Raw genomic sequence first — 243,793 nt, forward strand, 5'->3', positions numbered from 1 at the left:
CACATGGGTGATGTTGCATCGGGATAAATGGACGCTGCGCGCCGCCAATAGTGAAAAGGCAGATGTGACATCGGTTCTATTTTCACAGATTATGAAATACAGTCTTCATCCAACGCTCCGCGTGTGAACGGCAGATTCCATGGCTGAAGCTTTTTCTGTCTGCATTCCCCACATGCTCTTAACACCTACAATTATATATTTTTATATTTAAAAACAAAAACATGATTGGACCAAAATTACTTACATCTTGCGTCAGCCTGTGAAAAGCTTAACATCTTGACACTGGCTTTTAGTGAAGGCTTCGGCTTTCCCAGGAGTGTGTGGCATGGCACGGCGACGGAGGAGAGCAGCTTCACCGCACCTCCAGGTCCTTCTCTCGGAGCGGTGCTCCTTCTACGGAGATGGATGGTGAACCGCTTTTGGGGCTGGAGACGGAGAAAAAAGACAGTTCATGTAGTCGAAGTAGCTGAAAAGTCAAATAAAATCATTCATGAAACCCTGAGAATAAAGCAATCAGCTCCTTTCAGGAGGGGTGGGGGGTGGGAGCAAGTAAATCCAGGCTTAAACGCATTACTTCTTATTTGAAGTACACATTTACAAAGCTTTAAACCTAAACTCTAGTGTCTCACTTGACTTTACAGAAATCAGCATCCCTGCTTTTGATCCAAAGTCTCAAAGTGCCCCCTAGTGGGTATTCCCTGTCTCTGCTCCGAACGAGGTCTGCAGCAACATTTGACCCTAAAATAAGGTGTCAGTAGTCGACTGTGCTAATTAAGAGGGCATTTTCGACACGGGATCACGGGATAACACTCGGCGCAGCACAGTCGGAGTGAATTAGCTGTTTTCTGTACCATAACAAACCGCTAAGCATCTGTGAGGGGAAACTGGATGCAAACAGACCCATCCACACCGTATCAAATGTGTACATGGCTGATATATGCTACAGAAAACAAATGATTGATCCCTTTAGCACTCCCTACAGGACAAATACCTTTACAGCTGTGAGATGACACCTTCATCATTAACGCTGGCTTTGTGGTCACCCGGTTTCCCCGTTTGCGTCGCTGTAATTCCAGCCACACGGAGGAAAAAGATGGACAGTCTGTGTGGAACAGCCTCTGAAGCCATTGTTGATTGATAATACACTCTGTCTCTCCATAACTCCCTCCCACAACACGACTTGGCACCTTGTCCCACTGGCTGGCCCCCGGAAGGAAAACAATTACCAGAGAAACGGAACAACAATACCCAGAATACATCTGCTTGTGCCGGCTGGGGCCCCTGACAGGCCTGACTCTGCGCCCCAGCTGGCTTACACAGAGGACACATTGCCCGCCTGGATACTGAGTGTACAGGGCTCCTGCTCCTCGTGGCTCCTGCCGGTCCCACCTGTCTCCCTGACTGACTGTCTGCCTTCTCTGGCAACGGCGGCTCCGTCAGAACAGATGAGGGCCCGCCTGTCGGAGCAGTCGTTCGCATAGTGATACCCTTCTGCTTGGATGAGACGGTGCACCAGTTTGGCCCCTCGATGACACCCATGTGATGCCGTCTCCCTCGTGTTATAGCTCAGCTCAGCAGACGTAGAGGAGCACAGAGCAGTAACATGAACCAACAGTCAAATCAAATGTTTGGCGTTTGAAAGCATGTGGTTTGATGGGTATTACTATGTCTTTAGAAATCAAGCTGAGTTGGCTCAGGCGCGCCTCATCCCAGTGAGTGTTTATTGAGTTTATGTTGCCACCTTGTGGCCATCATTGAGGTTTACTTTCTTATAATGCATCGACAGTAATTCCCTGGCAGTTGGTTCTAAAACTTTCTCTCAAGATAAATCAGAGGTGCCACAATATTACGTTTTAGATCCAATTTTTTTGTCCTATAAATAAAATAATTTGAAAAGGAAATCTAACTTTTTAGTTGAACTGCTCGCAATGCAGGTTGTGAGTGAGGAAGGGTCAAAGGTAAAACAGCAGCAGGTAAATATATATACAAATATTTTACATATTTAAGGTATGTGTTAAAAATAAATTATAGGTATATGAGGTATAGCAGAAGTATCAATTAGATCGAATTATATCCACTTAATTTACTATAAAATATTATTTTAAAGATAATTACATATAATTGCAATAGCAAATTCTGACACTGCACAAACTACATGATTGTGTTCAAAGTTATTCAGTTGACTGCAATTCAACCACAATTACTATTATTGTTAAAGTGCAATTTATTCTTTACATTGTGGAGATTACATAATAAATCTATTTTCATTCAACAAGTGCATGGCCTCTAAAGTTATCTCTGGCCTGACTTCACCTCCAGCAGGAGAGGTCGGCCCCGCCTACTGTAGTAGGGCGTTTGCTGCTTTCAGGTTCTGTAGGAAATATTGGCGATATGACGTTTAGTGGCCTACTGGTGGCTGTGCAAACTACTCATTGATTTGTGCACTTGCACTAGGTGAGCACTTAGCATTTATATATTATTTATTGTCAATAATTGCTTTGAATTAGTTTGTAAAATGTTAGAATAAGCTATTGTCCCTTCATTGTTAAAATAAGGAGTTGTAAATAAAATGCTATTTTATTGTATTTTTTTTCAGAGACTGTAGTATTTGCATTTTTCATCCAAATAATCAAACAACGTTCACGGTGACTACAAATAAAATTAAAATTTCTCCTAACAACAGAGGCAGCCTCCGTCCGACACAGGATGTTTCGAGGAGCACCTGAAGGCACCGTCGTCAGCACGCGGGCTCGGTGTAACCGGGAGGGAGGAGTGCTCGGTGACAGCTCGCGGGGACACGCCCCGCCGTGACAGCAGCGGGTTGTGCAGCTTTGACACCGTGCGGGCTGCCTCCTCAGCGGTGACCGAAGTGTCTCGCCGCCTCTCGGCTCCTTTCTGACGGAATAACTTCTCACACAACTCCGTGAGCCGGCTGCCGGTTGTTGTTGTTGTGGCCGCCGACTGCCGTGGCTTTTTAACCGCGTCAGGGCAGAGATGTAAAGCAAGTTGCGCTACCGAAACCTCCCTTTTGACATGCTTCTGACATAACGAGGAGCCCAAGAAGTGACAGAGGTATTTCAGGCATTTCTTTTCGCGACTTGTCTATGTCGGTGTTCTGTTGTAGTTACCGTAATAACGCAGACACGGCGCAAGCAGACCTGTCAGCCGCCGACGAGCCGTCGTTGTGATGGCTTGAAGACGCGACGCCGTTTTGGCAACATGTTGTTCGAGTTGCTTTTAATGTCCGTTCGTAAATGCAGCTTCATTCACCCGTTGAGTGATTTAAAGGCGAATCTCGGGGAAGAAGAACAACTTTGAACGTTTTAACAGCGCAACAATTCCGTGTGCGACTCTGGGCCTCACCTGCCTAACAACACACGTCATACCAGTCAGAGTTTTTGCTGAATATTTGCGTACGTCACAGCACATGTGAGGTTAATTATGCGCCAACAGGTGCGTCTAACTTCTGCAGCTCACCTCAGCTGAGAGAACTAGCTGATAAGTGACTGGTGGGCCCTGAATGCAGCATCCAGGTGCTCAACATCACCTGGCTGCTGATTACAGATCTGTCCACGACGTGACTTCTCTGCTTTTTTTATTGTTTGGGGACTTAACCAAACATTGTGCACCTGCTACTGATACAATGAATGTATTTCTTTTGCACGCAGCCCCAATGCTCAATAGGAACAGGCTTAGATGCTGGAATGGTGTTTGAGGTCAAAGGTCAGGATCAGATGAAGTGCAGCAGCCTGAAGCTCTTTTTTGGGGGGGCTTTCGGAGGTTTTGTGCCATTGCTGACTGATTTTAAGAATCGACATAGCAGAAAAAGCACAGTTGGAAAAAAAAATGTAGTTGAGAATGGCTCCATTAAGTTGTGACAACACTAAACCAGCATGCGTGATACCAAGTCTCTGGAACAAGCGTGCAATGCAACCAGCATTAATGTTCTTTACACCTATCAAACATATCAAACATGTCTGTGTGAATAAGGTTTATATTTGGTTAAAAAAAAAGCTTCAGCGCTTGAACTTTTTATAAGGATGGGATCATCTTTTATTAAAAGAGAGGAATATTGCTTTCCCACTGTTCCTTTTCCAATAATAGATGAGTCATGGCACAGGGGTTTAAACAGCTGATTTTGATCTGTGTAGCTTGTTTTATTATAAAGATTTTGGTTTGATAATAATAATTTTGGACCAACACGTATTTCTTCATTAGGCCTACGTGTTGTTAAACGTCTGTGAAAATGCAATGGGGCATGATTATACAGTGTATAATGTTTGAGAGATTGACATTTCATTTATTATACCAACCTTTTTCATTACACAGAGCTGCAGTAATAACTGTAGGGGTTGACGCTTTGGGCGCCGTCTCTTATAAAAGAAAACAAATAAACTCTGTGCTCGTATAAATGCTATGCTAAACAGATATATGTTTATCTCTGTTTAATTTATTGCAGTTATCCACACGTATTTACTTTTTGTAAATATGTTTGTCTATTCTGTATAGTCGATATTTTGCAGCCAACTGCTGCACTTTATTATGATCCTTTTTTAAAGCCCTTATTTATGTCTGCACATAAATGCTTAATGTAACCTTTAGTAGGAGATCTACTTTTCCCTTTGAAGTTTCTGATGAAGATTCATATCAAAAGGCCTTCTAACTGCACTGTGATGCTTGTGAGAACTAATCTATGAATCCAGTCCACCCGTCTAATTCATCCCCTTTCCCCGCCTTGTTCGCCTCCATCTTGCGCCTCCCTTTCAAGGCACTGCAGGGGAAAGATGGAGGTCCAGGGTGGTGTTCAGCAGCCGGAGCCCCGCCCTTTGGGCTCCCCTCTGTCAGGGGCCAATCAGCAGAATGAATTCGACGACAGACAGACGGATGCCAGCGGCAGGTCTTCTGCTGACAGCCACAGTATGGATGCGCCGCCAGCAGGCCAGAAGGACGACCAAAAAGTAAGTTGCAGCAACTGTGCTGTGTGTGTGTGTGTGTGTGTGTGTGTGTCTACTCATTGGCTCTCTTGGAATGCTAACATGCTAAGTTGCAACTGTTTGCATTGCGGTGTTGTGCACTCGGGGAGCACTGATACGTGCAGAGAGGCATGTGTTTGCTCACCAGCACAAGCAAAAGTGAAACTGTAGGTCCTTTGGTTTCGGTGGTTTCAGAAGGAAGTAGCTAATGTGTTGTTATGTTGCCATGAGAACCGCTAAGCACACAAGCCTCGGCATTGCTGTGTGCGTTGAGAAATTGCTCGGCGATTGCATGCGTCTCCACGTGCGAGCGCCCGATTCTCAAACGTATCAACCCCCTCTGCCGTCTCGGAGCCAAGAGTGACAGCAAAGTCCTCCTTGGCTCACCTCCATCGCAACGGACGTCAGTCAGGCTTCTCTGGCAGGAGCCAGAACCTCTTTCCGTCAATCAGCCTGAGAGGCTCTATAGGCACAACAGATATACAAAAAAAAAAAAAAAAACGTTCACGAGATAACCGGACCGACTGCTACTGGCAGCTGTGAATTGGATGCTTGTCATGGCTTGCTCTATCAATTGTGAGTTCTTTTGAGCAGACTCGACATAACCCTTCATCTTGGCGAGATAAAAGGGCCTTTTGAAGCATTTAGATAGCATCAAAAAAACTCTCCAAGATGTAAAATAATTTCATTATTAAGTGTGGTGGCAGCATGTTCTAGCAGGAGGCCTTTACTGCCTAAAAGAGAGAGACGGTTGCCGACTGTATATATGTTAAATCTGCCTGTGGAAATGTGGAGCGGTGTTTTATGTACAGAATATATTTGATTTTCCATGCATTCAAAATACTTAGATAATTAGAATATGCATAGGTTGGAGGTGCAATGCTGTTTTGCAGCCACCTCCTGAGTTCAGGATATATCTTCAGCTTGTAGGAACTATAACCTACGTACGCTGGAGTCGTAAAACATGACCAATTTCCAATTTATATATTTAATTTCCCCCGGACTGACAACGTCTGATTCAAAGTGTTTTAGTAGTTGATGAGTACAAAACAGTCAACGTTTTTCAGGCCTGCCTTTAGTTTGGTTTGATGACATTACCAGTGTTGTATCGTAAAACAAAAAAGACTGCAACCATGCAATTTAAAGGAGCAATTAGATGCTTTTATCTTTTCAGTTCATAGAAATTCTTTACCGCAGACATTTTGTAGGGAAATTCAATAGACACTCTTCGCAAGGCTGGTTAACAGATCACTTTGTCTCTCGGATGTAATTGGCTCAATGAAACAAGCGGGGCTTACTGATTGCCTTCACACAATTGATTTGAATTGGTTTTAAAAAAACATAATTGATCTGACCTCGGTTAACCTATTTAGAGCTCACATTGACGATGCCTGTCTGCTTGTATTGTTGGCTACACAACATGGTACACAACTCGCAATGAAAGCTGCCGTGGTTGAATAAACAGTGCTCATGTCTTTGGTTGTTGTTGGTGCTGCATTGTTGAGCAATGAAGCATGAAGGCGTTAGCTTCTTCAGTTTAAGAGATTACAAGCTCTCAGTGGCAACTTCAAACGTTTTTTTTTTACATTTATTTGTATTTTACAGAGACAGTGTGCAGCATATCATCCTCTCCTATTTGAAATCCATCACCACCCCTCTGATCGGTATTTATCAACGTGTGCGGATGCTGTTCCCATAGCCCTTCGTGGCACACAGCCAACACCTATACCTATACCCACATTCCTATTCGTCGACGTCAGCTCGGCCTTCAATGCAATCCCAATCAATCTCCCCAACTGTTGGACGTAAACGTGACCCCTGCATGCGCCGCCAGCTTCCTGTGGAGACGGCAACAGAGGGTTAAGATGAATATGCTGTCATCTCGCCCTCTGACCCTCAGCACAGGCCGCTCACCCTGGCTCTTCTCCCTCTACACAAACACTTCACATCCACAACCACAGCTCAGTTATTAAATATGCAGACGATACACCCATAATCCGAGCCCTAACTAAGACCGTGAGCAGGTAGCCCAACAACGTTCAGCTCAATGCTTCTAAAGCTCATTATGGCGGGTACAACCCCCCCTCCGAAGTCCCCCATTCATGTCTCATTCAAATTTCTTGGCACACACATCGGCAACACCCTCGTGGAACAGCAGAGACCGTTTTCCTGAGACAGCTCAAACAATTCAAAGTAAAACAGAGCCTCAGTTTTTGCACAGCCCTCATTGAGAGCTTACTCAGCTCATCCATAACAGTTTGGTGGGGCAGCGCATAGTCAATAAATCATCCGAGATTATTGGCTCCCCCGTCCCATCAGGTGAAAGACTATATCGCAGTGAATGTTCTCCCTCCTTTTTATATTCCACTTGCACAAGTGAGCTATGAGCTACTTAGCCTCTAGCTTGCTATCGTTGGTTTCTGCCAGAGGGGACGGAGGAGAGAGTCTTGACGAGCTAGTTGGTTAGCGGTCTCTCTTCCATGGCGATCTCCAAACTGTCTGCAACGGGTGCACCTGTGTTTTTAATCACAACACATAGTCACTCGCTCGGATCGCACTGGGTCTGAGCACCTTTTTGGAATTTGGAAAAAACACGCAAGGTTTGATTCTGAAAAGTGAAGCTCAGGGTGACAGCAGCTTAAAATTAGATTCCCTCTACTGACCAGCAGAGGGCGAGAATTATAAGACTGAATAGAAGTGAGGAAATTACCCTACTTCTCATTTGATTTACTATCTCAGTAAACATTTATGGTCTCAATTGCTAGTTTCAAGTCTTCTTCAATACAGCCCGGTGTTCATCTAATAAATAATGGTCCCATTTGGTGTAAAATAGACCATAAAGCAGGGTATGCTTCAGGGCGTGGCTGGAGAATACTCAAGGAAGGTCAGGGTCTTCCTTTTTAAGGGTACAGCAGAAGCCATTAAAGCTGACCCTGCTCTTAAAGCTCCACGATGACCCCTGCCCCTTCGCTGTACCCTGACCCACGTGTTGGTCCGTGACACTAGCCGAAGTACAGCAAATGACCTCTAAACCACCCCGAGGGATTATCTCTCGCGGCATCCCTCGCCGTGATAGCGTCGGTTTGTGCTCATTATACTGCAATTAGCTTTGTTGAAATCTCAAAGCGTCAGCCGACCACCACTGATGATGAGCTACATTTGCTGATCTGAAATATTGTGCTAATTGGTGTCACAACAGCCGGCTGACCTTTTACTCATTAGCTGCAGTGGAAGCAGAAATAAGTCGGCAAGCATCGAGTTGCTGATGCAGCACTTTTTTTTTTTTTTTACAATTGTTCTCTATTCTATCAGCGTGTGTGAATGTGTGTTTATGTCTTTCTACGGATACATTTCTAATTTCTCATCTCTCATATGTATGTAAAACAGAGCGATCTATTCCTCGCTGTGGTAATTTGTGTTTTCTTTCCATTAGAAATGAGTCATTGGGGATGGAGCTTTTATGCGTGGAGTGGAATGGTCGTACCAGTGATTATTGCTGTTGTATTTGATTACACAAATGAGAAACATTCAGGAACAGGGGAAGCAAATTCTATTAAATTGCTTGGGCTGAAGATTGTGTGTGTACTTCCAAATGAGCGATCAGAAAATTAAAAAATCCGCAAAGATGTTATGAAGTCAGGATTTGTTTGTTAACCAATAAACTCGTGTCGCATGAGCTCTAATCAGAGAAGTGGAACTTTCTTGACTTTGCGATGCCTTGTTGTCCAGATGCTCTTGAATCATTTGCGGGATGGCTTCTCACTCATCATGACGTTGAGGTGAACTGGAAAAGCCAGATGGCTTCTCACCTTGCTGGCCAATTTGGCTTCGGCGGCACTGTGACAGGTTGGGATGTTGATTCACTCTGATTGCTACTTTTTCTTTTTTTTTGTGTCTTTTTTATTAAACTTAACAAGCTGTGTTGCTCGTCAACCCTGAAACTGAGCTGCAGTTTTTCTTTAGATGTTAGGTTGCAGATTGATCTGAATAAAGACGTCGGCCAAATTTGTAAGTAAAGGAATAATGTGAACAAAAATGTATGCCAGGGAAAGTTTTCGTCTTCTTTAAAAGCACTACTGACTAAGCAGAGTGCAGTGAGGTGAGGTAAATATGGACAGACATCCTGAACACCACCTCTCCCTCCCTCCACTCTACAGATTACCTCGGTGGAAGCTAGCGGGGCCCACATAATTACCTTGTGTTATTTCTCCTCCCGCACTTGGCTTTTGAAGTCGTGGCTACCTGGCTGCCTCGCTGCCTCAGCCCTAATAGCATCCCGGCATGCCATCGATCCCACACCCCTCCTCCGGAAATGACTGGGTGGCGGTAGGTGGGCTGATGGGTTGTGGAGGGAGCAGTCCAGGAGTCTGCCTTAAGCCTCCACAGATTCCCTAAAGCACAGGTTAATCAATATTCCAGTATGCCTAATAATGTAAACGGCACAACTATAATATCTACATTTACTGGCACCTCGTCAAATACCGTATATTAGCGATGCGAATTTTTTTTTTTCTTAACTGCTTACCCTGATAGAACCAAGTGATTTCCTTTTTTTATGGAGCGTGTCACTTCGAAGCCTCCACAATAGCAGGGACCTTTAAAAAGACCTTACCGCTCCGTTTTTTTTTTTTTTTTTGAGGGAAATTAATAGCTTCTCTGCTCAGCTGTGTCAGGAAAGTAAAATAAATTGTGGCTGTAATAGTTTTAGATATGCTGTGATGTCTTAATCCTTTGACAGCGCAAATATTCACTGCCGTACGCCGGCCTATTTCAAGGGAAAAATGCCTTATGGAGGCGGTTGCTTTGCAGAGAGGTGACATGTCGCTTTAGTGTGACGGCAGAGAAATGCCGGCAGATGCAATATAACTCTGTGTATATCTCATTACTGGAATGCTATCCTGAGCTTTATTGGCAGCTTGTTTTTAAAAGCTTCTATATGTGTGCGTTTCCTACTATTATTATGTTTGCTGTGTGAATCAAACGCAGCTCAACTTTGACATTTTTCTTCCATCAGTATCAGAAACGTTCTCAGACAGACGAAAAGAACAACGAGGACCTGTTCAAAGCTCCTCCTCCTCCTAAGTGTGGAAAAAAAAATTGAAGAGACAGCTTGATGAAACCTCTGCAGACGTGCTAATTTTGCAAAAAAAAAAAAAACCCTGTAATGAAGCGCTACAGCAGCTCTACTAAAATATCCAGCCACGAGTTGAGGTGATGCAGCATTTACATCAGCGCCCGACACGGAAACTGTGACGCACAATGAATTAAAATTTTGAATCTGGCAAAAATATATATCGCTTGAGAAAAATATCTTTTGAAAGAGTGCATTCCTATCCGGTGAGGTAATTATGTCGTCTCCAGAGTGCAGCAGAAAGCTAATTGGGTTAGCTCCTCCTGCGTTGGCGAGGTCAAGCCTTAGTCCATGATCTTATGTATTAGGGACGGATGATCATTAGTGACTCAGTGAAAGAGCATTAAAAATTGATTTTTGCTCTATTTGTGATCGCTCCATGGATGCTGGCGGTAAACTTTCCAGTCACATGTGGACTTGTAGGCGTAGTGATATGCATTTAAATGTCAATGGAAGCTCGCCACAAATAGCAATGGCGGAACTTCTTTCTCTCAGGAAACGAAGATCGGTTCGCTATTTGATGCGTTTCATGCCTGGCTCTGGCTATTTGTAGAGACTTTATTTGTGTCCCTGCTTACTATTTTAGTCCATTGGCTCTTTTTAAGCTGTCATACGAAAGAAGAGAGGATGATCAAGCATGTCAAATGCGTATCGTGTCGTCACGTATCGAGACACAACCTCGTTTTATCTCTCTTCTTATCTCTCGTCAGTGCATTTTACTCCTCCGTGTAGAGCTCCTCCTGGAAAATAGAAGACACATGGGCACACACACACACACACACACACACACACACACACACACACACACACACACACACACACACACACACACACACACACACACACTCTCTGACACACTACCAGCAGATCACAGGGACCTCATTAGCTGCTGTCACAACACATTTATCCCTCATCTGTTTCTGGGAGCTGTCCCGAGCAAAAAGGTTGCTCTCTGCTGCAAAGTGGGCAAAGTGGGCTCCCTCACTGTGTTTTTCATTCTCTCTAATAGAGAGCGATGGCACGGGGAGGGGGGGGGCACCTCTATCTGTGGCCCCGTCCAAAAAAACGGGGGCTGATTTCTGCCTGAAAATAGCCCTGCTGTCAGCTCGCCTTAGTTGCCGGGCCCTGCTGAGAGTCAGTTAAGGGGATCAGCCGCTCGCCACAGTGTGTGGCTCCGTGGTAAGACACGGCGCTGGTGACACATTGCTCTGATGGGATCACCCGCCGCTCCTAATCCCCCCCCTTCGACACAGATGACCTATGGGGCTCATCGGACTCAGCAGAGTCACCAGTCGTGACTCCGGTCCTGGCCGACTTTAGCATCCTATCCCGTTGACCTCCAGCCCCTTAAAGCTAGGAAACAGCGTTCGGCTCTTAAACCATAAAACCATTAACTCCATAAATAAACAAATGCTGTCGTCATGCATTTAGTTAGTTCATAAAGAAAACATTTTTTTGGATGTGCAACTTGATTTGTAGGCCAGCGATTTGGCACGGGAACACAAGCACGAGCAAAACCTGTTTAGGAGGCCATCTGGAAAGTCCTTCGCTGTGATTAAAGGAATTTCAGCCCCTTTGCATTTTCACTTTTTAATGAATTGTGCACCCCACGGATGTTTGCTCTGTGTGTCTATGTGTGTGTAGAGGCATGTGTGTTGTTGGGAGTTTGCGTCTGACTCAATGTTAAGGCTGGGAACTGTTCGCTCTCTCTGTTTGTGATGACTTGGCAGCGAAGGAAAGGTCACGGAAGACTCGTGCAGAATTGCCAAATGTGCTAGATGAGCAGTAGTCAATCCTCGTCTTCTCCTTCACAGGGTGGAACTTTTGTATTTTTTGTTTTGTTTTAAACGTTGCCCAGAAAATATGTCTAATGTTCTCATTTCTGGCCGTAGACTTCACTCATCATGTGGCTCTTAAAGTCATACAACAGTCATGCACAACATGTTCAATAGGTGAATTACAGAAACTTTGACAATCACTGTCTGAAAGGGAACTTTAGGCAAAAATACATTGCAAATTCAATGCACAACAACCGAACCGATCCTCGGTTTGCAATCATGCTCATTAAAGCACACCATGATTGGTTACACGCCGTCAGTCCACCTGTATTATTAGCCAATAGGTTGACAGGCAGGAATCATAGCGGCGGCAGCTAGGACAATGGCAGAAGTGTCCGGAGTGGATGCTCCACATAAGAAAGAAACTTGTCATTCAGAGGAAGAATTAAAGATTATTTTTAATTACTCTCACTGCCACCAGGGGGAGACAATTGTTCCATACGCTCACTTTATGTCTTAAAGGGACACTACACCAAATTGTGATATCATCAGGTATAAAGTGTGGACAATGAACTGGGAGAGATGTTCTCGATTATACTGACAGCACCCAGGTGAAGGTTCTCAGTAGAAGGGAACATTTTGCTTGGACAACACTACAATATAAAAATACAAAGAAAACATCATCGTCCGTGGAGCAGCTCCAGACTTTCTACCTGAAGACCTACCGAACTGTTTTGTGGTTTTGAACGAGAGTAGCTCACTAATATTGATTGATCTCTCCTAGGCCATGGAAATAATATATTGGAATTCTTAAATTAGGTTTTGTTCCCCCTGGAAAATCTGAGATGTTAATGTTAATATTACTGTTCTTTATGGTTCTCATATTTCTGTACGACTATTCTTGATTGTTTCTCATGAAGATTGCCCATTTTCTACTGTTATTTTTTAAGCCTTAAGACGTACGCTGTTACAAATGAATGACATCATTACAGCCATATAACTCATGAAAAAGCCTTCTTGCCATTTTCCCAAAGAATAAAAAAAGAGATCAGTAGAAAGCTTTCGCAACCAATTGCACAAATGGAGAAAAAGAAAAATACCGAATGCTTTCAAACTTGTGCTTCAAGTTCACTTGGGGTCTGGTTTTTGGATCAAGTCAAACCCTTGTGGAAATCGAGGGTAGATCAGAGTCAGAATTGGACACACCTGCTGATGCCTTCTCCTTTTCCTTGCATGTGGGAATGGTTTGTGTACTCGACGTTATCTAGTGTTATAAACACGTACAAATCACACGTAGTTCCCATAAAACTAGTATGAGGGTAATTCTGGCACAGTCTCCAGTGTGAAGGAAATACAACCTCAGACAAGGATATATTATCTTTGTTCAGTGATAATGAATTACTGTACGTATGAAATATCCTGATGATAGAATAGCTGTTTTCATCTTTGAGACGAGTGACGATGACCTCAGCTCTTGTTTGGTCCAGTCGGACAGATGCTGCACTGTTTAGTCGTGACACACGCTCTCAAATATTTCCATTTGGACAATCTGTTTCCACTCGGAAATGTCGTTTGATTCATTATAATCAAGCCCTCAGCGTCAATATTTCCCAGTGTTTAGATGAGACTTGGCTTGCAGTTCTCATAACATCTTGAGGAAGCAAAACAGCAAACAGGATTTTTGCTGCTTTTATAATTTTACAGAAAATAAATGAATAAAACACTGCTTTTATGATCCGAAACATCTGAAAAACTAAAATGGAAACTGCAAAAAATATATAACCATATTAACTTTAATTTATTAAATCTGTCCCATAATATTATTGTGTGTAAAACTGCACGTCTGCTCTCATTTCACAACGTTTAACAGAGTGAAATGATAAGAAACAAATGACTTAGCACTGTTGTTGATGAGATGTTGCTGAAAGAAATGCTTTCAATTAATCTGACACAGATCAGAGCAAATGAATGTGCATACAGGAAATATAAAAAGACATGTTTCCTCTTAAGCCGTAAAAATCGAATCAAGGGGGCATATGAAAATCATTTTCAAAATGACAATAGGTTTTTTTCTATTGAATTTCAAATTAAAATATTATGGGTTTGGGTGTAGAAGTGCACAGAACAGCTGCCCTTCAGATGTTTGTGTGTTTATGGTTTTTCTCAATATTTAAGAAATACATCTGTGTAAATTAATAAATGCTATTATAATGATTTTTCACAAACCAGACTGTGAGAAAATAATGTTTGACATGTTTCTGCACAGTTGCAGATAAAGTCTACGATTAGTATCAAACTGTATAGAATTATAGTTACAGTCTGTATTATCAGCACCATAAATTAAATGTATATGACCACAATAACACAAAACCTATTGTATTTAAAGGTGTGACCTCACAAATTACAGTTATTTGAAGAAAGAAAACAAGAAAAATATGACATTCAATCCTTCTCATTCGATACCCATGTTAGCATAGCAAACATAGCCACCACCAGATCCATCTCCACGTTAGTCACGAGTGCAAACATGATCCCTCACTGGCTTCCCGCCCGTAAACACTGACTACGACGTCCAGCCAAGCTGGAAACACAACACCGCTGGGGACTGAATCCTCTGGGTGCACCACACAGCCATCTCTGGCATCTATTGTGGATGTTATGGACATGCCATCCCTATGACTAATCCATGAAAACACTGTTGAAAGTCAGCAAAAATGTTTAATGACGTCCCATGATACTTTTGGCCACATGTGAAAACAATTTGACGAGGTAGTTCATGTATCTAGTTTGAGAGATTTGGCAACGGCAGTACATTTATCCGGGTTAAAAAACGAGAACGCAAACAAACCCACCTTTTGGCAAAAACTCACGAGGATATATTTAAATTGCCTCATTTCAACCTCAGGCCTGCGATTTCCCAACCCACCAGATGTGGAACCTTTTATTTTTTTCTAAAAAAAATAATGTAAAATGAAGGGTTTCCATATCTCATAAAGCTTGCTCGCACAGTGGGGAGTCTTGTGTCCAATATCGCACAAGTTCAAACATGCAACTTGAGTCCGGGCCAAGCGAGCTACATCTGGTGAGGTTTAACATTAAAGAGCCGAACGCCGTGCTGGCTGGCTGGCTGCTTCGCTCGCGGGGGCGCCATTAACTCCGTGATAATAAGAGCAAACACCTCCATTATGTTCCTCGGGGCATGTAATATATATGTTCACACCTTGTTAGACTGCGTGACCATCCCTATTAGTCTCAGCAGTTAGGCCACGCCTCCCCACACTCATTAACACCGCAGATGGAGATATAAGGCAAACGAGCAGATAATGGTGAAACACGGCACTGGAGTTTGAACTGATGGTGGAATTAAAAAAATGGCAGCTGATGCCTCGGACTGTGCCGTGCCGCGGTCGTCACGGCGACACGGCTGCTTTAAAAGCCGTTAGCGGAGCTCGGCTGTATGCGAGTGCACAGGTCAGCCGGCTGTGGCCTGTGATGGTGTGTGAATGAAACGGTAATAGAGGGTTTCATCACCACGACTAATTACTGAATGACGGCGCTCTGACCAGTGTGTGTGTGTGTGTGTGTGTGCATGCCTGTGTGTGTGATTGGCCTAATTAGATAAACTCCCATTACACTTAAAAGTGCATTACTGCTGCTCTTTTGTAAAGGCTATAATTAGAGCGCTGCGGAGAGTGACTGGTAATTAAGTTATTTCTCAAGTATTATTAGTCTGCTTGTTATACGAGCCAATTGTATTTAAGAGGATAGCATACATATTTGATTTCACGCCAGTGCTTTGTGTCTTTTATAGGTATTCACATAAAAAAAGGAGCTATTACACCGTGTGATTGGAGTGACGGCAATGTATATCTGGGGGGATTTCCGTCTGTTAAAATGTAGGCTAAATATCACAATGGAACGAGTTCAGCCTGCACAAGCAAGCTGTAAAATGACAATATGAAGTCACTTGGGTATGCACACACACTTCTTGCTCTCAGCCTGACTTTGCTCTTTTTTTGTGCATGTGTCATCCGATGCCTGCAGCAGCAGCAGCAGCAGTGTGAGGCCCAGATCCTCTGACTAATCCAGATTGCCTTCTAATCCACACTCTCCTCTTCCTGCCATTGAATCCAATATTCCTCTGCCGTCTTAAAGCAGTCTGTCTCCTTCAACGTCCCCTACCTTCTTCCTTTTAACTGCCACTGTCCTGCATTACCTTTAGTAGTTGCCGGTGGAACTAGCAATGTAAAGAGTCGTTTCTAGTTTTCACTTCCAGTATTAAACCAGACTAGACATGCTGGGTTTGTTGCCCATTTATCGTTCTTTTTAATACACGTGTTCGGTAACAAAACACACCTTTTTAGATGTGTTTGCAGCTGTAAGAGATTGGCCCGGATGGCACTGTGGTTCCACTCACTGAGCCTGCTCTTTCTGCATCGTTCTTCTGTACATAATTACCTCTCTCCTATGTCCTTGCACCAGCAGATTTAAGTAACACTTGTAATGCCGTTAATCACTGTCTTAGGAGACCTAAACAGGCCTTGAAGTGAAAGCTAGGAGACTGGGTCACTGGCACATTTTCACAGGGTTAGCAAATCCCATCGGAAGGGTGGTGGAGTGGATTGAGAGCACGGGCCGTGGTGCCAGTGGAGCGGCAGCAGATCCTCTTCCTGCGCCGTCGTGAATGGACCTATTTTTAGCACACGGGACGGTTTTATTGGACGGATAGGCGGGTCTTTGTTGCACACATGTGCACTGTGGATACTGTGGATTATTTTGTATGGAACCTCTTCAAGCTTAAGTACTGTGTACTGGATCACATGCAGCCCTTTTTTATTAAATCTAACTTCATATATATATATATATTACTTTTTAAATAAACATGGAATAAGTGCTGAAAAGAGGTGTTTGCTTGTTACTGTAAGTCACCAATAGTGTTGTTAAAAGGCCCAGTTTGTCCCGGCTGGTGTGATCCCACTGCAAGATCTGAATGTAGTGAATGCATGCAGCATCCAGGATCACATTGACATGAGCTACACGGATGTTGTTGGATGCACCATTTACTCAACAGCAATATAAAAATCTGAAATACATTTCAAAGTTAATATGGACAAGGAAATTGGCCAATTACTCATTCTGAAATAGTCGGCGAGCCGGTTTGACTTCATAGGAGAGACGTGAAATATTCCTGAAAACTCTTAGTCAACGAACACATTTTCTCTACTAATTGATTAGTTTGTTAGTTTGTGTGTGTGTGTGTGTGTGAGTTAATCGACGAGTCTGTAAAACTTCCTCCACAAAGAATCGCACAAAAGCCCCGTTTAAATCTGTTGTTTACCAGAGATGTTCTCATTAGTTTCTTGGAAATAAGTAATCGTGCATGAAAAATGCATAAAAACCCCCTAATCGATTGACGAGATTGCAGTCGATCAATTGCGACGATTAGTTGCAGGTTTGCTTAATTAGACAACAACAGAAAGTAGGAGTCTAGATTAGTGATTTTTAATCGGCACACATTGTCAAACATTCTCCCATCAAGTGATGACAACCGCTTTCACACTGTTCCCTTTTTTTTTTTTAAACTTGTGTTCCTCCAGCTCACGCTTAATGACTCACTGTCACAATTTCAGTAAAAATAGAACACAAATCCTTCAATATGTCTCTCTGTGTGTTTTTAACTGGATTCGGCAGAGTTTGCTTCATGGAAAGCCTGTGTTATGCTAAGATATTTGAAGTAATCGGGTGTTATCTTAATTGATATCTTAATTCGATCGATGTTAAATAAATATTCGGCAGAAAGTAAAGGGTGGATGACCCACAGGTCTGGACGAGTGACAGAACAGCACAGAGACTGGGCCACACTATCTCCGTTGGGAGTTTAGAGATATGAGAGATGGAGGGAAAGGAGAGACAGAAATGACTATTTTGCTCAGATGTGGGACCCAGAATGAATGTCGTGCCCAGGGTTAGCAAATCTCATTTACAAAATTTCAGACCCCCCCCCCCCACCCCCTCCTCGTGTCTCCTCCGTCTTTGCCTCCCATCACAATAAAAAGGAAGCTTCTCATTTAGCAGAAATGTGGGCCTGGAGGCTGTGTCACAGAAAGCCACACACACACACAGACACACACACACTTCATACAAAACAAATTAATCTCAGTCTCTACTGCACAGCGCTCTGTCTTGACTTGTTAGAAGGTGCATTTTAAATCTATTCCTCCTTTATAAAATTGTAGTGCAAGTCCAACATACCGACAGATTTTTTAAGATTCTCATAAAGTGAAAAAAATATTAAAGCCACATTCTTTTGGTTTTACTTACTTTACTTTAATAAGTTTTGTAAAAAAAATAATTTGCATACATATAGAAGGCACATGACAACCAACAGAAGCAAAAACCAATACAATAACAATCTACATACGATGGTTGCCTAAGCAAAATGTACTGTACTTGCATGTGTATGTGCATACAGCTAAATAGTAGGAAAGAGAGTTTCTGTGTGTTCGTGTTGTGTGTTTTTTTTTTCCTCTCCTTGTGTGCATATCCTGTTTCCCTCCGCTTGGCTGGATCCCAACATTCCCAGGCCTTTCTTATTTTCGGTTCATGTTTGTTGCAGAATGAAAGGAGGGATGATCACAGACGTCCTCCCCCGAGGAATCTTAAGGAGGAAAGTGAGCCTATTTCGGGCGCTGTAGCACTGGAGAGCGGGACTCATTATGACTCACTCAGAGCTGAAACGCTCTGGATGATGTCTGAGTCAGACACGAGGGCCAGTGTCCGCTGCCATGGTGATGCACAGCCAAATGTAACCGAACTCAGAGAGCGATAGAGATGCAAATGAAATGAGGGAAGCTTAAAAGGGCCTCGAGGCGGCTTCACTATTGTATGATAAAATTCCCAGTGTACCCAGGCTACTGTATAGGCTCCTGCATGTGGACCGATAACTCACAGATCCTCTTATACTGCAGAGTGCACAGGCTTTGTGCAGAAGTTTCTGATATTGAAGATGCATCGGAGCCCAAGCAAAGCAAATTCGGGGACAATTTCAAAATAATAAAATTCTTTATTATTTGCTTTCTTCCTCAGGAAATTTCTTCGGGGAAATCTTCCTCTCCTTTCATTCAGCAAACATGCAACAATGTGAAAGGCTTGCAACTCGATAAAAACAAAGAGGTGCTGATTGGAGGGTGAATGCAATATGCAGACACAGACGGAGAAATGCAACAGTAATGCACATTTCCTCCTGTCCTTTAACCTTTTTTTGTGATTTTCATCCGATTCATTCTGAACTCATATTTAGTCGTCTTCATTGCCCGGTGCAACAGGAAACCTGCTTCAAAACCAGCAGATTAAATGCATTACAGCAATATAATTCAATTACTCTTTTTGTCTCTGGCCTAACTCCCCCTAATCCTCCAAGACAGAAGTCAAAAAGTCAAGTGTGTGTTGCACGCTTCCACTGTCGCCACCCTCTCGCTCCGTGATTCTCACTTTGGCGCCCTGCGGCCAATGGCTGGACTCCAGTGTGGCTCGCGGATTAGGAAAAACTTGCACATGGACTACTTGTCATGCAGAGTCATGCGGAGTGTCGGAATGGAGCTCAATGTCTTGAAAACGGGAGCAATTCACGGGGGAATGAGCATGAATGTGCTGATGAAATCCTCTACGGACCGTCACATTAGACTGATGTATGGACTTAATAAATCCTGTGATCGCAAGAGGAGTGGGCTCTTTTTCAAAGACACCAGTCTGCCACCGGCTGGCAGTCACCTGCCGCCTCAGTGCGAACGCCAGTGTTTGTAATTGGACATGCGACATGTCCGTTGCCTCGGCTACAGTCGGCAGCAGAGGACGGAGATGGAAGGACAGAGTCGCGTAGCAATCCGGCAGATATTAATCCGGCGTGCTCGGCCCAGGCAGGTCGGCCTCGAGCCAGCGAGAGAGAGAGAGGAGGGGGTCAGGTGACGGCGCCCGTCCTTGCCGAGTCCAGCGGGTACGGCGTGGAGTCAGGAACGTGAACAGTACACCTCCCCCTCTCTCTGTTTTAAGCTCCTTTTGACTGGATGCAAATACTGATGAAAAACCATTAAGCCATATCGGCAAATATTTAGTTAATTATTACATTTGTTTGCAAGCACATAACACTGTTTTTCACAAAGCCATCATAGGTTACTTAGGAGCTGTGAAAGTACCTCTAGTGGAAGAATTCATGCAAAATATCTTCATATTGCTTCCAATTATATTCAATTAGCTAGAGGTTAGTAAGCAACTAAAAAAGCAGAGAAAGGGTTAGGGAAGAGAAGATGTCGTATTGCACGCAATTTTTCTGTAAATTAATAGTAACATCATGAATGAAGCATCAAACTTTTCACTACAGCCCTGAATGCAACACATCTCCATTGAAAAACATTGTAGGTACCGACATTTATTTTGGAATATCTGCCAATGCACACACTAATACTGATATATCTGTGATAAGAATATATCAGCTGACAAATTGTGGCTATTGGCCAGGCTCTCTCTCTCTCACTTACACACACACACACACACACACACACACATCAGTCGGAGCAGCTCTGTGACCTGAGAGCCGGTGACAGACAGCGGGCATGCCGAGCTGACGGTGCTGAGGTGGATGTGGAGCTCTGCTGCAGCTCATCTGTGTCATGGGCTGCCTAACCCCTCACAGACCACCACACCGCTTGAAAAACCTGCACAAGACCTGAGACCGGTTTGAAATGGTGCAGCTAATCCGTCACATATAGTCCCCACTTATTACATAATCTATTCACGTTAATGTCACTGAGAGCGGCGAAGGATCGTCAGAAGGATGGTTTCCAACACTCCACCATATACGTGTTGTCGTCATGGTAACAAGGGTAAACATAATTTTGCAGCAAAGCAAGGAGAATCTAAGAATACCATGTCATCAAAATGCCATTTATTTATACGGAGGCTGTTTTGTCACTGAGCTGGTGTGTTTAATTATATTGTTTCCCCCCCTTCTAAAACGAAGGAGTGCCCCGCCTCACCCATCTCATCTGTTTTATTAACGTCAACGAACATCGCTCGTGAACGCAGCGCGTTTTGGCGGTGTTTGTCAGTTTCTGCATCATTATGATTCCAACAGCAGCCCCTATGATTGGACTTCGTGTGTGAGGTTTTCAGGCCACACGGTGCAGATTTATTCCAGCAGCTACTAAGAAGCGCTTTAGTCAAAATAAGCAGCACATAGAAACGTCGTCACGGCTGACCTTTCACTAGAGTGACGGAACGGTAGTAAATAGGGCAGCCGCTGCAGTTTTCAGTTGCTCAGACAGAGAAGAGTGGAAAACGTAAATGTGTGTATGGTATGTGTGCATCCATACATACACACTCATTTTATTTGTATTTAGTCTCTCACATAATCTTCATCTAATTTGTTGAGCATAATAGGAGTTTGAGTCACAGTGAAATCGGTGTGAACCAGCATTTTTTATTTTATTCTTTCTATAGAATAAAATATCCTTTTTCCTGCTTTGCACTGGGAGCTAAAACATCATCGTTCTAGCACCAACAGGAAATTAGGAAAAATGCGTCTCACACCTTCCTGACTGTGATTCCGCTTTCATTTTAACCAGACATTGATGTCATTATCTCACTGGGTGAAGCGTCTCTCTCCTAAACTGAGTTTTGACTCGTGAGTCGACTGAGTTTCATCCTGCAGGTTTCATACGTCGCAGAAGATGTTCACATTTTAAAATTAGCAGATCCCTTTCTTCTGATTAATTGTATTCAGAGTAAATCAGTGTGCGTGTACAGTGTGTGATTGTACAATGTGTGTGTGTGTGTGTGTGTCAACAGGCTTCGGTGGCCTGTTGAACCACTTAAAGGATTCTATTTAACGGGTCAGGCGAGCAATTAATCAAGGGTTTAATTGGAATCCCGAGTGGAGTGACATGATTTATGCAAATAGGGTCATTAATATGCAGGGCTGCATTCGATGCTTAAATTAAAATGGCTCATCCGCCAGCGCAGGCTAGTACTTTCATTACGGTAAATTAAAGCACGATAATAACTCCCAAATACACATATTTATTTTCCAGAGACATTCGGAACAGGACATGCCCACAGGAAGAAAAAATATGAAAAGGCAGAAAGAGGGGACTTCTTATGTGGGGGGGCAGTCAGGAGGAGGCAATGTTAATGGTGTTAATTTTACCTCATTAGAAGCAGACTGCTATCTGCAGGCCTTCAGTTTTAATTGGATCACCAAGCAATTTAAACCACATTTGGTTCTTAATTGCTTTTTTTGCACTTTATTATAAAAAAAAAGAAAGAAAAATACAACAGCAGCAGTTCATTATTCACCAAATCCTTATGCCTACCAGTGTCTGACCTACGCTGTTGCCCTTGGTAACCACCCCCCCACAGGAGCCGTTTGTGATCCCTGCTCCTAAGTGTCCGGTGCACTCACCCTCACTGTGTGCTTGCTGATGCCAGGAGGATTAGAGACAAGGAGGCAAGGAAGTTGAGCCACAGCCGAGTCTCATTCTCCTGCTATTTGTTTTATTATACAGCTGCTGCGCAGGATCCTGGACTCTACGGTAGTCACGATAGTAGAATAGTAGATAGTCTATACCGTTACCCCAGGAAAATACTCGCAATAGTCGCGAAAACTCACCGACTGTGCGAATGCGTTAGTCAACAGTGGTATAATATGACTGCCCCATCTTGAGAGCACTTGAGTGTCCTAAGTGAGCTGATAGCTCAGTGGTAGAGTTACCGGCCCATGCAGCGAGGCTCACTGCAGCGGTTGCAGGTTTGAATCCCCCTGCAGCCCTCTTTAAAGGAAGTCATCCCTAGTGTCATATGTTACTTTTGTTGGTTTCAAAGTTTGCAGCTGCTCTTTTCAACGAGGACCTGGGGATTTTTTAAAAATGATCTAATTGATAAGTTGGGAGAAACCGGAGCACCCGGCGAAAACCCATTCCCACGTATTTACAACAATAGTAATACTACAACCAATATAATGATAGATGCGCAGCAAAAGAAAGAAAGGGGGGGAAAAAACCCCACAATAAAATAAATTTAAAATTAAAAAGAAAATGTGAAAGTGAAGATGAGGAGAATAAAGGGGAATTGATAAGTTGGGAGAAACCGGAGCACCCGGAGTAAACCCATTCCCGGAGTGAAGAAGGACCAGGTCTAGTCTTGCTTATCTACAGCAAGACTATTTCCCAGGCTCGACTCACAGCTGGTCAGCTCGTCTGGACTTTTGCTAAGCTGCCCTATTCGGAGCCTTTCAGCTCTCAGGACGTCCCTTTGGTGAGACGCCATGTCTCTTTCCAATGTGATGTCTCTGAGTCTGTCCTTCATGCTTTCAAAACCCTTGAGCTCTTCTTGGAGCTGCTGGATTTCGTGGCGGAGGACAGAGTTCTCCAAGCAAATGCTGTCCCGAGCAGATTTGATGAAATCATACTCTCTGCCTAATTTGCCTTTTAAATTGACCTGGGTGTGGAGATACAGAATTTCGCGCTTCAGACATTGTTTCTGATGGGAAATAACATCCACCTCATCTCTGAGGTCGCTGTATTCGTGGATAAAAGGTTTCACAATTTCGTATTGGCTTCTCAAGTCTTCGACATTACGTTGGAGGTCGTAATTGTCCCTCATCATGGACGATCTTTCGGCGTTCAGCGCTCCGTATTCAGCCTTCATCCTCTTCTCATCTGTGAGTTTGTCCTGAAGCTCGTGCGCCTGTTCTTCCAGAGAAGTGTTGCGTCTGGTCAATACAATATTCTCTTGCACAATGTTTGCATGTTTATCTTTTAGGAAATCCTGCCTTCGGACCTTCTGGAAGATGTTCAGAACTTTGTGCTCCAGCACATTATTTTGCCGGGTCAGGGTCTTGTTCTCTGCTTTTTTCACCCTGTATTCCCTCTCCAGAGCATTGCAGTGAATCAGTTTATTGGTTATGTGCACCAGTTCTCCCTTGAGATTGTGGCCTTTTTGGAGGAGGCTTTCGTTTTCTTCTTGTGCGGACCGACATTTTTCCTCCAAGGCGGTTTGTTTCTGGAGTTTAATGCGCAACTCCTGCACTTGCTTCTCCAGTCTTTTGTTCAGTTCATTAGCTTCTTTGCTGTCAGCTTTGAGCCTTTTATACGTTTTCTTTAAGTCTTGGCCATTTGCAAGCTTACTGTTGAGCTCATCTATTTCGGAAGTCAGAATGCCATTCTGTTGTTGTATGGCTTCTGTTTCATTACCAACATCACAAACCTGGAGAGGCCTCATTCCTGCAGGTGTTTTGTCATTTTCCTGGAGGCTTATTGATATCTCTTCAATCGAGGAATCCCGAGGAATTAACGTTTGACGACGAAACATTTTTGTCAGTTTTGACATTGTCTACTTCTGTTAATCACCGAATGTAATATGACTAAACAGCAATCTGGGTAAAATGCTACTAAGAGGGTATACCATGCAGTGGAACTATGGTAACAACTGCCTTTGAGCTGAATTTATAGAGTAGACGTGCCTTTGAAGTGTTCTGTGATGATGTCACAGTGACATCACGTTACTGTGGTAACAAACTGCCTTTGAGCAGAAGAAAAGGAGCAGACTTGCCTTTGAAGTGTTCTGTGATGATGTCACGGTGACATTCCATTCTTAAAGAAAAGATTGACTCCGCCCAGAATTTGGAAGCTTCACTGTGATGTCATCATATTCCTTCCACCACTGACTGATTTTAATATTTAAATGAAAACAACTGTATAAAATCTGTACAAAATAAAAGTACTGCTTTTATACAGTTTTTTCCATTTGATTTTTCATTTGAATATTTGAAAATAATATATAATTCAATATATTTTGAAATTCAATCATACATGTACATATTGTGATACACAATTAGATAGTCTTAAGTGATAATGACAAGCACTTATTAGCTCAATTATTAGCTCAAATTTCTCTGAATTTTTTTGTACTAAAGTTGTCAATTAAATGGAAAGAAATACACAATACTTTTAATTTGTCAAGTATTTAACTCACACAGGAGTATACCAGGTGAATATTTTATTTATTATTCATTGACTTACCTGAAACAATTCAATACGTAGTTACATATCATCATGGAGACATAAAATGACCAATATCGGGATGGGAGATTTTTGTTCATATCACCCAGCATTCGCCGTGGTGCAGATGTGCAAAATGTCACAGAGCGTAATGAAGCAAATTGACCATTAAAGCAGCTCTGCTCAACATCAGTGTCGATGTCATTAATTCAACAATTCTGTCTGCCGTTTATTTCTTCGTGCACTTCACGGCCACCTTGCTCGCTTCACTGTATGTTAGGAAGCCTTTCCAGTGTTTTAATGGAGCACAACAGGGAGTTTCTGACTGGTTGGTGTGAGCTGGTGTGTGTGGAGCACAATGGGTTACGACAAACAACGGAACCCCAATGGAACAGGCTTCCTGTGCTGAAGCTGGAACGCATTTAAAAAAAAAAAAAAAAATCAGATTGCGACATCCTGTTGTGAAGCATGTAGCCATTTAATTTAAGCCTATACATTGGCTAGTGGCTCTGTTTATTTACTTTCAGTATTATTTATCCCCCCATTGGCTGCCTCACACACACACACACACACACACACACACACACACACACACACACACACACACACACACACACACACACACACACACACACACACACGGGTGTTATTCCTCCCTCTTTTTCCGTCACTCACACACACACCTGTTGTCCTCCTGTGTGCCAGGGCTGGCCGGCTGCTTGGGGTTTTCTTTAATTACAGCAGTGAGCAGGGAGCTGTCTTTTGCATGGCAGATGGTCCAGCACCATGCTGCATCAGGTAACCGTGACAACCGCCTCCCTCCTCGCTGTTAACGGCACCATCATGGCTCTTTACAGTGACCAAATGTCATTATATTCTGTGGAGACGGAGAGGAGGAGACACGGGGGTGGAGGGGTGGATTCACCGACCTCTCGGGTCGCCTGATACAAAAAAGGAAAAAAAGAAGAAGGCTGTCTCGTCAGGGTGCTCTGGACCTTCTTATCAAACACACACAGACTGAAGGCGGAGGATAGTGTGTCCACCTCGATCGTTTTGCTTTGTTTTAACCTCCATTGTGTTCAAAATGTCGACCTATAATCTTACTCCAGCTATTTCCCATCAGATCAGTTCCACTAAGTGACATCATATCTTTGGCATCAATACCACATTACCATAGAAAATGTGATTAGGTTAGGGTTTTTTTTCGCGGTATCCTATTTGACTATAGCCACGTTTCTCCCTTCTCGTGCATCTGATATCCGATTCACGTCATCGCGCCTTGGTTCCATGATGCTTGTTTAGGATAAATGGGCCCTTTCACCACATCATCGCTTATCTGATGCCTCAGAGACGTCAGCGCTGATGTACAATCAGTTTCTCCTCTCGGCTCACTGTGCAGCAGATGACTGTTTTTACCTGATTAGGAAGTTCTACTACAGTTCCAGATGAGCTGCTGCGTAAAGTTTAAGGGAGACGAACTGTCAAGTCCCCTGCAACGGTCTCCGTTACCTGCCGCAGGGGCTTCAGTTTCATGCTCTGACCTCTGCTGGTGCATTACCGCCGCCGGTTATGCAAAAAGGGGGGATTCTTTATGGCGCTTCATTGCAATTTAAGTGACAACAGAGACCAGTTGAGCTGCGATGTAGGCCCATAAAGAGCCAGAGGGTGTTTCACAGCGAGGTGTGTGTGCTTCCCTGCAGTACCAGAGAGAGGCAGTGACGCACCTTGCTGTGGGATGAGTGCCCTCCACAACACAAGTCATTTGATTATTCAATAATCACTTATTCACTTGCTTAATGAACCAAACAAGTCAGTCTTGTTTTATGCTAAATATCACTTTGTGTTTATCATGTCGGAGCTGGAGGAAGAAAAAAGAAAAAAAGCATTTGACTTGTAGTCACTGTAGAAGTCCTGCATCATTATCGGCAAACCTCAAAGGCTGCTGCAGTCTGGGCTTCATCAAATATTGATGTCACAATGAAATGGCATTTTGAGAGGAGCCAGCATCCGGAATGTTACACGTTTCCTGTTGAAATAAAACGGGAATAGAACATCTAATTTGATGATGAGAATGTCTATATAAATATGTAACGCATGTATACATAATTGTATTAATTGTAAAGCTTCCTTCTGTGACGTCCTGTTCTCGGCATCCAGATGCTGCAGTGAACACAGATCTCCCTTTTGCACACATAAGGGAAATCCAGTTTATCAAATAGCAACACGCCTCATAGCTCCAATATTCCACGCCAATTTCTATGCAAATAATTATCGGCAGTGACGGAAAATATCAAGCTAAATTATTGACTCGTGGTGATGGAAGTGTGTGAAATGAAGTGATGGATGAGCTCTCATACACATTAATGGAATGACTGAGTATTGAGTTTTGGTTGAATTTCTCTGGACATACATCACACTCAGTTTAGTCCCATTTTTCTTCCTGCGGTGTTTCCCCCTCCTCCCGCCATAGTGAACTCAGCGGTTTACATTTTTAACAGTTCACACTCTTCCGTCCAATCAATAGCAAGTTCATTCGATAGTAAAATTCTGATCATAAATGTAGCTCTTGATCTGCCTCTGCTGAGGGGAAATCAATGGTCGTCCAGTTTTTAGGTTTTTATTATTTCTCAAATCAGTCGAGTTGCTGGCGCAGAGTGGCGGCTCGGGCAACAGTGGAGCTTTTAGTTCAAAGCTAACGTGCCTCTGAAACCTGTATGTGGAAATATTGATCCTGTTACTCTGAAGGCGAGAGGCGTTTTCATTTTGTATTACAGCATCCACAGCAGTGACGCTATTGTGTAATGTGGTTAGCACAGTGTGACTACCTGGTTTGTACTTGGTGGGAATACAGCATGAGATGTCTGCGTTTACACGCCTCCGAATTTATTGCTCCCGCAGAGATGGCAACTTTTATTGCAGACATGGTTTTCTTCTCTTTTATTGTTGTAAGTCAACATCTTTTAGATTTGTAATTGGCAGTCATGAGGTGATAACATGTTATTTACTAGGGGTGTAAGTTTTGAATGACACAATATAAAAGTATTGCATAATCTTTTGGAAAAGAAACTGGAGGAAGCCTGTTTTGACGTTCACATTGAATTGAAGAACAACAATAGATGACAATGACAAACAATTATGACAAAATATCATGAAGAGAAACGAGAGGGTTTTAATTTCTCTATGTCATCATTCAGGAGCAGTTGGCATCCAGTGAGTCCGCTTATTTCAAAGCAACAAGATCCACGACGCAGATGTGGTTTCCCTAGGCAACAGTTAATGTTGAGTTTTGCAATGTTCATAACAGATAGAGGAAGACAAATTGAGCGGTTTAAACAAACCCATGGAATCTAACGTGGCAACAAAGCTTAACGGTTATGAGGAAAACTTCTCTCGAACGGCGAATGGCAGCTTTCATCTGCAGTCTTGATTTCACAGCGTTGAATAGGAACATACCGTCAAAGCCTCGTAATGTAAACAGGAAATTGGCCATTCAGTGTTTTATAAGTAATCAGTAGGGTTATGAGAACGACTTTAAAAATCCGCTGGGAGCCGGTGCAATACTATTAGGATATATGATCTCTTGTCCTCAGCATTTTGTCCAGGCTCCATATTCAACAGGAATTTAACGCTGGGATAATGCTCCACTTTGTGAGACACGTAATCACATATTTTACAACTCATAGTTGCATTCATGCGATTACTTTCAGATGATAAATCCACTGTTGCAAAAGCTTCAACCAGAAGAGTCTCAAACTATAATTGGTGAAACTCGCTTGCAGTTTATCTGCTGATGATTGACATGAACACTTTTCCCTGTAAACAATCTTTGAGCGTGTTGTTGTGGATTGTTGTGCTCTGCTAAAGTGTTAAAGGGTGGCTGTTAAAGCTGCTTTACATGGGCACATTCAAATGTATTCTGAGTCCATACTCGCCATTTCCTCATTTTAATGTCACATTGACAGTTGATTTCCTCCCAAGAAGCCAACAAAGGTGATGCGTTAGTGACTTTATCAGCATTTGATGGTAATTTAATGTGCCGTGCATGTTGATGTGCCTCTCCATACTGCGTTTTAAATAACAAACCTAACTTGCTAGATGAATATGATGGGCTCGGTTTCATTTGTTCCGTTTATTTAGCACTTCCCTCCTACTTCTCTGTCTGTATTTCGGTGCATACTGTTTTTAATGAGCTTTCTCCGTTTATGGAAAGGGGATTAAATATACATTTTCTTTTTGTGCACAAACCAACAATCTGTGTTGGTCAAGTAGCATCTGTGACCACAATCGACGATTTCCCCATCTACTTTTACCAGACGCTAGCTGACTGACTAACGCGGACCGCTGACCTGCGCTAGGCCTGCACTCTGCCCTCGAGTCTTTCTCTCCGACATCAGTCTTTCGTTCTCCCGTGAGCTGCCACCTAATCCACCAGTCATCTGAATCCAGACCCTCATCTCACCAAGGTCGGGATGAAAGAGCATCTCGCCGGAGCCGGGGGTCCGTCCGTGCGTGGCAGGAGGAAAGGGAGAAGGCCTTAGTGCGAAATGTCAGTGCTTTTCCTGCGAATCCAGACTCATCAAAGGAGGATTAGTGTCGGACCGGTGGCCTCACTGGACCAGCAGGCTGTGATGAGGTAATCTGATGCATCAGGACCGATATGAGACTTGGATGTGACACATGGACAATACGTACACCAACACACACACACGTGCACTTAAAACATGCATGCACACGCACGGCGAAAAGGTTTTACTTCCTCTGTCACTTTGGATGAAAGTGTGACTGAAGAAAGGAGTCTCTCTTTGAGCATTAAGTCATGTTTGCTAATTCAGTAGTTATGAATCATTTATATACATTACTGATTGCAAAAACGGGACGCTGGCATTAATCAGAAATCAATGACTTAGTTGAAGGGAAAGCATGAGAAATGTGCATAAATGACTGAGGATGAACATATTCGCAGGTGAGAGCTTCTTCAACATTAAGGCAAGAACATGCTGATACATTACCTATACATATTCATGGGTCACAATTTAATATAGTGCAATAATGAAAGCAAGGCAATGCAAAACATCGGAGTGAAAAAATGGCACTTTTTTGATGCAATTAGGGGATCCGCATCGCTTCTTTACAACCAACCAATGTGTTAATGACTTCATCTGTAATTACAGCCCCACGTTGTTTATCTCTATGCTCTCAAATGCACCAGATTGATGCTTTTAACTATACAATGTAGCCGAAAAAGTTAAGGGTGAATATTCCTTTATTTTTTCATATGACAAAATGTATGACAAGGAAAAAAAAAATTGCAATTCTAGTTTCATGCACAGCCCTCATATAAACTGTTAATTTAATAACAGAGAATTGATACAGTTTCACAAAACAAGATCGTAAAGCTCAAGCGTATCTATACTTTCTGACAACCGTGCTCAAGCTCCCCTCCCAGTTTGAGAGGGTGATGAGTGACCAAGGAAGCAGGTTTTTCTCTCTTGGCTCCTCCGTTCTCCATCTGTCCCGACGTTACAGACTACTGCCAGGATTCAAAGGCAGAATGTGCTCATTGGGCTGCTGTTAATGCCATGAGGTCACCGTCATTTTGTAACGGATAATTTGCAGTTTCTTCATCTGGCCGAGACTTCCAAAGCCTCTGATGACCCGCTGCTACACTAGTCTGTCGGCGAGATGACGTTGTTGATTGCACAAAGATACCGCCGATTGGGTGAGTCATAGGTCGGGGAGATGTCAGCAGCACCTGCGCCAGGGTCGTTAAGTAGTGCCGGATAATGTTCCATTTAATACACTTACAATGCAGGAAAGCTAGCATCTGTGTGAACGGTTGTTGATCTTTTTCAAAGTACTAGAATTTCTTTGTCAATCCGGTCAGGTCCCATTTTTGATCAGATGTCGGATATCTCCTGAAAAAAACTTTATTTCTTTCCAGCTTCTTCCCGTTGCTCACATTCAAAATCCACCGTCTTGGGACTAATGGGATGTGCTGTGCACCGTGTGTTAGTTTAAGCCAAATCAACTGTTTTGCAACAAATATACTGCGAGGACAAATAGGAACATCATTCTTAATTTGCAAAGCTGACAGGGCAAGAAATGAGACCGATGCAAAGGCCGGTACCGTGCTCTTCATTCAAGTCTTTGTCCTCCACACATGACCAAGCAGATTGTGTGATTGGAGCCGCTGACAGGTTGTGGAGAAATTACAAGTGATGTATTTATGGATTTTTCGGTGTGATCCAATCTGAAATGTAGCTGCTGTCAGTGCTAAAAACGCACCCTATAGAACTGAATTACCAGAAGTGGACTTGGTCTATATTCTGATGTGAAAACCACAGTCAATACTCTGTAATGGAACCGAGTCAAAGAGAATTTGTTTATAGATGGGTGATTTATTTTTATTAGCTTTCTCTGGTTTTGTGTTCTGTTATTGTTCCCCCTGCAGATTTATTGACTTCATCTGAATATTTTTCAAAAGAAAACGTGCCGCCTCAGTGGTGTTAAGGCAGATATGTGACTCTTTGGTTTGAAATGTGGTATGTGGCTTTTTGTTGATTGTTTATCCGTCCTGTCTTGAATAATAGATCAAAAGAAAATGAAATATTTTATAAAACACCAAACAAAAGAGAATAACTGTAAGGAACGGACTAAACAGTGTGTTTCTCTGCTCTGATGTGAGCTGCAGTCGTTAGCATGTCTGACTTGTTTACTTGAAGATATACAGTAGTAGCCAGGCAGCAACCTTTGCGTCTGACAAGTGAAGCCAATGCTGAAGTGCCTTAAACTTGCATTCTTTCTAATGGCCGTCAGAGGGCGACTCCTCTGGATGAGGCTTTATGCTTAGATTCATATCATGAACGTAGCCATCAAGTACTCATATAAGACGACTTTTTAAACCAACTTACGAAGCTAGCTAACGTTAGCGACAGTCTTTTCAGATGGCAAAACTGACGGTTTTCTGCTAGAAATGGGAAGCTTTTCTCCTCTTCCTTTTTCTGTAAACCATTACTAAATGTTTTAAAATAGTATGAATGATTTTTAGAGGTAAATCTGCCACTGGCGGCCTGTATTTGGTCGAATTTAAACCTGGAATGAAAAGGCTTAGTGAGAGGTGGGACTTAGCAAACAGTCAATTGCATCTACAGTCTGAGAAATCTTTATTTGGATCTGGAAAACCACTACTTTGTCAAACAGAGCGTGTAGAATGTATTTTTCTTAATATCCTGTATCTTCATTAGGTATTTAGCGTCTGAGCCAGCGTTAACATAGCAACAGTTCATCTCTGCAATCAGGAAACGCTCCTATAACTCCCCAATCCCAGTGAATTTATGCCACACTTTATTTTGGATTGCAAAGCTTTGAGTACTAGTCATTTTTCTGATCTCAAATATAGAGGGAAAAAAAGTGTTTTTGGTTTATCAAACAGCCTCAGCTTTGTCCCAGCGGAGCTGTTTTGCTCTTGGCTGGAAGCTGGGTGTGTGCAATTTATAGTGCAAATGGATCGAGGTATTGGGCTATTGTAGGTAAACATGCAGTATCTCTTGCAACGAGGCGCCAGGTCTGAGCGCTCATGGAAAGTCTTGCAGAATGGGCGGGCATGCCCTGAATCCGAAATGTTTACAGAGATCACAGAGGAAATGAGGTAATTCTGTGGGGCTACTAATGGCGGAGTCTTGACAGAGGATATGTTTCATTTATCCTATCTGCATCAAGGTCGCCGTGGCAATTACCACGGCGGGGAGAAGCAAGAAAAAAGGAAAATCCGCCGGCCCCGGTGCTGAATATACAACAAATCACCTGTGCTGTTTCGGGGCAGGGGGAATTTAAAAACGGGTGATATAAAGTGTAGCTCAAAGGCAGACTGTTTAAGCATGGAGGCAGAGAGTGAAGGGTTTATCACACAGCCCTGCAGAGTCGCTCTGAAAGCCCGGTGCAAGCTCACACCTTTTATGTAGTTTATACTCATGTGGCTGGTTTAGGGGACATGAAATACAGCTCATTCTGTTTCCTGAGGGCGACATCCACCAGTCTCAGATTACGCTCGACAAGCTTCATAACGGTCCCCATGTTGCATCTGCATTTTCTGCATTTTTCCTCCCATAAGTGTTTCTTTTGAAAAAGCATAAACCAAAAGGTAATTAGCGAGAACCCATACCTGCTTTATTAGTATGAGAAGCACGACGGGGGATTGTCTCAGTCCGCCGCCGGGCCCTCGTCAACCCGGGGGCCTTCCGTCCTCCTCATCCTCTCACCTGAATAGCTGCTCAAGTAACCCCGGCGTTGTCCCTCTTGATCCCTTCAACAATGCTTTCCCACTCGCGGTCCCTCCCCCCCCCCCCATCTTCCTCCACGCTTGTTACCGACTGTCAGGCTAGCGGCGCCGCGTTCACGCCGGTTGGTCAGCTCGGATTGGCATGCACAGCGTGTCTCCCGGACTGACCTGCCTACCTGTGTGGCTCTCCTATTAAAATTCCTGTGCCAGATCCCCAATGAGGACCGTGTAGAAGGGTCAGCCCCGTCTCGCTGGCCTCTCTCCCCCTGCCTGCCTAATGAAGGGGACGCCTGTTGGGTTCATTATTAAAGAACCGCTAATAACAGATGGAGAAGGGGGAGTGATGAAGACACGGGGGGAAGAGAGAGACGACAAAATGGCGACACTGTATATAATATAATTTAATATCATATCATTCATACTTATTTGCACCTTTTATAAAAGTTGTTTTTGCTCTGTCTATCTCTATTTTTTTATTCTCTTTTTCAATTAGCATGGGGATACTTAAATGTGTTTTGTTCACCATCTTTTCCTTCTCTTCATGTATTAATGGGAGTTATTCTGAGCTGTCCTCGCCACAAGAGGACCCCATTTACTATGACTAGCTTTAAAATCAAAGCACGTTTATTTTGTAGCACACTTCAACAGCGGGATAAATCAAAGTGCTTTACATAAGACATAAAAGGCATTAAGGCGAGATATTAAAGAAACACAGCACAGTATGAAAAGGTGTAGGAAGCAGCAATGTTGCTTTTCTATATTCCTTTTTTTTGTTGTTCATTTTGAGTCATAATCGTTGTGCCAGTTTGGCCAGGATTTAAGTCTAAAGTGTCTACTTTTAGAATTAAAAAAACCGAACAAAAACCTTTTTCAAATTGTTATTTCACGCCGTTATCACCTCATTGTGCATCTGAGGCACTCAGACAATGAAAAAGTGCAAAAAAAATGAATTCCTGTGTGTGGTCTCTTCAGTGCCTGTGGGAGAACAGGCGTGTTTACCGTGTCCATTAAATATTCCAATAGTTGGCACTAAAAATCTATATGTGCTCAATGCCTGCTTCTGCATTAATCAGCCCTTTGCCGGAGGAACCATTAATTACACTGGGATTATCATGTTACCATCCAGCAGACCCATATATTAGGCGGAGGAAATTTCCATATAGATACAGAGTTTTTTTTTTCAGGCAATAATAGAATTCCTTATAGCTGCCTGAAGCACATTCATTGGAAATGAGTCTGCCTGCTGCAGACGCTCCTGCTAAGTGATGTGGGGTGTTTGACGGGGAAGTCCTCCGAGGTCCTAGGAGTAGTATTCATGTGTGGCAATGCCTTTAGGTTTGGGATGTTCACGCTTTTATATCTGCATCTCAAATGCAGGACCAAGTCTTTAAAGAGAGACGGTGCTCATCTCATGACGCGATAAATGCGTGTACGAGGGTATATTCCTGAGAAACGGGGTTGTTTATGTGGTTTGCATGACTGTAAACCACAAGGCCTATTAAAAGGGATGTTGGCCAAATTTATTTATCATTTCATAGAAGGCATGGTTCCATTTTGGAGCGATTGAAGCATGTTTTATGCAGTTCGGAGAGAGAGAGAGAGTGCTCAGATTAGTGTTACCCACGAGATCCTGTGAGGCTGCGATGTTTACAGTCAATCACCGATGGAATGACAAGCAGCAAGAACACAGTGCTGCTCTAAGGGCTTTCTAGACAAGGAAGCCCCCCCCCCGCCATGTAGAGGTGAGCATTAGATATCAGCCATAACCATTATCCTCACAACGCAGAGGAAGACTGTTGACACAGTCATGTGATTCAATACAGAAATAATGAGAAGCGTGTTCGGATAAACCAACTGTAATCATTAAACGGAGGGAGCCTGTGTTTTCCCCTCTCCGTGCGTCTAATCTAGGTCACGATTGGATGGCTCATCCCCGTGCAGAAAGTAAATCCGCCCAACGATCGTAGAAGGCCTTTATCCCAGTGTTTACAACAGGGCCGGGTCGATATCCACAGGAGGCGCTCAAATAAACAAACCATAAATGCTGGGGCTTCTGCTGGCCTCCGAGATTACAGCCGTAACAATGATTAATTTTAACAACCTGAGCTAATTGTCTCCGAAACTTTAGTTAACAGCAAATATGATCTAGCCCTGGGTGCTTTTCTCTTCTGTAATGAAGAATAACGAGCAATGGAATTACTGCTGGCACTTTTCTTTCTTTCTTCCCCCCCCCCCCCGATTTTGCATCGCCCTCGTTTCTCTTCTGACGCCCGGCTCTGTGCTGGGGGCGCCGTGTCACATCTCCCCCCTCTTTCGGCGGCATCCCGTGAAGCCTCAGCATTTATTTTTTTTTTTGTCTTTGTAATGATTGATGAAGATACTGTCCCTCCCTCCTCCCTCCCTCTGCATTCGTAGAAGTGTGTAACACCAACACCGCTGCAGAAAGCAGCGTGGCCTCGAGCGGCGTCTGTGATTCCCGCCTTTCAATCTTTGCCGAGCGCCGGCACACCTCCTGAGGCTGGAGATGAGACCTCTCCACAAGTGGCGGAGCTTAAACGCCCTCTTTTATCTGCGCTCTCTCCCATAGTGCAGCGAGGGAGGGGGGGGGGGGGGCTGATCCAATGTAGCTGCACTGAGACGTGTGCGCATTAAAAGCGTGAGGTGTTTATTCCAAGGAGGAGACCTTTAACACAAACCCTGCTGTCATTAAAACGTTTGTACACCTTATGAAGAGATTTACAGTCGCTGATCTCATCTGTTCTTTTTCTCTTATTCTTTTCTTCTCCCTCCTTTCTCTCGTCGTTTGCAGGCCGGTCATTTATGTATGGCCGGTGCGGACTTGTGCGACATTAGTATTGTTTTCACATTCGCTCTTTCGCCAAGGTGCAACAAAAAAAAAAAGAGGCCCTGACCTTTTAACGTGAGCACTCTAACCTACACGGTATCTGACGTATCCTTATTGTTCTCCGCCCGCCGGTACACAGCCCCCTCGGGAGAGTCTATAGATGGAATAACTTACGTCACACTTGAGTTTAGTTTTAGGGTCGCCTGTGTAGAACTCAAATCCAACCCCCGCGTTTCGTTTAAGTGTGCGGCGGGCGACTCCATTACTGAAAAAGTTGGCTTTTCTCAGATTCCCACCCGCTCTAATATAAAGCCTCGATGGCAGCAGGCGCTGGCTACCACCATACATTCCTGTGTGAAAGGCCTTTCTACTGTGTGTGAGTGGTGGAGGGAAGAGATCATACATGCCAAACTCCCACCTTGACCTCGTCCAGATAGGTTGTTATCATATTATGCTGTTATATTGAGGGTTTCTATGCTGTAGACGGAGAGAGAGGATCTTATGGAGAGAAATCCAAATATATTCTTTATTTCCAGGGCCTTGCTCATCCAGATATGCACCTTTTTTTTTGTACATAACGTTTGTGGATTGATCGATTCCATCCAAACTCTTACTGTTATGTTGCAGCTTTAGTCCTCGGGTAGATCCTTCACTCCTCTGCTCGGCCGCGTGAACAGAGACGTACTGGAGAGGGCTGTTGAACACTTGCTCTGAAGTGGATGCTGCTTCATTGTGCTTCAGAAAAATGACAGAAGGGGGGCAACGCAGTGTCACGGCTTTAAATTGGTGATGAAGGTATTTTCGTATCGAGTACATGCTCAAGATGCTTGAACGCTCCAATGCTTCTGTAGCCGGGATGAACGTAGACACATAGTCCGGTGTTTGTTGGTCGACCGATGACATCCGATCATTATTCTATCATGTGTACTTACCTGTTGCCCCCAAGATGCAATAATGTCCTTCAAGAAGAGCGAAAACCTCCTTTTTGTCAATTTGAATTCAAGCGGACTCTCGTTTCCCACCATTCATGAAATAACAAGCCGGGCCAGATATGAATCCTCACCGCTGTGTGTATCGCTCTCTGTCTCACACAAATGAAGCACTGAAGAGTCGTATGCAAACTAAAAGCAAGAGTTCTCAGGTTATCACCTCATTAATTCACTTCATCCTTTAAAGAGCGGACAGTATGAATGCGCTCTGCCATCGCATATTTAATTAATTACCATCACCTCGGGGTATTGTGAGTCCACTTCTCTTTCAAGCTCTCGTTAAATGATCATTTTTTCGGCTGTTTGACTCTTTTATTTTCTCCGTACTGCTCCTTGGTCTGTGGCCATTAACATCTTTATCTTTGCCTCTGTTGAATGATGACTTGTTGCTCTCATTTTTAACCTCCTTTTAGAATGTAATAAGCTCGACACTGGAATCCACATCTTTGTTATATTCTCTTTGTTATATTCTTCTATTTATAAGAAAGCCGTACACGCCTTGCAAACACATAACCGAGACTAATATGCACACATTCAAACCCAAATAATAAATAATATAATAAAAATATTATTTTGGTATATTCCTTTTTGAAGAAATGTCAATTTTAAATTTTTATGTTAATTAAAAAAAAAAAAAAAGGTTTGCATTTTATGTTGGAAAAACACTCATAATAGATGCTTAAAAAATAAATGATATGCTGTATATTCACAATATTTAGCATCACAATAGACAGACATAATCAGTGTTGACATACTTGTTGAGCACTAGGCTGCATCGTCACCGTTGTCAGATTGCGTGTATTCCTAAAGAAACAACAGCGACGCCCCGATCTGCCACTCGGGGCTTTAACACTCACCGTACTGGGTGGGTCCAGGATCCTCCTCGAGGCCTCCGGGAGGAAACGGGAGCACATTAAAAGTGCTGATGAATCCAATCAGCCTGTTCGCAGACATCCAACACAGATATGCCGGTGCACTAAGCAGCGCTACTCAAGGGCTTAATTAGAAGGATGCTCGTGTATTGTTTGTTTTCAGGCATTAGTAAAGTCTGCGTGTCCTGATAATGGAATTGGCTGGGAAATGGGATCGTTTGGCCCTGCCTTCATGCTGCCGGGCCCCGATACTGCTTGTCAACACCATTGTTTCCTCACCCTCCTGCGGAGCCCCTATCGATGTCGGCGGAGGGAGACAGCTCTGCGAGCAGCCAGCCAGCCCCTCATCCGGAGCACTCGGGTCGGCCTGTCAGCTAACAAGGCCCTCCATGCCGGAGAAGAGCCTCTCGTATTAGAATCTACCTCTAATTAGCAGCCTCACACCTCAAGCCATCGCTCCGTCGTATGTAAGCAAACAGTTCTCACGCTACATCTTCATTCCTCCACTTCCTGACCGTTCAGCAGGTCGTTTGACCGGTGTGTGAAATTAACACGCAGGAGTTATAATTGTGGGTTCATGTGCATAGAGAGAGTAGAGCAGAGCTGGGTGATTATCGTTGAAATACGGATGTCATGATATTGGAATTTGTTGGTGATAGTTGTTCGCATGCGTCATATTTTGTTTTCCAGGGAGAAAGAAATATTGGATTTTGATCATAACATTTTTTTAGTTTATTTTTAATTAGTTGTGTTGTTAAATATATACCCAATAGGACTGGGGATGTGATATAAAAGAGGAAAAAAAGAAGAAGGCATTTTTCATTTCAGCTCAACTTCAAACTTTAAGTTTAGTTAATTTCTGAAGTTTTCCACAGCAGAAATCCCTATTTTTAATCCAAGTAGAATGAGTTAATTCATGAATTTATTTGAGATATTTATTTATTTGTCATGTATATAATTATGTATATAACTGTCATATAAATGCAAAAACATAAACATCATCTTGAATAAGAAGGGAAATATGTTGTGCGTAACTCCATCAACATGCTTCACTGGCTGTTCAAATGCACAAAAAAATCAATGCATAACCCATGTTGAGGGTTAATATTGATTTTAAATCAAAGATATGTCATCTGTTGGACGTGCTGCTAGTTCGAGCTGTTCCGCTGTCACAGGATGTCTTTTCCATTTCAAGGCAAACGTAAGACTAAATGAGATTTCTTAACGGCTGCCATTGATTGTGGTTCTTCTATCTACATCCACATTGGCCGTGGCAGGTTGGTTAGAAAGTCAACCAGCCAAACCTATCCGCTTGATACAGGAACACAGAAAGCTTAGGAATTCCTTCTCTGGGCGAGGCAAGAATTCAATCAGCTGGACTGTGGGGCTCGGAAACTGGGCATCCGACACAGTTATGCTTCAGCACTTTTCAATTTGGGCTTGGCCTGCCTCAGCCTCCAGCCTGTAGCATGTCATTAATGAAAGTCACATTAGGCACCCCTGTCATCCTTAGTCATCCTGCTCAACCAGTAGGGGGTTCCGTAGCTGTGGGGGAGGTTAATGTCCACGGCTGGGACTCCTCTGAGCTCCATACTAGTCCCGACTATCTATGAAGAAACGTTAAGGATGCTGGGAACGTCCTTCATTACACGCGTCTTTTGAATTTGCTCGAGATTATTGATTCCACTGCGCTCTTGATATAAATATACTGCTGCCCTTTCCCCGTGTCCTCTAGCCTGACCCCGCCCCCGTCCACCGTCGCCCGCGCCGTAAATGATTCATGATGTTTACGCTGCTCTCTCCGTTGCTCAAGCGCTTCCTCTTGTGGCGCCGCAGAGGTCACGGATTCCTACGTTCACGCCGGCGTGGAGAAGATGGATGTCTTTGGGTTTCCTCACATTGTGACCTTAGCCTTTTACCGAGCGCCTAACGCAGCCCTGACCTTTGCCCTTCATGGGGTGCTTCAACTTGTGAGGTTCTGTGCCTCTGACGAATGCTCTTTGAGTAGACACGCTCGGCACTTACCATCGCCGTGCTTCTATGGTGAAGTTCATTCACTCTCTGGCTCCACTGTGTTCTACGTGATTTGGCCACGCAAGGTCAGATTCCAGAGCAGAAAGCACACACGCTGCATATTTGGACGTGAGTCTCAACTCCCTTGTCAAATAGCTGCTGAAGTGTCAAGCAGTCATTCTCAGAAACAGACAAAATACAGTCAGCTCAGTCCCTTACACATTAGAACAGTCCTTTTTTAAAATACTTATACTATTCATAACTTTTTTTTAAATAAATGTTGAATGAAACATTATTTAAAAGCTTTCTGAATCTGCTCTTTTGCTTTAATTCTTACATTTGCAGATGAATGAAAATGTTCAGACGAAGGCCGTGATAATATCTGTGTAAATGATTTAACTAAAGAACGTTTTTGGGGCTTTATTTATGATAATAATAACTGTCCAATATGATGTACAATTACATAGTTTAGTCAAAAACCTTCCTATTTGCTGAGGGGAGGACACCCTTTATCTCCTTGTGTATTTTATTCACTGGAGAAATTCAGAACATCATAATGATTTGAGACTCTCGGCTCTCGCCAACATGTGAATAAGGGGAATACCAGCACTTATTTTTTTCCATTTCAAGCTCTGAGAACAACTACATTCTTGGCATGGAGGCTCCGAGCGAACGGATACAGCAGAATTGATTGATCAGAAAGACTCATCCCTCACGAGACGGGACATAACGAATCCTTTTTACAGCAAAGGCGTGACCCGCCATACTCTGCCTCTGATTGGCTTACCTTGATATTCTTACCCTGACCCTAACCCAATCCCACACCACGTGAACCTAAACCTAACCAACCAACTGATGGAAGCGCTTCCTAGCCAATCAGAGGCAGATTAGGGTCATCCATGCCTCGCCGTAACAGGATTCGTAAATGAGCACATGGGACATCCTGCCTGAACCCGCTGTTTTTAAATAGCCACACCACTGTCAATGCTGTCATTTTGAACTCGACCAAGCTTCGCGTCACTTTAGTTTCTTTTGACAGATTTACACGTCGACAACGAAACCCCTGGTTTTTTTTCGGATCTCGCTTCAGGCGGCTCCTCGTTTCTCCCCGACTCTTCGCTTGACTTTGTTGTTTGTATCACGTCACCTCTCTTCACCCTAGCTCCGTTTCCATACCCGAGCTGTCAAAAGAAATCACTCTCATTCATCTGCCTGAGAGACAGGACGATCCGAAAGAGGTCGCAACGGAGTTTACACTCAAAAGTCTTTATTGCAATATGTATTGTTTTCCGTGCTGCACACGGGTGGCTAAATCCCGGCTATGTATGGTGTACTATGAGTGATTATATCCAGTCTGGCAGCGGACTACCCTGCTTTCCCACAGCTCACGAGGCTACATAAAACAGGGTGTGGAGCATGTGGAAAGTGTGATCCTCCATGTGCACTCGCCGACATGGCCTCCCTCAGCCCCAGAGGACGCTATGCTGCAGGAGGAGGATTTGTGTTGTGCAGTGCAGTGATATGCCTCCTGCCACTGAAAACGTTGACCATCAAACATAAACCAAAAAAGAAAAAGAGAAAAAAACCCCCCTTAAATGATAGTTTCATTAGACCCTATGAACTTAAGGAAGACTCGCGGTGTGGGTTCGGAAGCCATTACTGCTTTTTTTTCGGACGGCGTTACGGAGATTGATGGCTCGGACGGCCGTAAATCATGAAGTTTCTGGAGCTGACTCAGTGTTCCTGGGTGTTTTCTGATTTATTGTTAGTTTAGCCATTCGCTGGATGTTGGCGAACACTCTAGCGTGTACCAAATCATTTGGCCCCTGAGATATGACGACGGGAGCAGAAAAGGGATGTTCATTAGACGACGCATTTTTTTCTTTTGCACACCGAGCGTGACGTGGCGGATTATACTATAGAGCAGAATGACTAAAACCTGTTTGTTGTATTGAAACGCTCACACGACCTCACACCTCCCTTCTTTACGAATATATTTGGATAAAGCTTGACCTTTGGCCACACCTGCCACCACTATTGTACAGAAACTGCAGTCTGTACATATCGTTGTGTGCCTTAAGCCTCCCGATCATCCTCTTGCGTTGTGTTTTGCTACGTTCTCGGCGTCCAATCGCGTGGCGTTTCCGCAGGCGAGCGAGGCAGGAAGCCGATACGGAGGACAATCACTAACACCGCGAGGAGCAAATATTCACTTTGCACTCTATCACCGCGGGGCAGGCACATGAGTGCTCGCACTTCATTAACTTAATTAATTACCGTATGCACACGAGTTCAAGTGCAGCAGCTGCATCCTCACATTGGTGCTTTCAGGGCTTTTAACTGCGTCTTCCATAACTGTAGTTGGATGGTGCCTGTAGAGCTGGAAGTGTGGAAAACTCTACAAGTACATATAAATGACTGCCGAGGTTGACGGGAGAAGAAGAAAAAAAAAAAAAAGCAGCATTATCTGACAGGTGGTGATGCATTGGTATCACAGTACGGTCCTATCAAAACAGTGACAGTATAGCTGTCGAGGTTTCTCAGGGGGGCCAAGAGCCACGGTTCTGACATGTCCTTGTGTCAGCAGTCTGGAGCAGAGCTGGAATGTGCTCATGACTCTACATGCGTACCCTGTTATGCTCCACCGGGGTGCAGAGTGGCAGGGTGGGCCCTTCTCTCTGGCCTGGACCGCCGCAAAGGGAGGCCAGACCTGTGAACGTGAAAATGAGTGAGTTGCTCGAGGTAATTTTGTCCAGCCAAACCACTTTTTATTTTAATAATCATCAAAGATTTTCTTTTATCATTATCTGATGAAAAGTGCTAAAGAATGATTGCGAGTGCAGCTTTGCAGTTACTCCGAGTCCTCGTGTCTGTGCTCGTTAACGATGCAGCACCTACCCGGCCTGTTAATGAGAGCCAATCAGCACCTTCCATGCTCAAAATGTGTTAATGAGCCACCTAAAGTCGATCCGCAGGCTGCAACTGCATGCATGACGGCAGCATCGAAGTCAGGACTGAGGCCCAATGTTATGTTTACACTACGTTTTTCTTCAGCGATGCTGACGGCATAATTTGATATCGTCATCGTTGGTTTTTAATGATGTCGGTGCTGCAACGGTGGGGAAAAAAGATCCAGTAATTTAACACAGAAAACAGAGAGCAGAGAGAAATGAAAGTTGTCTGGCGATATTAAACGGTTTGTATCTTCCCAACTGCCGACGTGTTCATAATTGTCATGGGATGCGAGCGAGGTCTGGTCTGGTCTCTTTAATGAAGCAGCACTGCCAACGATTGTGACTGAAAAAGGACAATAACACCTCAGATGAGTGATTCTTTGACCAGAGCGCTTATGCTGAACTGTGAACTCACGGGTTACGAAGAGGCCTAAAGGGCACTACAATGAGTGTAAACACTTCACAAGTGGCCCCTGCTCTTCAAAATCAGATAAAAAAAAGAATTAACTTCCATTCGTTGTCTAGTTTAGCGGATTTTATATCGAAGGACTACAAAAAAAACGTTTAAGTCTTTTCCGTGTCCTTCTCAGTGTAACTGAAGTGTTTTCTCTGCCTCGGCCTCGCGGTTACCTCCCCGGTTTTCACACAAGGTTGTGGAGGGGGGTGTTATGGAGGAGTGAAAGAGGGTCTTCACATGTGTCCTCCGCAAATACTTGTATTATACTTCTTATGTAAGCTTCATCCAAGTCTTAACCCCAGGAAATACTGTCAGTCTGCTTTCCTCGGCGGATAATTGTCTGCTCTCCTTTAGTGGAAATCAAAACAAAGCCGGAGGTTTAATAACGATACGTGTTCATAACTGCTCCTGGCGGCGCTACGGCCCTCAGCATTTCAGCAAGTCATAATGCAGAAGGCGGCCTCATGTGGGGAAACTTGTGCTTATCTCAAAAAACTGACGGAGAGAGAGACAGAGAGAGAGAGAGAGAGAGAGAGGACTTTATTGAATTTAAAGAAAAATGATAACATCATGTGGAGACAGTGTGCAGAGGAAAATAGACTTTTATCAAGAAGTGTTGTTATTGGAGGGCTGCTGAGTTCGCCGGCTTGGTTGCAACTTTGGTTTGTTTTCTCGTGCTCTTTTCTTAATTTTTCATTTTCAGCCTCCGCCGGGGACGGAGACAACAAAACAAAAACCCAGAAACAAGAAGAGATTTCAAGCCTGAGAGGAGAAGAAGGGTAGCTGTGTAGAGGAGCGTAGCGTCTTCTGTCCATCTTTGACCCTGACCCCTGGGGGGTGGTTGTCACTCATGAGTAATGTGTGTTTGTGTGTGTGGTTTCGATTACAACATACATGCAACACTTCTTATATGAGTTAACAGCTTTGTTTCTCTGTACCTGCACTGCACCGTGATGCCTGGCAGATGTGCACCGGTATCGGGTTTCCCGGAGGTGGGAGTGGGGGGTGCGGGACTAGAAATAGCAGCAGCAGTAGGCAGCATTGGGTCCACGTCATCCTGAGGGGTGCTGCAGCAACCGGGGCCCATCTGGAGGGAACAGAACGCCAAGGACACTGCAGAAGAAGAGGGGAAGACACAGTGCAAGGTCACACACACACACACACACACACACACACACACACACACACACACACACACACACACACACACACAGGGAGAGAGTCGGACAATCTCAAAGAGACGGATAAAGAGCCTGCCATGGAAAGACTCGACGTCACCTCTAAACCATCCGCTCTCATCTTCCTCCCATTCGTCTCTCTTTTTCTCTCTTTGGGACGGACGAGTCAATGCCAGAGACACGGTCCAACTTAAGTGCTGCCTTGTCCGGCCGCGAGCCACACGGTGTAGATACACGCGGTCTCTGCGGTACCACCGCTCATCTGATTGTCATTTTACACGGCTTATATGTAAGGATGCAGAATAATGATTGCAGCGAGGGGCCGGGTGATATCCTCTCCAATCTATATCACTGTAAAATATCATGCAATGATAACGGGAACTATTTTTCAGTGGCGCGGCTCTAGGGATGGCGATGACACTCGGACGGTCTAATGCTTTGGTCCAGACTGAAATATCTCATTCTTCACACGCAGTTAGTCTTCTTTATACGCCAGTGCATTTCCCTCCACACGTTTGCCTTTTCTGTTTTTATCGGTTTAAACAGCAGTGTGGCGAGTTAAAGAAAGTGCTAAGATGTCACAGTTTATCAAAGCTATTGTCAGTTTAGGGCAGAGGTGAGACCAAGTCATCGTTTAGTTAGTCGCAAGGAAATCTTATGACTTTGCACACAAGTTCCCAAGTCAAACATTTTGAGTTTCCAGTCATAATTCACCAAATGTTTACCATTTGGGTCATTTTTGATAATGTTAGTTCTTCATGGTTCTCTCCTGTAACATGATTGGACGCCGTCGGGTTGGTTCAAACTAAGTGAATCTGAGGAATTAGGTGTCAACTTTCTGGGAATGAAGGGAAATTAATTGATGCATTGCATGCTTTTTAAATGACACATCGTTCATATTTGCGCTTGGGGAAAGGTACTCAAGTCAAAAGGCCCAAGTCAAATGAAGTCAAGTCATTGGTGTTTAAGTCAAAATTTGGGGATTTTGTCAAAATGATCAATCATTTTTGTCCAAAACTAGTAAAAAAAAATAATTCACTTGAAAATAATTTGTTAAAATTCAATGTGCAATAACTAACTGGTCAAAGGAATGTCAGTGTTACAGATTATAGACTTAGAGTTAGTTGAGAGCCCTGTACATACGTCCGGCACTCTTATACCAGCTTGCTCTCACCATACAGACCAGACTCTCACTTAGTGATCATGTGTGGCTATTTCTGCATTGTGTAGGTGTTGTTATATTTTAATGGCACGAAGCTCTAAAAAGCACTCAGGATTTAGTGCGCTGGAATCGGAGGCCTCGGGCAATCAGAGGCGCCCATCGTCGCCACCGTTTATAGAGTGGAAGAAGGAGGAAGAGAGAGAGACAGAGAGAGACGTGGAAAGATGTACAGAGACAAAAGGTGACAGCGATGGATTGAGGTGAACAGACAAAGTGACAGAGGAGTGGGTGTATAAATTGCGTAGACCTACATAGGAATAGGAGTAAAATGTCAGTGTGAAAGTGTTTGTCTGGAGGTGTGATCCACTCAGTGCTCTGTACCGCTGTTAACAGGTTGAAGTATTTCAGACCATAATTAGTCCTTGGATTTCTTAGTATTTCAAATCAGTGCAAGGTTTTCTTAAGAGTTTTCAGTTTTTTTGTGTGCATTTACTAATTACTTGCCTCACTTTAAAAGAGTCACTCTGACTTCCTTAGAGGACAAAAATATATAAAAATAATATTCATACATTTTTAAAAATTGTATGTTATTTCTTATGAAGGAAAATGTGATTTAAATAATGAATAAAATGATCAATTTTGTCATGTGTCGCCAGAATTTCCAGCGTTAGACCTCCGTCCGCCCCTCAAGTACCCCCGTGTAAATGTTTATGCCCCCCCTCCACTGAGGAGGTGGATGCTGCTTCTCCATGTTAGTCCAAACACGGTGGGGGATCGAGGGGAAAGTGGTGGGAAAGGGAGCACGGCGAAGTCTGGGTGTCCGTTTCCCTGGTGTGGATGTTATCAAACTCAGGCCCCTTCAATGAAGTGAGTTTGTCCATTTGAACCCCCCACCCTCGAAGTCTTTGCATTTGCTTCCCGTCGGATGCAAATTTGAGGCGCTGCATCCGCTTCACAGCAGCAGCCCCCCAGGCTCACAGTTCACCAGAGCATAAACATGTGTCGGGGCCAAGGGAAATATTTGGAGAGAAGGATCACAGACACAGAAAGTTGTGAGGTTTACTTAGAGCTCCAAGTGCGGGAGGGTCATATTATTGTTCGTCGGAGACTCTCAGAGGTCAAAGACTCACTCTGTAAATGTATTTGTTTCTGTCCTCTTGTGTGAGTGTCCCTCTGTGTGCTCCCTGTGGAACTCCCCTTCACATCCCATGCCCTTCTCTCCACACTTCAAAAGACTCTTTTAAAGTAGTAAACAGCGTCTCTTTGGGGTGGAATATATGTAGAGTGTATTGTGCCACCTAATACCCTTTTTTGAAATAAAAGTGGATGGCTCGAGGACGGTGCGTTATGTCTCCTGCTCATCTCTTGAGAGTAAGGGCATGCCGGTTTGTGTGTCACTCTGAGGTCGCCGCAGAACAGTACACGGCACGCTCTAAACTTGGCACAGCTGACCTCAAGTACAGTACTCTCCTGCTTATGTGAGTGGCTGTCAGCCATCTCGGGTATAATGTCACCCCCCTGACCCAGTTGCCTTGGTTACCACCTACTCCGGGGTCCCTCCAGACTCTCATCTGAGATCGCAGAAGTGTTTTCTCTGAGCGTTGTTAGGAGGAGAGCCGAGCAGCGGAGTGCTAGTGAGCGTGGAGACACTCGTCGTCGCTTCTCCATCGCTCAATCCTTCCAGCCGGGCACCTTTTCAGACTTCCCACACGCCAAAATCCGCACATGTCCGTTGCCTTGGTTACGCTTGAAGTCGGTCTTGGAGCATTGGAGGCACGGATGAGGTTGAGTGAGCAGAGGCGTCGTACGGCACTGTAGGTGGATCCTCGGCGACCCACAGAGGCCCGTCCTAGTGCCTCCCGCGTTTCGCCGGGAGTGACAGTCGAGTGTTTGGCGGCGGGAAGCCGACTCGTGTGAGAGGATGAGGATTGGCAAAGGGAGAGCGGCTGGTACAGAGGAGGCCATTTCACGCAACACGGCTTCCAGGAAGTCAGTCATCAGAGATGCCAAAGGAAAGCTGCATCTCTTTCATAGCCGGCCAAACGGAGCAACCAGGCGTGGAGGGCTCTCGAGAAGACAATATCCCCTAACTAATGCCATCTGGGATGACTTTCCTGGTCCTTGTGTTGAAGCCTCTCACCCTTAAACCATTCATTTCAACCTTCATTTCAAATACGCCTCTGGGCTTGGGTTATTTGCTGCCATGTTTGGGGACCTAATTTTGTCCATTTGATGGGGTTTTCGGGACACTTTTACGCCAATGCACTGAAGGTTTTCTGGTTATTCTACATTTGTTTCATGTGAAATGCGCACATGGAGATGACAGGAGACAAAAACGCTCTTTTGGCAAAACTGCAGACCTCTGGAGAAGAGAAAAGGGATGAGTGAGATAAAGCACATTTAGGCCGAAAGGAAAGCGGGGCATTTTGATTTGGATCTGTGTTGTGGGAAATCATAATTTCAGCCTTGCTGTACATGGATCCGACAACAGCTGTGGGGCACGGTGCCTTCAGGATGATCAGATAATCACAGTACAGTGTACAGAGCGCAGACACAAGACTGACATCAATTCAAACTACACCTTTTTTACACATTTTTTTTACACGTTAGATAAAATTAGACAAGATGTCAGGAAAAAAACATCAACAAATATAACAAAAAGACTGTTGCCTAAGGGTGTTTCATTCATCCTGCAAGAAAGTCAATACGCCAAGCCGAAACCATGAAACTGTAGTATTTCACCGAGAGCCATAAAGACATATTCCCGTTAAACTTTTCTGTAATACAGAAGCAATCTGATGTCTCGGCAATAGGCCACAGTTTGCTTCATCAACACCACACCAGACGGCGCTTTTGTTCTTTTGTGTTATAGATTTCACGGTGGAAATATTTCCTGGAAAGCGAGGAATTGTTCAGTACGACCATATTATTCCTCGGAGGGAAAGCTGGCGGGGAGGTTTCATCATAGATATGGGGTCACACAGTGTTCACGGAGAAACGACTCCCGTGAATGAGGTAGCGGCGTCTTTTTTTCACCCCCTCCTCTTTGCTCTTTATCATAAAATGGGCCAGTTTAACGTTGTTTACTTCCATCTCCAAGGACTTGACACTACCGTTAGCAGCGGGGACCAGGTTGGGATTTAATTTACTGTATTCCAAAAGAGGGATATATTTGCAGCTCATCTGGCAAGCTATTAATTTTATTCAATGGAGACAAAAATGCATTATTTTTCTCAATAAAAAGAAAATATCCAGCTTTGGTCGGGGAAATCAACCTTTAGCTGACTGAGTTGAATTGAGGTTGACCCAAAGTTTGATACCTTCTAGCGCTGCTACATTTTTATAAAGAAACCATTTCCATATGAGGACCACACTCAGCCCCCCCCCCAATCCCCGACACCCTTAACCACATAGTGTCATCAGGGAGAGCGAGGAGAGGGAAGGAAATCACTTAACCGCTGACAAATGGACTCAGGAGAGGTTCTATGCTCCGGTTCATCTTGCCGTATTAATGGAGCCACAACCTCCACTCACTTTCTCATAGCTGAAGGTGAAGCATTATCCCGCCTCGGCTTGCATGTTTAGTAATAAATGGTGCTGATAACGTCCTGGCTGGCTGAAGTGGTTACATTTTTCTTCCCCCGTTAAGCCAAATTAATTCTTTTTGTATCAAGAAAATAATGCACATCCCTCTATCTGCCGCATGTATTATGATCGAAGGTTAACATGCTGGAACAGATATTAATATGTGAACTGGCTATGGAGCAGCTTTATTTCAAAGCTTTCAGGATTTATGGCGTCTTTTTTTTCATATATCTCAAACATTAAATGGAATAACAAGCCATACAGTAATTCTGTCTCTTGCTTTAGATTAAAGTGTGAGATATTGTGTGCACCCATAAATCCTCTTGGAAAAGTGGACAAATAGCAACTCGAAAACAGTGCTGTAGATGTAGACCACAACTTACTGTCTCCATGGCAACAATATACGTCTTGTTTACAACCCGCTAAGCCTCAAAATGATGGGAGGTGGAACTAGTTTTAAAGCTTAGAGCATGATTATCCACAAATTAAAGTGAGACAAAGGACAGTAATAGATGTTAAAAAACACATTAATATTAGCTTTTTTTCATGTTGCACTACCAATTTTGGTTTGGACAGTATTAACGCTCATAATATCCCATCACAACCCTCACAGCCTAAAGTCTAAAGCTCTGCTAAAGTGATAATGATGTAAGATATAATAGAGCAGTCATTCCCAAAGATTAGGGCATCGAAGATTTGAATCAGGGTCACCAAATAGATTTGCGCGTTTTCTATCATAACTTTGTATTATTTTTCCATCTGCAGTACACCTTTGAGCCACACGAGGGAGCCTGAATGTTCGCATTGTACATATATTATTGAATCTTGCTAGCATACATTCTCTTTCATGTAAAGAAAAAAACAAAAGCCTGTTAACTATGCTTAAATGTATTTATTTGGTCTGGTGTTTTCAATAACGCACGCTTAAAACTGTGATATGTTTACGTATATGTTTCATATGTTTTCATAGCTGTTGAACGTACTCTATATATGGTGATGCTGAATTGGCAGTAAAGATGGTCAGAAATGTTCATTCCCACACAAATTCAATCTTTTCGCGATTTATAGATGAGGCCTATTGTGAATCTGGTTTGTCGTTTTAAAAAGTGGGTCAGACTCTACACAGAAACACACACACACACACACACACACACACACACACACACACACACACACACACACACACAAATGATGTGATTTGCCTTTTGTTAAAAAAAAGAGAAAAAAGCAATGAAAACTGTGTTTTTCTTCCTCCTCATCCCCCTTGATACATTTTGAGCCAATCACCCGCAACACACACATACACACACATACACACACCAGCCTCCACACACACACACACACACACACACATCTGTTTGCCTGCATGTTAAACTTTCCCCCTCGGAGGAAGAAAAGCCTTGTGTAACCAGATCCGATTGGCCCTTCTATAAAATGGAGAAATATGGGCAGAGCGTAGCTCTCTGACGGGCCGCTGAAAGTCTGTGACATGAATCCGAGTCCGGGGACATTCCAGCTGAGGAATGTGGAGACCCTTTGGTTCCCCCCCCCCCATGTTCAAACACAGCCCGGCCCTGGTGACATGAGGGGCGGATATCTTGTCACTCATAGCAACCCTGCCTAAAAACTTTATCTCATATAACTTATATGTATATTCCAAATGTATCCCCTTGAGATGGAGTCTTTCACAAAAACACCTGGGCGTAGATGCATTAGCTCTAAACGCCTCCTCTGTGGCTGAATAATCCTCGTTTATAGGGCCAGTGGAGGTTGTTGCGTGGCTCGGGGCAGCACTTAAACTCCGTGAACTGGTGAATGCAAGCGTTAAAGCGGCGGCCGTGGCCGCGCTACTTAATGTACCGTGTGCAGGGCCGTTCCTTCCCTTCTGGCTCTCACAGCGGCGGCATAATAGCGCGGGAATGTCTTCCGTAGCACTCATAATAACTTGCATCAGTGAGGCACAGCTCTAAATGCTGATGTGCATGTTAGCACAATATATTCTGCCCACACACAGTTCTTCAAATCTTTGACCCGATGACTAAATCTGTCATTTTGAGGCCTGAGAGAAAAATAACAGCTCGCTGTGTTTGATGCGTTGCAAAGACGGGGGGAAAAAAGGACTCAAAACTTTTCTTTTAACACAAGTTTCCACTTTTGACGGCGTTTCAAAATTCAAAATCCGTGTTTTGTCTGTATTTTTTCCACGCTTTTATTCGCCTCTGGCATGCTCCCCTGTGCTTTAAACGCATTTATCCTGCTTCAGGGGGAAAACGGCCTCCGCCTGTTTCATATTAACACGAACCTTAAACCTGTCGTTATATATATTGTACGTATTAGACTGAACATTGGCTTACGTTTCTCCCCTCCGGTTCTATCGTGATGAAGAATACGAGACTGGCAAGCTTTCCAAAGCACAGCTGCGAGTCTCTATTGCTGCAAGGGCTCCCTCTCCGTATCCGCTGTGTGGGATGACCTCTGACCTCAGTGGAAATCCAACTGGGGCTAAAGGGGACTGTTAATGCTCGCTGGTGATGAACAGCTGTGCTTCATTCAAGGTGGTGTGTCTTTGCTCTGCACGACGTTGACACGAAATCAATCACACGAAAAATAATATTGTTTCATTATTGCAGAATTTGGAATTGTTTCGCGTGCAGATTGATACGTCAGAAAGAAGTGGAAAAAATGTCTGTGTGTCTTTAAAACATTGCTTTCTTTGGCTGACCTTAAGTCCAACACGCCAATGCTTTCGATTTATAGTAATGTAAAACGTTTGGGAAGTTGGAACTGTTTCGGACATCTCATACTTTGTGTTTTGTCGCACGCAACCTTTTTTTTTTCCACCTTTTCTCGTTGTTCAGCCAAACACGACAACAATGGAGCTCTTCTTCTCGCTGTCATGAGTTTGTCATCTTGTTTTCTTTGTATAGAAGCATCTCTGGGTCCGTTCTCGGGGTGAGAGTCTGCTGCTGTCTCTGTTCATGTTGAAGCATGAACAAAGCTTTAAAAAAAGGGGGGAAATAACCTCTAAAACACACTTTAAGTTAAAAAAAACTTTTGAAATTACATGGTTTTCTTCAGAGAGCAAATGTACTTTTCTGTGTTTGACAAGTCAGAAAACACTACGAACCTGATACCTGCTGTTTGAAGACTTGAACACACGCTAAAGCTATGTGGCACAACTAACCAGAGTTTGCACATACTATAGCGTTGCCTTAAGTCTTGTGGAAATGGCACGGATCAGCATTTGTGTGTCCTGTATTATATATATATATATATATATATATATATATATATATATATATATATTTTTTTTTTTTTTTCTCTCTGTGCTCCAATGGCCATGACAGCTCAGGTAACCCATCTCAGAGCGGCATAATCCTGCCTGTCAGCAGATTCAGCCCTGTGTTTCCTGGACCCTGTTGATACCCAATATAGAATGCCACACTGGGAAGCCCCGTTGCCAGCCTGTAATCCAAGGCATCTTATCAAACCAATCAGCACTTTTCCAGCGAGAACATATCTCGACCGTGACAGGAAGGGGGGGGGGGGGGGGGAGAGGAGGGTTGTTTCGCAACATCTGGCGCTCAGAGAGGGAGGGAGAAAATGAGTGCAAAGAAAGTGTGAGAACAATCTTGATGCTCTGGTATGGAGATTTCAGATCAACACCACGTCCTGCTTTCACTTTGGATACAGGTCAGCGAGCGGGCAGCCAGTTGTCAGGGCTTGCCCGCTGCAAAGTTATGCTATTGCTGGTAACATGTGCTCCCTCACAGAGCCCTCTCATACTCATTAATCTCTTTCTCTTTCCCCTCCCTGTTCCCCCATTCCCCTCCAACCATCGTACCTGTCCTCCCGTCCCACCAGCCCAGTGCAGCCGCGAGGGGCTACAACAGCAGCAAGGCCTCCGCCAGCAGTGGTGGTCAAGGGGCCTGGAGCGGCCCCTCCTTCACCCGCACCAATCTGCAGCAGTACCTGTCTCACCACCAACAACACCTGCATCACCACCCTCAGTCTCCACACACGAGCTACGCCTACAGCCCGGCCCACTCAGCTGTGAGTACAGCAGGTTTTTATTCTTTCTCCTCATCACTCCATGTCTTTAGGCCCTCATCTCTTTTCTTGCATATACAAAGTATATGCAAATACAGGAATTAATTTGACGCAAATAACACAATATGCGGCATATTCACATATGCAGTATTGTGGCTCTTGTGTGTTCTGATCGACCCGTGCTCCGTTCAGGAAAACAAGCGTTTATAAAGTTGATGGCTTTGTCATCTCGCAGACAGACCTAACAAAACATAAATTCAGACTTTTTACAAGTTGGCATCATAACGTCGTTATTTTGGCATCTTTTTTTTTAATCCATTTATTGCAGTTAAATCACAGCAAAATCTGTATTTATTTTGGGTTCATAGCGCCGTAGTAAACCAGCTAACAAGATGTTGGCGAGATACAGCGAACACAGCTCGGTGAAATTTATCGCCTCCGGGTGATGTTACGATCTCAGACAGGACGGCGGTGGGTTTTCTTGGACTTCCACTACATGTACAAAGAAGCCATAGTGGTTATTTCAGCCGTGATTGATGGAACATTGCTGGTGTCTACATGGAGGTAAGCCCCCTCCCTCTCCCCTCCTCTCCAGGGCGTCCGGCCTGAGTGACGTGGATAAACCCAAATACTCCCATGTTCAAACTCAAGCCAAAAAATCTCTTTGCACTCGGTGTGAACTGAGTGTGAGAATACGTCTGTGCTCTCGTTCTTTTTTCCAATCACTCTCTCTGTCGTCCATTAGTGGTGGTTAATATCAGGAAAGCTCTTATGCACACAGCGAATTCTCCATCTCCTCCCCTCCTTTCACTATCCCCTCCCTTTCATCTCTCCCACACTCTTTCCTGTGTGTATCACTTGCCGTCACTATTCTTTCCCCCTGCTTTGCCCCCCCCCCCCTTCTCTCTCTCTTCACTGCAACTTAATTTGTTTTCCTTTCATCCATCCTCTGCATCGACGGTGCAACGAGAGACTAATTGAGGTAGAGACACTTTTGGACGGCTTCCCTTGTCATTATCCTTGAAATTAATTGCTGCTCTGCAATCCGTTTGATTCGACTTTATTGGTGCGATCTGGTCCTCGAATGCGACGTCGGGAGTGTGACTGGAGCTCGGGCTCGAGCCAAATGCGATCATCGCCGTGTTGCTGTCACAGTCGCGGAGCTGGAAACAAAGATTTGGCATCGTTGTATAAATATATTTACAAGGCTTCACACCGAAATCTCTTTATTTCCATTATGACACTCTGATATTCTCCCGTCTTACACGTTGCACGTTTCAATCCCCTGCAGCCTGCTTGCCAACGTGTCAAGACTCCCCCCCCCCCCCCCCCCCCCCGAAGCACTCGCATGCAAAGAATGAAGAAATTGGATTGGATTTATGGATGATAATCATCCCGATACGTTGGCTCCTGGTTGCACGCAGCATTCCTTTAATGCCATTCCTGTGATATCAAGGTACATTCAGACGCAGGCTCTTTGCACTAAGCAGGAAGGAAATTATCTTTGAGTGCTCAAGGTGTGTGTCACTAGCAAAAACCCCACCATTACCACAGTCATCCCTTCTACCAGCAGCACCTCCAGCACAGAGGAGCATGGGTGTTAAACACCACGTTGTGCACAAACAGGAAGCAACGGCAGAGAACATTCCACAAGGCTGACATCAACCCTGCGGTTCTGGTTGTGTCGGGGCTCCGTTGCATGCTTTTTGGGAACATCGTGGTCCTTTTTCTGTTCTTCCTCAGGGTCACACCCTCCTCCCGGGGAGCACATCAGCATCCACACACAGGAGTGTCCGAGTGTCTTTGACCTAATTGGCCACCATAGTGCTTGTCACACTAAGCATAGCGGCAGAATACTCTCCTCCAGACAAACGGTAGCTGTGTTAAATAGGATTGAATTCAACCTGTTTGCAACCTCGATAGGTTTGGCTAATTTTGGTAAATGAAGCGAAGCCTGAGAGCTGCTTCAGGCCGTCTGCTCGACTTTGCACACTCTTTTTCACTGAAATGTGCTGTTTTCTGTAATATTCAATGCACAGTTTCCTCTATGATGCTGCACTTTTTGTCTGCAACGTACACATCGGGCGTGTCACAAAGCCAGCAGACAAGAGTTTGATGTTGTTAAAAGATCCTCGGATGAATTTGAACCAGATTTGAACTCAAATTAACAACATGCGCTCCTCTTTTTTTCTTCTTCTTACTACTTTCTTTTCCTGTGGTAAGCCACGATTCTCACAGAGTACCTGCTTAGCCAGACTTGGTTACAGATGGCTTCAGGGGTCGTCCAACGCTTGCCCTCCTCTTGACCCTCCGCCCTCGACTCCGCCGGCTTTAAAATGGCCTGTTTTCACGGGACAGCGGGGACGATTGTTTTCCTTTTTCAGACGTTTTCATTTCATCCCCACAGAAAGCAATTTCTCCCCCACTATCAAGCCTCGGTCCCGGGCTGTTACGAGTCCACACTTTGGCCTCCAGGAGGATTCTCCCAGCCTGGAGATGGCTTATCCAGACACTAACAGTAAACACGGGCACGGCTCCAGCTTCTGATTCTGCCTCGTGCATTTTTATGGCGTCTCATATGCAACACATGCTGTATATGGAACAGCGATCCCCACAATTCACAAACAAAGTAATGCAGACTCTCCCCTCGCCTCGTCTAAAACACCCTCCCCATCTAAATCATTGTTTTTATTGCTTCTCTAAAAGCTATTGTAATTTCAGGCATATTAGATGCAAAGAATGCCTAGCAGAAAGGGAAGAAAAACAGAACTGATAGCTCAGCGTGTGTCTGTCCTCTCGGCTGAGGGAGGTGAGTAAATAAAGGAAGAAAGCAAAGCAAGCAAGGGACCCAGCAGAGATCAAGAAGCTTTGCCTCCAGTGGGTTTGTAATTACAATGGAAGCCGATACATTTCCACTCTTAATATGCCGGGATGAAGATCCCTCAGGGGGGGAAGGTGGTACGACAAAACGGCAGCGGAGAAAGTCATGTAGAAGTCAGGAGCTGTGACTAGAAAGAGAGGCGAAGAGAGAGATTGTGTTTTTTTTTTTTTTCTGTGAATATGCGACACTAACTCCCCAGAATACTTTCATATATTGCAAATTCAACATTGCCAAATGCATTTATGTGGAAACACAATAACTGCCTGGGTTTTTCTTTTTTTTTTTCGTATTTTTTTCCACTCCAGGAAGTGTGACATCCTTACGATGCAGAGGCATCACGGGGAGTTTGCCGAGGTGACTTTGACAGTATAGACTGGGATACTTAAACACTTTTTTTTTTTTTTGAAATTATACTTTGAAAAAGTCAAGGTGTAATATCGAGCCACCTACAGTGAGGAAATAGAGGGAGGCATTTCACCTCTACTACTAGTCAGCTTATTTAAATGCTAATTAACAGCGTGGGAAGAATATGTCAAAGCAAACGGCTAAAACTCTGAAAGCTGATCCAATAACAAAGTTTGAATCTTCAAAAATCTTTTCGGTTCATGCTGGAATGTGTGTGTGGGTGATATTTTCTATTGAGCCTCACAGAGTGAATTTATCTCCTTCTGATCGTTATTATGACTTTTTAACAAAAGAAATGCTCAGGTTTATTGACGTGTCCAATGATAGTTCGTCACATGACTTTTGAAACTATAACAAAATTATAGTTTAAGATGGATGCAGGCAACAAAAAAAGGAGAGACAAACCGAAGGTGAAGACAGGCATGCCGAGAGAGATCACTATCAAGCCGCTTCCAAGCCGGTTAGATACAGTAACAGCTGCGGCGGGTGGACCGACCTTCAGGTTCTCTCGTCTAATAAAACCTGACAAACTAACGATTGCGCTTGGTGTTATTGGATTCATTACTTAAAGCCACATGGGCTGCAAAGACTCCTATTGCCTGGACTGTGACTAAGCCACACATTATAGATTTTCTGGTCTACGGAGAATTGATCACGAGCAAGATGGCAAAAGAAAAGGAAACATTCCGTTTCGGTACTTCCCACTAATTGGTGTGACAGAACCCATTTATGGGCGACGGCAATAATGGAGTGAATGTACGATGTCAGGTAAAGGAGACTTTGTAAATTGAGTTTCCACTTTGCTTGTGGAAGTGTTGCTCTTGGGATATTCGGTAGGCAGTTTCTTGCAAGAACTACAACGCCCAGTGTGCCTTTTTCTGCTGGTGGAATGGAAGGAAGTAAAGTTTCTTTGAGCAAGAGTCCAACCGCCTTTATTGAATTCAAAAGTTCACACATATTCATAAAACCTGATTTAGTACAGTAGCCTACATTTGAGAACATGACTGACACATATAGTACAGTTAAAAGCAAATCATTGAAATTAGGAAGTAAAATACGATGGCGTATTAGGGCCACTGTAGAAAAAAAAAAAAAAAACGGAGCAGAGAGAGGGGGGCAATATTCAGAGAAAAAAGTTTCAAATTTAGGACGTTTATTACGATGCTAACAACCGGCATTTATGCTAGCTAACATCCCATGAATGTACTCATTTAAGGTCATAAGGGTGATGGCTGTTGATGTTTATTGTTGGTTGTATTTATATGGGCCAAATTGTCATCTTATGGGTGTTTATTGATCGGGCGGTTGGGCTAAGTTGCTAGCGGTAGCTTTCACTTGTTGTCATATGGACAGGCAATATATCGGCTATCTATATTCTCTGAATATTGCCCCCCTCTCTCAGCTCCGTTTCTTTCCTACAGTGGCCCTAATACGCCGTCGTAGTAAAAGAATCAACACCAATTTTGTAATAAAAAAGGAATGAATTTGTTTGACAATGTGTTTAGTACATCAGACATTCAGATTCCAAGCTTTATTATTAGAACGTGCGTTGCCGGCGCGTTAATACCGCTGATCCATGTACAGTAGTGTGCTTATAGCTGAAGTCGGAGAACCGGGGAACTTTGGTCTTGTTGTAACAAGATATATGAGGAACAACTGGGGAAGGATTGTGAAGTCAAAGGGGCCGGCCTGCATTGCGTCTGTGCTGCTGCAGAGTTAATTTCTCTTCATATCACACAGATAGAGACACATACAGAACTAGCTTCTCTCCCCCTTTTACGATAACAAACACTCCACTGCTTGAAGAATTGGTGCCAGAACTGTTTGGCCGAGCGTTCCGCATGATATCCTTCCATACGGGGGAATTCTCGTGTTATCGGGCCCAGATAACCGGACACATTTTTCCCCTAATGAAAACTTTGGAGTGGGGTATCGCTCTTCTAATCTGAGCACATGGACATCCCCGTGAACTCGTCAATTTAATCAGGAGGTGTCGCCCGGGCAAACTCAGGTTGCTACCTCATTAGACTTGCCAAGCACAAACTGGCCAATCATTCAGTTGATACGAAACCGGCTGGTTAGGGATTCCTTGCACATGTCCTGGATTTGGACTGAAAACGCAGAGACCTAAAAGGGGACGTTTGACCGTCCGGTTTTTTATATCTGACGAGAGAAAAAAACTCACCTTTTCCCAGCTGTCTCTGTTTGTGAGGCTCTGGCAACAACCCGTGGTGTTGTGATTAGCTTAATTAGCCATAACTCACAAAACAGCCCATTTATACTGGCTGACAGATGACACAGGCATTTAGCCGAATGAATGGCCCGCCTGCTGACAGCCGGCGAGGGCGCGTCCGCTGGCTGATGGCCTGCGTCGAGGCTTGTTATCTGCGAAACGGACGAAACGGATCTAGATGTAGCGTAAACCGTCATCTTTTTTCATGCATTCTTCAAAGCAATACTCCGTCCACCAGAAGATGAGATGGGACTTGATGAATGGATTCCAGACAGCAGATGCCGATGTGCTGTTTTTTGCGCCTCGTTGGAGACTTTGCGGCGGAGTACATTCGCTTACATATCAGAGTCTGAGTCTCTCGTTGCTCGTTCCCCCCAAATGCTGCAATGATTCATCTCCGCCATGAGCCAGAATGGGCTTTGTCTCTGTAATTAATTTAGCTCTCGGGACAGCACGCGGAATGAGTCGTGTCTTGGAGGCCTAATTAAAAGAAAATTGTCAAACATATTCTAGGTCAAACGGCTCCGAATCTCCAACCATTTAGGAGAGGATTTTGTTTTTAAAGCACCGTCGATTCGTCCTTCGTGGGGCCTCTTTGCTTCGCTGAGAGGGTGGGGAGTTTTATTTGCTTTGTTTGATTTCTTCAGGCGCCACTTGGAATCGGAGACACTTGATGTTTTGTTTATCGTAGGCCGCCTGAGTCAATAACTCAATCTACTCATGGCTTTGTGCTCTGCTGTGCCTTTGTCTCCGTCGGAAAAGATTCGCTTGGAAATCGCCGTGATTCCTTTCATCCACACAATTAACTCCTTTTGCCCCTCGGCTGGGTGAGAACGTAACCGGCGCATACGAGCACCTTCGGGTTCGGGATCGCTTTCTCCCTAAAAATAAACCTGCGGTTGGGAAAAACGCACATATTGGGCGCCGCGTTAATCATAGCACACGAGCCGGAGTGCTCGTTTTATTGAGGCGGTCGGAACCGACAGACTGACACCCGGGAAGCGTCTGTCTTATCTGTCCTCATAATGAGAGTCGATGACTTTGGTTGCAGGCGGAGAATGGCTTTAACAGCGCACACACACACACACACACACACACACACACACACACACACACACACACACACACACACACACACACACTCACACACTCAGGTTCTGAACAATTAAGCGCGAGCTGTCGGGCTTAGTGCCGGGGTCCATTGTAAGCGCTCTAAACCTGTTAGACTGTGACAGACCATTAAAAGGCTGCCAAGGCTTCCTTAATTTGCTTCAGCAGTGCACACTGAAGCAGAGTGACTGAGTGCCGCGACTGTCTCTGTGGTACCAATGTGCCTTTACTTCTTATGACCTCCCCCCTCCTCCCTCCCTTCCTATCATCCCCGCCTCCACAGCAACACACACACAGTTTAACAGTATCAACATCATCAATACATCCACCTCCGTGTTTATTTAGGCAAATGCATCAAACCATTAAAAAGTCCCGCCAACACTAATGTATTTTCTGAGTCATTTTCAGTAAACTGTTCGGAGCATTAAATTGAACAACAGCAATTATCTTTGCATTTTAAAGGCATCGCTGCAGTAAATTGAAGCTAGCGTCCCCCATGCTTGTCACTTTATGTTTTATTAATAAACTCGTGCAGTGTTGTAAAAACCTTTTGCACACGGTACCCTCATAGATGTCCTCCATTCTCTATGAAATCTTTTTAAATGTGTAAATTACATGTTTCCGTTGAAATCAACAGGATACACCCAGAAGATCACACTTTCCCAACAGGTGTATTTTCCAGCGTTATCCAAATAAATGACTCGTTTCCACAGAAACAGGTCCAGGTTGTAAAACAGAAAGGGGAAAAAAAAAAAGGAAGTCATTGTTGAATACCATTGCTGCTGATGGGATTCAGATGAACACGGTCATCATGACAAAGCACTTTGTTTTGAAACTTCTGAATGAATGCTCCTCGGGTGGATGTCTCACCTAGCAGGCATTTCCTGTCGTGACCAGAGCTTGGCGTGCCTCGCCATTAGGAATTAAAAAGGCCCGGGCCACAGGATCCCGAGAGCCAGACCACAGGAATATCCAGAATCTGACGGAGCTTCCAAGCCTCCGCATGTTTCATTTCCTATTTCACAAGAGCGGGCGGTCCGTGCAAATTCCTGGCTGCGGTATGCCACCAGTCTTCATTTAGCGGCGGTTAGTGGTCGACATTAGACGTTGGACACAATGGGAGATGTTAGAGGGCGGATTAGGAAGGGTGCTGGCAGATCTTGCAGGGATTTAAAGGGGTGTCATCTCTTGTTCGGATCATGCGGCCTGTCATATTTCCATGTCGTCGCCGGGCCCGGTGCTGTTTCTTGGCCGTGTCTTAGCGGCGAACGCCGGAGCGTCTTCTCTGAGAGATCGCTCTTTGGAAAATCAGTTTGCACCTGTTACTTTTCCGCTCAGGTGATTAGTCGACGACAGGGCGAGGCAGGGGGACATAAATCACACATCCTGAGCTCTGAGATGTGACCTTAATTCCTAATGTTTCACTCCCGATCCCGGGCTTTCAGCTCCACGCTCGCTGGCGTCCGTGCACAGACGGGTTTTCATACGCGGCCGCCTGGGGCTGCAGCGCTGGCTCTAAAAACACTCGTAACATCTGTAAAGCATTACGGCTGATTATACTGGTCCTTCGGTGCAATCATGCAATACGGGCATGAGCGATGGCTGAACATGAACCGTATGGGAACCAAAGAGATGATGAGGCCTCGGCTATTGATGAAGGCCGCACACACACAGGAACACACCCTCACACATTAAATCAGCATTAATCATTTATATACTAGTGAGGATAAACGTGAATTCCTCCTCCCATAACTTTAAAAGATACTCGGATTTTACATTTCTACGTATGTTATTTTTCATTTTCACAGCCCAGATGGATCTCAGGAGTGGATCCCGCTGCTCGACTGGTTTTCGGTGTCAGTTACGTCGAATCAAAGAGCGAACGCTTCTTTTTCCCAGCTTACTAAGTTGCAGCCTTTAAAGGAGAAGTGCAATTCTTTTTCAAATGTTGCCAGCCAGTCCACTTAGCTTGCGGTGCGTTCTGGAGACGAGAGTGTGAGTGTTTTTGAGCCATTCAATTTTCTTTGTATGGAAAAAAAAAAAAAAAAGAGGAAAAAAAGCCACCTTGTGCCTGTGTGTTCTTTGGATGGAGCCGGGGTATTTCCTGACTTGAAATGAGGCGGTGGTGGAAACACAACTGTGACTTGTGGAGGCTTATTTAATTAAATTCTCTCTCTTTTTTTTATTTTTTTTTATTGTGTCTAACTGGCTCCGGGAATGTAACGAGTCAATGCGAGCGTGTACCTAAAATAAACATAGTTAATTAAAACCAAGGTTAACGCAATAACAATGGGTAGTGGGGAGAGCAGCTATATAAGAGCAGTGTGGATGTGAGTCATGTGTGCTGTGGAGGTGTTGACGGGGCAAAAAAAGAGAAAAAAGATGATAAAGGACGGATGCCAGCTGTAGAAAGGAAGAGGGGATCCCAAGTCTCTTATTTTTTCTTATTTTTTAAATATTTCTCGCTCCTTAAACCTCTCTTATACCAGAAGACGTTCTCGTCCGAATCAAAATCTCTTGTTTCTCCTCCGAGGAGCCATTGGAGTGTCATTCCGGGCTGATGGTTTTATATTTTATAGAGAGAAAACACTGCTGATTAGGCATTGATATATCCGTGTGTTTTTTATTAAAAAAAAGACACAAACTCAGTGAAAAGTCTCTGCAGCTGTTGAAGCCGACTGACAGCTGCTGCAGCTGCGATCGCCTGTGATCAGTATCATCGGAAGAGGAAAGGACATTTAATTTCTCTCTCAAAAAAAAAAAAAAAACCCTCTCTTCATGTTCTCTCTCTTACGTGGTCTCCATGAGGAAAAGGGTGACAGAAAGGATGGATGCAATTTCAGACACTTGGGAGTTAAAATCAGTGAGTCCTCACTTAACCCAGAAAGTGTTCCCCCTCCGCCTCCATGGAGGGTCTTCAAATCCCGTCGATGCATTGAGGAGACTAGGAAGAAGGGTGCTTCTGGAGGAGAAAGAGATTGAGGGTAGGGTAGTACTTTTCATGCAACCATTTGTAGTGCTTTAAGGCTAATATGTTGTGTTCTAAATAGATGTGAGACAATAGATGTGGTACACAAGCAATTACAGACAGCTGTGACACACACGTCCCTTTAAAATGACGACGAGGATGCCATGTTTGTTAAATCCCCCGTTGCCACGACGTCCCTCCCCTCGCGTCTCTCGCCTGCCGCCTCCTCCTCCTCCGCACACATTTCCCACGGCGAATGAGACGCGAGTAGAGAAGGTGAGAAAAGAATATCGAGGAGACACATTAGCATAACGGACAGCAGCCGATGCAAATAGTCCCGCAGACATTTTTTAACTTTAAAATGGAAAAAAAAAGCACAGTTTCATCCAGAGGCGTCAGACCGGATGTTAGGGACAGCCGTGGATTTAGGGAACAACACGGCCTCTCCACAAGCTTTGGGGCGAGGCCCTACTAAAAAAAAGTGATGAGAATTACAGCGTAACTATTATTTTTATTGTTGCTGTGAAGCATTAGTCTCGTCTCCACCCCCCCCGTTTGTGTGTAAATTCCCAAGATGGAGCGGAAAACACAATTCAGAAGAAAAAGACCGTCTGAATCCGCGATTCTGTCCTGGCGTCCGCTGAGCTCAGCTGTTTGTCGGAGGAGAGAGAGCTTGACGGTTCACTTTGCTGCCAACCCTTTCAGGAACGCGTACGGAGACGCATAAAGCATAAGGCGCGCGTTGTTGCACACTTTGTTACTGCTATAAAACAGTTTAATAGGACGAGCACCACAAAGGATGTGAGAGTGTGAAAACACGTCAACCGCTTCCTTCGCCTTTTGATATTATTACATTCTTCATGTCTCTCTTCGTCTAACTCCCCCTCCCCCCTTACTGTAAACAATTGTGTGTGTTTTTTGTACTTCAATACAGCACTGCTAATTATAGAGGCGCCGCCAAGGAGGCAATCTCAAAGTGCATCACCCTGAAAGTCTCACACGCCGACGTCTAAATGTGACCCGGTGGAGTTGCACCATAATGTGAATGTTCTTAATCATCTACTATAGGCTTCCTAGTGCCTCGGCGCCATCTGGCAACATTACACCACAACAAATCCCACGATGACCGTCCAAGGAATGTACTGCATGTCAGAAATGCTTCCCGTGTTGAGTCGCACTGCAATGTACGGGTTGTAAAGCATGACAGGCATGCTTGGAGTTACTTATGGAGACATATACGGCAAATATTACCGTGCAACTCAGTTCTGCCGCTGTAATACATTTGTTCCACCGTTTAAAGTTAAGTCTGTTCTCCTTTAGGTTACCATGACCTCATTTTGAAGAATATTAAGGCATAAAGATAAGTAGGGGTGGGTAAAAATATTGATTCGGCAATATATCGCAATACTTTGCCGCCCAATATAATATCCATTTTTCAATTCCAAAGATCGATTAAAAAAAAAGAAAAAAAAGATTCATGTTTAGACGCTTTGTGAATGCAGTACTTTATCCTTTTTCATTTTATTTTCAATATTTATTCCAGTGACTTTCATGGGAATTAATAAAATGGAGAGGCTGTTTTGAATGAAATCGTTTTGACCCAATTTGTCCTCTGATCAATATCATCTGATGTACATATACAGGTTCTTGGGTTTTCGTCTGTATTTATATCGTAATATCATGATATCGTGATATGTATCGTATCGTGACCAAAGTATCGTGATATGTATCGTGAGGTTCTTGCCAATACTCACCCCTAAAGATAAGTTTGTTACCATGTATTCATCACATTATCCAGTAGGGGTGTAACGGTACATGTATTTGTATTGAACCGTTTCGGTACGGGGTGCTCGGTTCGGAACGGAGGCGTACCGAACGAGTTTCCATACGGACATATTAAGTAGAGGACCGCATTTGTGGAGCGTGCTGCAGCCGCACATGCGCAGTTGCGCACACCGCAACACAATAAACAGCAGTAGTAGCGGACGTCATGGCTAATGCCGCTAGCGTTGGCAACAAGCCAGAGTTGGAGGACCCTCCCGCGACATTAATGTCTCCCGTTTGGGAACACTTCGGCAAAGCGGTTTGCCGACATTGTTCATGTGAGGTCAGGTATGTTTCTGGCAACACGTCAAACCTGTTGACGCATTTGAAACGGCACCACCCCCACGTGAACATCGCTACAACGAGGAGAAAGACGAGCGTAGCGTTAAGGCGGGTCCACACCGCACCGACTGCCCGACTCGCGTCGGTAAATGAAGTCGGGCTACTTAATATGGCCGACTCGAATGGCGGATTACACATTTGAATCAGCTGAAATGAACGCCGACGTGGGCCGATTCGAGCGACCACACCAAGGAGACTCATGTCACGGACGCCGACTCTCTCAAAGACGCCGATTTTCGGTCCGGTGTGGAGCCGCCTTTAGTGCAAACACAGCTCCCCACCGCATTTAAACAGCCTCTCCCTGCCCTGTTCAATTTTGCACATCAGATGGAGAAAAGATTTGTTTTTAAAAAAACAGTCTGAGCCTTATTCATGTTATTTAATCTGAGCAAAAACTTGAAACTATTTAGTGTTGCAACTATTCAATTTCGCACATCAGATGGAGAATTTTTTTTAAAGAAACAGTCTGTTATTTTTATTTATTTTTATTTTTTAAATAAATATTTTAAATACTTGTATTTATATTTTTGAGCAGCATTCTAGCTCCAGTGCATGTTCCTACTGTTAAAAGCACAAAAGTAATAAACAACTAGCACATTTATATTTTGCATTTTGTTTTCTTACCGTACCGAAAATGAACCGAACCGTGACCTCAAAACCGAGGTACGTACCGAACCGAGATTTTTGTGTACCGTTACACCCCTATTATCCAGGTTTACAGACTTCCTTTGTCCAAAACATCAGTAAGAGAAATCAATTGAAGATTTAACACGGCGTGACTTAAAAACCTGCTATAACATTTATGTAGTGGCCATTTAACTGTTTTATTTGTATTCTATTTAAATGGTGGCTCGTCTGCCGTTTGGTGCTGAGAGAGCACCGTCGGCATGCGCTCCGTCGTTGGTGTCACCATATTGATTATTGTCGCTTTAAAGGTGAAGTAAGGTTAGTTAACCTTTCCCCCCCCCCCGTTTACACCGACGATGCTCTCCGTTCTACACCTCCGCGTGTTTCCAGTCATGTTAAGACAAAACGTCTCAGTGTTATTTTGTCCTGAAGCCTGTCTCTCCAGCTCCCTGCCTCCTTTGTCTCCCGGGCTTCATGCTTTGCATGCAGAGGATGAGACACCGGGGGAGGTTAAGAGAGGAGCCGGGAATGGAGTTCTGCTCCATTTACCACCCTGAAATATTCCTCTTAGAACGACACACTCTGTTTTCTCTCTCTCCCCCGCCGCCTGCGCTCTCCCTCACTCCGCCCGTCCCCTCCCTCTCGCTTCTCATCTCTCGTGTGACATGTGGTCATTTCGCTTCATTCCCGGGATGGTTTAGCAGTGCTTTAAAACATTGCCGCTGTCCTCCCATCCCATCCCCGCTCAATCGCAGGCGGCGGCGAGCTCCACAGGCCTGCACCGATCTGTTCCTGGAGGCTATAAGTCTTTTCCCCACCGATCTCCCAGAACCCCTCAGCACCTCTCTACATCACGCCACTATTTGACGCTTCCAGCTGTGCTGAACGTGGACGCCACACATCCTCCTTTATGTCTGGTTTGTACTTAAACCTGCGTATGCATTCTCCAAAAGACAGAGGAAAGTAGCACAGCGCCGACAAGAATGAATGACTGTGCACTTGGATCTATTTAGGGCATTAACACAATGAATAAAACAAAATGCACATGGCACTCTGAGTGCTGTGATGAAGCTTTGATAGGCCTCTTTTCATTTCTCTGCAATGCGAGTCATTCTTTTTTTTACTGTGGGGTCTGCTGCTTGGATTTTGAATTTTTTTTTCTGTGGGCTTTGCACGTCCACATGGAAAATGTGCATTGTTTAAACTCTCACTTAATTCCTTATTATGCAGAGATGTTCTTGGCACCATCCCTTCGTCATCTGCGGGGATGTAGCGTGAGGCTGGTTCACAGAAGGACATGCTGCAGTTAATACGTAGCATTAGGGTTAGCATCGGAGCCAGGAAGTCTGAACTCTGAGCTCTCGCTGAAGTGTTTTCACCTTTTTCGCCGTCAGAATAACCTTGACCCACTGAGTTCTTTCTCGTTTATTGCACACAGAGATGAAAACACCACACACAGCACAGCCACAGCTGTAGACCACCTGACTTTAAATGCAGTCTCACAAACACACACATGTAAAATAATCCACCCTAGCTGTGGGCCTCTCTCTTCCCTCCGAACGAAAACTTAACTCTGATCTTTCCTCAGAATCACGTTAATCAGGAAATGAGTCGGCCTTGTATATATATGCATTACGCGTTTGGAATGGAGAGCGAGTATGTGTACGCAATTTACTCTTTCAGGTCTGTTGCCTGTCCCTCGCCGGGTGTAGTAAGAGTTCGCTGTGAGTCATTTTTACTCATGCGCGTCTGGTCTCATATTTCCTCCCCATTAGGCTTGCATTGCTCTCCGCTGTGTTGTGATAGAAGCTAATGACTCACTGGAAATCTGCCTGGTGTTTATCAAATGTCTGCGCGCAGGGCCGGTGGTCCAGAATCACTCCACCCTTTTTCAATTATAACGTAGTGGTATTGGATAAACGGGCCGAAAAAACCCAACGTACGTAGAGAAAATAAAATATAAAGAGAAGCTGTCCGCAATCATATCTCGACTACGACACTCGGAGGGAAATTATACCCTGGGAGAGGGGATGTGTTGAATTACCTCGGGCTGTCATCCGTAAGTGCACAGATAAGAATGTATTAAGGGACTGCATGTGTCTGAGATGTGCTGAACGTACACACATAATGTGACATATCTTTTTTTTTCTCATAGTTTAGGATGGGAGAGCGTGCTGGAGGGCTGAACAGTAAGGGTTGCCAGGTTGTTTGTCATTGTCAACCACTTTTTAAAAGTGAGTGTAGACACTATGATTCATTTTTGTCGTTGCTATTATATAAACTCAGTTGTAATCTAATTAATTTGCCCATTTCCAATGGTGTTGATTGCATAAGCAAATAAATGACGCAAGAAACGCTGAAAACAAATTGAAAGTCAGTTGTAAAACGACATCTCTTGTACTCTTGCACGCCTCGTACTCTTGCATATTTCTTTCCCTTCACACTTGATCTTGAATCTGGCGTTCACATGTCTCACCATGCCTTCATATTTAGATGTCGCTTTAATGAAAGAAAGGAACTTTCTTTTTATAGCAGCGCCACAGTTTCGCACCGACTTCATCATCTGCACTAAGTGATCTTCCCTGGTATGAAGAACGCTGGCATTCGAGCAACATCTGTTTATCAGTCTGTTCCTAATTGGAGTAATCATTAACATTCTGTCATGTTTTTCTCCGGATTATTGTGAACTATAATCAGAGGCTGCAGTCCATAAAAGCACAATATAAAATGCTTTGTCATAGTTGGGATGAGTTCATCTTTCACTTTATTGTGAGCAGAAAATAAAATAAATCCCCCCCCCCCCCTCAGGGGGATGCTGGTTAGTCATGCTATATAAGTAGGTTTGCATAAAACATGTAAGATGACTCTCTGGTGTTTGGGCATCTCCCAGTAGAACCAGTGCCAAAGGCAAATGGCTTTTTCCAGGAATGCCAGGCCCTGCTGTTCCCCCAGTTCCACTTCCCTCCTCGGCCCCTTGCTTCCATTCTTCCAGCCCTCTTCCTCCTCCTCCTCCTCCTCCACCTCCTCCTCCTCTCTCACCACCCTTCCACGCATCTGGTCATTTCTGGGAAACACCCATGAATGGACCGTCCAGCAAACTACAGGAAACAAAGCCACTTGGTTTCTACAGCAGCTTGAGGAAGTCAAAAAGGCTCCGTCGGGGGGGGGAGGCAAAGCGGTCGTGCACTTTCTAGGAAATTCCTATCATATGGGAACATTTTATAATTCTTTTTTTTTTTTTTTTTCTCTGTTGTTAATGTATCGTTCAGACTTCATGTCTTCACCCCCCTTCCTTTCACTCTTTCTCCCGTTTTAATAGAGATTCAGGACATTAGCAGAATAACTGCGACTGTCAGAGCAGTCGATGAACAAAAGGCCAGCGCTTCAGGACACTAATATCTTCACGGCTGTTAATAGAATTGAAATTCTTCGCAAATTTGTCGAGTATTAATGCGACTGATTTGGTTAAATAAAGGGCTAAATATTAAAAAAAAGGTGATCTGCTCTGCCCGGAGGCCACACTGTGATCCCGCTGCGGCTTTCCTTTCACCAGACTTGTCCGATTCCTCAGACGGGGGATTGTGACTTTACACCTACAGGGGCATGATACACCCTCATCCGGCTTCTTCCCTTCTCTATTTTAAAAAATCCCGTGAATGACTCACTCATGCTCTCGATTTAGAAAGTGAATCAATGGGCATCAAAGGAAAAGACTTCAGAGCAGAGGAGCAGCAGATGGCGTTGGCTTTGTTTCCTAAAAAAAAATGTCTGACAGACCCGGCTGCAAAGTATTAGCGAATATTTCTCAGCGTGGGTTTTTGAATATTTGAAATCGGGCGGAGAGATTGTGAATCAGGTCGGTTCTATCTCGCCGAAATCGTCTGGCACTTCCAGACTTCAAGGTCCGACGTGTATTTACACGCCGGCCGCGCGTTACTGCTCTCCAGGCACGCCGCTTGGAAATTGCCTCCATAAACTAACCGTCGCCGCCTCGCAGGCGGAGGCTGAGAAGTTCGTCAGCTGGCTCTCGGGGTAGTATCCGGTGTTTTCTGGAAGGCCACAGGTCAAGTTCTTTAGTTTCCAGAGTCAAGTCTCAATTCCCACCTCTTAATTCTTAATGGGTGGATGAATGAATATTAATGGTTAAGCTGGCCGACGTCTGTGTAACGGTACTCTCCTGTGTTTCCACTCGCCGTCGACTCATTTGAATAAACTCAAGAAGAAGTTAGTCGGAGTGAAGTCATCAACAGTAGCGAATAGTTTAGCTTCCTGTACACTTTTGATTTGTTTTATTATGAATGTGTGTGTGGATAAGATGCAACTGAAGATTATTTTCACTATAGGTAAACCTGCCGAATATCTTCTCTACTATTTCATTAATAACTTGTGAAAAATACCTCATTAAAAACTCAGAAATTAAAACAAAAAGTATGAAATAAATTTAAATAATCTCTTCGTCACTTTTGGACTCTTTTTGCATTGTTTTGCTCCGTATTTGACCTCCCTTTCATTCTGCAGATTTGCAACAAAAAAACAGGACTTTTTTGGGTCACATGTGGAGAAAATCTCTGCTAAAATCACTTCAGTTTGACCTTTAATCTCCGTATTATTAAATGCCACAGAAAGTGAAGAGCTCTGTCTATGAAACACAGCGATGACTTGACGTGGACACACGTTATAAAGACACATTTCTGCCTCCCTCAGGTTCCGTCTTATCATCTTCTCTCTCTTACTCTCTCCACTCGCCTTTGTCCGTCTCGCCGGCTTTGTTCGACTTTTCCGCCTTTTCCCCCCCAGATGCTGGCAGTTTATGCGTCTAGTTGATCCACAGGCTGTTAATCTGGTAATCCGCAATCGATATCAGCCTCATCTCTTTCTGACGGATAAAAGTGGCCTATCTGATAATTATATTTCCTCTCCGTATCTGTAAAAGGCGGCTCGGTAACCTGGGATTCTTCTTCTGGTATTGATCGGGTCTGTCCAGATGCACCGGGTTCTTCCAGACACATTGCTCTCATAAAAATATCTTCTTGCACTACTTTGTGTCCAGATCGTGAAGCTACTGCAGCCCCGGAGGGGACACGGGTAAAATAAAAGACATGTACTTTCGCGTTCTCCTGAGAAACTTCTGCGTCCTCTCAGAAAGTTTTTTCATTTTGGGCCCCGATGACAGCTAGTAGTTTGGAAATGAGGCACTGGATTTGATGAATTTACTATGTATCAGAGCAGAAATGAGAAAAATCAGCTCCCTCTGCCTCACTTCCTGCTGTGACAGTCAGCAAAAACGGACCTTTCTGATTTCAAAATAAAATCTCTTGTGAAATCTAACAAAAGTAGATCTTTTTTTAAAGATTCAATGTTTCAGATCCACCCTCCATTGATTAATTCCCTTTCAGTTGATTTGTAGTTTCATCAAAAAATCATTGCATTGCTACGACACTCTTATTGATGCAACAAAAGCAATATCAATACGCGAAAAAGGGGAAGAAAGAGTGTCGTCAACAGCTGAACTCACTTATCTCGAGTGTTGCACTCGAAAATCTGTAATTGGGTCATTATTGTTGGAGAAAGAGTCATCAGCCTCATGGGCTTCTCGCTCTCAAGTGTAACAGATAAAACACAAAAGTAAAGCCATCTGAATCAGACGTCTATTTTCAGATTCAGAAACATTGTTTTTTGGTGTAGATTTAGTTTTTTAGTCGATTTTCCAATTTGAGTGTAACATGAGACTCTTGAACTTGTGGCCTCAGAGTCCCTGAGGAACCCCAGGAGGACGTAAAGGTTCGAATCCCACCCGTGCGACTGCGTTGGTGTCTGCGTGAGACGGGAAAGGGAGCGTTTTACGTGCCTGTTTTTGATCTTTGCAGAAGTATGCGTTCGCCTGCCTTGCGATGAGGGAAAAACACTCACCGACGGGACATTTTTGTGATGTTTTTTCGGTCACGGTCAATCAAAAGAGGATTCATCGCTTGTCGTCTTTTGATGTTCCACAGCGAGCGGTTTCCCCTTTAACTTCCTCTGTCAGCGCTCGGAGATTGTGGTTCACTGCCTTTTCATGTAGGGTCTGGGATGTTAGCTCTTATGGGGCTCGCTGCACATCCTCCTCACTGACCCTGTAGCCAGAGACACGTAAAAAAAAATAGCTTAAAGGTTCTTCTGAAGACACAAAGATGGTGATATAAGATTATATGCAACAGTTTAAGGAAATAAAGTAGGCGTTGCCCTAAAAAAAACAGACAAACTCGCAGCTTCTAAAAAAGCACAGTGAAAGAGGTTTATCCAACTTTACGGCTTTTGAGATTAAATCATCCTCTGCTTAGAGGAGAAAGTGTTTGTTTTGAGGGACGCAGCCGGTAGCGCCGCGTGCAGCCAGTAGGGGGAATCGACTGCTCGCGTTGATGCCACCACCCCCCCTCCTCGTTTCCACTCCTCTTCCCTGCGTTCTCCCAGGTTGTGGAAACGCTGCAGCCCGCTGGTCTGTGTCTGGATCCCTCTCTCCCGCACAGAGCTGCTAAAGACCCTCCTACCGGCTGGAGAAGAGGAGGAGGCGGTCTGCTCTCGCAGCCTCGGACGAGCCCCCTTGTCAGTGTGGAGGGAGAAGGAGAGAGAGAGAGAGCACGCGAGAGTAAGAGAGAGAGAGAGAGAGAGAGAGAGAGAGACTGTGTGACAGAAGGAACGAGGCAGGCTGCTTAGAGGAGTGAGAGAGCCAAGGACGAAATAAGGAACACATTTTACAAGTGCAGGAAGAGGGAGGATCGCAGACGAGGGACTCCTTCACTACACCCGGGACACAGTCAATGTGTTTCTCCTCTCGCTCGTCTCCTGTCTTGGGAAAACCCAGTGGATTGGCTAACCGACCGGTGGATTTTTTTCCCCCTTTTTTTTCAAAAAAATCTCACATCGTTTAGTAAACTGGGATCTTTTTCCTCCGTGTCGTCTGCCCTCCCCCCTGCCGGCTCCAAACGCTTTACGGACTGAGATTGCCTTGTGCCGTGTGTGTGTGTGTGTGTGTGTGTGGGTGTGAGTGGATGTGTGTGCGTGCGTGTGTGTGTGCTCGCCCTCTCCGCCTGTTGTGATTCCGCTCCGTGCACAAAGTGCATCCGTCGGCAACCGGGCGAACTGAGGATATCTCCCCCCCCACTCTGTCAAACAGGACAGCCACCGTCGGATCACACTACAGAGGAGAGAGAGAGAGAGAGAGGGAGTGTGTATGTAAGAGAGGGACACAGAGTGAGAGAGAGAGAGAGAGTCCGGTTCACAGTGTTTTTGAGAGAGAGGCAGATTAAAGCCCGGGCGAAACACTGGAGTGAAACAGCTCTAATAGAGAAGTGAACCTATACGTTCCTCTCCCGTTTTTCCTTGCCATCCCTTTCCTCCTCCTCTCCTCCTCCTTCTTCTTCCTTCTCCCCCCGTTCTCCAACACTCACAGGACTGCCAGAGCTACCGCCACCTGCGCCCTCTTCGCGTCTCCTCTTCCCTCTTCCTCCTCTACCTCACCCTTATCGCGCGTTACTATCTGACACCAGCCGCCGACGGCCAACGCGCTCTTGGGCTCTCGCACTTGTGGAGATATTTCAATTCCAATCCGGCCAGCGAGACCGAGACTGAGCGAGCATCCACCCAATATATATATATATATAAATATATATATACACCGAGGGCTCTGGACCGGTGAGGCGCCGAGCTTCCCCATCAGAGCTTTCTCCCCCAGCTGCTGCCCGACACTCAGACCCTGTCTTCTCCCTGGAGGACCGGCCGGCGGACACAGTGGTGCGGACAGCGAAGACAGGGAATCGCACAAGCCCCCTTCCGCTGCCTCTATCCCGTCGCTAGCTACTTGGCAGCTCCCCCCCCCCCTCCCCTCCTCCCCGTGTCACCATTCCCTGCCTCAGTGCTAAGGATTCCAGCTACATGGGCAAGCGATTGGAGCAGCAGCAAATGTACCCTCAGTACACCTACTACTACCCCCACTATCTCCAGACCAAGGTACGCCGCTCTTCTGCTCTCCTTGCATTCCTCAAGCCTACTCATCTACTCCTACACTCCTGTCCTGCCTCCCTCACCACCCCCTCCCTCCCTCCCTCCCCCTCCACCTCCCTCTCTTCTTCACCCCCCCCTCTCATCCATGAGCCGAAGCTGGGATTTGATGGATAGCTGGCCTTGGCTGTGATGGTTTCAGATGGCAGGCTACCTCGTTGGACTTTGGATGTCTATGTCAGTGTGTGTGTGTGTGTGTGTGTGTGTGTGCGTGTGTCTCTGGGTGATGGACCAGAGATCAAGGCTCCAGTTAGTCCAGCCCACCAGACCGTTACTGGGAGCTGTCCACTCACCATCCATCCATCCCTCACCTGCAAAGCCGAGATCTTGATGTGACACAAAGAATAGTTGATGAGGCTTTCGTTAATCAGACAGCTTTTTAAACAAATGACAGCATTAAGATCCACATTTCATTTCCTAATGAAGTATTTGCACGCTGAATGCAGGCCATTGTTTCAACGCTTCAATGCCAATTTTCTTGATTGAGGCGAACAAAACCATTTTAATTATGAAGCTGCTAATTCACTTAGGAACACAAACGTGTTATTGTCGTGCTTTTCAAAGCCGGGGACAAACGGGTGGTGAACCCAGTCTTTTCTTCCACGGTGACGGTCGGGATGGCGACGGTCGGTGCGGTTGCTGACGGCGAGCAGGCGTGAGGGAGGCAGCCCGTGTTTGCTGTAGCTGTAGTATGCATCAGTGGCTCTGGGATGGGAGCCCAGGCGTGGGCCCTGATGGCTGCCAGGACACTGGCTGGGCAGACTACCCAGACATCATCAGGGAATTAAAATGGAAGTCCCTTTTGGGGATTACGCTATTTGATTTTTTTTTAGACCACATGTGTAACACATAATTTCTCTCCGATGACTGTGAGAGGCTGAATGCTGAAGGTGTGCATGAACTTTGTGCAATAGTTGAATCTCATTTGGTCACTTAAGTACTATTGTATGAGTTATTAGTTTGAAATTAGTCTTTTTTTGTGTTAAATATCACAGATTTAATTGCATAGAGGAGTAGGTACTGTAGTGCTGTGTATCAAACTGCAATATGGCACCAACATTGAGTATGAAAACAGGTCCAGTATTGGATGTTGGCCTAGTTTGATTGGACAGATTTGATTACTTATTCTGTAATCAGATATGTCTTGATCTCAACAAGGAAGACTTTTCCAACAGGTTATTTAACACATTTATTGCATGAATAAAAAAGTTTATTTTCCCAGACGACAGGTATAAAGTTAATGTGTTGTTCCAAAACACAGCTGTTTTATTCGCAGCTGTGTCGGAACATTTTCAAAACCACTCCAGCCAGAGAAATTAAAATCACAGTTAACTCTGCTCGGAGCACGGGGAATAAGGTGGATAGAAAATGAGTCCACGCCATGACTGCGTCAATAAAATTGATAAAAGCACAATAAAGCAAAAATAGCGGCCATCCTTGGCCGTGCGGCGCCGGATTATGAAGCAGTGCGCTTCCAACAGGGACGACCTGCCTGCAGCCCCACCTGGCAGTCCACTAGCTCTCACCCTGATTTATAGTTTAATACATTTGTGCTGCTGCCATATGGCTTCCCTCTCCCCTCCCACCACTCTCCACTACTCCTTCCATCATCTCCCTCCCCCCCTTCTCATATCTCAGAGTTGCTCATCTCGGGGGCCTCTCAATCAGGGCATGCCACCTCCGCTCTCCCCTCCCTCCCTCCCTCCCTTCCGCTCTCCGTTTCCCCCTCTCGGTTTTTTTCTGCCTGCCCGCTCTGCTGCAACAGGGCCCCCCTGCCTCCTTCGCCTATGCAGCAGTTCACTCCCAAGGTCAGCGCAGATCCGATCTTGCCACCGTCAGCGATTGATGTCTCCTTGAACGAGCCGCTTGGGGTCCTGTGTCATGCAAACTAGAGAGGGCCGTGGGTGTGGGGGGGGGGGGGGGGGGGTCTAGGAGAGCGCACATTTCCGCTTTGTCAATCGGCGGGCCGACATCCATATTCATTTTTCGTGGTTAGTTAGCGTAACCGGAGGCCGTCGGAGGTCGATCCGATGGATGCACAGACAGACAGGGTCAGTGGGAGGAAGGGAGGCGGGCGAGAGAGGCCCAGAGTGTTAGGCAACGTGGCTTTGGAGAGCAATCTCACACTCTCATTAATGCCCATTGATAGCTCGATTACAGGGAGGCGAGAAGGGCCTTGGCTGGTCGAGGAAAAAAAAAAAAAAAAAAAAAACTCACATGGCAGTTACGTTGGCCTCGAGCACACACATATACACACACGAATTCACCGCAAGACCACTCCCCCCCTCCCTCCCTCCCTCCCACACACACACACACACACTCGGCTCCAATTTAGTCATCAGTCTCAAATCGCACAGGTCTTTCTATTTATCTTCATTGCTGCATTCTCAAGGTATGGCCTCATTCTCCCAAGAGATGTGGGTGGTGGTGGTGCTGGTGGGGGGGGGGGGGGGGGGGGGGGGGCATAAATATCTCACAGCGATAGGGAGGGGGAGTGGGGGCGTAACTCATATGAGAGTGTTGCCTTCTCTCGCCTCCATTTTACGACACATTATGAGATTGTATGCATAGAAAAACGTACAGAAACATCTGCACCCGGTTACGGCTAAGAGCGCTGAGCTAACGTTGTCGGGGGAACAAAACGGAGGGCGCCTTCTGAATCCGGGGTGCCTTTATCCCCTCTGTAGGCCTGCATTATATTCCAAGTTAATGGAGTTCTCTGATGCCGTCCAGCGTGAGCTAGTGAGCCCAGATTAGAATGTGAAAGTCAGAGAATGAGATGAAAAGATAACATTTGGCTTTCTATTGATTAGTGCAGCGGGGCGTAGCATGTGCTTCTCTTTAGCTGAATTATTGATTCCTGAAAGAGGATTTGTGTGTCTGTGTGTGTGTGTGCACGTCGGTGTGTCACCATGTGTGTGTGTGTGGCTTTTATATGAGGTTACGGCTGGTGGGGAGTTGGCAGGATGCTGCTTTGATGAGGGAGATCCTTTTAAAGGCCTTATTTCTTCCCCAGCTGATCAGTCTGTGGAGTCATTTGCTGAAATTCAGCCTTTTTATTGGAGCCGGCGTCTTTCCAGCGTGAGCTTCGTGCTGCAGTGCTGTTCGCAGCTTGCTGTGCATTCAACTTTAATGAGAGGTAATAGATGTGCATCATAAATGAGAAAATTACAGCAAAAAAAAAAAAACGCCGGCCCCGCCCCTTGCCAAGCGAGAACAATTACGGCACTCGTATTAATGATCGTTTCATTATCGTGTTTAGGAAGGGATGTGAACTTCAGCTCAATGTGTGTGTGCGTGCAGTCATTTTTATGTGACAAAGCGCGGCGCAGGCAAACGCACGCTTCGCCCCCGCGGCCGTCGCCCGGGAGCGTGCGGCGGCCCGCCTTCCAGTCAGACCAGCGCATGCAGGAGTGGAGAAGCCGAGAGGGCCAGATCGAGGTAGATTTAGCCGTCCCTGGTAAAGTAAACACCACTCAATGGAGCCCTTTGAGAGGATCTGTGTCTCCCCCCCGCCATAGGCACCATTTATACTCTGTAATTCTTTGGAATCGGAGGAAGAGATGCAGGGAAAGGGGGGGTGTATGCGTGAGAGAGGGAGAGAGAGAAAGACAGAGCGGAGGGCTGGATGTTATAGGGAGGGGCCAGTTTAAAAGCGAGGAAAAGGGTTTGGTTACATTACGCCGGTTGATCCATTGTGCTCCAGAAATAACAACAGAGCCGTCTAAATCCTCCTTTAATGCCTCGATAGAGGAGAAGGAGACGCATATAGACAACAAGGGGGGGAGACGGGTGTACATAGACAACGGGAGAGCAGGCGAAATCAAAGGCAGAGAGAAAAAAAAGGACCACTTTCCAAAAGTCTTTCATTAAATCAGTTATCAGTGACATGAAGCTCAGCTACAGCGGCTAAGTCCCCTCTGTCTCCGCTGATGTGGATCTGCTTTTGAAGAGTTTATCAAGGGGCTCTTAGGGCCGGAAAAATACACTTCTTGTATTTCATTTACTAAAGGCCCGGCCCTCTTTTGAGCCCGGGACGATATGTTCTGATTAGTCCTAACACAGGGCTAGTATAACTCATTTCCCCTCTCTTGTAATTCTTGATAGATGCCTCACGACTGACTGCCCGGAAACAAAATACTGTCCCCCTGCCTCGCTGTAAATCTTAACCTCATCATGCCTTCTCCCTTTACTGGCAGGCTTTTTAGCGAGCGCTCTATCTCCCTTTCCTCCATTTTTCATGTTTTTACCCCAATCCGTCGCCTCACATGGTCGAACCATGAAAGGTGGCCTTATGATCATTAATCAACTATGCTTTTTTATTTATTTATTTTTTAGCTGCCTGTGCCTACAGCTTTATCCCGCAGTGCAATCCCTCCATGTGTAGCTGTCAGTCACTCCATCTATATGCTATGGCCTCCACACACACACTGCAGCAGGGAGGGTGGAGGTGGTGGTGGTGGTGGTGGTGGGGGGTCCTCTTAACTCTTCTCATCTCTGCACTGACAGCTCAGCACCATCTGCACAGCCATACATTAAGGTTGTGTATGCATTATTGCTTCCCGCAGCCTCTCATAAGCCGCCACAGAGTCGGGTGCCGAGACCCGGCCCTCCTCATTACTGCTAGTGCTCTCTCAACACTGATGTCCATTTTGTAAGAAGAGCAAAGGAGAAGGGGAAATTAAAAAGCAAACTTTTTCTTTTTTTTTCTCTCTATGAGCAGATGGGGGAGGGGGGGAGGGGGACCTGGTCTGCATTAAGTTTGGAGTACACAGGGGGTTGTAAATGTAGCCGCAACGTTACATGTGTGCTTACACCGCACGGCGAGCTTTACGAGCACAGATGGCGCCCGAGCATCTGCATGTAAACGTGTGCTAAAGAAGTCTCATCAATAAATTTGTACTTTATGAAGTTGCAAGTTGCGGACAAATGAGGCGCTTGGCTGGTGGGGGGGGGGGGGGGCAGCTTTAGAGCGAAGGTCTCAAAACCAGATCGCATTTATCTCCTCCGCCATGGTCCCGCGTTGCATCCGAGTGTCCTTGAGCAAGGTGCGGAAACAAAGTGCCCCGCTCACTCACGTCGGAGGTCGCCGTTAAGGAAAAGGAGCATCTGAGATAAATGCCTGAAATATGAAATGATGTGCTTAGCGGCGGAGCTCTCGCCCTGGGGAATCTCGTCTCTGAACTCTCCTTACCGGCGACCATCTGGAGATAACAGGGCGACTCTAGCCTGAGCTGCAAGGCAGAGGGACTCTTAACTGTTTTCGGTGAAATTAGGCAAAACCTGGGTTAAGACTCCGAATCCCCTCCGGCTCCCGGAGGCGCTGCTCCGTGCAGAGAGAGCACAAACACCGCAAAACAAACATCACTGGGATCATTTTGTGCATGGAATGAATCGCGGATGTGAACGTTAAACCGCAGGTGGTCTTTTTCGTATTTGTGCGTATTAGCAACGGGCTTGAAGTTACAAACATTTTCAGAGTAATTTGTCCCAGGACGGGCCGCTCTTCCTCGGAACTGAAAGAGAAACACATTTCCTGCGTGTGTTCTGTGTTTTTTGGAGAAAGAGGCGTGCAGAGTCAACAGACGGAGAGAGAAAGAGAGGAAGATGTTGCTTTAGATTTCGAGCCAGATGAAACGAGACACACGATGTGCCCTTCAAAACCAACCAACGCGGCAGGACTCTCCACAAATACACCTGTTTTTTTTTTTTTTCCTTTTTTCTTGTTTTCACTTGCATTTCTTTTTGTAACATACTATCTGCCTGGAGCTGTCTCCTCTGGCCCGCTGTTTCACTGGTCTGCTGTTTTCACGCTCTATTTTCTGTCTCCCTCCTTTTCGCCTCTGAGGACGGTGTGGAACAGTCTCGCAATTTTGTCCTTTTTTTTCATCATTGACTGTTTGTGTATCCCCCCCCCCCCCCACACCTCCTCCTCCTCACTTTAGCTCAGGCCACTCTCTTCCTCGCTCCTCTTTTTGCCGAGCCTCCCTTCATCTTTAAATTCTCTTTCATGTTGTCCCTCTTAGTAATTACTCTTTCCCATCCTCCGTCGCCTTTGCGTGCCTCTTCCTCCATTTCCGCGAGCCCCCGCTGTCTGCCGGGCACGGCGTCCTGCCATCTGTGCAGGATGACACGAGTGGCTGCAGAGACGCCTCCTTTTAATGCATGCGGACATCAGTCACACACAGAGGAGCATATGGGATGTATGAACAGTCAACACGCCTAAAAAGTCAATGTAATTGTTCTGAGATAAAAGTCTGATTGTCTGTGGCTTTAACTTTGCCAGTAACGTCCATTTGGCAACGTTGTGGTCAATACTTTCCATCTGAAGGGAATCACGTTCGAGAGAATATATTTAGTCAGGGATTATCAACTTTGTTGAAAAAAGAGATAAAGGGATTTACAAACTTTGTTGGAACTTCTGATGGCTCCTGTTGCCGCTCAATACATACTGAATCACGTCTGCAAAAGGCAGTATGACACTGGATCCTTTCAGTGAGCGCTGGTTCGATACCTTGGTCTGAGAATAGAACGGTTCCACACAGGAACTCATCTTTGAAAATATGTGTCTCTTGATGTTTCACAGATTTGACTGGTAATATTGAGAGGCAGAGGCAGATATAATTTGTAGATCCCCCATGTGAGGGGGAGATAGTGGAGAGCGTGAAGGGCAGAAGAGGAGTCGGGTCAAGACGGGAGACTGAGCTGGTGGTGAAGGATTTCAGACTGCAGGTCACATGCCAGCGAAGGGTGAGGGAGGGGAAGTAACTGCACCTCGTGAGAGACAGACAGGCAGTGAAGGGCTTTTGTTGTGCTGGTGTAACTGAAGCTGGAGGTGTCTGCTGCCCTACCTTTCTGCCGTGCCGGCTTACGGAGAACGCTCGGGTTGCTGTGTAGTGACACGTGGCAGTGGACGGGTGAGACGGGGTGAAGGAGACGGTGGCGGCAGCTAGAGGTGGCGGCTAGAGGCGGGGCTAGAGGCTGTGGCTAGAGGCGGCGGCCGGGCTCGGGCGTTCACCGACTCAAACCCCGCCTGCGGATTGCCTTCGGCTTGTCCCCAAAGGAGAATCATCTGTGAAACGTTTCACCCAGAACCCCCTATACCAGGTTCTACAGAGAACCCATTCTCTGGTATGATGGTTCCACCCAGAACCGTCTCTTGAGATTCTATGTAGGACCTTCCCACCTCATAAGGGTGCTAACAAGAACATACCCAGTGGGTTCTACCAAGAATATATACAGTATATTCCAAAGGTTTCCCCTAAAACCCAATTAGAGGTCCTACCAAGAACCATTTTATATTCCAAGGGTTTCATCCAGAATCCACAGAGGAGGTTCTACCAAGAATATATATATTCCAGAGGTTTGCCCTACAACCCAATTAGAGGTCCTACCAAGGGGTTTCATCTGTTGGTTCTACACACAGCCCTTTTATATTCTAGGGGTTTCTTTTAGAAGCCACTCAGGGGTTCTACCAAGAACCAAAATATATTCCCTGGGTTTTATTTTGAACTCCTTGGGAGTTCTTCAGTAGTAAACTGTCCTGTGTAGAACCCTTTTGGAACCCTTCCTTCTCAGAGTGTCTTCCTTAATCAGAACTAAATGTCTCTTTATCATCGTGAGCGCTGGCTGTGATTTTAATATTTTAAACAAATGTACCAATTCCCCCGCTGATCCCGATGACACAGACAAGGCACTCTTGCCATCCCCTTCTGGTTTCATCTCATTAAAGGCTCGTAGCTCTAGTCTGGGGTCTAGAGAGCTCCTAATAGCAAAGAGCTCATTACAAAACAGTCATCTATGTAGATCTATGTGTTCCATGCAAGTATCATTTCTCTTTTTGGCATCAGAGGATCCAGAGTGAGAACACGGGAGTGGGAGACCCACCTGCAGAGAGAAAAAAGTGCAGCAGTCTCATTTTCCACAGTGCTTTTTCATTTACCTTAATGGCGTCATAGTCTGACAAAGAAAATCCTTTTGCCAGTCTAGATCCCACTTTGAGTGAATTTGCATTTCATTTCCATTGTGGCTGCGCAAAAAGCCATGACCTGGTGTCTTTCACCTCGATATCCAGACGTGGAAACCGGAGGAGACACCGGCCACAGACATGCAAATGGCAGTGTAGCCTTACCACCGTCATTAGTGTGGGAGGCCCCCGGTCGCCCTGCTCCCAAACACACACGCTGGCTGCCTGTGATATTTACTCTACACAGCTGCATTAGTAGTGGCAGGCTCAATGAAAATACCGTGTCACGCATAGCTTGAAAAATGGCTCCGGAAAAAGCCAATTCTGCCGTGAATGAGAATAAGCAAATAGGCATGAGGGCTTGAATAGCTGCCAGTCCCCGTCAGATTCCCCCCCTCTCTCACCCAGCCACAGTGAGCTCCTATACAAATAAGGGGTACGTGCACCAATTTAGCGCGGCAGATGAACCTTGCGAAGCCTTGTCGAGCGAGTGGGGGGATTACCGAGAGCAAACAGGCCTTTCTCCCGGCTTTATTTGAGTTAAATGACTCAAGCCACCCTCTTAGATTTCGCCTGAATGGTTTATCTGGCAGACCCTTTTCCCCGCTTCTCCAGCCACACGTGAGGCCGCGGCGCATTAGTCAGAGTGGAAAAACACCGAGTGGGACAGGTAGGCGGCATGAATTAGATGGCAAGGACACTGATGCAGGGAGCAGCGTCGCCAACCAGGATGAATAGGAGGAGGGTGTGATAGAGTCCAATCGGAGGAGAGATTATTATTCTTCGCCAGTAATTAGGAGCACATAAACAGCCGCTGGCAGGCGAATTAAAACGTGTCATTATGATATGTGGTCCCCGTGCAGCGTGCGGGTTCTCTGCCTTTCCAGTGGCTCGTCGTGTTGCCGGGGCGAGGGGTTCAGTCGGCAGCAGACGAAACGCCTGGAAATGACAAACCCATCGGAGGGTTTGATGCAGAACGCTCGTTTCCCCTGTACGAGCTGAACCGAGGCAAACGCTATCTCCCCTTTCCCCTTAAATTATTAAGGTCACACACATTTGAGAGCGAGAGAGAGTAGACAGAGTGAGAGAGAGAGACAGGAAATCCACACAGGAATCAATGCTTTCACATGCATTTAAGTAAGACGGTTCTTACTTTGTGTCTGCATTAAAATATGCACATTTTTTACCGGTGCAAGTTTTGAATAAATGCAAATGTTGGCGCTCGAGTACTTTTTACAGTTGATGAATAGTGATGTTTTTCGTCTCCTCCTGTATTTTTTTTTTCTTTTTGTGTGTCCTTGGGCTTCTTGTGAAAATGTTGGAAAACAGTGGCTTTTGAAAAGCAGTTAGTTCCTAATTCCCAGTCTGCGTTCTTTCTATCTCATTAGCCGTCTTTGAGTACCCTGTGGAAGACTTGTATCCATTATTTATCTCTAGCCCCCCAAAAAAACAACAGCTGCATGCTTGTGTAACCGCCATATGTTATGTCCCCCCCCACCAACATATTGGGAGGAATGGTGCCGTATAGGGAGCGTTATATCAACCCGTAGAGATCCGTCTCAAGCCCCTCGCGGACATGCTGCACTTGAATTCCTAAATGCTTCTATTTTTCGGCTCTGGATGGAAAGTAGAGTCGGGGACTCAAACTATACTGGCCGATTAACCACGGAGGCACCTTGCCCGACATTTCCGGATTCTCCAGCATCACTGGAGACGTCAGAGTGAGTGGAGAGAAGAGGGTCACATTAGGATTCAGCCGATAAAGCAATAAAACCCTCGTAGGAGCTGCAGTCGGCGCCGTTCGTGGCAGATTCTGTGTCCTCAGCACTTTGGGCCTGCAATTAATCACTAAGCTGACATTACCCCGCCTTTGCCGAGAACGTTGCATAAACACTGGCAATGGTGAGCCGACGTCCCCCCCCCTCCCAGACGCAGTCCCGGTGTAATCGTTAAGACTTCTGTTGACGCTGGCGCTCCCTTCTGAAGTGTTGAGGAACTCGGTGCTCCAGTTCTGTGGCCTTCCTGTAGAGCGACGGAGCTCCAGCAGGCGGCCCCTCGCTCCGTCACCCCCTCCTCACCCGAGTGTTACGGAGGATGGGTGGCAGCGTCCACCGGCATCGACACTGTGTTTCCGCATGCCTGTTGCCACAGTGATTTGTGGAACGGGAAACCCCTGAGCCTATGGAGGCTTTATTAAGATCGTCACGGGGAGTGTTTTTCTGTGTTGTTGCCATGGCGATTGTTGCCAAATAGTGTTTGCTTACCTAGCCCATTGTTTGACAGCGGGGTCAGACGAGGTTACTGTAGAGTGCTGTAACCCTAAGGTGGAGATTCTATGGATAATAATTGTTTGTTGTTTATTCAAGTGACGTAAAAAAAAAAGCAAAACATTCTCCAACGTTCCAGCTTTTCAAACTAGTAGATTCTTCTTTACATATTCATGCAAATCTTAAAACTCCTTCTACACATTTTGGGGGACACGAGAGACGTTTTCACACGCTTTTAAAAACCTCAACGCACACAATGACCCACATTATCATGTGCATACAAAACAGCCTGATAGGAAACATGAGAGAGGTGGACGATTGTCGTTGAGGAAGAAGGTGGTGGTGGTGGTGGGGGGAGGAAGGGTGGGAGCCCTGGTGAGTTCAATGAGTTCACTAGGGGTCTGACACACAGCTCACCCTCATTCAGTCTCTCTCTATCCCTCTCTCTCTCCCTCTGAATGATTTATCTCATATAATTTATCTCTCTACTTCTCTATCTCATTCACTCTCACACACACAGACATGCAATTATCTCCCCTTCCACACACTCACACACACACACACACACACACACACACACGCACACACACATGCACACACACACATACCTCGGGGGCTGGGGAGGGGGGGTTTGGTTCGGTCCTGGGGCTGGTTTGGAGTGAGCAAGCTGGAATCTGCACAGAGGGAAACCTGATAGGCGTTCGCTGTGCCAAACACATGAGGTCACCCTGACTGACTGATCCTGCCTGCCAGCCAGCCTCCCTCCATCCCTCCTCTGCCATCAGATTAAAAACCTTGTATCTCGCTGCAGGACTCGAGAGGTTTTCCTCATCGAGGCTCAGGCATTTCGGGGAAACTACGAGAAGTATTTTATGTGCCCTTAAGGATCATAAAGCTTTTTATAAACGACCAATGCGGCTTTTAAAGAATACTCTGCTTTATTACAACTCGGCTCTTATTTCCACAACGTTGGCATTCGGTTCTTGTACTCACAGAGATAATGCTGAGCTGTGGGAACATGGCAATGTCCCTAATATGCAGTCAGACAATGGTGCAGGTTCCACAGAAGTTTATTTAGAAAACAAACAAATGATTGTCCAACATCCATCAAAATTGACCAGATTTCATTGTTTTGCTTCACAGAGTGAAGTGACCGCTCGACCTCATTGTTTTCCAATTTTAGCAATAACTTTGTTGAACGCAACATCAACACAACGGATGGAAACGGCGTCCAAAACCGATTTAAAACGGCACCAAAGAATGAAGAAATTGGAATTCTTTCATTTCCAGCAAAAACAAAACACTAAAAAAAAAAAGTCATGAAGTTGTCATGCAACAACTATGCTTTTTCACTTTTCCAACGGTTGCCAAGAAAAGGATATTGGAGAAGGTTATTCCAGTAAATTAATAAAAACTGAATGTAATAAATCACAAACAAACCTGAACGTTTGGGCGATATATAAACGACTCGTCCCCGAGAGCCCGCGTAGTTAGCCTGCTCTCTAGTGTGGAAACCAATACACTCTGCAACCTCTCAAAGCCGACGGCTATGAAAGGTTGGAATCTTAAAATGGAAAATGTGTAGGAACTGTAAGCTCCAGAGGCTGCTCTTTTATCCCGAGCAGCCCTTTGAAACACCCACCCCAACCCAAATAACACTGTCAACTCAAAGCGCCGGTCTCAAAAGGACCCTAAACATGTGTTCTTTAGATCCCGGCTCCTGTTCTCTTGTCACACGAGCATGCAACGCGGACACCGGCGTTCAATCAGCCAACACACATTCCTTCTCCGACACACACACAAGACACAACATCCCCCCTCGCTCCCACGCATCTCATGTTCCTCCGCATATTATGTTAAAATGGACACGCATAATTGCGCTGGCGTTGGTTTGTTGTTTTGGTTGGCGGTCACGGAAGCCCCCGCCAAGTTCCCGACGGAGGTGATCATTGTTGCAGGCGCTCGAAAATATGGGTAAATAATGTTTTTTTTTTTTTTTGCAGTTTGAGTCATTTCATAATTAGGAGCAGATCATATGTTTCTGAGACGTCGTTAAAAAGTGAGTAACTTCAAGGCGGATGTTGAGATGGATTGTGTGTGCGGTTTTAGTAAGCCTTTTTTTACGGAGCGACCGCTTTGGCTCCGACAACCGGGGGGCCCCCGGTGGTCAAATGGGTGAAATGAAGCGTGGAGAGAAGTGGGGCCCCCGAGACAGCTACACCTGTACTCACTCCAGAATACAAGCACCGTCATCCTGAGACCTAAAGGAAAGCACTGTAACGACATCACTTCCCACACACACACACACTTGTCACGAAGCAGGAAAGAAGTCGATACCAGGCCCGCTTGCATGTGTCGGCCCTTCTACTTCCCAGCTTGTAAGCGTGTAATGCTGCTTCATGTGTTTGGAACGCTACCCTGGATAACCTCCTTCCCCCCCCCTTCAGGAACCGACTTCCACAAGTCATTTGAGGTCGGGTGAAGTTTTTAAATAAAGCTGTGGCTTGTGGCGGCTCGCTGACTCTATATGCTTTTGTGTATACACTAGCCGGAGGAACAGCCGGAGCCAAACAAGCTCTCTCTGCTTTTTTTTTTCTTTCTTTCTTTTTCTTTCTTTTTTTTTTGTGCGATCGTGTTTCCAAACACCATGCAGTCTGGAGGCTTCTCGTCGGGTCTGGTGCCCACATGTACATGTTTAAGTTGGGTAAATATGAAGTTGGAAAACCGCAGGATGTGAGAGGGAGAAACAGCTGTGAGTGCATGTAAAGACTTTTACTTAATAACATGTAAAAGCCTGTTGTAACAGTACGGATGATCCTCATCTCTAATATGTTGTTCTTCTCACACAGTGATCATTTAAAGGGTTCACATCCTCATTTCCACGTTTGCACGTGGATTTTGGGTTTTTTAGTAGATTCTAATGAGCTGGTATTCCACAGTTTGTAGGTTGGTAGACGCTCCAGGCAACTAAATGTACTTTTCATTATATTTCACCTTTTAAATGATATCTCACAGCTGTGAGTCATTTAATAGGACTGCATGCAGTGCATTTAATCATGTGTATTCTTAATTTAAAATGTGGCTATTTCAGTTTCTTGTATTTAAATGCAAAGGCGTTCTGTGTTCTGTACGACGGCGTGGCGTTTTTCCTCGCGTTCTCTCGTCCCCCGCGTCTCTCTGTTTAGCCGTTTGTGTTGCGGGTTTAGAGCGGGCGAGTTAATGCAGAGCGTCAAACCGGCTCGTAGCGCCGCCTCGGCTCGTGACCCGTGCAGATTGTGGAGTGACCCCGGTGCCGCTGCCCTGAGCCTTTAGTTGGAATCCAATCTCCTTCCTGGGATAGGGTGCATGTTTTAGCAGTCGGCTTTTACAAAGTTTGCCCACCCTCCTCCTCCTCCTCCTCCTCCTCCTCCTCCAAAATGTCTATCATTCCTTTAATAAAACCAGGTTTGTTTTCACCTGTGATGACCTGGATTAGGAGGATTTATTTTTATTTTTGTGCCTACCAGGCGGGACTGGCACATTTGTTTAATCACATTAGACCCTTTTGTGCTCTCTGCTCTTAGACTTCATGGAGACAGGAAAATGCCTTTAGAAAATAAATGGAACATTTTTAAATATTTAAAGATGTCAATCACGCTCAGCGGGTGGGTCGGATTCAGATTTAGTACCCTTGTATAGGGATTATCATCCAAAAAATGTTGCTGCGCCTTTTCAGATTACACTTACTCTTCTTCCAATTCCAAGTGTGCGAGGGAGAAATCGATGGCTACAGACAAGTGACATGGTAAAGGCGTTTTGAGGGGAACTGAAATCACACGGGGGCCGATAGCCTGGTTGTTTAATGAGTCCTCCGACGGAGTGCTCCTCCACACCTATTTGTTGCCTCTCCGTTTCGGGTCCTTTCTGCCGCCCTCGTCGCTGGTAATTGCCTGGAATGCGGCGGCTATGACACGGCTACGCCGCCTCACGCCGAGATTCATTAGTGGCGTTTGAAACGTGGCGCAGGGCGAGACTGCATCCCTGTAATTCGATCAAAGTAATCGCGGGGAGGGAGAGGAAGAGGAGGGAGGGCGGCGAAGTAACTTCCAGAGTGGATCGTCAGCAGCCTTTCAAGGTGAAAAGCATCAGCTGAAGGTCTCGCTCTCTTTTTCTGTCTTTCTGTCTCGTCTCTTTAACTCAAACTCGAACCCGGCTGTTCCAGTTTAACGAAGGGAAATTATTAAAATATTACGGATAGATGAAAGGTTGAGATGAGGATGCAAAGCAGAGCAGAGGGAGCATTTCTTTCCTTTCTTTTTTTTTTTAGCACCGACACAAAATTAAAAAAGCAAGACGGAGAAATTGTGTTTGTATCTCGGGGAAGAGAGACATTGAGGTTTACAATCAGACATCAGCAGCCTGCTGAGAGTCTTCAGTCTGATGCTCCTGAGAGCAGATAGTTAACTCTGCTGCTCACTCCACGATGGCTGGCAGCTTGAGAATAATAATAATTAGACTCAAATAGAGGAGCCATTATGAAGAGGGGGGAAAAAAAACCTGAGGTGATGTTTTCATGGGGAAAAAAACAAAGAAATATAGTGCAGATAAAAGTAACATGAAATATATATACATTGATATCCATCATCGTTATGTGTCATCATGTTAATTTCAGCCATTCAACGGAGCAGCTGGTTGTGGAGAAAATAATCAGTTTTGTGCTAATCCATTAAATGAAGTCCCTGGAAAATGTATTAGTGTTTAATGCAAAAAATCCAATATCACCAAACGGATTGATTTTGCCATATTTCCCACAATGCCGCGACACACCGCCGTTTAGTCACCTTTTTTCTCCGTCTTCTAGTCTCTTCTCTGTGTCCTGTCAGCAGTTACCACTCCTAAACTTCCACTACTAAAGCCGGGGCACCCGTCTTCTTTTCTGCTGTTTTGTAGGGAAATGCAAACTGCACCATCTTGTACTAATAAATATATGTATGTATAATACATTTACATAATACATACAATGCAAAAATGTATTCCCCAAAGCCTCGGCCGGTGATTGCTGACTGCCGAACAGACGTCGATGTATTATGCAGTGGCATCGCCGTCACAGCGAACACACTTTTGAGGTGTCCTTTTTACCCCGGCACCCAACGACACTCCATCCTCCTGTAAGGGTGGGGGGGCAGAGAGGAGAGTGGGCTCTGGTTTGAAGGTTGAATGCATCCTGCCACACTCCACTCTCAAAGTAAAAGGTAGCCTGATTCCACTGTTTTGCTGCAGCACACCCGAGCTGCTGTGCTTCAAGGCGCTTCTTGGGTTTCAGGACGGCCCTTTCAACTTGAAACCAAAGAGGCAAGTCCATTTTTTTTCTCTCTGCCAGGGTGGAGAAAAAAAAAAGAAAAGAAAAACGCTAGCTGCTTTTTTGTTGTTGTTGTTTTTGGTCCCGGCAGTGCTGAGTATTAAGCCTGCCCACCAATTAGGGCATGCCGATTCTTCCAGCTCCATGAATTATTAAGAGCGGCCCATCGACCAGGAGCAGCGACAGGGCAGGAGAGAAGCCCGAGCCACCTGAGCACCGCGGCTGCATTTGTTAAAGCTGCAGCGACGCCGCTACAATCCAACTACAAACAACCTCCAACGGCACAGATCTCTGTGTGATTTTTGAGATGGTTTCCCATCTCCAAATTGGATAAACGCAGCATTTATTCAACAACACGCATGTATTAGGGCGAGAGAAGAAAAAAAAGAAAGAAAGAGAACCCGAGAGACAGATAGGATAATGTGGTATTAGATTGCAACTTGCAACAGCGGCTACCCTCAAGGTCAACCAATTCATTCCTGCTCTAGAATTTATTGCCTGGTAGTAGCTCAGGCAATGAGGTGCCGTGAACCTTGAGCTCACGTCTTTATAGAAGGTCTTCACAGCCGTATGCTGGGCGGTGGGGGATCCTGCTTGTTAACTCCATTCAGGCCTCCAGCGAAGCTCTGGTTGCCTGAAACATGACCCGCCGGCCAAGGCCTGCTAATGCGCCTGCTTTTTATTTTAGGGGGGGGGGGGGGGAACACGGAGTTAACGTTCCTCGGGAACCGTCACCTCATCGTAAATACTGTAAGTCTTTGAGACGGCGCCGACGGGCCGTAACTCACGGCGAACGACGGGGAACGAGGTGCCCGTCAAATGTGACTCCTGCCGATTGTCAGTACTTAAAACGTATTAGACGGAGAAGGGGAACTGCTTTGTGTGGGAACCCCGCGCCTTACTGGATAACAGAGCTATCATTATGCATGAATAATTGGATGCATTCCTTTTATACCCCCCCTCCCTCCCCTCTCTCTCTTTTCACCAGTGGGCTGTTTAATGTAGCAGAATTGTCAAATAAGGCTGTCGCGGAGAGAAAGAGTGAGCCAAGACTGATTGCTTTATGTGAATGACTTTTTAATTTTTTTCCCTCCTCTCTCTCTCTCTCTCTCTCAGAATTGAAATAATTTAGCACAGTTAAAAGAGGAGTGGGACTGTGGAGAGACGGATATATGTGGATATGGTGGCGCGGCGGGGCTTTTAAGTGTGTTGTGATTTAGTTATTTATTGTTTTGCTTGAGGGAAGGAGGCGAGGAGAGAACGCCGGTCTCCGAGATGTCTTTAAATAGAGGGGCTGCTCGCCCCGCTCGCTGCTACCGAAATGGCTGCTTCAATCTCTGCTTGGTAATATACATTAGGCATGGTCCTGTTTGTCACCGGAATAGCTTAAGTGCCCTTTCTCTGGCATCGGGTGTTTTCCCCTCTCTCAGCTTTCTGCAAAACAGGTCGAAATTGTTTAATGTGCGTTCAAGAGCGCTGCTTTTGTTTCCGTTTTGTCAGTTGCACCTCCCCGCCTGAAGAACGCTGTACGACGGAGAGGTAATACCGAAACTCGGGGCGGGGATCCAGAAATTGCACAGGAAAAAAATGATGTCCTTCAGTTTGTCCCCTTGTTTCTGTTGTCTCTTCTCTTTCCTCCCTTGAACATTCGGCTTTCTCCCTCCGGGGTTCTGACAAACCGGCAATTTCCACAGTCGTGGAGAAACTGCATCAGGCTGCCTTCTCATGGCAGCGGGATGACAATGAGCCAGCAACAGTCCCAATACCACAGGAACAGATCCTCAGTGGGGACTTTTCAGTGTCAGTCTCTCTCTCTCTCTCTCTCTCTATCTATCTATCTATCTATCTATCTATCTATCTATCTATCTATCTATCTATCTATCTATCTATCTATCTATCTGTTTCTCTGAGTTTTCAAGTCCTTTTTCAGGCTGTTTTTGATTTCTCCGATAGGCGTGATTCAATAGCCAACACAACTCCGTGGCTGACATTTTTTTATAAGGATAGTGTTGTTTTCACGAGCTTCGCCAAACATCTCTGCGGCTGTGTGCAAGCTTTTTTCCGCAGAAGTATAAACTAGCCATAACTCTCCCAGATGGGTGAACTGGGAACTCGGTTGTACACTACAGCTGGTAAATGATGGATTCAACCTGTCTGCAGCTGGGTCGCTTGGTATCGGCTATCGGTCAGAATTCTTCCCTAATCTCAAAGATACCGATCCCGGTTCCCAAAAAGGACAGAAAGTTAAATGAGACAGGAGTAAAGTTGTCATCAGTAATCAAAGTTTTGCCTTAATGCGTTCTCTAAATTTAGTTGTGTGAAGTGAAAATAGACTCACTTAGAAGTGAAGTTTAGTGCGGGAGTCTAAAAATTTCCGACCCCTCAGTGTCAGAGACAGCTGTCAGAGTCTTCCTGAGCCCACTTCCGTCTCTTTGACTGGATTATTTGTGTGGTCTTGTGAGTGTGTGTTCAGAGGTCTTTGGGATATCTTCTGTCTTCTTAAAAACGAAGTCTGCCGTCTCCTTGTCCGTCAGTCGTGAGTTGTTTCCTCTCCAAACTGTGACTCAGCCTCATTATCATGGTCTCATTTCTCCACCTGCCACCCAGCTGTGTCCCATCGACGGGCCCTTCCTTTCCTCTCCTCTTCTTATTGCTCCCTTTAATTACCTCGACGCGTGCTTTCCGTGAACAAACGCGTCGCTGCGTACCCGTTAGTATCCTTTTAGTTTTTCAGCGCTGCTACTTTGGTGAAACAGATTAACGGATCGATGAGCCTCGAGACGAGTCTTAAAATATGCCGGGGCTGATGGGATTGTAGTGAGATAAGTTGGGCAGCCTGTAGCTAATTAATTCTGCATTTCCAGCACATTCTTTTCCCGAGCAAAAAAAAAAAAAAAAAGAATTGGAGGAATGCCACCCCGGCCCAGTCGACTGCATTCTGTGTGTGTGGGCAAACTTCACCACCTTGTCATCCGCCGGCTCTCTGAAATTATTAAAAGAAAAGACAGCGTGAGCATCATTGTGATGATAATGGTCCATCCGTGGCTCCCCCCCCTCCTTCATATCCAGCCCCACAATGGCTCCGCCGTCTTGGGCATTTAAGAGGTGGTCTGCTGCTGGCAGACGACAGAGGCCGAGGAGCTTCCTGTTCATGTGGTAATCTGCGCGGCGGCACAATGGGGGCGAGCGCTGTTCTCTCAGAGCTCCGGCTCGGCGCATTCAGCCGGAGAATGGAGGGCCACACACCGCAACAATGACGGGCCACTGCTATCATCTCATGAAAAGTCTCCACTGGAGGGTAAATAAATAGTTTGGAAAGCCTTTAGTGAGTACAATAGGCCAGACCACCGCTGATTTTCATCTTTGACGTCTCCTCACAATTTGCCCTTCCTTATGAAAATATGTCTGGCTGGGAAAACACAGCGCTTTGAACAGACTGTACTAACTCAATTGTATTTCACTTTGAAGGAGGGCTCGAAGGGCTTCTTTTTTTTTTGGGAGTGAATAATAAAAAATACAAAAAATGAACTGGGATAATGTTTCCTCATGCAAGATTTAAATTTGAAATGAAATAAAAGCCAATAGTCAGATTCATTAGGTGAGAGAGGATTCCAGAAGCTCAGTGTTCCAGTAACTACGCCTCAATCACTTGAATACATGTGGGCATTGGACACACGGGTGACATCAGAACAAGGAAAAAAAGAAATAAAAATAGTAATATCCTCTTCAATTTGCAAAAAAAACAAAAAACCCAAAACTTTATTGCTACTCTGCGTTTTCAGAAAGTTGTTTTCGAGGGAGAGCATCAGTCAGGGGTCGTTTTATATGAAAAACGGAGCAAAAAAGAAGCACCGTGAACTTCAGCTTTGATTCATGAAGTGGCTTCGCTATGAGATTGCTGATTTGGGACGATTGCACATATTTTTCTTGAAATTTACGGTCATCCAGCCCCTGCACGGAGATGCTAAATTAGACCTCCGGGAGGCTTTATGAATGGATGCAGCACATAAGGAGTGAGTGGTTGTTTCTGTCTGGCTTCAATGGGAATGTATGAGTGATGAAAAATGTATGAATGAACTGAACAAACCTTTCTTTTACTGTTAAGTGGAAAGAATGACTGCATAACTCCGGCTGCCTTTGAAGATGAAGGGGGCCGATAGCATCGGCGTGGAGTTTGTTCTAACCTGCATGAACCCAGATGGGCCCGTGTTTATCTATACTGGCTCTGAAGCCTCACCGTGTCCAAGTGGAGCATGCATTAAAGCATTAAAGTCTCCCGACAGGCCAGAGTCACCGAGGCAGGCAGTCAGGCGAGGGGTGGGGGGGTGAACATTACACCATTACACTCACCTGTTCCACAGCCACTGTGACTTATCTCATGAATAAATCACACTACCAAGGTCCGGACAACTCAGACGCTGCACCTCTTCTCCTTTTGGCAAATGGAGACCAGGCTATCCATCTTTCTCTCTCTCTCTCTGTTACTTCTCTCTCTCTTTCTCTCTCTCTCTCCCCACCCACCGCCTTGTGTCTTACACCTCGGCCGCCCATGACAGCGCTCTGCTTTATTTATCGCTCGGTTGTGACACTTTTGGATAAAGCTCCACACCTGCACTGATTGAACTCTGCTTGTGAGAGCCGGGAAAGCACAGATCATTTCTTTCTTTTTTTTTTTTTTTTTCGGTTTTCCAGTAAGTCATGGGATTGACAGCTCGGGATGGTCTGCCCAGAAGAGGCGGACTCCCTTCCCCTTTTAAATCACTCGGCGAAGGCGCTCCTGAACGGTCCCTAACTCAGCACTCCGAGCCAAACCGTCAGAAATACCGAAAAGCACCCATGTTGAAAATAAAAATCTCAACTGATGGATCTGAAGACGCGGAGAATGTGCGTGGGCTGAGGCCTCCGTTTGAGCCTTTGATGTGAAAACCTTACTTCTTCTCCTTTCTTGGTATGTCGTCTCCACGTGCACGGAGGCAGGATAGCAGGCGGCGGCTCCAAAGATGTTACAATGCAGCATTGTTCTCGCGGTGACCCTCGGTAAAACAATCCTCCTGCAGTGAGTGAGCTCAGCTTCTTCGGTGTTGAGTAATGCTAATATTCCTTCCAGGCAGATAGTTGCTTAACACACTGTGCTGAATCTGGCACGGCGTCGTCTTTGGCCTACTAAACTCTGCTCAACACTACGTTAAATAAACTCCCCAATGGCTGTTAGACAGGGAGGAGAACAGGGAGGAGAGGAGGAGAACTGGAGGCCTAACAGCCAGATGAGGATTGGGATGGATTTAGGGATAGATGAGAGCTGACAGAAGGGTGAGGAGCGGGTGAGGAGAGGGTGAGGATAGGGCGGATGCAGCACTAGCGGGGGGATAGATTAAGTTATGGAGGCTTGGAGAGGAAAACAGGAAGTCCAGAGGGGCCACACTGCTGTGGACCTTCATCTTTTGTCAAACCACAATGCTTTTATTGTGATGGTCCACTGAATGGTGATATAATAGTTACAATGCGACTTACCACCTTGACAAAGTGCACTTGTCCAGTAAAGATGATGAGTCATTGCCTGAAATACTAAGTGCACTTCATGTGTGACAAGTGACAGCAAAGGATCTGATTTACTAACTATAATTTACAACAAGGCTCTAGACTAACTTTATTTTTTTTGACACGTCCCAAAATCTCATTTCCAACCGTCCCCAACGTGTGATATAACTGTGATTACTCCGAGCAGCGTGCAAGGGAAGGGATTACAATATAATACCTGTCTGATGAAGTCAGTTGTTCCAAATGTTTTGAGGGTTTATTTTCCCGCCGCCTTCGACGTGTGTGTGTGTGTGTGTGTGTGTGTGTGTGTGTGTGTGTGTGTGAAGTTACTGCGTGTGCCGACGTGGCGCATGTGCGTAAATGAGACAGAGCAAGAAAAAACGGAAATATGAGACCGAGCGGCCGGTTTCCATCAGCGGTCGATCCGCCGATGCATCTCAGACTCTCCGGCTTCACGGAGATGAAAAGTATGTCGGAGGCGTTCTTCACCAAGATAGAAAGTAATAGAACAAAAAGTGAAAATAGCAGTGGGGAAGTAGAGCGGTAAACATGAGTTGTGATGATGTACAGTACATGATATCGGGTGTTGATGCAGCTTTTTATGCCTTCGGTATAAAGTGTAACATTTGTAGTGCAAATATTTGGATCCAGTTTTCAAACACGCAGAAGATCTGAGATGATATTTTCAGCTCCCCCCTCCCCCCTCCTCCCCTCCACCCCCTCCTCATTTAAAAAACAACAAACAAACATTCTTGTTGGTTTGATTGCCTGCTGCTGCACGACCTTTTTTCTCAAACACATCCAGAAGTTCACATCCATCAAAATCTCATTTACAGCTCTCCTTGCAATTACAGAATTGCAGGATAATGTACCATTTCAAAGCTGTTTTGTTTTTCATACGACGCGTCTTTTTTTTCGATGATTTTACGAGCAAAGACTTGGATACCTAAGTTACTTTGTGCCTCATTTAAATCAGGACTGACGAGTTGAAACATTTCAGCAATAATCCAAACTAATAACAACCAAATAGACATCCATTTTTATTTTATCTTTATTTTCCTACGGCTCCTGCTTTCCTAACGAACAGCCCCGCTAGTTAGCATCCTCTGCTAAATTCCTGGATATGATTGCTATGAAATCACACTATAAAGCGACTGTTCACCATTTCCCCCAGCTGATCTGGTGTCGCCGTGGCGACGGCTGGTGTTTAGTGCCGGTGTTCAGCCTGGCAATCGTCAGAGACGCTTCATTGAGCGTATTTCTCGGAGGCCATAAGTGACATTCCCGACCCAGCTACTTCAAATGTGAAGGAAAATGAATATTCAAAGAGAAGAGGATGTATGTTTTCCTGCCGTGCATATTTTCTATCCAGCATTTGTGTTGTATCTTTCATCTTCATTGTGTCGGTTTGTTTTGTTTTTATACCCTCGCTGTGTGTTAATGCCTGTGCGTCGCACCTTTCCAGGCAGCGTATAAGAGACTGAATTCCTCCGCAGGCCCTGAATGCATCAACGCCGCTCACACAACGAGGTGCAGAATAATGATTTTAATGCATTGACGGGTACATAGCGCGATCAAACAATGCGAGCGGATAGGTTGAATTCCCACACACACCGTCGGCTTTTATTCTAGTAACGTCTCATCAATCTTTGTTTGGCATCGACTTCACAGTATAGAGCAACGGGAGCTTAATATTAAAGCCACGGTCTGCGTCGACCAGCGAAAAGAAGAACGCCTGAGACAATTAGCGCCTCGATAATTCATGAAAAACAGCCCTAAAGTGAGTCCAATGAACATGGACTTGAAGTAAATGACTAAAAGCAAACTTTGACCTTTTACTTCACATTTCCTTCATATTACTTGATTGTGTTCTGAAACGTTCACATATTTCCGAGTTGTTTTTCTAGGCTTTTATTGTCTCCATCACCTCTTTGAACTTCTCTACTCTCATAACAATTAGTTATTCTGTGCTGCCCATCTAATCTTTTATACATTTATTTTTGATATAATTAGTTTTCGCAGATTTCCACACACATCGTCGGCTTTTGGGGATTTGGCTTTCCTCTTTAATTCACGTTGCAGCCCGTGGCTTTTAGCATAAAGATGTTTGAAACAATGAAAGTTCCTCTCCATACACCAAGCCTCGCGTGCATAGACGTCCCCCCCTGCTGTGTTTTTGCACTAACGCAGCGACGCCCGTCGCCTTTTACTGTGCGAGTCTGCTCTTCGTAAAAGCAATGATGACATCGCTCAGTTATGTAAACATCGCCTTTTAACACATGGCCCGTGGGCACACAGTCAAACGCACACTGAAGCCAGTGTCGGGGGCCGGTAACTCATGCACTCGGCCCGTCGGGGGACCTTTTGAGCCTCTCTGCCTGCTCCTGCACCAATTACAGCCTTATTTATGAATTTGAGCACAGTTGACCTTCTGGAGGAGGAGACGTAAATTTGTTTGTCTGGAGAACGGCGTAACGAATGGCATTCTGGGACGGGCCGAGCTTCCTCTCTATCAATCTGTCCCCTGTCTCTCTCTCCCTGCCTCCTTGGCATCCACACTCCAGCAATAGCTCATCAACTGGTCAGCCGGTCTGCTATCCAGCAGTCAGTCATTTAGACACGGCAGTCAGCCAAACACGTCCTCCCGGACAAAAAAGCTCCACGGACCCTGGGACTAAGTCGCGTATGTTTGAGACTCGGCGTGTATTTTTTTGAAAAAGGGAGAGACTCACAGTTGTGTGTTTGTTATTTGCTCTCCCTCCCACATTCTCTGTCCTTTATGCAGCCTATGAGAACATTTCGGGGCAGGGTGCCAGCCCATGTGCGTGACTGGATTGGTAGACATTTGTCTCAGCGAGAGACGGGTCACGCTGGAAAAGAGCTAGTCCCTCTCCCTCTCTCCACATCTTCCACAGTCCTCTGTTTGTGCTCACACTCCCCGTGAAACACACAAGCGACGCCTGGAGTGTGTGTGTGTGTGTGTGTGTGCGTGTGAAAGGTCAGAGAGCGTGAGGTGGACCAGAATGCGTTTGTTCACACACGTCGTACGCTGCTTGACGTTTTGTCCATCAGAAATCTCGCTGCTTCAGCAAAGTTCGGACCCCATTTGGGCTGAAATAATGCATCGATTAATTAAAGAATATTGATTAGATATGACTCGTAAGGATTTGCTTCTTTGTAAATGAAATGTATTCGACTAAATGATTAATGGCTTAATACAAAAAAAATCAATTTGCCACATCTGTCAGCTCAACCAGGGTTTGGTTGAATCGGTGATCTCGGGACCTGTCACGGCTGTTTTGAGGTTTTGAGACTCAAGATGAGTTAGACACCAACCGTTTCTCTCTTTTTCCACGCTCTGTATCGTCCTCTTAGCTGCTGCTCGGCCTTTTAGAAGTCTCTCTGTCCTCCCACTTTGCTCCATCCATCCCGTAGTCTCCACTCCCACACTGGCTAGCTCACAGACGGACCCAGCTGGCCACGATGATGACAAATCAGCCCAAATATTTACGTCCATCGAGTTTCGCTTCGACTGCCCACGACTCACTTTGCTCCTTTTTTTTTTTTTCCTCACAGATCCCACTGCGGCAATCACCTCACTCGCTGCCAAACCGCCATAATCGTTCTCCACAAACACACTCCAGCCCCGGTTATGTCACCTAAACACCGGTTGACCTTTAAACGTGCACAGAGAACCCAGTTTATGTTTTTTTGCCGAGGAGAGGTATAAACAAAGCAGCTAATGGTGTGATTTTTGTTTGGGCGCCTCTGACCAACCTGGTCTTTAAATCGGGGTATGGGTTTTATCCCGGGTCCCGCTCACTTTAGCAGAAGCTAAACAAGAAGTGAGGTGATGGAGGACCTCGCTGAGAGAGTTCTCCCAGTAACATGTTGGGAATGGATTCCCCATATGCACTTCATTACTGTAAAAATTCCTTTTGGATGTACGGTAGTTATTAAATATCAAATATCTCACAGTGGTTCATGCGTGGCACTGTAATTCAAGTTTAATCAAAGAGAAATATCTCATATATTTTCATATTTCAGACACATCAGCTCAACATTTATGTCATATTCATGTCAGCTGCTGGTTAAACTCAATGAAACCGTATTGAATCTGTCCAAAGTGCAAATATTTCTCATATGTTTCACTACATAATGCATTTCGAGGGCAACGGTTTCATCTTTCATTTAGGGTTGGGTGGTATTCGATATATCCAAGCTACTGTAGTTCGTCATTTGCAGATACGGACTACGTTTCTATAGAAGGGCTACTATTTCCTGCCGCCATGCGTGAAGCATATCGATTGAACAGTTCTCGAGCCCATCCACTCTTTACCTTCGCCTTTTTAAACATAATAAATCTCCTTTCTAGGTCATCCGCTTGCATTGTTGTTCCTCACACGTTTATTTTTAGTCTTCTAAACTGTGGTGATTCGCCACTAATTATTGATCCCACGGTGCTGCTCTGGATGCGGCTACCAATTAAACTTTAACAAAGGAGTGTAAATAAATGAAACGGCCTAAAAAGGCACTGCCATTCCCCTTCCATCCCCGTGCTTTCTTTGGATGCCAGATTCACAACAGGCAATAAGAGTCGTGTCACATTCATTTCCACGTCTCCCATTGATTTCGCGGTGCGTCTCAGGCCCGATTCAGATGACTCCGTGTTTTTTTTAAACAGTGGCGCTACATAAAGTACGCCTTGTTTACCTCCATAGTTCTTGTCCTCTCTGTCGGATAATACGCACACATCCGACTTCCCCCCCTGGGAAAGATATGGCCTCTATTTTAACTCTGGGGCTCTGGATTTCAGACACAAGGGCCCTGACACGGAAGACAACATCCTGCTCTTATCGGCCCCAAAGAGAAAGTAAGAGGGAAGCAGAGCCTGTGTGGGGAGGAGGGGGAGAAACATGATGACAAAAGGACAGGAAGTTGGAGACAGTGAGGAATAAGAAATGCAAGAGAGAGAGAGAAAGAGCTCCGTCCTCGGCTTTGAGAGATGCTGGAGATGGACCAATCAGCATGTTTAAAATTAGCCCCATGCGTCATTGTCCACAGCAGTATTGGCTTACCAGTGTCCCAAGGATTTTTGTTTGTTTGTTTTAACTGGGGAGGAAGGCCTGAGGCTAATGGGAGCCCAGAGAGAAACAATGATTCCTCTACTTTTGTCTGTTTTCTTGCTCTCTTCTCCTATAGTTCCTCCTTTTTTTCATCTGGTTTTCTTACATACCTGTAACTCTTCCTCTCATCCTCCTTCAGTCTCTCCATCTCCGTACGTACAGGCAGCTGTTTTAGCCACTGGGTTCACCTCGTCATAGACATAGAGAGAAAACGCCAGGCATGAAAAGAGGAGGCAAAAAGGGAGGACAGGCAACGGCTCCCTCCGCTCCGTCTTCCAGCACCCCTCCCTCTGCTCTCAGCATCCATGTTTAAGGGCTAAAGGTTTGGAAGCAGCTATCCAGGATGGATTGGGGGATTTGTGTTTCCTCCCGCGCTTAGAGGCTCACGAGGATGCGGCCCCCCGATCGCAGAGCTAGCTGTTAGTTCTGGCAGTTTGGAAGGGATGCCTCTGGGACTGTGCTTGTCTTTAAGAGTCTTTGCAGAGACTTTGCCAGCATGAATTAATGGAGGATGAGCTGAGAGGCTTTTTTTCCCCCTTCAATTTAAGGAGGCTGCTTGTCATTTTTTGTGGCAGGTTTTCTTGTGTGTGTGTGTGTGTGTGTGTGTGGGGGACTCGAGTGACGAAAAACGGGGATAAGGCACGCACAGACGTGCACCTTCCTGCATGATGGTGGCTGATCTGGAGTAGCGGCGCCCTCCGGCCGTGGGGGGTTCGGCCCTGGTTGGTTTACTGATATTGACAGCCTGGCCTTGTCTGGCCTATTGCCAGTGTTGAGCTAGCTCTCGCCGGTTGCTGTGGCCTCCTATAAATCAGGGCCAATTACCACGGCGGTGCACAGCCGCCTCTCCTCCAGTCGCAGCCCTGCCCTGCAGAGTGCAGGGAGGCAGGGAGGAAGGCAGGGGAAGCCACAGCCCTGCTCTCAGTCCAATTAGTGCCATGGCTGCCCTCCTCTCTGTTTGGGGAAAAACAACACGGTGTTCACACAGTATGTGTGGGTTTTTTTTTATACTAGAAAGGAACCAATGTATCTAAATATATAGTCAACTTTCCAGCTGCTATTTGTGGAGATGCAATGAGGCGTATGAATTCATGTGTACTGTAATAACATTGGAATTATTGCTCCCCCCCCACAGTCCTAATGTTAACTTTTTAACCTCTCATTCGTCTATGTACGTACCCATAATGCATAAGGGCGTGATGCAGTGTTACAGATGCTGTGTAAACGGTACACTGACATGTAAATAACAAGTAGGTTCAGGTTGTTGCTCTAAACGACAGAGAGGTCTAGCTACAGCGCCCGCGTGCCCTCGGGCTATGTAACCTACGTTAGATTTATCATCCTCACTTAATGCGCTCATAAACATTGGCTGGCATGTCACAGAGGCTGTGAACGCCACCCCCCCCACCCCCACCCTGCACGGCTGGCTCGGTAAATTGGGCCTGTGTAAACCGTTCTGCCCGTCTAAAATACAGTGCGGCAAATTGAAATCCCCAGTAAGCCTCTGTAGCAGCATGTCACAGCTGGGTGGGGAGGAGGGAGAGTGGAGGGTTTTCTCATTTACCACCTGGAGGTTTTTGAAGTGTCATAACCAGCTATTCTCCCACATTCCCCTCCTATTCCTCCTCTTTAAGTCGATCTAGTATTGCTTTTCCCCTCTCTTCACCCCCCCCCCCCCCCACCCTTTTCCCTTTCCCCTCAATCTTCCCATTCCCTCCCTCCCCTTTTGCTGAAATACCCCTTTGTCAAGCGCTGCATTCAATCCTCATCACTGTGACACATAAGGCCTGTATTATATGTTTGAGAAGCCAGATCCTCCAGAGCTGACGGGGCTGAGGGTAAACAGCAGTCACGGAACCGTCCGGAAAGAGAAACAAGTTGGGTTATTAACCTCCGGGGGGGGGGGAGGAAGCCAAGAGAGAATTTGATTTAAAACAACAATGAAAAAAAAAAAAAGGAGGGAAACAGTTTTGGTGGGACTGTGTGTGTTTGTGTGTGTGTGTGTGTGTGTGTGTGGGTTGAAGCAAAAGCCAATGTGCGCTTGCTTATCGCTCCCACGCTCGTACAAGTTCACACCCAGCGCATGTCCGTACATACATTACACAAGCATCTGAAGAGCCTGAACCCTTTAGGCGGTTCTTTTCTGCTTTGCTTATCCAGCGTTTGCATTCCCACTAGTGTGCAGGACTAGAAACGCCCTTTGTGCTGTTTAGCCACAAACTTAACCCCCCCCCCCCCCAAATAAGGTCGCCATTCCTCTTGAGATTTCCGGGACACCCGTTCCCTTGGACTCTTCCGGCCTTCTTCCTCTCCCCTCGGATAACCCTCCCCTCTGTCTTCTCGCCCAACACTGTAAGTAATGGGCTCGGTTTTGACCCTCCATGCCTCATTGTGTAAGATTTCAGCTTCTGACCTTAAAAAATGAAAGCAAATCGATAGGGCGGGACACATGAATTCCAAAGCCCAGGATGCAAGCCAAGCCTTGGAGCGCCGGGGGGGAGGAGGAGGAGGAGGAGGAAGAGGAGGAGGGCTGTGTGTATTACAGAAGAGCTAAAACAAAGATTTCAATTAACCTTCAGTGCCGACAGCAGCGGCGTGCGGCGTCTCATGTTTGTGCTGGCGAATTTGTACACGACGCGCAGTTAGTGTGATCAATTTAAGCTACAGTAGACTGTGGGGGGGGGAGGAGGACGTAAGGTGAAAGCCTCAAAGTCGAGGCTTGAACTGCAGCTGCGCACATTCCAGTGACTCTGAGTGGGTGAAAATAACTCCCATGGAGCACTCGGGAGATTAAGATCCTTCTTTTCTTCCGCCACTGCATGAAAACATGAATGACTGGAGACCAGTTGTGCTTCTTTATTTTCATCGTCGTCTTGCTGCTTTGGGACGGAGGTTTTACGAGTGAAGACTCGGAGACAAACCACACGCCACTCTCATGTTTAACTCGATTAGAAAGCAAGAGAGGAGAGAGAAGACGCAACAAAGGCCGGGTATGTTGCGGTCTTCACCCTGAAGCCACGGGGGGGGGCGGAGCTTCCCTGCAGATTTGACCCGATGGAAATCCAGAATAATACAAATAAATGATATAAAAAAGAGCAGGCCTTTGTATAGCTACTCGTCATACATATTTAATTAGTAGACCTTTGCATAGGAAGGAGTTTAATGGTCTTGGCTATGAATGAAAAAAACTGAAAGGCGAGTTCACAACAGTGCTATCCTTATGATGGAGACTTGACCTGACGTGGTCTGCAGCCTGGAACTCGACTTGATGTGAAAGTTCATCTGAAGTTGCCCCGGACTGTTTAAAGCTGTTCTGGATTCTCTTTAAAAAAAAAAAAAAGGGGGTTTTCGGTGTCATCACGTGGCATGTGTGTGTGTGTGTGTGTGTGTGTGTGTACAGTACGTGTGCGTCCAGCACAGCGAGTGGCTGTCCATCAGTTCCACTTAGCTCAGCGTGGTAATTGGCCGTCCATTGATGGACTTGGCTCCCTCTTCACGCTCCAGGGACCCCGGCTCTTTGTTTGAGGAGTGGGAGGCAACACGCTGGCATGGCACACATGCTTAAAATAGCACATCAAATCAGCCATGCTTCGGCAGCCGCTGCTAACGTGTGGGGCGGATCGGAGTGTGTGTGTGTGTGTGTGTGTGTGTGTGTGCTGCATGGTCGGGGGTCTCTAGGTTCTCTCTGGGGAGGATAAGGGGTTAAGATGGTTAACTGGAGCTGCTGGTGGTATTTAGTCATGTCCCCCTTTCTCCCTGACCATTTTTTTCCCTTTTTTTCCCGTTTCATCCATCACTCACTTACTTTATTGCAGTGTGCATCGTCTCTTCCCTTCCCTCTCTTCTACTGTATCACTCTCTCTCTCTCACTCTCTTTCCGCTCATGCCCACAGGGTCCTGCTCCTCTCTTCCTGTCACTATGTGCAGTGTCCCTGCAATAGAGATATAAATGGGCTGTGAGCAGGGGGCTCTGACTCCCTCACCATAAATCTACACTAACAGCACAACAGGCACACGAGGAGAGCTGGGGAGGGGGGGGGGGGGGGGGGTCACATATCTTAAACATTTTGAATACTTTCTGGAAGATGAAGATAATGCTGGCGATGGAGATGTTTATGAACACGGGGCTGGAGAGGATTACCGCGTGGAGATAGCGGACCCTCGGAGGTGTAAATTGTTTTACGGTGTAATGGAATTGGTTTTTGAGACTATACGGCCGATAAGCAGGAAGTTGCCTATCATTTAAAAGTGTTGCAAGCTGCTGGAATCCCCATGAACCCGGATTTCAAATGTTTGCACTCTTGACTTCATGTTGTAAGAAAAAAAGTCACACTGAGGCAATTTATTGCAATCTAGTGAACAAAGGGACACAAAGTGAAAGTATACAGTACTATGAGTCCTCATCCGGAGCGATTTTCAGATTTTTTTTTATTTTTTATTTTTTTGCTCATTCCGATCTGCCACCAGGTTTAATGTTTTCATCTCGTGGTGACCCTGATCTCGTCTCCTCTCAGCCTCGCCGCCGCCCTAAATTGTCTACTACAGTTATTGCAGTGACATTGAACTGATGGCGGCTTTCTCAAAAGATTTATTTTCTCGCTACTCATCCTCACCAGGTGACGACCTCTGATGCTGAGAAACGAAGCAAATGCTGAAACGGCTGCTTGAAGCTCCAAAAGCGAGTCGATCCCCATAGAGCCCCATGTTAAAAAAGCCCGACTTTACAGCAGAAATAAACATGTTTACAGCTTGAATTAGTTATGCATAATTGAGGGCGTGGCTGCTTTGAGTAACGATGGGTACTGACGTCACGTATTTCATACAAAACATAATATTTCCTCTCACCTCTGTGTGTGTTTAACTGTATCATCCCATGTCTAAAAAAATGAAATCTACTTTTAAACACAGTGTGTTAAATCCTCCCTCTCTTTCTCTGTTTTCCCAGCAGCCCTATGCTCCACCCCCTCACCCCATGGCTCCTCCCAGCCCTAGCACCAACAGCTGCAGCCAGGGAGGGGCGGAGCAGCTGAGCAAGACCAACCTGTATATCCGAGGCCTGCCACCCGGGACCACTGACCAGGACCTCATCAAACTCTGTCAACCGTGAGTCCAGTTAAACACAGACGCTCCCCTGTCACACTGCTCAATGCCACTGTGGGGTGTAATTGACCGCGAGGCGCTTCTCATGGCTGTATGCATTTAGCAGTACAGTGTGCCTCTATATACGTCTCCAGCTCACGCCTCATACTAAAGCTTACAAAAATGGCATCCACTCTCACTTATTTCATGTGGAAACTTTTTTTCCATGTTAATATTTTGAAAAAAATTGGGAAATTTAATAATGTAAATAATCATTACATTGAAAAGTTAAATTAATTCTGAATAAATACTACTAAATTAGCTCAATAAAAGCCTTTAATATAAACAGGATCTCAAGTTTAAACTGATAAACTGTTTCAGGTGGAGCGAACAAAAATATCATATTCAAGAAACCTCATAGACATGTTCATGCATCTGCTTACTTCTAATAAAGTATTGTAAAATATTCCATGTGGTAAATATGATATAATATAAAACAGCAGGTGTCCACATACTTAGAACCGGCGGCTGTCATCTTGGTAGACGGGCGCCGACCCAAATTACATATCAAAGCTCTTGAATGCCAAACTGATTAAACTCAAAAGTTCACATCTGAGAAGAAAATTACAGGCATGAAAAAAAAAAAAGGGGGGGGCCGCGTACAATGCCTTGCACACCCCATTAAACTGATACAGACCGAGTGTGTTTTAGGGACACACACAGAGGTACTCATGAAGCCCTGCCAAATGTTCCTGATAGAGACAACACACACACACACACCTGCCTGCACACAGCTCAATAAGGCCTAATAAAGCTTAGATTGGACTGCCTCCCCCAGGAATCACAGACCAAGACCTCATCAAGCCGTAACACACAGTCACAGGGGCTTTGGTCTGTGTCTTTGTCTCTCTCTCACTCCCTCTCTCACACACAGACACACACAAGCAGCTTTGTTCGGCTCCATTAGGCCCTTTCACTTCTGAAATAGTGAAAAAAAAGGGGGTCAAGATCATTAATGGAGACAGTAGATGGTGAAATGCGGGCCATGAGTGAGTCTGTCTGCTTGCATAACATTTTCTTGGCCATACTTCCAGAAATGTCCTGGTCAAATGCAGCCAATTATTCAATGATCCTTTTCGGAGACTGGAACATGCCGTCCGGCATATTTGGTAATGCTCCCGGTAGCCGTGTCATAAGTCATGCATTTATTCTTGATACTAACCCATCAAAATTCCATTAGCCTGAGAGGCAGACCCGATAAGATTTGGAAAAAGCACTCAGCGTTTTTTTGACATAGCGCGTATCTCTTTTAGCTTAGCTCAGTTCGTACGGAGTCGGGGCGGTTTCAATTTCGTTTTCTAATTCCATATGATCTTGGAATATTTTAAGCGCCACTATTTGGAAGGGCAAAACCATGTCGGAGCTTATGTAAAACACCCCCATGTTTGTGAGTGTAGATTTGCATTCTAATATGTAGCTTTCCCCTCCTGCGTGTTGTGGGGAAAGCCGCTGACTTTGTCTGTTATTGCTTGGATGTGCCTTGCTGCCCTTTAGTGGCTGTCCTCTTGTTCAACTGTTCAACTCTCTCTCTCTGTCTCTCTCTCCCTCTGTCTTATATCTGCCGCCCTTCTCTCTGTGTGTATCGCCTGCCTAAGAGCCCCCAAGGTTGCCCGAGGTGCTGTGCCAGTGAAAATCCAATGCCACTGAAACTTTAATTAGCCCGACTGTGTTTCAGTGGCAGGCGGGTGGCAGCGTTCCAGAAAAGGTCATGCGACTGCTCTAAAGTCTGCAGCATCCTGGGTCCCCCTCCTCTAGGTTTTTGCCCCCCAGATTCCCAGTCCTCCCCCAGCGCCTCCCCCCCTACCCCTGGCCCTCAAATCCAATCAGCTCTCCCCGATGGGGGCCAGTTTTGTTGTGCATACTCATTGAAAAGCAGCTCTCGCCCGGCCCCGGGTTCACCACTATCTCAAAAGCAAACACGCTGCCGCCAAGCTGACGGATTCTTGACACGGGGCCATATCGTAGCTGCTGATTGGAGGGCTGTTGCGCACCGCCGGAGAGGTGCCAAAACAACAAATGCCTTCTACTGTGGTTGCACCCCCGTCTTTGTGAACTCTAATATTTCATTGCCAGGATCCTGTCACATTTTCAATAACCCTCATTAAGGCCTCCCAACCCCGCAGAGTTCACAGTTCTCACTAAAAATACAGAAACGTTTGAATTTCAAGAGTTAGAAGAAAAAAAGACTTCAAATCTGTTTAACCATTTGTTCATTTTCCTGAGTTTTGATTCTATTATTTACTGATTACTGACTGAATATTAAAAAAGGCAATTTGCTGATGCTGCCTTTTACATGACGTCTCCAGAAATGATGTCATACATTGTTAAAACAGACTGGTCCAGCTGGCTTCCACCCCTCACATTACACACCCGGGTTCCCAAAGCCTTGGATTGCAGACGCACAAACATGCAGTTAAAAACAACTGAATGTGTGATTATTTGGGTCCGAGAGGCCAGGCCACCTCCCTCCAACCTCCCTGCGGTCAACTGGGAGGGAAAAAAAGTTAAGACTGCAGAACGCCAAAGTTCTCACAGCGGTTGGAGTCGCACGCTAAGAGCTGTTGAACGAGTAATTAAATGGATTTCGGTGGGTGCTTAATCTCTGTTTTATTCAGCTGGCTGGATGTCGGGTTCTCCGCAGCCGTCAGCCTGATATATGGGTGTAGAGTAGAGGCCAAAGGAGTGGAGAGGGGATTTGCTGGCTAAACACCCATATAGTGAGAGGCCTTCCCACTTGCCTGGCTGGCCATATGAGTGGATGGATGGATGGATGGAACAGCCGTTACTGTGAGAAAAATTCCTTGGCCCTATCCAGCTAGGTTGAGGCGCTGGGCCAAGCCTAAGCCCGGCACCAACCCCGTCCAAGCCAGCAAACACAACCCCCAAACACTTTAGGGCAAAGCAGACTTTATAACCCCATTTACCAGCGAGCCATTAGGCGGCGTCCACATTTTTCTTGTTTGCAATCCACCACCCAGGAGAGGCGAAGAGAGGATGAAGCAGGTTGTTGGATGAAAGGTTGAAAGGAAGAACGAGAAGCATTTCTTTATTTTTTTTATTTTTTTTACGAGGGCCCACACCTGGAATAACAGGGACCGAGCAATTCACGTTTTCTCTGCCAGCAGTCCGAATCCATAACTCAAACTGCCAAGAAAGCAAAGGACCTCAGAGGTCCCGAAACCCCTCAACTCCTCCCTCCCTTCCCCTCCTTCTCCTTCTGGTTCTCCTCACCCCATTTCAGTCACGGCCGAGCCACAGCTGCGACCCTCAATCGCCGCGTTGGCGTTGGCTTCCATGCCACGGTATGATCAAAAGAACAGAGCGAGCCAAATCAAGAGCTAATCACCACCAATTGTCCAAATAACCTTTCCCGTGTGTGCTGGGGGAATAGTGGGAGGGGGGAGGGGAGGGGGGAGAGCCATAAGGTATGCTAAGTAGAGGAGGTGAGGGGAAGAGAAGGGAGGGGTGACCTCGGGACCACCTGTTTTTATGGAGCAGGGGACCGGGCACTCAGCAGCGCCACATTATCCCTAATGACTCTCCGAGGTCCAGAGTTGACATTCGCTGCCTAGCTATCAGAGCCGACGTGTCCCATGGCTCGTTTTCAAAGGACTCAGACAGGGAAGCAGAATTATGAGCAAAAACGCTCCAGTCCATTATCAAAGCCTCTAATTTACCATCAACTCCTCCACCCGTACAACTGCACTAGACAGACACATCGGCAAGTATCATCTGCCTAGTTTAGAATATTATACCAATAAGTAGAAATAAACTGCATTGCAAAATAATGCCAACATGTCAAGCTAAAACACATTTTCATCCATTACCTCGCAACTGTTTTATGGTTTATTTTTCTTTTGCTGTGAAACGTTGGGCTGCATGGTAGTGTAGTGGTTGGCACCGTTGCTTCAGAGCCTCACAGCGGACTTGATTCCTTCCACGTGGAGTTTGCATGTCAGCGTGGGTTCTCTCCGGGTTCTCCGGCTTCCTCCCACAGTTTAAAGACATGCAGGATAGGTTAAAGGTCATATTGATAACATTTTTATTTAAATTTCAAAAAATAGATCCGCAGAGCTTTTAGAAAGGTGCAGAATCAAAGTATCACTTCCCGTGAAAAACATTTTTGATTGTGAATTAATAATAAAAAAAAAAAACGGGTCCATAATTAATGTTTTGTTTACCTCTGTGTAGATGTGTGGCTGCGGCTTCTAGCAAGGCTTGTGAGCCAATAGAAAAACGACGTTGGTATCGCGTGGTATATCTGCGTAATCAGGGGTAAAGATTCTTTGGGGTTGCCAGTTAGTGTGGAAAAAATGGTAAGCCGGCGGCATTTCGGTACCAGTCCCAAGTGCTCAGTACTGGCAACCCATTGAGTTGTCATTAGCACCTTTAATTGTTTATTCTAAAATTGCCTGAAGGTCGAAGGTGTGAATGTGGCAACCTCTCCAGGTGGACCCAGCCTTCACCCAGTGTCAGATGGGACCAGCTCCCCCCTCTAGACCGTTTTTTGGTCACAGCTCCTGAAAAAGAAATCTGAAAATCCTCCTCCGCCTGTCGAGCTTCTGACCATGCTGTAGGGCTGCATAGGTGTACTTGTAGGGTGCGTCGGTACGCTGTGACATCACTGGTGGGTGTGGTTAAAACCGACTCTTAAAGGCGCACACCTCAGACCACACCTAGGTGAAACGTTCAGCTAAACAGCGTGTTTCTTTTTCTTTCTTTTTTTGCTTATTACGTCTCCCCACCTGTCTGTGATCCCTGTCCTGCTGCCTCCCAACCCTAACACACCCGACTCCAGTCGACCATGCCGTCCAGTTGTGCGTCACCCGGACCATAAAGAGATAGTGGTGTTTAACCTCTGGAAAGGAGCGAGACAGCCACAGGAATGCCCAAACTAAACTACTCCTACAGCCCCAGCCTCATGCTGAGTAGAAGCATCTGCTGTTCCTGGAACCAGAACTCTCCAGACCCTCTCTGCGTATGTGTGAAAGCCTTCCTCGCTCTCTCACTGCCCCCCTTAATGTTTCTCCTCACTCTGATTCTCAGTGTTATCCTCTCTCTCTCTCTCTCCCTTCCATGTTCCCCCCACTCTCTCTCTCCCTCTCATCTGCTCCCTCACATCTCTTCATTATGTTAATCTCTCCACTTCTCTGCTCCAGCTGACTTAAACGCAACGCCTTTTTCCTCCCCAAACATCGATTTCAGAGCAAGGGCGAGCGAAGAAGCTGATTTGGCCTCAGGCTGGTTTTTTGAATTATTTATCCCCCCATTACTGTATACATGACATGGAGACAGTTTGCCTATTTAGAGGCTGGAGAGAACCTTCTCTTCCACTTTCGCATCGAAACCGACTCTGTTACCAGTTAATGCGCTGACAATAATTTTCTTCAACAACATTTTAAGGTTTTTTTTGCTCATTCAGTTTGACTCAAGGGGCTCAGATTCACACAAAAACACACACACGTTCTCTGGGCACTGATGCATTTCACCTTAGACTCAGGCCAAAAACTACAGCAACCAATCCAGCTGTTGCTGTAACATCTCGGTCTGTGCAACATTCTTTTTGTGCATCCACTTCTTCCCATCTGCGCTTTGTATTTTTTTTTGCCTCCGGCCGTACAGAGGAGGACAGTATTTAAGCTCCGACAAGACTGATTGACGCGAGGGACAAAAGCTGAGACGGGCTCTCTGACTTTAAACTCCCTGTCGTCCTCCCCTCCTCCCCCCACTCCCCTCTGCTAACTCTCCCTTTCATTCGAAGCAGCAGAAAAGTGGAAGCAGCACCAGCACAGATGAGATGTGTTCATTTGTGCGTGTCAGACAGCGGTGCATGGCATGAGGGTTTGACAAGTTGGACACTTCCAAACAAACAGGCTATTCTGCAAGGCTGGCTCTGAAGTGGTGTTTCTGTGTGTGTGTGTGTGTGTGTGTGTGTGTGTGTGTGTGTGTGTGTGTGTGTGTGTGTGTGTGTGTGTGTGTGTGTGTGTGTGTGTGTGTGTGTGTGTGTGTGTGTGTGTGTGTGTGTGTGAAGGAGATTGTTACTAGCTAAGCTCAGAACAACAGGCTAATGCTTCCTGCCGTCACTTACTGTTTGTCTTGGCTTTTCTTGTTTGCACGCTCTCCGTTAACACACACACACACACACACACTGATCTATTGTCCACTTTCCATCATTATGCCTTAGCTTACAGAAGAAAATACCATCACTCATCTTCAAAATCATTACTTTAATGGAAATGTTAATGTAAAAAAAGATATAAAACAAAGAAAAAAACATAATAGATGTTATTTCTATGTCACGCCGATTCTTGGTTGACGTGGGGAGCAAGGTCAAGCGGACAAACAGGATTAAATACCTTCATTTGGGTTTTACTACTGGAGTTCATTTATTTGATCTATTTTTATGATATTTTTAATGAACCAGTCAATAGTAGCCTGAAGCAAAGTGCCCAGTTCATAACTTGTTAACGCTTTCTGCTAGCCAGCTGTTACCTTGTGGGTTGCAGCTTGATTGAGCTCATCGAGGTGTTTTGAAATATTAATTTTATTATTGGTTTGGTTTGCACACAGTCTACTTCACATTTTCAAAGTGCCTTTCCTAATTTCTTAATTTGCCAGCTAGCTAACTCACTGTACGGCACATTTTGTTCATTGTACTGGCAAATGACTGGATTTAATTAACATATTAATAGATTATGTCTGCACATGATATGGAATATACAACCTGGGCGAATAACCCCTATATTTCCAGTTTGTTCCCGTTATTTTTTGTAAATTTCCCCAGTAATTCACGTGACACAGTCCTGTCATCGCTGGTTACCAAGCAACCAGAGTAAACTCTAGGAAGTCTGCTCTCGACACATTAAACTACACCTTACCTCGTACTAATCCATATCCAACCAAACCAAACCAGTTTAAAGTGATTTATCTCCTGTCTTTCATGCTTGCAGCTCAATGCAAATGTCTTCATTTAGAAACCAAATCACCTTCAGGTTGAGGTAGATGTGCTGGCATCGTATCACGCTGCTGTATTTAAAAACAGTTCCACTCCAAGTTGAGTTTTACTTGTGACTTTGTACCAGAGATTCAGCATTTGCAGGCGCTAAGCTTATTCTGACCCGCGTTCACACTTTGGCTGATGACTCACTGCTGTGAGGACGGTGCTGAACGGAAACCGATCCTGACTTCGCTGAAATTGTTGCACTCTAAAAGAAAGTTACACAGCAAAGACATGAATGGAATACCGTCAAAGGAATACTAATAGACCACATTTAGCAAATTGATCCAGTTTCATCCATAGCGGCACAGGCTAAATTGGAGGAATAATTTACCTGATGGAGGCGATCTGAATTTTTAAAACTTTCTTTTATTGAAAATCCCTTAATGCCAAGATAAATTGTTTTAAATTGAACTCTCCGACAATGAGCTCCGAACACATGCTCAAACTTTTAAATCACCTTCTTTTTCCCTTTTTACCAATTGCCTGTCTGGAGCGCGGTGGCTGTGATGCTGCTTGCAGCTATAATCTATTTCTATTATGTGGCGAGGTGGGGAAGTCTGAATGGTTCTAATCAACTTGTCATCCGTTTCACACTTGCCAGGTAAAATGAATGTTCATGAGAAGAAATCACATCAGCGGGGAAATAAGGAAAAATTTAAATTAGAATAGTTGATGACAACTAATGACCACAGAGGGAGGCCGCGGTTAACTTCAACAGACGGGGTGCAACGAGTGCTGCAGCACCTCGAATGTGTAGGAATGCAACGCAAGCTGCATGTTGTTCAGTCTAAACATACTAGATGTTCCGTGTTACCGTGTGTCTTGTACAGCATTTGTCGAGAGGAGATAAGAGCATTTTGTTAGATTATCTTCCTGAGATGCTGAAGGTTTGAGAGTAAACATTTGGCAGTTTACCTCAAACACGGGGGAATCCCAACACCTAAAAAAAAACCCTGATGAAATTCTGCCAAGATAAAGAGAGTGCTTAATCCAAAAAAAGGAATTATCCAATTTGTGGATGCTTTTTTTGATTTGTGCTCCTGCTTGCCAACACAGTGTTTTTGATATGTATACTAGTATGCTTTAATACACCCTTTTACAGTCTGCAAACAATGGCAATACATGATGATGTCATTGTGTGGGCAGCATGTAGGTGGGGGCAGAATAATTCTCCGAAAATGCAAGTCTGTTCCATATTTCTGACGATGTCTGCTGTAAAAGCATCTATAATTTAGACGACTTCTTCCTTTAACAAAAAAATGGAATGCTTTAGAGCAGGGTCGGTCTCCATGCAGTTCAATGCTGGCATGGAGATAAAGCAACCTGTCAGCTTGGAGGTCGGAGGTCATGAGAAGTATTCACTGATATCCGAGTCGGTGTACATCAGGATAGATTTGCCCTCGTTCGTCTATTCCACTGCATCTCTCTATCTGTGTTTTTTTCTGAATTTCTGCCCTCTTTTTCTTTCTACCTCTACTTTTACCCGCAAAAATAAAATAAAAGTTTCTCATTTATGAATGCACCCCATGCTGCTCTCCCTGCAGTTTGTCCTTCAAACAGATCCGGGCTAGAGATTTGACATTTCTGAAAGTAAACAGTTAAAAAATACATGCAGTAATTCCGGTTAGAGATTGAAAGTCTGACAACTGTCTTGCTGCTGTGTGTCCCAGACTCCGCCCGTCTCAAGCTCTAACAGTGCAAAACATTAACAACATATATTTGAAGCTTTGGGTTAGCTGCAGCCGTACACATTTCTTTATAGTCGCATAGCAACTGCAGCAACTTTTCACTAAAAACATCTGTTTGATATTTCTATCCCAAAAAAAAAAGAAAGGTGGACGGGAGCTCTGACCTCTGAGATGTTCAAGGGCGCTTTTACCCAGCCAGATGAATCCTGCTGATTCTCGCCTTCTGCATAAACGTATAGCACAAACTTCAAAATCCACACAACATGCTCTTCCCCTCTTCATCTCTCACTCGATTATGCGAGCGCCTGCGTGTTCGTCTGTCTGAGATTTCTCCATTGTCATCTGTCATCCTCTTTATGTTTTGCTCCCGTTTCTTTCCTCTTCCATCTTTGATATGAAAGTATAAAGAAGTCATGTTTCTTTTCCATCTTGTTCTCCTCTGCTCCGTCCTCTCTGTGCGTCTGCCACGGTGACACCTGTCTCTTGCATTAGCATCAAAGACTCTGACGGAATAAAGCACATTCTGTTAAAATTGTAGGTTTTTCTCCAGCGTTGCCAGAATAGGTGAGATTCTCACTGTACAGGCAAATACTTTTACCGGTGATCGGAGGAAAGAAAGTGCTTCTTCTACCGGCTAGAAAACGGTGAAGAAGTGGCCGTTCTTATTCCAAATCTAAAAACGTATAGCCTGTCAGATTTATTATTACTGTTTCAACAGCTGAAATTGAATAAAGGTTGTCACTAGCTGAACTAATTGTTAGAAATAATATATTTGAATACGGCTCTGTGCTACTGACAAAGGCACCAGTATAACTATTACACCTTCAATGAAACATTGTACTTGTTAAGCCTGTGAAACCTCTCTGGATGATATTTGCTGCACAGACTGAATGGTTGAATCTGGCTGGTGTGTCTGCTGCACCTGCAAGACCTCTCGGTGCAGCACCTTTTCCTTTTCGCAGCCACACTATCTACTTTCTGCTAATTATTTTGCGTAAAGGCCTACACGAGGTGATAAATTGAAGTTATTGTTCTCCGACCGTGCCTTATTCCCTCTGCACAGGTGTTCCAAAGGTGCTGAAGCCGAGTTTTTCTGCCTTTTTATATCATTCCGTCTCACAGCTGAGCGCAGTAAAGCCTCTCTGCATGCGTTTCATTCTTTTTCTTTTATTATCTCTATTCTTTTTTTTTTTCATTTTCTTATGTAGCTCAGTGGGGAAAGCCACTGACTTTGGTATAGGATACAGTGGATTACATTCCCAGTTAGTGTTAGGAGTTAGGAGTCAGTGTGGACCCTGAGGCAAGACCCTTGAGCCTAACTGCCTAAATCAGGCATGAGTGAAACCAATACAAAGCTCACGCCTCCCAGGTCAACACGGTTGATATATATATACATACATATATATATATATATATATATATATACACACAATCCTCTTTTTCATCCTATTTAAATGCATCAGTAATGACTTTTGATCAGGTGCAATGATTACATTATGTGTCATAGTTACCCAGGTGAAAATTTATTCATGCATGTATTCATTTGTTATAAAAAACGTGACATTTGCATATTATTCCAACTTTATGGGCGACCCTGTATATTAGGGGTGGGAATCACAGGCTAACTCACATTACGATAACATCACAATATTTTGCCCTCAATAATGATGATATCACGATTCCACGATACACGAAATCATCTACGATATGCATCACGATATCTGTGTATCTGAAGGAGAAAAGAAAATACCAGTGAAAAGGCAAAAGCAGGAATCATCTATCTATCTATCTATCTATCTATCTATCTATCTATCTATCTATCTATCTATCTATCTATCTATCTATCTATCTATCTATCTATCTATCTATCTATCTATCCTCTTTAACACTGACTGAACATCTCTACATTTTAAATATTGATATTTGGCGCCAGTATATCGATAGCAGGAAGGTATCGCAATATCTCGACATTTTGATATAAAATGGTCTTAGATCCAAGTTCAGGTTCTAGCTACATACTGTTCCGTGTATGTTGTAATGACACACAGACACAAACCTTAGAGGGTCTAAATCCTGAGAGCACAACACTTGGGTGGTCCGTCCGTCCTTTTCAGCGCTGCTTTGCTGTCCTGTGTACCAGCAAACACCGCAGTGACGTGTTGTGGTTCCGACCAGCTCTCTCTCTCTCTCTCTCTCTCTCTCTCTCTCTCTCTCTCTCTCTCTCTCTCTCTCTCTCTCTCTCTCTCTCTCTCTCACTCTCTCTCTCTCTCTCTGCCCACATAGAGCCACTTCACACTCCCGGCTCTGATGACGGAAATGAAATATGCCTGGATCGTTTCATCCGGCAAGAAAAAGCGAGAAAAAAAGGCGCCGGGATGTCACCCGCACGCATGCAGCTGCCCTCTTTAAAAAAAAAAACACACACACACAGCAGCGCTTTCGGCTCAGCTTCAATTTTATCGCATTTCAGTGACCAGACAGCTGTCAGGCGAATGACATGTTTTACAACCACCACAATTTGTACATTTTCATCAGCCTAGAATAGCTCATAAAGTCTTTTTTTTATTTATTTATTTTTTACATGCGGTTTCATTGCTGGCATCTTCTTTTCTTCGGGGTTGATCCAATGTTGCATCAGAATGATTGCCATGGGATTCCTATTAGGAGGGAGGAGGGAAGAGAGTGACAAAAGGAGAGAAATGAAGGATACAGAGCAGGGAAGGGAATGGTAAAGAGACCTTAATGGAGAGAGCGAGAGAGAGAGGGAGGATAAGATTTGTGAGGAGGAGGAGGAGGAGGAGGAGGGAGGGAGGGCCGAGGGCCAGCGGAGTCAGAGATAAGAGGCTGCGAGAGTGATTGAAATAGGATTAGTGGAGACAGGCTCTGCATCCCCGGCCTCAGCATCACAGTGTTAAACCTGTGCTTCACAGGGACCGCCTCTGTCACATCAAAGCCTCCCCAGGCCTGGCTGGCAGAGAGGCGAAGGAGCCACCAGCAGGGTCGTCCACAGCCACACACACACACACACACACACACACACACACTGGCCACATACATGAACAGGCTGATCACATTCGCCATCCGTCTTCCGGTATGCCTACATTACGGGCACGGAGCCGGCTCCTTCCACCTTGCCGTTTCATCTCGCCGCAGTGTCTTTGTGGTGTGTATTTGGAACCGGGGACAGGATGCATTGATGAGCCATCTTTAACATTTAATGAGGCGAGCACTGATGAGTTGGCATTGGAAAGCTACTGTCTCCTGCATCCCCAGAGTCCAAACAAAGTTTTAATGAGAACTTTTTCCCCCAATTTGTGCCAAAAGCACTGAGCTTTTTTAACTGCTTCCCAGACTGAAAGCATACAACATTTTATTATTTCTTTATTTTTTTTTTTTTTTTGCATTTAAGTCCCGAAGCAGGGGGACACCTGTGTGCAAATAAACAGATATGCATGCAGGAATAAACCTACTGGTGAGCTCAGTTGCTTGCAACGAATCAATAAGATATCAATAACATGAAGATTTGTGATTCGGTTGACATGTACGGATATATAACTAACGAGGTAAGCATTACGATTTAGACGATAATGAGTATTAGGCAAACTGGTAAGGAGAATATGTTAAAGGACATCCGATAGATTTTTTACCACAGTATCAAATTGGGTATCGAGAATCGTAAAATTTTAGTGATATTTGTGACCAATGGAACTATTTATCCTATTTTATAGAGAAGTGAATTCCTCGTTTGATCCCATTTGAGTGTTTTAGCTCGGTTTAAAGCTGAAAGTGTGCCTTAATTGTGAAGTTTTTAGTTTGTCAGTATCGCCCAGTGTTGAATCCCATCTGGTTTTTGTATCAACCCAAAGAGGATCTGTGTTTTGCTCTAAAAAATGCCATTCACCCTCATTGACGATTTTAATGGTTTAACCACAGTTGCTAACCCAGCTCTGCACGTTCTCTAATCAAATGAGCGCTCGCCGCTCCGTGTTCATCTTCCATACTCATACTGAAGAGTGTCTCAATGTGATCAAACGTCGCCCGTCAGTGCTGTTTCTGCTGTAGTTTATGGATCCCTATTGCTAAAATGGCCTGTTTATCTGCTGAGGAGAGACAATCCACTGATTGGTGAGTGCTGTCTCTGTTAGTGCATATTTGTGTGTGTGTGTACTGTGTATTTGTGTGTGTGTGTGAGCTGGTAGTTTTCCTCTCGGAGCTCATCAGTTCATATCCACCACCCGCCCCACCGCAGCATGCAGTAAATAGACTCTCCCCCACTCGTTGAGAAATGGCACAATTATCCCCTGCTGGTGAAATATGGGCCGGGATGCACCACCGCTTCTTCCCTACAGAATATGTGTGTGTGTGTGTGTGTGTGTGTGTGTGTGTGTGTGTGTGTGTGTGTGTGTGTCCGCTCACTCATTGCGATGTTGCGTTCAACACACAGGGAATTGTTCTCACTTATGTATTTATACACAAACATGTCTGCATCACGTACTCGAGTGTAATTGTACACATTGCTTAAACATACGCGTGTGATATATGCATGCATGCAGATTGACGCATACACACACACACACACACACACACACACACAGCGCTTCTCGCCCTGCACACAATGCAGAATGTGGCAGTTTTAGCTGAGACAAGCAGATAGAATAACTCACTGTCAGTCAGTCAGGAAGGTCAATCTTTCAATTCCCTAAAAATTCATAGCGACCCACTGTGCATGCAGAACTCTGGGATGAAGACGTGTGATGCCTCTCCGACTATTTCATCTTTCCTGTTGTGTTTTAGACACATCTTGCACGTCTTATGCTTCTTATATCAATGAAACGACCATAAAAACCTCGCCCACTCTCGATCACTCGCTTTACTCCTCAGACTTTCATCATGCAAAAAAAAGATACAGGCAAACAGCATCAGCACCACGTACATAAAAACCCGGGGGATGAAAAAAAAACGACCAATCGGAGGCCACCAGTAGCACCTCCCAGCTTCCATACAAATTAAGGTCAATGAGCTCCTCTAATTGTAAACACAAGCCGCTGTACTGAGCTCTTCCAGCTTTGAAGAGGTACAATATGTTTCTAATTATCAGAATACAAAAATGTAAATACATGTAGATTCACATCATCAGAAAGAATACATGCATATATACATAAGGCTTAATGAATTTGATTCAAATACTACAGTATAGAACCAGAGAGGTACATGTTATATTATAGCACATTTACATGTGGAATGATGGATCTATTGTTTATTTATCATCAATACTTTTCTGGTAAATATCCAAACGTACCGTTTCATTATGAAGGTATTTCCTGTGTTGGTTTTTCACAGGTGTTATACCCATATTTTTAATCACGCATTGAATTGTGGGAATATGAACCTCGGCATGAATTAAGATTTTCGGATTTGGAGAAACCCGTCTCACACTTAGATATTATTAAAATAAAAACACAATACTTATCTAAAAAGACTCATTTTCGGCAAGTTTGATTGTGTAATTTATTTCTAATGTCATGTACCTTCGTGTAATTATTGTTTTGATGGAAGTGTCCGTGATTATATGAGCACATACTTAATGATAAGGCCTCGTTTGCAAATTCAGAAAAGGTGTTAAGCAGAAAAAAAGTAATCAGTTATGTTTCATGGTGATATATATTAGTTCAATTCCTTAACTATTCACCTTAAAGCACTAAGAATTATCCAAATATATACTAACAACAATCAGAAAAAAATACCCCAAATAATAATCCAAATACCACACAGGTACTAAATCGACTATTATGGTAAATACAATGCCTGTTTGTTTTGTTTATAGAAATTGCCAAAATGCAAGTATACATAATGTTCAAAGTGCTAATTAATACTCATAAGCTAGCTCCATGCTGTTTCAAACCTGATTATTATGCAATATAATAAATGAGTATCATTGTTGCTTCCCTGGTGAGAAACCGGGCTTCTTGTTCAGGTGAACGGAATAAATCAGAATTTGATGTCTAACACTGTGTACTAATTCAACACTTTTAAGGTTGCTCCCCGTGCGTTTATGCTTTTAGACCTTTTGGAAAATGTTCAGTGACTCGCTCAAATGTCAGAGCGCTGCCCGTTCACTTGAAGTCAGCCATAAACATGATGCCATTAACCTCGAGTGATTTCTCTCTCCGATGGCTTTTGACATTTCATGCGACTTTTGCAAATTGCCAGGTGCGACCGCAATCGCGTAAAATAGGACACGGGGACGGCGATCTTAGTGAACTTAGGTCACCCTCACTCAATTTGGATTCTCTGTCTTTACAGGTACGGGAAAATCGTGTCAACCAAGGCCATCCTGGATAAGAACACCAACCAGTGCAAAGGTAAGTCATTACTTTGTCTGCCTTCCACACCCGTCTTGTTTAAGTGCACCAGCCATCACTCTTAAGACCGCCGTCTTGTCACGGCGGACGGCGATCCGAGCCGTAAATTCACACGTTGGCCGAGGAAGCCCCCGCGCCGTAAATCAGTGATTTAGCGAGTAGCCGGCTTAACGCCGTGGGTAAACAACCCGCTCTTAGACGTCGCCGCCCTGCTCCAGCCCCCACCTCGCCCGTCTTCCTGTTTTTGTAAGATGGGAGGCCATCTTTCGGTTTCTCTAAGAGGTCCATTAGAGGTCTGCACAGCAAATGGTGCGGACATGCAGCGAGGACATTAGCGGCTCGTTTTGAGATCCTGCTTCTCCAACTCGCACGCCGCACACATTTACATGCTCCAACCAATTAGAGGGCTAACAAGGTAGTCTGGATTAGATTACCTATTTACCATCCTTGTCACACTCACCTTATTGGGGTCTTGGCTCTACAAATAAAATCATTTCACACGCCTTTTTTTTGTGTGGGGGGTGCAATCTGTTGGTAATGATCAAGACCAGCTTAGTCGTCAGTGAAGAAAGGGAGCGAGAGGAGGAGAGAACGGAGCGATAGATAGATGAGGGGGAAAAAAAGATTAGTGTGCTACTTGCCCCGAGGTGTCTGGCAGCACTGTTTAAGAGCTATTGAAGTTCCATCAATACTTTTAATTGCTTTTTGTGGTTTCCTGGGCTCTGAAGTGTGGCCTTTCAAGGTGAAGCCGCCTTCTTAACCCTACTCCACACCTGAGTTTATCCTGCCAGGCATGCCCTGGGTCAAAATAACCTCTGCCTGTTAGAAGGGAGGAGAAGGGGAGACAAAAAGGTTGATTATCTTGGTGGGTTTTTTTTTTTTTTGTGTGATTCCTGCGGGCTATTAAAGACCAGACTGGATGCATGTCAGGAGGAAGGATATATCTTTGGGTCACAGGTAGTGCTGGGCGGTATACCGGTTCATACCGAATACCGGTGGTTTTTTTGTTTATGATATGCATTTTTCATATACCCCAATACCGGTGAGTGTGTAGCGTATGAACGTCGGGAACGCAGAGCGGCGGAACGTCGCGCCGCCGGACATTGTTTGAGAGGGGGCTGTTTAGCAGCTGCACCAAACAAGCAGCATGCGAGAGCACAGCCTGTGTTGAGCGTAAGATGCGGTGAAAAAATAGATAAACACGGCGAAAGTTTCTTTTTGCCGAAACTTTCGCCGTGTTTATCCATTTCTTTTTTTCGCCGAAACTTTCGCCGAAAGTTCCGAACGAGCAAGCAATGAAACAGAAGAACTTGTGCCGAAAAGAGGAGCCGTGTCTGTTGTTTGGAAATTCTTCGGCTTTAAAAAATCGACGTCGAACAAACAACAATATTCTGCAAATGCCGTCGGGCTAAAGTTGTAGCCGCTGTTCGCACTGCGGGAGAAGAGACGAGTCAAATGTCACTCAAAGACGCGTTTGCTAGGGGGACTGCCTACGACAAGAAAAGCAAACTGTGGAACTATTTATTTTTTTAATTTATTTGTTTCAATATTATTTATGGATGTTGCCTTAATTGATGTCCAGTGGATAAAGAAGTCTTCATATTGCAGTTACAGGAGACGTATTGTTTACATTGTGTAGCCAGTTGGTTTACAAAAGATGTTTTTTCAAGTTGCAAAACAATAAAGGGTTCTGTATTTTGACTGCAACAGTCATGCATTCTGATTCCTTCACATCATTAATGCTAGTGTGGACATTAATGTTTTTCTACAATATTCACTCCTTATGACATTAAAATATGTCAGTCCAAGCCAATTTACTGCAGTAATTATTCTCTAAATTATTAGAAAATTAGGTTAACACCCAGTCGTGCTTGAAAAAAAAAATACCGTCAAATACCGTGAAACCGATATAATTTTGAAAAATACCGTGATATACATTTTTGGTCATACCGCCCAGCACTAGTCACAGGACAACAGGCACAGGGTGGATTAGAGAGGAGTTGAGGAAGGTGATGCTGGGGAAAAGTAAAAGTAGAGGTGAGGTTAGACTCACAAGTCAGTCTCTAAACTCTTCACTCATCAGGTTTGTTGTTAAAACTGTGTGGGAACAATTGGATAATTTTAAAAGAGGGTAGGAGTTCAATCCAAAGTTCTATTGTAGAGGAGTGACAGAAATGAGCTTGGATCCTGAAGACAGGATAAGCGGTAGACGATGGATGGTTGCAACCGCGTCGAGAGGCGGTTCGCTCGCTGACGCTGCCGTCAAAGTGTAAAAGCTAAAAATAGCTCCTCCCGCCGGCAAACCGCTCCAAAATGTGACTCCCGGAGGTTTAATTCCTCCTGAATCTCTGGCTCCTTCTCGCCCTCCCCCAGAGCCACGTCCTCCATGACATTCATGCATCTGAATCATTTAGTTAGCTAGGTAGCTTGGCCTTCTGCAGAGCGGTGGGGTTAAACTAACTAGCTAGCATGCCTACTCGCTAATCCCAACATGCTTTAATGCTACGTTCCAGAAAAGCTTTGTGAGGATGAAATTGTTACTTTTTTAGTCTTGCTTCGTAACATAACTAATCCACGACTTATTTTAGTCATCATAAAACCTCACTCCGATAAATCCTCAACTTGCCGTGACTCGGTTTGCCAGCTACCGATGACGATCAGAAGACGTGAAGGGAGTTACAATAATAGAAATTAACAGGTTAGCCCTCTGACCTTAGTTACGCTCCGCACAAAAAACAAATGAGCTCATCTCAGCACTGTGTTGTGTTGCGTGGGAGACGCTCTTTCCCATAAGTCACCCTGCTGGAATGCGTCGCTGCTGGGATGCCAAATAGCAAAACATGAGCTGTGTTTTACGAGTGGAAAGGATAGCCCCGCTCTGCACGCTGCGAGCTGGACAGATGTGTGCAGAGAGTGAGCAAGGAGGGCCCAGCATAAGCTTGAAGGGAAAATTACAGTCCTTTAGTTTCAGACCAAGCAGAGCAGGAACGGCCGAGCAGGTGTCTCGGCGGGCCAACGCGTGCTCCGGCTAACAAAGCGGAATCGACACATCGGCCCCCCGATCTAGCCGCACATTGTTTCCAGTCATTTGACCCCCGCCGACCCTGACACTTGTTTAAATGTCAGGGCTTATCACCGCTGTGCCACCGCCGCACCCTCGCATCATCCCCCCCTCCCCCTCCGGTCTTCTCCTCCCCGCTCCACCTCCCCCCCATCCCTCCCCCCTCGTGTTATTTGTGTTTACTTCAGCTCGGCGAGCGCGCCGCCATAAACAACGCGAGGAAGACGGGAGGGAGGAGAGGTCAGGACCAGATCGACAATCAGCCCGTCGGAAAGCAAAGTCCGGAACACATCTCTCGTGCTCGCTGAATAACTCGTCTGCTCCGCTTGTATATTTCCCTCCCCTTCATTTTATTGATCGAAAAACTTTTGGCTTAGTTTGACTCTCTCTCTCTCTCTCTCTCTCTCTCTCTATATATATATATATATATATATATATCGTAGAGAATGCTCTCAAACATATTCACACATTCTCATTGTATGGTGGAATTGTTCTGTTTTGGGAGAATACATCCTTTATTTTGATTGTTGGATGGACATGATTTTAGAGAGAATAAGCACAAGTATATGTTCAGATGAATTATGTATGCATATCACACTCTAGTACACCATTAGGCTGTTTGTTAATACTGTCAACCTCTCAATGTACCACATCCTCTATATCCTCTTCTATGGTATAGTACACGCCTACTTTATAGTCATTTATTACAAGCGGTCCGATAAATATGATGTGAAAAGCTCCAAAAACAAAACTTAAATCTTTCTGCAGTGGGCTGTAATTTAAAAAAAAAAGGCTTTCACGAATCAGAGGCACTTCCTGAACGCCTATGGCATTTTAAACCGCATGAATCAGCCTCAACCTTTCCTTACTCGTAGCTCATGCATGTTTCTTTTGGCCCAACTTTATTAAAACAGGCGGACTAGTAGAGACACGGAGATCGGACAGTAAATACGACAAAATGTCGTATAGATACCCAGCTGACATGAAACCACACTCCGTGTTTTAATCCTCAATGCGAGTTCTTAGAATCCAGAAATGTCCAAACCTCCGATCTCCACATGAAGAACACGCAGCCCCCTCATTCATTTCACTGCATCCACTGCTTGAATGCGGTGGTGGTGGAAATAACAAACGGCCCTGGCAAGAAAAAACACAATGCAGGGTTGTCCAGAAGAAAGAGTTGAAGAGTTGAAAATGACTCAACCTTTCCCACAATGCAACATGATGTCACCTGGCAACGCTCTCCATTGGCCAATCACATGTAGGAGTGCACATTGCTGGTAGATTACGCTCCGTCACATAAATGGTGCGTTAGCACGGCAGCGTGGATCACGAGTATACTGGAGTATACAATCATCACAACGTTAGAATGTGTCCATTGTCGCGTTTGAAAAGGTCCTCATTCTTATTGTAGAATGTCTATTCTTAATATAAATGGCTGCCTTTCCGTAGCAGCAGTGTTGTATTAGTTGTGTGGATAAACCTGTAAAAAGGAGAATGGAGAGAGTGGAGCTGAATACGAGCGGGATGACAGGAAGGTGGATCGCTGATGAACAGTGAGTGTGGGAGGCTGGAAAAACAGTGATGATGCGTTCTGTACTTACAGGTCAGGTGTTAGGGAAATGCGTATTTCAGTGTGCCTGCAGACACAAGCCAACACAGGTGGTGCGCCTACGCACCAACAAGAGCACATATTGTCACCCCCCCCTTCCACCATACAGCTATCTATACGTTTGCTCTCAGTAGACAAGTGTTTGCAAGTGCTGCAAAGCCCTGTTTGAAGTACCACATCACAAAAAACTACACACCAAGACCATGTAATACACTTCTCCCACGCACTCAAACACAAAGGGCACACACACACACACACACACACACACACACACACACACACACACACACACACACACACAAGACTAATCGTACCCCCGCACGCACTCCCCATCCATCTGCCCGAGGTGTGTTCGGCTCTGGCAGCAGCAGTGGCCATGCAACAGATCTATCAATCCTCTTCCTAACATCACAGCATGCGTGCCTGTCTGCCTTTTTTTTTTTTTTTCTGGCTGCTGTCCTCCACCACCGCACCACGCAGGCCTTTCAATAAGCCTCTCTATCTTCCCGGTGCTGACTCACTCCCTCGCTCCCTACCTCGACACACACACATTCGGACTCCTGCAAAAGGCATACCATGCCGATAAATATGCACATGCATGCTTTGGATGGAGCCCGGTTCAGAAGGAAACGCTAACGGGAAGTTGTGAAAGGGCTTCAGGGCTGAGCTCGGTGGGTAAGAGGAGGCATTCGGCTCTTCATCTCGCTCTCACGCCGCTTCCGCGTCCCTCTTTGTCTCGATTTTTCTCTCCCAATCTCACACGCCATCCGTCATGATTCAACTTCTGTGCACTTTCCGGTAGAAATACAGCCGAGATGTGCGGCTTTGCATCCCGGACGGCGTCTGGGATTGAGAATGGCAGCGGGAGGGATAGATTGCGGGAAGCCAAAAACCACTCATTTGCCATCCGTGCCCACAAGGGCCTCTTAAAAGGCAGCGGCTAGCATTTGAAATAAAGCAGCGCTGACCGAATGGAGACATTTTATTTTTTCCTGCCAGAGCCCGGAGGCAGAGGAAATGACCTCAGCCCCTTTAAAGGACCTCCGTTTCCTCCTCCGCCGCCGGGAGATAAGGCTGCGTGGAGATTCACCGGCCCGACTGGCGCTCTGCCGGCGACGGACCACCGCACCGACTGGTGGGAGAGAGATGAGACGGGGAGATAGTCTCTCGACGCTGTGCGTTCTGCAGTTAGTTGTTGTTCATTCCTTGGCCCTGGAAGTCGCCATGCATTTTGGATGAGGATGTTAAAAACTCACAAGGGCATTACATAAACGCGCATCTTGAAAGAATCACTGTCGCCTCGGCTCTATTATGCGAGTGACTTGATGTAAAACAGGCCAACTTCCTATTCCGTCTCAACAAATTCCAATCATGTTTGAAGTATCCAAACATTTGATTGTGAAGATTAAAGGCGCGTGTGAGTGCCCCGTCGGAGAAGAATGCACTTACAGTGATTTTGCGGCAGAATGCCCTCCTCCTGCTCCTCAAAACTCCTCGCCTTTTGAATACGGCATCAATTTCCTCCTCGCCCCGGCCTCCGTATGGTGCAATTTAAAAGCCTGTCAAGCTTGACCATTACAATCTGAGTCATCCCGTGCCCTTACCACAGGATCAGCCTAATGGGGAAATACAGGCAATGTTACGTTCTATAAAAACAGATTTATTGCTGCATCAGTGCCTGAGTGGAGGATTGCATGATTCCCAACATAAGGGCTATTGATGAATGAGGTGACGCTCTCCAAAAAGGCCTGTTTTTCATTGTCATGTTCATGTGTGTTTGGGGTTGGGGTGGGAAGGAAGGCGGGAGGGGAAAAGGCAGAGAGTGCCTTTTGCATCCGTTATTGGTTTCTCATTAGAGGGCTGAGATATAAACATTTGTCTATGTTGTACACGGTGCCGGCGCAATTAAGGATTCTCTTTGCCGCCCCCTCTGCCCTTTGAAAGTGAATTATGTGCAGATGAGAATCTCCTCTGAAATGTGGCCAACGACGGACCTTTTCCAAATGCCTCCGCTCCCTGAGAGCCATTCCAGGGAGAGGCGAGACGGAGGCTGGAGGAGGGAGAGGGAGGGAGGCGGCGTGTGTGTGCCGTTTCCTCCGCTTGCATTGCGTATTAATGACTCTAATTAGCAATAGCTGAGGGATAATCATATTGATTTGGACGGATTCAGTATGCTGAACCTCATTGTATAACACCCGCAGCCTTTGTTAGCATCACAAACACACACACACACAAGAATCCCTTTACTCTCCTTTACCCCCCCCCCCCCCCCCTCCCTCAATCTCCATTCCAGTAACTTCCAACTTGGCTGTTCACCAAGCAGACATCTGATTGGCCAAGTTTGTCATAAATAGAAGCGGCCGGGGCTATCAACGCCACATTCCTTGAGCTCTGACCTTTTGTACCCTCTCCACTTCCTGTGCTGTTTTTGCATGCAGCGTGGTCGTCGGCTGCATGTGTGTGTGTGCACTTTTAATGTGTGTGTGTGTGTGTGTGTGTGTGTGTGTGTGTGTGTGTGGTTGCTGGAGGTCGCGGTGAAGTGAAAACCCAGGGGCCGCAGAGTCACGGATCAAAATAGACCAAGGTTTCCCCCAAGGGCATTTTTTTTTTTGCACAACAGATTCATTGCAATTTCAAGGAATTTTCTTCATTTCTGAAGTGTTATTGTTGACCGTCTGTGTCCTGGATCTAAACAAAGACAGAAAAAAAAAATCCTGCAATAAACTTCCACAAAGCACAAACAGACTCTTGGGGGAGTATCTGCAGATGTTTGTCGCCACCGTGGCTTTTCTTCTCTCGTCATTGGCTCCGATTTACAACGCGCCCCCGGAGCTCCCTTCCTTGTCTTATTTGTTGACGGATGCCCCGGAGGCCGCCGATGGAAGGTGAGGGGGCGTACCTCCAGTCATCTCTTATCCCGGACCCAACCCGTGGATGGCAGGGGAACCACGGCGAGAGATACGGCCATCCACCGGCCTGCCAAGGCCCCGGCCCCCTTGCACATCCCCTGACTAATGATCATACCCTTGATTAGTTAAGGAAGGCATTAATCATAACTGCAATGAAGAGGAAGGCTAGCTGGGGGCGGCCGGGCCGTTCCTCATGAATGAATAACAGATGCAAGAGCAAAGAAATGTGCCGCATAGTTCAGAGGAATGAGACGCTTTGTCTTTGTCCGGATTTTTAATGTTCGCCTCTACCTGGAGATTTTCTCCACGCTCCGAGAGCGCTTTGGTTTTCATCGATCCGGCTTTGTTCAAATATTTAGCCTGTCCTCTCATCTTGCCGGTGGGGCTTTCAGGCCTTTCGTACCCAACGTGATTACATTGCTTATTACAAGCCGCCGCTCAAACTGGGGGTACGTACAAGGCGGGATCCGGCATTGAATGCTAACGTTGCTCATCCTCCTGGGGTAGTTTCAATGCTGGGAGTGCAGTTATTTTAGGATTCTCTATAGGTGGAGTGTAAGAGACGTGTGAAGGACTGCACCTGCTCTTTGTGTAAAAAAAAAATGTTCTTTTTCCTGCTTGTGGCATATTTAATGGGTACCGTAATGAGACGCTCTTCAAGATGTTTGACATTCTAACCTGAGTGTGTGGCTGCAGTTGTATTGCTGTGCATAAATAATACGTTAGTGTGTATTTGCTTGTACACTCATAAGTGTGAGTGTGTGTGTGTGTGTTCTTTGAGATGTCCGTGTGGGGGTCTGTATAGCCACTCAGTGTTTTTTTTTTTTTCAGGTCTCGGTTAACAACCTTTTGACAAGTAATTAACACCCTTTTGGCCTCAAACCTTTCATGAGAGCTCTTCACATGTACCAAACACATGGGGCTTTGCTATGAAGCCCGCATGCTAATGGAGCTACCAGGGAAGTGAGCATTGATGTCGTTTACAGATCTGAACACTATATCACTTTTTTTTTTTTACTGCTTTAAATCAGTGGATGTCACCGATGAGGCGACCTTCTTTAAATGTGATTACTTCATTTCCGAAAGCCGCTTCGTGTCTGTGAAGATAATCTTGTAATGCTAGAAGCTAAGTCTTTCTGAAACCAGACTCGATGCGTCTTCATACCATGTTTTAGCACCGCAGCGTGGAATTCGACAAAACCGTGGGCCTCCTCTGTACACACACACATATTTGAAATGGTTCCTCGGCTGTCACGTTGGATTTATAGCTGAAAATGTAGTAGGAGCCATATGGTGCTGTGCTATAGCTGAATGTGAACAGATATGAATTAATTAAGGAACAAAGGAAAGAGGGTGGGAAAGAAAGAAAAATGACGACGAGAAAAAATGAAGAAAAAAGGGCTGCTGAGACGGAGAGATCATTATTGTGAAGCCATATGTTGCAATACTTTAATATTCAACCTGTGAAAATGTTAATCTAACCTAGTATTCATTTCATCCCTGCTTCAATGTCACCAGAACATCTTCACGGTGATACTAACTGCAGGGTAGAAGTGAAAATGTGCGGCTCAAAATATACCAGAAATATAATATTTTGACAGTTCAGATGTCTGTATCTGGAGAAAAAAATCACTGTGTGAAAAATATAATATATTTAAACTCAACACTTCCACTTTCAATTACAAAATAAAAGCCCCCTAGCATATTTCTGTGGACAGAATCCTTTCATCTGTTGACACAAGGCTTTTATTCTGAAACGGTGCACAGTTCCATAAATAAGGACCAGATTTTAATTGTGAATTATTATTTACAAGTTAACCTTTGCTGTCTAAAATAAATAAAAAACATATTCATAATGGACTAAAAATAGATATTCTGGCCGTGACGAAAGGGAACTGTGTTGAAAGAAGGGCTGGCAGCGGCACCGCGGTCTGTGTGGACGCCACACACAGTTCATGGAGGCCGCCGCCCCACGCTGCTCACGCAGGCAGGGTGGCCCGGCCGTCAGGCCTGCATGAATGTTAAACAGTCTCATCCCTTACGTGCGTCCAATCTTTATCGAGTCCGTAGGTGCATCGCCGTTGTGCCCGAGCTCATCTGTAACATTTGCACAGATATTGGATGAGGAATTCGTTTTTTTTTTTTTCTTTTCAACCTTCTGCTCAGTTTGTCTTTGGCACAATGAGCTGCCAGTGGCCCCTTGGCCATAAGCCCTGGCTCTTTGCCCTCTGCAGATCCCGACTGCAGCTCTCTGACAAGGACACTCCTACACCTGCGAGAGAAGATGACAAGAAATACAATCCAGCCAATCGGCTGGCGGCTTCAGCCCGAGACGAATGCCTTTGCTATAAATCCATGTTGCGGAGTTGATAAGTTAATTGCCTGCAGCGCTATCTCCTCGCCTGTGTCTAATATGGAAGAGTCCGCTGTGAGGGTTGTTTTACGACAAACAGTCTCCCAGCACAAGGCAGGCCGGATGGTGACACTGGACCAGTAGATGAGGGCTCTTTATTTTATGTTTTGTGCTTACGTGTGTCTTTAGGTTCGTGTGTACACACTGTTTATTTCAAGGGGTCAAATGTAGATGACACTGGCGTATTTGAGGCATTATTTAGGGCTGCAAAGTTAATCACATTTTCTTTTTTATTGAAATCGCAACACGAACACTGCAATTTTCAAATTGCAGGAGGCGCAGTATTTCTTAAAGATTAAATGGGTCTGAAAAATAAGATTTTAAATGAAATGTTGCCTCACTGCAGATCCTGGTCTTCATGTCATATTCTGCAGACTTGAGAAAACAAAAGAAATCACAACATCATTCATTCATCAATCGTTTTAATATGTAAAATCAGAATAATGATCAAGCGATATCACCATAAATAATCTCAATTGGATCTATTTTTTTACTTTTTTTTTTAATTGTCTCCCCTCTGAGGTCGTAACGCTAAGTGTCTTGCACAAAGCAACATTTTAATAACGCACGATCCTTCGACTGAAAGATAGATTTATGATCCTCCCGTGTTTACACACTTGGAGTTCACAAGCATTTTTACACAACTATTCATCAAGTACACACACACACACACACACACACACACACACACACACACACACACACCACATTTGGTGGAAGGTAGCCACAAAATGTATCATCAGTCAGCCGCCGGTGGTGCAGGATAAATAGAGAAGGACAGAGGAATGCAGTCCCGATGAGGATGCTCTCCTCTGGATCTCGAGTGTGACCGAGGCGGTCTTGACTTGGCCGCAGTTAGTCATGGATGCCATCTCGCTATTTAAACCCCCTCCGCCCCCCTTTCACCGCAGCCTCCCCAAAAACACCACCCACCCTCCCTGCAGGGCCAGGAAGGCAGATCAAACCCACAAATTGACCAAAGGCTATCAATAACTGTACACGCAATAACAGACAACAGCTCCTTTTCATTCATGTATGTATTTTTCATTCTGAATAGTTTCTGTAAGGTCATGTCACAAGCAAAACAGCCCTTAATGAGGATGGATATGAGCAGCGGTGCAGATCCAATGTCAGGATTGGGGGACATAAACGTTTTTTGTTTTTTTTGCCACCATAAATCACAACTTCATGGAGGCTCTACATATCATTCAAAAAGTACTGCATAGGGAATAATTTATTGTGCTTACCTTTCTTGTTTATTTGTGTTTTAAACAGCCAACAGCGTGTATTACTGCTTACTTAACTATTATATTAGTAAATCATCATTTTAAGGGCATGTAATGTCTACTCATGTTCTAATCTGTCACCTCCCTCCAACCCTCCCAGATCCCCAGTTCGTCTCACCATCTGCCTTTTCCTTTTGTGTTTGTCATAAACCTGCAATTTGAATAATTGGCTTAAATTAATAATCACTTAATTGACTATTGATAAAGACATTAATACATTGACTGAGCACATAGTGACGTACAAATAGAAGAGTCGTTCGTACGCACGCGTCCAGTCGGAAAAGCAAAGTCACAGCGACGATCCAGGAACGTGACGCGGTACTCCGGCTCTACCATGAATCATAAGAATCATATTACAGGCATTGTTATGCATATTTGTCCATGGTGGGGCGCATCTATCTCCTCCATTAACCATAATTACTTTTCTACACGCAAACGAGGAATTAACATATGTGTAACCACGATGATTAATCACCCGTGTGCAGCGGCGGCTTCAGACCTCTTCTTGATGACTCGCGAGGACGCAAACAATCGCACCGGTCGCCCCGCGCGCCATTGTAATGCTCCGCGACTTTGCCGTCGATTCATTATTCATACTTAGGGCATTATTATTCCATTGTATGCTGTGCAAAATGGGATCATTAGCGCCGAATATTAGAATGTGAAAAATGGAAAATATTGGGGGGGAAATGGTGGATGTGGTGGGTAGGAAACCCCAAACAATCCCGACTATTAGCAGATAAAAAAATGGTAATTTCCCCCGCAAGTAATTAGGATTAGCTTAATTTGACGGCGCATGAATGATGCGTGGATGATTGATACGTCGATATACGTGCGCTTTAATGAGCCCCTTATCTTCTCTCCCCCTCCGAAGACGTCGGTGTGGAGCGTAGCCCGAGGTGGCGTTGCGCACTGGAGTTGTACACCTGTGTCGTGTTGCCTCGTGCACGCCCATTCGCACGTGCACGGTCGCCGGGGCTGCAGCGGAAGTCGAAGCAGCGGTAGCATGTAACTGATTGAAGACGGTCCTTTTATCTCGACAGGCTCCCTGTTAGAGCCAGACCAGGAAATATGATATGGCAGCTCATGTTCTCTTTATTCCTCTCAGAGAGACGGCCTTGTGTGTCTGTACATACAGTGTGTGTGTGTGTGTGTGTGTGTGTGTGGGCTTGGAGCCGCTGTGTGCGTGTGCACATTAGTGTGCAGCTGCACACCATTATCAGCAACCACGTATGCAGTCAGTCACTTTGGAGCCGCTTTTTAAGTGACAGCGATCGATTGGATGTTTGTGTTGTTGCGGAGGCTTCAAAGCAACACCTTGCCCTCTGCATCCCACTTAAGACGGTAACTCCAGAGTACCCGCACTGCATACAGGCAGGAGTACAGCATGTACTTGGCTTCAGAAACACATTCCTCCGCTCGCATCCGCGTGCACGTGTGTGTGTGCGTTTCTTCATCCTGCTTTAATAGGCGTATTTCTTTCGCTGAGCGGCGACCCAAACAGCGTGCGTAGAAACATAAATGGTAATTCTTCACACGCTCGATCAATCAGGAATAATAAAAAAAAAAAAACCTTATCCCCAACGGTGACAGGAGCTACAGCCAATCACATTACTTCAAATAACAGGAGCCACTTTGTCATACATCATAGGTCTCATAGAGATTTCAGTTTTGCATACAATGTGTTGCTTATGCACGATCAACAATCTAGAAACACACAGATTCTGAGTAGCAAAAGTGAAACATCAGCTCTCGATGCACAACGAGCCTCTATAAATATCCATAAAGTAGAGTTAGATGAAGTCATAATTCAATCCATGATGTTACAAAGTTCAAGTAAAACATCCAAACGACCTCCTCTTGTGGAGGTGAGACCTTCTCGATCTCACTAAATCTTAGAGAGGAAATACGATGCTTAAACTTGCCAAAAAGAGCTGCTACTGGATAATAGATAATAGATAATAGTTTTTGCATCAAATATTGCAAATGTAAATGCATTATTCCCTTCATCGGTTATAATATTATTATTTTGTCCATGAAATATGTCCAAAATTTCAGAATAATCATCCTGATACCCCCTTATTACTCTACCTATAATGTTCCAAATCACTGAAATTTTAATTTGATATGAATTGCAATCACCAAAATGGAATCATTAAAGTTGTATTTATTCTGCAGTGACGGAGGAATGTGTAATAACGTTAGCGAGCTAGGCTAATAAGGTTAGTGAGCTAGGCTAACTGAGGGATAGTGAAGCTGGTGCCAGTGTTTACAGACACGCATGCAGTCATTCTGCCTGATAAAAAAGCACGAGTCGACCCGGGCCATCTCCGTGTCTCTCACTCATGATGTTTTATTCTTTTGCACCACAACATGCCTTTTAGCCGTTTAACCCCGTTGGCTGCAGATCAAACGTGCTCCATTACAGAATCATTATGCGTAGATCTGCTACAATAACTGCAGAGGGGGAAGAGCCAAGCGGATTTATTAGTGAAGGCATCTCGCTGAGTCAAGTCGCTCTTCTTCGTAGCGTGCGGCTGACCTCCTACCCCCCCCCCCCCCCCCCCCCCGTCCTCACGCTACCTTTTCTTTTGTACATTTCTCTCTCTCGCCCTCTTTCTCTCCGCCTCCTCCTCACCTCTCCTTCCATTCAGAGCCGTCTGAATGTAGGTCAGCGTTCTCTAAAATCCTCATCCTGCTGAAAGTTTGATAAGTGCACTCCAGGTGGTAGTGGGGCGAATATTAAATTTGTAATTGGGGGTCCCAGGTATCCACCATTGGATTATTCCCATTATTAAAGAGACGCAGCCATCGCCCAGAGCTGCTAATGTGCTTTCTAAAATGGTCTTGGATCTAAAGAGAAAACCATTATCTGTTTTTTTGAAAGTGTTACTTCACCCAAATTATCAAAAAAAGCTCACTTACCAGGTGGTTTTGTGTTTTTTCACCCACGTTCGGAGAGACAGCCTCGCCGACGTCTCCGCCTCTGTCTCGGAGCAACCGAGGTGAATGGAGCTTTGTTTGTGCTGCTCACAGCATTGTAAAATTGCATTTTAAAAGATTAAACAGGAACACGTCTTTCCTATAAATAAAAAAAACAACAACAAAAAAAAAACAGTGTGCCTGTTACTCTGGATATTTGGCCTCACAGAGGAAATGTCAGACATGTGACAAATTAAAGGAGAAGCCCTGAGTCTGGCATGGTTTCCACAAACGGCTTAATGAGAACGGCAACGGTGCAGTCACCAGATCTCAACCTAACTCGAGACAGACGCCCAGTCAGCAGCAGCAGCGGCCGGACGAACTCTCCTCTGCTGACTGACACACATTTCCCGCACAAAAATTGATTTCAAGTAAGCCTCCATGAGGAGTTTACGGACAGAGGGCGGCATTGTGTTTATGTCTGATTTAATTCAGCCTGGTGAAACGAAGCTCCGGGGGAAACAGGCGACCTTCAAATGTTAAAAAAACAGTAGGATATTTGGCAAATGAGTGTCCACACATTTCAGAAAAAAACACTTTTTATATATTGTAGTAGTTTTCGGTCGCCCAAAGTCTTTTCCGTCTCCGTGGAGTCCGCAGCTGATGTTCAATTCACCTCCATCGTATCCTGGAGGAGGCAGAAATCTTCAAACCTGACCAAATAAAATGTGCTGAACTATCTGCCTGGCGGGACACCACTGGAGGCAGAAGGTTTTTTATTAATTAAAATACATTTTTACAAGCTGCTCTCATGCGAGTCACGTTCTTCCAACGCTGATTAAATCTGCACATTTAGAGGCTTCATAATGCAACAACATGGTCGGCTCTACTTATCTTTAAAGAAATAATGCATTTTTAAAGAAATAATAAATTTTTTAAAGAAAGGGTCCATTTTTTTACCGACTCTAGTTGAATCATTTCGCTCTTCATATCCCCACAATTAAAGCTCCGCCCCTCCCAGCCCCGCTCTAACAGCTGGCCATTAATCAGTTCCTGCACTTGATTTCTCTTCCGCCACAGGTTATGATTTTCACATTACTCCACGCTCCTTCGCCGCCATCCGACAGGAAAAGGTCCCCAATGCCTCACCGCCGCCGCATAGCCTCGAACGTCGACGAAAAAGAGTAAAAGAGTGAGACGTTCGTATGTGCACGTGCACACGTGTGATCATCTGTTAGTTTGCATCATGGTGGGGGTAACCGCGGCAGCGGGTCTCCCCCCACCTCACACCCATTATCCCTTTCTAATTACACTTTCCCTCTGAAACACTGGATCATAGGGCACCCATTCACTGCTTTTAATCCGCCGCCACATTTTAATTAACACGGACGTGACCCCCGTCTCCGATACATCCCGGAGAACGTCGGGATCACAATAACTCATAAATCACAGCCGCAGATTTCATTCCCTAGCGCTTTTTCCCCCCACGGTGATGAATTTCCAGATGGGGGCCGGTGGCCGTTAATGTCAGAAAGAATATGAGGGGGAGAGAGAGGGAGTATTGGGGACACAGAGGGACAAAGACGGTGAGAAGGTGGACAGAAAGGCTGCGTTTGAGGAAATTTAAGTGTTTCCATGGACGTAAGAGAGACGGTGTTGAAGGAAGGCGGCGGCGGCGTCTCCGGTGTACGCCGTTCGACCTTTTGGAGAGATTTGTTACCGGGGAGACGGCTATTATGGCGGCTGTGAAATGAGGAACACGATGTGGGCCGGCACAACTTCACAGTCCCTGAAAATCAAAAGGCTGAATAAGTGAAAACTGTGTGTAATTGACACGTTGCTGTGTGTGTGTGTGTGTGTGTGTGTGTGTGTGTGTGTGTGTGTGTGTGTGTGTGTGTGTGTGTGTGTGTGTGTGTGTGTGTTGTTCCTTTAATCACGGACTTTCAATTATGGACTTTTCATAATGTGTTTGTGAGTTGTCATTGAACTACAAATAAGAATGTCTTACAACAGCGATGGTCTGTGATCTTGATTTACATGCTGCTCAGTGTGTGTGTGTGTGTGTGTGTGTGTGTTTGCCTATGCATACTGTGTGTGTGTGTGTGTGTGTGTGTGTGTGTGTGTGTGTGTGTGTGTGTGTGTGTGTGTGTGTGTGCAGTTGGAGGTGGGCAGGGTGCCGGGGTTTGTTATTACTAAATCGCTCATCCATGCTACTAATTAAGATGCATAGCATCCCCCTATGAACGTCAGTGTCGCTAATTATCAAACAATGTAGTGCTCACCAGATATGAGAACTGGCAGCCTCTGTAGTCATGTTACCAACCTATTACTGCTACAATTACCAAGTGCCTGTCATTCTCCTTGTTAGTCATCTGCCTTCATTTTTTTTTCATTACTAATGCCTGACTTTTTCCCTTCCCTCTCTCTCTCTCTGCAGGCTATGGCTTTGTGGATTTCGACAGCCCAGCTGCAGCCCAGAAGGCCGTGTCGTCTCTCAAAGCCACCGGCGTGCAGGCCCAAATGGCCAAGGTAAGGGGTGTTTAAAAACAAGTCAGCCTTGCCGCGTCCTACATCAGCGCTGCGTTGCGTCCTCGCCCCTCCTCCCCCTCCCCGAAACTGGTTCTGTCCATAAACACAGTTTTATAGAAAGTCATTTTCCGCAGAGCTTTGCTGTTTAATGACAAACTTGTTCGCTCTAATACGAGACGACTCTTAAATGTGGGCTCATAACTGCGTTCGTACGGCTAAATGACTTGTTGCGAGGCGACTGCGGTGCACGCCGGGGTCTGTTTTATCTTAATGGCACTCTGTGACAGGGCGAAGCTGCAGTCTGGTTCGCTCCAGCAACAACTTTTCTTTTTTTTTTTTTTTCACGTGTGGTCCCATGTTCTGAGTGGTCACATGGTCTCATGTTGAGTGTCCGTGGCGTCGTCCCAGGAGGAGGCGTGGCTTGTCTGTGCTAGAACTTGCATATCCGTCGGTTTTTTAGCAGATTGTGAACTAGCCTGTTAGCAATCTCCCCCTGCAGAGGCGCGTGCCGGAACAAGAACATCACTCATATTATTAAATGTATGTTGGACCCTCAGTCCAGGCCGGCAGCTGTCTCATTTGTCTCTTCTAAATGTTCCAATCCCTCGCTGACTGTAGGGAGCATCATCGCAGACTCCAGCACAGCAGGGCCCCCCCTCTCTCTCTCTCTCTCTATTTCTATCTCTCTCTCCCTCTCCGTGATGGACGAGCCCAGGCTATTTTTTGCTCCGAGACACGCCGGTGTCAGAATATTTAAATGGTGGCGGACAAAATGTCAGCCGCATTAAAGCGATGAATATGGTGATGACCGTGAGTGATTTTTTTTTTTTTTTATCCTCCCAGCATTTCCATCCGATCCCGCCAAAAAAAAATCCACACACAAGTTCCCGATGAGATGGAGAAATGGCGAGTGGCGCCACGTGAAGAGGGGCAGAATTGATGATAACGATGAAGGTGGCAATTATTTTTTTGATCAAACGGGATGAGATGTGACAGGAGGAGATGGTATTCCCGCCCGGTGCTCAGGTGTGCCATTTCTCAAACGCACCATTTGGCCGGTTCCCTCTCCCTCACCGGTGTCCTTCTTCCAATATTTATAAGAGGGCAGCCTCTCGGAATACAGATAAGAAGCCCGGCTCATTTTAGCACCCTTATTTGCATCCGCCCCCCCCCCCCCCCTCCCTCATTTTGCTCCGTCAATATTCTCATGAGCGAGGTCGAGCGTCCCAAAAAGAGTTGACCTTTTTAAGGATGTTTGTTTGCATTTCATGTGCATGTGTGCACATTCGCAAAATCATTTCCTATTAGCATTTTGCGGATAAAGGTTTGGTGTTTTGTTTTTTTTTTCTCCTTGTTCTGTTCACACAAATAGAAAGGCCAGCATTCTGTGCCGCAGCTCTGCGCTTTTATCACACTTGTGAGGGACATTAAGGAGTAGTTTGCTTTTATAGACTCCCTCTGCATCTCTCTGATGTCTCTTTACCAGGTATCACTCCCATCACTCTATCGGCTCCTCCTCCACCTCCTCCACCTCGCCCCCTCTTCATTCCCACTAACCCGTTTTCTCTTGCCATCTTTTTTTTTCCCCCCTTCACACACTCGTTGAAAAACACATTAGTATTCACATCCACCATGTGTTCGCCTGCCAAACATCCAATGAGTGCAATTTATTCCCATCAATAATTAACAGCAGGCTGTCTTTGTGGCTGCCTACCTGCCAAGGTGTCTCTGACATCCTCCTCTCCGTCACGGCGGCGCCGCGTGGCCGTGAAAAACCCAGGTGCATGTTGGGGAAAGGTGTGAACGGCGACGACTTCCACAATAAGAGCATTCAGCCTCATTGTCTCGCTCCCTCGGCTCCATTTTGTCACATATATATATATTTATATTTATATATATCGCTCCACAACAAAGCAATAAACGAATCAGCGAGTCACAGCCAGAGGCTTTGAGCTCATTAAATAAATCCGTCACAGTAATCAAGTTTTTTATTTTTTTGCCTTGACGCCATTAGGACGCATTTATTGAGGTGCCTTATTTTAAACACAGCTGCAGAGGAGGCGAGCAGAGTGAAACGGAGGGAACTTGATTTCCTCTTCTTCCTCCGATGTAACACCCCGCTGTCTCTCTCCCTCTTTACTCCCCTCGGAATTTGAAATACCAAGGCAGCAGAGATGAAACATTGCCTTCCTTTTGTCTTGCCCTCCCCCGGGGATGGTGACAGCGAGAGGGAGGAGAGGAGCCATAATTAAGATACCTAAAGGACACTCCCCCCCTCCCTCCGCCGCCTCTCCTGTCACTCACCTCTACACAAGTCACAGATAACAGCACTTAGCATAGGTGTGGAGTATGTGTGTTTATTTCTTTTCGCGTACATTCACATAAAACCGTGTTTAACGGGGATGAATTTTCTCCCGGTTTTTTAAATTGTGGTTAAACATTGAGAAAACTAAGTGTATTTGCAAAGTAACGTAAATTAAAATGAGTCAATGTTGGCTGGCCCTACGTTACGAGGGTTGACATTAAATTATATTCTTATTCACTTTCCTTAACAGCGTTGAATGAGGAGACTATGTCTATATGCTGAATATGAAGTAGAGCTGGTGCTTTTGTGATAAATTATGAACGGGGGTCATTTAAAAAAAATAATTTAAATAAAAGTTGTGTTGCATTTAAACACAAACTTGAGTCAATAGCAGCGTTTGTGTTCATGAGAGAGAGTTCTCCGTGTCACTTTGTTCAGGCAGCTTCCTCCCAGAACTGTGAAAAGCGACACGTTGAGCGGACAGAATGATATCAGGTAAACGCCGCGTCGAGCTCCGCCGATGCAGACCTGTCAGCCAGCCGCTCGCCTCCCTCTCCGCAGGGCTGCCATTTTCCCCTTGAGCCAATCAGACTGAATTATGGGAAGGGCGCCCTCGATTGTGGTGTCTGTGTCGGAGAGGTAATTCCGCCTGACAGCTGCTTGCTTTCAGACAACAGCCAGTCTTTATGGAAATCATCCCTCCCCGTCCTCGCTACGGTCGGCTCCTGCTGATAACAGCCCGGATGAAAACAAAGCTGTCCTCCTTTCCTTTCTTTTTTTTTTTCCTGGCTCTTCTCCTCTCTCGTGTGGACAGCCTAGAATTAGCTCAACAACTCTCGCATCCTATGGATTCTGACAATGCACACTCAGCTTTGATGTCATACACGTTAGGACCCAAGATAAACTTCAAGATTGACTTTTTTTTTTTGTCCTTCAAAGGCAAAATTCCTGCTTGTTTTCTATTTTTGTATCCTGGCACTGTATTTTTGCTTTTTTATTTATTCATTTTTCTCAAAAAAAGAAAAAAAAATCATAAAATGAGCAAATATCTCACTTGAAAATGTTACACAATGAACTGTACTTACAGTCACTGGTAGGAGTTATTGATTTGGGGGAGTTTTGTTTTGCCGGTGGCCTGGTTTGAGCCGGTGCTGCAGTGTGCCTTCATTACCGCCCTCATTCCAGTCGCCAATATTTATAAGGTTCACAGAAGCTACAGGCAGACAGAAAGGCGCTGCTTGCCCTTCACTTCACATTACAGTGGGGAAATTATGCTAAAAGCATCATTAAAGTGCCTCCATGAAGTGAATCCCAAATGTTTATGATAACACAGTGCTCCGCAGCCCGGCCCATCAACCAGTAGTCACCGGCGGCGGCGGCGGCGGCTTCAGATGGTTTAACGGTGCGAAGCCGACCGGAGTGTTGCGCTTCTCCCTCTCTCATTTATTCTCTTGCCCCCCGTCTCTCCGGCTGTCTGTTCCTTTTCCTCTCCTCTGGGGAAGATTTCCCGTCAATATTACATTTATATTCATGTGAAAAGAACGGATCCCCCCCCCCCTCCCTCTGGGTGGTCCACAGTCAGTCAGCAGTCTTCTTATTATCCTTTAAAGGTGACTCCTCTGACGTCTCGGCTCCGTTGACACCCGGGACCCCGCGCTGTGGCTCGACACAGGGTGACCTCTGGGCGATAATCAAAGGGACGGCTGACAGCGCTGTTACAGTCGGGTGCTGACAACGGCAGGCGTAGCCGGCATTAAGCAGTGGTTAAATCTGTGGAGTATGTAAGGGAGGGAGGGGGGGGGCATCGTGAATGCAGCGGGATAATTGGACAGACTTCGGGGATACAGGTGCTCACTCAGCAGCATCACTCACCTCTCCACGTTCACCACCTTGAATGCGACATCCACCGGCGTGTTTGTTCGCTGAGCATCTGGTGTCAGAGCACAGTGTGGCGATCAGCACTTTCCCCCCCTCCGAAGCCGCCATCGCCGCCACCGGCAAGGGCGTCCTCAAAGATTATAGCCACTCATTTCCTCCTGCATGTGAATACGGCGTCCCGGTGATGCTCGTCAGCACACGTACGCACTCCTTTTTTTCCACTCCTTCCATCGTAGTTTTACCCGATAACAAGCGCCCCGAGCTTTATGCGCTCTGCCATCATGACAGTACAGCTCTGAGAGAAGCTCATCATGCTTCCTCTGCAGCTCCTTCCTGTCCTCATCTCCCTGAATCCTAATGATGCACCTCGGCATCTCGTTGAGTCCCCTCTTCCCTCAGCTGGAGTTTATCTGGAATTCAAGAGGATTGCTTAAGTGTTGTTTGATATTCTTTCCAACAGGCCTAATAAAGGGAAAGAAGGTTGGGAAATATCTGCAGTGCAAGAAGAATAGGATCGCTTGCCAACGTGTCATTTGGTAGTCAGCTGCAGCTTCGCCGTCCCCCCTCCCCTCCCCCTCCTCGCTCTTCCTCCAGAAGTGATAGTTTTGAAGGGCAAAGCCGGCGAGAGTGAGATGGACCATCTGACGAGCGCCGGCTCCCGAACACCTCCGTTTGGCCTTTTTTTTTTTTTTTTTTTTTTCCCCGCCGTCTCACGCCGTCTAATTACGCTTCAATCATCCGCGGGAGCTCTGCGTGCGGTAAATTATTTCGCCAGAGCGGCGTGGAGACGTGCCGCCGAGCTGCGAGCGTGAGAGTGAGAGTGAGAAACGGAGGCTAAGTAGAAATCAGCGAGAGCTGAAGTGGAGGGGGTGGGGGGGGGGGGGGAGGAAGAAGAGGTGAAGCCAAAAAAAAGGTTGAAAGTTGAAGTTGAGAGGGAGACAACATGAAGTGAGGGACACTGCGGAGAGCGATGAAGGCAGGGAGGTGTGAGGGAGAGGAGTGCCAGCTTCAGACAGCTGTAGAGCAGGAGACAGGCCAGCACTAATGAACAAAGTTCCAAAGTTATCATTTATCAGCCGGAGACAGGAGAGGAAGGAGGGATAACTGGCAGCGTCAACATCACAAGTCCTGCTGTGGGAGACGGCTGCTGTGTGAATACACAGGAATCATTTGCATTTCTTCTTAACAATTACAGTCCGTCATTAAAACTGTAGACTGTTAAAAAAAAAAAAAAACAGAAGAAGAATCTAATTAAAGTCCAATTTAGTGTGGTTGTATTTATGTATGTGTGAATACTCAGAGAGTCACGCTTTGCTTTGAGGCAAACATACATTCAAAATGCGCCTCTCTTTCCCGCCTCATAAACGGCCACAGTGTGCGGTTATTAAGAATCTCTTTCATGTGGCGACCGTGCCAACCTGCTCGCCGTCTCCGCCAATTGATCCGGCCTGAATTCGCTTTGACGCTTCGCATTCAGTGGCCCGGCCCCCGAGAAGAGAGAAGACCACCTGTGAATAGATAGCGAGCGTTGAAAAATCAATGGCGAGGCTTCGGCGTGGAGGAAAGATCTTTCACCGGGGACGTTTGGCGCATTCTTTAACCCGTGCGAGTTCATTTCCCCGCCGCTGCTGCAAAGTGATTGAACTGAACAGAGATGCTAAGAGTCCAGCTATCAAGCGAAAGCCGTGTTTATGTCTTTTACGTGCGAGCCCTCACTCTTCCTCTCCTCCCGGACTCATTTCAATTTGTCTTCATCAGTCATACCAATTAACTCGGGGATTAGATTCCTCAATGGCCCTCCGGCATCGTACCATCTCTCCATCTAGACCTCCACACGCTTTCTTACCTCTCGCCATACAGTGTACATGAAGAGAGCACCTTTTCTTTCATTTCATTGTATGTACTTCAAGGCTACTTACCTTCTGTCCTCTGAAGAACTGTAATCATTAGGTTTGGAGTGGTTTCTCAGGAACCCTGTTTTTTCGTTTCTGGTGTCCACATGTTTAAAATCCAGCTTTATTCTCAAATGAAGCCTGCAGGAAAAAACACTGAGGTCATGACCTCTGTGTCCTGGGTCGTGCACACTGTGCCACTCTGTCTCGGTATAGAGGCTGTGTTTTAGTGCAAACAGTGAAAAGCTGTTTCGTTCTAAATACACAAAACTTTCCTTTAAAAAAAAAAAAAAGGAATCTAGATTCTAAAAAAGACTTGTGTGTTGTATTCATGATCTGTTCTACTGGGGATGTGAGAGTTCAAGACATCAAACTGCTTTGAAGCAAAATAAAAGTGACACCGAACAAAGATGTCAAACATTGTGGAACGCTGAAAAAGAATATGATAGAATGCAGCGAGACAAACACAGAAGCTTCCTCGTGTTTTCTCTTCATTTTGAAGAACAAACGCAGTCGCAGAGATCATGTGACTATAAAGCACAGGGTTTTAAATCCATCCTCAACTCACCGCAACGTTTAATTTGATTAATGCCACCCGTGAAAAGTCGCTACGCCGACCTCGAACCGGCGCTTCCATCCGGTCGCACGCTCGTGTGAGTCCACATCCCCGTCGCCGTGAGAGTCACTTACATAGATCATATTTAATGGCAGTTCTGGGTGCTGCAGCGCAGTCGGAGCGGAGCCGGTATCAGTGCTTCCACTCTGAGAGCTTTGCCAGACGGAGCTGCACTTCAATGGAGTTTCCAAAGTGGGAGGTGCCGCCGCTTTTCAGAAGTGGTTTCCCCCCCCCCGGTTCTGTGTTCCCCTTTCAGCGAAAGGCATCCTTCAATGAACGTAGAAACACGGGACTCTCAGATGGATGACGTAAGGAGCTTATAGATTTATGTCATGGACACCGCTTTTTAGTATTTCAACGCAGGTCTGAATGCTTACCCGCGAGCCTCAGCCGGCGTTGCCATGGTGAACAGGCCCGAATTTGAAAACGCTTTGTTGTTACAGTTGACGACAAGACAAGCGCCACGATTCAAGTTTAACAGTGAAACCCCTAGTGGACCGCAGGGTTACTGCAGGGGTCCCCGAATCTCTTAATCTAGATCTTAATCTAATGGGGTAACACAGTTGAGCCTATTGGCCACAAATATTAAATATTAAATATTAATTATGTTTAAGGTCGCCCATAAAGTTGGAATAACTTAATTATGACACATAATGTAATCATTGCACCTGGTCAAAAGTGATTAATGATGCATTTAAATAGGAATTGGAATAAATAGGAAAACAGAGGATTGTGTAACAGTTTGGATATATATGTATATATAAGCTATTTTCTCCATTATGTTCACGCAAAAAATGGTTTTGATTTCCTCTTTTCAACTTTATCAAAAAGAAAATTGAACAAGACTTCAACTTCTGGGAGCAGGAGCCTCTGAAATAACTCCCTCTCCCACTAACCACATTACGGACGGACAGATAACACCATGTACTTTTGTTTGTATTACATTTATTCCTAAAAGAGGGGACATTGCAAGTACTTTTATTCCAGAGTGCCTTACAAGTTTATCTATAATAAATGTGTTTCCTGGCAATAAAAACAAGGTGATAAAAGCAGTTTCCAGTTCATATGATAGATACAGAGATATAGAGTTCCCCTTTTGTTCACATAATGGCCTCTTTTCGGTTCAAATGCACGCTATTAGGCACGCCTGTTGCCTTCCTTTTCGCCAGCTGTCCTCATATCATTAACTACAGCTCCCCTTGTTACGACTCCTCTCTGCTTCCCTTCCTTCACCCGAACGCGCCCTCTGAAGTGCATCTCTGGTGGTTTCCATCCCCGTGTGAGTGGGCTGCAGCAGGTCCAGTTCACAGCAGATCGGATCCTCCGTCCTGCTGAGGGTTGATGAAGCGGCTCCCTGACACCAACACGCCGCCTCGTTGTGCCTAATGAGGGAAGAGCGGAGTATCGGGGGTCCCCTTTTCATCTCGTGGACTCGCCAGAGAAAATATCACATGCTTTATTTCAAGTATGATGTGCAACATGTCGAAGAGATAACATGCTTTCTTGCTCCACTGAGAAACAGAGGAGGGATCTCTACCACGTCTCAGAGGTCTTCCAAAAAAGTCAAGGTCAGCGTAGTTTAAGCTCAGAAGGACACAGGTACATACACACTGCGGCTATGGAGGAGGATGTGGAGGAGAGAGCTTAAAGGCGGGGAAGGATCTTTTTTTTTTTCCTGCACAGCTTTCCCTCCCGGGTCCGGACGAAGGGAAGAGATGGTCAGCAGGATGTATGGTGCGCGGGCGTCGTAGCTGAGGTGATTTCAGATCATCGCAGCCTCTCTCCTCAAGTGTTTTACATGAGAAACAAAACATCAGCACATTCCTGAAACCCAAGTTTCAAGTGTTCTTAATAGACGGAACAAACTCACAATAACAACCTTGCAGCCCCGATTTTGTTGCGCTCCGCTTGTTTTTCCCGGCGTTATCTCTGTCTTCTTCACGCCATCTTTAGCGTCGCTGCGTTGTGTGAGGAGGGGTTATCTCGCTGCCGTCTCTGGTTTTATCCTTGCGTTATCCTCCGGGTCATCTCAGCGCCGTTGTCCCCTCGGCGTTATCGCGTGTCACCATCAAGGTGGCGACCTTTTCCGCTCCGACAGCATCTTAAAACGCTCCCAGAAACGTCTTGTGGGTTCCTTTTGTCACGGTTGATTATTGTGATTTCTTCTGGAATTTGTTTTGCTTTCACCTTTTTTTTCTCCTTTTAGATGCTGGATGTGAAACTATTAAGAGTTTCTAAGTCTGTTTCACGTACGTTTCCCAGCGAGTCAAACACGTTTAACTCGAGGGGAACGTCTTTGTTTCTGCCATTCGTCTGCCGCCGTCGTGTGCCTGTGTTTACACTGGTTCCAGTCGGCGTTGCTTACAGTTTGATTCGGAGCGTATATGATTCACAGCAGATGGCTGCCTTCTTCCCGAGGAGTCTGACAGCCGAAAGGAAGTTAAAACTGAGAACGGTAGACGAGATGGAAGAGAAGAGGAGGAGGGGGGGGGGTGATTACCATCAAACCATCCTCTCAGTAGAGGGAGCATCCGTCCGCATCCTTCCCTCTGCTCGGTGTGTGACATAGATACAAAATGTCTCCCGGGCTAATTTGCGGAGCGGGGTACACGCGCTCCTCGCAGATTCATTTTGAAGTTCGCAGTCAAACAGAATCAGCTCGTTTTGCCTCCGCGCAGCGAAAATAAGACTGGAGACCCCTTTAAACATGTACTCCAGGCTGTTTGTACCTCAGTCGATCTGCTAATGCCTCCCCTCCTTCCCTCTCGCTCCTCGTGTGCCGTATCTTTTTTGACAAGCCAACTTTACATCTTCCTCCGGTGTCTTCTACAGTTCCTTTACCCGGATATCTAAACACAAGACCCCTTCGGCCTCCCGAGTCTCTGCTGGTCCTCCAGAGAAGGAAGCAGAGATTTGAACGCCATATGTTTTCACACAAGTGATTCGGCCTTTCGCTATAGCAACCGCTGAACCGCAGCAGCCCCGTATTAACAGTATGTACACCTCATAACTGTCAGGGAAAGGAAGAGCAAGCTGGTGAGGCTCAGCCATCTTGAATAATGATCAGTCTGAAGCCCCTCGGAGAGTTCACTTATTATAAAGGGATGCTTTTTAGTTTTGCTCCCTATCTGGACTCAACCTTGATTTTGAACCAAGTGTGTTTTGGGAACTCAAGAGGAAGCAAGAAGCTTAATTTCCTAGAACTTCTCCTTTCTTTCTTTTTTTTTTTTTTGCAAAGTTGTTATTCCAGGAAATAATTAGAGTGGGCCATGTAATATTGTGCGGAAAAAGAAATTCAGTTACGATTCTGCTAAAGTCATTTCAAGCCGAAGAAAAAAAGGGCGTCAACGGTGTTATTTTACTATTTGGTTCATTTAGCAAGAGTCGGGTAGGAAGCAGACAAGGAAAGTAGAAATGTCACAGCTCACGTGTACGGGTTTCACCTCCTCCCTGCAGGATACGGTACATTTGTGCTGCATTACCGCCTCCAGTGAGAAATTAGAAAATGCACCCCTTTAATGTTCTCTTAAGAAGCGAATCCTCCTTTCTCTCCGTTTCTTGAGGCGACTCTTCCCACGTGCTCTATGCTTTTATAACTGGAAAACCTACATATTTCATCATTTGTAAAGCTAAATCCAAATTATTTTACTTTCATGCGGTCGACGGCAAACTTCCACCTCAAACACTCGACATACGTTTACAGCTCTGTTTCTGCCGATACACCCCCCACTGTTAGTTTGTTACATGAATTCACATGTTCACTCCTGCAGTATGACTGTGCATGAAAATGTTAATGACCTGCTACCATCTGTAATGACTTTAATCCCTCTGCGGTCTGACTATATATCATATATTGAGGTGTAATTATTGGCTCCAGAGCTCCAGTTTTTATTAGGTGGCTGTGTTTTTGCAGGGAAGCCAGATAAAAAGCCGTCATCATAACAGATATTAGCAATTTGACTTACAGTCGGCGACTACGAATGTTGTTTACAAAACAGAAAATATGAATTTATGGCATTGTAACATGCAGTCACAAGAGAATTAGCTGTTTTTGTTTCATGGATGAAATCGTTGCATCTGACTTACAGTAAGAGGAATACTATTCCCCTGATAAGTCAGTTTTGTGATCCCCATGGAAACAGGCAAAAGCTGACAGCCGGAGTTTTTTTTTTCTCTCTCTTGCCTCGAGTGAAGAGGGAGAACGGGGAGAAGTAGAAGGCAAGAGAGGGGAGGGACAGGGACGATGGGATCTGAAGAACCAGAGGAAGTAGAGATGTGACTCCAATCAAATTATTGGCCAATCAAGTCATAACGTGAGTAATTCAAGGCTTACATCGACGGCCCTAATCTGATTGCTCGTGCATTAGGGGCTCAAAGGAGGGCTCTTAGCGAGCGCGCTCGGTGGGGGGTCTTGGAGGGGGGGAAAAAGGTGCTTTGATGGGAGACAAGAGAGATTCTCTTTTGGTGAAAATGTGTGTGTTTATGTGTGTGAGACAGAAAGCAGCAGACACGCTGTAGGGGGATGTTGAAGCGATGCCTGCCTCTCTACCTTTTTGGAGCGATACAGTGAAGGAGAGACAGCAAAGGCTCTGGGTAGTGGGAGGTTTAATACGCCTCTCTGTTGCCATCTGTTTCGGTGCCATAGTCCAATGGCAACATCTCTCATTTGCCCAATTACAGAGGAGGATTATGATGTGTTTGTTTCCTGCCCATGGGGCTCCCTGGCCACATCTGACTCATGTTTTAAGTAGAGAAGTATCATCTATCCTCTAATGAGTCCTGCCAGGATAGTCTAGTTAAAGTCACATTGTTGTCTCTGCCTCTCCCACTGTAGCGTTTTTGTTTTTTCTTCAACACACACATGTACTGTTTACAAAATATGATAGATTCCATGCCACGTCTTCACGGCGGCGGCCCTGGACCGTGCGGGATGGTCTGGATAGACTCGGCTGTCATACGTACGAGGCCAACGGGACCTGGTGTGAGTGGTGGCTCTGAATGCAGCTCTCCGGGAGAGCTTCCACCTGGAAAAACACAACTACGGGGGCAGCCGTTGAATGGAAGGGGGCTCCAGCAAAACCCAAGGTCTCCAGTATCGGACACTGGGTCCTAATCGTGCTCGGGTTCAGCATAAGACTGGGAAAAAACGAATCCTGGCATGTTGCCATGCCTGTACTGATTTGCATGTGGAGGTCCCCCCCCCCACACATGCACACACACACTAATATACACTCCAACCTCCTCCTGAGCTCGGGGATCCGCATTGTCGAAACAGCTGCCAAGGGAACAGCTTGTCTCGGGGAGAGAGCAAAAGTCAGAGGAGAGAGAGAGACAGGGAAACACTGGGGGGAGGGAAGGTAATCAGTTTTTGGAAAAATACTGCCTCTCCATCCGCTGCCAACAGTGAGTTTGTGTTGTGGCTTTTTTTTCTCTCTCCGGGGCCAGCGTAGCTCTGGCACTATCGGCTCCAGCCACCCACCTCTCTCACTGTCTCTCTCTGTCTCTCTCTCTCCTCTGTTAATTCAACAATGAGGGGGTTCAGGTCGTAAAGTGACAAAAACAACAGACGTGTGTCGATCTCTGCATGCGGATCCTTTTTTCCTTCTCATTTCAGCCATATGCTTATTTGTGGGCGACAGTCAGGCATCTATTTAAAAAAAAAAAAAAGCTTATTGTTGTGGTACCACAGCAAGTATCCATAAGTGAGCAATCACCCTTTTTTGTTTTTTTTTACAGTGCACACTGGCAATCTGCCTTCTCACAATATTGTGCCATGTGTCCCCGCTCTCCCACACACTCACTCCCAGGGACAAATCTGATTCCATCACAACTGACTGAGTAAAGCCATTGTACCAATACGGCACCGGTTGAACAGCCGTAACGGGCTTACGCACGGCGGATCTGGTTCGCCGCGGCGCCGCAGCTCGAGGACGAATAAACAGGCGCGTCCTCTCCCTCCCCCTAATAAAGCTCGTCAGCTCAAGAGGAAGTGACAGGTTCAACAGTGTTTCCTGGTTAACACAACAACCTATGAATAACCTCATCTCATAAAACATATGGCCCTTCCATCAAGCCCGCTGCAAACAAGGCAGCACGTGTGAATTAGGGTGTCAATCAAAGAGGGAGCTAATAGCGGCGACGCGTTTGTTTCAGCCTCCAACATCAACGTCTAGATTGTCTGAGCATTAAAAGAATAAAGCGATTTCTCACTTTGATGGAAAAGATTTGTTCGCATTACGCATTATTTCCATTGTTTACGTTTTAATTGCTGGTTTTCAGGATTAATCTTCATCTTAATGAATTGTATGGCAGAAACGGGAGGTACCAATTAAACAAGCAGGGGGGAAAACAAATCAAACTTAAAAGACAAGCTAGCATATTATTATTTGTATTACTTAGAACATTGCCAACATTTCATTGTGAAATTTCAATATTTATTCTCGGCTCCAGGTAGCAGAATGCATGTGTGTAGCACAGCTTTTTAGCCACGGATACATCAAGTGGCTTCAAACCTTTAATATAATGACAAAGCACATATGCATCTCTTCAGCTGCATATCAGCCATGATGGTTTATTTTCCAGCCGGTAGCCTGGGAACCAGTTTAACATGTTTGACTGAATAATCCAAGAGCCGGTGCTCACCGACGTCAATTAGGCTCAAGTGAAGGGTCGATTAGTCTTCAAAAGGATTGAGGGGAGCTGCATGTGAACCCGCTTGCCTTTTCCTCCGGCTGCAGGCATGGGAGGAGGCAGGAAGCGAGGGAGGCGATGCAGCCAGGGACCGTTAGCTGTTTACATGCCGATCGGAGGTAAACAAGCGTCCTCTGTCAGACTTTTAATCACTTTTGGAACCTTTTTTTTTTTTTTTTAGATGCTGTACGGCAGCACGGGGAATCGCTTTCACCGTTTTAGGGAGAGAGGAAGGAAGCGAGGAAGAGATATGATTCAGATGCTCCGCCGGCTACTCTTCGCCCTTCTTCTTTTCCCCGGTTTCCCTCCCTTCCTTTCCTCTCTCCTCCCTTTGCTTTCTACAAATGTATGTTTAATACATAAGGGGTCTAATTGCTATCGCAGCTGCTGCTCCATCGTCTGCCTGTCTGGGTTTTTTGCGCTGGGTGCTCCATCCCTCTCCTCCTACTCTCCAGAAAGGAGAGAGGCCAAAGTAATGGGCCTCCTCTGCCCTCTGGCAGTACCCTCCTTTCTTTTCTTTTTTTTTTTTTTCCTTTCTGTATTTTTGTTGCCTTTCCATTTTCCCTCCCGCCTTGTAGTTTATAGTGACGATGCGCCAAAATTCACACCCGCCCACAGTCATGAGTACTTTACTAGAATTGATGTGGTTAGCTATGTAAAAAAAAGACACATAATTTTAGGCTCACATTGCTCCCATTCAGTCACAAGAGTGTTCATTTGGTTAGGGGTGAGTGTATTGGCAAGAACCTCACGATACGATACGTATCACGATACTTTGGTCACGATACGATACGTATCACGATACTTTGGTCAAGTTGCGATACGTATCACGATATTGCGATATAAATAAAGATGAAAACACATCTACCATGTACATCAGATGATTTAGATCAGAGGACAAATTGAGTCCAAACTATTTCATTCAAAACAGCCTCTCCATTTTATTAATTCCCACGAAATTCACTGGAATACATTTTGAAAATAAAATGAAAAAGTACTGCATTCACAACACGTCTCAACATGAATTTTAAATCGATCTTTGGAGTTGAAAAATCAGTATCGTATTGGGCGTCAAAGTATCGCGATATATTGCCGTATCAATATTTTTACCCACCCCTATATTTGGTGTATAGATTTTTGGTTAGATGGCTGAAATAAGGTGTTTGGTGGAAACAAGGCAAAGGAATAGTCACAGAACTCATTTTTAAAATCCAGTGGTGAAATCCCATTGGCTGGTTGCGGAGGGTTCCGGCGTGTTTTTAACTTCCGGGGGGATGCCCTACAAAAACGCGTCACGCCGGCGGCACTTTATTTTCAGAGCGGCCAACATTTTTATGCAACCATCTGTGACCTGCGTGTAAGCCGCTCTCGTAAGTCGCCCGTGTGGAGCTTGTCCCTGGCTCGCATTCATCACTGCAATTCAATTCAATAGCGTCGGGTGAGTTTGAGGTCAGCGCTCTGTGCAGACCGGTCAAGTTCCTCTACGCTGGCAAAACCATTTCTTTAAGGACCCTTCTTTGCGATGATACACAGACCGGTCATATAATATACTGACATTTTCACCTGGGTGACGAGTCACCGCTGGCCCTGCTGTCTCTGCCCTGTTATTTCACCATCCTGCCATTTCCTACCTCCTCCATGTGAAACACAAGGCAGCCTCTCCCTCCCTCCCTCCCTCCCTTCCTCTCTCTGCCTCCCTTTCCCTGGCTCTCACGCTCTTTCTTTCCCCTGCTGCATTAATGGATGCAAATGGAGGCGTGTGCGGGGGAAAGGAGCTGACATTTATGCTTCTGATTAGAACATGCAGCCCCAACGCTTTGTAATTGATTGCAGTCGTGGACGGCACACACTCACCCATACCCTCTCCTAAAGGCCTGCTCCGCTTTTCTGCATCTTATTAGACACCGCACACTCACAAACACTTAGATGGGCATATTATATCCATGTGCACACACACACACACACACAGTTAGAGTATGCACCCTAATACATACACACAAACACCCACAGTCTGCCTCGCTGCATCCATTTGAATAAGAAGCTTTTTCACGGTTGCTTGGTGTCGACTTCAAGGCCAAGTCCTCCTCGAAGAGACGATCCAACACGAGTGAAGATGTCGATCGGCTTCCTCTTGATCAATGCCGCGTCCGTGACCTGTGAACTGGGATAATCCCCAAAAGGCCCGTCGGGCGTCAGGGCGATGAGGTGATATATTTGCGTGATGGGTCGCCGAGGTCGCGGGGGGGAAAAGGCAGGAGTTCAAAAGTGTTCGGCAGGCAGGGTGGGAAAAGATGAGAGGATGAGCAAACAAGGAACAAAGACGAATTAAGATGGGGGAGGAAGGGGGAGGTTATGTTTGTGAGGAGGGAAAAAAAGAGTGGGCCGAGGGCAGGAATGTGCTGAGTGTTGTGTCCTTGTTATTTATTTTTGGAGTGTGCATGTGTGTGAACCTGCGTGTTGTACGAACACACGTGTGCGGCGCCCCGGCCGAGTGTGAGGCTGCGGTCGCATTTGCATTCTGCCTGCTTACTCACGTGGATCATCGCAGGCTTCCTCGCCGGTTGTGCGCATCGCCATGTTAACATGCGTGTGTATGCGCGTGTACTTCTGTGTGCAGGTGTGTGTGTGAGTGTGTGTGTGTGAGAGAGGAGGAGAGTGTGGCGAGGTGCTGTACAGTAATTAGCATCATTCTCACCAGGGAAGTGCTGTGTGGAGGGCCCATTAAACACATTGCAGGGACAAACACTGAGCCACAGCCTTGTTCTGCTGACTAGCCTGCCTCTCATCCACACACACACACACACACACACACACACACACACACACACACTCTCCTAAATCATGTTGGCCTGCCGACTACAGCCCCACGTAGCCCTGCACACACTAACAACACAAAAAGAGTCCTATTCTCACTCTGCATAAAGTTAATTAATAAAGTGATGAGGCACCAAAATAAACACAAATGGAAATTATTATTATCTATCCCATAAATACCTATCCTAAATAAAAAAATGTTGGTATCTCATAGTGTTCTGGACTGTTTCAGTCAATAGTGTTTATAATAATTGTAGACTTATTCTATTCATTTATGTTACTTATGTAAAGGTGGATGAGGATCTTCATCCCTGCATACATACCTACACACACACACACACACACACACACACAGGGCTTGAGCGGGGGTGTAAAATTATGCTGCGTTAGCTGGCGTGCAGTGTTTGTGCTAATGAAGCTCTCTGTCCACATAGGCTGATAACTTGCTGATGACTCGATACTTCTGCCAGAGATGTCTGAAGCACAGTTTGAATACTGAAGCAGGTGCAGCCCGCGGCGGCAACGGCTTTGTATTCTTAGCTGACGGTCCGTGTGTGTGTTTTTGCATTTTGCCTTTTAAACAAGAGATGGATAAATATGAGCCTGCAAGTCTTTCCATATCGTTCCCTTCAAAGTGATGTATTGGTTTTAAAGAGAGAATGAGTTGGTCAGCAATTCATTCTTACCTTTTATCCTTTTTCTACACATTAATTTCATTAATGAATAGAAAGAGGGATGTCAATTTCATTTCACTTTTTAAAGGTGAAATGTCATCATTTGTGTTGATCTCAATCCTTTGCCCAATTCAACTGTTAATCATGGTTCATATTTTACTCACCGCCTCGGCCTCGGAGGATTTAACACACAAACTCTGGCAAGAGACAACGTCAATCAGGGCATGAAGAGCTCCAGGAAAGTCCTGTGGTTATTGGAGCAAACTGCACGAGGATTGTTCCGACCTTTAAGCTACTTAAAAGGACATTTTGAGTTTCAACCGGCTTTGTATCGCAAAGTGGACGGGATGTGCAGATGAGCGATGTTCGATGTTCGTTTTTATTATTTCTTTTATTCCTATAGTTATTGCTATAATGTCACCATAATTGTGTAGTGAAAATCTGATATTGCAGATGAAGGGAAGCCGATTGTCATTTATCTGCACGTCCCACATTACAATGATACTAAGACTGAAAATCAGCCAATTTACCCTTTAATTATGGGGATTAAAGAAAGTCATCAAAGGGTTTATATTGACTTTTTTGGGGGAAGCTATAGGAGACTAGTGGAATGTCTTTCATGAATTCATAGAAAGAAGGATATCAGTTGACTTCAGTGAAGTTCAACTTTGTGAAAATGTTAGTTTTCCATGTTTTTGTTTGGTTTCTGGTCTCCTCCCGTAAGAAAACACCTTGTTTGCTGCCACTTACCTCCACGTTCACAGCTTGTTTCTCCACCCGTCTGCTGCACATCTGCTTGTCATCTCGCTGAGGAGCCCAGACACAAGTTGAGCTTGACCTTACAGAAGTGCTTTGTCATTTAGGAGTACACACACACACTCTTACACAAAACTTTGTGGAGACATCACGCGCCCACACAGGGCCACACACACCCCTTCCATGCCCCCCCACCCGGCACAGGGAACGGTAATTAGTTAGTGCCCCCAGGACTCTGACAGGCTCTTTCTGACAAGAGGAAAGGGCAGGGTGACATTTTTGGCCAGCGAACGCACCGCAGTCATCGTGCTGCATACTTCACAAAATGACCAGAGGGGGTTGAGAGTTCAATTCCCTGGGCCCCGGTCTGTGCTGATAGAGCTTTCAACCTTTTCAGACAACACTTTGCGCATGGATGACATACTGGTGTAAAAGGGCCCCGGCGCCGTATGTCCTTTGGGACGCCGACACCTCATCTTCTTTGTTTAGTCTTTAACGGCCTCGGGAGACTCGAACGCCTCCTAAGCACCGACCATAAATGATACATTCTCCACTCCAACGCGCCCAAAGCTGATGAAGTCGCGCGAGGAGCGATTACGCCTCAAAAAAAGTTCCTCCGTCTTGATTAGGAAGACTGGGCGGCCGCATTAGTTCCAAAATAATAGCGAGAGCGGCGGCCCTATGCCGCCTTGCCCGTAAAACACAGCAGAGAGAGGAAGGAGGGAAAAGAGAAACGGCCGTGACAGACACCGATATAGAAGGAGACAGATGGCGAGGACCTATAAAAAGATGGAGCTGCAGCCTCTTAATCTTATCTTAATTTTTCTCAGTAAATAAACTGAATCTTAATGGTTGCCATTAGCTGGAACTACATTTCCGTGTAAAACACTGCAGCCTCCTCTCTCTCTGCCTCTCAGCTCAGAAAGCTGTAAACACACTAAACCTTGCACGCGTTATTGCCTGGTTTGTGCCGGCCAGCCCCAACGCTCTGCTATGACGGCTGTCAGTTAAGATTTATTCTCTAAGCAACTTTGATGGATGAGCCAAGATCATGACTAAATGGCTGCCCCACCAGCTCCCCAGTCCCATGACCTCATCGCCAGCAGGCTGGCAGGCTCTCCACTTTCCATCATGCCCCCTCCAATGATTAGGCCCCGGTGGCCAATGCCATCTCACCAGGCCCTCTGGTCCGACTCCAGTGGCTCAAAATCCATTTTCCTGTCGCCGCATTTTCTGTCCATCTCTTGTTTTTTTTCTGGTGCCACTCATTCTGTCTGATTGTTCAAAAAAAAAAGCTTTCTTTTCGAGTGCTCTCCGAACGTTGGAAGGTGTTCAACTTCTCCGAAAATGGTTTTCTCTTCCAGTCGGTCATGAATAATAACTGCATTTTGATCGTTTTGATGTGATGGTAGAGAGACCGTTTCCCCGACCCCATCCTGACTGTGAACCACCTAATATGTTTGGAGATTACAGCGGGCCGTCGTGCTCCCTTTGAGGATTACAGACATGGCAAAAATGCATCGTGATGCGTTCATTTATCAGAGTTTCTTCACACTCTGTTATCATGTCAAGGGTCTGACCTTGATACTCTGTTAACACCATATCACTGCACCTGCCCCCCCCCCTCCTTTCTGCAGCGGTGATGCTGCACTGTGACCTTGGCCTCCAATTGTTTTTGATTATTTATTTATATATTTCACAAGTCCATTATGCACTCCCTCCTCCCTGCCACTCCTTACCTTCATCTTCATTTCCTCTCTTCCATTCATTTTTTCCTTTATCTCCACATCGGCCTTTAGCTGGCTCACCCCTCCCTTTCTCCCCCCTCCCTCCATCCCTCTCTGCCTCCCTACTGCCTGCTGCATCCCGAGCAGCTTGCCGTGTGCATTATCCGCTGTCAGGCAGAGGCGACATCCCATCACGTGGCAGGTTTGGCCGGCTGACCTTGCCCTGCACTCCCCGGGATCCGCGCCGCGGCCCGGCTAATCCCGCTAGCGTGGCAGGCTGCGGAGAACGTGCCGTTTTAATTACCGAAATGATGTGTTTTAATCCCATTCACTCAATCTGATGGTTGGAAGCGGCGGCGATTAACGTTGTGCGTGTTCATTGTGCATGTGTGCAAATTCGGGTGAATTCGGAGGATGTCCTTAAAGCTAAATGTGGTCTTTAAACGGATCCTGCCATCTAAATACGTACAGATGGACACACCAACACACACACACACATGCATCCATGACAGGCTTGGATGTGAAGATTTAAAGCCGGCCTGTCTGTGGTGTCTCCCACTGAAATCTGGCTGCACTACTTAAACTGAACCCGGAGAGGAGTAAACACGGGGAAACCAGATGGTCACTGCTCTCAGCTCTGCCAGTGGCAGCCAGAAAATGATCTTTACAAGCAGGCAGAAATGATTTACATGTCGTGTCTGTCTGAGATGCTGCGTACTGTACATCAGCTGTTAGGAATGTGTGGCTACGGAATATGGATATTCCATTTTCAAATGTGCAAAAATATTTTAAAAAATCACACAATTTCCAGTGAGGTTTTCTCAGTTCCGATAAGATGCATGTAGGTGATGCATTTTCAATGCAATAGATGCACCACACAGCTCATTTGAAAGCCCCATGTTCCCCCGTCTCCATCACTTGTCACCGCGTGAGGCCCGTTCCCTCGCCTCAGACGCCATTTTGGTTCTGGTGGAGGTTTGTGTTTTTCACCCAAGCGCTCTGTGACAGAGTGTAATCAAATCTCGGGTCTCCTACACAGGACGCCAGACATCTCCCTCTGTCAGCCGCAGGAGATTTGTAGGCTCATCATGTTTTGGTGGAAGCAAGTTTTTCCCCCTCTATACCCGCTGCCAGAGGGGAGGCGAATTGGATGTGGATGGAAGGAGATGGTGTAGATGGTGGTGGAGAAAACGTATTAAATGCAACCCCCAGCAGTTTCCTAAGCCCACTTGTTTAGTTTGGACAAATCCCAGAGTGGTTGGTACCTGCCATGGTGATATATATGCTGAATTCCTCCATCGGGAGAACCATCCACTTGTTGTATTTCTTATGTTTCTGATTACTTTCTTAGACTGTTTTAAACCCCAACTTTTTAAATATATTCGGTATGGAATGTGTCCATTATTTGTTTTTGTTTTGGGTTATTATTCTGTAGATTCCCAGTGGTGTGTTCCTTATGGAAACAAATTACATTTTTTATCCCCCAAGCCCTTCTAAAAACTTGTTTCTGCATGGTAACTTTCTACAGTATATGTATACATCTATATCCATAGTCAGTGTCATCCATGACGGGGTTATTAACCATGTTTTATTCACAAAAGCAGTCAATTCAACTCTCAGAACATGGGATTACACAAACCCATGCTAACTTTGAGCTAGTGCTAGCATGCACACAATGCGTATCCTCACTGATTAGCTTGCTTTGGTAACCTGACTTTGCTAACAGCTAAGTGGGTGTTCCAATTTGTTTTTTGTTGGGTTTTTTTAAACGCAGATGGAGCCGCCCTTTAAAACGGAAACACTGCAGTATAAACTGGTGGCACCAGCAGCACTCAGCTAAGATGTCAGTGGCCTGCCAAGCCAAACAATGGAGGCTGAGAATAGTGTTGATCGACGGGGAAGCAGCAACCGTACTTGTGCAAGGCCAAGTTGTGTGCGTTGCACGGCATGCATCTGTTCATATAACATACTGTGTGTGTGTGTGTGTGTGTGTGTGTACTACTGGCTGGGAAAGTGTCGTAATGGCTGAGAATACATAACTTGGCCGGCGCATCAAAAGCAGAGTGTGACGTCGGAGCGGCTTTACTCGGGGCGCTCCTCACTCTCTGAACTTCCCGGCATCTCGGCTTGTTTACAGTGGCACATGCAAAACCTCCCCTCCGTTTCAAAAAGCCTCCACCGTGTCGTTAACTGCCTCCCAAAGGGAAGCCTCCCCCCCTCCCTCCCCCCTCCTGGGTATACAGCCTGTCAGAGACACAAAAGAAGAAAATTGTCATTGCTTTGCTTCGGGAGGTACTCTGTCTGATTCTGTTACTCTATTTGTTGCTTGTTGGAGGGTTTTTTTTTATGCAGAAAATGACACACTTGTAGTGGTTTTTGCCTCCTTGGTTGTTGCCTGTGTATGTGTGCGGCGGGGAGCGGTGGAGAAAAACAGAAGCTCAAGTCGTCTAAGCTTAAAATCAGATGTTAAGTCCCTGAGCAGAGGAGTAAGCATCCACATGGCTCAAATAACAGAGGAAGGTAAGAGCGGAGGGAGCAAAACAGGAAGAAAGAAAATTGCAAGAAAGTAGTTAAGTAAGAGGAAGAGACGATAAATCCTCTTCAAGTACTGGGGAGTCTCACAGGTTTGCAGATAGCATCTCAAAGGCCTGTCTGTAAGGAAAGTCCCACCCCCGACCCCCGACCCTCCGCTCACGTCGGAGCCCCCAAGACCTGTTCGGTTATCCGAGGCTTTCCAAGGAAGTATCCAGAAAGCCAGGGACTGTGCTGGGGTCAAACCACCTCGTCTGGCACAGGAACCGCTAGAAGAGAAAGAAAGCGAGAGGCAGGAGAAGTCATTATGTGTGCGGAGGTCGTATCTAGAACAATCCAGTTTTTGGTTTAGGAAACCAAACCGCTGACACAGGGCATTTATAATTCCTTCTGAAACAAACTCTTGTGTTTCGAGGCTTTGTGTCATATTGTTTTCCATCCTCAATAAAACTTGAAGAGCGATGGATGCGAGGCCACATGGAGGTCTTCTGCTCTCCTTCACATGGAAATATATGGAACATACCAGACTCTCAAATACACCATCCCACATACAATCCCCTGTGTTGAAAGGGGGCTCCCCTCGTCGGTGTCCCAACCTGCAGGGTGACGTTTCCAGGAAGTGAGTGATGATGAGGAGAACGGGGGAAAGGGGCACATTTCCTCCCACGTGCCCCCCTCGTGCCAAGAATGCAACACACATGCAGCTCATGTTTTTACACTTAGGACGGCGAGGACGAGGAGAATCTGCTCTTCCTGTTTGTTCGTTTAAAGTCAGATCTGAGGCTAGAGGGCTCCATGTGCTGTACAGTTTGTGAAAGTCCTCGGAGACGTCGGGGCCAGAAATAGAAAAAGTGATTGGAGTCGAATGTGGCTAATAAGAGAGCGAGAGCGTCAGCAGAGAGAGGTAGGCTTGGATGGAAGCGGAACATGATCACATTGGACAGGACCGAGTAGAACAAAGTGGATTAGAACAAAACAGCACCAAAAAAAAAAAAAAAAAAAAAAAACGGCAAAGCGGAGCCACATGGCTGCGTCGTTGGTTTTCTGTTTGAGTGCCTGTTCTCTGTTTGACTCAGACGCAAACAGTGCACCGACCAATTAAGTCATATTTGTAATATGAAACAAAGATTTCTCTTTCATCAGCTGAGGTGGTACGCATGGATTTTAAATTTTTTTTTCCCACCTCTGGCCCACATCAAAACGAATCCGTCTTCACTGGAATGTTTTTGCCTTATTTACAGCCAGCAATTACTTTGTTTTCTGGTGAGGGTTGTGTGGCCCCGTTTTTATGTTCTTTAATACCTTAACATATGCGCATATAAATGACAGTTTGCAGACCTCACACTTTCACACCAACGCGTACATGTGTACACAGATTGGCATGCACGCTGCACTGTCTCAAGTAATCCCCCCCCCCACCACCAAGCCTCGGTTTATCTCCCAAACAGCTTCCAGGTGCACTCAGCTGGCATCCATTCCTCGTGTTCGGACACACGTTTGTACACATGTAAGGCAAACACATGTTAACCAGTATGTACACGTGTCATTCGAGGGGCCAAAAAAAAAAAAAAAAAGATGCGTCCGCCCCCCCCCCCCCAGTCATTTCACCCCCGCCGCGGTGTGTAATCCTCACCGTATCTGACAGAAGGATCCTGTTGTCAAAAACCCTGAGCCTCTTTCATGGATGCCTAATAATGTTTTATCTCGCTCTGGGCATCGTGTTCACATTTTTCCCTGCATGTTTAAAAAAAGATTTAACAAAAAAAGTAACCCGTCCCCGTCCCCCCCTCACTACTTCATAATTCTTGTGTCAGTTAAAGGGGGCGATTGATATGCCGTCTTCCACCAGCACCCCCCCCCCCTTCCCTCTGTCTCTCTTCCTCACTCCTCCTCATCTCTCCCTCTTTTCAAGATCTTACATTTTCACTAAAGTCCCCTTCCCTCTGTTATCATTCCACCAGAGGCTCTCAAAAGGAGCTTTGATATTGAAAGCAGGCTTGGCTTGAAAGGCGAGGGTTTAGGGGAATGTAAATGCTGGGGGTCTTTTTAAAGGAAAAGATCTTCCAGTTAACGAACACCTCACGCTCCGGCACTTTCTGTACTGCTGGCTTTTTTTTCTTTTTCTTCTTCTTCGCATGTGACAAAATGGAGATGAAAACTGGATTCACAATTCTTTTTTTTTTTTTTTTTTGTCATTTGTATGGATTTGGGTCAATTGGCGTTGATTAAATATTCTACCACGTACGAAGGCATGTATGAGATTCTTTGCGCACGCCGAACCGTATTCCAGCTCAGGCCATGTGAAGTCGGTCACGGCTGCATGTTAAACCGGTCCTCCCGGGGGGGAGCTCGGCGTTTAGCATGTTAAAGAAGGGATTGTGGGCCTCCGGGTTGTCGCGTGCGGGGTTTCTAGGCGCCGGGTGATCGCTCTCCTGCTGCTGGTTTATGGTGTTGGATGTGAGGAGAAGCCTCACCCGATGACCGCCATATTTCAAGGTGTCCTCTCCGGGCTAGCATGGTTACGATGTCATCACTGATCAGACTGACATCACAGCCTGATGTGCTCGTCAGCATGTGCAGTCGGCGATGGCACCCTGCTGAGCATCCGGCAGTGAGTTTCTGGAGCTAAGAGAAAGCATCCTATGGCTATCCCCCGTCTCCCTCTCTCTGTACGTCTCCTTTGCACCCTGCCAACACATCACATTCTCCCCACCCAGACTCCCTGTGGCTCATGGTGCTACTTCAGCTCCCTGCCAGCCCTGCCAACTCCTGCTGCCCACGAAAAGCAAAGTCGGCCAGTTTGTCCCAGTGTGCCCTCTTACAGCTCCTCTCTCTCGTGATATTTTTTTTTTTTTTTTTTGGGGGGAGGGAAAACAGTAGTATGAAAAAAAAGTGCACTGTTTCTCCATTCACTCTCCCCCTGTACACAGCCTTTCTTCAAATAGCCCCGCTCCTCACTAATGAGCCCCGGGAGGACCGCTCTCTTCAGACGCCATTACGGCCAGCGTGGCTTCAAAGAGTCGGGTGAAACCATCGTCATAACTGGGGGGGACCCGCTACCTGCCCCGGTAGACATTAGCCAAATCTGCGGTTTGCTAATGGGCCTGAATGGACTTGACTGGAGAGCAGGAGTCGTGGGAGCTGGTGGAAGTTCATATCCTGGAGTCTGGACTCCCTTTTTATTATTTATATATTTGCTTTGATGTCTCAGTCGATGTAGATTTAGATAATAGGCTGTACTCACTGTTTACTCTCTGCACTTCTATTCTGTTCTACTTAACTTCATTTTATCAGCCTCTCTTTCCTTTCAAGGTCACAACTCCTGATGCAGATAATTCTATGGCTAATTAAAAAAACTCATCTTGTCTGCGATGAAAAGATAATATGATTTTTTTTAAAGAAAAATCATATATAGACTAAAAACTCTGGTGGTCATGCTGCTAATTCGCTGGTGTTCGCAAGCAAAATGTCAAGTTCATGCAGCCGGTCACCCGTCAAGCAGGTTAAATGAATGACGGCGAGGTGGTGCTAGCTGTCTCTCCGCCGGCCCTGGTGAGGTTTTTCTTTCTGGGATGGCTGAGTGGGAGTGGGTGGGGGGGGGGATCTGATACCACGCTGTCAGCCGCTCTGATCCCGCTGCATCTGGCAGGTGTTGGACCCAAGGGGGCGCCGGCTGCACTCATCTGGCCCGAGAGCTCTGCAGGAGCTGTCAGTCGGCCCGGCCACATCGCTGCTCTTTCTACATCCACAGCACTGATGTAGACCTGAAAGTCATCCCACACGCCACCATGCTGGATTGTACCAGGCTGTGCTGCGCTGGTTCTCAGGATCACAAGATCCTTTTAGACCTATTGGTCCGGGGTTGTCCTTGAAAAGTCAAACTTGACTTTATTTGCTGTAATTATTATTTATTCATTACAGCTGTTATAGTATAATGCTGTATATTGTGTTCCCTTTTTCAGCCATGCTAGCAGTGTTTCTTGAGGGATTACAATGTTGGTCGGACTACTGGATGGATTGATATACAATGAACATGAAAATTAAATATCTAGTCATTTTGAATGTACATCAATCCATCCAGTAGTCCGACCAACATTGTAATCCCTGAAGAAACTGTCGGTTCTTAGCAGGGACGAGATGTTTGATGCTAATGGAAAAAAAAAAAGCGATCCTTTTATTTGTGTCCTATCAAATAACTGTGAAGTATGATAGTGTGGCGAGGTGCACTGCCCTTTGCACCTTTGGCCAGATAAGTCATCAAGGATGCCCATCTCCAATCTGTCTTCAGCCCTCTTAGGCCAGCTTGTTTTTGAACGAATACATCCATTTTTCAACAACGGTTTGTGTATTTCCCACTGTACTGAAGAGGCAATTTCCTTTGCCGCTCAAGTGGCAGTTGTCTTTTGCCTCCTTGTTCAATTAGAGGGGAGGAGAGGGGGAGGGGGGGGGGGAAAGAGAGAGCTGGAGGGTTGCAGTAATACTTCTGGTCAAAATAAAAGCTTTTTGCGGAGACATCATGTCATCCATCTCCCAGTAAATGATACATCTTCCTCTTACAGCACTCTGAATGACCTTGTTTGTGTGGCCTTGTTAGTAGCGAGGGAGACTGCGGGAGGGAGTCTGGAAACGAGCCTGGTCATTGTCTGGAGACGCAGGCGGAGAGATGGAGGCAGAGATGAAGAGGAAGTGCGACGGCCTCGTCTCCGACCTGCTGCACTCATCAGGGGGAGGCGCTGTGGCACCTTGCATCTGATTAGACACTCATTAGACCTGACCTTGGATCAGAACGTTACAAAACAGCGTTGGATTTAAGAGGAGGGTAGGAGAAAAACACAGTTACTGTATGTGAGGGGCGGAAGCGGTTATTTCTCCCCATAAACATTTTCTCTGAGAATTACATTTTGGGATGGAAGGAAGATTTAATACGGGGTGAAGGAGAGCGTGTCTTCCCCAAAAAAAAGAAGCAGGCTAGTGGAATTTAATGAGTTTTGCGTGTCGGCTGGGGAGGCCCGCTCGCGCCACGCTAATTACGCTCTGTAACGAACTGAGATCTGGGGAGCGTCGCAGGAAGACAAAGGCTCGGAGCGGTCCAGCGGCGAGCGGCGGGCGAAACAAAAGAGCTGCATTCACACATTTCAAGCCCACACGGGCAGATAGAACTAATGCTGGAGACGGAGGCACGCTCCCCCCCCCCCCCTCCCATGTTAAGGGTAATGAGATGTAGCCAGAGATGGAGAGCTTGAACCTGACAGACGAGCCTCTCCATTAGGCTCGCCAGGCACGTGGCGTGAACTCTGGCGGTGGGAAATGAGTTATGTAGAGACGGTGAGATTGTCAGGATTATTAAATCAGCCTCTGTTGACTTTATGCAGTCCCGGCTCTTTAACTAGATCAACAAAGACCACATGTACACTGGAGGGGGGGGGAAAGCCACACACATTATAGGCAACACTGCCCCCTTTGGACAAGGAGGCCAGCTGCAGCTTCATTAAGCTGCCAGCGCCTGCAGGGAACGGAATACTCTTCCCACGCCACAGCGCACAAACAGCAAACAATCAGGCTGACTTTCAGCTGTGACTTTCAGCAGAATGAAACCAGCCGGCGTCCTCCTGTCCCTCTCCGTCTCACAATTTCTTTCAACTCCGGAGGAGAATTTGCTTCTGGCACAGTTTAAATGAAACTTGCCCTCTTACCGATGGATTCTAACCTTTAATATTCTGGCCCCCTTTGTTGGCAAGTGTGTATCCAACTTTTATCATGCAATATGTATCGTTATCACCCCGTGGCTCCCCGACCTTCACCGGGAAATGTTTGTGTTGTTGCTCTGCCCAAAAGCCCGAGCTACTGTGAGACGAGGAGATTGAATTTCAACTTTTGACTCATTACTGTTAAGAAATCCGGCTCCAGTAATTTGAAGTTTTTTCTCTCTCGCTCCGGTCTCGTGTATTGCCTTACCTGACATCATACTTTTAGTATTGCCAACTTGCAACAGCATTCAGACTCCATCAGGCCCCATCATTTGTGTGTGTGTGTGTGTGTGTGTGTGTGTGTGTTTACTACGCCAATGTTATTAAAGCCGAATGCGTGACTGCCGACCCTGTCCTCCGCCGCGCCTCCCCCGCTGTCTGGCGGTCCGTCTTCCAGCTGATTTTCCCGTGTGGAAAAAAGCCCCCGTAGCCCAGTCTGCATTCCTTTCCAATTAAGCCGCCATCATCTGATTCCAATTACTCTAATTATAGCAGCCGGGGATGGTGAGTGAGAGAAGGGCGAGCGAGGCGGAGAGAGTAGGACATGGCGAGCCTTCGCGTTTTTTTGTTTTTCTTTTACGAGAGCATGAACGTGAGTGCGGCTGTAAGGTGAATACGACGGTAACCAACAACAACAAAAGGGGGGGGCTTCGCAGCAACTGTTGAGTCGGTGTGGCGAGTAATGGAGGGGACACGCGATGGTGTCGGACCGCGTAATCACGCAACACGCACTTAACAAGGTCAGGCTAATGGAAGGTCGCTGGCGTTGTTAATCACACGATGACGCGATGGACATTAATCCCCTTGGCTCGTCTTGTAAAAGGACACCCTCCCTGTCTGAAGTCATGTTTGACACCTGCGTGCCCCCGTAGGGAAAATCCCTCATCGATGCGCAGAATGGCATCGGGCTCTCTGATTGGCTGCCCGTCTGTGCTTCTGCACCTCCTCTCTTCTCTCCAGATTTCCCATTCTGCCGAAAACATCAGAATGGAACCAGCCGTTCATTACAGTTACTTTCCTTTTTCATCTCTAGCTGATGCATTTGTGAAATAGTTCCTTTAACATATGTTTATACACACACACACACACACACACACACGTTTCCTGCCGTCATGTTAGGATGAAAGCCTTATTTGACAGCTGTGGCATCAAACGGCGGGCCCCCGTTAATGATGCAGAAGCTCTCGAATTAAAAGCTCATTAGATGCCGTCCAGATAACACGCTGATGAGCCGAGGCCGTTTGTTGAAGGATTTATAGAGCCGGGCTAGTGTTCCCGACTTTATGTTAGTGTGTTTATTGTGCAGTCTTGTGCAATGAGCCTTGACGTCGCTTCCCGGGGGCGCTGCCGTTGTGTTTTTCTAGTATCTTTTACCTGAATGTCACAGACGGAAAGCATCATTTTTATTTTGCACGCGGGCGCCGGCTGTCGCGGCGACGCCGCTGACCACCATGGCGACGCCGAATGATGGAGTGATTATGGAAATGCTGAAAACCCTCCGGGGACACGCGTGACAGTTAATTATCCGGAGACATAAAGCAGGTGTTGACATCAGATGACTGATTTATTTAAAGTCACCTTTTGCGTGTTGTTTCCCCCCCCCCGCGCTCCTCTCTCATTCTCGACCCACGATGACCTCTAGATAAGGTGACCCTCGTCCATCTCGCAGGAACGCTCGTCCTCATCTCCGTCTCTCTCTCTCTCGCTCTGGAGAGTTTGCTCGGCCCGTCATGTGGACACTGATGTCCCCGTCTCTGCTGCCAAGACCCATGACATCTGCCGACACCCGTCTCTGCTGGTTGGCGTACAAACCGGGGACTTCCCTCCTCCTGATTCCCCAGCACGCCATTCCTCATCCTTCACCTGCCTCCTGTTAGCCTCACTTTGCACTCACACCAGGATTGTTGCATTGTGGGTGTCGTAGTCATTGTTTTGATGCATGGGATCACTGTACCTATATCATTTTTTGTAGCCCCTCCCCTTTTCCTAGTATACACATAGCTGCAGTCACCTGAGCATCCATAAAAAGCACTCTGCCTTTTACTATATTTTTATTTTTTACTGCTTTCCTCTTGTGTGCCTCCTCCCTTCATGGCTTTGCCAACTCCTCTTTCTTCCTCTCTTTTTCCCCTCCATTGTGTCGGACCCTCCCTCTCCGGAAAGCCTGTAACAAGAAAAGTTTTTCACAGAACGGGAGCGACAAAGCCGCCGCCGAACTCGGTCAGAAACCCGGGGTGGGTCGTTAGTTTGCTTCCACTGTGTCATTAGCGTGTCCATAACAAACACATTATCTCCTGCTGAAGCCGTTCCTCTTCCAGGGCCAGTTAGGGTGAGAATCAGACTGTAACAAGCAGCCGTCCCCTCCATATAGGTCGACTCCTGCTAATGTGGCTCTCGCTGAACTTGTTCTACTGTGTTTGGAAGGGTCGGCAGAATCACTTAGGAGTAGGGGAAATGACCACAGAGATGTTTAGTTCGTGTGTTGTGTAATGGTTGCAGGTTGGGTATGATTAAGCTTTTATCACCTCGGGGGTTTTGCTCGTAGCAGCTGTGAGGCTCGGAGGCATTTCCCCTCACTGATTCTTAAGCCTGAAACAACACACGCCCGCAAGGAATCGTACATAATATGACTTCATAGTAAGAATTTTTTTATCGTATCCTTCAGGAAATTATGTATCCAGTCGTCTCTCTGTGAGTGAGTGAGTGAGTGTGAATCTCCGTGTCTGTCCACAGCACATCTGGACCCATCGGTGTAATATTTTTTCATGCTTATTTGAATCGATGTTTCAAGGAAAATATATTTTATTCACGCCTTCAGTTTGGATTCTAGCTTCTCGCTACGGATTGCAAATTGTTCCACTCTTGATTTTAATGCCTAAAGGTAAGATATGCATATATGTGTGGGTTTGTGTGCTAACAGAGCAAACAGCTAACGGACTAAACACACACAACAGGACTGTCAGTTCTTGAGAGGAAGCTGAACAGTCAACACATATTACACATTAAACTGCAGAGCCGGTGCAGACGGACGCATATGTTGTCAAGGCCACTGAATAATAATGGAAAGTCCAGAATGTAAATGCATATAAACAAGAGGCAGCTGTCATCAGACAGGAAACAGAAAGGGCTTCTCTGTCCAACACATGAATGATTTCTAATTATGTGGTCGTCTGTCAACAGTGTCAGGGACGTTTAATAACATGTGCTTTTTTCATTCTGTTTTGTTGCCATTTTTTGCCACAATCATAAATACATTTGGTAAAAAAAATTACAAAAAAACTAATTTCATGAGATTTTATTGTGGGCATGTTAGGTACCGAGATGCTACAAATAGTATTTATTTGCTTGTAAATGTAATTATGTCGTTAGGTATAATAACATGTTTACACCTCATTAACACTAGTGTTGATATCCCCACTGTTAAATGGATTTTTAAGTGTTGCATTGTTTCCAAAGAAATATATTCAACACGTATTGTATGTGAAGCTTTTGGGTAGAATTTAATCTTTTCTGGTAAACATATTGTTTTTTTTTACTGAGAACGCATTCAAACTGTTAATAGGAAGAAATATCGTATATAAAGTGTGTGCGTATTCTTTTTTTCCTAAACTAGCGGCATCAAGAACCCCTGTCTTGTGACGGAAAAGGGAACTAATACTCCACATCGGTGTTTTGTAATTGAAAATCATTGCTTCGGCTCCACCACTGAACCTGACTGATGTCACATAAATGTTGATTTGTTCTGAGTGGCTTTCCCCGCACAACACTTCCATTATTGCTTTTTTATTACTTTTGCTGTTGCTGTTTTCCATTGAGAAATAATTCTTTAATATATATCTCAATATTTCCTCCGCTCTCGCCTCCGCTCCGTGTTGTCATTCCTGGATGTGACAGAGCCGAGGCGAGGGCCTTTTTTTTTCCGCCGCGGTTTAAGACGTATGACGCCGGCGTCGCGGCGTGGTTTAAACGCGGCGGCCTTAGTGTTCCCCCGGTGAGCGGTGGCACATTAAGGGGTAACAAATGAGCCCGTGACCCGGGGTAGTTATCCGGCGTGTGTTTTGTGGAGCACGCTATTTGCTTTGCAGTAGATTCATAAGTGTAAATTGCATTGTGCCGCCATTCGAAGGACAGGTGATGGAGTGCGGAGGGGAAACAAAGAGATTGTCACTCTCCCGGTTTCTGATGATGCTGTAGTACTTTACTGAAGGACCCACACATCCTGCCTGTCATCTTAACACCCGTCGTGGCTCGTCGACATACCGTGTGTGTCCGCTTTCTTAAACTGGATTGAGCTGCGAGTGTTTTAGTGTTTGAGCATGCGAGGAAGAAGCGCACGCATGTGACTTCCCCTACTGTCTATAACGTGGATCCTATGACCCAGCCGGTCTGGTAAACACATTCTTCACACAGACATGTGTCTGGGGGGAAGAGGAGGCGCACTCAACATCCACAGCTACGGCTCATTTGACCCTTGAACCGTGGAGGTAACGCGCGTGACGATACGGTGATGCGGTGAACCCTGTCGAGGGTCTGGCAGCAGCATCTAATGAGGAGGCTCTATGAAGTGGAGGAGAGGGCATGTTGGAGACACATGGGCCTTGTAGGAGGTCACTGTGAAGCATGGATGTGAACTTAGAGGGGGAGGACCCGGCCTTGTGTGTACGGCGATCCCCTATAGGATGGCTCCTTGTGGTTCATTCCTGACAGAAGTAGCCGAGCATATTGTTCTTTTTAAGGCTTTAAAAGTTTCTTACCACCATAGAATGAATCCTGCAGAATGCTGCATCAGTGTGAGAGTTCTGCTAGCTCTCCATGGACTTAAATAGTGTTTCTTGGGTAACTGGAATAACTCTCCGCCAACTATCAAAGTCTCATTTTGGCACGCTGCCTCCTACAACAGTTACAGGATGTCATGTGTTAAGTTTGCTATTCGATCCCGTCTCTGCCCAAAGTAAATGATCAGGAGGGAAATTGGCGAATAAGTATGATGGTGATGTGAAAAAGAGAGGTTTCCTCTGTTAACAGACAAACGAGAGGCGGGAGAGAGAAGAGTGAGAGCTCTCTTCCGGAGTGAAAAGTGATCCGTGATTTGCAGATACAGCCGGGGTTTCCTGCATCAGCCCACGGAGCTCCTCAACCACAGTCAATAGTGGGAATCAAACAGCTCGCCGCCACTTCCTCTTAACACCCCCGTCCTCCTGTCCAAAAAACCATCACCTGCACTCTCCGCCTCCACGCGATGTCAGCCGGGAGGAATTCAATCTCAGAAATGATATCATGAATGATGCATAAGATGGGGGGGGGGGAAAACGCATTTACCCCGGCGACAACACAATGAGCTGTTGTTGCAAACACCGTAATGGAAAAATATGAAGGTTACAGTGATGAAAATGTATTATGAAACCTGGGAAGACATTCGAGGGTGTTGTCGACTCCTGAGCTGAGGACATAACCGCAGATTATGAGGAAATTCCTCAATAATTCGACAAAGACGGGATGAATTCGACTCCGAGTCCTCGCGGGAAGAGTACGTGTGCACGTGTGCGCCCGCTTAGACCGCGCACGGATGAGGTTCGTCCCCTTTTGCTGGAGCGCCGAGGCTGAGGCGGGTGTGCCCGTCTTCCATGTTAATAATGAATTTTTGATATGAGCTCCACATGAAATTTTAATCTCTGGAATATTAGCTCACCGAGGGAGAGACAAAATCAAATCAGGGGGTCGTGATTAAGCGGGCGAAGCGCATATCGACCCATTTAAATTCACATTAACCTGGCATCAAAATGTATGAGGCGTGACACTGATGGCAGACATAATTTAGTGGCGTTGCGTCTGTTTGGCGGAGTAAAGGTGCGATCCCTTCATCACATCATCTGAACCAGAGGGGAAATGACACAGAAATTATCATTCTGATCAACAAATCCCCTCAAAAGAACCAAAACATGCCTCGTGTAAATCAAAAGCTTGATACGCCGCCATCACAGGAATGATGAACACATCAGTGAGCCGCTGTGTTGACATTTTATCTCATTACGGGTGAACATGGGCGGCGGAGTTCGCTTAATTTTGAGTCAATCTCGCATCCGCCGCCCTGGTGCGAAAAAAAAAAAAAGAAGGACCAAATGTGAGTTAATCTGCAGTTTAAAATAATCCCTGGCACGTTCACACTTTGCTTCTATTTGAGTTGCATTAAAACTGCATTAAAAATGGCCTCACTCGTCTTCTAAATCAGCCTTCATCCAATGATCTCAGCGACACACCTGTCAGGTTGAGCTTGAAACAAATCTGTGCTCAGAAAGAAAGACACATATAAACTTTGAGCTATTTAAATGGCTTTCAATCTTTATTTAATGCTAGTATTCGACAAAAAAACAACAACATTTCAGTCGCCGAATCAAAATTCATATGAAGACTTTGCCCTTGAACGTCCTCTGTGCAGCCCCTCGGTCCTCCCTGTACCTTTCGCCCAAATTTACATGCAACAGTGCAGTGAAATGGCACATGGAAGTACATTACAAACACCCGTTTTGTGCCTTATGCCGGATGAATATTTCACCAGCGACGCCAGCAGAGAGGATAGGCCCGGGAGAGTTAGCAAAACCCAATGTAGACTCCTTCCACAGCATCTATCATCTCAGCGTAATGCGAAGAAAGACGTTTTCCATGAGCTGTAATTAGACCAAGATGACAAACACATGCACGCGTGTGCACGTGTGCGGTGCAGGGTCGTTCTTAAAAACCACACTAAACACCTCGGTGCCTCTGGGCCGCCAGGACACACTCCGTTGTCATTGGCTGCACTCATGGGAAGAATCCCGCAGCAGAATAATGTGATGTATTAAGCCGTGCTCCGCAGCAACGTATGGTAATTTGTAAGATTTGTATTTAATCAGGTAACATTGTATTCCAGCCGAATGGAACCCTGCGTGAGGAACCTCTAATCTGGCTCCCGAGCTTCATATTCTGATATTTTTATCGTCCGTGTCTTGTGGAATTCTTTATTTACAACTCTTTTTGCTCACGTGACAAATTTTGAAGCACTTTTTGGTGCGAAAATTTAGTTGAGCATCCTAATGCGAAGGATTCTTCTAACTAAGGTGATGTGAGCAGTTAGAGCCACATTAAATACAGTTTCTGTATTAATGTCATAATAAAATACCTAAAAGTGAATCCCTACTTTCAATCCACCCGTTTTGTCAGAATATATATATATATATTTTTTATGGTAGCCTTGAGTGGCAGGTAAAAATAATTCCGGTGATACTTTTTCAAAGTCTGATCTAAATAGTTTTATCTCCTTAAAAAAATGAATGTGCACTTCAGCCACTTTTGACCAAAATAATATTACAACAACAACAAGCAGGAAAACAGTGTTTTCACCTTCCAAAACTTTTTCTCACCTGATGAAAAAGTATCCTGTTTTTACCACATAATACTTCATTTCCACCTATTTCTTGGATGTAAACATTTAAGCAACGTAGAAAAATGACCCTGACAAAATAGATTACGCCTCTTCTTAAGTCATAAACACTGGAAAATGACTTTAAAATGAATCACCAGGTTTTTATATTTTTTATATAGTGCTTCTCAGGGCTTCCCCAAAATAAACCCCATAAAAAAACATGAGATGCTAAAGATGTAATCAGTAGCAGAAAAATAAGATTGCATTCAGTGCCTCAGCAGTGACAACTGTATTCCTGCACGGTACGTTTGCAGTCTTAAACCCTTTAATACCCATTTATTGCATCACTATCAAAGCGATGTTTAAATGACAGGTGTTTTAGGCTGTTTGCTCACACGTAATATGGTGATTAGATTGAAAACGGCTGCCCTGGGTGATGGCACGGATCCTCCACTTCATTTCCAACAGAAGGTTTGAATCAGGAATGTGGATATCGTCAGGATTTCGATAGAGGTATTCCAAAAATTCAAACAAATGACAAAAAATAGAGAGCAGCATCTTGGCGTTCCCCTCAGAATGACTCAAAATCTAAACATACATGTATTAATCAGAACACTTTCAGACTGCTATCGTTTGAAATTTTGAATAATTCTCTAAAATCAGTGCTTAGAAACGTTGTTCTCTCGTTGACCGTCCCTTCTTACTAATACAGGGGGGATAAATAAGCTGCTCTTTGTCTGCAGAAACTTACAAAATGTAATTTCTCCCTTCAAACTCTGACCCACACCATTAAACCCCGTGTGCACTTGTTCCAAAGCCTGCCGTATCTCATGTAAGTGGCTGCAGCGGAGGGCCGAGGACACGCATTGTAAAGTCCCGGCTGTGCTTTTGAAGACACAGAAGGGCTCGATGACCGCGTCGAGGAAGCGTTTGACAACGGCCTCTACAAAGGGAGCCGAGTGGAGCGACGCTGCCATCCGCTCTCCTCGGTGCCAACGGTAAATGTGGGAGCGCTCATCAAAGGGCGGCGAGGCGCCCGCCTCGCCTCGCCTGCTGTTGCCTGACCAGCTGACTAGCCGGCTGACAGGATGATAGCTCCTTTGTAGTGCTACCTATTTGTCTCTGAAATTTTCTGGCTCCTCCACGAATTAAACTCCAGCTTTTTGAAGTGGGGTTGCTGCGCTCGTATGCTTTCTCCCCCCCCCCCACCCTTTCTCCTTCCTCACACTCGGCTCGTCTTTGGACTGCTTTTTCTGCAGACTGAAGCAAGATGTGAGTGCAGATCTTCAGCCTATATAGAAGAGCACAGGAACGCTCCCTCGGGCTCCCGCAAACACATCCTCGCAACAGCAGCAGCTACTGCTTCCTTGCAGTTTTCCCCGACAACATGGAACCCCATTGTCTTTTCATTTAATTGTGCTCCTGCAGGCCGCTGGTTAGTCACACACCAGGTGGCGTACCTGAGGGGCAGCGGACGGTTGCAACACTCGGGATCGGCATCGGATATATATTCTCACGCACACGCCCTCGGACAGTGTGTACCTGTGTTTGGAGCAACCCTGTAGGGCCAATTACACATGCAGCTCTGGTGTCTGGAGCAAACAGGAAGGATGGAGGAGGAGAGGAGGACAAAGGGTGGAAGAGTTGATTTATGGAAAAGGTAAAGGAGGCAGCGGGAGGGAAACGAAAAGTTGGTAGGAAGAGAGGCTGTGGAAAGGTCAGTGGCATGAAAGGGGGAGAAGGAATCTGGGAGATGTGGGATGAGAATGGAGAGCGAGGGGCAGCAACATGGCGTTAGATGGAGTGGCCCCCGGTCAAGACAACATATCCATCCGTCCAACTTTTATTATCGGTTAAATGGATACAGCCCTGAGAGCCCCATAGGCGGAACGTGAGACTTCTAACGGCCGACGTCTCTTTTCCCTCAAGCGTTGTCAAAGGCAACAAGGGCTCCCTTTAATGTGTTATATCTGCCTGTCATGTCAGCTGTCTTTCTCTGCAGCTTTTCTCTTTCACCTTTTGCACCATGATCTATAACTCCTATTTCCTTCTTTCTTTTCCTTTTTTTCCTTGCTTAACCCAGATCATCGCCGCCTTCTCCTTTTTTCTTCTTTTCCACTAATACTCCCCCCTCCCTCCCACCCCCATAGCATAGTAATGTTCTCAGAAATTACAGTGAGGTAAACAGAGCAGGGTGTCGAAATGAAATAACAGCTAGAGGGCTGTCAGCTCAGGCGAGTGGGCCATCCGTCAGCAGGAAATGACACGTCGGCTGCCTCGACCCCCCCTCCTCCCTCCCCTCCTCCTCCTCCTCCTGTCACACACACAGTTGGACTCCTCCTGTCCTCCTGGTGGCAAGGTGAAGGAATTATGCTCATCAAAGGCGCTGCGCGGCCTCGAGCCTTTCCATTAGCCTTCGACAACACTGGTCAATGGAGGGACACACACACACACACACACAACAAAAAACACACTGTATGGATTTCCATGGAGCACACGCATAATTACGCTGCGATATAGCACATACACACACCTCAATTACCGTTTCCTTCCTAGCCTGACAGCGGAGCGCGTGCGAAGGCTGACATTAAAGGAAATTAAATCTCCTCGTGGAATGGGGCAGCCCATCTCACCTCCCGTCAAAATGCACACACACACACACACACACACACTGTAACCTTCTCATCTGGGTATTTAGGGCTTCGTGGTGCCGAACGTCATCAAAGAGGAAACTTAGCGAGGCGGCCGTGCATAGATGAGGCCTCCCCGCGATAATCCCCCCCCCCCCCCTCCAGCAAACGCAGCCCTCTACTATTAGCCCGAGCACACAAATTACCGCTTCACATTCCGCCGCGCTCTTTCACCGCGCCGAACGTCACATGCTTACAGGAGAAAGTGCCTTCATTCACACACGCTCCTGTATCGTTGGCTTAGCCCGGTGACTGAGTTAGTCGGTCTTTGATCCGGACCTCCTGTCTGCATTAGAATACCAAGCCATAATCCTGAAAAACATCGCTTCCTATTACCGACGGCACAGAAAAGCACAGCTGCGTAGCTACACACACCGTAGGGACCGAGCAGGAGAGTGACACGTGTGCAGATTTTTTTTTTTTTTTTTTTTTCTACAGACAGATTTAATTAAGCCTCATTCACTGCCAAATCCTGTGTTATACAAACTCTCGTGGGCTCTTTCTGAAGCTCGTAAATGTGACAAACCTGCTGAGGAAGGAGGAGTTTAGGTTGCCCCCAAAGTTAGGTAATTGAGTTCCTGGTTTAAAGGAGCGAGAGCTGCGGTGTTTTTTTTTTTTTCCTGCTTTCACATCGGGGGCGCCGGCTTTCTTCCCAAAGGCTTTAATCAGATCAAACATGTCCTGTCAGATAAGACGGCTAATTAATCAGAGGAGGGACCAGGCTTCTCCTTTGACAGATGGAGAGATGGAGGCGGGACGCCCGGTGGAGGCACTTCCTCTCCCTCCCCCGTAACCTCTTCCTCCGTCGTCAACGGAGAGCAAAACAAGGAAGGAGTGAGGCGGTGTCGCCTCTGGCGTCTGTAAAGATGCTGAAAGACGGTGTTTACATGCAGGCTGCAACTGAGATATCTCTGCGACCCCCCGCTGAGAGGAAGACAGGCTTCTGCACTGATGCTGCTGTTTGCCGCGCTGCATAAGCGTGTGAGTAAAGATCACTGAAGATTCATGTTTCTGATCTTTCAGAGGCTGAATCAACTGAATTCAAAGTCTGAACCAGTGTAGGAATAAAAAATATATATATTATAGTATACTGTATGTGCATTTTATCTTAAAGGAATACTTCGCCCACAAAAAGGCATTTGTACGTTGATAACTCACCCAGTGTTACCTTAGAAAACTTTATTTTTCTCGCATATCTCCAAGGTGAAAAGTCTTTTTGAGAGGGGCCGCGTATAAAATGTACAAACTCTCACACAAATCATGCCCCGACCCAACGTAACCACTCCGGAACTAATGGAATGAAACATTTTCTTAAACCTTAATATCATTCCATAAATCTTTACAGACGTCTGTCCTGCTAAATGGATATTTTTATTCACAAGAGATCTAGTGTCCTTCCTTATCGTTACATAATAAAGCACCACCATCGCACAATTAGTCCCTTTCAAAAAGGTGATGGTCCTTTCAAAGGCCCTCCACTGCTCACATTATTGATCTAAACTGGATTGACATCTGCTATGAGAGGCTGTCATTCAGTGTGAGAGCACATCTTACTCACCAAAACAAAGCGGAGATGCCTTTTTTTGTGATTTTTTGCCGTTTAGTTTCAACATGCCGGCTGCTGTTGGAGGAAAAGGTTCAGAGATGTTGATGTCGGATTAAGAGGAGATGTGATGAACGAGAGCTGCTAACGGATCAGAATCTGGCAGCCGGCCTGATTGGATGGTTTACTCGCTACCTGGGTGGGAGGCAGGATTGAATGCAATTTGATACGTTAGGAAAAAAAAGAACGTGATTAGGGATAAGGATGGCATAATGTAGTTTCATGCTTAATTTAGAGATTGGCTGACGTGCAGCGTTGACGGATGGCGAGCTGGGTGACTTCCACGGTGGCGGCGTGGCTCGGTGACGGATTGACTGGCGGGACTGGAGCTGCTGTTTCCAGCTGTTCTACTGTAGAGCTCGCGGGGGCCCTCTGATACCTCAGGCTCAGCCCACCACCAGCTGTGCCGCTTCGCCTAGCTAGCAGCAGCCTCTGGGCACAACACTGAAAACTGCTGTTGTACACCACGCACTACACGGCTTCTCACTCTCTATTTCTGTCTCCCTGTCAACTCCAATGTTCAACGAGGAGGATTTTCCAAGGCGTTCTCGCATTCGTCAAAAGAAAAGGGTCTCTCGTCGGCGTACAGATGCACCGATGCACCCTTCAGCGTCTGTGTGAGACTCACCGAGCGTTGAACTAACTCCAGTGTGAACCCGTCTGCATCGCTTTGAAACGTGCAGAGCAACTGACATGCAGCACGTGACATTTCCCAAACCGATGCTAGGGGGCGGCCCAAGGCATCTAATTTGAAGCGTAGGGTCAACAACGACCAAGCTGGTGTATTTGCTGAGTTGGCAGTGAGAATGTGTTGGATTTTCCAAAGTCAAAAATAATCCTCGCCCTGCCCTCTGCCTGCAAGGTTCTTTTTCCTTTTGATTTTGCTGTGTTCGGGACATTTCTGGGTGTTTCCCTGCCCCTCTCTCCCTGCCTCCAGCTGTCACTCATCAGCCTCTTCTCCCCCGGGGCTCCGTTCAGCCCTGGCTGGCACCGTAATCGGTGTCGTCTGAGTCAGAACCTCCGATAAATCCTCCCGTCTGGACACACATACTCTGCCCATTAGCTGGCTAGACTCACTCAACGACACTTAAACTGGTTTTTAAAAAAAAAGAAACGCAACCAGAAGAAGCCATACAATCTGTAACTACAACTATGTGTAATGATGTACGGCATGGGTCATAATGTAGCCTACACACTGTCTGTCTCTCACACAGAAAGCCAGAGACACAGCGAACTATTTGCATATTCATATGGCATGTGAGCAGATCGATGAGTGTCAATAAGGTCAAACATCATGCGAGTTTTGGTTCCAGCTGTGTGACGTGTTGCGTGATGTGCCCACGACGCCGATCTGATGCATATTTCATATTTCCTACACTTGTTGGTGATACATTATTTCTCATCTTTTCCTCTCCCCCTCCTCCCCCACCTCTCTCCTCTATCCATCCTGCCCTACTATTCCGACTCCTGGCCCTGCAGCAACAGGAGCAGGACCCCACCAACCTGTACATCTCCAACCTGCCGGTGTCCATGGATGAGCAGGAGCTGGAGAACATGCTGAAGCCCCTGGGTCACGTCATCTCCACGAGGATACTGAGGGATGCCAACGGGATCAGCAGAGGAGTCGGCTTCGCCAGGTACGCAACATTAATGATGCTATTATGGAAGCAATAATCGATATTTAAGCCAGTTAATGAGCCCTTACTCTTCACTTTTGGTTGTTGGGTCCGTGTCCATGCCCTTCAGGGTGCAGCCGTTACGAGGACTAATTTGCGAAATCGATTTGACCGATGTTAGTTGTGCAAATTCACAAATTCAAAGAGGGAGGTGCACACAATGGAACCCAAATTAGAACACATGCACTGGCACACAGGCACGCACTTGTACTTACTATGTGCATGCACATTCCCTCTAAGAAGACGCTTGTCAGATGAGTCCAGACTCCAGACGGTGGAGACTTTAAACAGTGATTTGTTTGACAAGCCTGTTGGATGAGTTGGTCTTTGTTCATGCCTGTGCATCAAAGTGTGGGCGTTCATCCCTACAGGCTCGTCAAATAAAGGTGTTTACTAGAAACCATATAGGGTTCTTCAGCTTGTACCTATTGGAGTATTCTTAGGAGTAGGAAGTACTTCAGAGGGTTCTGCAGGGTTCTATAGTATGATGGTACCTCTCTTACTGTGCAGGAACCCACCCAGGGGATTCTACCAAGAACCCTTTTTGTAGTCCAAGGATTTCATCTCAGAGATTTAATCTAGAACTCAGTTGGTTTTACCAAAAATCCTTTTCTAGTCCACGGGTTTCATTGAAAACCCACCCATGGGGGTTTACTGAAAACCCTTCTGTAGTCCAAGGGATTCATTGAGAAGCCACCTCAGGATTTCTACCAAAACCCTTATTGTAGTCCAAGGGTTTAATCTTAAATCCACTCAGGATTTACTACAGAGAAACGTTTGATAGTCCAGGGGTTTCATCTAGAACCCATCCAGGGGGGGGATCTTTTAATACTCATGCTTTCAACAATCCTTGAACTCTTTCTTCCAAAAATGGTTCTTTGGATGAAAGATACAAAAGTTACAAAGAACCATTGAAAGAAAATACTTTTTTTCTGGTTCTGGTTAGAACCTAAGCCCTCCAGGAGGAATCCTTTTGGTTATGTACACACCCAGGCATCCATTGCTACACTAATGGATGCTTGTGTCTGTACATTCACACATACCTGCAATTAACCCCATGTCCTTACAGCTAACCAGGGCTGCTATATTTCCACCACCGATCTTTACTCTCTACCGTTTTATTACTTTTTCTCCCCAGAAAAGTTTCCACTCCAGCTTGTTAATCCCCCAAAGTCATAAAGCGCTCTGTCCTTGTCCTCGGCAGCAGCCACCAGGCTCTCATTCCTCTCCACACATTCCTCCCTTGTTTACCCAGAGGAGGCCACTGACGGCCACAGAGCCGCCATTTTGCAGGGATTTTACTTAATCACCTGCTCTGGCTGAACTCTTCTCTTATTCCCTGCTCTATTACCGAGGGTTACAGCAGGACAGACGGGCACAAACACACAAACAAGCACCTGTGCACAAATATGTGCATGCACTTGTGCACATTACACATTAGCGAGGAGGCTCTGGCACGTACGCACACGGGCAGGTAGGCAGCCTCCTGCAGACCGACAAGCAGAGCACAGCAACAACCTGCCACAGGCCACCTGTTCAAGCAGCCCTCAGTGGGAGAGCAGGGGCGTGATGGAAAAGGGAGGCGAGAGAGGGACGGGAGTGTGAAACAATGGCAGGGTAAAAAATAACTTATCACGGGGAGGTGATTATGAGCAGAAAGATAAGGTGATGGGAAGGAGAAAGATTGAGGTATAGAGAGTGTGAGTGTGGGTGTCTGGAAGAGAATGAGTGGCGTCAGAAGAACAAAAGGTTTTATGTTGTATCAGGAAAAAAAATCCAGAAAGAGATTTGAGCGAAAAAAGAAAGTATTCTATGAATTGTAGTGCTCCCGTTAGCTGTGTCAACAGACAGACAGGTAGACAGACAGACAGCTGCTGAGGGTTGGGCCATGAGGGGCATTAGAGAGAGTAAACTGAGCTAAGTGTTTGTGGGCCGATCCATTACTGTTATCAGAGCCCATTACTCCAGCCCCAGCACTAATCATTGCAGACAGCAGCACCTGATGCCATTAACCGGCAGCACACAGAGAAAACTGCCTACCTTAGTGGATGGCAACCCCGAAGGTTGGTCCACAGTCTGGCTGAGCGGCTTGTTTCCGCGGCGACCGGCTAACAGCCTGTCTGCCTTATTTACTCTTCGTCTACCCACCTGGTTTCTGTCTGCACAAACGTGTTGGATCGGAGGAGGGACAGTGTTGAGGAGGAGGCGAACAATGAATGCCAGAGGTGGAGAAGAGCGAGGGAAGCCGACCATCCATACGTTCGTCAGAGAATCACACTCACTTTAAGATGCACAGCAGAAAACCCCAACAATATACAGATTGTGTTGTTGTTTTAATGCAGCACAAAACCTCATAAGTCATTATTTCACCAACTCTAAGTAGTGGTAACGATGTTTGTGTGTGTGTGTGTGTGTGTGTGTGTGTGTGTGTGTGTGTGTGTGTGTGTGTGTGTGTGTGTGTGTGTGTGTGTGTGTGTGTGTGTGTGTGTGTGTGTGTGTCAATGTGGATTAGGAGCTTTGTTGGCATGATTCTGTCAAATCAAGAAATGTTGCCAAAACACATACACACACATTAATAAAAATAAATAAAACATAGAGAACAAGTTATAATAAACAATTAAACCCTTAAATAATAATATAATCACATTATAATGCATCATAACAGTGATTATAAGGGAAAATAAAAACATTATCATAAATCTATGGTAATTATAAAACATTTTGATCCTGCAACCCTGAAAATTACTTGACCTAATAAAACATTATTAAACTCTTTATAATGTGTTATGATTATTGCTATAAAACTTTAAGAATATTAATAATACAGTGCTAAAATCAAATTCATGTTTATTGCATATTATAGACATGGGAGTTATAGAACATGTGACTGATCTTTTTTTCCTTTTTAACATAATATTTGAGTCTGTCTGTAAGGAAATGTTTTTCTTCTTCCTTTGTTTCATACTAAAGGCACAGACTAGTTTCACTAGAGCTCTTTTTTTTCAGTACTGACCTAAAAGTGTCCTCAGCATTGATTGTTAAATACTGGCCACTGAGAAGCTGCCATAGAAGGCTTCCTTGTATTTTGTTTTACTCTCTTTTCTTATTCTTTTTTCAAACTACCATTGATTTAAATGATTACCAATTCAATTTAGCCACAGTCCACGTCTTTTGTTTCCATGAAAATCTCCATAATAAATTAAATCTCAACAAACCATTCCCAGCTTTTATAAATGTACTCTTTTAATTAGCTAAATGACAGCGTTTAACACGACGTGATGTGTTAAAGGGCCAGTCGTCCTGATGAGTGATCAGCTGAGTCACATTGACTGGTTATTAGCAGTCTTCCCAAACACAAAGGGAGGGGGGGGGGGGGGGGAGATGAGAGAAAAGAGAGACGGTGGGGAGGATACAGGGTCAGCGAGAGATGGATGATGCCAGGAAGTGTGAAAGATTACATATTCTAAAAAGAGAAGTAGGGAGAGGAGAGAGATGTTGATGTGGATCACGGTGGAACAATCGGACGGGGAGAAAAGGAGGGCACGGAAAGTGTGAGAGATGGAGCGCGAGAGAGGGGGGGAGGAGGGGGGGTAAGAGTGAAAGATGGAGGAAAAAACCAAGGTTGAAAGACGGGGAGGAATGAGAGAGACGTCAAAAAGAAGAGGTGCAGACGGCTCGGGAGTAAGATGGATGTGACGGAGAGAGCGATAAAGAAGCTATGGTGGGGGAAAAAAGAAGAAGAAGGATGAAGGTGGAGATAGGAGAGGGATGAGAGAGACAGAGGACGGAGAAGTGAGAGGCTGACAGCATGATATGAGTATTCTTGGGAGGTGAGACCGGATAAAGGATGGAAATCTGGAAGGCAATGAATTCCGCACATTCCAAGAGCATATTACCATAAGCATGGACGTAGCAATCACTCAGCGTCCTGCATTTAAAAACTCATTCCAACATGAGTCCTTTGTGAGTAATCTGCATGCTAGCATATGAACTCGGCGTGCAGATTCATGTGATGGAGGCTATCACTGTCATAAAAATGTTACACAGACATTCATGTCCCACAGAGGATGGATTCAAATGACTTCGGTGATCCCCCGGCGTTCCCTCCGGCGTCACTACCTGCTTCATTTTTGACGTTTTTTTGTGAAATGTTGCAACAAAAAATGTATGATTTCCCTCAGATTTAGTGTTCACGTAGCCCTCAGGATGAGTTGGAATAAAAAGGTAAATAAAGTTACATCTATTCAACCTCAGTTCTTTTTGTTTAGTGCTAATTAGCAAAAGCTCAAATCAGTCAATAGTACAGTAATTAAAAGTCATTATGGGGACTTTTATTTTTTCAAATTGATGAGGAATAAACAGTGAAATAAATAAAAGCACAAGAAGTTCACGTGTGTTTTTGTGTGATTTCTGTGTATTCTATCAGATTAAAATATCTAGAGTCGGATTTAAACTGGCAAAGTTTAACTTGCTTTTATGTCCACACAGGTTTGCATTCCTCCTGTTTTTCTCTGTGTTCTTACTGATATACTGAGAGGTCAGAGCCCTCCTGCTGGTCAGCCGCTTGCTCTATAAACTTGTGATCCAGTTGCTGGAAAACTCCTATTCTCTCTCTAGAGGCATTACTATCCATACACATGACATTTCCCTTTTCATACCGTCTCCTCCCCCGTCGTCTCCCCCCCGTCGTCTCCCCCCCGTCGTCTCCCCTATCGCCTGTTCTTTCAGTCATTCTCGATTTCGATGACTGCTGCATAACAACTATTTCCCTTCGAACTCTGAATTTCATTATGAGCTTCTGACTCATGACGTTCCCCAGCAGAAAGTCAGACACACTCTGGATATTACTCTTTCTTTTTTTTTTATTGGGAATAAACGTGACGAGGGTTTCCGATTGCGAACCGGACACGAGCGAAGTTCATCGACTGCAGCTGTGTGCCGAAACTCACCTTGATGTGGCGAAGACGATCGCCACGCTAAATCATTTACCTGTTTGTGAACGTTTAAAAAAGTGCGTAATGCCTTTAAGAAACCTCCATTTAAGGCAATTGAATATATTCACCACGAGCGCTCTCCTTTGTGTCATCATTTAGTATCAAGGTTAAGCACTTTTTCTCTTTTCCTCAGGATGGACAGTCAACCTTGGATAATGAGTGTTTTTTTAAATGAAACCGCATCATGTATCCCTTTTTTTTCTTCTTTTTGTTGCAGGATGGAGTCCACAGAGAAATGTGAAGTAGTGATACAGCATTTCAATGGCAAATACCTGAAAACCCCGCCAGGCATTCCAGGTGAGTACCCCCCCCTCCCCCCTCCCTCCTTGATCCTGTACTTGCATCACCCCTTTCTTGGAAAATCATCACCCTTTGTGACGAGAAACCTCCTTTCTAATTCAATTATGGTAATTCCTCATCTGGGATCCGCGGGACAGCTTGATAGATTGTGTACACCGGCGTTTCTGACACCTGAAGCTAGCTGTCGTGGCTATATAGCTGAGTAGCTGACGGTTCTGTAGGTCTCTCTCTCTTTGTGTCACCATCCCTTTCTCTCCCCGGTGCTGCTGCTTCTGCTGCTGCAGGCTGAAACTTCTCGGGCAGGAGAAGAAAAAAAAAAACCCTTTTAATATTCACGCTCACGCCTCTGTGCTGTTCTTTGCAATCTACTTAAGAGCTTGCACTCTCCCCTCTCTCCTCTCCTTGCTCCTGCTCCCCGCCTGCCGTGTCCTCTCTCCTTCCTATCTTTCTTCTCCGCCGTCGCCCTTAGACAGTGGAACGAGCCGGCCAAGGAGAAAACAGGCGGGGAGAAGAGGGTGAAAGGGTGTCACGAAATGGAGACGGATGCGGAGACGAGGCGGCGCCCACAGAAATGTGTCTTTTTATCCGCCGCGTCCAGAGTGGCATCGCTGTCCCGAAAGTTTAGAACAAAAGGAGATGTTGGAAGCGGAGCAATTCTCTGAGGGAGATGAGGTGACAGGAGGCGTCCGCGAAAGGAGTAGCGAGCTGGGAGGAGGGTAAATATATGAAAGAGAGAAAGGCCAGGATGAAGAAAAAACACGCCGCCTCAGCACTTTTGGGGGGCAGGCAGGTCCCAGCAGGACGAGCGGGGGGCCAGACAGGGCGATACCGAGGAGGGATCTCCTTCACCCCCGTGGCAATTTTATTAACAATACTCACACCACCAAGCAGCGGGACTGAAAACAGACCCATAAATCGCTCCCCCCCCCACTATACAGTCATATCTCAGAGAGACTGGATTTAAGAATCTCCATATATGCTCAGCCACTGCATAGCCGGCAGCCATTAAAGGCAAGGTGAGTGGTTATATTGAAGTTGAGCCGTAATAGGAAACCTTTAAAGCTGTAATATCGGGCTGACCTTCCCCTTTAAGGGTCTATCTCCCGGCCGCTCGGGCTTTATTATTGTTAATGGATTGTTCAGGCTTGTGCCAAGCATGAAGATTTACTGCCCTGATCGAGGAAATCCTTCTGTGGAATTAAGAATAGTTAAGTTTACAAGGTCTGCTCTGGTCCGGTGCTACTATGGTCTCGGCTAAAGGGTCCATGAAATGTCCTCGTACGCCTGCATGGGTACACAAACATTACTGGCTGTTGCAAAAACATTTATTCTTCCTTGTTTTGCTGCCTTTTGTAGGTTTGAGGTAAAGCATACAGTAATGAGTCATTGTTGTTTAATAGAACATTGTTATTTTTATTATTATTTTAAAGTGATTCCCGTTATTTGGAAAACTTTAGGGGGATTTTGGAAACCAGGTTCACCTGGTGCATATTCAAGAACCTTGAGCCTTGACCTTGAGGTGTGAGCCGGCCCTTAGTCTGCGTGCAACGGTGCGTTTCAAATTCTGAAACACTTTCCCCGACATATTCTGTTCATGAATACTGATGGATTAAGGCCCACTTTGTTATTCCTTTGATTCTTTCCCCCATAGTTTTGGATATATGAGAGGCTGGGGGTTTGTAGGAGTGTGCTTTTTTTTTCCTGCTTTCTGATGCTGTCCATGTTGAGTTGCTGTCTGCTAAATGGAGATCACTGGACATTCCTCTGTTATCAAACTCAGATGTTCCTCTGAGGAGAACCCCAGGGCTGTTTCTGTTTCTCACAGGCACAGCCCTTTGTAGTGTGTGTGTGTGTGTGTGTGTGTGCGTGTTGGCGTGTTGGCGTGTGTGTTTGTGTGTGTGTGAGCTCATGTTTTTTGTTTTCTCACATTTGTTTCTGTTTTTCTGATCCATGCGTGCATATTCACATTTTTGCACTTTAAAGCTGGAACACAGAAATGCTGAACTGTGTACTGCCAGTCGATGTGTGTGTGTGTGTGTGTGTGTGTGTAGTGTTTGTGTCATGTTGGTGGTATTTCCCCAGAGCCCTTTGCTATGCAGGGCAGCTTCTTCATCCATCCTGCTTTGACAGCTCCGCGGCGCCCCCCCTGGGGGGTCCTCGCCACACACAGCACAGCAGGAGCGCGTGCGTGTGCATGCGCATGTGTATAGTTGCGTGACAGCCATGACTACTACACTCTGTGAGCCTTGACGCATCCCCCACGCACACACACACACACACACAAACCACACGAGCACAAATATAGTCATGCACCACTAGCTTTGACCTGAATGGAATGTCAACATCCATATAATGCTAATGAGATCCCCCTTTTTTTCCCTTCCATTTAGCGTTTGAAACCAAGTTCAAAAACACGCACGAAGTTGCTGTGGTAACACACACACACACGCACGTGCACGCCTACACACATGCAACACAACACTCTCAGCATGCATGCATGCACACGTGCACACGCCCTTCTCCATGTACCACGCTTGCTCACCAATCCTCTCAAGCCCCTTTCTGACAAGCCTCCGCATCTCCAGCTTAGCTACTCAATCACACTGTGTGTGTGTGTGTGTGTGTGTGTGTGTGTGTGTGTGTGTGTGTGTGTGTGTGTGTGTGTGTGTGTGTGTGTGTGTGTGTGTGTGTGTGTATGTGTGTGGACTTGTTCTAGCTGCCCTCTCCCACTCAGGTGTGTCCAGTGTGCAATACAGAAGGATATTGAGTTGTAACCTTTGCTGTCCTGAAAGCAGGAAGTAAATATCTGGATGTCAGGTGTGAGGTCATCGGTTCAATCCCACTGAACACGGGGGGGGATAAACGGAGAGGAAGCCACCATATATTGGCAGGAAGTTAGCGCTGAGCTGCGGATAAGGAGACAGCAGAGATCGGAGGAACGTACAGAACCGAACAGTGCAGAGATGCTAGCAGATGGCAGCTAATGGCGCCATAGACAGCTTCCATACACTTCCTGTTTAAATTGAATGTAATAACATCTAACTTCCTTGTGATTACATGAGATGCTGAGTTGATATACAGTGTGTGTGTGTGTGTGTGTGTGTGTGTGTGTGTGTGTGTGTGTGTGTGTGTTAGCAGATGGCAGCTAATGATACTGAAACAGCTTACCAATCCTTACTGTTAAGTTTTTAATGAAATCCCGTCTAATTCTGGAGTTCTCCGTGTGCTGTTGAGACGCTGAGAGGCGTCGTGTCGATACTTGCCGTGATCCGACATCCTTTACAACTGTAACATGGTGGAATTAGTGCCTTCAACATGATGGACAGTTATATTCTTTATAAGCAATAAAACACACTGGAGCTTGCCTCGAACATTAATTGGATTCTTGTCCGAGTTCCAGAGGAACAAGTGCATCGGCGCTTATATACAGATGCTTCTAATCAGCTGGGCCGGGTTTGTTTCTCCGTGAGGCCTGGTTGATATGAGAGGTGCGTATAGGTTTTGGTCTGGTTCACAGAGACCCCCCCCCCAACCCCCCAGCTCCAGCCCTCTCCGCTCTGCCCACGTCTGATTGTGATTCGGAGAGAGAGGGACATGATCGATAGCCCTGATGGAGCACTACAGCTGTTTAGCAATTCTGTGCAATGCGGCAGCCGCTCGCCCCCCGTCGCTGTTGAGCGTGCGTACGGCCGTGCACAGATGCAAAGTCAATCCCATGCTCCGCACTCGCAGGCTGGATGCCAAAACACACGTAGGTGTGTGTTTTCACCCGTGGACGTAGACCCACGTACAGTATTTGCACATGTCCATGTGTGTGTAGGCTTTCTGAGTTTGTACTTGGAGGTGAGGAGATGGGAGTTATCCTTGTTTTTTAAGCGCATGTGGATTTACTCAATACAAAATAAATAGAATTTATGAAATGTGACTACAGCAATAAAGCATGCTGAAGTGAGCCCAACAGGGACGCATTATGATTTACACTGCAACCCTGAGCACTGGGAAAGTCAAAGGAAGCGCAGATAAAAAGTGATTTAATCCGCCGGCTCCGCTGAGCCTCGCTGATTAAAGCCCCTCGTCCCACAATGCATTAAACAGCTTAGAGATGACACCCTATGGTAAATGTAATTTGACCCGGAGATACATTAGGCATTGTTTGGTTTTGGCAGGTGAGTAATCTCATGTACGTTTCCCGTATTGTGTGTGAGCGGCGGTGGCGGCGGCGGCGGCGGCGGCGGCGGAGAGGAAACATTTGATACATGTTACGTGCCGCTCAGGCAAATTGCTGCCCTTTGTGCGATTCAACCTCGTTTCATTGTCGGCAATCAAACGGCAGCTAAATAAACAAGAGGGTGTGTTTTCAGAAGGTGGCGAGACACAGGTAGCGTTGAGCGTTGCCAAACGACAGATATACACTTCAATGGATGCAGCGTTTCTCATGAATGTCTCACTGTGCAAATGGAGATTCGGTCCAGACTGAATTTGCCGTATCGCTGCAGCTTCTTCCCTTTTTTTTTTTTTTTTCCTGTCGTTGCCAATATGGCAGCAGAGCTGGGAGTCGGTTCCAATATTGTCCAATAGATGCTGGATAAATAATGGAAACCACATCAGGAAGTAGCCGCAGCAGCCCCGGGACATGGAACCAAACGGAAACATGCAATATGTACAAGCTTTACTGCTTTTTCTTTTTTAACAATACTCTGGCATTTCTCTCTCTAACTTTATCTGTTTTCACAATTTATTTTGAAACCACACTGTCTGACTCTCCTCACTCACACTCTGTCTCTCACTATTTCTAAGGTAACATATTGGCCGACAGAAAAAGCCATTGGTTTCATGGAGACGTGTGGGAACCACCAGTCATGTAAAGCACCTCCACACACAAGGCCAATGCCACTGAGAGGGGCTGAAAAAAAAAAAAAAAAGAATCCCCTCCCTGTTGGCGTCCTCACCACGGCAACGGTGCCGACATAGCGGAGACAGCCCACGGTATTAAAAAACGTCCCTCGCTGAATTAAAGCAAGTCCCAATTCACTTGGTAAGCCACAAAAAGCCCTTCTGAAACTGTCAGTTATACTTGAGTAATCCATGTTAATTTCTGCGATCCCTCCCACATTCCCCTGGCTAATAACTGGCCTGTCACCGGGCCCATTCCCTCTCCCCCGCGGCGTGTAGATTTACCCAAGTAGGTTGGCGGGTTTTGGCTGTCAACGCGTCTCAGACACGGCTGCCTCTCCGAGCGTGCCAAGACGCGTCGTTCCCATCGTTGCCGTCCTGCGAATTGTTCAGATCTAATGTTTCTTTTTTGAATGCGAACAAAAAGGTCAAATCCATTACGTATTGATAAATCATTTACTGTCGCCTGGCGTGAACTTGCCATATTTCTGTCCCCGTTTGTGATCCACAACGGCAGCTTTCCAATATGCGCCGCAGATAATAATTAGCCACCAATCCTCCCCTCTCCGACGCGCTTCTCAGGATATTGCATCGTAATGAAATCTGTCCTCTTACCACGAACCCCTTCCACCCACCCCCGACTTCACCCGCCTCCCATTACAGGCCGCACACACAGGAAGTTATTATTGGCATCCCCCAGTAAATCAGACAGCTTCCTGAAAAAGGATCAATTTCCCCCGATGCACTTTCTCATTATAACCTTATCTCGCCCACAGACAATAATCTGGATTTGTCACGCTTTGTTTGTTTTGCCGCTGAACTGTATCAATCACGAGCGGAGCCGGCGGTTAGCGCAGAGAGGAGGAGGAGGAGGAGGAGGAGGAGATGCTGCGAGTGGATCTGTCACTAAAATATAATGTATTCACCTGCTGCAGCCCCCCCCCTCCTCCCCCCCTACAAGCCCTTTGATTGGCTTCAAAGTTTGTTTAGGCAGAGGAGAGGAGCTCCGGCTCCTGGAGGGGTTTAGGCAGGAACGATTGACTTTGCTCTCCACTCAACCACATCTAATGTCGGAGGGTTACCGCGAGACGAAGATACATAACGAGGGAGAGTAATAGAGAGAGAATGTAGCGGGAGGGCGACGGTGAGAAATAGACTAGGAGCCGAGGAAATGTGACGGGGAACAAGAGCGGGAGATAAAAGAGAACAGATGGAAAAGGGCAGAGAGGGGGGAAGAAAGTGATGGGTGGTGCTGAAGAGAGAGAAAGAGAGGAGGGAAAAGTTGGAACTGCTTTCGGAAGGTTAAATTTGAGTAAAGTTTAGGTTGCCTTGCATCTGCAGCGGACGGGAGATGAAAGGACGAGTTGGGCTGTGCGGCCGCTGCCTGAGCGCGACCCCCGGTGACCCCGGCCCAGCTGTCCACCGCGTCCATCCCCTTCTATCTTTCTCCTGCTCACGTGTCTCCCGGCAACTGTTGTTGTCCCGGCTTTTGTGCTCACCCGTCCCTCCCTCTCTTATCTTCCCCGATGCTCATCTGCGTCCCTGGATATAGCTGAGTGCACCTAATATTAGTGCGAACAACATGAGCACCTGAGGCGGCTTTTATTCATGACCAGCATTCTCCCTCTCCTCTTTGTTTGATATGCATTCAGCCGTTTCATTGATGCCATCGCACGCCTTTCCGTGCCGCGGATTCACTCGCGGCGTGGACGGCTCGCCGTTACGACACAGGTTTTTAGATTCCCGCTGAAGTGGAGCGGCAACGAGGTCGGAAATATAATCAGGCCTTGTTGCAAAAATGCTCTTTAGTGTAAAATGTCCGTGCATTTATAATGCACCTTTTAATCAATCACATCTGTCACATGGATTAGCAGTATAACTTGTGCAGATGTTGATTAAGAACCCTCAGGATTTTTAGTGATCCCAAAATCTAGACATGGGACGATACGATGATTTAATTTCCCGATTATCCTGGCCACAATAATTGTGACTCACGATATTATCCACGATAATTATCGAAATATGCTTAAAAAATGACTTGTGTATGCACTAGGGGTGAGTATTGGCAAGAACCTCATGATACAATACGTATCACGATACTTTGGTCACGAAACGATACGTATCACGATATTGCGATATAAATAAAGATGAAAACACAAATACCTGTATATGTACATCAGATGATATTGATCAGAGGACAAATTGAGTCAAAACTATTTAATTCAAAACAGCCTCTCCATTTTATTAATTCCCAGGAAATTCACTGGAATAAATTGAAAATTGAATTGATTCGATCGATCGATCTTTGGTTGCAAAGTATCACGATATATTGCTGTATCGATATTTTACCCACCCCTAGTATGCATATCAGAGAATGCAGTTGTGGACAAACTGTTTGGAGTGTTTTGCACAGTAGTCGCTAAAGACTTTAGGAGCGTTGATTCTTTTCTTCCGGTGAATGTTCCTCACTCCGCATACTTCACAGTCATAAGCAAAAACCTCTCATTTTTCCTCATCATGCTCCTCTGGAGTGAACCGGCCTCTCCATCACCCTGAGGAACGAAGTCCTGAGATGAACACGTTATCTCCACGGATCCCGAGAGTCCGGGGTTTTAGCTATCAGTCAACCTAATCTAATGCAGAACCTGAGGCGATGCATTTCTGTAATATTCAGCCTCTCTGCAGATCCACTAGGTCACTGATCTCGTAGCCTTTTTCGGCCGGCCTGCTTGTCCTCCAGAATGAAGATTAAGCTTGCCGAGGAGGAAAATCCACCTCCGAGGTCTCTGTGGTATGCGAGCGATTCAGCTGGTTTTGCTTTCTGTAGTCCTCTTTATCTCCTGCACCTTTCATCAAGCTTACAGCATCGCGGAACATGATCACTCATAGCCTTCTGTGTTTTTTTTCTTCTTGCATTTTTGCACTTTGGGAAATAATAAGGCAAAGCCAGGTTATCTGACTAACCGCAACTGACCTCGAGACTAATTGTATCCTCTGTGTGCGTCAGGGAAGCGAAGAAAAAAAAAAGCAGGCATCAGTTACGCCCGGCCACGTCACTGTCACCGTCCCCGGGACACAGAGGGCAGTGAGATAAATCTAGCTGCTGCCCCCGAAATAGAGCGCGGCCCTCCATTAGACCAGGACGCGGGCTGTGTGGGAACAAGCAGAGGTCACTGTGGTCAGCAGAGTTATTTCTGTAGCGCCACCGGACCTGCAGGAGTTGACGCCCATTCATTCATCCGACTGCCTGCCAGCGGGATAGGGGACACACACACACACACACACACACACACACATATACAAACAAATCAGCACACCTACAAGCTCTGCCAATGGACGATCAGTCGGAGTGGGACCCATTCCATTTTGATGAAACTCACTGCCGCGGCATCATAGTTGCCAATTTCTTTTGTCACCTGTGTTTTGTTGGGGGGTTTTTTTGGTGCGTATTTATATGAGAGCCGCCTGCTGGTGTCTTAGCTGAAGGACGATGGAAACACACCTGGCTCTCAGTGACCTCATGTCTCCCACACACCGTCTCTCTGTCTGTCTCGTTTCCTCGGCACCGGCAGCCCACCGCCGTTAATGGATGGCGCTTGCGGTGTACTACGTGCTCGGCTTGTACGGGTGATTTACAGTACGGCTCACAGACGCGGACGCACACCTTCTGCAGTTGCAAAAAAACACAGACGACACACCAAAGGAAAGCCGACGAGCCCACGGAATGATTTCTTACAGTCTCTGTTTCCTCCTTCCTTTTTGTTCTTTGAGCCTCTCTCACTCCTTCCTCTCATACCTGCACACACACACACACACACACACACATCAATAGTCCATTAGGAGTGTGTTGCTTTCATTACCTCCAGCTTGGCCCTGAGACAGCCTTCAGAGTGGAGTACAGCAGAGTGGAGCTGGCCAGGATTGCAGTATATATAGTGAGGAGTCTGGTAATTGCCAGACTCTCTATTCTCTCTCTCTCCTGTGCGTCAGGTGGAAAGTATGAATCTGTGGTATCTGTGGTATCTGGGGACCGATCCCCCTGCTGCGCCGCACCGCATCTCGCTACAACTGTCTTTCCACCCACAGGGCATCAGTAATAGGGGGAAAACAGAGCGCTTAAAGGCCTCTGAGAGTCCAACAACTGCCACTCCAACAATACACGTCGCCATGGGAATGAAGTAAAAAAAACACACGGCAAGAGAGGCACCTGAAGATATATTCTTCTTAGAAATCTCACTGTTCATGTCTTGCTTGCTACACGGCTGCTGAGGTGGTTCTGTTTCGTCTGCCAGAAGGCAGAAGGAAACACTTGCAAGGACCTTAAATATTTAAAAATCCTGGAAAAGTTTTGAGTAAAAGCCCACTTTCCCGTAAATGTTTATGTTGAATAATAATAAAGAAGCTGTTAGCAAGAGAATCACGTCACAGATAAAAGCCAGTCCCAACAAGGCAACTACTTTGACATATAAAAGATTAGTATTTAACACAAAAAGAGTAATTTACAGTAGTTGAACAGTACAGTTCTCCTCTATTATGTTCTATTCTGCTCCAAACATTCATCAAATACATGATATTTGACTGCTTACAGGCAAAATAAACAACGGTGATTTATTTTCCTCGTGTCCTTGTTAATCATACCTGCCGTATAGAATATAGAATCATAACCATGGCCATTTTTTGTGGCCTTTACCAGCTGTTAGCATTAATAGAGGTCTTGACTTTTTTTTGTGCAGCCCTCTGACAGACACTAGTGATGATGCTACCAGTAAGTCTTCCCATTCACCGGATCCACAGACACACAGATTTATGAATTGCCTTGAGCGAGTCATATCTCCCTTTTAGCCCCGAGACGTAATCTTGCCACAGATGCATCCAGATCAATTTTTCAGCATGTCTCATTTGCGGAGCGAGCAGTGAGGTGGGGGGGAAGGTGGGGGGGGGATGTATCCAATTTCAGGCTGCAAAGCAAATGGCCTTGGACATCAAGGATTATACAGCAGATTTCTAAGTTGCGCTGGTATTGATCCGCCGTGCCCCCGGTGAACTCCACGTTGTACCTTCTCCATGTAAGCTTTTAAATGTGGCTGCTTTATCCCCCCCCTCCTCTCGTCAGCATCACCCCCTGATCTATAACGACTGACCCGTATAAATATGGCCTTTTGTTTTTCTCCCAGGATATTTCATGGGATGGTATAATTTGTAGTTACAGGGCGGTAGCTGGTGCGATTGGATGGATTCAAATAGCAGAATTAAAAACTTCCAAAGAGGAATAAGACTGTAAGCACTTTAATGACAGTGTTTTGACGGCTTATTGTGTTTCATTTTAATCCCTGATTCTGACAGGCAAAGATCTGGGAAAGCTCTCACTCTGCAGACGTTAGACAAGCATCTTTATGCCGTCTGCTCATGAGGACACTCGTCAGATATTTGCTTGTGTTTTGCTGTTGCGGTAGTAAATGTGTGTTGTTGGAGCCTCGCCACGCTACAGCTGCTCCGAGCGTCCAGATGCTCAGAGAAAAGTTTCCCATTGAAAAAACGTTACGTTTGAAATCCAGATCCTTTTTTCAGTTCTGTGCAGCCGAGGCATCAATCACGGGAGTTTTCTTCAGCGGTTTTGATGTGCTGTCCCACGCTGAGTGGTGTTCTCGACCCCCCCCCCCGTGACTGTTCTCCACCTCCTTCGCCAGTCTGAGGCACAGAATTAAAAGTTTGTTGTCCTGCCATTTAGCCATCTGTTCTGCAGCTTCCGCTCTCCCTCTCGTGTTTTCCTTTTTTCCTCCGTAACACTCCATTCACAGCCGTTCTCTCTGTCTTTCACTCACGCGTGCATTGTCAACCAGCGAACACTGCACGGGCACATATTTGAAGTTTGGTAATTGCTTTTGGAAAAAGCTGAGAAGGGGAAGATTGTTTCAAAAGTCTCATTATTCAACAATCCCCCTCCCTTAGAATGAAAGGAAACAAGGGGTTGAGATGGGCGTTGGGATCTGGTTAACTCGTCAAATAGGCCCACGATGTGGTAAAAAACCAACAGTGGGGGTTGTTAGACGTGTGCTAGTGAGGGGAGAGCGCATCCAAATCCCCCCTCAGTCTCACACAAGCCATTACAAACAATAGTGGATTAGCCGGCGGCCCCCCCTGCCGGGACGGTGGATGGATGAGAATGGGGAAGGACGACGGAGGCCGCTCCCTCTCCAGCATTATCTAAATAACCGGCCTGGGAATTCAATAAGCACCGGCCTCATCAGACCTCATCAGCTCTCCCAATTAAGCCGCGCATCATGGCGGCTGGCGGGCTGGTTGCCATTGGTGACAGATGAGAGCCGGCGTGGCGGTGGGCTCGCCTCTGCGGGCGCTGCTGTGCTGCCTCACATTCCTGACTTTGTTGCATGTGTGTGTGATTTAGAGGAGAATAATAAGCACCGATGAACATCATCAGTACAACTGTGTTATTATTTACTCTCTTCTATCCTTCCGATGAGAAGCCCCCGATAGTCGGCCGTGACTTTCAAGCAGGACTTACCTCCACCGGTGCTCGTGAACTCCAGCGATATCGATGTTGTGTGTCAATAATCCCCCCCCCCCACCCTCCCACATTACCTCCCTGTGTTTCCCCCTGGGGGTCGGGACATGTGGAGAGAAAACACGGCTCTCTCACATCGATTGGGACCCATTAACGCAGACTGGGAAAAACAAAGCCTTTTCATCACTTCTGAGATGTTTAGGCAAGGACTTACTCCAAGTTGTTCTGCACAGGTCAAACCTCTCTCTCTCTCTCTCTCTCTCTCTCTGTCTCTCTGGTTATCGCTCTCTCAGGAGGATGAAGCCACATAGCTACCGACGCTAGTATAAATAATGCTGAAGAGTTTGCCAAGCGCCTAATTTTTCCCCGAGAGAGGAATGTGCTGTTCACACGTTTGTTTTCCCTTTTTTTCCTGGAAGCAGTGGGAAGACTGGGAGGGAAACTGTAACTGACACGGGAAGGAAGCAGAGGTCAGATTTTGGCCACAGATTGTTTTGTTTCAAGGGTTTAAACCTCTTATTACCGTCTGACGTATTATTTTAGAACATTCCTGCTTCAACAATTCACACCCTATCGACCAGTTTGAACTTTAAGGAGTCAGGGAATAACGACATAAGCACCAGATATTATTCAGGCAGATACGTAATGGTTGCAAAAGATTGTCTGCTTTGAATTTTTTTTTTAATTCACTTAATTATGAGCCTTAAAATCTAAAACAATTAATGCATTTCAGGAGATGAGCTGAGAAATTGTGTAATTTCCTTTGAAAACTGTTGATATATTCAGCAAGCACCAAAAAATGACACTTTTGTTGTCAGCAACTTTTTTCTTTTTTCTCAGAAAGATTAGTGTCAACGCTGCTGAAGAACAAAGAGAATACCTAAGAAATGAATGAATTATGAGCCTTGGGAATGTCTGATGCACTGTTTGAAGTTCAGAAGTGCAGGGGTCTGTCAGACGGCGGCAGATGAGTGGGTTACCCACCTTAGTTTGGACCGAACTTTGTCTTATATGAAGACGGCTATGACCAGTCGAGACCATTATCTATAATATTGTCCAGGCATTTTGGTTACATGGCATTCATGGAGGATTAAGACTAAATCCACTTATTGTTACATTAACGTGAATGTGAACATTTTCTGCAAAACCACGTTGAAAAATCGATGTTTCAGAACCAAAAATATCAAAATTTCAACATACACGTATATCAGCATTGTAGTGTTTTAACCGCTTGCTTTTTCCTCAATTATGTTTAGGTTCAGGCAACAAAACTGCTTTGTTAGTTTTATGAAAATAAGTGTGTTACTTTTGGTTTTATACGGGGTACGAACACCGGCCTGCTGGGTGAAAGTCCTGTGTTTGATCCATCCATTCACCCCAAGTTTCCTACACAGACTTGGATTAAACGTATCTGTGAAACATCAAATGCAGAGAAAATACATTCTACAATATTAAAAACAATAATTCTCTTGTTTCGTTTTATGGAAATGTAATTTTCAGGTTCACAGCATCACTAAATGTTTCATAAAACAATCTAAAAACAAAAAAAAGAGGTTAGAAAGGTTTTTTTTTTTTAATGTAACACAAGTGACATCAAATCATCCGTTAGTTCAGCAACAGTAATGAGATTACTGAAACGGTTTGACACGTTTAACACATCATTTCCAAAAATGACACTGAGATCATGATTCGGGTTGGAAATGTCAAGGAGAGTAACAGATAATATTTTTATTAGCACCGTTTTCAGTGTGTGTGTGTGTGTGTGTGGGTGTGTGTGTGTGTGTGTGTGCCTGCTCTTTTGAAAGTGAAAGAGCAAACCTGCACCTGCAGCTTCTATCAACCAGTGGAAAGCTCCTTTCAGCACAGCTTTAATTATAGTCTCTGCAGCTCTGCTCGGCTCGGACCAGCTGGTCTCCACGCAGCCAACCAAATCTTCTCACACGCAGCTGCCTTCCTCTGCCACCGAGTCACCTGATCCCCAATCAGCCACGGTGCCACTCTTCATCGATCCCCAATCAGTTACAGTAAAGGGGAGGCAATGAACCCCCCCTCCCCTCCCCCGACCCTTCTCCCCTTATTAGTCCGGTGCCCTGCTTTCATTGATCATAAATCACCGTCACTGGCAGCATTGATCGTCAATCACCCCCAGTGACACCATCGATCCGGCCGGTCCCTCGGCTATAGGCCGGCCCCTCGGCCCACATCGCAGCCCGGCTATATGGTATCGATCCCCCTCAGATACAGTATCGAGGGCTCTTTATTGATAATTCATTTATTGTGCTGTAATTTCATTTTCTTTTCCTGTCCATACCGTTGTTACTGGAAGCCCCCACGGTGGAAACCTAGTTAACAAACACACAGCCATTCTTAATGCTCCGCCATGCTTCTCTAACCGATGTGGCTTTTCTTGTCTCGAAGCATATACTTTGTACAAATGTCATTATCAATTTGCAGTCTCCGGTAGGTTGAACATCCAGTAAGGACAAAGAAATATATGTGTTTGAATCCCTGGACCAGGAAAATCTATGAGAGGCAAGGTACCATTTAGCAACATCCAGTTTTTATTTTGAGTTTGAATGCTTGATGCAAATAGAATCTCTCACAATAATACCAAACCTAGAGAACGTGGACTTCCTTGCATCTTGCAGGGCTCAAAACTGATTTACACGTCATATATAGCGAGGAATGTGTGCCGTAAGTCTGGTGGATGGGCAGTTCTGTTGGATTACAAACCACCGCCACCCCCCCATCTGTATGATTCATCTCTATAGATGGGAGGTTTCACGGGTCACTGGAGGCGTTGGCAGTGTTATAATACTCTGCTAACAGGGACAGAGCTGGCTTCACTGTCTGGCCCACAGAGGCAGCGACCCAGACAGTGGAAGCAGGAGTCAACCCCCACCGGCAAAGTACACCAACAGCTGCTCTGACGTCCGTCTGCCACAGCCCAAAAACAATCTGCCCGGACCCGGTTTCATGCCACGGGGCCAAAGACACCTAATGAAGGAGCTGTAATAGGACTCAGCTTATCTTCTAAAACTGTGTCGAGGTTCATCTCCGCCAAGTCTCCAAACCAAACAGCCCGTCTCTGTGACGTCACGTCGCCTGTTGCACACTGCGCTGTTTTCTTAGCTGGGATCTCGTTTCCAATCCGCTCCGCGATAGTGTTTTCAATCGTGTACTACGCTCGTACAATTTCAGCGGCGACCACAGTGCGGCTTCTCGTAATTGCCGCCCTTGGCCAGCTGTGTAAAGCCGCCTCTCGATACCGAGACGTTCTGCAGCAGCAGCAGCAGCGAGAGGAGTTGGCAGCAGCAGCGGCGTGTGTGGGTTTCAGCATTAGAAACATTAGAAACATCTGCCACGGCCACTTTGAAAAGTGCAGCTGACTACGGGAGGCAGCGACACTGAACTACGGCGGGTGGAATGAATGCGGCGAGGTCTGTCTGTTTGGATAAATGTTATTTCAATATAGGGACGGAGGGTTGTGGGCCTCGCTCATTAGAGCTGGCAAACTCCTGCTCACTCGCGCAACTCCGTCTACTAACTGTTGCTTTTAGCCGTTTTGTTGACTCGCCATGGCAACGGCGGCTGGAATTAGATGATGGAGCTAAGAAGAAAAAAAAGTGAATTTCCCCGTTTGAAGCGGTACCTCGGAGCACGTCTCACAGGAGTTGGCTAGCAGTTGGAAACCCGCCGCCGCTGCCGCCTGTTTGGCGCTCGCACTTGCTGCTCTCACATTTTTACATGTGAGAGCAGATTAATTCAGAGTTGGGTACTTTGGAGGGCGCGAAACCAAGACTTTCATCTGCTAAAAGAATTCCATCTTCCATCATGTCATCCATCAGCCTTATTTGTCTGAATCCGATGTGGGGATCGGAGTGGGCTCAGCGGTGCGTAGACAGACAGACAGACAGACAGACAGACAGACACAGAAGGAAGGAAAGAAGGGAATCTGGAGAGAGAGGGGCGATGGAGGGAGACGGACAGAGAGAGTGAGAGATGGATTAGCATGTCAGAGACTCCCTACATAACATTACTCTTGTTAAGTGCGCAATAGCTCATCGATCAGGCTTCTACCGCCGGCATCCAGGGCTCTTCCCTCCACATCCTCTCCTGTAATCCATAAAATCATCCCGGGCTTGTACCGGCTGGCGTGCTGCAGGAGCCCCTCTATGGGGAAAGTCTGAGCGAAGGCTGATCAATAGCCGTCCAGCATGCGTAGCGGATGCAGAGTGAGAAGCAAGGCGTTGTTGACATCCTCCTCCCTACACTTATCTCACTCACTCATCTATAAAGCATATAGATTGTAAAAAAGGGGGGAAAAGTGGACGCCGCCTGTCACTTCTACCACCTGCTGAATCTCCCTCTCTCTCTCTCTCTCACTTCTTCTTCCTTTTTCCTTTCTTGACACCGTATCCGTCCTTCCATCTATCTCCCCCTCTTTGTCTCGCTCTCCTCTCGGCGCCCTCTCTCCGTTTATCAGGCCGTGTCATTGAGCCGTTTGTGTGCGGCGTCCCTGTCAGCAAAAAAAAAAAAAAAGAGAGAACGGCTGGCGGACTGTCTACATAGCGAGGGGCCGGCGTGGCAGTCGTGAGAGCTATCGACTGGGAACCGTCAGAGCCGTCCCCGTAGGGAAGCTGCCGGCTCGGCCCGCCGTTCTGAGCTCATTTTTGTTTTGCTCTGAAAATGGAAACATATCAGCTACACCGGTGTATTTTTGGTACATGTGCCGTCATATGTTTTCCTATCATAACTGCTTTATCTGTATCTATTTATAGAACACTTCCTCCTCATGTATCCGTCCTTGTCTTTCTCCCTCCCCCCTTATTTTTTTCTCCCTCTCCCATAAGACTCTGGGTAGACAGGTCAAGCCGGCTGATGGGAATCAGACAGTTGTTGATCCAATTAGAGATCCCCTCGAGCAGCGTCAGAGCAACGCAGGATTCCAATAAAATACTGGTCCCTTTTTCCCCTCCACACGTCCTTGCAGTTAAAACCACCCCGTAGGAGCCTTTTTACCCAAAGTTGTCATTGAGAAGTGGAAAGCTTCCTTTTTGGATTGACACATTTCGGTACAAGTGGCTGAACGGTTCTCTCTGTTCGTGCACACAAAGAAGCAAAGCGGCCCAGTTTGCCTCCTTGTGAGGAGCCTCTTTTGTAACCGTCTTCATGGTGGAAAAAGCTGGCAAAAAGCCTTTTTTTTTTACCACAAGAGCTACTTTTGCAGCTTGGGGGGGCATTCCTGCATTGATTTCACCATTCAGGCCAAACAGATGTGCAGTGACGGGACATTGTTGCGCCATAATGCACCCTCTTCATCAACATGTTATCAAGCTGGCCTTTCGCACACGCAGATACGCCAGAGAGGGAATGGTGAGATGCGGTGTTCGGGCTGCGCCAGCTGTCATCGCACACACACAAAGGGCTGATTTCCCCCGGATGCCGGCCCACAGGAAACAACAGCAACACCAGCCACTACTTATGCAACGCTGGCGCTCACAAGTGAAACTTTAAATAGCTGTTGTGATTTTCCAGAAGCACATCTGCGTGCACTTATTTGTTTCGTTTCGCAGGTGGATACGTGTTGATGACTGTCTCTCCGGAGCCAAACGCAGTCACGAGTGAGAATGAGCCAAGGCTTCTTACTCCCACTAAACGTCCTGGCAAACATGCATGTGCAATGCTGTATGTCTGCGGTCGCCCCTCGTTAACGTGTTTACCGGTTCCTACGGCAACCCACATAAAAAAAAATAATAATTATGAGTTCCCGTGGAGCACCTTGTTAGCGGCGGTTGTTGACCTCTGGCCATGAGCACTTTATGTATTTTTCCCATGATTTAAGATCGTTACAGGGGCAGCAAATTGGTTCATAAGTTAGATTCTGTCTTTTTTTTCTCATGCCGCCTCCTTACAAAACACGCTCCGTTGTACCGTTGTGACCTAAAGACGCAGCGTCAGCGCGCTGGTACGAGCAGCCAGTGGCCTAGTTTATTCTGGGCCCTGCCAGCGATGACGGTGTGTGGTGAGAGGACGGCTCTCAGGCTGGCATCAGCTTGCGTTGTGTGTCTGTGGGTATTTCTGCGTGTTTTCCAGGCTCTTCGGAGAGGAGTGTGTGTGTGTGTGTCAGGGCTACAGAGGGGTGAGTGTGATCACGGGGTGGGTGGGGTGGTATGAGGCTGTTGATCTTGGGCTGGAGTCTTAAACAAATTGGCTAGCTCGCTGTGGGAACTGGGGATGTAGTCACGGGGGTAACGTCAGCGTGCTCCGTGTCAGATTCTCCAGATCTCTCCGATAGCTAATTATCTCCCAGAGTGCCAGAGGAGAGGTTTGGAAGAGCTTTTGTTGTTTTTCTTCTGCAGCCTCTCTCTCTCTCTCTCCCCCTCTCATTCTCCCTTCCCAGAAACACCCTTCCTGGACTCTGATAAGTTTGGTCCCATCATAGACACATTAACACAATTGTCTGAATACAAAATATTGATCTCCAATATGGCAGAAAATATGAATGAATAGACGAACCATGGTGTCGGCCCGAATCATTTCATTCAACTTGTCAGCTCGTCACTCACTACCCTGTCAGTCCGGACAGCATTTATTCCCCTCCCGCCTTGTGCTGCTGCAATATCATCAAGGTCTGAGCGCCTCGAACACCTGGGAGCGGAGATTAAAGCATCAACAATTCTCTCCGTGGCACGGCGTGATGAAGGGTCCCGTTGCCCCCCCCTCCCCCCGGCAGACAGCTCCGCCATTGGCTCTGTGTCGTCACACGGAGCGGCCGTGTCACGGCGCTGCCAGGCCTCTAATGTGAATGCGATGACAGGGGAGCCGTGGGGTCCCTCCCGTGCCACCAGGTGCAGCGCTGGTTTCAGGTGTTTGGACAAGCTGGCTGTATTGTTGCTGAACTGTACAGCCTTCACAGGGAACGGGTGTTTGATCCCGGTGTAGATTCTCACTCTGTTCCCCCTTGTTTTCTCCCACGCTCGCTCACCTGTTCCTCTTATCTGTTGCACTCCCCCTCCCTCCCTTTTTCATTTTTCTTTCTGGTGTCTGGTTTCTCTCTGTACCTCCGTGTCTCTTTTAGTTTGTCCAACTGTCTCCGCTCCCCTCTCTCTCTCATCTCACCGCAGTCTGTTTCCAAAGAGATTCCGATCTCGCTGACGCAGACTGAAAAGGAGGACAGGCAGCGTTAAGACCCCCAGATCCCCCAGCCAACACAGCCACCCGTTTCTCATGAGAAAAGCTCAAGGGGCTGTTTTTCCTTTCTCTGCTTTTTCTTTCTTTCACTCTCCTCTCTCGTTGAGCCTTTCTTTTTTCTTTTTCTTTTTTTGTATCTATTGCTCACCTGCAGCTCAGAAGTGCCCTTTGGGAAGTTATCTTTATAGCTGCGTAGGTCATCGCAGCACTTTCATCAACCTTTTATCAGCAATCATGCATACAAAAGGCTGTTGATACAGAGAAAGCTTAGTACTCCTTTAAATTAGATTAAAAGCAGCTATTTCACGTCGTTTTTTTCCCCAATGGCTGCTGAAAGACACTTGTGTGAATCGTCATTTCTGTTCTCATTATATTAGAAATAGTTGAGATGCCCCTAGTGTTCACTCCCCGTCTATGACCAACAACACACTGAAGGTTGTGCAGCGGAAAAAAAAAAAAAAAAAGGCATTTCAATTAAAAGCGAATACGCCTGGTAAAGTGAAACACGGAGGAACTGCACGTCAGGAACAGGGAACGCCTTCAAGAAAAACAGCGTTGGCTGATAGAGCAGCATTACCATCTCAGAGGTATTTACAAGAGCGATTACTGTGATTATTATTTCAACAATACCCTACAATGCTCTTTCATGGGCTGCCAGCCTGGGCCGGGGTAGCGGGAGTCTGCCAACGTCGGCGGTCTGGGAATTTTTTTTCTAGGCGCTCCATAGAAGGGAAGCGAGGAGGGGAGGGAGGGAGGGAGGGAGGGATACAGTGTTAGGAGGAAAAAAGAAATGCGACGCGGTTCCAAAAGGGCTTCTGTCCTTTCCGATGGGTCACAGGATGCAGCGCTCCTATAATGTGATTTTTTTGTCCTCTCTGTCTCCCTGCAGCTCCCACGGAGCCGTTGCTGTGCAAATTTGCCGACGGAGGGCAGAAGAAACGCCAGAGCCAGAGCAAGTACCCTCAGAACGGGAGGCCGTGGCACAGAGAAGGCGAGGTAAGAGTTGGCCCCTGTGAACCCCAAGATGCCGTGCCAATTCTGCGAAGTATTAGTTGACTTCTTGAGGAGCAGGTAGCACCTTGTATGGTGGCCTCTGCCTGACTGTATGAGTCTAGAGGCGCCATAGAAATGCAACTACATTTACCATTTAAGATGTTGCACCAATGCAGGAGCTGATTTTACAATTCAACTAAGCTATTATCACAAACACCTGATTCATCCCGAGTTTTCACCCACATCCTTACTCTCCGTAAGTCTTTATTGATAGACAGGAGACCCACATATGCACTAAACCAGTTCCATTCCTCCATGTTTACCTAGAAGGCCTCTGAGGTAATGGTATTCCTAATAACAGGTCCAACCCTGCACACAAGGCCACTTGAGAAGTCGCCAACATCTGGCTTTATGTATGTCATTACCGGCCTGTCGTTTGTATTTACTCGAAGGTACGGGGAGAAAATAAGTGGTCCGGATATCAATCACACTGCCCACGGATGTATAGGTGCTGTCACGTAAATTGCATCTCCAGCCAAACGCCTCGCCGAACACGTTATATTCCCGCCATACATCAGAAACCAGATATTGGATACGGCGCCATGGTAACATATTCATCCGCAACACGTGGAGGCAAGGTTAAAGTCTCGAAACCAAGCAGCTATACTGGGAAGGACACGCAGAGGAGACGGGTGGAGGAGGAGGGCTCGAGACTGGACTGTATAGAATAGAGTGAACACACACACACACACACACACACACACACACATGCAGAGAGGCTGACAGTTGTGCTGAAGCTGCAAAGGTAGGTGAGACCGGGAGATGAAATGTTTGTCCTTCAGGAAAACTCACGCTCTGTGTGCGTGTGGTAGAGTTGCATTGTGTGCTACGAAGGGTCTGGTGGTGTATTACACTAGCTGTGTGTGTGTGTGTGTGTGTGTGTGTGTGTGTGTGTGTGTGTGTGTGTGTGTGTGTGTGTGTGTGTGTGTGCCTCTGTCTGTCCATCACATGTTCAGCAGCCCTTACGCCTATAAGCCAGTGAAGCGTGTTTAACCTAAATCACATTGCTACATCCCCTCTCAGGCCCACATGCATTGACAGGGTCAGCTCAGTTGACTGGAGGTAAAGTGAGATGATGTGTGTGAGTGTGTGTGTGTGTGTGTGTGTGTGTGATAACTATATATAGAAGAAATCCTACTCTGAGGAAAAACCCCTTTTATCCTTTATGTTTATTCTCCACCTGTTACCTCCTCTACATTAAACCTGATCAGATCCTACATCCTGTAAAATGTTGGACTTGGGGACACGTGATGCTAATTTTCAGGTTCATACTTTTTCGTATTATGGGTTTCTATTAGAACACATTAATGCTTTTTTTTTTATCATATTTTCTTGCTAAATCTACAAGTATTCACCCTCTTTTGTTTGTCCCAATATGTCAATGCAGTATGCCAAAAATACCAGGAATTTCTCCAAGACTCCTACGTGCATTTACGCCTATGGAGTCAATAGAAAGGCCCTTATATGTGTGTGTGTGTGTGTGTGTGTGTGTGTGTGTGTGTGTGTGTGTGTGTGTGTGTGTGTGTGTGTGTGTGTGTGTGTGTGTGTGTGTGTGTGTGTGTGTGTGTGTGTGTGTGTGTGTGTGTGTGTGTGGTCATTGATCAGCTGTGAAGGCAGGGCAGGGGCAGATGGGAGATAGGCATCACATGTTAGTCCGTTTATCAGAGCTGAGGCCATTCCTCACCTCGCTCCCTGTGGCGACGGCCCACTCCCTCTCTCCTTCTCTATCTCTCTCTCTCTCTCTCTCTCTCTCTCTCTCTCTCTCTCTCTCCCTCTTTATCGCTACAGTGTATCTGCTGCTTGTACCTCTCTTTCTCACTCTCTTCCTCTTCTTCTCGCCATCTCTCTCTCTCTCTCTGTCACACTTTGTCACCCTGTCTCGTCTTCCACGGTGTTTGAAGTCTTCCCAGATCCCACAGCGACATATGGAGAGAGAGAGAGAGAGAGAGAGAGAGAGAGGGAACACATTGCATGATCAGTCAGGAGTTACGAGGGTTGAGAGCTGCAGGGTGGGCTGGTGGCGAGGATGGAGAAATAGATGACAGATTTTCTTGTAAACTACCCAAAGTGGGAGTCTAGAAAGTGCTGTGTCTCGCTGTCTCATGCTGACAAACATATTAGTCACTGCATTTTTATTCACCGCACACACACACACACACACACACCATGGGTGTTCATTGTTTTCTCTTTTCACCAACACACACTCCTACACACACACACACACAAAAAAACTTTCAAAGTCACACTCCTCAAGCACCTACTCTAGGGGAATGAGTGAAGATGAAAAAAACATCCGGCTTTCCACTCTGTGTGAAAGCCTGACAGATGTCCGTGTGTGTGTGTGTGTGTGTGTGTGTGTGTGTGTGTGTGTGTGTGTGTGTGTGTGTGTGTGTGTGTGTGTGTGTGTGTGTGTGTGTGTGTGTGTGTGTGTGTGTGTGTGTGTGTGTGTGTGTGTGTGTGTGTGTAGACACGGATACGTTGGCTCGGCTCAGTTTTCCAGCACAAGAACAGAACAGCACAGGTGTCCTTACAGCTGCCTGATATAGGTCGTCCTCACGTGACCTTTTTTGGGGGATCTGTGTGTTAAACACTCGGATGCTTATCGTAGTTCATGTACACACACTCATTTTTTTAAAAAGCTGCTCTATTGGTTTGGTAAACATTAACATTGAAAATACATTAGAAAGAGAAAGTTAATTTTGTACACCCAAGAGCACACATGACAGGATATTAATGCAAGCTCATTAGTCACAACTCTCTAAACTTCAATTAAGGAATGACACAGAAGCAATTATTATATTAGTCACTTTTTGGGAAATGTTTGAGGAGAAATCTTTATCGCACTTTCTATGATTCTATGAGTTAATTATACAGATATTCATAATACAATAATACAATTACTTTATAATTGTTGGTAAATTACTGACACTTTTTGTGCAAGGATAATTAATTATTATAAATCCCATAGTTGTAATATATTATACATATCACATACATACATATATATATTTTTATAATTTGTTATAATTACTCTGTTGTTATTGTTTTGCTTTAACAACACACTTTTTTTGTAACTTTATAATTATGCTAATTAAGAAATATATATCAGCAATTATACTTTACCTTATAATTATCATAAATGCTTTCTAATATGTTATGATTACTTATACTGTAGCTATAATTATACAGCACTTTAAGCAGAGCATTCATTTAAAGTATGTTCATAATGCATTATAGATATGGGTATCATAGAAAATCATATTTACTACATGAGGTGAGGAAGTGTAACTGGATTTTGACCTTATTTAGCATGAAGAATTAACATAAGTCCTGTAGCTACTCCCTTTCTGAAAGTCTGTCCGTGGCTGCTTTTCTGAGGGCAAACATTCACAGGATCTGTTCAGTATCAAGTTTGTTTTTTTGTTCAGTCTTTAATCAAGCTAGGACAAAAAAAAACAAAAAAAAAACCAGCATATACAGACGGGCTCTGTCTTTTCCTTTCTCCTGGTTGCGGCCGAGCCAGAAGCTGACTGCATCAGTAATCAGTCATTGGCCATGCAGGGTTTCCGGTCAGGAGCTTCTCTGCTGTGGAATTCATCATGCAACCAAGGGCAGCACTTAGGGGAGATATCAGCCTCAGCAGACAGCTGGCCATGTCTGCCACCGCTATTAGCACCAACACACACACACACACACACACACACACACACACACAAATGTGCGGTCTTGAGCTCACATTTAGTGTAAAGACGGTGCATAAATGCAGAGACCTTCGCACGTACACCGACTCAGACATCATGAACACCGAGGGTGAAAATACGCAAATAAAGTAGAACCTTTCTTTAAATAACACGGCTGATGCAGGTCGCTTCATCCAGCCTTTACAGCTTTACATAAAAAATGTCTCTAAAAGCCTTTTTTAACTACGCATCCACATAAAAAAAATCTCTGTTTTTGTTCACCGTCGTGTGTTTGATCTAGGCCCCTCCTCCCTATTCCCTTAACGCCATAGCTCAGTGTAGGTGGCCCTCCGAAGCCAGAAGGGCAACAACAAAAAAACCGACAGGAGGGTAGATTAAGAGATGAAGGATGAAGAGAGGAAGGTAAGGAGAGAAAGGAAGAGAACACAAGATGATGGCGAAAGAAAGGAGAGGGAGGGAGGGAGGCAAGAACAGGGAGTGTGTATACATGGTGTGTGTGCGTGTGTACGCGTGTGTGTGTGTGTGTGTATGCTGATGAAATCTGTCGTCTTCAGCAGCCTCCCGTTAAAAGAAATCGGATTAGCTCTCCTCCGGGAGAGAACCTTCAGGAATGCAGATGAAGGATTGTAGCGCACAGGTCTCTCTCCTGGACTCGAGGAGGGCCTCACACACACACACACACACACACACACACACACACACACACACACCACCAGCAGACAAAGAAGTCTGTTTTCCTGCTCACTCCTTTCCTCTCTCCAAAGGGCATTTCTTCATTTCCTCTCATTCATAAATACATGATATCGTACGTGATTGAAATAGAAAAAGAGGCGTCCTCAATATCAATCTGGTTTGTCCTATTGACGGAGCTTCACCCCCCCCCCCCCTCATTGGCTTTGTCACTTGTCAGTTTTTCCAATTTAGAAAACGAGTTGATTTGATTATATTTATGTTGAACAAAGAGAATCGGGGTTTAAATCCCGTTATTCCCCCCAAGTACAATAACGGTAGAGCGATTTATCCGGAGGACATTAGTGGAAGGAAGATATCGACCGACATACAGAACGTAACCAGCACAAATATCACACAGTTGACGGTAACAGAGTGCTGTTTCATGTCCAATCACATCATATATAAGCTATTAATTCTCCCTGGCTGAGTTGTGAAAATAACCACAATGTCTGATTTCTTCTCTTCTTTGACTTTTAGAAGATTTTTGGGAAATAAAACAGCACATTTTCCAAAAAAATAGAAGAGAAATTCTGACAAAAAAACATTTTAATCGTCACATTTTCTCCTCCTTGCATTTTTAATGTTGTTTCATAGTTTTGCTCTTAATTTGTGATTAATCCGACATGTTTTTTCCCCTTCTCTTTCAGACTGGCATGGCGTTAACATATGATCCCGCTGCAATGCAGAATGGGTAAGAGCTGGACGGTCAATCCTTCCTTGGCACCATCTAACACACTCACCCCCCCCCCCAGTCAATACCGCCGCCATACATAAAGATTAATGTAGTGGCTGCACTTTGTTACTGTGTGATCAGGAGGATCTATGTGGACTTCACATATCAGGTTTCATTGGATCGGCTGAGAAATGGTAAAAGCTTACGTGTGTTTGGGTTTTTAATGTCCACGTGTGTTCCTGTGTCTTTATGTGATGACTCAACGGTGCCGTGGAAATAAATGACCCGGCAACATGTGTTATTTTCCCCCACAGTACCGAGACAGGAAGGAGAGTGTTGAGGATCCCCTTCTGTCTCCCTCTGGCCTCAGTCATTCACAGGAAGCTCCTCATTCCCTGCTTCCTAAACCACTTATCCCCCAGTGATTCAGAGTCTATCTCCGCCCCCCCCCCCCCCCCCCCCAAAAAAGGAAACTGGATGAATAGCATCAGTCATTTCACACAGCCTCCTTTTACCGCAAATCTGCCAAAAAATGATAATCCTGCAGATATTTGTGTCGAGCATCAGACCTGCTGGGAAAAGAGTTTTGACTTACTTTAATAGGAGGGGAGACGAAATCCAAGCTAAAAACCTGCATCTCATTAATCCTGCTTGAACGGTGATTCAGGGTTTTCATCATGTGGTTCATTTCCTTTGGTTTTATTTCCTCATTGTTTTGGTAAAAATGTGTAAAAAAAAAGATATTCATAACTGCAAAATCACAGCTTTATTTTCTTGTGGCTGAATGAAAACCTGTAGAAAACATGTAGGAAATGTTTGCTTCCCTTTGCAACAAACTGAGCTTGCACATTTCATGACGGCGACAAAATATGCATATGTATTTGTCAGGAAATATCTTTTATCAATGACTGGGCCATGCATTCTCTTTTTTTTTGACAAAGAGAAAGAAATCTAAAATATGTTTTCTGACATAGAGATGATTCTCACATATGGAGTCAGATAAACCCCAGAGAGGTTTCACTTAACTGCTGAACAAACTATTGTAAAGCTCCAAGACAAGAAATTGAAATACATTTGTACCATGTAAAGTATGTGTTTGAGCTGTTGAAGTGATCCTCGGCTCTCCGGGACTCCAAACTGACCATTTGGGTTCAAATATAACGTAATATGTAAAAAAAGAGGAGCTGCCGCTGTAGCTTGAAATTAAATGTGGGTGTCATCAACTGGTCTAATGTCCTCCAGTAAAACGGTCTTCAGCTCGGGTGACAGAGACCGTCGGGCGTTCCATTAGCCTCCCCGGGCATCACGCAGTCGTCCTGTTGCTTTAAACCTAGATAAAGCAGCAAAGCTGACCACTTCGCTTCTCTGCAGCTCACGCCGTTGAATTGCAATGAGTTTTCCCCCCGAAGCTCGGGCTGCAAGCGTGCTGCTTAAAGCCAGACAGGCAGCGGGCTGCGGCGTCGCCGAGAATCCACATTGGAATAAAAAAAAAGTGCTCGTACTTTATATGATGACAAAGCTCAATTTGATGTGATAAAACCAGACTTTTCAATCGAGAACGCTGTGAGACACTTCATAGAACTTTTATGTGGCGTTCGAAATACAATATATATAATATAAGTGTTTGCTCTGAACAAGCTGCAGGATAAATTGACACAGTGTGTGTGTGTGTGTGTGTGTGTGTGTGTGTGTGTGTGTGTGTGTGTGTGTGTGTGTGTGTGTGTGTGTGTTCTCTTTCTTATATAGACATAAAAACCTTAGTACAGACAAAGATCCGTCGGTTAATACACCAATTTTGTTTTATGGTAATAGAACTTCATGCATATATTATGTTCTATAAACCTATTATGGATTTGACAAACTAATTCTGCCGTGTCCTCCCTCCCCCTCCCTCCCCCTCTGTCCCTCCTCAGGTTCTACTCCTCGCCTTACAGCATCGCCACCAACCGCATGATTGCACAGACCTCCATCACGCCCTTCATCGCTGCTTCCCCCGTTTCCACATATCAGGTGGGCCATGATGTGCTGCATTATGGGTAGATTGCCGTCTTTGTGTGCGTAATGTGAGGGGTTTGCTTTGTGGAAGGGGCTGGAAGAGAGAGGAGGGGGGTGGGGGGGTTCTTTCTCTTCTCCTCTCATCGTTTCTCCGCCGCTCCAGCTGTGCTCGATGACATCTGTTTCGTAGGCGGCGAACACAACAGGCATCAGAAAACAAGCAACAACAAAAAAGAAATGGGATTAAAAAAAAAAACGGCTGACAGGGTAGAAAAAAAATAAAATCACCCATCACCAATGAAAGTGTCTCGTAAAAAAAAACAAGCACTTTCTTTCCTCCAAGCTTCCTGACCTCTTTTGTGCTCTCTCGGCTGCTAACGTGATGAAGGCGGTGTGTTGTTTTTCTTGTTGTTGTTGTTGTTTTATTTTCACTAACTTGGATACAATCGCTTCCTCTTCCAAAAGTGAATTTTCCTACATTCCTCACGGCTATGATCTGTGGAGTAATGAAAGGGAACGGAGCGGGGGAACGTGGAGAGCGTTGACCGTTTTTCTGCACATTTCACGCGGCGACCTTTGCCGGATCTGAACATCGGGGGTTCTCTATCGCTGAACCCCGGCTCTGTTCGGTATGCAGAGACATACGGGCGAGGAGAGAGGAGATGAAGGATAGACGGGGGAACTAGAAGGGACAGATGGAGGGAGAGGAGGACCGGTGGTGGTAATGGTGGCGATGGCTCCGGGTGGTGGAGGGGTTTAGAGGGGGGGAGGGGTGCTGCTGAAGGTTGCTGTGCCCGTCTTTGAGGCACGCTTGATTAAAACTCTGGTCCAGTACCTGCGGTGGAGGGGTAGGGGAGCGGGGAAGGGAGGGGGAGAGGACCAGGGCGCGTCTCTAATCCGCTCTCGGAAGGCTTCCCAAATTGATTTATCAAAAACAATGGCCAGGCTTTTGAGGAATATTAATCCTCACAGTTCCAATATCGGGCAGCTCTGCCACCGCTTCCTGTAATATTGCCCTTCAGCCAGTCACGGCAGGAAGGTGAGTCCTTCATCTTGTGTGCAAGTACAAAGAGACAGTGGGAAAAGAAAAGAGAGGACGAGCCTTTAAGACGGAAACTATTGCCTTTGTAATTAAAATCTCAAGGTGCATCGACACCGCTGTAAATGTCATTCCTGGAGCAACTGTTTTGTTTTTGGCGGCATTGATTTATCAAATCTGCAAATGACCCTTTCAAGTCTCCAGTGAGCTTGAACGATGATTGGCTTTGTTTCCTGGAAAAACAGCTTTGATGATCCACATGACAGGAGCCAGCCGAGGCCAGATCTCTACCAAGATCTAGTGCCGCCAGCAAGCCATGGCCTGGTTTACATCACTGGCTCCGCAGACTGGCTGACTAAATATGTGGCTGGCTGGCTTGCTAACTGGCTAACTGGCCGGGTGGGTCGATGGCCAACTGGCAACCGATTGATCATTTGTTTTTGCCTTTTGGCTGCGAGGCTGTTTTCAATGGTAACACAAGCTGTGAAGTTCAGCCAGAGGTAGGGAGCCTCTTAGGTCATGAACGTTATACCTTTCAACTCTATTAGAGACGCTTCAGGTCCGAAAAATCCAAGTTTCATCTCAACATAAGAAGCAAACCCTCATGTGTCTCTGAAGGCCATTTTACATTCAAACCTCTGTTTTCTTCCTGTTCCTGTCTGGTTAATTATCTATAATTTTACCATCATTTTCACCAGATAAATGAGCCGTAGTGGCAAAATATAATATCAAATTGTCCGGCAACAGTCAAACAACTTTAAACCTATATATGCTGACCTACAACAATCCAATCAGATGCTGGCGTTGTGAGGAAGCAGGTCTGAATATTTTACAGTCCAGAAGATAATGGAAAATTACATTTGGAAGCCAGTTTGTGCTGCCCTCAGTCTGCCTTCTGCCCGTGCAAATGATTTATTTAAGGTGAACCTGCAGACAGTTTGAAAGATTGGTCTAATCTCTGTCAGTTATGAGAGACATGGTGCGACGGTAAATCGTTAACCTGACCCGCCAAGTCGTTGGAGGAAGAATGAAAACGTCTTTTCCATCAAAAAAAAAATCTTCCGTGCCGTTCTTTGCTCTTTTGTCAACAACTGATTCATCTACTCTTACCGCTTTGGGAGCCGCCATTGTTGTTTAGATGGAGCAGTCACCTCTCTGTCGCCTTGCCAACACTTAAGCCACGCCCAGTAGCTCCTCCCAGGATGCTGACTGGATTTTTTAAATAAACCGGATCACTACAATGGAGACAAAAACATGAAATACACGTTTAGCATTATATACCATCTCCCGTGTATTCATTTATGTCGTATTCTTGCAGGATTTTGTTCCTAAATTTTCCCACACCGCCAGATAATCATCCGAAACCACCGTGTTTTTGAACATTAAGGGCCCTCGAGTCCGACCTCAGTCTATCAAATACATCACACGACGGTCATGTCGTATCTCGCATGAATACGAGTGATTAAAGATAAGCCGTCTCTGTGTATGTCTGCTGTCCCGTTCAGCTGGGGAGAACAAACACCGCCGCGTATAAACAAACACACTTGGCATCGCGGCGTGGAATAGCCGGGGCTTGTTTAGGTGCCGATCCAAATCACGCGTTTGGGCTGGCACGGCGGATTGATTGCTCTTATAGCAGATTATTCCGTGTTTGTCTTTGTTTAATCTAATCATTTTACCGGGATCAGTGGCCAGCCTGTGTGTTTGTCTGCTACAAGCTGTCTGATTCCTCCTCTCTCCAGCACATCTAAAGCCCCCCCCACAAGTCTCTTGATCATTGTCGCTGTCATTGTTTCACCTTCTCTGTAACTTTCCCACCTACATATGTGAATATGCATATCTGTATGTATTCCCCCTCTGGTAATAGCTTGGCATTCCTCTGAAACAAAGAAGAAAAACGCATTAATTTTACTTTTTTTTTACTTAAATAAGTCGACTGGCTGCCTGTCTGAATTTTCACTCTGTTTCACCCTCTTGCAACAGCACTGGGTACGCCATTAACCATATTATTATAATAGAGAAGGAAGCTAATTTATGGTCTCCGTGCACAAGTCACACTGTTGGCAATAATGAGAAGGCAGGAGGGAGATTTGCTGCCTCCAGACTTTCAAATTTTTATTCTTTGGCACAAATGAATCTGTGTAAAGTTCAGCCGTTTTGGTGCATTGAAACCAAGGCAATCACTTTAAAAAAAACCTCCAGACTCGAGAGCGTTTGAACATATTGTGAATATTTGAACGGCGTTTATTGCTGGATGGGGGATTACTGCTTGGATCTGACTTGAGATTGTGGAAAAATTGTCAACATGGTTTCACATTTGATGTGTTTTTTTCTTTCTCCTCAGGTCCAGAGTACGTCATGGATGCCTCATCAACAATATGTTATGCAACCTACAGTAAGTACTCTACCGTTCACCTGCAGCAGCTGCCTTTGGCTTCCTGTCGGGGGCCCGAACTTAGCCTTCAGTTCTTCTCCTGTCTGCAGCGTTTCGCTTTCCCTTAAGGTTTTAAGGAGGAACTCGTTAAAAGTTTCACGTGCATGCTGAAAATAGTTCACAGCGTTGAGGCTTCTATTATATTTAGAGCAATACGAATCAGAAAAATAGGTCTAATGTTGGACCTACTAAATTGCATACATGCACATACCGTTGCAGCACCACATGAAAACGTCTTCTAGCCCAACGATTACACCACTTCCTGTCCTGCAACTACGATACACAGCTCTATAAAGGCATCCCATTCTGATAACCACCATGTTTCCATCCTTCTTAAGTATCCAAACACAGGAGTTTATAGGTGTTGGATGTGCCAGGAAGCGATTCAGCATCATTTGCACAATACAGACAGGCTTGCAGACTGTTGCTCTGGGTTACCAGTCCAGACAGCAGACACGGGGGAAAATTAATATTAATTAGTTCAGCGGCAACACAGCCTGCCACAGTAGAGCCGAGGTGGTGCCGTTGTATCCAATGGCATTCAGTCACTAGTTGAGTCCAAGATGTTTGTTTTTATTTCTCAGGTAACCCAGTCCACAAAAAAAATCCATACTTATGAGTTATTTAGTGTTTTAAAATCATCTTTTACTACTTGTCGTGAAATTTGATAGATGTTCCATTTTTTATGTACAGAAGTCTTAATAGCTCAGTGTTTATTTAGATGTTTGGATGTTTTCTGCAGCGTACCAACAGTGTTGTTTGGAATACATCCCAGATTTGTCCCCCTAATGTTGTAGCAACAAAGAGCATTAGCGGTCGAGTAAATTGTTTTACGGCGGAGCTTTAACTGATCCTACCTCCACGAGTGTTCTCGTTTTGTTGCTTGGAGGTTTTTAATCATTCTGCCGGAGGGCTTTAATGTTTGCTCGAGGCTTTTTCTCGTGGCCCCCGAAGCACTGAACCAGACGAGGGCACATGCATTTGATTCTTTACAATCGTCAAACACTCGCACCGTTCCGCAGACACAAATTAGCTAAATAGACTGCTTACTTAAAGTGCGCTACAGAGCGGCGCCCTGCAGTCCAATACCGGATAATGTAATGTTTTAGTAATTCATATTATTACAAAAACGTGTGCGATAGTACTATGAAGTGCGTTATATTTCAGTCCATAGCCAGCATGTAGATATGGTATCATTTTACTGATGCAGGAACTTATTTAACGAGTTATTTTTTTTGCCGATAAATCACACAGTGGCATGATTCAACTCAGTTCATTATTCTGTTGTAATGATTGGATGAATATGCATGCAGGTGAATAGGTAACAACTTACTATTAGGATTAATGACAATATTCGTGAAGTGCAGTGTTAAACACAAACTGTAGTACAAACACTGTATAATTAGTAAATATCAACATGAAAGTCCTGATAAGATAATTGTTATGAACTATTTTTAGTTATTATTCAAGAATAAACAGTCATTCCATCACTATAGTCGTATATTTAAATATGTTTTATGGATTATTATCTCTAATTGTTTCTCACATGAATGAATTGTGTTACCCTTAGTGAGTTGTGTAGTTTCGACAAATAGAACAAACTGTTCCTGTTGATCTTCATTGAAATTGAAATGCTGTTTGCTTCATGGAACAGCGTTGTTAGCGACGATCCAAAAAAACCAACTCCCAGCTCGTCCCTGCGATGGAGCAGATTGGGGGGAACAATGGACTCTGCAGCCGAGCGTCCAGCTCTCCCTCGGTGGAGGAGTGCTCAACCAGCTGTGTGGCTCCCCGCTGTGGCCATTTACCACTCAGTCCTACCCATCTCACTTCCACTCCCGCTGTGGGACAGTGAACATGTAATCCGGTCGCAGCGGGTCACCGGCTCGGCAGACAAACGCACACACATGCACCACGCCCAGCTGCAGCTCCACGCCGCTCAGCCACGCGACCTCCTGCCTGTCCTGCGAGTGTCTTAACTCACCCGGCCTTCCCTTCCCTTCCCTGTCAGCGTCTGCACTTCCCCGCCGATGCTTGTTTCACACGGGATCCGAGTTGCTGCCGCGTGGAGGATTATTACATTTTCAAAGACTTGTGTGCAATTGTGTATCTCTGTATAGACATAAGCACATGAATATACCAGAGTTCGTCAACGTTTTCAGGACGCCCTAAGGCTGATAGTGACATAGTGACCTGGTGGAGGGGCCAATAATAATGTGTAGTGCAGCCTATAGTGCCATTGATAAAAGCTATGTATACAATGCTAATAATAATTAATATATTTATAGAACATATTTTAATTCTAAATTGCAATTTCTGCATCACAATTTATACGGGGCCTCTTGTAACTGCTGTTTGGCCTGATACACATTTGTGTGCTACTTTATGTGCTACGCAGGGTCACATGCATGGTTCCCAGCCAGACCGTACGCCGGCCTGATGGCCCCCCATCTCCCCGCCTTATGTCAGGAGGCCTCTAGGAGCCACTGCCAGCGCCACACTAGCCAGTGGCCGCATTGTACTGTGGCATTCATGTCGTCACGCCTTCATGCCAGAAGTAGCCATGTGGCCCTTATCTGTCCCCGTGGCCCCGTCCCCATTGTGAGCCACGGCGGCTCTTTCCTGTCACCAAACGGCTGCTGGAAGCTGCTGTCACCGCCATGGCTGGATCACAGCTACCGATCTGTCTGCCTTTTATGACCCACGCTCAGACCCAGCTACATAGAGAGTAGACGCCCCTCACACACACACACACACACACACACACACACACACACACACTCAGCCCGCCGCCAGCTCAGTGACTCACATCAAATTGCCCAAGCATGCTAGCTCCGTGAGCTCAGGGGACTAGTCCAAGCATTAAAAACCGATTGATTGTGCTGCAGTTTGGCCGGTCCCACCACGTGTTGCGTGTTAAACCAATGGAGCGTTGGGCGCTACTGGTGTCCAGGCAATATGGAGGCAGCGGAGCGTGGAGGGGACGGGGTCGCAAGCTAGCCAGTCAGATGGACAGAATAGAGCAGACGTGTATGTGTGTGGTCGCTATAAAACACAACAGTAGAAACGGTAAATAATCAGTTATGCAGTTATGATTTTAAATAGGCTGCAACACAGTAGCAATGCAGGGTAAACTGCTACACCAATGTCAATAGAGGATACTGAGAATCCCTAGGAACATATTATCCAAATTAATAAATGTAACTTCATTAAATGTGCAAAACTGATGACATTCTAACATCTGAAGTACGACTTTAAATGACTGAACTGGGAGACATCTGTAAAGTTTATGGGATCATACATTCTCTGTTTGTTAGGATTTGATATTCCAGTAAAAGCTACAGTAGCGTTTTCGTCTTATTTGGTGTTATCGGCCTAAGAAACCACTCTTCCCCCATCAACTCCTGATGATTGCCTGGGTGAGAAACTTCCACCGGGGTGAAGAAGTTGCTTGGAAATAATTTTCTGACCTTAAAAGTAGAGTAGCTCTCAGGAGGGCAAATTTAACAACCTTGTTGATTAGCTGATTAGTTGTGTTCTTTTTTTTCTTCACTACAGCCTCCCCGTTCCTTCATAAACTTAAATAATAAAAAGATAGTGTCAAACTATAAATTGTATGACATAAAAGACAACAACTTGACCCAGAGTTTGCTTTATTGCACACGGAGAACGTTGCTGCCGCCTCGGCAAAGGTGTTTGTTTTTTTGTTTGACAAGTCCATTCATACAGAACTGGACTTCATCCCTGCAGAGCAGCCTAGACTTTGATAACAGGAGGAGAGAGCAGTTTTCAAAATGACTTTATCCCCAATTAATGTGTGTGATGCACTGGGCCGGGACCTTGATAGATAGTGACAGTGTGTTTTTTAAAGTGGACAGCTAAGTGAGGTTGTTTCTCTCCTCTGCGTATCACTTGTCTTCCCTTTCTTTCCTCGTACTGTCTCAGATCTTCTGATGCTCGGCTCTGTTTTGGCACTTTTGTTCGAGCAGCATGACCGCCTGCCTTCTGTGCTCCCGTATTTTGGTCTGCGTTATAAGTCAGCAGACCTCCTAGAAGAGAGAAAAACGCCCTCAAAGATAAATACACACATGCAGTTCACACGCCGATGCACAACCCGCCGAAACACACATATTGTTTGAGTGCAGAAACACGTTCTTAATGGTAAATCTCACTTACGTGGAGATCATTAATCACGCACGCAGGCGCTCCAATTCCCTCCGTACTGCCAAAGAGTGCCGGAGTAGGTGCAGTGCCAGCCAAGCGCAGCATTGCTGTCTTTCCCCATGACTTATCCGCTCTTTTTTTTTTTTTTTTTCCCTCACGATGAACCGTGTGTGCTCCGAGGCTGTATTTTGCCAGAGTGCATTGGCTCTTACATACTGAAGGTGAATTATTGAATTCCTTTCGGTTGCACCCCGGCCAGTTTCTTCCCCGGCTCGGGCTTCGAATAGACGCTCGCTGGGCCTCTTAGAAGTGAACCGTAACTATCTGCCCTCATCAGATGGGGGGGGGTGCACTGTGTGATACCCATCTCCCCCTCTTGACACGTTAAACGCTCCGCGGATTCAGAAGGGGGAACATTTTGTTGGTCTCTTGGATTCGACTGGCGAGGCAGAATTTGAGACGGGGCTGCAGTCGTCCTTGAGTCTCCCCTCTTTATCTTTTCATCCATCGCTCCCTCTCTCCTTCTTTCTATACATCCCCCCTTTTGTCTCTCCCCCCTTTTTATCTCCCCCCCTCATGCCCTTTCAGACTACAACTGCAGCTACTGTGCCGCTGCCAGCGAAAAATGGTCTGTCCGGGGTTAAAGTTGCATTCATATAAGAGAGATATTGTTGCGGTGCCACGGGGTGACGGATGGAGAGAGATTGAGCCGCTGCATTTTTCACTATAAGCCTTTTTAGATATTACCTGGGGCAAAAAAAAAAAGTTGCGATAGCAGAAAAAACATTTTGAGACAAAAGCTTGATTTGCTTTGGTGGACAGGCTTTATGAGCTCGCTGTGTGTCGTTTTAATTGGATTTCTAATCTTTTTTCTTTCTTTTTTTTGGGGCTTTTGTAAATAGGCTAAATATTCTGGAGAGATCCTTGAGTGTGAAATGATCCGTTTGTCTCCAAAAGGCAGTCAGAGGATGGTTGATCGGAGCGTGGAGAGGAATGGACCTCCCATGAAGACATGACAAATACTGTTACATGCTTCATCTAGCATCGTTATCCTCGCTCATACGCCCAGATATACACACACACACACAGAATAAATCCAGATATCTTGTCCTCCCTAAAGTTAGTGGTTTTATTTTGATAATATCCTCATTACTGTGTGTATTTTTTATTAATAATTTCTTCATAATAGTGATTGATTTCATATGTGCACAACAAAACAACAGCATTCTCAACCGTGGCCAATTATTCAAATATGTTTTTGACCTGTAATTGTAGCCTTCACCACCTTTCACACCATTTTGTGTGATTTTGGCAAATGACTGATGATTTCAGCGGTAAAACGTTTTTATTTTAATCCGAATGTGCATCCTCTGAGACACCGCCCATGATCGACGGACAAAATGAATCAATGAGCGTCCGGAGACCGATCCATCATCCGCCTTGTTGTCATTTCATTGTGGAGGACAAATAGTAACGCGGGAGACAAACAGATTTGCGTTTGAGTTGAGAAATCCTTCATCGGCATCCGGTGCCACATGCTAATCTGTTAGCATACATCATTGTTGGCCCCTCAGCTGCTCCATTTTTCCCTTTTCCCTGTAGGTTCATGTCAGGTTGGCAATTAAGCTTTTCAAAACCATAAATATATACATATGATGTGGAAGGCCGAGATAAGCAGCTATCTGAATCAATGTCAACGTGTGAGGCTTCACTCATTGCTATTCATCAGTGTGCTACTTCACTCGGGTTAAAATGAGCTGTTCACCTTCCCGGCTTAGTGTGTGGCACGTTGCGTCTTGTAGGCAGGCTGTGGTGGTAATACCAGGGCAGCGAGACTAGTCTGTTAGCCCCAAGGAGGGATTCATGCTGCGGATTAGAGCCAAAGATCCAGGATGCTGGCTCCCTTTTTTGGGCTTACCCGAATAGAAGGGTGCCTGAGGGCTTCGGAAATCTGTGGTCACAGTCGAGGTAGGTGAAACAAAAGTCACGGGTGGCTATTGTTAGCCTTAATAAAGCACACATACAGAACCAGACGAGACAAGTGCACTCAGTGGAGTGCAGTTCTCTGCCAGGTGTGTCTGCAACGACCACTGCTGTAATGTTTGAGTAATGAATATAAACCACAACTGGCGAACATCTATAGATTTTTTCTACAAGCAGAGTCCTCCCTCTGGATCAAATCATGCAGATCTGGACTGGCGTCAGCAGTCAATGTTTTTCAATAAGAGCATACCGTCATAAAGGAGCACAAAAAATATTAGTCCGATGGGTCCAGCAGTATGCAGTATTGGCCGTGGACAGACATACAGGTGCACACATGCACGTCCAAGCACATAATCTCCTCCCAGACTTATGCCTGGTGGTGTAAATACATAATAGCATGAACACACGCATTCAGATCAGGCAGGAATATAGAAATATGCATGAAAGAATTCTATCCAGTAAGTGTGGTTCATACCTACGGTATGCACCCTTCAGGTGGGCGAGCCTGGAGTGTTCGGCTTCCCTGGCATCCTGCTCTGTATATAGTTACCAGTCAATCATCAGCAGATGTTCTGTAACGCCGGGCTTTTCCAGACCAATAACGGCCGAGTGAACAAGCTCAGTCTGTGTCTGCGTTTCCACCGGAGATGGAGAAACGTCTCGGCGGTATGAAAGCTTGAAAGCAGAATTACTCGGAACTCCTGTGGCGTGGAGCCGCAGCACCTCTGCGAGTATCCTGCAGCGTTGCGTGTCACATTTACCTCCACACACACACACACACACACACACCGGCATCGGTATCCAAAACCGCCGAAACCTCACGTGGAGAAATCAACCGTCAAATACAGCGAGGAATGTGTCGAGTCAAGCGCGGGTCCTCTTTCGTGCGGACAACACGCGATGCTTTGTTGGAGTGGAACGTGGCCTCGCTTGTTGTTTGGCATTCTTGAGGCTTTTAAAGTGCCTCCCTTGTCTTTGGGGGGTTTTTTTCCGGCAACGTTCACATTCACAGCGATTGTAAATATTTTTTAAAAGTGCTGTAATCTCCTTTTCTCGCCGCAGCAATATCTTAAATATCTTGGGTGGCCGTCTGCGTGCTCAAGGACCTCGCGGTTCACGTTGACTCACTTTCTCGAAACAACTTTTATTACCTCCTTTATACAGCCATCGACTCCCTGTGGACTCCTCACTCGCTACTCTTAAAACTCCTCGGCTGGTTGGCGCGCAGACAGCACTTTTATTGTGTTTTGGTGTGTTTTGGCTAACTGCTAACCGCTAACGGAGCTCCCAGTCCACTCACCATTGCTTCTTGCCGCCGCTCAGGCAGACAGCCTGTGGGTTCCACTCTGTTATTGGTGAGTTGTGTTGTTGCAGACACCTGGCGGAGATCTAGAAAGGTGTGCTCTAACCTAATTGTTATTATGATCATTATTAATATTATAAGGTGTGAGCTTTTCTTTGTGGCCTGAGGCTGTTCTCCCTAAGAGCCGGGCGTTTCCACCGTCTGAAGGAAGTGATTTATCAGCATCAGATTGAAGCAACAGTCTAGTTAGGCAATAATGTTGTATATTAAAAATATATTTTTTTAAAGTATTAAAACGTTTCAGAATACAATTCTGATACGGATCATTACAGGATCTTATGATAAGCTTCCATTACTTCCTTTCATTCATGTAGATTATAGTCTATTTCCTTTGAGCAGAGCATCATGACATGCCATCGCCCTGTTACGCCATCCAATGGGCTCTTTTTTTCCTCATATCAGCATCCTTCACTGTCTTCTTGACAGAGCAGATTGTTAAAATGACAAAAGCACCATTTAACATCACTTTCAGTCACATAGCCGTGAACATAAAGACCATATCTCATATCAGCGTTCACAAAACTGGATGCAAAAAAACAATACAAACACTCCTTAAGCTCGATACTAGACATGCTGCCTTTAGCTGACTGCTACGCAGGTCTAGACGTTGGGTAGAGATCCTTTAACCGTTATGGATCAGGTGGTAAAAATGATTTGTGTGGCATTTATTTATGCAGCTTAGAAAATACTATTTCTGATCAGCAACAGTAAAGAATTTCAGCTGCTTTTACCTTGAAATGAATTGTCATTAAAAAACATGCTGGTGTTTTTCCTATTGACTGTACGTTTGTCTCCGGTCGCTGAATGTACATCACCGCATTCAACAACCAGGCGGCTGATATGATCCGTCTCCTGTCTAGAGCAGGATCAATACCGTCTTTAGCAAGATGGGTTTTTCACAGACACACACACACACACACACACACGTGCATGCATCAAGGAGATCTGTAAACATTATGTCATACATTTAAAATACATCCATTTTTTTGCTGATTCTCTCCCACATAGAGGACAAATCACAAACATATATTGTCTATTTGTGTCAGATTCCTCATTTTATTTCCTCTCGAGTGTGTCTCTGGACACACACACACACGCTAAAACCTTCCTCTCTCACAGACACTCAGTCTCACAAACACAGAAAATCGAAATCACAAATCGGCTTAACTCTCCCTGACACGTCTGTGAATTAAGCCCTTCCGTTGCTCTCCCTTTCCCATTATAAAGGCATTGTCAGAGGCTGAATCAGTAACAGGTAGCCCACAGCTCCCGCTGCTTCCCTCTCACTCCTCTCTTTCTCTTTCCTTCTCTCCTCCTCCTCCTCCTCTTTCTTTGTCTTCTCACGCTTTCCCCCCTTGCGTGTCCCTCAGCCTTTCTAGCTGATTCTCTCTCCTCCTTCTCCTCTCTCCCCTCTTCCTCGTGACCTCCATCAGCTCTCTCCTTAATCATCCTTCTCCTGTCCTCACACATTTATTCTTTTTTTTCTCTCCTGTCTCCTCGTTGCCCCTCTGCTTTTCTGTTTTGGTCTGTCACAGCCACTGGTGAATAAGGGAACTACTTTTCCACCCAAAACAGATGCTTCAGTAAAGGATCTGCATTGAGTTACTACTACTATTTGTAAAGCCATCACTACGTTTTTTCTCCTATAAGTAATTACTATTTTTTTCAAACTATAAATTTAATCAATCAGGTTGCACCATTAAAAAAGACTTTGGTAATGTGGAAATGGGCTGCTAGACATATTGCAGTGTGCAATAATAATAACAATAATAACAAATCAAACCATTTTTGGGAGCAGGGATATATATTAAAGTTGCTCATCCTTTACTTTGTCTAATTTGTGTAATATGCATGGAGAAATGTGTTTCAGAATTATTTAATTTGTGCAGTTATTAGTCAGTGATTTGAGGTATATTGTGTTAGACCCTCCCAGTTAATTATCATTATTAAACAGCATTTTCAAATATAAAGAAAATGAATGTCCCCATTCATCCACCCTTAAGTTGGTGTCGTGCAACCTCTTTAAATTTAGTGACGTGTAAATGGCCACTTACTCCGTTACGACGAGGCTTCCTTTTAATTGCAAATGCTTCCTCCACCAATGAGCTCAGCCTTCAGCGAATTTCTGTCTCTCCGGGAAACCAGCATCACATGAAGCACGGATATCGGGTGGGAGGAGGGGGAGGAGGGGGAGGATGGAGGAGAGAGAGAGAGTTAGCTGACTGTGTTGTGAATGCGGGGAGTAGACGAGCAGAGTGATTCTGACAGGCGGTGTCTGCACAGTTTGTTCTCCAATCGGCCCACACACAGCCACCAGTGGGGTGCACACACGCACACACACACACACCCTCACGTACACTATCACTAATGCCGTTACACACTGTGTGCTGCAGGCTTACCTACAAACGCGCATAGACACGCTCGCAGTGAATACACACAAAGTGAGACGTGAGCCGAGGCGGAGAGGAGAGAGGGCTTGGCTTTTTTAACGCCTTCCTCCCGAGGCTCCGGTGCCGCGGAAATGGAGCTATCATGACTATTCTGAACAATGACAAGGGATGAAAGAGCAACAATGGTTTCATCACTTTTCCTCATGTTCCACTGCACCGTGAAAAAAGGGAAGCTTCGAGCGCTTTCATCCGCCCGGGAAAACATGAGTCGGGGAGGGAGAGTCGGGGAAGGAGAGTCAAGGAGGAAGAGTCGGGGAGGGAGAGTCATGGAGGGAGAGTCGGGGAGGGAGAGTCGGGGAGGAAGAGTCGGGGAGGTCAGGGAGGAAGAGTCGGGGAGGAAGAGTCGGGGAGGAAGAGTCAGGGAAGGAGAGTCAGGGAAGGAGAGTCAAGGAGGGAGAGTCGGGGAGGGAGAGTCATGGAGGGAGAGTCGGGGAGGGAGAGTCGGGGAGGAAGAGTCGGGGAGGTCAGGGAGGAAGAGTCGGGGAGGGAGAGTCAGGGAAGGAGAGTCAGGGAAGGAGAGTCGGGGAGGAAGAGTCATGGAGGGAGAGTCAGGGAAGGAGAGTCAGGGAAGGAGAGTCGGGGAGGAAGAGTCAGGGAAGGAGAGTCGGGGAGGGAGAGTCGGGGAGGGAGAGTCGGGGAAGGAGAGTCAGGGAAGGAGAGTCGGGGAGGAAGAGTCAGGGAAGGAGAGTCGGGGAGGGAGAGTCGGGGAGGGAGAGTCGGGGAAGGAGAGTCAAGGAGGAAGAGTCGGGGAGGGAGAGTCAGGAGGAAGAGTCTGGGAGGAAGAGTCTGGGAGGGAGAGTCGGGGAGGAAGAGTTGGGGAAGGAGAGTCGGGGAGGAAGAGTCGGGGAGGAAGAGTCAGGGAGGGAGAGTCATGGAGGGAGAGTCGGGGAGGAAGAGGAAGAGTCGGGGAAGGAGAGTCGGGGAGGAAGAGTCGGGGAGGAAGAGTCAGGGAGGGAGAGTCATGGAGGGAGAGTCGGGGAGGAAGAGGAAGAGTCGGGGAAGGAGAGTCGGGGAGGAAGAGTCATGGAGGGAGAGTCGGGGAGGAAGAGTCGGGAGGAAGAGGAAGAGTCGGGGAGGAAGAGTCATGGAGGGAGAGTCGGGGAGGAAGAGTCAGGGAAGGAGAGTCGGGGAGGAAGAGTCAGGGAGGGAGGCATCCTCTCCCAGCAATCAATGAAACACACCAACCCCATATTGTTGGTACATCAGCAGCTGATATTGAATGTTTGGATGAACCATAAGACAATGGAGTGTATTGATGTTGAATCTTCTTCTTCGTCTTCATCTCATCACCCCTGCCTTGGACCCGCCCTTCTCCCTTCCTCAGTTTTTTTATTGCTTTTATGTTTTTGACCATCCTTCCTGTCCTCCTTCTCCTTTTAAACCCTGACTTCCTGCCTCGTTTTAACCCTTACCACCACACCCTTTCCTTGTTTGTTTTTTTCATGGATTCCAGGAGGACTATCAAACACTAATGAGAGCTAATGAGAATAAACTTCCATCTCACCTTCTCCTCGTCTTTCCTGTGGTTTCCACCAGGGTGCAGTGATCACGCCAGCCATGGACCACACTATGTCCATGCAGCCTGCCAGCATGATGGGCCCTCTCGCCCAGCAGATGAACCATCTGTCCCTGGGCACTACAGGAAGTGTGAGTACGCTACAACCAGCCCGTGCACATACCAAAACACAAACACAAGCCCCAGTTGCCATTGGCGACAGAACCTCCGCCTCAGATCAGAGCAGTATTACAGACATCTTTTATCATCTCATTAAAAGCTTATCTTTTAGGTACTGCTGTTGTTTTTTTAAATTTAGTTTTCTGTGAACAGTTTATTACGAAGGAAGCTACGCATTATAGCTCAAATATGTGAGGCTGTTGGGTAACTTTCATCCCAGTAGCTAGATTGATAAATGAAGGAAGTCGGTTTCTTAAGGATGAATACAAACCCATGAATATATTGCATTCCCTTAAGTGCAATGAATGCTCAGACACTACAGACCTGCAGACGGGTGCACTTTAAATGCCTTTGCGGCGAGCAGCTTTTCCGATATTCGTATGAAAAGCATGTTAAAGTCTACATCTGCTGTTCCAGACAGAAAGTTATACGTTGGGAGAGAAAGCGGCAGGTGTCCATTACACAGTAGGGTTGGGGTCAGGAGGACCAAGCGGAGACCTTCTAATCTTCGGGGAACATTATTCATTCGGTTCCTCAAAAACAAAGTACACATTGAGCAAAAGATGGATTTTACATTTCCTCTCCAGAAAGTCAAACCCCTCTTGGCTGTCGCCACATGCGCTCTGCCACGGAGCTGCCGTATCATTTGTTTTACGCTACACGCATTCCTTGCCAGATAGTTGAGAGAGCACATTTCCTCCCCTGATCTTCCACATTAAACAGATTTCCTGGGACGTTGAGCAGTGTGACAGGGCTCTCTGTTCTCCACCTTCCTCCACTTTCAGCCTCTAATTTTTCTGTTTCTGTCTCACACGTTCCGTCTCACTCACTCTCTAAATCGCACATCAAATCTATCACGCCGTCGGTTTTCTTTATTCCACACACACACACACACACACACACACACGCTTGCACCCCCCCCCCCCCCCAAACCAGGAACTCCCCCTGTGTTGGGATCAAGTCGACTTAGAGGTGTCGCACAGTTCTGAAGCCTGACTTCCTGCCCTAACCCTGCTGCCCGGGGGCAGGCAAGCAGGCAGCTTTGCTCCGGCACTACGTTTGATCTGTGTGTGTGTGTGAGTGTGTGTGTGTGTGAGTGTGTGTGTGAGACTGAAACACTGCTGTATTGTACAGTTATCCATGTGTTTCCAGGTGAGCTGTCAGCGACTGTGACGCCATGTTGGCTCTGTCATGAATGCCCCCTCCCTAATTTGCCCCAGCTGTGCTAACAGGCAGGATTAGAGACAGGCTAATCTACGATGATGGCTTCTGATGTTTGATGGGTTCTATTATAGGAGAGAGTGGGTTCTCTCTCTCCTTTTTTTTTTTTTGTGTTCATTTCTGGTTTACTCGCTCCCCCCCCGTCCAGCCCGCTTAGCTTTCCCGAGGCGATGTGCTGTGCAGCATAACTCCTCCATGGCTGAGCTCCACGCATGACATGCCACTCTTGATCATCAATGGGAATTGAGATGTGTTTTCCTATGAAGCGTATTCTCGTAGCCAGATGTGGGAAAGTGCTTTTCATGACGCCTGATTGAGAAAGCCTGTCAAAAAGAGGGGTTTGGGAACCGGCATCTGTAACGATCCGTGTGCAAAACTGGACTCAACATCACATTCCTCAAGTGTAGTGGTCCCCCCCTCACCCCCTCCCCTTCCCTCCCCATCGGTCACGTGATGTAACATTCGCCACCAACGAGCACCTGCCACACGAGGCGGCGTCTTCCAAAGTCAACAACTTAGCGCAACGGCCGCCACTCCTCAGAATACTCTTGGCTGTTCCGGGACACTCTGTGGCTGTGTGTGTGTGTGTGTGTGTGTGTGTGTGTGTGTGTGTGTGTGTGTGTGTGTGTGTGTGTGTGTGTGTGTGTGTGTGTGTGTGTGTGTGTGTGTGTGTGTGTGTGTGTGTGTGTGTGTGTGTGTGTGTGGCTGTGGCTTTTTTCCCTTCTTTCTCTCCAAGGAAAGAGAACCAAATGTTCCCGATACGCCCGAGCTGCGACGCTGGTGTGGTGACCGTAGCTTTCCGAGAACGCCGTTGTTGTTGCGAGCACAGAGAGGGTTCAGGGCCCTCCGTTTAAAAAAAAAAAAAATGTAAAAAGGCGTGGCGAAGGAAGGCCTCGCCTCCTGTCGTGTGACGGTCACCGCTTTGGAATTCTGGCCGGCTCCACCAGAAAACGTTCTGTTTTTCGGCGACTTCCTGCTCACGTTGGTGTCCGTCTATCTTGAAGGGCTTGATTACAGAATGCTAAAGAACCGCGGGCTCGCTGTTTATGGATGGCACACATAAACATGCCATCCATGCTCCTCGCTGATTTATCCTCCCATGTGTGCCGCATATTGCTCCGCTCCTGATTTATTTACTATCTGCTCTCTCCCCCTTAGCGGGAGTCTATCTGTCACGCTTCCCGTTGGGTTTGACGTGCACGCTCGCCCATCACGTGCACGAGCATGCCGGCGTCCGTGCGCGAGCGACACAGTGTTTGACATGACAAGAGGGTGACCTTGCCTCCGTGTTCTCCATCCTCTTCCTGTCATGCCGTGTAGAACCCGGGTCTCCGTCGTCATGGCGACGGCGGTGATTGACAGCTTCTCTGTCCCTGGAAGACAGATTTGTGTGAAGCGCTTCCCTCTATTATCTGGGCTGTTTCCCTCGGTTTACTATGAGGGAAGTCTAAGTACAGTATGTTATTCTACATCTCCATAACCGTGCACGGCTATATTTAACCTTTACTCAGCCGAGCGTGCAGCCTCTTCACATTCAAACAGTAACGCACGTTGACATCCGGGTGACTCCCTGTACCACGGAGCGGTTGATTGTTAAGGGATAAGTAATTATGGCGTTTTGATACAGTTTTACAAGGCACTTTGAATGCGATCAAGGGATCGCAGCCAATAACTTTGTTGCAACAGTTAATGTTCTGAATTTGATGTTCGAGTTGAACTTTTGGATTTGAATACGTTCGATTTTGTAGGTGCATTGAATGCTTAAAACAAGCTCTGCAGTGCAGTTTGCCTGAAGCTCTGGATCCTGATCCTAAAGAACAGCAATACGTCTACGATACAGTTTGCAGCTTAATTCTCTTAAAGCTGCAGTTAGTGACTAAAATAAAAATAGCTTTTTGTCATATTTGCTCAAACTGTCGTTATATTGAATAATGGATAATATGTGGGGGAGAAAATCAGCTTCCTTCTGCCTCCGTATCCGAAGGAAAACGACCAATCAGAGCCGAGAAGTCTCTCACACGGCTGTCAATCACTGCCGGCGGAGCTCATGAACTCGGACCGCGCTGTCAAACTAGTTGGCACTGATCAAATATGAATCAGGATTATGTTACTGCACTGTCTATTACTCGGCCCTGTGCTGCTTCGCTGTAAAATGAGAACGCGACCCCGGCCGCCACGTTGAAAACAGATGCAAGCACCGTTCTCATTTTACAGCTAAACAGTACACCGAAATGTAAATTAGGAGCTCTTAAAGGAGGCAGAGGAACCTGAGTTCTTCACAGATGATCCGTCTCGTGTACGTCTGTCGGGATAAAGTGTCAGTAGCTTTAAGGCGGATCGTCCTAGTGTTTTAACTCAACTTTAAGCTGCATTAAACACTTTTTCTTAATGAACCCTGAATCAAACAAAGCAGTGGAATAACAGGAAACCATTGTGATGATGTTTGTGGGTACATGAGACAGATAAAATGTCCACGACTTTAATTCTGATAAAGTAAAAGCCTGCTGATAAGAATGTTTAAGGAAGTGATTAAAGAGATGACACTGATTTTGCCAGTATAAATCTACGTTGGGGGGGTAAAGCACTGTGATTCACAGCCGTCGGTGCACAGCTCCAATAGTTCCCATTGTGATGGAGCCCCACAGCTAAGATCAATAGTCATCAGAGCCCATCCCCACACCGCTCGGCCATTAATAACCCACACTGAGCAGCCGGGTTGCTCTCGCCTCGACCAACTGTTATCCTCCACCTCGGAGACGACGCCACATAACAGCGTGTCAACACAGAGGGGGACAGACGGACGTGACGGAGCGATAGACGGGAGATTTATTTGAACGTTTCAACACCGAAGGTTCTTCTTCTTTGGAGCCGGAGCTCGTTTGGTGCAGAGGGGCCCACAAACCGGCTCGTGCACCGGAGCGGTTCCGTGTGTGACATCGCATTGCTGCATTGCGGTGTGACTTTTTTTTTTTTACAGTAGTTACACTTGTATGTCATCGAGAGTGATGGCAGAGAAGAGACTTAAGGAGTCTGCTCACACCAGCCTCGTTAAGGAACCATTCAGGCCTCCGGTTCATCGAGCAGACGCACACGCCATCTGCTCCAGTCGCAGGTGTGTGTGTGTGTGTGTGTGTGTGTGTGTGTGTGTGTGTGTGTGTGTGTGTGTGTGTGTGTGTGTGTGTGTGTGTGTGTGTGTGTGTGTGTGTGTGTGTTTGTGACTGTGAGGAGTGAAACACCATTTATTGCCAATTAGGGATGTTTTATATTGCTCAAACCTGTCCCCTGACTATGGACAGGAAAAGAATTAAAAGAGTTGAAATTGGACAAAAAAAAAAAATCATCTTTATCGCCATAGCAACCCAGTTCACCATAGCCAGGCTTCGACGTCCCCCTGACTTTGCCACAGCAGCAGCAGGCTGCAGGAATATGCTCCCGCTCCACCTGCCAACATTAAATGGTTGAACTAATGGTTATGGTAGGAGGAAAAATCTTACCTTATTAAATTTCCCTGTTAAGCCTAATTTAAATTCCTTTTCGCAGCCCCGTAGAGAAATGTAACATTTCAGATGGACGTCGTCCCTTTGACGGGGGGATTTTGATATCGCTAATTACCTCCCGCTTCCCCTTCATTTGCTTTCACGCGGCCCCTCACAGGTGAGTCGACTGAATAAGTTAACGGGAAGGCGAAGGCGGAGGCTAAAAGTCCTGAGGAAAATTGGTATGCATGGTTTCGATCCGCCGGGGAGAAGGTCACTTCAACAACCTGATAGGGCCTTTTAGACAATAGCAGGTTGAGAGAGGGAGGGGGGAGGAGAGCCAGTGACAGGAAGGTGAGAGGGAAGAAGGGATGACACGGAGAGGTAATGTGGTTATGTGTCAGGAAGTCTGGATGTGTCGCCTCACCCCGTCCTGAGTGTGACAGGCCTGAAGGTGTGATAACCCCCCCCCCACTCCCATCCTTCGCAGGGCATCCTCCTGGCCGCGTGTAGCGACGGTGGGGGAGTTAATCACCCATGTCCATGGCCTTTAGCTGCTCTCATTAGGGGTGAGCGGTGGAGCCGTACCCGATCCATTAGCGACGCTGCCGGTAATGACACTTCACCAGAACCGCCGGGCCCCCGGCCAAGAAAGGCTCCGCAGCCCGGCACAGCCCCTCCATTACCGCCTCCTGCTGCATACCACCGCCACGCTTTTTAGCACTGGCAGGGGGGGGGGGAATAAGACAGAAAGAAAGGGATTGTACTTCCTTTTCTTTCTCTTTTTTTGGTGTTCCTCGGGCCGGAAAAGCAGCAGGAAGACGAGCGGCAGCCTGGTGGCTTTTATCTGGGATCACATCCGTTGGCGCTGTACTGCAGCATTATTGTTCCAAGCCTCTTTGTCTTTGTCTGTCTCTCACACACACACACACACACACACACACACACACATGTACGTTCCCAACACTGGGAACACATGACGACTCACATCCACCAAGCACAAATAGTAATAAGTCATCATGTATGCACAGGCATGTACTAATTAAAAAGAAGCACGCACACACTGGTGTTCACCACACACACACACACACACACACACACACACAACATGCAGTCGCAGCAAAGTCCCGAGAATAAAGAAAAGCCTGACACAAAGTGCCGTGTCCTCGTTCATATTGCATGTGAAAGCCCCGTGGCCGTCATGTAACCCAACGCGTGTCACGTCTGTAAAAATGGCCGTCATGGAGTGAGCTAGCACCCGGTTAAAAGCCCGTCTAAAGGAATGTAGGCCACAGGCAACAGACCTCCTGCTTCCTCTTCCCTCTCTCTCTCTTTCTCCCTTCGTTTCCTTCCCTTCAACCGTCTTCTTTTTTCCTTCTCCGTATTGTTTTATCTTCCTCTCAGCTGTGGCCTGGTGCGTTCGCCTGCCTGTGAAGTCTTTTGGTGGAACAGCTGGACGTCTCTTCCTCCTCCTTCTCCTCCGTCTACCTCACATACTCTCTGCTGCTCCGCTCAGAGTGCACGCATGTGCTTTTAGCGCCCTCTAAAGGATACTGAGAGCACAGCGAGCTCACGTTCCCAGTGGTTTCATGTATGGGGGGGGATGCAGTGAATGACACTTTCAGGGAACTGTGGGATATCTGAACGCTCCTTCTCGTCTCATTTTGGAGCACATTTTTACAAAGGTGTGTGATTTTAGCATGAAAAGGGTTTTTCATGTGTGTCTGTCTTCTCTTTGTGTTTCAGTACATGACTGCTGCAGCTGCCGCGGCGCCTATGCAAGGGACCTACATTCCCCAGTACACTCCTGTGCCTCCAACAGCCGTCCCTGTCGAAGTAAGCTCCTCCCCCACGCATGCACACGCTAATAATCCAAAATCTGTTCAGGGTTTTCCCAAAAGGTCGTCATTACTCCACTCACTCCTTCGCCCCTTTCCTGAAACCTGCTCGCCACATCAACAGAACAAAACAGTCATTAAACAGACAGATTACATTTGACGCGCGCCACAAATTGCTCGTAGTCTCGGTGAAACGAATGGCCTCGCGCCGCCGCCGCCACCGCCACCGGCAAATAACAAGCAGGAGAACTGCAAGCGAGGCAAGATGAAACAGAAGTTTTATAGCATTTGGGGAAAGACGTTCAAAGTGCAGCACAGACTCTGTCACTTCCTCGGCAGCTTGTCTGAGCTGCCTTCTTTTTTTTCGGGGCGGTCCGGCCTGAGAAATGATGAACGTGGAGAGCAGGCGGGACGGGCTGTCTGGCGGCTGACAGTGCGGTCGTATTCAGATGGACTATCGGTCGTGTATCGGATGACAGGAGCTGAAGTGAGACACAGTGCTGGAGGTGCCCCCCCACCCACACACACACACACACTCCACAGCCGGTCCAGGCCGGTAGGTAGCTGGAACACATGCATCCGTCTGCCACGGCGCTCTGGGTAGCCCACCAGCCACGGACAATGACAGCTTCTCCTGACATACCCATTAGTCGGCCCCCCTCCCGAGCTCCCCTCCTTGGGAAAGTTCGTCATGAAGGAGTGGGACGCAGGAGAGAGATGTAGTTGTGGCGTAGCCCGCGGCGTCCTCTTACCTATTTCATCCTCGCCGTCGTCCTCTCAATGCCAGCGTCAGCGGCTGATGTATGGACAGGACGGCGCATCCTTGAGAGCTTGTTAAAGGTGATGGAGATGACTCAATGGGGGGGGATCGGCAATGCTAGACACGTTAAGAGGTGGTTGTGATGAATTCACATCTGTGCATCTTTAAAGACTCAAACATAGATGTCTGCAACCCATTTTGCACTAATGATCTTTGATTTTTGACTCATGAATCCCTTTGTGACAAAACAGAAATGTGACTTCTGTGTTCTTTGTGTTCACCCAATCTTCATATTTAATACCATACATTTAAAAGACAAATATTATTTATATTTTCTCACAGTGCTGAATCACACAAACAGCATATTTTGTTTTTTTGTACGTCTGCACTTTCCCTCCGCCTAAATGGAAGAACTCCGGGTGTCTCTGACGCGCAATATATATATATATGGACGTCCCCGGATGGAAATGTTTAATATTTTAAATGAAGTTCTGTGAGTGTGAGAGTTGCTCCTCTCCGCTGTGAGCTCAGAGTGATGAACCTGTCAGTCTGTGAAGTTAATAATCACAACAGTTTTATTGGCTCTGCGTTTATTTATTTCATTATATGTTATATAAGTCTGTCTCCGAGGGCTTTACGGTGATGATACAGTGAAGACAAAAGGACACGTGTACAGTAAGCACGGACAGACGTAGCAGGAGTCCATTCGGTCACACTTCAGCAGGAAAGGAGCCGGCTTTGGCCGGGAGCTGCTTGTTAAAGTTCAGAGCTGACACATCTCCTGTCACGCGTGTCCTCAGGGAGTGGTGACGGACGCCTCCCCCCAGACGGTGGCTCCCTCGTCACAGGAGGTGGCTGGCCAGCAGCAACAGATCCAGGTGGACAGCGCTGCCGACCATGTTCCTGCTTACTCATACCAGTCCAAGTAAGTGTGGGTAGATTAGTCATCCTTTTTTATTACTTTATTTTAAGCATAACTTATATATATATATATTATATGATATCAATTTGGCCTGAAGCTTTATGGTCATATTGGATTTTTTAAAATAGGATAGGTATTTTTCATCCATATTTCCCACAATGCACCGTGTGTGTATATCAGGTCATGATGTGGTCCTATCAGCAGCACTCGCTAAATAAATCAACCGCCTGTAGACAGCCTTTCTGTATGTTTTTGGAGATGTTTCGGAGGTTGCAGCATCAAAAGCGGTCAAATTGCGAGGCTTTTCTCAGCAAACACAGTGTGAAACAGTAATCTACATAAAAATGAGAGTACTAAGAGACGCAGCAGAGCCGTTATAAACGACTCGCATTATTCCTGGCTGCTGTTGTCATTTGCTTGTTATTTTGGCAGCGTTTTTTTGCCGTTCTGACCCGATCACAACTGTTCAACGTGCTTCATTCTGCCTCGGTCTGCTGACTGCGCTGTCAGCTGTCAGCTCTGTTGCCTTTCTGTGTTTGTAATATTGTGCTTTGATTACAACGGCACAACGCTCTCTCTCTCTCTGTCTCTCTGTCTCTCTCTCTCCTCTTTCATCAGATAGCAACGGCCTGAGCGAATGTTCCTGTGACAGCGTTGCCTTGAGACAGAAGGTGGCTGCACTGTGAATGTGAGGAAAAGAGAAAAGAAAGAGATTGCTTCCAGATTGCCCAGGCACCAAAAAAGAGACACTTTTTTCATTTCCTACCTGGCCTACGAGAAAAAAAGAAAAAAAAAATGAAAAATGAAAAAAAAAAGAAAACGCAAGAAGGAGGCAAAGAGTGCTGAGGAAGGGGGAAAGGGGAAATTGCTGGGCACAGTGCAAAGAAGTGAAATTGTTTAGTCTGGGAAGCTGCCTGGAGGGCCGGGCCGAAGCTTGAAAAGTTTCTCAAAGAAAAATTCTCAACCAATTAAAAAAAGAGAAAAGAAGAAAAAAACAAATAAGAAATGAAAAAAAAAAAAAGACAAAAAAAGGTTGAATGCGCAGGTAGGTGATGAAGTTTATTTTGTAATTAGAAAATGGGAGTCAAGTTTGGGATACACACAGAGATTGTCTTCCTCAGATATTAAGCTACAGTTTCGTTTCACTCTTTTTTATGTTCTTGTGTTAAATTTTAGTTTTCTAGATATATTCGAAAACAAAGTGTTTTTTCTTTCTTGAATCTTCATGGCCTTAATTTGAAGGGCGGCAGAAACTTTTTACAGAGTTAAAGTCTGACGTCTGGTTAGAGGAAAAAAAAAAAAAGCAAACAAAATCAGTCTCTTGGACCACACGGAGGGTACAAGACACTGGATGAGTTGTTCTAAAGAGGAAAAAAGAATATCACATAAGCTGTACAGATTTAATAGAGAAGAGCCTTTTTTTCTTTTCTTCATTAGAAGAAAACTTTGATAATTATTATGTCAGAGGTAACTAAGTGTCAGAAGAAAACAAAATGTCTGTTGGGGGGGAAAGACTTGGGGGGGAGGGGCAAGAAGCTTTGAAGAGATTTTTCACAGTGAGGAAAAAATGAAAACATAAGAAAACATGCTGCATTGTGGATGCAGTTTGTTGCAAACGCTGAACTTGTTTTTTATTATCATAATTATTATTTTACATGGCAAAGTTGCTGTCAATGACATTAGTGCTTTTTATCTGCCACATTTTACCTTTTTTATGAGCTTAAAGATGTTTTTAGCCCGCTTTGCTTGTCACACTGCAAAAAGGAAGAAAAAAAAAAGATGAAGAAAAAAAATATATAAAATAGAAAAAAAAATGTTTAAAAAAAATAAAAAACTACGGAAAAAATTCTGGCAGTGAAATAAAAAAAAAACAGTAGATTCAGTAGGAGCTTACGGTTTAAACCAATCAGTGCAAAAGCAATAGAAGAAATTGTTGACAATTTCTGTAGTCTTTCCTAGTTGTGGATCAAATGCAGCCCGTGGATGGCCATTTTTATACCAAAGATGAAGAGACACTCTGAACCAGAGTTTTTTTGTTTTTGTTGTTTTCTTTTCCTTTTCATTTTTCAAGTTTGATTTTCTTGTTGTTGATGTTGTTGCTGTTGATGATGTTAATGTTGATATTGTTGTTGTTGATGTTGCTGTTGTCGTTTTTTTTGTTTTTTTTTAATTTGACCTTGATGGCCGGACCAGTCCTTACTTTTCCCTCTTGACATCTTCTTTTTCATCGGGTTTAAGCTAGTTTTCCAGGGTTGTCCAGGCTGTCACACACACACACTCACACACACACACACACACACACACACACACTTACTGTCCAGACTCAAACACACATCAAACAGTATTTAAATGTGATGCAACCAGTGACAGTCCTACCAAAAGTCCTCTTTTTCTCATCTTTTCACACCGTGGGTGCATTCCACCTCTCTCTCTCTCTCTCTCTCTCTCTCTCTCTCTCTCTCTCTCTCTCTCTCTCTCCGATGCTGCAGGTTAAACTTTAGGGAACACACTTTGTTGTTGACACATAGCTTCCAGCTCACTGATCTCCGTCCTCCGTCTCTCTAATCCAGCGATACATAACTCCGCCTCTCCTCAGCACCCGGAGCTGCTGTTTGACCTCCCGTTAACCTCTGTCATGTGTCACTAAACCTAGGTCACTTTTTTAAAAGTAAGCCCAGAATACCAGATGAGTGGCGTTTGCTGCATATTGGACATCAAGGTAAAAAGTTTGAGTTTCTTTAGCAATGATTGCATAAACTTTTTTGGCACTTAACGGTTCTGACTCAACCCGTCCGGCAGCCGGAGCTTGTTAAAACGACCTCCTTCGCTTTCTCACAGCGATGAGAAGAGTGATGTCACTCTCTCGTCCGTACGGTGAACATGAAGCTACCGCCAGCGAGCTGGTTAGCCTCGCTTTGCTTAGCACAAAGACTGGAAACGGGGGGAAGCAGCTAGCAAAATCCACCTACCAGCACCTCTAAAGCTCAACAATTAAGACCTTTTATTTCGTTGTCAGATCCGTACAGAAAAGAAAAACAGAAAGTGTTAAAGCGACACCTTGTGGGAGAGTTTTTTAAACACATCTGAACAGAAGACTTCACCAATGTGACACTAACAAGGCGGGGAAAAAAGGACGCTCTGTCTTGAACGCCCCCCCCCCCCCCCCCCCCTGGTTCGTTTGCCCAACACAAGCAGGGGAGGTCAGCACACCTGTGGGACGCAACTAGCCACCTCACCAGCCATAACAAGATGTTGATGGCAGCTCCTTCCTCGGCCCACGCCACTAAGTGTCAGTTACACCCCCGGTTGTCCCAATTTGTTGCACAAACAACCCCGTCACATCTTATCCAGTCCTTCCCGTCCCGGAGCTGGCTGAGCTTTTTCAATGATTTCATCTCTGAGGATTGTCCCCCCCCCCCCCCCCCCCCTGAAGAAATTGCCTGTGGGACAGCGGCCCATTTCTGCTCCCATTACAGCAGCCTTTGTGTGTCAGGAGCACTTTGTGTCCGCTCTGTTGGCCCATGCCCGCCCGCTCTGCCCCTCTGTGGGGCTACAGCACTAAAAAGACCCCGCTTTCTTTTTTTTTTTTCCTGCTTCACTGGCACCATTAATGTGCCATGGCCAAGCCAGGCTCTCATTTTGCCTCATTTTCTCCCCTCCTCTCTCCCTCACTGAGGTTTCTTCTCTTTATTGGACGGTGCAGAAGCAGAACCACAAACCAATTTCAGTCACTCTCGCAATGAGGCTTGACGGGCCCAATTTGTCTCCCTCCGGGGCAATAGGATCCACTCCAGTGTCCCTCAAAGGACCCCTTTCTTTCCAGACGGAGAGGGAGCTTTTTTTTGTTTTGTTTGGGGACAATTGAGCTCTCCTAGTCCATGTGACTCCTTCAAATCTGCGAGCGGGCGGTGCGTTCTGGGGCCGTGACGAGCTACGCCATCGCGCGTAGCGGCGTTCGTGACCAACAATCGAATCGTACAATCGAGTGCCTTTAAACGAAGCTTCCAAATGATTCCGAATGACCTGTGTGAGAAAAAAAAAAAAGCACACGATGGAGCTTGTTTGAGTCTTGCTGAAGGAATGTCACACACCGTGGAAGCTACTATGGTGCTACAGAGGAAGCAGCCTCGGGCTTGTGCCTTCAACGATCTCTGTGACCAAGCCGGCCACTGTTGATCATTTAACAGGCCACCTGTCCACCTGACGACACACACACACAGAGACGGGCACACAGGTTCCCGAAGTGAACGACACCTTTAAAGCCATACGCACACCTTTCCCCTCCATTAATACCTGCCGACCACCGTGAGCCAAAAACGTATCGTTCAAATGGTCTCTCGGTGACCGTTGGGCTGTTTATCGTCCGATCAAATCGACACCTGTCCGTTTTCCTTCCATCCGATCTGCCGCCGACATCTGCTTGTACGTGCCTCCGGGCCGCGATCGGCTCTTATCTCCCAATGAACGAGTCTCTGCCACATCGCAGCCCTTTAGCGGCTAACAACAGACAACGGCTGGGGTTTTAAGAGCTTCCTCCGTTTGTCATCGGTGCGTGAACTCGCTTTGAGTCATTCGAAGTGTGAACAGAGCTGCTAAACTATAACTCTACCAGTTTTAAGCTAGTGTGTGTGTGTCTGTGTGTGTGTGTGTGTGTGTGTGCGTGTGAAGAGTTCTTCAACTTGTAGTGAGATTATGAACACAGCGTAGTTCCGACTTTTACAGCTGTTTTCTAGAGATTCTGAAGACGTTTTTGAGGCTTGATACGACATGTAATGCAGGAGTTATGCACATCGGACAGCGGAGCGTCCCACAAATGCCCAGAGATTCAATAGTAACGGCATTATGGGATTACAAACAGGCCGAGAGGTGATGGAAAACATGCACAACAAAGGACAGCAGCTCTATTTTGCTAATGGAGACCCAAGAAAGAAAGAACAAGGCTGTGGAGGCAGGTGTTTGCTGTTTGGTGTAGGCTACCAATGTTTCACAGCGAGCTGAGAGATTACCCGACTGAACGAACAGAAATGGCTTTTTTCTTAATAGCACAATGGCATAATGTACTTTTCCAGAATACCAATACCTTTTTTGTGGAAGTGTACAGAAGGCACGCCTGCAATTTTAAGGAGGCTGGAGCAGAAACGCTCGGCTCCCAGTCAGCCCATGTGTCAGCACAAACCAGGAGTCAGCTATACCAAGAGGGAGGAAGTGTATGTACGTGTGTGTGTGTGTGTGTGTGTGTGTGTGTGTGTGTGTGTGTGTGTGAGTGAGGAAGAAAGAGAGGAGGATCATTAGCCGCTGTTGCCGGGCAGAAGTGGTCGTAGTCTGGAGTTTCTCCGTCTCCGTGCAGCAGCTCGTCCTCCCGTTGCAGGACGCCAGGAGGGGACCGGCTCCAGCCATCGCTAATTAGCAGCACTCCATCCTCTTACACCATCTCACCGAGACTCCTCAACGCGGTCCGTCATCATTTGCCACCTCTTCCATCCGAAGTTTGATTTTCAACATACCGTACCTCCACGTTCAAGCCATCCGTCTGCATCGGTTGCGCTCCCTTCCTTCCCCTTCTTCAAGTCCACACCTCGGCTCTCCCATCGTCGTCGTCATCAGTTTCACTGATGAAAACAAACGCCGCCACCAGTTGCAATGTGTCACTGCAGCAGGTTGGAGGTGGAGTGTCCTGGTTGACTTGTCATACAGGTGCTTTATGACACGTTCAATGGCTCGACCGCTCAAGTGTCAGGTTATGATTGTTTGCTTCCAAAGTGCCAAAAATACAGTAGAAAGTTTATGCAATCATTTATAAAGTCAACAAACATTTATCTGACAGTATAGCCACAATCTCACTCATCTGGTGCCTCAAAACTACGGAAGGCCTGCGAGGCAAGTGAGAAAGAAAACAAGGTGTTTGCTGTTGTAATACTCATTCTGACCACAAGAGGCTGAATTGTCCCAATGCTCTAAATAGGACTAAAAGCATTCATGTTTTCTTCCAGGTGAGTTTTAATTTACGTACCTTATGTTTTGAGTGCATGGCAAGACACTTGTGGTCAAAGTGAGTATTACAACAACACTGAAATAATTCCGGCAAAACCTTCTTTTTTTTTCACCTGGAAAAAAAGCTATTTAGTTCAGACTGACATCACCAGAATATTTGTTTTCCTCACCTGCCAGGCTTCCGTACTCAGAATTAAATACTGTACATGAAGAGTGAATGGTGGGTAAAAGCAACACTACATTCCCCGTCAGTCCTCTGGATAATTTTCACACTCTACGAGGTAAATCTGATCGTCTGTGAGCTTACCTTCCCTGCAATACCCGATAAATATACAGGACGTGTCACTTTTTCAAGGCGAGCTGCTCACTTTACTGCGTAGAGGTTTTCTCAATCCGTCCACAACTCATCGCCATCCTTGAATCTGACATTACCCAGAACGTCACTTTATGACTGAAGTCATCAGACGTGTTGCGTGTCAGACTCCGTTGTCTTGAGGTTTCCTCAGAGTCGTATCCAGTCCACACATTGATTCTCGTGTGTTAGGAAAACTGTAGTTCAGAGTTGCTCTTGCAGTCCGTCTCCCGCCGAGTGCAAAGGAGAACCGTGGCTCAATTACTCATCTCAGACCAGCACACACACACACACACACACACACATAATGCTGTGGGAAAATTGCTCTAACTGCCCCCCACAAGAGCGAGGCCCTGTGCTTTTTAATTGATGCTTCGGTCCACCTTTGATGAGAGCTATCGATTGGCCACACAACCCCAGGAGCACAGCCAGCCAGCACAGCCCTCGCCGAGTTCAAACGGCTCCCCGAGAAAAAGCCAACAATTACTAGGAAAATGGCCGATCAAATTGTTTAGAGATAGCCAGCACAGAGAGTGCGTTAGGCACGGGATTTCATTTCACCAGATAACAAAAAAAAAAAAAGAAGAAGAACTATTTATTAGGACAGCAGAGCGGTTTTTAATTTGTTTAGATTTTTTTTCTCGTTTTTCACTTTTCTTTGTTTTCGGCGCCGGGGAGGACATGGTCACGCCCTCGCACACTGCTGCTCAGCGTGTGTGATCTTTGAGAAACTATCTGTACATCTGTGGATGTTAGGATCTGACTTGGGTTTTATGAGTTGTTGTTTTTTTTCTCTCTCTCTCTCTCTCTCTCTCTCTGATGAAGCTTTCAATAAAAAAAATGTGGAAAAAAAACTGAGTAATCTTTTAATCTGCATCGCAAAAATGATTGTGTTTCATTTTCCCGTCCTCCGTTATTATGGAAACATTTTTTATGCTCCACAGAACACAGACCACACCGCCGCGCCCATAGCCTATTATCTATATGACTAAATTGCAGTGGGAAGCTGGAGGAAGCCCTATTATTATCATTCAGCCTGATGGCACCTGCTGTGCGTTGACCTTGGGTCCTCACATCCTCTCATAATTACAGCCTTTGCAAATGGAGCTAATACCTCTCAATGGGATTTCCCCCCATCACGGCTCACACACACTTGATGGGCATAAAGTGGTCATAATCAAAGATGGAGGAGCCTGCTGGAGGAGGGAGTGGATCGATGGCAATCAATCTTCCTCTTCACTCTCATTTAGGCCCAATCAATTGCTGTCCTTGTCACCTCCTAGGGACGCCTGTACTGTCAATACCACGGCTGCACAGCGGGCCAAGTTTCCACCGCGCCACAAGGCCGGCTCTCCGAGACAAAGGACGTCTTAACGGAGAACAATCGACTGGTTGGATCGGACTGAGCCGTACGTGTGCGTGTGCACTCCAATTTACATGATTGGGCCTTCAGGACTCACAGCTTCTCCCTTTTCTTTTTTTTCCCTGCATCTGCCGATCTGAGAACACGTGGAAGTACCTCGGTGCTCGACAGAGATAAGCGGCGTCTTCGCACATTTACAGCAATTTAAAACATTTTGCTGCTCTGAGAGACTCCTCGGCAGTGCCGGGGTTTTCTCCGCGGCACACTGGAGGCTGTTAAATCCGGGGGAAAATGCAGTGGGATCCTTTTTATCGAGTGAAATGCCACAGATTCAATCTCGTTCCCTCGGAGCCAGGCAGCCTCCTTATCTGGACTTATAGAGATGTAGCAGCTGAGCACCACAAGGGTGCAGCATACCAACACAGATGTTATCTGGTGTGTTTATTTCACAGAGGAGTGAGAAGCCCTCCATGCACACACACACACACACACCAGCACCATCATTGGATACACATCAAGGGCATCTCCACTGGGTGAGACACGACAACAGAACCAGCCTTCCCATCGAGCGTTCGCCATCTGCTGAACACACATGAAGATTAGGAAGGAAAAGCCTGGATGTGAATTAAAAAAGAAAATATCTGTCCTGTGCTTGCGGTGCAAACGGTCTGATTGAGTTTTATCGGATAAACGTGCTCTTTAAGGGTCTCCGGATGCAGCATTTGATGTCGATAAGGGAGCTGACGGGAAAATCCTGTGACGACCGTGAATCATGTAGAAAACCGATAAAGCCCACGTCGATTTTAAAGATGCAGACCACAGAAATAGTAGAGTGGACGTCTCCATTCAAATCAATGTAGCAGGATGATCAGAGAAATGTATTTTTATGTGTACCGTTGCCAACGGAGCGGGCTAACGACGTTACCATAACAACAAGCAACATTTTCTTTAGGCCTAGTCAAATGATCACTGCAAACAGTGCAATGTCTGTTCTACTCCTGTTCTATTTCTATGATGTAGACCTGGAAGACATTTGGAGTTCAAACGGTTTGTTTTTTAATGATGAAAAATGGATGCTCATAATCTTTTCTTTCATCATTGCCAACTCTACCACGTCCTGATGTAATAAACGTGACCCACGTATAAACAACAAGCGCCGGCAAATGAGTTGTAAGCGTTATCTTCCACCGTGATTCTATTTGCTTACAAACAAACGATGTGAACAGACCTCGGGGGGGTGGCAGCGTTTCATGTTCCAGCTAGTTGAACACAATTGATTTTTTTTATTTCCAGACCAGTCCAAACAGGGGACTCGGTGAAATTGGTCTGATTGCGTCTGGGACCTTTAATGACCCTGAGCTTCCAGGTGCAGGTCTGAGTGGTTTTTTTGCATCCAATCAAGAATCTGTGATCGTCAGCAACCACAAACACACCTGGTGCTGCTTTATTAGCTTACAACCCACTCAGAGAGACATAATTAACCAAAGGGTGGAGGTGGTGGTGGTGGTGTGGTGGTGGGTGCAGTGCTGAGCTAATCTAAATAATGTCCGAGAGGGATTTTGTGTGTTTTGAGAGGGAATGCATTATTAGCTTAATCTAGGAATATGTTAATGCAACATTAGGGCCGGTACACCTCATTACACAAAAGCTAAATGTGGATATCTTATTAGTGGGCAAATGCATGATTCATATTTACACACTATCTAGGTCTGTCTATACTCTTGGCACAAATCATGTTTATGGATGATTCCAGTTCATTACAATGTAGAAAATGAGGACGAGCAGTGAAATATTAACCAGCTGTCCGTTGTAAACATTCATCAGCCGTTTATGGATTGGCGTGCAGGTCGTTGCCAGAGTGAGCGCCCACAATTATTCCTGCGTAATGAGAGATTTCAACAGACATTTCCGGCAATTTTTAACCTCTGATAAAGTGGTTTGGATCATCTGGCTAACTTTTTGATTGTTAACGACCTGTCTGATCTCTATAACGTCATCTCCACTGATGAAATGATGAGCAAAAACCGCAAAGAAAAAGTTTAATAAACTAGATCATGAAGTTTGAAGCTGCACTAAGCAATCATCTTGGTTGAAATACTTAAAAAAATTCAGTAGCAAAGGAAGTTGTGACGTTATTAGAGAGGAATAAACAGATTAATGCACCTTTAAATCTGTCCGGTTATTCCACCTCCATCAAACGTGGCCCTTTAGCTTGTGTTAGCACGAGCAAGCTGCCAACGTCTTCGCCAGATGTGCTCCTCAAGCCGACGGGAGAACAAATGAAACCCCGCGGAAGTCCCGTCCTGCATCTATCAATAGTTCCCTGTGGCGGCACACGCAGTCAGGCAGCAGCTCCGTTTCAATACTCCCATGATGAATTACTATCATTGTGCAACAGGAATTGGGACCCGTGCCAGAGCCTATTGAAGTTTACAATGACATTAGCGGAACAATCGTATCCCAGGAGGGTCCTGTGGGGGGGGGGGGGGGGGGGGCTGCACAGAAGGCGTTGTTCCCCAGGTGGCACAACAGTGGGTCTGAGCCGAGGGGGGCTCTGGTCTCAATGTGCTGATGACAATAAGTGTTAACTGAGGATGTGAAGGAAGCCAGAACCTCACAGCTTTTATGTTAATGCACCGCTTCCTGCCATTAGCCCTTATGTTAACTCAAAACAGGTTGGAGTTTGTGGTCTGACGCACCTTCACACACCTGTCCTCAAGTTCAGCCACATTTCAATCATCTGCTTTATCAACTGATTTATTTTTACAGATTTGTGGGCCAATAATGGGAACATGTGTAAGCTGC

General features: G+C 45.8%; 1 protein-coding gene across 6 annotated transcripts; it reads left to right on the top strand.

Annotated features, from left to right (window-relative positions):
* Positions 1-2,923: 2,923 nt before the first annotated feature.
* On the top strand, positions 2,924-240,473 carry LOC311028456 (RNA-binding motif, single-stranded-interacting protein 3; the record flags this gene model as incomplete). Of its 6 annotated transcripts, none has more annotated exons than XM_084033034.1 (16): positions 2,924-3,072; positions 4,769-4,958; positions 53,132-53,320; positions 104,925-105,082; positions 120,110-120,168; positions 136,809-136,909; positions 177,703-177,860; positions 183,111-183,190; positions 202,693-202,799; positions 207,937-207,980; positions 209,876-209,972; positions 213,341-213,391; positions 224,927-225,037; positions 231,509-231,598; positions 233,161-233,285; positions 233,901-240,473. In XM_084033034.1, the coding sequence occupies exons 2-16, from the start codon at positions 4,785-4,787 to the stop codon at positions 233,902-233,904; spliced, it is 1,548 nt and encodes a 515-aa protein (XP_083889160.1). In that variant the 5' UTR covers positions 2,924-3,072; positions 4,769-4,784. The 6 variants fall into 6 exon arrangements, with proteins under 6 accessions (XP_083889160.1, XP_083889161.1, XP_083889165.1 ...); XM_084033035.1 differs by having other exon boundaries at positions 2,927-3,072; positions 136,809-136,900; XM_084033039.1 differs by lacking the exons at positions 2,924-3,072; positions 4,769-4,958; positions 53,132-53,320 and adding an exon at positions 72,319-73,693 and having other exon boundaries at positions 136,809-136,900; positions 233,905-240,473.
* Between the last annotated feature and the right edge of the window lie 3,320 nt (positions 240,474-243,793).

The sequence above is a fragment of the Eutrigla gurnardus genome, assembly GCF_963514095.1.
Source record: "Eutrigla gurnardus genome assembly, chromosome: 17".
In the NCBI taxonomy this organism is placed as follows: Eukaryota; Metazoa; Chordata; class Actinopteri; order Perciformes; family Triglidae; genus Eutrigla; species Eutrigla gurnardus.